Source organism: Momordica charantia (genome assembly GCF_013281855.1).
Source record: "Momordica charantia cultivar OHB3-1 chromosome 5 unlocalized genomic scaffold, Mcharantia_2.0 BLBB01000005.1, whole genome shotgun sequence".
Classification (NCBI taxonomy): domain Eukaryota; kingdom Viridiplantae; phylum Streptophyta; class Magnoliopsida; order Cucurbitales; family Cucurbitaceae; genus Momordica; species Momordica charantia.
Genome location: NW_028275163.1, coordinates 5,329,200 through 5,600,326, shown reverse-complemented (window position 1 = coordinate 5,600,326; position 271,127 = coordinate 5,329,200). Strand labels below are relative to the sequence as shown.

Sequence of the window (271,127 nt, the reverse complement as noted above, 5' to 3'; positions counted from 1 at the left end):
GAGATGAGGAGAGGAGTGAGAAAGTACCATCACTTACACATATATCATTTAATTAATATAATTTGCTACATCAGCAACAACAATAAACAATTTAATTGCAATTTATCATGTCATTTTAATATTAATTAATTAACAGTAAAAAAACTAAGGATCATTTGGAACTATTTCTCAAATTTAAAGACCAAAAATGTTCATTTGACACCTACTCGAAACTTCACGAACCAGACAAACTATCTCAAACCTGAGACAAAAAAATATATAAAGTAAAAGAACATTGAAATTTAACTTTAAAAAGAAAAAAAGAGGACACGTGTCAGAAGATAAGGGGAAGTGGGGTAGGTGGATAAGGTTGTAGACACGCAATTGCAATGCTTTGGGGGTGGAGGAATGGGCTGCGGAATCATTTTGACAAATTTCACGTTCTCCTTTTTATTTTATTTTACTTAATTATTAATAAATTCCCATTTCGTAACCTAAAAAATAATTATTAAAAAATGCTACAAAATTACATTACGTCGGATTTTCGCCGGTTCGATCACATGCTCCATTTATGTTCGGTTTCCCGATCTAATACAATTGTAACTTAAAATATTAACTAAAAACAAAAAAAAAACTCAAGATATTATAAAAAAATATTTTAGGAATATAATTTATTCATAATGTACGACACACGTCAATAATTATAAAACCAAATTTAAAAATTATTTAAAATTACTTGAATTGGATACTTGTATTTACATGCTTATTGGATAAAATATTTGTTGATGGGCGTTTTGAGAAACAAATTTTTTACGTGAAAAAAGTGAAAGTTTGAAAAAATAAATATCCGCTTTTTTAAACAATGTATCAAATATCCCGATGTTCTATTTTGTTTAGTTGTCTACTTTATTTTATCATTTGTTTATCATCTGATGCTACTTAATTAACATTTAATTAATAGGGATGATCTAATTAATAATGTTAATGACAAAATTTGTAAAATCTCAATTCAAATTGAATGCCATAATCGTTTGTATATATATAATTTAGTAACTAATTAGCTGCAACCATCGAAATTTTGGACGAAATTTGTAATTTAGTGTCATCGTTTGATTTCGGTCCTATTTGATAACTATTTTTTTTATTTTTAATATTTAAAAATAAAATTTAGAAACATTACTTTTACTTATACGTACCTTTTGAGGAGCGGGAGAAATGATTGGAATTCTATGAGAGTCTCGGGAGCCAAGATGCATGGCAGTTTCATACGACCACGCTCCGCGTTCTTTACGTCTTTTGGTCCGCCTAACCAGTCGATCTTTCTCCGGAGAAGCATTTTTTTTATATTTTTTGTAAACACTTTTAAAATATAAGCCAAACTTTGGAGAAAGGGATAGTTTATCATTCCTGACAAAAAAAAGTTTTTGTGTTTTTAAATTTGGTTAAGAATTAAATATGTTTGGAAGAGAGTTAATGAAAGGGTGAAAAACAAGCATGATTCTTTAAAATAGAAAATTAAAAATAAATATTTTTTTTTAATCATACTTGTTTTCTCACTATTTATTCGGTAAATTTTCACATTTTTTAAAATAGGTTTAATTTTTTAGCTAAATCTAAAAAGCTAAAGCTACTTTTTTTTTCCCTTCAAAATGTTGCTTTAACAAGTAAAATAAATGAATAAATAAAAAAGTGGAAGTTGTGTTAGCTACAGCAAGAATAGAGTATTTGAAATATAACTCAATCAAATAACAAACAGGCTTTTACTAATTATTATTATTAAGTCTATGAACAGAAATAATATTTTTTATTTTATATTTACAATTATATATATATATTTGTAAAAAGGCATATTTTTCACACAAGGCTAACAAAACTTATCTACCATCATTTATAACTTTGTTATTATTTTATTTATTTATTAACTTATATTTCTTATGAATTTGACCACAATTATAATGTTGTAATTGTTGCTTTCTTAAACTGAATAATGTTGTGATGCTAATTAATTGTCAAATTTGGAAATGAAAATAATGTTTCTTATCTCAACGATAATTTACGATGTGGGATTCATCATTACTTTTTTTTTTTAAATAATGACGTGATAAACTTATAGCTTTGCATGTACTCCGATCAAAAAATTGTGGGTTCAAATCTCAACCTTCGCATGTTGTTGTACTTCATGGAATAATTTTCTATAGTTTAAAATTTGTAATAATAATTTAGCCTCTATAATTTAAGTAATAACGATTCAGTCTTTATTATAAAGAGTTCCATTAAGATGAAACGAAATGTTTTCTCTTATAAAGATCAGTAAACTATACACATGAGAACTAGCTAGATGTATTTTTAAACTACAATGACTAAATTATTACTTACTAACTCAAGATCGACATGTTACCTTAAAGAAATTTCTCTCAATAAAGACTAGGTCGTTACATATTAATTAAATTTAGAAATTAGATCGTTACAAAGTTAAAACTTATCATGAATCAATTGTTATGCATTCTAAAATCTTATGATTACATTATTACTTCAATAAATATATACTTTATTGATGCTGATAGTTCCTATTAGGATAAAAACTGAGCGCGGAATATCGTCAGCGACCAAATAGCCAAACAACCTTTTCAAAATAAATAAATAAAAACTAAAGAAACTATATGTTAAGGATCCCACATTAAAAATAAGAGGTATGTAACGATGGTTTATAATAGATATAGACTACTCATTTCATTGTTAATTGATTTTGAGATGGAACCCTATGAATATTAATATGGTATTAGAGTCTAAGATAGTTTATAATAGATATGAGCTACTCCTTCCATTGCAAATTGAATATTAATATCATAAGCCGAAGAAGAAGAGCAATGAAGTCCGAATAACTAATTTTGAAGCGTGTTCGTGCGAGCTATATTTTATAATCATTATAATGGAATTAATTGTTAGTTTTCGTTTCTTTATGATAAATTTACACGCATAAATTTTATTTTGTAAAAATAAGGTATCAAGAAGAATCGAGACATTTAATTGATCAAATAGAGTGAAAAGCCATAGCCCCAAACAAGTTGATAAGGCTCCACAACATAATTTAGAGCCAGAAGACCCGAGGGGGTAGCGTTAAGACACCACCAGAGTGTTTCAACGCTCAAATGATGAAATCTAGCCAGATGACCGTTGAGACGTTCCATCAGAGCGTCTCAATGCTACGATGAAAAGCAAGATAATTAACGCTTCACATCGTAGTGTCTCAACACCACTTACAGGATCTTGACGCTATGACGCTAGGAAACAGCCGCCCTCAACCCTAAAACTTGACCCGTACACTTGAATGAAACAACTGCTCTCTAAGCTTGGCCCAAAGTAGCCTCTAGTGCCACAAGCTCATTTGAGCGGAACATCATCATCAACCAGATAATCGAACTAGTGCGGGGACAAGCTTCAAGGTGGCATGAGAATTTTTTGTTCTACCTAAAATTATAGGTGATCGTTGGTCGGTAGGAGTTAATTTTTTGACAAAATTGACGTCGAGTGTGGTAGGCTAGCACCACGTTGGCCCTCCACTTACCTTATTTTTATACAGGTCGCATTCGCCTCAGTCTTCCAAATAGCAAGATCTCGTCCTTCCCTTGCTCACAACCCATCGGGTCATGACTTCTCCAAGTTAGACCCAACCTCTTCATGATCACTCGACGATCAATCCACTCGAATTGTACGATTCAGTTAACCCCGACCTTTGGTTCGACCAACTCCCAAAAATTGCATCAATAGATATCATATTTAATTATTACTTCGGTTTTCCTTTCCTCTTTTCATTAAAGCCTATTTGATGTATTTGGAGGTAAGAGTACATCCAAATAATACGTTTTGAGGCGAACAATTCTTTTAGGGTAAAACGTATTTTTGTTTCTAGAGTTTGAAGATAAATTTCTATTTAAAAAGTGATAGCTTAATCTTTGACCTTTATAAAATAGCTATAAAAGGTTACTAAAGTCAAATTATATTGTTGTCAGTGTCATTAGGGTCCAAATGACATTTGTTGACGTGGTCCACCAACAGCGATGGTCACTAGATTTGTAGGTTTTCCCTAGCTACCGTGGCGACGGTTTTTTGTTTTTTGTTTTGTTTGTTTTTATTTTTTTACAAACATTTGATAGTTTTTGTTTCCTATTCTTTTTTTTTTTTGTTTTTTTAAGTCAATGACTCATCATTTAAAATTAACACATCAATAAATGACACTTGTTCTTGCAAATTCTCGCATCAACATTGTGTGAGTGACATTAAGGGTAGTTTGACTTAGAGACCTTTTAGAACTGTTTACTAAATGTTAAACACTAAACTATAAACTTTGGTTGAAACGTAAGAACTCCAAAGAAATATATCCTTGATCAAACGTGCATTTTATAAAAAATTTTAATGATTGATGACAAAAATAAATAATGCACTAAGATATCTTAAATAATTTGTGATAACTTTATTCTTGACTCCTGGCATTACTAAGATATCTCAAATAAGTTGTGATAACTTTATTACCATCATAATGTAGCATTAAATAGAAAAAGAATATACTCCAAATAAAACAATAAACTTAAAAGACCGTTATAAAAAATAAAAATAAAAATATCTCGACGTTCTTCCTTGAATAAAATGTATAATTGAACTTATTTATCCTTCAAAAGAAACTTATATTTTAGTCAAAGCGAGCATAGCTCAGCGGTAATTGACATATAACTCAAACCAAGATGTCGTGACTTCGATCCCCACCTCCCATGTTGTAAAAAAAAAAAAAAAAAATTCAAGAACTAAAATGAAATAACCATTTGAAGAAACTTGAATCAATTAATTGACATAAATCTTAATGGAGAAACACATTTTTCTTCCTTGAAATTAGGTTTCCAACTCTCAAGCCCACGTGTTTTTATTAAACCCCAATTAATGACCATTTAAGTTTAATTTCATCTTACATGTTAAAATTTAATAAATTGTGAACCTTATTTATGTATGAGTTTCTGGCAATCACTATCTCATTAATTGAGATGAGTAACTTTCTAATATGACAAAGTCAAATTAATAACTAATTTCTCTTTAACATTCTAATATGACAAAGTCAAATTAATAATTGATTTCAATTTTATTTCAAAGATGACATGATGAGCATTGAACTATCGATCTTTGAAATGGTAGCAGATACATTATTTATTAAATTATGATTGGACCGACAAATAGTAACTAATTTCGCTACTAAATATATAAACTTGCAAACTATGTTTGAATTTAATTTTAAAATTCTCAAAGATAAATAATATATACTTTTGAGAATTTAAAAATTATAGAGACAAATTGAATTAATCCCAAGTCTTTATTTATACTTTTTTTAATTATAAGGATCAAATTTCAATTTAGCTCAAATCATATAGACCAAATTCATAATTTAACCTTCAAATATAATGTCAATATTTTTAATTTAGTCTCCAAAAGTTTGAAAAGTTCTATTTCTTTTAAGTTTTTAGTAAAAGATATATACTTTAATCTTTCAAAGAGGCAATGGGTATTCTAGTAAGTTCTACCTTCTATTAGATTTGAACCAATGATTGTACTAAGAAATACTTTAATAGTTAAGTAGTAATTTATCATCACAAAAAAAAAACAAACAAATAATTATCATATCACATCAATAGATTATAAATCTAACATTATTTAATATCAATCAATCAAATCAACAAAATATATCATAAAATATTCATCTTAATGAGAAGTTACTTAAATGATAAAGATATATATCACAAGCACAAAAGTTAGACAGAATACACAAGAACAACGAATAAAATAATAATCAATATTCGTAGTGCACGCATTATTGTTATTACTAGTCATATTAGACTCAAAGGATCGCCAACTACCTATGTCTACCTGCTTCATGCTCGACCATTTCTCCATGCTCTTTTGAAATTTATATTTTCATCATTCATCCTTTATAATCAACAAAAAATGTCTGAAGAATCGATAAGCTCCCCCAATCCCTTAATAGCACGTCAATTGTTTTACATAAGACTCGACAAACTCCGATTTTAACCACTGTATTGGAAATCACAATAGACATACTAGTAATTGTATGGTTAGAAAGAGAAATATCCACGATGATACGTATCTTCAAAAATAGAAACTTTCAAAAATAGAAAAGATAAGTGATTTATAAACATAGGGATAAAAATAACATATTTCACATTTTATTTCAAAATTTCCTTTTTTAGAAGAGCAGTTCCTTTAACCTTCAAACTAATAGATATATACTTTAATACAATCTTTTATCAATTTCTATGTGAATAATTTTGCATACATCTAATACTTTTTATAGTATACATATATTTTCTTATAGGTTCTAAATTTTGCAACAAAATTTAGGAATCTCAAATCCTATCATTTCACCCCTTTTCCATTTCAAGAAATTATACTGGTTGATTACCCATTTCTTTTTTTTAATTATTCACTTCTAGAAACCAAAAACGTAACGAGATCAACTTTCTAAAAAAGGAGAAAACTAGAGAAATTATTCTTAGTAGTAAACAAAACAATAATTAGATAATCTTGGAGCATATTGCATGAGAAACAAGGTCTATTTCTTAAAAATTCTGTAAATGGAACGTATTTGTAAATCTATAAAATTAAAAATAAAATACCATTTGATAACGTTTTCGTTTTTAGTTGTCTTCAAAAACTATATACAATTTTATTAGTAAGTTTTCACCTCTTTTCAAAACATACACGAATTCTTAAATCAAATTTCGAAAACAAGAACTCCTTTTTTTTTCTTTTTTTTTTCTTTTTTCAAAATTTGGTCTAATTTTGAAAATGTCTGTAAACAAAACAAAGGAACTTTGGAAGTAATGTTTCAAAACTTAATTTTAAAAAACAAAAAGGCAAAAACTTACCAACAAAAGTAACTTTTGACTATTAGTATTCATGGATTGAAAGACTGCAAAGAAAAGTTTTACTTACTGCCCCTAAAAGGAAGGTCTGGCTCATCAAAAGAATACAATTACATGACTTGGTTAAAAGAATTGTTCTAATAGTATTCCATTCAAATCAAGGGCAGGCTCTCTCTATTCCATGCAGAAGACAAAATCAAATGGGGATTTGCAATTGCCTTCTAAAACTCACAAAAACATTTCATCACATCTCATGTGCTGAAAACAACTTGCATTGAATGTTTTCCTATCTCTCTCTTCTTCTTTTTCCTTCCTAGCGATTCATATATTCATATTTATATATCACTACTGATTGTGGTTACCGACCTGCATGCGACCGACATGCGACAACCTCGATGATGCAAGTAAAGGTGCTTCTTCATTGACATTCATATCCGATGACCCATTTCCACCATTGCCATTGTTGCTACTTGGCGTGAATATATCAGACGACTTCTTCTCTAACTTCCAGTCCTGTACTAGGCAACAAAAGTTCCAGTTGAGAAAATGTTGAAAGAAGAGACAGGAAGTATTTTTTTTTTTCCGGTTAAACAAGTGGGGGTGGGGATTTGAACTGAACTTTTGAAAATATATGTTTTAACCAATTTAGCTATACTAAAGCAAGTGAGGTTACTGTTCACACACCAACCCAAAGTCATTACCCCCCCAACAAGTACTTTAAGATTTCCGAGTCTTTATTGACTGATTCAGAATGACACATTTGCAGAACGTTTACCGTCTAAAAGTTTAAGTCTTACAGGTACATCCATAAATCTACTGGTCAAATTCATCGAGGGAGAGGGAAGGAAGTACTCTAATACTAGCCAAAAGAAATATTCATCAATTAAATATATCCCCCAGTCTAGGTGTTGTCTTTAACATGTGAAAAACAAGTCACATTACTACCCAGATTCTTCTCCATCGGAAGTGTACAAAGGAAAACATAAAAGGACAAGCAGCATTTAATAAATGGCCCTGATAAAATCAACGAAGCTTTTTTAGTATCTTTCAGTGGATTTTCAAGAGTGATAGATCTTATTCAGGACCACTGCAGTAAGTCATCACTAAAGGTATCTCCAGAATAACCCAATACGAATTTATAACTGCAGGGCACAGTTCCCCAAACTACAACGTCCGATATAATGAAAGTAGCAGAAGTTCCTCTAGTTCATGATCTTGAAAAATGGATTCCCATAAAATAAAATAAAAAAAAAATCACAAGTTTCTATTAGTTAAACAAAAAAGAAAACCATAATGTTGAAGGATTGACATAGACAAGCTCTGTAAAACAAATACATTCTCAGGCAGAACTAAAAAAATACAATCCATCCAACATTCTTTCTTATAATACATGGGGATTCCAATCTAATACATCTCATTTCCATGTCAATCATGAAGTGAACCAAGCAGTCCGTGAGAATTTAGTTCAAATTTACCATTTGCCTTCAGAAATTACTTCACATTTGGCATTAAGAAAAAAATAAGTTCCAAAAGTATTATATTATCAATGTAGACAAGATGTCAAGAAAGTATTACGAAACTTCCTCCGGTATCTGTAACTATAACTATTATATTCCTGACAAAATTTAAGCACCTAGTAAAGTTCTTACCTTATATTCCTAGGTTAGTAAAAACAAGAACTGACACGATGGAACGGAATATGAAACTTGGGCATCACTAAGTAAATTGGTACTTGATGGTGGTTTTAATGACATAGATTCTAATAAAAATAATTTTAAAAAATATCCTAGATTTGGCCACTCTAATTCAGCTACTGGATAACCAACCTTCAACCTCTCAACTAACATAAGGATCAAGGGAGTTGACATGAAAGACCCTTCTAAAGACGCTTACTAAATACACAAGAATATGTAAATCACAGCTCTCAATGAAGCCCTAAGAAAGCTAGAACTTCTTGGAGGATGCTTGCTTTGGGTGGAATTTATGAGACTGATATGTCCAAATAAGCCATCTTTATACAGCCTTTTTCCCTGGACGCTTGCTTTGGGTGGAATTTATAAGACTGATATGTCCAAAGAAGTCATCCTTATACAGCCCTTTTCCCTTGTTATGCGGCTTAAGTAATAAGAACCAGGATATTGAAAGCCATCTGTTTATTTCCTGCTCTTAAACTACAAGTCATTCGCATAAGCTTTTAACAAATTTGGTTATGCCTGGTACTGCCAGAAAAATACTCGACTGTGAGCAGCTCTTATGTGGATACCCCTTCATATGAAAAGCCAGAATCTTGTTGGAACATCATGTTATCGCTATATTTTGGGAAGTTTGGATAGAAAGAAATATAGGATTTTTGCTGGTACTTAGAGTTGGGGATTAGGGGCGGGCATCGTCAAATTTCTTCATTCCTTCAGAAATACTTTTTCTAAATTCCTCTGTAATTATGTTTCCCCTTTTTACTTACATCAATTGGAGGAATTTTTCATAATCCTTCTAGCGTTGCCAGGGTTCAAATGTCTTACCACCCCCATCTTTCCTAACTTATTTTCTAATTAATTGTTTCCCACCTAAAAAGTTTGTCTTTTTTAGTACTACATAAAACATATGAAACATTGCATCAAGTGAACGAAGGAACTATTTTAAATGATTAAAACTACTATGAGATATGAATAACTGAGAGCTCCAACCTTTACAATTCTCTCTGGAATGCTTTCAGAAGACAGTTGAGATGCACGAACCTCCTTGACCTTCAGGTAATTATACATGAGGACGCCACACAATGCTGCATTGAGAGAAGAGCAGGTAAATTAAGATCAAATTAAATTAGAAAGACATAACAGGAAACATCCTCCACTTGACAACGGTTACCAATTGCATAGCCAATGATATTCAACCCTGTAATCGTAGACTCAGGAAATATAACAGTTGAAAGGGCTATAAGTATCCAGTCTTTGAGAACACCGGCAACTCGAATAGTAACTGCTCCAGTTCTTCCAATTACTAAGAAAATAGAGAAGTTCAACGCCAAGGCACAAAGTGCATTCGAAAAAAAGATCCAGAAGTTGAACTGAATTTGAGTAACTTGCATTTCCGGTTTCTCCAATAAGTACCAAGGAACAAAGAGGAAAACAAAACTGCATGTATCAAACATAAAAAGGTGAGCAGCTAAATTAGATTGATCATCATTAAATTATAATCTATCTTCTGTCACATTTACAATATTTTCCTTTAAGGAGTTGTTACTAATTGATCATAACGGGACCTTAAGAATCCATTAACGTTAACATTACTAATTCAAGTCAAGAAGCATCAAAATACACTATACCTGCATGGAGCAATGTAATATAAGCTGGTGATAGGATTTAGAGTCAAGCCCTTCTTTTGTAGAAGGACCTGCGTCAAGACCAGCCTGAGAGCTTCTGCAAAGATACCCGTGACCTGGTAAACTGTACCTACTACATTAAAATGGATCTCCCCATACGAGGAAATGACAACTCCAACACTGACCAGCACCATATTGAAGAAAACATCACACCTTAACTTGTCGGTACCACACACAACAGCCATTAAAAATGTGGCTACTGGCACTGAAATATCAAATTTAAATATAATTATTTTACATTTTTAAGGAGATTCATTCTGTAAGTAAGGAAAAAGATTAAGTTAAGCCTCCTTACTTAAAGCCTTAAGCATCTGAATGAAGGCCACAGATATGTGTAAGTACGCAGTGTTACCAAACCTGAAAAAATCAATGGTTAGTTACACTAAAACATTATGTACTTTACCAAGTATATAACTGGTATTTTAAAACCATGGAACCAAAAGAACATGCTGCACCACTCCCCATATAGACTTCCAAAATATCATGAAAACTATGACATAAGTTAACACCTTTACATATCAAATTCACAGATACGTTTCACTTTGATTTATGCTAACTTGTTCAATGAAAACAAACAAAAGAATGCTTAAACATCATAAAAGTGTACAAGTTTTCTTGACCTAGAAAGAACAAAAAAGGATTACGATACTTTTACAATTAGAACCTCATAATTCTAGAAACCAATGTATTGGATAAATACCATTTACAAAACCTAGAAAAGATACCCATGCCTCCCAAATGAAAACTCTTTCAAGTACTATTACTAGAGGACAAATGCCATGTCACTATTTTACTTACCAAAGACTTGATGCAAAAAAGGCACTTATGGGAATGACACACGTTGCGTATCTGTCAAACAAAAAAGATATTACACATAAAAACAGATAGATATTACACGGAAAAAGAATTCTGCAGAAAACAATGGACTACAGGCACTGCTTTTCATTTCTCAGAGCACTTACATTTCAAAAGTCATTTTGACTGGAGATACAACCTGCAGATTTGGATCAAACATACATTACTCTAGTTACCAGAATTCGAGAAAAGAATAGATTAACTGCAAGGACAAATGGATGCAGAGGCCCAAGTGGGATTTCAAAAACACACAAGATCATGAATTTGTGCCTGCTGGTAACAATTTTTAGTAAGCAGAGACTAGGAAGGTTAAGAACTTTTTTTTTTTTAATCTTTTTCTGTAGATTTGCTCAAAAGAGCCTATCTCGAAGGAAGACAAGAGTAACAGTCACTAAAACCCCATTCTCCAGTTTGAAGGGTAACATGTAGAAGTGATTGTTTGATTCTAAGATTTAACAGTCATCTATTTACCAAGGGAACAAATTTGACAAATAACCACTAGTAAATTGAAGAAATTCCCTATAAGCTATATCTTGAGTTCAGGCAAAATCATACCTTGAATACACGTACAAGAAAGAATGCAACAAGGCCAGAAAACCCCATATGAATCATTGTAAGTGTAATAGGCAAAGGAAAATTGAAGTATTTTGGGGAGAGTACCCACTGCAACATTAGAAGAGAAAAGAGAAATGAGCATCAGATGAGAATTAAATAGTATTTGTAGTTAAAAGGCAACTCCTAAGTAGTGGATATGGTTTCAATTCAGATTGCGACATGGTTAATTTATGATTACTTGTGCTTGGAAACTAGAATAAAATTTAGATCTGACCAATACAGAAAAAAAAGATATGGAAATACCTTGTTGTACAAAATAACTCCAGATGATAGCAAAATGTAGATGAAAAGATACAGGTAAGTCAGCACAAGTGGTCTGTTGATCATTTTGGCGAATTAAAACTTTCGCTGGCTAATCTAACAGGTGAGTTCCAGCTCTAAACTATCTTCAACACCTCTGTCTATGATCTGAAGATAGACGCATGATAATACTTTCAAATAGACTTATCCTTTCCTTCTATCTAAACCCAGCAGTCGAATTCATCTTCTAAAGCTATAGCTAAACATGGGGTTTATACGTTAACCCGACAGATGCAGTGCCTGCTGTACCGTACATCCATGCAGGACAGCTCCTGAAAATAAAGACAGGCGTCAAAAAAAAAAAAAAGAAAGGGAACAACCAATTTATCTCTCCCAACAAGCAAACCCCAGATACGTTACATTGTATGCATCGAAAATCACCGAGAGTTACGGAGTAACACGATTTGCGAAAAATTACAAATCAACCACGAGAATGAGAACGAATCGTATACAAGAAGTAATCAAGAACAAAGCCGGGGCACAACTCACATGTGATGCAAAAGTGATCCAAGTGGGAAACGCAAATAAAAACAAAATTCGAGCAGATCTGGGAGAATGCAGCAAAAACAAGTGAGAGAAATTCAATTGCAACACAGGACACGCACCGTGTAGCAGAACAGGACGAAATAAGAAGAGGGTCTTACCAGAACCGAGGGATCGAGGCGGAGCAGGAGCAGTAAACCCTACTGGAGGGTGAGGAAGGAGACGATTCAGAGGAGAAATTGTGGGGTTGGAAGATGAGAAATGAAGTGGGTTACTGCCAAAATGGAGGAGTGAGAGTCGAGAGAGAGCGAGCGTTAATGGCTTCTGATGTGAAGAACTACTGAGGGATCCGTACGGTGAAGATTAAGAAGGTGCATTAATGGCTTCTGGATTTCGAAGATACAGAAAACAGAACACACGCTGTTTGCTTCTTCCAACTCCCTTTCACGGGACGGGACGGGACTCGCTCGTTTTTTAAGGGTTTTTTTTTTTTTAATTATTATTTTTTCTTACCAAAATGGACCTTTTAAATAATATCCACATGTGATTTGAGCATCAAAAAATCGATTTTTAGAATAAAGATGACCTCATGTCAGTAGTAAAAAATCAATTTTTTTTAATACAGTAAAAAATCGGTTTGGTAACTCTCTTTTCATTTTATCGTATCTAGTTTTTCATTTTTTTCCCTCTTTTTTGTTACTTTTTTTTTATAAAACGATATTGGATAATTATTTTATTTTTATTTTTTTAAAGAATTATAAACCTACTTAGTACTCATTTCTTTTTTTTCTCTCTCTACCATAAGTAAGATTTATAATTAAATTTGATGAGAAAAACATTATTAGTATAAATATACAATCTACTTATTAATTGCTCCCATAGCTTTCTGATCAAATATCATTTCGTGAAATATTATGGTAGCTATTTTCTTTGATGTTTGATTGGAGAGAAACCATGAAATTTTTTGGATGTTTCTAGATCGCACACAAGCTTTTGGAGGATGTAAAACTTTCTGGTCACTTCAATTTGGTCAACAATTATTTTTTTAATTATGATATATCGTCCACTAGAGATTTTTTTTTTGGCATCTATCATTTTATATGTCTCTCGCATACCTTCAATAAAACAATGCATCGTTTGAAAAAAGAAAAAAAATATATATATATATATTAACGGTACCAATATAGATTTAAAGTGATTTTGTAAGAATGTACTTTGATATTGATATTGTCGTCAACATTTTTATAAAATTGAGATATCGACGTTTTAATTAACAACGATATCTTAAACATTACCTAAATTCTTTATATCAACAAATGAGATTTCTTTTTTTACTTGGGAAAAAACTGAGAAGTCAATTGTCTTTCTAAACTTATTTTGATTAACGTTCAAATAATTTAAATATAGACTTTTCTCTCTTTGTTGTTTTTTCCTGAAATAGTTCTTAACAACATACATATATATCCATTACAAGCAATAATTTTGTCTTCTAGATGTACCATTAAAAAACAATACATATATTGCACCTTCGGGTGTTGGCACAGTGACAAGAGGCTTGAATGTTGACATCCAAGGTCCAGATTCGAGCCCTCTTGTGTCTAGAAGTTAAAAAGAAAAACATAGTTTCTAAATATTTTAAAACAATTGAGAACTCATCTGGTAACTTTTATATATATTTTTGTTTTTCAATATTTATTTTTTATTAAAAAATAGAAAACATGTTTTTTTAGTTCTCTAAAAAATTAGATTAAAAAAAATAAAAGTTTTATATAAAATTTAATTTCGAAGGAAAAAAATAAAAATATGAACAAGAAAAACAATTTTAGAAACATTTTATTTTAAATGAGAAATGAAAAACAAGAACAATTGTCAAGGTTTTATGTTTCTAAAAATCTAGAAATTAAAAACTAAAAATAAGAAACAGAACATCACCAAATAAACTCTAAATTATCTACTGTTCACTATTATTTCACAATGTCACATATTAATATTGGGAATAAATAATAGTCAACACATGGACCCAAATTTAGCATGTTTTGCCCAATTAAAATACTTTACAGGTTGGGTTTATTTAAAAAATAACTAGTGTTGTTTACTGTTGGAATGACTATAGATTAATTTTTATATATGATTTTTTTTCAAAGCTTTTATACACGTTTGATATTTTTTGGTGTGCGGGCTGGTTTACGTGCACTCTTAACTAATCTCACATGATAACTATCTGGTCTTATTATATTGGTTGGAAAAGAAATTCGTAGGATATTAAATCTTAGGTAGGTGGTCACTAAGATTAAAATCAATTTTTTCTAAATCTTTAGTGCCTTAACCACTTGAGCTATGCTCGATTTGGCTAGTTGATAAGCCTTGATTAAAGGCTAAAAAATGTAGTTTTGCATACTTAGTTGATGGTTATTTGGGATGAAAAATGTATGTTCATGCATATAATTGAAGAAAAATGTGCATATTTTGTGATTAAGAACTTTGGAATTCAGATATAGGTAAATGAAGACTAATTTGTGTAAATATGCTTATTTTATGAAGAAAAGTGAAGATCGATGATCACAATGGTTAGACACATTTCAGGACCAGAATTTCTAGCTTATGAGTCAGCCAAGATACTTTGAAAGTTCCAGCTTCAGCCACATTCGATGCCTAGATTGTCAAAACGAGAATAATAACTTTTGACCAAGTAATTGGTCCAAGATTTGTTATTAGTTCCTAAAATCTCTACAACCTCATTTGGTTCCAACCTCCCATGCATTCCTCAACATCTTATTACCTCTATGGCCTATAAAATGAGCTTCCAAGCATCAGTTCAAAGACATCTCATTTTTCATGCTTTAGTTCTTTCCTTTCTACTTTGTTATCGACTTTAGTTTTTAAGTTTTGTTATTCAATTAATTTTTCTACAATTTTCCTTTGTTTATTTATTGCAATTCAACTTGTTCCATTTTGTACTTTCTTTCCACTTCTAATTAAAATGCATTCTTTTATTATATTCTCTTGTATTTTCATTTCTTTCATTTTCATGAGTAGCTAAATTAATTATTCAACCCTCCTACAGATGTTTAGTTAATCTATTTTAAATTACATCTATAAGTGACACGGCGTTTCACGCTCTCTTTGCTTATCTTGATTGATATAATTATTCTAGTTGATTTTCTTGTTGGCCACTTGTTTAAATCACATTAGTTTGAATTTAATTATGAAAAGGTTGGAGTCAAATGAATTTTATCAAGGTAAAACGGAAAGTTACTTAGAAATAAGAACTAAACAAGATCCTAGACATAGGCTCTCCTACCCGTTAAACGTAAGTTGAGATTTGATCTATTTAGGATTCTAGAGTTGCATAGACATATCTAAACACTAGCCTAAGCTTCTAAAAATTCATCTTGTAGAACCAAATCTTAGTAGGGGTTGACTTTTTAATTGTGTTTCCTAACATATTTACCAAATTTTTATCCCAAACCCAATTGCTTACAAATTCATTTTTAAAAGAAAACTAGTCCCTGTGGAGACGAACTTGGAATATTTATTTATTATTACTTGTGACCCCAAATATAATTTAGCAGGTTAAGACACTTATCTCTCAGACCAAAAGATCGTAAGTTTGAATCCCTATCCTCATATGTTGTACTAAAAAAAGGCTAATGAACGTTAATAAAAGACTAAAAACATGTTGAGAGTGATTTTGATATGCCTAAAATTACTTTTACTCGTACCAAAATTACTTCTATTTTATAATAAAATGTTTGGCAAAGACTCATAAATGATTTTGAAAAATTCTCAAATCACCAAAATTACTTCTATTTTATAATAAAATGTTTGGCAAAGATTCATAAATGATTTTGAAAAACTCTCAAATCACTTCAAGTGATTCCCGATTAATCACTTAGAGAGTATTCTCCAGGGGATTTGTTTACCAAAAAATTAATAGAAAAATAATTTTTAAAATTGTCATTGTTTTAATTTTCAAAATCATCTTTCTATTAGCCTTACTTTCACCTTAAATTTTGAATTTTTATTACTCTCTAACTTTATTTATCTTCAATTTTGTTTACTCTCTCTAATTTTTCTCTAGAATTTTTCTAATCTCTCTTTAAATTTTTAGTTCTCATCTCTAAAATTTTTGTCTCTCATTCTTTGAAATTCCACTCTAACATTTTTGTTTCAACTTTTTTCTCTCTAAAAATTTTATCAAATTTCCTCTTAACCTTTGAATATTAATAATTCAAAATTATTTTTAACTATATAAAAATATGTAACCAAACATTAAAATAATTATATAAAAATTACTTTCACAAAATCAATTTCCTATTTTGCTAAAATCATTCCCAAACAACACGGATCCAAGAGACATATGTATGGAAATTGAACGTAATTCCTCACCCTTGTATTATATTTCATCCTCGAAGTACTACTTCCAATTGGAAATTAGAGGAAAATGTACAATGTATACACCTTCATTCCCTATTCAACTATTGGTTTATATAATAACAAAACATCAATAATATTCTCAATTAGTATCTTGTAAGCAAGATGAAGTAAAAGAGAACCCTCAAGGAGTATCCATGATAGTAAGGATTTGGAATGTTTGGAGATATCCTCCTCTTCTCTAAAATCCTAGTTTGAAGCCTCAAGTTCGAGTTCGAAAGTTGAAAACTTAATACCTTAAAACCCTTGTTATCTTCTAGAGCTGACTTTGGGTGTGGGCGAAGCCTCTCTAAGATTAACGAGATAGGCAACGAGCATAATGTTAAGAGCGGAATTTCTAACGTACAGTTATGGAATGGAAAAAGAAATGAAGTGAAAGAGTACTCAGAAACGTCTGAAGACTAATATTTGGGTACCAATTATGTAGATGGCCCTTCTGATTTAGGTCTAACGTACCCTAAACTGACCAGCTTTTGTACCAACATCTTTTCAGCAGCTACCTAAATGATAGAAACAAAAATAACACATACGTAGGTAACTAACACTTGAGAGCCCCTTCAATAACAATTTAAGTTTCATTTGATAATCATTCTGTTTTTCAAAATTAAGCTTGTAGACAATACTATTACATATGTGTATATGTACTACTATGTTATGCCAGATTTTGAAAACTTAAAGAAGTAATGTTTAAGTAATTTGTTATTGATTTTGAAATTTGACTAATAAGTCAAATGTGATAGATTTTGAAAACTTAAAGAAGTAATGTTTAAGTAATTTGTTATTGATTTTGAAATTTGACTAATAAGTCAAATGTGGTTTGGAAAGGTAGAAATACAATAAATAAACTGTGAAGAAACAAGCCTAATTTTTAAAACTAAAATCGAAATTATTATCAAATTGAGCCTTAATTTTTTGTTTTTAAAATTGTACTGATTTCGTTGTAATTTATTTGTTTTATTTTTCACCTTAAAATAATTTTAATTTCTTAACTAAATTGAGAAACAAAGCCTAAGTTTTTGAATACTGGATTTTTAGGTCTCAATTTCGTTTTTAGTTTTCAGCTTTTAAAAATTATAATTGGTTTCTCACAATTTCTTTAATATATTTTTTCACCTATCTTAAAAATATTGGAATTCTTAGCCAAATTTCAAAAATAATAACAAGTTTTTAAAACATATATATTTTTTTAGTTTTCAAAATTTTGACTTAGATTTTAAAAATAGTTTTAAAAAGTAAATCACAAAAACAAAGAAACAAGTAGGTGAAAGTAGTGTTTATAAGCTTAATTTCCAAAAACAGAAAATAAAAAACGAAATAGTCATTAAACCGCAACTTAGCTTTTTACCTTTGACTTAAATTTGAAAACGTTATTAAAGTAGATAACAAAGCTAATATACCGTGAGTAAATAAGTATATTTTTCTAAAAACAGAATGGTTATTAAATGAGCACTAAATATTCCAACATAATTCTTTCATAGACCAATCATCTCATGCATTGTTTGTCAAATAAGAAAATAGGGAGGAAGAGGAGGGTCATCAAACCTCGATCATGGGGCTGTTCTTCGGAATATTGCTAGCCAAGATTATATTTAGACCGGTCTTTAACACTAGGGAAAGAGAAAACAAATGTATCAGTAGGACTAAGACAAGAGATAAATCTCAAGTATTCAAAGGTCAAAACTCAATTCAGATATTACCTAATCGACGAGCCATGCTCGATCCTGTATTATCAGATGAACCTCCAAGTATGGAAGTAACACTCACTGTATTGTTCTGCAAAATTCCGGTTGAAAAATATTAATGATTATGTGATCAGGATTCAGGATTATGCACTGATACAATACATTTAACAACTGGAACTCGGAAGAGAGGAAAAGATGAGGAAGCTGGAACAGAAAATACAAAAGAAAATTGCAAAAAGTTGGGATGATTTTGATACGACTTTTGGAATGATAGAAAGTGTTTTTTAGCCAATTTAAAGCACTTTAAAGTGCTTCTGGAAGAAAGAGCAACTTACAGGCCGTGTGGGGGCAGCTGCATACAAATTTCCAAATTTTGCAGAGTTGTAACCAATCCATGCATATATCTACATATTAAAAAGAATCAAATAAGAAGACAAAAAATAACATCAAGAAACTCAGGGCTTAAATGTTTAACACGCTGATTCCTAACAATTGAACTGTCCTGAAAAGGTAACTAAACAGAAAAAATCTAAGGGAAGGTTTAGAAAGAAAAGCCATGGAATACCTGTTTGGAGAGACAAATTATCTGAAAATGGAGGGGGACATCATTTATGGCTTCACTGAAGCAAGTAACTCGAACATCACCATCATCAAGGCCGTCACTGTTATTGCTACTTGGTAGACTGGCAACTGGCTGTTCTTTTGAGATTGGATCTTGAAATAACATTTTTATGAACCTAAACAGAGAAATCAAAATACTACAATATTGATCTTACACCATCTTTTAGAAGAAATATTGCCTACAAGAATTCTTCTCCTAAACAACGTAGAACTAATAAAAAGGGGAAAAGAATATCTCCATTTATGCATTCCTGGAAACATAAACTTCATTCACAGAAGAGAATCAGATGCTAAATTATAACTGCAAGTGATTTTATTTTATTTTTTTTCTTTTTATAACCGAGAGTTAAAGCTTTCCTCCCCTATACCTAAGGACACTCGCGCCTACCCCAGGGATTAGACCTGGGAGACATCAAGGGTTTTTGATATTAAGTTCACCGGAAGGCTAAACAGCTTGAGACTTTTAAACCCTCGCCAACCATGCTGCCACTTGGGGCGTGGTATTTTAAATTTCAAATCAATATTCATGAAGAACTTCAGCGCATTGCAATATTGAATACATAATCATCAAGCGGAATCCAATTGCAACCAACGAGAGTAAACAGAGGCAACTCCAATAACAGAAACTAAAAATTTCTAAAACTTTAGCACATTTGCAAATATCTGTTAACATTGACTTCCACAATTTCAGCACGCGAGTCATATCTCCATCAAATTAAGAGAATTTCAAACGAATTGTCAAATACCTCAAAATGAATAATTACTCAGATAACTTCAGAAAAATATTGTTAGATCCATCAATCCGACAAAAGCCTAATAGAATCTAATACTCCAAAAAATAACCACTTGAGCAGCAACTAGAGCAGAGTACATCACACTAAAGCAGGCGGCAAAAACCAAAACAAACATGACCTAGAATATAGCAACAAATTACAGCAGCAAGTGGAAAAAAGCAGAAATTAAGAACAAACCTCGAGGGAGATTGAAATCAAGAGAGAAGCCCTGAGATAGTTCGAGAGCAATTAGAGAGAGAAGTGCAAAATAGGGACCATTGGGGCAAATATTGAAATCAGTGGCAATTTTTTAATTTAAATGTAAATATTCATTTTCCCGGAAAAAGCAGTGGCATTTTTGTAAATTCCAACGGAAGTCTTTATCTTCCTGGAAAATTTCAGTGGCCTTTTTGTAAATTTCACGAAAGCTTCGATTTTCAGGGGGAAGAAAAAAATCCCTTGCGACTTCGGCCTCCCCCATTTCCCGATTCTCCTTTTTTTTCCTCTGTCGCTCAATTTCGCCCATTGTTGCGGTCCGGCGAGAACAGAGAATCAGATCTCTGTTTGGCGACCCGATTTGGCATTCTTAATCACTTAATTCTTGGTTTATCAGGTATGTAGCTTGCTTCAGACGATTTTGTGCATTGGGATGTTTGCATCTGCTTTGGGATTGTTTATCTTTTCTTCCACTGAATCTCATAGTTAGTAATTGGCGTAGCATATGAGGATTGTGGATCAGATTAATGAGTTCTTCCCAACGAGGAATTTGTTAAGTTGTTGAAAGCTTTTTCCACTTGGTGCTTTCTAATTGCCAGAATGTGATAGTAGCATTGGGGCCTCTGCAATCAGAATCCTTTTCAGATTTTTGCTTTCAACCAAACATTCTGCAGTTTTTTGTTTTTGTTTTTTAATTCTTTCAATATTAATTACCCAACCCTTAAAAATTTTGCACATTTTTACTCCGAACTATTATTAAGATCCTAACAGCAGGAATCTTCAAATGGTGGATTCATTCTTCTCTAGACAATCAAAATTGGGCCAAATTTGAACTCATATATGGGGAACTCAAAATTAAATCCGAACTTCATCTTGTTTTCTTTAAACCAAATTCCCTTACAAATGGCTCTTGCAGAAAATTTCTTTGGTCAGATTTAATTAATGGAAATGGATTGTTGATGAATTTCTCTCGTCATGTTTTACAATGTATTTGAAAATGTGGGGGCTATTAGATGGTTTGTTTATTTCAGCTTTTTCTTGCCTTTGTCTCAACTCTCAGTTTCACCTTTTCTTTGAATTTTGGCCCCCCTTTATTTTCCATAGATGAACCATTTGAACATTTTTATGTTTAGTATACAGAAAAACATTTAACGAGAAGTTATTGTTTTTATTGAATGGCATGCTGCTAATTTTTCAACTTTTATTGTTTTAGGTGGTGCATAATGTAGTGATCTTTAATGTCTGTTTTGTAGGCATTAGATTCCGTTCTCAGATGGCTTCAAATTTTAGAATATTAAGGTGTCCTACATTTCCATTCTTAAAATATTGAGAGTAAAAGAACCCAAAAAGGTTATGGTAGGAAACGAAATTAAAATAGACATATGCATAAGTAATTTTATGATATGTAAAAGATATTTTTTTCATTTTATCAATGAAAAGTTTTGTTTCTTACCAAGAAAAAAATTAAAATGGTAAAATAGTTAAAGAAAAAGAAAATGGATAACAAATTTGGGTTAGTGCTAATGAGTTGCATATTATTCTCTTTCTACACGAGTTTTAGCTCAATCCATGAGAACAAACTGATTATGTGTGGCGCCTCACCTCTTGCCACAGATGAGTACCTGCCTCTATTATACTGCAGCTTAAATCTGAAATTTAACCGTCCATTATTATTGATATTTAAGACCCAAAACCAGAAATCTCACACAAGTTTTCAATTCAAAGGCCCAATTTTAGTCTGCATCAGGTAGTCAAATAACCAAAAACTAAATCGAGCTGAATGGTTTCTTGTCAAGTGAACGTTTTTTATGAGTGTCTGAAGAATGTTTTTCGTCTTGCCCTATATTAAAATAATGGGCATTATGATAGGTATCTTTTATGTGTTATTGTAGGAATTTGGTCGGAACATGGATGGAGAAGTTCCCAACATAAAGAGATGGGTAGTATTGTATCCCATCTATATTAATTCAAAGAAGACAATAGCTGAAGGAAGACGTATAGGTGTTAGCAAAGCATGTGAGAATCCTACGTGTGCTGAGATTGGGGATTGCTGCAGTCATCTCAAACTGCCTTTTGCAATCGAGGTTTTTGGCAACGATCTGACATTGATAAAGATCTTCTCTTCCTATTAATTTTTGTTTCCCCTGCTGCCTGTTTGTGTTGAATTTAGCTGAAGCTTGCATTGAGTTTAAAGAACCCGTGATAGTTGATAGAATGTGTTAATTTATATTAACAGCATACCTGCAGATTGATAAAGCTTACCCTCGAGATTTTATGCAAAGAGGGAGAGTGCGGGTTCTGCTGAAAAAGGAGGATGGAACCCTGTCCAATCCAGCTATTACTTCCAGTAAGGCTTCTGCTTGTCTCTCTGCACCCTTTTCATCCCTTGGAAAAAGAAATACATTTATATCTAAAGTTGCAGGATAGGATAGTAGGTCGTTGGATTTTGGCATGTATTAAAAATTGTTTTACTGTATGTCTTTTACATGAAGTAGATTTATAAACATAAATGAGATTTGTCATAAAGGAACAACACAACTTTCTTTGGGTTAGGAATGGAGCAAATTCCCACAATGTTTTTTTTTCCTTTTCTGCCTTGCCCCTTTGATTTTGAGCCTTCCCATACTAACTTTCATCAGATCAATCAACTGACTTAGAGTGATAATTTGTGGCTTCATCACTCATTCTTCAAGAACAATGCCTTTCAGGTGGATGTATGATTACTCTAAAACTATTAATCTTCATCAGGTAGAGAAATGATCATTCATCTGATTATATTTTCACATTTCCTATACTTTTTCGTTTCTACTAAGAAACTTATCATTTCCTTAATATAATGAAATATACACGCAGTCACCACACACAATAGAGGGGGGGAGCCTTGGCCCACTGCTAAGGGAAATTGACAGAAATAGCCTCCAATTAGCCCAAATATTACCAAGGTTTTTGGAAAACTTTTCTCCATTTCTAAGAGCAACAAGGTCCTAATGCCAGTTCAAGTAGTTATGATAATTGTCCGACACATGCAACAGTTTGCCTAACTTTCTTCTAAAAGATAATGTCTTGCATTGTAAAAGCTTCTTACTCCCCATTCAGTTTTTACTGTGAGTTAAAGTACCCCAGCATGTGCCTAATGATTGCAATTTTACACAACAATCTTCTGACTATATTACAGGAAAACAAATGATGCTTCGTATAGCTGAACTTGTTCCTAGACATCCCGGGAGGACAAAGAAACAGGAGCCCGCATCATCGTCAACTGCAGGACCTTCAAAATCTGGCAAGGGCGGAAGAAAGAAGAAATAGTTGCTCCTTTGTAATTGCAATGTACCAGATTGGTATCGACCAGGCTAGCAATTTCGTTTTAAGGTGTTATTTCTGCCCCCACCCAAAATGTAGACTACAGTGGGTTTGCTTTGAAGAATTTTGTAGAATAGTGGATCATGGAGTTTTACTGAGATAAAGTTGCTGTTTGGAGAAAGGGATAGTGGTTGAAAATTAAGTTAAACGATCCATCCACTCTTTTGCTTAAATCCTTTGAGATTTTTGAATTACAGGTCTGGAGATTCAAAAACTTGGGAATTTTTCGCCAACATGAGTTTAGTTCAGTGGTAATTGACATCTGTCTTTGACTAAGAAGTCATAAGTTCGAATCTCCCACTACTAAAAAAGGTTTGGAAATTTCTCAATCATTTGCACGACTCAGAATCTTCGCCTTGGATCTTATCTTCCAAATCTGGAATAGGGATATGATTCTTTTCTTATTGAACCTCTTGGGTTATTTTATTCCTGGGCAAATTCTAAGTTTTATGTGTACCACGTGAGAGTTATGGCTTGAAACACAACACAACTTATTTGATCAAAATTTTTAGAAATGGTTTAGAGGTTTGAAAAAACAAATGTTTTTAAGGACTTCTAAAAATAATGGTTCACCCATTATTGTTGTTTAACTCGGCTACATTTGTGTTGTTTGAATTTAGTTCAAGGTGTCAGTATAAAGTTTTCTAACCAAATTGGTCTGACCGATTTATTTATTGAGTTCTAACTATGAGTAGGAGTTGATATTCGAACATCTAGCTTTTAGTACGATGATATATGTCTTAATGAAATTGTTTAATCCACAATAAAAGTAAAACAGATGTCTTATGAGTATCGTATTTGTAATCTAAAGTTTGGGATTTTTTTAATAATTTATTCACCAGATTTCGAAGATTTATTTGAATTAATTGAATTCTGAAAGTTCTGTTCCAAAGAACTACATTTAGTTACTAAAATAAATAAATAAAATTTTTACTATGTAAACATAAATTTTAAAATATAAAAGGAGAAAAATAATATCACCACCCTTGTAAATCTCTAGATTTTGATACTCATGCTCATTTATGCTCTATTTGGTACTTCAGATTTTGAAGGAATTCAAAATCATGATAGATTTCAAATGAATTCCACTGTAGCACATGATTTTGAAATATTATTGGATTTCAAATCCTATTTTTACGTAAAAAAAATTTCAGATCAGAATAGACTTTTGAAGTAAATTACCTATTTAACCTCGTCATATTTTAATTTCTAATTAATAGATTTATTAATAAAAGCTTAAATCAGAATTTTTTTTTCATTTTCGGTTAACATCCGAACAAAGAAATCTAATTTAATTCGTTTCAAATCATTCTCGTTCCAAACAAGAGAAATAATTTAAAATCATTTCTCGGATTACAAATCACGAAATTTAAAATCATTTCATCAACTTTCTTGATGCCAAACAGAGGGTTAACAAAATTGACAATTGTAACGTGTGAGATAAGAATCCATCTTGTCCCACTCCATTAGAGATGATTCAATATTACAATACTTTTGCTATTAAAAAAGAAAAAAGGAAAAAAAGTATGGTTGTGACTTGTGAGTGCAAGGAAAGGAGAGGTTGTCCCTCGTTTAATTTGTCATAATTTTAAAAATATGCATAAAATATTAAGATTTTCGATGAAAATATTGAGGTGTCAATTTCATAAAATATCGATATCGATAAAATGTGATATCAATGGATATTTCTGTAAATGTTATAAATTTAAAAAAATCGTAAAAAACATTTAAATTAAAAAATAAGCATTTTCCTATTTCTAAATTAGTTAAAAATAATTAATATTAATATTATGTATATATTAGTTACATTTTGTTGATTTTGTTGTACTATGATAGAAATGTCGATTTACCCATGTCGATGTCGAACCCATGAAAACATGGATATGTCAATAGAAAATATGACGAAATTTCCAAGGAGATTACTTGATTCGTCTTTGATGGTGAGAAATGTGTTAGTTGATAATTGTTAGAAATTTTATAATACTAAAACATCTAAAAATTTCCATATTATTGGAGCATTAGAAATGTTCTCATTTATTGTTGTTTGGGGTACGTAATTGGGTCAACATCAAACATTATTTGCGACGACTTTAGGTCTTGTGGAATTGCAGCTACTAAAACGTGACTACTTCAAGTCTTCAATAAAGCCAATAAAGACTTGGAATATTCAATATGGTGTGGTCCATACATGAGCCTCTGCAATGTGGAAAAATGAGAACCTTTTGTGTGAAACTTAATGATTTTTTGATAATTATAATATAATAGGTCCATTTTTTTATATATAAATAAATTTGTATATGTGTATATATCATTTGTATTTGCTCTCTGATCATCGGAGCAAGCATATATGGATAACCATTTCACAACTCGCGTCGTCAATTCTTTGGTTCTCGTATGGCTATGTTGTTTACTCATGAAATTGAGCTCGGCTTCAAATGTCACACATACTGTCAACTGCATTGCTGCTGAGAGGAGAGCTCTTATTGATTTCAAACAAAGCTTATTGGATCCTTCAAGTAAGCTTTCTTCTTGGATGGGTGGAAATTGTTGTCAATGGCCTGGCATAACTTGTGATTTCATCACTGGAAAAGTCACGAAGATTGATCTGCGAAACTCGTTGGGTTTCACCATTTTCTATTCTCGTTATTATGATTCTGATTATGATTGGCCAGTATTTAACGAGATTGCCGTAATACAAGAGTACAAAAGAACTTGTCTGGGAGGTAATATAAGTCATTCTCTACTTGAGCTCAAACATTTAAATTATTTGGACTTGAGTCTCAATAATTTTGAAGGTGCTCCAATTCCATATTTTTTTGGGAAGCTTAAGAACTTGAGGTATCTCAATCTCTCTTCTGCAAATTTTGGTGGGGTGATTCCCTCTCAGCTAGGGAACTTGTCAAATTTGAATTATCTAGACATTCAATCATATAATAATTTACTGATAGATGAAATATCATTGTCATCTCGATTGTCTCGTAATGGAGACTTGCAATGGCTCTCAGGTCTATCTTCTTTAAAGTACCTTGATATTGGACAAGTGAATTTGAGTAATGTACAAGCAACTTGGATTCATGTAGTCAATACATTCTCTTCTTTGTCAGAACTACACCTAAGTGGTTGTGGTATTTCAAGTTTCGATGATTCAATTGGCTTTCTAAATTTCACTTCCCTGAAGGTTCTTGATCTATCGTTCAATTTAATAAGTTCTTCGTTTTCATGGCTATCTAATCTTACTAGCCTTACAAAACTTGATATAAGATATAATACTTTTCAAGGTACAATTACCCAAAATTTTGTGAAATTGAAAAATCTTCAATATTTTGACATGAGCGTGACCAGATTTGATAAAGTTGAAGATCACATACCAAACTTTTTACGAAATCTTTGCCGGTTAAAATATCTTAGTCTTCAGGGCAACTACTTTGGTGGTAAACTCGATGAGTTTTTTGGTAGTTCTCCTAATTGTTCCCGGAATAAGTTGGAAACCTTGGACTTGAGTGATAATAGATTGGTGGGAGAGATACCAAATTCATTAGGGACATTTGAAAACCTGCGATCTCTTGATCTTTCAGAAAATGAGTTGTGGGGTTCACTCCCAAATTCTATAAATAATTTGTCATTATTGCAAATATTGGAGGTCTCATTTAACAACTTGAATGGAACTCTACCTCCAAGTTTTGGACAACTTTCAGAATTAGTTATGTTTGAGAGTCGTGGAAATTCATGGAAATCAATCATAACAGAAACTCAATTGATGAATCTGACAAAGTTGGAAAAAATTATTATCACCCAAGAAGAAAATCAACATCAACATCTGATTTTCAACATATCACATGGTTGGATTCCTCCTTTTAAGCTTAAGTTTCTTTCTTTGCAAAATTGCTTTGTTGGCCCTCAATTTCCAGTTTGGCTTCAAGTTCAAACTCGACTAACTATCGTCAGTCTCTCTAATATTGGAATTTCTGATTTTATACCACATAAGTGGATTTCTAAGATATCTTCTCACATCATTAGCTTGGATTTGTCCAACAACTTGTTCAAGGGAGAGTTATCTCACATTTTCACGCCTCAAGACGTACAATCAATTGCTGCAAGTCACAATCTTGAGGATTCAATCTCACTAAGATATCCTAATCTACGGATCCTACGTCTTCAAAACAATTTATTGTGGGGTCCTATACCCTCAAACATTGGTGATTTGATGCCCCATTTGGTAGAAATGGATTTGTCACAAAATCATCTCCATGGTACGATTCCATCAATGTCCAAAATGAGATATCTTCAAGTTTTTTCTGTATCAGACAATCAACTTTCAGGGGAGCTGGTTGACGATTGGGATAAATTGAGAGCATTATGTATCATTGATTTGGGCAACAATAATCTACATGGTCAAATTCCAAAGTCAATAGCTTTGATGACATCTCTCACCGAATTAATATTGAGGAACAACCATCTCCATGGAGAAATTCCAAAATCTCTCCACAATTGCTCAGACCTTAAAAGCATTGATCTCAGTGGAAATAGGCTCTACGGAAGCCTCCCTTCATGGGCAATGCCAGAGTTGAGATTGCTAAATCTACGATCTAACCTTTTTAGTGGAACTATCCCGAGACAGTGGTGCAATATTTCTTTGCTTCATATATTAGATCTCTCCAACAATAATCTTTGGGGGGAAGTTCCAAGTTGTTTGGCCAATTGGACAGCTTTCATTTCTGGCCCCTACGATATTCTTGGATTGCACTACTATAAGATTAGTGGCGGAGCTACACTATATTCCAAGCACGAAGAGAAAACAATGTTGGTTATGAAAGGAAGAGAGATGGAATACAGTACCACACTCGAATATGTTATGACAATAGATCTTTCAAGCAACAAATTGAGTGGTGAAATTCCAAATGAGATAACAAAGTTCGTCTCTCTGGGTACTCTAAACTTGTCCAACAATCATTTTGTTGGTACCATTCCAGAAAATATTGGAGGCATGAAACGATTAGAGACGCTTGATCTCTCCTGCAACCATCTCTCTGGAAACATTCCTGCAAGTCTAAGTTCGCTAGATTTCTTGGCACATCTGAACCTGTCATTCAATAATTTGACGGGCAGCATACCAAAGGGCAATCATCTTCAAACACTGGAAGACCCCTCCATTTATGAAGGCAATCCTTATCTATGTGGATCTCTTGTCCATACCAAGTGCCCATGGGATGCTGGGGAGGAGGAGGATGGGGAGGAGGAGGATGATTCGGAAATAGTAATGTTTGGGTTTTATATTAGTATGGCAATTGGTTTTCCTGTTGGTCTCAACGTCCTGTTTTTTGCCATCTTCACATGCCAGAGGAGGAGAATATGCTACTTTCGTGTTGTGGATCGTGTGAGCTACTTCATACTGGAAAAGATTGGTTTTTTACAACTGATCCAGTGAGAAGAATGAGATGGAGAAGAAGCTAACTGAATCAGGTAAATGGTTCTCAAATCCAAATCATAAGTTTGTTGTTTTCTGATTTTCTCTCCTTTCAACATTTGCTCTGTTTGCAGGGGCCCTAGAGTCTCCATTGGCGAGAGTGTTTGGTGCTTTCATATGTTCATCTTTTCAACATAAATTTATTGCCGATGGAGAAGACTTAATTTTAGTTTGTAAATAATGAAGATGCAGCCTTGAAAGAGTTTTGAGGTAAATCGCAACATTGATGTTGCTGTTGAAAGAGCTGGGGGCATGCACCTGTTAGAAAAGTGGACTTTATTATTATTATTATTATTTTTTTCCTTTTCAGGTTCTATTTCTCAAGTTGAATGGTTTCTTATGTCAAGTGAACATCTTTATGGGTGTCTGAAGTTGATGTTAGCTGCAGTCTGCTTTTAGTTTATTTGATAGATATGTTTTTTTACAGGAAGTGGATTTATTCCCTAGGAATTTGGAGAAAGTTCTCTCCATTTCTAGGAGCAACAATGAGTAGTCTCCACATATGCAACAGTTTTTTCTTCTAAAACAAAATGTCTTGCATTCTAAAAGCTTCTTACTACCCATTTAGTTTTCTCGTTTAGTGTCGGTTAAAAGGCTAGTTCGGTAATGTTCCGCTATTTCTTTTTTTTGTTCCCCAATTTCTAATTGGTTCCAAAATATAAATTAAAAGATTGTTTTATCTCACTTAAATTTAAATTTATGGTATGACCACCAGTGTATGACCAGGTCCAAGGCATGCATACAAGACATGACCATGAGCCAAATACAAGGCAGAACTAGATCTAGACCACGACCAGGTCCAGGGCATGACTTGGCCTTACCGACCAGGTCTCGGCTGATCGCCCGAGAACTTTGACAATGTTCATCTGATAGCCTGAACCTACTTCAACCTTGGTAAAATCTTACTATAGGCCGATGTACCCTGAATTCGACATCTAGCCCCTCAACAAAATACCTAGGCCCAAAAAAGCTAGAGTTGAACCTCTATAAATAGAAGAGCAAGCTAAACTTTAAAAAGATATGCTTAGTGTTGTTTGGTTTTGCAGGTTTCGATCCCTTTTTATTCTTGGAGATAAGATTGGTGCGAATTTGACGAATCTTGAAGGGCCAAATTTCTGCATCAACAGTATATATACAAAAAGTTATCACATACAAATTTTACTATTTTCTAAGAAAGGTACTTGCTCTGTCTTTGTGAGAAATGTGTTAGTCGGTAATTTTTTTGTATTTTTATTGTATCATTCATAATAATCTTGTAACAAAATATCTAGTACTCTCATCGAGTACCTACTCTCTTTATTTCATACGTAGACACATATAATCACTTGACCTATTCTTTTTGTTTGTGAATTTCTTGTTATTCTCAAAAGCTTATACGTTGCTAGTGTACGAAAGTGATATGTAAAATTTTTTTTTATATTATCAAAGTATTAGAAATGTTGTCATCTCATTGTCAAAGTAAGCATTTATGGTTGTTTGGGTCATGTAATTGAATAAACAACAAACATTATTGCGACGACTTTAAGTCTTGTGGAATAATTAAAGATTTCTAAATATTGAAAAAATGGTCATGCAAAGACTTGGAATCAGTGTGGTCTGGACCCATGCATGAACCTCTCCATTGTGGAAAAATGAGCACCTTTTGCCGCGTGAAAGTTAATAATTTTTTTTAATAATTATAATAAATAGGTCGATTTTTTTTTATAAATTTAAAAAAAGCATGAAAATTTATGTACATATATAAATATCAAAATCATTTTATCTCACAATCAACGTATCATTTGTACTAGCTCTCTGCCAATCGGAGCAAGCATATATGAATAGCCATTTCACAACTCACTTCAATAATTTTTTAGTTCTTAGTTCTGGTATGACTTGAGTTCGGCCTCAAATGTCACTCATGCAATCAACTACGAAGAGGAGAGCTCTTATATCGATTTTTCAAACAAAACTTATCGGATCCTTCAGTTAGGCTTTCTTTTTGGGTGGGTGATAATTGTTGTCAATGACTTGACATAACTTGTGATTTCATCTCTAGAAAAGTTATAAAGATTGATTTGCGAAACTTATTGGACTCGACCATTTTTTATGATGATTATATTGGTTATAAACGATACATTCCAAGGATGCTAGGACTTGTTTGGGAGGTAAACTCAAACATTTAACTTATTTGGATTTAAATGTCTGCAATTCTGAAGCAAAATACTCCAATTTCATATTTATTTGGGACGATGCTCAAAAGTCTAAAGTTTCTCAATCTCTCTTTGCAAATTTTAGTGGAGTGATTCTCCCAATCTTGAAAATCTGTCTAATTTGAATTTTCTAGACCATCATGCATATAATTTGTTAATAAGCAAAAGATCAAAAGCATATAGAGATTTACCGATGGAAACTTGCAAAATGACTTTCAGTTCTATCTTTTTTAAAGTACCTTGATATTGGATTGGTGAATTTGAGCGTTGTTTAACTTGGATTGATGTAGTCAACAAACTTTCTTCTTTATCACAACTACCGGTTATATTTCAAATTACGATAATCCAATTAGTTTTTTGAATTTCACTTCCCTCAAAGTCCTTAATATATCATTGAATTCAATAAGTTCTTCGTTTTTGTGGCTATCTAATCTTACTAGCCTTACAATACTTGATGTACGCTTCAATACTTTTCAAGGTACCATTTTTCCTTGGGATTTTGTGAAATTGAAAAATCTTCAATATCTTGATATGAGCAAGACCAAATTAGGTAAAGTTGAAGATTAAATACCAAGCTTTTTACATAATCTTTGAAGTTACGATATATTAGCTTCGTAGAAACTATTTTGGTGGTAAACTTGATGAGTTTTTGGGTAGTTCTTCAAGTTGTTCCCAAAATAATTAAGTTGGAAACCTTGGACGTACTTGAGATATAATATATGGGTGGTAGAGATATCAAATTCACTAGAAACATTTGAAAATCTACGATCTCTTGATCTTTCACATAATGAGTTGTGGGGTTCACTCCTACTTAAATTCAATAGGTAACTTGTCATTATTACAGATGCTAGTTGTCACAAATAACCTCTGGAAGGGAACTATATACCTTCAAGTTTTTTTTGGACAAATTAGGTTGGATTCCTCCTTTCAGGCTATATATATATATATATATATATATATATATATATATATATATATATATATATATATTTGCAAAATTGCTTTGTTCCTCAATTTTCCATTTGGCTTCAAGTTCAAACTCGACTAATTGCAATCACTCTCTCTAATGTTGGAATTTTTGATTTTTTACCATATGAGTGGATTTCGGAGATATCTTCTCAATATCATGTACTTGGATTTGTCAAAAAACAATAAGGAAAAGTTCTCACATCTTCACTGCTCAAGACGTACGTCATACAATATAATCAATTGATCGAAGTCACAATCTCTTTAAGAAGTTGGTCAAGATATCCTACACTACAAGCTCTATTGTCTCCAAAGAAATTTATTGTGGGTCCTATACCCTCAAACATTAGTGATTTGAGGCCCAAATGGGAAGAAATAGCTAGACTTCTCACAAAATCATCTTTCATGGTACGATTCCATTGATATCCATTCAAAAAATAAGATACATCTTCAAGTTTTTTATGTGTCAAACAATCAACTTCTCACAAAATTGGAAGCACTATGTATCATTGATTTGGGCTACAATAATCTCTGAGAAAATCCCAAAGACAATAGGTTTGTTGACATCTCTTAGTGTATTAATATTCTTTAAAAATTGGTCAAGAATCAAATAAATAAAAGAAATTAAAATTCCAAAACTTTAAGATTTAATTAAAAAATCCCTATACAAAATTCAAAATTTTAATTTGTAAAAAAGTTAAAGGTAAACCTAACTAGTTCTAATTTAATATAGATGAAGTGTTTTTTTTTCCAAACCATTAAATTAAGTTGGCTACCTTTAATTTCAAAAAAAAAAAAAATCATGCCATAATTTAAATAACAATATTTTAATTTTAATTATGAATTAAAAAAATCATATATTCATCAAACAAATTTTAAATATTATTTTAAAGAATCAACACGACATCGTTTTATTAAATTTAATATTGATTGTCTAAATCTGTCAATTACACCCATCAAATTTAGTAGTTTTAGTAGACAATTTACATGAATTTAAGTTACGTTTATTAAATGTTAACTAAAATATAGTATCATTGACGGATATACACTGTCGATACTGTTCGACGAGAAATTCAATAGGAGAAAACTCGAATGAATGAACTTGTATTTGTATTGAATGTACTGTTACAATCTCTAATTGTGATCCTCTAATTAATTCTCTCAGATGTGAACTTTAATTCGAGGACTTGTGAGCTTGTTCTCTAATCAATGAGTCTGTGCCTTCAGCTTCTAGCGTATTGAAGAATCTTTAGAGTCTTTGGCTGTGAAGCTTGATGCTCGGCGAAGTTTGTGGCTTGATGAAGTCTTCGGCTCGCTTGATGAAATCTGCAGCTTGATGAAGTACTTTAGTTCGTGAGTTATTCGGCTTGTGAAATCTTCGGCTTGTAGCTTGTGAAGTTTTTCAGTCCGTTATTGGGCAAAGAGAAGATTCAGAATTCTTGAAGTCTCGTAGAGTCTTCTTGCTTCGTATTCTGAATGGTTGTAGATGACTCTGAACGCTCTGAATCCCAATGCTTTTGGATTTTTTTTCTGAGTCTCTCAAATGAGAGGTGACTCCCTCTATTTATAGAGCTTGGTGGGTCTTGTATGGGCCATGGGATTTAATGGGCCGTGGGTTTGGGCCCAATCTATTTATGAGTTTTCATCCAATTAGTTGATTTCATCGAACGACCATAAGAGAGACACGTGACATGATTATATTTGTCGATTTTAAAATTGATTTAGGACACGTGTAATTTTATCGTTGGTCCTAAATGTAATTTTAATTTTGTGACGTGACATTTAGTAATTAGCCGAAATTTCTCGATGGTTATTAGAAGTCAACAATACCTATTTTCGTTGACGGCTAGAACAAGTCAATATTTCCTAGACTGTATAGCGTCAACTTTAATTAAACTTCTACTAAAGTTTTTTTTCGAAACTAAACAAAAAATATCAATGTCAACGAAGGCTAAATTTGTGGTAGTGGTCAATAGTGTGTGAAGAAAATCTTCTATATTATTGGAGCACTATAAATGTTATCGTCTCAATTGTCAAAATTTTATGCAAGTGATTGGAAAATTTTCTATATTATTGGAGCACTAGAAATATTCTCGTCACATTGTCAAAGTTTTACGCAAGCATTTATTGTTTTTTTGGGATATTTAATTGGATAAACATCAAATATTATTGCCACCACCATAGGTCTTGTGGAATTGCACCTACTGAAAGAGATGATTACTTCAAGTCTTCAATAAAGACTTCTAAATGTGGAAAAATGAGTAATCCAAAGACTTTGAATATTCAAAATGCTGTGGCCCATACACTTGCCTTAATGATTTTATTAATAATTATAATATAATAGGTCAACATTTTAAAAAATAGCATGAAAATTTATATATATATATATATATATATATATCAAAATTATTTCATATCATAACTGTATCATTTGTATTTACTCCAAGAGATCATACAAGCACATATATGGATAACCATTTTACCACTCGCTTATGGCTATGTTGTTTACTCATGAAATTGAGCTTGGCCTCAAATGTCACTCATACTCCTAACTACATTGCTGTTGAGAGGAGAGCTCTTATCGAATTCAAACAAAGCTTATCGGATCTTTCAGGTAGGCTTTCTTCTTGGGTGGGTGATGATTATTGTCGGTGGCTTGGCATAACTTGTGATTTCATCTCTAGAAAAGTTACGAAGATTGATCTGCGAAATTCATTGGGCTTTTCCATTCTTCATGGTGATGATTTTGATTATCAATGGATGTATTCCAAGGGAGTTCTACAAGAGTTCAGAAGGACTTGTTTGGGAGGTGATATAAGTCCTTCTCTACTTGAGCTCAAACATTTAAATTATTTGGACTTAAGTGTCAATAATTTTGAAGGTGCTACAATTCCGTATTTTTTTGGGATGTTCAAAAGTCTGAAGTATCTCAATCTCTCTTTTGCACATTTTGGTGGAGTGATTCCTCCCAGTGTAAGAAATTTGTCTAATTTGAATTACCTTGACCTTCATGCATATAATTTAGTAATAAATGAAAGATCAAACGCATATCGATTGCCCGGTGAAAACTTGCAATGGCTATCTGGTCTATCTTCTTTAAAGTACCTTGATATCGGACAAGTGAATTTGAGTAGTGTACAAACAACCTGGATTCATGTAGTCAACACACTTTCCTCTCTATCAGAACTACACTTAGGAGATTGTGGTATTTCAAGTTTCGATGATTCAATTGGCTTTCTAAATTTGACTTCCCTCAAAGTCCTTGATCTATCATCCAATTCAATAAGTTCTTCGTTTTCGTGGCTCTCTAATCTTACTAGCCTTTCAAAACTTGATATTGGATACAATACTTTTCAAGGTACAATTCCTCGGAGTTTTGTGAAATTGAAAAATCTTCAATATCTTGATATGAGTGGGACCGAATTGGGTAAATTTGAAGATCACATACCAAGCTTTTTACAAAATCTTTGCCAGTTAAGATATCTTAGTCTTCGTGGCAACTACTTTGGTGGTAAACTCGATGAGTTTTTTGGTAGTTACTCAAATTGTTCCCAAAATAATTTAGAAACCTTGTACTTGAGTGATAATAGATTGATGGGAGAGATACCAAAATCACTAGGGAAATTTGAAATCCTACGATCTCTTGATCTTTCAAATAATGAGTTGTGGGGCTCACTCCCAAATTCAATAGGTAATTTGTTATCACTCCAGATATTGGATGTCTCATACAACTTCTTGAATGGAACTATACCTCCAAGTTTTGGACAACTTTCAGAACTAATTGAGTTTCGAAGTTTTAAAAATTCATGGAAACTAGTCCTGTCAGAAGCTCAATTGATGCATCTGACAAAGTTAGAGAGACTTGTTATCACCCAAGAAGAAAATCAACATTTGGTTTTCAAAATATCATATGGTTGGATTCCTCCGTTCACACTTAAGTTTCTTTATTTGGAAAATTGCTTAATTGGCCCTCAATTTCCAATCTGGCTTCAAGTTCAGACTCGACTAACGTTAGTCGCTCTCTCTAGTGTTGGTATTTCCGATTTTATGCCTCATGAGTGGATTTCTAAAATCTCTTCTCACATCATTGATTTGGATTTATCCAACAACATGCTCAAAGGAAATCTATCTCACCTATTCACATCTCAAGACGTACAATCAATCGCTCGAACTCACAACCTCTCCGAGGATTTAGTTCCACCGAGATATCCTAAACTAATGTTCCTATATCTCCACAACAATTCATTGTCGGGTCCTATACCTTCAAACATTGGTGATCTGATGCCCCATTTGGTAGAATTGGATTTGTCAGACAATCAACTATCAGGAGAGCTCCTTGACAATTGGGATAAATTGGGAGCATTATGCATCATTGACTTAGGCAACAATAATCTACATGGTAAAATTCCAAAGTCAATAGGTTTATTGACATCTCTCAGTGCATTAATATTGAGCAACAACCATCTCCATGGAGAAATTCCCAAATCTCTGCAGAATTGTTCACTCCTCAGAAGCATTGATCTCAGTGGAAATAGACTCCACGGAAGCCTCCCTTCATGGGCAATGCCAGAGCTGCGGTTGCTAAATCTAAGATCTAATTTTTTCAGTGGAACCATCCCTCCACAGTGGTGCAATAATCTTTGTTTTCTTCGTATATTAGATCTCTCCAACAACAATCTTTGTGGGAAAATTCCAAGTTGTTTGTCGAATTGGACAACTTTCATTTCGGGCGACAAGGACATTTCTGGATTGAACAACTACAAAGTTAATGGAGCAACAACATCTTTCTTCCACGTGGAGAAAACAATGTTGGTTATGAAAGGAAGAGAGATGAAATATAGTAGCACACTCAAATACGTTCTGATAATAGATCTTTCAAGCAACAAATTGAGTGGTGAAATTCCAAATGAGATAACAAAGTTTGTGTATTTGGGTACTCTAAACTTGTCCAACAATCATTTTGTTGGTACCATTCCAGAGAATATTGGAGCCATGCAGCAATTAGAGACGCTTGATCTCTCATGCAACCGTCTCTCTGGGAAGATTCCTGCAAGTCTAAATTCTCTAAATTTCCTGTCGCATTTGAACCTGTCGTTCAATAATTTGACGGGCAGCATACCAAAGGGCAATCATCTTGAGACATTGGAGGAGCCCTCCATTTATGAAGGCAATCCTTTGCTGTGCGGATCTCCTGTGAAGACCAAGTGCCCGTGGGATGGCCACAGCCCAAATTATGGGGTTCCTGTAATTTCTACAAGTGAAGAGGATGAGGAAATAATGTTTGGGTTTTATATTAGTATGGCAATTGGTTTTCCTGTTGGTCTCAACGTCCTGTTTTTTGCCATTTTCACTAGCCGAAGGAGGAGAATATGCTACTTTCGTCTTCTGGATAGTGTGAGTTGCTTCGTACTTGAAAAGATTGGTTTTTTTACCACTCCTGTGAGAAGAATGAGATGAAGGAGAAGCTAATAAGGTTGTGGCTCGGCTTTGCTTGGGTGGCCAATGAATCAGGTAAATGTTTTAATTTAAGCTCATTATTTTGAGTTTTAAATACTATCTATATTTTCAACTTACAACTTTTGCGCGCTTCTTTTACCTGTAAAAGGTCATGTTTGTTCTCTTAAAGAAGTAATAAATTTTGTACCTATTTATAGAATTTTTACATAACCTTGATAGGAAAGGTAATTTATGATAGAAATATATTGAGTTTTGAATAATGTATTTTCAACTTTCAACTTTCGCTTTTTAAAGGTTGTACTCTAGATAACTAATCAATTTTATCTCTATTTATAAATTTTTTACATAAATTTTATATGAAAGGTAACTTAGAATTGCTTTTTAAGAAATATAGTGAGTGAAATGTCATGCTAAAATAATAATGTAAAGAATTGAGACAAAAATGAAAATATGGGGACTAAAATGGTCCGTTTTTTAAAATAAAGGGATTAAAATTAACAGTTTCGTGAAGTATATGAATACAAATTGAAAAAACAGAGACAAAATTGATGTTTGAAAATACAACAAAGTAAACCAAAGTTGCAAGTGGATATCTATAAATAGTATTTTTCTTTTTTTAATAGAACATATGGGATTGACACATTTAAACCCTTTTTTTTAATACAACAAGTGAAAAATGAGAAATTCCAACTCATTATCTCTCTTGGTCATAGACCGATGCATGAGTTAGCTATTTAAATCTTGTCTCAAGGAAAGGAATATTATTTGCGAAAATGGCACTTTTTTTTTACTTTCATCGTGTGGATCGTGTGAGTCATACCAGAAAAGATTGGTTTGTTTAGAACTCCTGTGAGAAGAATGAGATGAAGGAGAAGCGCCTAATAAAGTTGTGGCTCGACTTCACTTGCTTGGCCAATGAATCAGGTAAAAGGTTTTATACACAATGCAATTTAAGGTTGGTAGAAACAGAGTGAGTAAAATATCTTGGAGAATTGAGATAAAAATAAAACAGAAATAGTCTGTTTTTAAAAACACTGTTATTAAAATTGAGGCTTCAAAAAGTATATGAACTAAAATTGAATAATAAAAAAATTTGACGTGTTAAAAATACATCAAATAAACAAAAGTTAAAAGTTGAGATACCAAAATAATTTTTCTTTTTTTTTTTGGGACGTTAGGCATCAAAATAGTATTTGAACGTTATTTAAAAAAAGAGTATTATTTGTGAATAATTGCATCTTTTTCTTTTAGTGTATTAAAGTAGGGATAAAGAGGGAATTAGACTTTATTTTCTTCTTCTTCTTGGAAAACAAATCTGATTGTTCGCCAAATGACAGAAACGCCCTTCTTCTTCTACGCAGGCGTACGGCGAGCCGTGGTACTGGGACAATCGCTACTCCAGAGAATCTGGGCCCTTCGATTGGTACCAGAAGTATCACTCTCTACATATTGAAGCAGTTGATGACAAACTATAGGGTCCTCAAGGAAAATGGAGTATATATTTTGGTAACTTCAATATTTAATACTCTTCCCTCTTCCCTCAAATTTGTTTCGTAGTGTCACATTCAAGGCATTAGTACTGTGTTTCGATCGTTGTTCTTGATGGTAATTACAAATTTGAGACGTACTTTCTCATTGATAAAACTTCATGTCGTAGGTTTGATTAAAAAAAATGGAAACTCACGAGGGGATTTGAGGTAGTGGTTGGCCACAGAGAAGCTTTGGTGTACCAAGTTTATCGTTGTCAGATGATGAGAGAAACAGATTATGCACAGAGATGCAGATAGTTTAAGGGAGACGTGAAAGAACTAGTATTATTGACAGTCATGACAGATCAAGAGAATCTGTCATCAGTTAAGTTACAACAGTTGGGAAGTAGAAGCTAGAAAGGGAAAGAGGAATAGCTTAGTGAAGTGTTTAATAGATTGTCAAGATAAAGCCCTAGTTGTCAGACGGATTAGCGAGCTGATGAAGTTGCATAGGCGAAAAAGTGCATCGAGGAGAAAGACTATAGTTGGTGCTGAGGTCGAGGGAGAAGTCTCTAGAGTGGCAACAAACTCTGGTTCGTGTGCCAAGTCATCACAGAGGAAGTCTTTCTTTAGAGGTCGTTGGATTCAATCGAGGAAACGTCAAGGACCACTTAGTTCGAGTGGGAGCACGTGGTTGTGTTTCTAACGTCTGGAGAGACAAGACCACGTAGAATTGCTCAGTCTAAGGGCAATTACAGATGGGAGCCTTGGTTGGTACCAAGAAGATGTTAAAAACTGTCGGTGCAGTAGGAGTTGAGTCTTGGTTGGTGCCAAGAAGATGTTGACCAGTTAGAAGCTTTTGGTGTAGTCAGAACTAAGTCATGAGGAACATTGTTGTTGTAGTGGGAGGCAGATTGTCGTTTTGTCTCCAAGAGAAAGATTGTTGGGATTATGGAGCCAAATCAACATTGGAACGAGTCGGGACGAAGATGGATGAAAAATAAAGCTTTGGGAAGCTACAAGCCATTTTGGCCGAAGGAGCGGCACCACGACGCTAGGGATAGAGCTGCTACATTGTCGCGATAACACAAAAAAAAAGGACGTGCGAAAGTCTGGGACGCTGTAATGTTCGTAGTGTTGAAACGTAGTGACCAGCGTCTCAATGCTACGGAAATGAAAGAATGGAGGCGGGCGTTCTTTTGGTTGAGTTGAGATGTTGGGGTCGTAGTGTTGAGACGCAACGCTGCGACAAGATTTCTTTTAAGTATGATTTTTTCGCTTAGTTTAAAATTATTATGTTGGTGCATAATTATGTTGGTTTAAAATAGTGGTGGTGCACAGTTTCGACTAAGAGGCAGTGTTTGGCAGAGCGTTACAGAGGTAAGATATCAAAGTTGTAAGCAAAGTCGGCAACCAGTCCTTATGGGTATTGTGAAATTATTTTATTATCCCAAAATCACAGTAGAATATGTTGTCGCGAAAGACTGGATGTAGTCCATAGTTATGGTGAACCAATATAAAACTCTTATATTCGCTTTTTCTATATTTTTCTTATTGTGTGATTGGCTTAGGTTCACTCAAGAATTGTGGAAAGGGAAAAATATTTTTGGTAAATAATTTTTCCAACCGATAGGAATGGATATTCGAAATGAAAGTAAAACATATGTCTTATGAGTATGGTTAGCTTTTGTTTTAAAATCCTATCGATTAGATTAAAGGCAAGCATAAAAATTATAGAGACAAAATTGATTTAGATTAAGAGCTCTTTCTATAGAACAATAGAAAGACACAGAATATTGATTGGCATAAATCCAATAAAGACTTTCATAAAAAATCAATAATGATAAATGAGTAATGCTGAGACTTGGACGAGCCTCTTTAATGTGGAAAAAATGAGCACATTTTGTAGTGCGAAACTTAATGATAAAGAATATATTGTTGCTTTTACTCAAAAGAAAAAAAAAAGAATATATTGTTGCTTGGGGTATGTAATTGGAATATCAAATATTATTGCGATGACTTTAGGTAGGGTGGAATTGCATCGACTAAAGATCATGACTACTTTTAAGTCTTCAATAGAGTTTCATTGTAGTACCAAAGAGATGACTGGTTCAACAAATTTTCATAAGGTTGGGAAGTACAGAGTGCACTATGAAAATAATAATTTTCGAAAAAATGGCGGTGGGTAGCAAAATTTTTTTATCTATTTCAAAATATGTCATTTATTTTTAAAATTTTTAAGTATAGCAAAAATTTTCATTTAGTCTTATGGTTGGGTTAGGAGCTCTCTCTATGGAACAAAGAACATTAATTGGTATAAATCCAATAAGGCCAATAAAGACTTTTAAATGTGGAAAGAATGAGCAAATGCAAAGACTTGGAATCAGTATGGTGTGGCCCATACATTGAGCCTCTAGTCTACAATGTGGAAAAATGAGCACCTTTTGCGTGAAAATAATTTTTTGAGTTAATCTCGAGTAAAGTTTTCCTTAGAAGCATGTATCTAGGATTTTTTTAAAATATCAATTTTACCCTTATTTATTATATTTATATTTATTATTGTGAAATTTTTTTTTTTAAATCTAAAAGATTTAAATCCCTAAATTGTAGACATAATCCCTTAATTATTGTGGGTCACATACCAATTTTTTTCTTAATCCTTAATTCACTCGTACATATATTAATGGGATTAGTATATGGATAGCATATATTAATTACAAAAAGATTATCATGATTTCAATTTCTAAATTAGCTAATGGGTAGATGTACCCATGATTTCAAATTCAAAATAGTTGAAAAATATACTCACGATTTACCCACGATCTAATGATATTAGGAAGTATAACATCAAAAGTTTTCAGCAGCAACAAAAAGCAACAGAACTGGATTGTATCTTGCAATTTGGTATCTAATAATAGATATAAAATATATTCGGATATAATTTTTAACTATTGAAGTCTCAATCTCATATAAACTTATATATTATAGATATATATTATATCTGCATATAACATTAACATATTCTATCAATTTAGGCATTAACATATTCTATCAATTTAGACACCTAGCACCTGCTTTATTATTATGAATTGCTCCTATTAAAATTAACCTAGCAAATGCAATCCAATACAATTACTAGATAAACCTATATGATAAATATAAAATATATCCGACTATTGAGTTTCTATATTTACCAAAATGGTATTTAATTGTAGATATATATTATATCCGCATATATAGAAGAATTCACACCTAAATTTCGCACCACTCAAATCCGACGACTAAGCAGCAGTGTGGTTTCCTTTGCAGATGACAACGTTCTCTACAAAGATCCATTGGCCACCCGCGACAAACGAACAAATTCGATGACACGCTGATTTACGATAGATTTGCTATGGCCTTCCAGTCGGCGACTAAACAAACCTCGGGATAAACAGAGTGCTCGAACGGTCGACGAGCGGCCGACGACGAAGGATAAGCTATAACAGTCTACTCCAGCGATGAAGAAGCAAACGAAAGAAGAAGAAGAAATCGCGGAAGGAGGAGGGTTTTTTTTCGAAAATTTGCAATAATTGAGGATTTTGGGGATTTGGATAGTATTTTTGGTATTTGGTAATTTTTATTTTTGGAAAGTCTAATTAGGCATGATTTAAAATGTAATCTTACAAATAACCAATTTTGAATTTCAAAAAATAATTAATATTTAAGTGTAAACATAAAAGGATATAATGGTAAATTGGTGATGGGTACCATTTTAAATGAGGTTATTTCATGATAAAAGTGTAAATTTTGTACATTGAATCCTTTTATGTAATTATAGTCTCTAACTAACCCATCAATGTACTGATCCCTAGTTTTTTTATTAACTAGTTTTATTACCATCCAAGTAATATATATTTTTAGTTTATGTTATTTTATATTTCATTAAATGTTAAAATAAAATTAATTGCATTTTTAATAAAATAAATGGTTAAATGCGCTGTAACACTAATAATATACCATTTCGCCTTTCTACCCATTCTCTAAATTAGAAATCTTCCATAAACAGGCACTTCAATACATTATGTTGCAGTTGCGATTTGTACACCTTTTCACATTACTAAAATTTGAATCAGATAATTTGGTTAAACTTTGACATCCATAGATTACAATCGAAGTGAACTTGCCGAAGGTGTGTCGATATCTTCTCCATAAAGGTGGCTACAGTGAGATATATTTGTGGAGCTGGGGAGTTAATTAATAACTTAATAATCCTAACTTTACACAATAGAATGTTGTGATTTAATAAACGTACTACCTTTATTATAAAAACGAACTTATAGGAAAATCAAAAGCATGCACAGTACTAAGGAAAAAAACTAATTCTAAAAGAATAAGAAAAAAAAACAAAACAATAGCAGCAGCAGAAGCAGAAGAAAATCAATACGTGTCTATACATCATTTTCTTAAAATAAATTTACCTCTCACTTGATAATTGCTAGACAAATGCCACTATATATCTTTTCAAATGAAAATGAGACAAACTAAGAAAAAAATAAATAAAATTAAGATGTGTCTATGCATAACTTTCTTAAAATAAATTTAACTCTCTCTTCATAATTACTAAACAATACCACTAGGAGAAAATTAAAATAGAGAACAAATGAAGCTCAAATAGAAAAATTGCCAAAGAAAACCATTTTCTTATAGTGGGGTGGGGAATTGAAATGTTAGGAAATTTTGATAATTAAAGTCCAGATATTTTAACTTATTATAAAATAAAAGTGCAAACTATTCTTCTATGCATTTATAAATTTTATTTACTCAAAGCCAAATTTAGATCCATGTATATTTTGTTTGTTACAAATTTCAATGAATACATAAGCTCATTTTTATTTTGTCAAACTTAAAAAAAAAGATTGATATTATCATTTTTGCTTTTAATAAAGTCAATTGTATTTATTTAGATCCACATTATTGTACATATATTTAAAAATTGTATCGAAATAAAAATTGTGTTCAGAAATATAATACATTACTAAAACTTAATTCACCAAATAGAATATTATTAAATTATAAAATAATACATTTCACAAAATAATAATATTATTATTGAAATGAAATAATACGTTTCATAAAATAAAATATACATCATTTCATATTTGCTCCATTGTTATAGAAAAGGAGAGAAAGAGAATTATTTTATAGTTTTTGAAATGAAATAATGGTAAAAATTGTTGAGATTCTAATATTGATGTTATACAATAAAGTGTAATAACTCTTAAATTAATAAATAAAAATACAACGAAAAAGATTTTTTTTCATATTCTAACCATTTAAATGATAATTTATTATTTAAATTAAATATATGACTTACTAATTATTGGTAATTAATTAGTGACATATTTGTAAATATAAAATTTGATAAAGGACAAAAGTCTAAAATTATTTTTTTAATATTTTCAATTTTTAATATTGTATAGACTATAGATTATAATATAATAGGTCCATTTTTTTTATAAAATTTGAAAAATACATGAAAATTTATACATTTATATATAAATAATAGTAACAGTTTATCTGACGTTAAAAGCTTTATTTGTGATTCTTTTTATAAAATTTGAAAAATACATGAAAATTTATAGATATATATATATATAAATAATAGTACTACAGTTTATCTGGCGTTTTCTATTTAAGTGACTATGTTAAAGCTCTATTTGTGATTTGTGATTGTGAAAGAATTTAAAAGATCGGTCTTAATCCGATTTTGTTAAGGTTTCGTGACGAACTTGATGATGGGACCTTTTAGAATAGCTAGGTTTAAGCGATTGAATTTTATTTATTGTATCGAACTTTTTGTACTATATTATAAAACCAATGTTTATTTAATATTTATAAATCTTTATATGAAAATTTTGAACTCATGTCTTTTTATTCAGGAAAATAATATAAATATTGCAAAAGAAAAAAAAAACCAAAACCGAAATCAAATTGTACCTTTAGCGATGAAACTGTAAATTCGTCGTGAAAGGTAGCTTCGGCAACAAAATAAAATTCGTCGATGTAGCTTAGTTTTGGCAACGAAATTAGTTATGGCGACAAATTTTATTTTGTCGTCGTAGGTACTCATGGCTACGAAATTGAATTTCGTCGCCAAAGACCTTTCGTGACGATTTCTTGGACTTTAGCGACGATTCCTCCTTTCGTTGTCAAATCTCGAAATTCTTGCAGTGCTTACCAACTGTAATGAAGCAAGTAAAGTATGGAAAATCTATCCATATAAACTAATCCAATAATCAAATAATTGAATGTTATAATTTACCTATATGCAAAAATTATAATATTCAAATATACTTCAACATGAGACTAATATTCCTTATACCAAGAAGAATATATATAAAAATATATTTTAGGTCTATGGCACTAAGATTTCCAAAAATATATACATTCTTATCCTAATAAATCAAATATTATCTCATTTTAATCAAATATAAAATAAAAAATAATTTTTCTCTGGAGAGAAAATTAATTTAAAATTTATATTGAATTACAAATAATGATGTCATTTAAATAAATTAAGAAACAGTAAAACATCTTTAAAACATTATAATAATTAAAGATGTGGTGGCTTCTAATTACTTAATACTCCACAAATGACATCAAAATAATTAATTAATTTTTATTTCATTTCAACGACCAACATCTAAGCATATAAAAACGCATGTATATAACATAATTTAAAACATAATATTATGTAATATATTTAATTAAGTCAATCGTCGAATCCTGGGAGAATTCCTTCCATACAAGATTGGGGAAAGACCAAACTTGACAATGTATAAATAAGATATAGTAGACTTCTGTATAAATACATGATACTCATGATTATTTTGTATAAACACACAGAATATCAAACAATAAATTTTTTAAAATTTAACAAACAGTAAAATTTTGAAAACTAAAACTGAATATAAAACCTCATAATCAAGAATTCAAGTAGAGTTAAAAAAATTCTGATTTAGCAATGAGAAAGATTACATACCTCCCGCTATAGCAATCAAATTTGGAAATTAATTAAAAAGATCACACCATTGCTAGCCTAGTCAATGCTTTAATCCATGTCTTGATGGAAAACACAGGCTTCTTTTGTTAGACTAGAGACTCTAAGGAGCCGTTTGTTTCGTGGGAATCCAAGATTGCCATGAGACGGTCATCTGGATTCTCACGTTTGTTTTGCATTAATGTAAGATACCCGGGTATCTCGAGATGTCCGGGTATCCTAGAATGCCCATACGGGAGGCATCTTATGAGTTTTTTATGCCCTTTTCAAACACGGATTTCTAAGATTCCCGTATTGAGGGCATCCACTTTTTACATTTTTGCCCTCCATTTTTCTCCATATATTTTATTTCATCATTTTTTCTAAAATTTTTTCTAAAAAATTTGTTTATTTTTATTTTTAAATTTATAATTAAAATAAATTAATATACTCCTTGTTTAATAAATAACTTTATGCTATTAAGTATATTTGTACATTAGATCTACATGTAAAATAAACTACAATTAAATTATATAATATATCCATTTATTTTTAATATTGCGAAGGAATTACATTATTAATAATATTTATTATCATAAATATATAATTGTAAAGTAACATTTTTTTACGGCCAACATACCCGTGATATTTTTCTTCTTAAAAAAAATATAATGTGATGATAGGATAAATAAATTTTACCGAAGATAACATAAATTATATAATTGTCATTTTGGAAACCTATGAAAATTGAAAATGAAACTTATATTAAATTAATAATAAATTAATTTGTTATACAAAATAACATATAAAAAATAAAAATATTAAATTAATTGAAATAAATCTATCATATTATCTGAATTTATAAATTATATAAATATTTGTGAAGACATTTTTGGAATATTCTATAAATTTAATACCTAAGAATAAATCCTGCAAAACAAACGTGACTATCTAAATATTCCCAGATATTTTTAAAAATATTCCTACAAAACAAACGTGCTTATCTGAATATACCAGACATCTGAAATTTCGAGCATGGTCATCTACATTCCCAAAAACCAAACGACACCTAAATTTTCTGTAAAAATTTCTCCGTAAAATCTTATTTCATCAAGAATAATAATGATTTGTAAAACGTAACCACATAACCTCCCTCAGGGAGATATTTATATAACACAATTTAACGAGTTACACTTCATTCATATGTATACGCATAATCACTTGACATATTCTTTTAGTTCACTGTTCATATATTATTCTTAAAATGTTGATAAGCTGATGTGGAAATTTGTTTATATTATTGGACTACTAGAAATTTTCTCATCTCATAGTCAAGGTTTACAATCAAGCCTTTATTGTTGTTTACATCAAATATTATTGCACTGCAGCAATGCCAACTACTCAAAAGATGACAACTTAATTCAATATAGAGAGCCATTATTCCAATGCAACTAATCAAAAGAGAACTTTATTGTAAAAAAACACACACACAGAGTGGTTTTTTGATACAATACGTTGAGTGGAGACTCGAACTCGTAATTTTTTGATCGGAGGTAAATGCCCTAATTAATTGGCTATATTCAGATTAGCCAGAAATAAGTGGTTACCCGATTGTAGAAAATATATATATATATATATATTAGTACAACAATTTTGAGATATAGAAGATCGAACTTCTGAACTCGAAGAAAATAGTCGAGTTATGCTCATGTTGGCATTCTCTTATATTATTAGAGTATTAAAAATTTCCTCATCTCATAGTACAACAATTTTGGGGATATGTAGATCGAACTTCTGAACTCGAAGAAAAAAGTACATGTCAATTATCGTTGAACTATGCTCATATTGGCATTCTTTTATATTATTGGAGTACTAAAAATTTCCTCATCTCATGTTACAACAATTTTGGGATATGGGGGATGAACTTCCGAACTCAAAGAAAATAGTACATGTCAATTACCACTAAACTATATTCCAGTTGACATTATTTCATATTATTGGAGTAGTAAAAATTTCATCATCTCATAGTCAAGATTTCCAATCAAGCATTTATTGTTATTTAATTGGGTTAACATCAAACATTATTGCAAGGGAGCAATGCCAACTACTCAAAGATGACCACTTCAATAGAGAGAGACATACTATTTTTCATAAAAATAATTATTTACATTGTGAAGTTAATATTTCATATGAATACTTAATGACAGGTTTATTAAATAAAAGGTTATTTCTTTTCTTGAACTGTTTAAATAGCTAAAGATTTTTTAAAATGAGTTTATAACTCATAGATATATATTTTAAGAATTCTATTTAACTCGTTACGTTGCCTAACTCTATTAGAGTTTGATGGTATGAAAATTTTAACCATTTTCAGATTACTTTTTTTAACATTGATATAAAAAATATGATTGAGACGGACTTTCGAAATTGACTTCATCATGACACATTTACTAAAAAAGATTTAAGAATTATTATTTGTGAGCATTACAAATATGATAAAAATATTTAGTAAAATTAATAAAATAGCAACCACATCTAATTTTTTCAAATATAATACTTAAAAAAAATTGGAGGTTCAATTTTAAAATGACAACTTTACCTAAATGATATACATCTATAATATATTCGTAATATATCTGTAATATATCTGACTACTGATATATGTATGTAATATGTATAATTTGATATATTACTGATATGAGTGTCTGATATACTTGCAATATGTATGTGATATACATCTAATATACTACTGATATGAGTCTCTGTGCAATATGTACGTGATAAATATCTAATATATTACTAATATGAGTATCTGATGTAGTACTGCTATGAATATCTCATATATTACTAATATAATTTAAAAATTTTGCCATGTTTAAAAATTTTTAAAACAGGTAATATATTTTGAAATACATAACAAATTTTGCTGCTTATTATTTTATCTCTATCTTATCATTTCTTTCAAAGAGAGTTAACTTGTTGCATCTACCCTCTTATTTAATATTTTTTATTTTTACTTATTTGTATTTAATTTTTATTCTAACATTTTGTTCAGACTCAATTATGGAAAAAACAATTGTTTTTTAATATTTTATCAAATAATTTAAAATAAACAAAACATAATTTGTAAATTTAAATTATATAAATTTAAAATAATTATCTTATAAATAATTATAAAATTAAATATCAACACAAACAACTGATTTGGTTCATTATATTTAAATTACAACAATTTTTATTATTAATTTACCCAATTCCGTGACTTATATATATATATTTTTTACAATTGAAATTTACCAAAACATTAATTTACTTCAAATTTTCGCAGATCTTTTTAAGATCAAAATTGACCGCAGTTATTTAACAAGCTATGATAAGTAAATCCAATAGAGCCAATAAAGACCTTCTCAATGTGTGGAAGTTGTATCAAGTCAGTATATGTGGTCCATACATGACCCTTTTTGCCATGTGAAACTTAAATGTTTTTTTTTTAATAAATATAAATAATATGTCGATTTTTTTAATAATTTTTAAAAAATACCATGAATATATATATCTATCCCATTAATTAATAGCTTTGCAAAATCGTCCATCTCATAACATATCATTTGTATTTCTTCTGTGAGAATCGGATCAAGCACATGGATAACCATTTCACCACTCGTGTCATAAATTCTCTGGTTCTTGTATGGTTGTGTTGTTTACTCGTGAAATTGAACTCGGCTTCGAATATCACTCAAACTGTCAACTGCATTGCTGCTGAGAGGAGAGCTCTTGTCGATTTCAAACAAAGCTTATCAGATCCTTCAGGTAGGCTTTCTTCTTGGGTGGGTGACAATTGTTGTCAATGGTTTGGCATAACTTGTGATTTCGTCTCCAGAAAAGTTACAAAGATTGATCTGCGAAACTTATTGGGCTTCACCATTTTCCGTTCTCACAATTATGATTATGATGATCAAAAGATAGATTTCAAGAGTGCTCTACAAGGGTACAAAAAGACTTGTTTGGGAGGTGATATAAGTCATTCTCTACTTGAGCTCGAACATTTAAACTATGTGGATCTAAGTGTCAATAATTTTGAACGTGCTCCAATTCCATATTTATTTGGGATGCTCAAAAGTCTGAAGTATCTCAATCTCTCTTTTGCAAATTTTGGTGGAGTGATTACACCCAATCTTGGAAATTTGTCAAATTTGAATTATCTAGACCTTCGTGCATATAACTTACTAATAAATGAAGCATCAATGGCAGATGATTTGCATGGTGGAAACTTGCAATGGCTATCAGGTCTATCTTCTTTAAAGTATCTTGATATTGGACGGGTAAATTTAGATAGTGTACAAGCAAATTGGATTCATGTAGTCAATAGGCTTTCTTCTTTGTCAGAATTACACCTACGGGATTGTGGTATTTCAAGTTTCGATGATTCAATTGGTTTTCTAAATTTGACTTCCCTCAAAGTCCTTGATCTATCGTTCAATTCAATAAGTTCTTCGTTTTTGTGGCTATCTAATCTTACTAGCCTTACAAAACTTGATATAGGATACAATACTTTTCAAAGTACAATTCCTCGGAATTTTGTGAAATTGAAAAATCTTCAATATCTTGATTTAAGTGGGACCATATTAGATAAAGTTGGAGATCACATACCAAACTTTTTATGAAATCTTTGCCAATTACAATATCTTCGTCTTGGTGGCAACTATTTTAGTGGTAAACTTGATGAGTTTTTTGGTAGTTCTTCAAATTGTTCTCAGAATAATTTGGAAACCTTGGACTTCAGTAGCAATAGATTGATCGGAGAGATACCAAATTCACTGGGCACCTTTGAGAACCTACGAGACCTTGATCTTTCATTTAATAAATTATGGGGTTCGCTTCCAAATTCGATCGGTAACTTATCATTGTTACAGACATTGGATGTCTCAAATAATTTCTTGAATGGCATTATACCTCTTGGACAACTCTCAGAATTAATTTGGTTTCAAAGTTATGAAAATTCATGGAAATCAGTTATAACAGAAGTTGAATTGACGCATTTGACAAAGTTGGAAAGGTTGGAAATAAGCCAGGGAGAGATTCAACAATTGGTTTTCAACATTTCCCATGGTTGGATTCCTCCTTTCAGACTCAAGAATCTTTATTTAGAAAATTGCTTTATTGGTCCTCAATTTCCAATTTGGCTTCAAAATCAAACTGGACTGAGTAACGTTGCTCTCTCTAATGTTGGAATTTCTGATTTTATACCACATGGGTGGATTTCTAAGATGTCTTCTCACATTATTGGCTTGGATTTGTCCAACAACTTGCTCAAAGGAAAGTTATCTCACCTCTTCACACCCCAAGACGATTCGGTCCCATTTAGATATCCTAAACTAAAGGTCCTATATCTTCAAAACAATTTATTGTGGGGTCCTATACCCTCAAATATTGGTGATTTGATGCCCCATTTGATAAAATTGGATTTGTCACAAAATCATCTGGTTGGCACGATTCCATCAATCTCGTCCACTCAAAAAATGAGATATCTTGAAGCTTTTTCTCTATCAGACAATCAACTTTCAGGGGAGCTCCTCGACTATTGGGATAAATTGGAAGCATTATCTATCATTGATTTGAGCAACAATAATCTATATGGGAAAATTCCAAAGACAATAGGTTTGTTGACATCTCTGAATATATTAATATTGAGGAACAACCATTTCCATGGAGAAATTCCCAAATCTTTGCAGAATTGTTCATCCCTTAGCATGATTGATCTGAGTAGAAACAGACTATATGGAAGCCTTCCTTCATGGATAGGAGTAGTAATGCCAGAGCTGCAGTTGATAAATCTACAATCTAACCATTTCAGCGGAACTATTCCCACACAGTGGTGCAATCTTTCTTTACTTCGTATATTAGATCTCTCAAACAACAATCTTTTGGGAGAAGTTCCAAGTTGTTTGTATAATTGGACAAATTTCATTTATGACGACTACGCTATGAGATTTGACAACTATGTGTATTATCGAGTTGGGCTCAGCTTCCATGCAAAAAAACAACGTTGGTTGTGAAAGGAAGAGAGTTTGAATACAGTAGCACACTCAAATACGTTATGACAATAGACCTTTCAAGGAACAAATTGAGTGGAGAAATTCCAAATGAGATAACAAAGTTTGTGTATTTGGGTACTCTAAACTTGTCCAACAATCATTTTGTTGGTACCATTCCAAAGAATATTGGAGCCATGCAGCAATTAGAGACGCTTGATCTCTCCTGCAACCATCTCTCTGGAAACATTCCTGCAAGTTTAAATTCTCTACATTTCTTGGAACATTTGAACCTGTCATTCAATAATTTGACGGGCAGCATACCAAGGGGCAATCAACTTCAAACACTGGAAGACCCCTCCATTTATGAAGGCAATCCTTTTCTATGTGGATCTCTTCTCCATGCCAAGTGCCCATGGGATGCAAATGGCCTTGTTCCTGTAATTTCTACAAGTGAAGAAGATGGAGAGAAGAATGAGTCGGAAATAATAATGTTTGGGTTTTATATTAGTATGGCAATTGGTTTTCCTGTTGGTCTCAACGTCCTGTTTTTTGCCATTTTCACTAGCCGAAGGAGGAGAATATGCTACTTTTGTCTTGTGGATCGTGTGAGTTGCGTTATATTGGAAAAGATTGGTTTTTTTCCTACTCCTGTGAGAAGAATGAGACGAAGAAGAAGCTATTAAGGCTGTGGCTCGGCTCCACTTGCTTGGCCAATGAATCAAGTAAAGGTTTTAATTTAAGAATTTTAAATACGATGTGTTTGGGTTATTTTACTTTCAAAATGTCTATTTTCATGTTTATAATATTAAAGAGTAATAATTTTATACATATTAATAAAAATTTTACATAAACTTTATCGACAATAAAATTTATGATTACATTTCAAAAATATAGAGAGTGAAATATCATGCTAAAATAATAATATAAATAATGGAGGTAAAACTAAAAATGTTGAGACTTTTCTAATGTAAAAAGATAAAAATTGACGTTTCGTGTAAAGTCTATGAACAAAAATTGAAAAAACATAAATAATGATATTTGAAAATACAACAAAGTAAACCAAAGTTGAAAGTAGAGATATACAAAATAGTATCTTTCTCTTTTTAAATACGATGAAATATAGGATTGAAACCAAAATAATATTTAAACTTTATTCACAAATTATATGTAATTTATGATTACATTTCAGGAAATAAGTGAAATATTATGCTAAAATTATATATAAAAAATTGAGGTAAAAATGAAAATGTGGAGACTAAAATGATCCGTTTTTAAATGTAAAGGAATTAAAATTGTCGTTTCGTAGTATATGAACAAAATTGAAAAAACAGAGATAATGATGTTGAAAATACGGTAAATAAACCAAAGTCGAAAGGAGAGATACACAAATAGTATCTTTTTTTTCTAACACGATAATATATACAGGCGGACACTAAAATAATATTTAAACTTTTGTTTTTTAATAAAACATGTAGGATTAGAGATTATAAATTATGACCTATTTGTTATGTCTCGTCCCTCTATTTAAATCTCATCTCAAGGAGAGAGAATATTATTTGTGAAAATGGCATCTTTTTTAATATATTAAAGTAGGGGTAAAGAGGGAATCACAGTTTATTTTCTTCTTCCTCTTGAAAAACACATCTGATTGTTCGCCAAATGACAGAAACGCCCTTGGCCTTTTGCTGGAAGCCAAAATCCTTGTGCAACAATTTCTTTCCACTACCTTCCAGAATTCGAGCATATAAAACCACACCGCCAACGGAATAACAGATTTCGAAAAATCCAATCAAATTTTCAAAGTGAGGAGGAGAAATCATGGCGACGGAGAGTTCTACGCAGGCCTACGGCGAGCCCTGCTACTGGGACAATCGCTACTCCAACGAATCTGGCCCCTTCGATTGGTACCAGAAGTATCACTCCTTGGCGCCATTGATCAATCTCTACGTCTCCCACCATCATCGCATCCTCGCCATCGGATGCGGCAACTCAGGTTTCTTTTCCTTCTAAATTTTCCCCTCTTCCTTTCATTCTTCTTTCTCAGATCTGTTGCTCGCCGTTAACGCAATGCATTTCCACTCTGTATCTTGAGGAAAGAGCCATTTTCTTGGAATTAGTTCTTGAAGAATCTTTTGTTTTTCTTGCGGTTGTTGTTGCAGCATTTAGCGAAGGCATGGTCGACGATGGTTATCAGGATGTTGTCAATATCGATATATCCTCTGTTGTGATCGAAGCAATGCAGAGGAAATATTGTGATCGTCCGCAGATGAAATGTACGTTTTTCGGTTTCTTTTTGTTAAATTGGCGTTTTCTTTTTTCATGATCTTTCATAAAGGGGACAGTTGGCGTATGGTTTATCGAGCCTTGTTAGTGTAGTTTGGAATTACGAGACCTAGTTTGTTTATCTAGATTGTGGGAAGAGTGAGCTACAGAAATCAATAGTTGTATCTTTTAGCGTTTGGTTTGTGCGTTTATGTAGCTTGAAAAATGGGTTTACAAATTCAAGCTATACAAACTTAATTTGTGAGCCAAATGCTCCCTGAGTTCTTTCCCCTAATTCGATCTTACAATCAAGTATTCTACTTCTTTTTCTTTCCCTTCAAAGTTGAATTATATTACACCTATATCATTGTACATTGAATAGGAATATACATGATGTACATTTTGAAATTTTATTTGTGATTCAAGTGTTCCTTTTCAATTAAACAGATATGAAAATGGATGTTCGTGATATGAGTACATTTGAAACATGTTCTTTCGACACCGTTCTTGACAAAGGTGTAGTATTCCATGAATCTGATTTCCAATTCTCTCTTCATCCATTTTTATCTGCTTTTCTGGTGTGTGTGTGTGTGCACATGATTGTGTTGTTTTCCAATTTTCTCTCCTCAACTTTTTGATTGTTTCCATGTGATATTTCCAGGGACCCTAGACTCTCTATTGGTGAGTGTTGGGTTTTTTCATACGTTGTTATATTTTCAACATCTATTGCTTATGAAGAAATTTTAATTTTAGTGTGGAAATAATTCGCGACAAAATGCTACTAAGATGCTTGAAGAAGTTTGGAGGTAAATCGCAACAATGGACTATATGATTATCTTATGAGTTCTTTATTTTTACGTATAAATTTTCTTTCTTGATCTGTTCACTACATATTGAAGCAGTTGATGACAAACTATAGGGTCCTCAAGGAAAATGGAGTATATATTTTGGTAACTTCAATATTTAATACTCTTCCCTCTTTCCTCAAATTTGTTTCGTAGTGTCATATGCAAAGAATGAGTAGTTTACTACTGTGTTTCGATTGTTGTTCTTGATGGTAATTACAAATCTGCAGGTTACATATGGAGCTCCCACATATAGACTAAGTCTATTGAGGCGTACTTTCCCATTGATAAAACTTCATGTCATAGGTTTGATCAAAACTAAATTTCAGCTATTTACTGCTCTAAAGTCAGTATATCTGCTCTTTGGGTCTGTGTATTTGTTTCATTTTATAGTTCAACAACAGTTGCATGGCCGTATTTGATGCCTCTGCAGTCTGCCCCTTACTTTGTCTCTGTTCCACACACTTTACTTTTGCTGTGGGGGTTGTGGTTCAAATATTTAATACCTTAACTTTCTAGACCTCCTAACTTGTTATGATCTGTGTTCCGTTTGTTCTATATTGTCTGATAAGAAAATGGCTTTACGATCTGAGAAGCTCGAATGCCCAACTTTTAGAGGAGTAGCTTATGATGATTGATGAAGAGTATCTTGTGCTGTTTACTTCTTAAACTATGTAGTCAAATATTACTAGAGAATAAGGACTTCTATTAATGCGTTTTGACAAAGTTTGTAATTTACAACCTATTGAACTGGTATATATTCCAAGTCTGTTGTTTCACTATTTTTCCTAGTCTTAAAACAGCTCTAGAAACACTTGTCAATGGTGTCCTTCAAATCTCATCCTTCTCTCTTATTGACATCTTGCAGAGAAACTTGTTTCAGAGAGAAGGACTGACCCTCCAAGATGGGATCTGTTGAGTCCTGTTCCATTTGACGACAATGCAACCTCGCTAGAAACCGTGCTTGGGCAGAATCCCGATGTCCACTTTATATACGTCTGTACTAAGGTTAGCAACACGTACTGCATCGTAGCATTTCCCTTTCTGAAGCTTGCAAAAAACTTCACACCAATACTGTTATAAATTGCATAAGTTTGTTATCTTACTATTGGATTTTTCGACTTCCTTCTTCGCCGTTTCAGGATAGTTCTTTGAAGCCAGACCAAAAGCATGATGTTGCTGTTGAGTGAGAAGAGGACCCGATAAAGCCAGTGTTCTCCTTAAATCGAAACGTAGGACTTCATCGCAATTTTTTTGTGTCCTGTAACATGATTTTTCAGGTTGTAGTTATATTGAGGTGTTGTCGGTTGTCACTTGTTAGTTGGCTAAACTGTTTCTCACTGCATTTTATCAGAACTTCTCTCTGGAGCCAACCTGCCTTCACTTCCTTCATGACTTTGTATTTTACATCATTAGTACACTTCAGATTTGGTTCAACAAAATCCTAAAGGAATATTCGTGTTTGGATTTGTGGAAATATATGAGATGTAGAAACTTAGACTCGTGTAATTTATATTTAGTGCCTGGATTTGTATTTGAATTTATGTTAACAGCTGCGTGGCTAAAAATTTACTAAAATGGCCTGAATTTTAAGTTCTACCTTTTGTATATATATATATATATATATATATTTTTTAATTTTGAAACTTAGGAGAGGATAAATTATAGTAAATTGATACGTAGAAAAGTTGGATCTTCCTTTTAGCCAACCCAAACAATTTTTTTTCTTTTTGAAATCCGTGTGTCCGGACCAGCTTGCGCGCACCTCGACTAATCACGGGTCAACCGCCTGACCCTACTACATTTGGTTGACAAGGCAATCCAAACATAATTTGAAAATAACTTATTTGGAGATATATGTAAATTACTGCTGAGCTATGTTCCCTTTTGCATTTGTATTTGTAAATTGTAATGCAAATTTCATCTCATAACACAAATCTTCCCTTTCTATTCCTCGGTATGCAGATCGGAGAACGTAGGGCGATATTTGCTTTTGACGAAAGCATAATTAAAGATATATTTTTTTTAATAAATAACAAAAGTTTAGTAGGAGGGTAAAATATATTTGCCAGGTTAAGATCTTTCTCTTGAATCTTGGACAACGTGGCTTGACCAAAATGTGACTTGTTTGGTCAAAATTTTTATCATTAATATTGTTTTTAATACAACAAGGGATGAAAAGATTCGTACTAATGACTTTTTAATCAATAATAGGTGTCAATTATAGTTAAGCTAAACAGCTATTCATATTAAGTTTACATCAATAATATTTTATTGTTTTTTGCTGGCACATGATAGAAATTTCGATACGCCTCCATGTCGACTAAAACTTAAGAAAAATACTCGACTCATTAATAGTAAAAGCAATTTTGTCCTCGCTTAATATTTGACAATTATGAAAGAATAATGCATAAATATTTTATAAAAATTAATAATTGTTAATTTTTCAATGCCCGTTGAAATAATATTTGATTTTCCAAGTATTTTCCGAAATTTAATATCTTAAGATTTACTCATTTTTCTTGACGCGGAAGATTCAGTTTTTCTTCTTCTTTTAATTTGTAAAACAAAGAAAAGAAAAAAAATGAGGAAAGAAAAAAAAAAAACCACTAATTATGGGACTGTACAAGTACACCAATCTCGCAAAATCATTGTTAAGAACTCCAACGTGTCGTTGTCAGCAAGAATTCCTTGCAGGGAAGCGAGTGATCCCATTCCCGATGATCAACGCAACCACCTGAACGAACGAAGAAATTCCATAGCCGCAACCGTTCGTGTGAACGCAAATCACAGATTCGTTGACTCCAAATCCATCATCTCTTTCACACATCCCATCCTTCTTCTTCTTCAATCTCACTTTCCTTTTGTTTTTCTCCCATTTCGCCTCGTCTCTCGCAACCATTGCGCTTTCTAGGGTTGAATCTGCTCTCCTTCTTCTTTGTCGACTTATTTTTCACGCATTCTCCAATTTCTTTGTGTTTATGTCGTTCTTTCTCTGTGCAGGGTCGTCTTCCGAGATTCCGATTGGAACTTACGATTGATGGTGGGGACAAGTAGTGTGTTTCACTGTGTAATGCTGTCTTAGATGGCTGAGAGCAGGAAATTCATTCCCACTCATCATTTAGGTCAGGTTTCGTCTTGATTCTTGATTTTTGTGTTTTTCTGTGTCTGACGATGGTATTGATACTGCATTGTGTTTGATTATTTGCTGCATGCATATCTCTCCTAGTCTTTTATTTCTGTTAATTAATTAATGCGAAGGATTTGGGAGTTTTGTTTAAAGTTTCTTAACCGAATGAGCGACTCTTGTCTTGAGTTTTTGGCTTTGCCATTTCTATCTGTCGCTCGCCAAGTGTTCAGTATTCTGCATGTGATTTCTTCATTAACTATTTTAAACTAGCGAGGAGTTTTATTCAAAATCTAGTACTCTTAGTTGGAGTTTGTGAAAAAGGAACCTCTCTAATTATTGTTAATTATAAAGAAAAGATAACTACAAAAGGAACCCAAATGGAACAGTGAAACTTAGCTGTTTCTGTATTCTTGTAAATCTTATTTTCACGAGCCAGTAATGACTTAATGTATTTCTTTACGATAAAGATGCCTGTAGTTTTTGTATTTTATATATATATATTTTTTAATTTAGTAACTTTTTCTTCTTTCTAGTGCGCCTTGGCCATTTTAATTCTTTGTTGTTGAACGTCTGTATCATTTTGGAATCTTGGCAGATCTAGGACGGATAGTACAGGAAGCACAGAATCGGTGGCTTCGGCCAGCTGAAATCTGTGAAATTCTTCGGAACTACAGAAAGTTTCATTTAGCACCAGATCCTCCAGTTCGGCCTCCAGGTTACTGCTTTGATGTTTCTCAGTATTTTATAGCTGCTCTGAATTTGCATATAGGTAGACTACATCGTATCAAAATGCCGGTTCTTAAATTAATATTGATGCATTTTTGGTTTGCTTCAGGTTCTTTAGTGTTCTATTTTTCTAGTTATTGCAATTTGTTTATGGCTTGCTAGGTTTGAAATTATTTTATGTGATTTTGAGTTTAAACACCATTACGAAATCTATTGGCTTAGAAAAAGGGAAAGATAAACTTCTTAGATTTTGAATGGTTACATATGGAATAAAATTTGTTTCCAACTGTTTGAGGAGGAGAAAATTCTCAAGGCTGTGAAGGTGTTGTGCAACCAAAAACCTCATGATCTGGATTTTATGTGCGTGTGTGTGTTTTTTTTCCTGAACTTTTGAAAGTTGGAACACCGTTGAAACCGATGTGTTTAAGGTGTTCTAGGATATGGAAGTGCATTATCCACAATGTTACTCAATGCTGCTTGCTCAATCAGTGTCTTTTTGTTACCTCCTTTGCCTTTTGATTGCTTTATAAACTTCTCTCATAAGAGATTGTGTTTACTTCAATGCTGCTTGCTCAAGTATTGCTCAGATAAGAGGCTGCTTAAGTATTTTCTATTATAGTATTATTCCTCCAGCAGTTTTTCAAAATTTTCTGCACGTGCATAATGTAACTTGATACTTTCACTTACAGCTGGATCCTTGTTCCTTTTTGATCGGAAAGCACTTAGATACTTTCGTAAAGATGGTCATAGATGGAGGAAGAAGAAAGATGGAAAAACTGTCAAAGAAGCTCATGAAAAGTTGAAGGTGTGCTGTTCAATCTGTTGGTAGTAAGTTAACTTTTTCCCCTTTGGTTATGAGTGATGTGGGGCTCTTGAGCATGTATAGTTTGGTCTTGACCATTGTCAGATTGATTCCCATATTACCCATGTCCATACTGCTTTATTCAGTTCTTTCTGTTCTCAAATATTATAAGAAGGTAGGCTCCAACTCCCAGTTATCAAGAAAATATTATAAGGTATATACATCTACACAAATCTTTTTTATTGATATGTAGAAGCTGGAGCACTTGATTCTTACTATAAAAAATTGACATTATGTTTTTTTTCTCTACTTGGGACAAGGAACTTTTATTAATAATTGAAGAGTTACATTCTAAAGACCTCTTTTAGGAGTAGTAACTACTAATGCCCAAAGGTTCCTTGCAAGTTGCAAGTGGGAGGCTCATTCTCAAAGTAGCCCTTATTTTTTTATGTCGTTAATCTTTCTTGTTCAATTGGGTTGTATCTCCCTCTTTGGGTTTTTTACTTTTCCTATTCTTTATTTTGTTTTCTTCTCTCCCTTTGGGAGATTGTATCATTTGAACACTTTTGTTCCTTTTCATTAATCGATGAGAATTTCGTATCTTGTTTATAAAAATAAAAAAAAAGACTACTAATCTCCAGAACCAAAAATTAACAATTACATACAAACTGAACAAATTACAAGAAGGTTTCCCAACAAGAATTAATGTCAAAAAACGAGTAGGGAGCTTAAGAAATAGCACTTCAAGAAGGCACACGTGTCTTTATCAAAGCCAAACTTTCCTCAACACACACTTTATTTTTGAAAAGCCTCTAATTTCTTTCAAATCAAATGCCTCAAATGTGGATAAATGACATGGATAACTAACAAACATTAAGTTATACTGGAAAAAGTATCAGCATCAAAACAACTGGAGATGGCTTCAGTCATGATTTTTTACTTTGTTAGGTGTTGAATTTTCTATCATGAGAAAGAGTCTATATGATCTAAAGTCATCTTCCCTTTTTACTTTACAATTTTTCTTCTAGTGCTAATTTTTGCTATCATTTTGCACAGATGTTTGTAGTTAAGTCATGTCAACCCCTATTATTATATGGTGCATAATATTCTTTTTGTGCATACCTTGTACCCCTTCCTTCCTTTCTGCGGATTGAAGTTGCTTACATGTTTCATTTTGTGAATTAATTATTTTCTTGTTTGTAGGCTGGAAGTGTGGATGTTCTGCATTGCTACTATGCACATGGTGAGGACAATGAGAACTTTCAGCGACGAAGTTATTGGATGCTTGATGGGTGAGTTCTGCTGTCTCTCCATCTCTCTTTCCTGATTATTTATAATTTTAGGTTTTGGATTCTGGTAGATCTATTTCATAGGAGGGCTTGTTCATATGAAACGATTTGCTCAAGCAAGCATGAAGCATGTAATTATGTTTTGAGCATATTTAGGTCCTGTTGAATCTTCTATTTTAGAGTAATTTGTAAATACTCATCACATTTTGTTGCCTTCTTTTACTTTCACGTTTTACTGTTTTCAGGCAATTAGAGCATATTGTCCTTGTGCATTACAGAGAAGTAAAGGAGGTATTGTATTAATCTATTTTTTCACACCTGTTTGTACTTCCCTGTATCTTTTAAGAGTTTTTAAAAGAGTGAGACTTTGAGCCTTTTGATGGTGCTTATAAGTTATAACTCGTGTGAAAGTACATCTTCTACCAGTTCTATTTTTCCTTCGGCTTATTTTGAAATGCAATTGAGCTGGGTATTTCTAGACCAAGACCTATCATGTCCTAAAAGATTCATATAACGGAAGTCTGGCTAAGTTATTAACCTTGAAGGGAAGGGGGCTGAATAGGTTGAACTCCAAACTTATAACTCTTCTTTTGAAGTTGATGTTTGTGTTTTGCAAGAAGTAAGAGGGAGACACTCTTAATAGATTGGAATGTCAGTATAGGAAGCGGATAATGTGATAGAATAAAGTATTTCACTTGAAGTTGGATTCTGCCTCTTCAATCTCATATATTGGTTTGATTGATCTCAGTGTCTTCTATGTCATTTTAATCAATTGAATATCTCTTTTCGATCAAACTTCTTAAGTTCAGAATTTTCTTTTTCGCTTGTGGTTTTTGAGCTTCTTTTTTCTCCTTCCTTCATCAAATATGCCTCTTTTTGATATTCAGACATTACTTCAATTGATAATATGAATATCTCAAAAAAGCTTAATTTATTATTGAAAAAATAATACCTCAAATCGATATGTCAAGGTTAAAACTGAAGAGCTAGGTACTATTGTGCTTGTATAGCAGAAAAAGGGTACACGAGGGAGAGAGAGGAGTAAGCATGATTAGGGGTTTCTTTTGTTATTATTTTGGGGTCATGTATTTAATGAGCTTTTATACTGGGCGAGACCAATATAGGTTGTAGTGGGTAAACCTGCCCAATTAGCTGGTAGGAAACTATATGTTGGTCAGTAGGCGTCATTAGGAAGCATCTTCGATTATTTAATTGGTTAGAGTTAGGAGAGGGGAGCTCTCAAATTCTCCCTAGGCTTGTTTCTTCTACTTATTTGATCAATAAATTGAGATTTATCATCCTCCTTGCTATCGTTTGTGTTCTACTTCTATCAATTGAAATTAGTTTATTTTTGCAAAAATTCCTTTGTCAGCTAGCTTACTTGTGAGTTGTTTGACTAATTATGTGGGCTCTTGAAACAAATCTAATTTACTTGAACAGGATGTGTTCTATAGTTTGTACTACTGTGTCCTTGAGTTCTTAAAATTATGTGGACTCTTGAAACATATATTATAACTCAAATATGATTTAGACAAACTTCTTAGACTCTTTTTTTTTTTCATAAAATTGACAACAAAACGAAATCAAAATTACTAGCCAAGGAGTTTTGTGACCTTTTGTTCAAACACCTGTTACTCATGATTAAAAATGGATTAGTTGAATTTATTAAATTGTACTGTAGCGATTTTCTACTCTTGTCCAAGTGCCTGGGCTTTTTACTTCTATTTTTATTATTTTTTATTTTTGGTGTTGTCTATTGAACTGTTGGAGGGATGTAGGGTTACAAGTCTGGCATCTCTCGTGTGTCAGTTGATCCAGGGTCACAGGCTGGAGGCCATCAAGGTGGTACAACACCCGTCTTTCTGCAGGCAAATTCACCTGTTGGCTCAGCTCATACTTCATGTCCATTAATTCTTAGGCAAATAGTGCGCTCAGAGAATGGGGGTGTGGATTCTAGCATCAGACATGACTCTGTAGTCTCTTCTGATGTTAATCATGTGCTTAAATCCAGTATGTCGCCTGTATATTTGCCTGCAGGTAAAACTAAAATGCTGCATTTTTGTTCCTCCACTCTCAAGAATTTTCCCTTTTTGTTTTTGGTAAGAAACAAATGTTTTATTGATATATGAAATATACAGATAACATGAGAGATTTCCAAAACACTGGATATTACAGAAAAGCCTTCCAATTAGTCAAAGATTGTCAAGACTATAATTTGTGAATAAGGAATAAAAGCATTTACACCATTCCAAAGCCAATACAAAAACTTGATCATAAAATCTATTGGAAGGGCGAGATTTGTTATTAAAGATTTTGTTATTCCTTTCTTGCCAAATGGTCAATAGAAAGGCTTGAATCAGTTGCTCCCATAGAATTCCTCCATCTTTTTTGAAATGATGGTCCACCAAAAAGGAAAGAAGGAGAATATTCATATTAGAGGTGAGAGGAATCTGCCTCCCAAAGGATCCTGGGATCCTGTTCCAGAAATCAGCAGCAAAATCACAAGTGATAAACATATGGCTTTGTTACTCTTTGTTTTGAAGAGCTGCGGGTTATCTCTGTCTATGGTCGGTCAGTGTTAGTTTGAATATCAGAGCCAGAGGACCAAGCTTATTAAAAGTCTGGCCCAAGTAATTAAAAATTTCTTGTAAAGTTCATCTTTTTAAATGTTTGAGCTTGCCAAGAAAACTAATTTTTGTTATTGCGGTGTGTGAGACTGGTGTAATAAAGGGGAAGAAACTTGACTATTTGTTCCTTTGTTGCCCTTTCTCTTTTTTTTTATTTTTGGGTTAAGCTGCTGAAAACTTTTGATCAAGCTACTGCTTTTCCTTAGAAATCTGAACTTCATTTTCTGAATGCTCTGCAGTGAGCATCTTAAGAAGAAAGCTAAGGCCCTTTGGTTAAATCCTGTTGGTGTTATCCAATAGGAAGTCTGAATGAGAGGAATAGGAAGATCTTCCAAGGGTTGGATAGGGACTGTTGTGATGGAGATCGTTACATGTATCCTCCCATTGGAGTTCTCTTAATAAGCTTTTCATAGTTAGTAGTTACGACTTGTATCAATTGGAAGATTTTTTTTTTGTTTTAGCTTTGGCTTTTGTAGGCTTCTGGTTCTGGCTATGTTCAGCACATTTGTCCAATGGAACGTAGTCCTGTTCCATATTACAAGAAAAGCTAGGCTGTGCCTCTTTTTTGACTTTTAATACAAGTGTTTCTTATCCCAAAAAAAAAAAGAAAAAAAGCAAAATTTACTACATCAATTACTTTTGAAACTTTGTAATTACAATTGTTTGTTACTTTCTGGTTTATCATGTTTAGTCTTACGGCAGGGAGTTTAAAAATGATCCATTTTTTGGGTTTATGTCTAGCTGGCTTATTAGGGTTTTGTTTTCTGGTTTGAGATGGTGCAGGGTCATCTGTCTTGTCTGAACAAGAATTCGTGATTATACAATCTGGCACAACAGACTCCATTACGCATGAGTTGACAGATGCTAGATTGGCTTTTTGTGGCTTAGAGAAAGATATGGTAAATAGTGAAGATGGCTTGATTGCCGATGCAGATATACCTGCAGCGAAAGCAGTTACTCAGAGAACTGTTCAGGTTTGTTGATTGCAATTTATGATCAACATATTTATTTTGTGATTTGGGTTTATGAAATTACTCTGATAGTATCATTAATCTTTATGACAGAACATTTGAATCTACACTGTGTAGTGCATCCTTTGTCTACTAATATATGTGTATATATATAAATAGATTTCTTAATGTTTTAGTTACTTATAAAACGTAGAGTTATGATTTCAAGATATCTGGTGCTGTCAGGCAATTAGTAGTTTTAACCGTTGATTCATGTACTCTGATTATTTGTTTTTCTCTATTGTTATGTTTTTTATTCGTGAAGTACCCAATCCTCTATTTTATTGCTTCAGAAAAAGAAGCATGGCTTGAACTTATCTCGTCTACTTTGTATGTGTTCTGATTCTCAGGTGGTAGATAATTCCTGTGTTAAGGTAGAAAAGACATTAAAAGATAATTTGAACCATGAAGGTTTTGGAGAACTCAAAAAACTCGACAGTTTCAGCAGATGGATGGATAAGGAAATTGGAGGAGACTGTAATGATTCTTTGATGACTTTGGACTCTGGTAATTATTGGTGCACACTTAATGCTGGAAATAATGAGAAGGAAGTGTCCAGTTTTTCACATCACATGCAGCTGGATGTTGATTCACTGGGGCCTTCTCTTTCCCAAGAACAGTTATTCAGTATTATTGAGTATTCCCCGGATTGGACATATCGTGGAAATGTAACAAAGGTGTGGTATTGACTATTTTATGACATGTTCTTTTCCCCTTAGGTTCATTAAGGCTGGGTATTTGATGTATGACATTCTTTTTTTCCTTTTTTTCTTTAATGAAGGTCCTAATAGTTGGCTCATTTCTGGGAAGCAAAAAACTTTCTTCAGAAAATCAGTGGGGATGCATGTTTGGTGAAGTTGAGGTTCCGGCAGAAGTTCTGACAAACAATGTACTTCGATGTCAAGCTCCTCCTTTGCATGCTCCAGGGCGTATTCCCTTTTACGTGACATGCTGTAATAGGCTAGCCTGCAGTGAGGTTAGAGAGTTTGAATATCGTGAAAAGCCACCAAACCTTTCAGTACCTGATGCTATCACTGCCAGTGCACCAGAAGATGAAATACGGCTCCAAATGCGTCTGATAAGCTTGTTGAATTTAGGTGTAGAGGAAAAGTGGTTGAATTGCTCTATCCAAAAATGTGAGAAATGCCAAATCAGAAGCTTGATAAATTCAGAAAGAAGTAATAGTGCAAAATGGAGAATGATGAAAGGGATTTCTACTGCACTAAAAAGTGAGCAAATGACCCCTAGGGATTTGATGATTCAAACTTTGCTGGAGGACAAACTTTGCGAGTGGCTAGTATGCAAGGTTCACGAAGGGACTAGGGGAACACATGTTTTGGATGATGAGGGCCAGGGCGTCATACATTTGGCAGCTGCTCTTGGCTATGAATGGGCCATAGGTCCATTAGTTGCTTCTGGGATCAGTCCAAACTTCAGAGATTCAAATGGAAGGACAGCTCTTCACTGGGCGTCCTACTTTGGGAGGTTAGATTGACGTCTTGGATTTTTAAGCATTAGTTTACATTCTATGTTCTCTTTCACTTAGGTTCTGGTTCTGGAGGAGTTGTGCTTGTTTCTAAAAGAATACCATGGCTCCAAATCTTCTTATGTAGACCTTGGACTAGTCTTTTACACCATTTTTATGTCCTTTTTGTCCTCTGATCCTCAGGGAAGATACAGTCACTACACTGATTAGGTTTGGGGCTGCTCCTGGTGCCGTGGACGACCCAACTTCAGGATTTCCAGAAGGACAAAAAGCTGCAGATTTGGCATCAAGTAGAGGGCATAAGGGAATTTCTGGGTATTTAGCTGAAGCTGATCTTGCAGAACATTTGCGTACTTTGACCAATGGTGAAAATCATGTGGACAATGTCGAGGAAAATGTTAACTTTGATGAGGCTATTCAGACTGCAGATGTTGTATCATCACAGATGGCGGAAGATGAGCTCCTTTCCCTGAAAAGCTCTCTCGCTGCTGTTAGGAAGTCTGTTCGTGCTGCTGCCTTAATTCATGCCGCTTTCCGTGCTCGTTCATTTCGTCATAAACAATTAATGGAAAGTGACAAGGAGATGATACCTGAAGATTCACTTGACCTAGTAGCTCTTGGCATTTTAAACAAGGCTCAAAAAATTCACTATGAGGATTATTTACATGTTGCAGCTGTGAGGATACAACAAAATTATCGTGGCTGGAAGGGAAGAAAAGAATTTTTGAAGATAAGAAACCGAATCGTCAAAATCCAGGTACTTTTGCTCATAATTTAGTTTTTATGCTTGTATTTCCTCATTCATTAGGGGTTTAATATTAGTTGTGACATATTTGTAATTTCTTTAATAGTTTGGTTAGGGTGGGGTAGGTTAAGTAGAGGGACTTCGTGCATTGTGGAGGATAAGAAATTATGGAGCATTAGTCCATTGCGGGAGAGAGAGCCCTCTCGAGAGGCTATACCAGTGTGTGCTTCCCTTTTATATCATAATTTAATTTCTATTTATTTTCTTAAGATCGGTATCCAAACACATGCTTATTGCTTTTTCAGGCTCATGTGAGAGGATATCAAGTTCGTAAACAGTATAGAAAGGTCATTTGGTCTGTTAGTATTGTAGAAAAGGCAATTCTGCGTTGGAGGCGGAAAAGAGTCGGTTTGCGAGGGTTCAAGGCTGAAGGGGCAACTGGAACAGTTGTTACCCCACACCCACAGGTGGAGAAAAGTGATGAATATGAGTTTCTACGAATTGGCCGCAAGCTAAAATATGCTGGTGTTGAAAAGGCTCTATCTCGCGTCAAGTCCATGGCTCGTTTTCCCGAGGCTCGCCATCAGTATATGAGACTGGTAGCAAAGTTTGACAATTTTAAGGTAACCTCAATTACTACCCTCTACTTAAAAATCTCTATCCACTTTCTCTGTTCATTCACTCAACTATGAAACAATAGACCAACAAATAATAGGGAGAGAAAAGATCCATTCATTTTGGGATAGTTTTTTCAAGACGTTAGAAGTGTTCTTGATTGATAAAAAGCATATTTCAATTCGAATGATGTTTAGCTCTGATGTTTTCTGAATTTTAAGAACATTTAAGAGCACAAAGAATCGTAGAGAGTGAAATGATTTTACATGAATTTTTAAAATTTTTAATTAGTTACAAGTATTTTTCATTAGTTTAAAATTATTCCCTGCATTCTCAACTTTTTGAGAGTAGTTTTTATAAATTTTCTTTTTATAATTACCTTGGGAAAAAAAACAACAACAAACCAATTGAAGTTCCTCTCGGCCTGTAGTTTTATAAAGTGTTTCTGCTGCAAGTAAAACACTTTTTTCTGTAGTTTTTTAATTAGTTTTTTTACACTTTTCATTGATTTAAAAATCATGAAAAAAGCATGTTATTAGTACTTATTGAAAAAAAGTGTTTCATTTTAAATAGATTTTCTCGCCTGTTCAATGAACAGACTGATGTTTGTGAGAGGAAGAAGAACCATATCTTTGGCACATCTGGTCTTTTTTTATTCATTTTTATCATTTGTCCTCGAATATAGTTCAATTAATTAAGACATATCTTCAACCAAAAGTTTAAAGGTTCAAATCTCCACCCCACATGTCGAACTTAAATTATTTTATTTTTATCATTTGTCCCATGGCAGATAAATGAGGAAGAAACCAGTGCCTCAAATCAAGGTGAGAGTTCACAAGACACCCATAAGGAAAGACATTTGCCTCAATTTTCAGCTGCTGATCAGTAACTATTGTGATTCTGCCATCAGGTTACAGTTTACATTGTAAATATGTCATTTTTAACCTCTTAGAATGTGTAGGAAAAAATAATGACTAATTGCATAAGAAAGAAAGGTTTTTCACTCTTTTTTTTTTTTGGTCAAAATGTAAATAACTCAAGTTTTGAAATGTTTTTTGGGGAAAAAATATGTCTCTTCTTGAAGTTGGTTTATATTTTCACCATAGAAGAAAAAATGACTGAATTGTTTATTTGATTACTTAGCTTAACGGATCTTTTTAGGTTGAACTGAACAGGTTGAATAAAGGGTTGAATAAAGGGGAGAAGGTAAATTTAATTTAAAAATAACAGCATTTAATTTTCGGTTAAATTAGGGTAAGTTGCAACTCTGACATAATTTTGATAACATACTTAAAAATAACAGCTGAAAAATAATTACAATTACAGGTAAATTACTGATGATCATTAATAAATATATGTAAGTGACGGTTATTTTTATATTTTATTTTTTTGAGAATAAGTAACCGTTAATTATTATATGTAAACCAGTGGTTATTTTTTTTTTGTGACAATAAATCAGTGATAATTATTAATCTATATAAGTTAAGTATTATCTCAAAAAAGTACTATATAAAAAATGATTATATATACAAGTTAAGCTTTTTTTTTCCTTTTTGAGGGGATATATACAAGTTAGGTTAATTAAGTTTTTTTTTTCAAAACGTTAAGTTAATTAAGTTATTTAGTGATCATAGTTTATTAATATCTATCTAGATTAATCATATGCACTATCATGGATTAAAAAAAATCATATAGACTATCATATTAAGAAAGTCATACTTATTAACATTATGAACATTATGAGTTTAGCTCAATAGTAGTTAACCAACGCACTTGTTTTTTTTTTAGTATAACATGTTGGGGAGGAGATTCGAACTTACAACCTCTTTATCAAAGATATATGTCAATTATCGTTGAGCTATGTTCGCTTTAGCAAATCCGTTGAACTATGTTTGCTTTAGCAAATCTAATACACTACGTTAATTAGTGATTTAATGTTTTACTACAAAAAGTTAATTCATGGTTTTTTTTTTTGGGACAAAATGATTTATTAGTTTTAAAATATTTTCATATTGCAACTACTTTTTTAAAGAACATACTCGCAACTTTTTTCCTCTAAAAAAGAAATCATTGATTAAAATTTTGAATTGCTAATTTGAATTTTTTTTTTTTTTGAGCTGGGGTTTTAATTGATATTGTTTTAAAATTTGAAAAGTTTAAATAAATCTCACAAATCGTTTATATTATTGCATTACAAGACATTACCAAATTGTATATGTGAGTGTGACACATTTTTTATTTTGATTCCATTTCTAAATCTACGTCAGCTTAGCAGCTCTATTACAGTTCTAAACAAAATAATAATTCAAAAAAACCAACATGAGCTCTCAGAGGTAATTGAATCAATTTCCAATACCGCGGAGTCAATTTCCAACCCAATTTTACTCTTTTTATATTAAAAATTCTCAATAAAAAATTTCAATAGAAAACATTGTTAACAAAAATTTTGTATCATTAAATTATTGTTATACGAATACATTTAAGACACGTGAGCATGTCACTCGAATGCTACTTAACACTTGAAATTCAATCCATTCATCAAAAAAATTTGATCGATCGATTAGCAAAATTCACTTTTTTTTCAAATAGCATGATGAAGTAGCATGTTTGTAATTCTAAATACATTAATAAAATAATAATTTATGACATATTAACTTTATGTTAACAAATTTCTTGATGTAATTGATAACTTTTAATATATTAGATGTAAAATTAATGATTTTAAAAGAGGACCAAGTGGATAAAAATCTTAAAAGATTAGGGACCCTTTTGCTTTGATATCCCCTCCTCATAAAACATCTTGAAAAGAAAAATCCAAATCTAAGAATTTTTTCCACTTAGGAAAAACATTGTCTAATCACCAAATAATTAGTACCACATTTTGATGCCAATGGCTTAAGAGTTGAGAGTGAGTTGAGCAATACTTAGCAAAATAAAGATGAATGCTCCGATGAGTGCTGCCGGAGCTCGATTATATCCTCCGCCGGTAAAGTTCCCACCAACTGAAACACACACAATGCCACACATTCGTTAGTTAGATTAGAATTAGCACTTTTCTTTGATCTCGTTTTTATCATCGTAATTACAAATTTGGTATTTGAACTTTTATGTTTGTGTTTAATAGGTCCAAATTTAAAAAATATCTACTAGAGCTATAAACTTTTTATTTGATGTGTAATAGGTTTTTAAACTTTAAAATTTTTAAATAGATTATGAGCCGCCAATTTTGTGCTAGTAGTTTCCTGACCTATTTGATCCGTGAATTTTTTTCAAATTTTGAATAGATCAAGACTATTACATACAAGATCAAAGACTTATTAAATACAAAATTAGAAGTTTCAGTCACCTATTATTCACTTTTTAACGTTTATAGACTTACTAGACCCAAGCAAAGTTAAATTACTAAACTTATAATTTAATCTTAAATTTTAAAGTTTATTTCACTTTTTGTCCTAAAATTTTTAAAATCTCTATTTTATTCCCTAAACTAATTTTAAAAATCAAAGAGCATGAGTGAATTCTTTAAAATTGAAACTAACCTCAAAGTTTATGAACATTTTGAATAATGAAAAATCTTTATTTTAGTTTCTAATATTTTAATATTTTTTTAATTTATTCTCTATTTCGTTACAATTTACCGATAACAAAATTGAATTTGTGAAAATTTATAGAGGAAAAACTCGACCTCCTACTAATTTATTAGAAAATTTGGTAAGAAATTACAAAACTGATAATATTTTTCCTCCTCTAAATTTCCGTCAAATTCACTATCGTGTTATATTAAGTTTATCATTATTTAAATTTAACCTTTATCAACGGTGAGAGACAAAATTAAAATATATTTAAATTGAAAAAAAAAAGTAATCAAAGTTGAACGGTAATTAGCGTATGCTTTGTTGGTGTGAGGTGGATCCGTAGAAAACTGGAAAGAATATGGAAAGAATGTAGAATAATTTAGCCTGAAATAAAAATGGAGAGGGTGCAATGCAAAATTGATGAGTAGCTTACCGCAATCCCTGGTATAATTGGAAGAAACGGAGCAGAGGCAGAGCAATCCTTCGGTTTCAGTATCAAATCCGCAGGTCCCTCCCGATTTGGAGCAGCGATCGCATCCCAAATCCGCAACAGAAAAGCTCAATTTCATCCCGTAAATCCAATCCAAAGGCCCTACGCCCTTCAGATTCTCCGTATTCAACACCGTCGTGTAATGCGAGCAATCCAGAATGTTCATGCTCATGAACTTCATCGTATCGTATCCGGTGAAGCAGCACGGCGGCGAGCTGTTCGTCAACAGATGGAACACTCGGAACGCGTTGCAGGCGCCGTAAAGCTCGTCGCACGAGTGGCCGGAGAAGTTGAAGCACAGGTACTTGTAGTGGTTCAGGATCGGAGAATCGATCGAGCAGTTGAGCAGAGCGAAGACGGTGTCCGGCGCCGGAGGAATGATGACCGATTGGAGGTCCGCCATTGCGAAATCGCGGTGCGGTTGGAGGATCGAGCAGGTCGACATGGCCGGATCGTAGATCACCATGGATTGCTTGTCGTAGTCGATGGATTGGACCTTGTAGCTGCCGGAGGGAGTGAGGAAGAAGAGATCGGTGGAGCAATTGAACATGCGGCGGAACTGCGGGGCTCCGCAGCCGTCGTCGACTCCGAAGGGGTATTTGATCGGAATGTTGCCGCAGGAGGTCCGGCAGGGGGAGGCGAATGTGAGAGCAGGGAAGATCGTCGCTGGTAACAGCAGCAGCAGCAGCGGCGGCCATGGAAATGTGAGGCTCCGGCGGCCGGAGATGGCGGAAAGAGGAACCGGCGCCATCTGCAGAGGAGGAGAAGAGCTCAGGTGGTGGAGGTAGTGAGAATTTCGAGGGACTGAAATTGCGGAGTTTGCTCCATAAGTTCACGAAAGATACTTTCTTCTTCCAAGGTAAATTTCACTTTTTATTCTACTTTTTGTTTGTCCATTTTAACTCTAAACTTAATTTCAATGTGCATTCTAGTATGATCTTTTCTTTTTTTTGGTTGAAATACTTTTAGCTTTGGTTGATTTTGATTCACACATTTTGGCCATGTTTTTATAAAATTTTCACACAAATTCTATATATAATTAAAACCTAGTAATGTTGGAAGCAAAACAAACCTTTCAAAAGGATATGGACTAAGATTTAAAAAAGGAAAAAAAAGGTTCGGAAGTACTTAGATGAAAATGACTATAATAAAAAAAGTACATGAATTAAACTAAACAAAAAATGAAAGTATAAGAATAAAAGTAGTATTTATTTATGCTATATTCTGAATGGTTCGAAATTCGCGCGAGCTGACTAGCGGAGTTAAGCGGAACAAGGTATGTAAGAAAACTTGCATGCAAATAACAAACTTTGTGATGCTCAAGTCAGTCTCAATCTCGAATCTATCCAATACATACATGTAAGTGGGGGTGAAGACGTATTTATAGGGGTTAAGAGGGAATCTTTCTGTTACAACCGTCGTTAGTTGGTTACTTTGGTTAGTGAGGCTGTTGAGCAGTTTCTAACTGTTTCTCAATGTTGTCGAATTCTCAGCTTGGGTTGGACAAGATAAAGCGTTTTGCCTTGTCTAAGACTCAAAGTGACATCCACCAAGCTTCGCATACCAGCAATGATTGAGATCGATGTCTAATCTTTTCAAGGCATCTCCAGTTTTGCTGACCTATTTAGTACCCCGCGAGTACGAGAACGTGCAGAGTTTATAGGAAGGGAGTAAATGTTGTTAAATGTGGTCCGTAATTTCCGACACATCCCTTGACCGAACGAGGAGATCACAAAAAATTGATACCACTCCTTCCTCATTCACCTATAAGACAAATTGGTAGGTACACCAACAAGGCATGTTCAAATCCCTTCTCCGATTGACTTAGACATCAGAGTGCTCATCTTTATCTTGCAGGTTACCTGACTCACGGAAAGGATAAATTTGATGGTCTAAAGTTTAGACAAACACATTTCCATACACAAACACGTAGAATGATTAAAATTTATCAACTTTTAGGATATTTTAGTCTCCAACTCATTTTGTTCTCGAGACTGAGAATCAGGATGAAAATGGATATTTCAAAATTTTGAAAGTAAAGAATTTAAATCAATAAAACAATATTATAAAAGTACGAATCATTTGTTTTATTGATCCAAATTTAAAATTTAGTAACCAAACCAGTAGACACGCACCGTTCTAGACCGTTGAAAAGGAGGTGGCGCCGTGGTGGTGTGGGAGGGAGACACCATAAGAAGTTCGTCAAAAGAGAAGGAAAAGGCTCTTTCAGTGGGCCAAAGCAAAACCCTTCCCTTGGATTTTTTTCTTTTTTTTTTTTAATAATATTTTAATCTTTCCATTTTTGTCCTTTTTTTCATTTTATTTTCTTTACTTTAATTGTCATCTCATTTCTTTCTACCATAATTTTAACATCAAACTTCGTTTAATAAATTTTTTAAAAATTACCATGACTAACATGAACAAATACATAAATTAAAATTAAAATTAACAAAAGTTAAATCAAAATCAACAAAAATGGAAGAAATACAGAACTAGGATTTTGTTTTATTTTATTTTTTCACTATGCGAATCATAGAAGAGAAGATAATGGTTGGATTACGTTGTGGGGATGTAAAATGTGTTACAGGCTTACAGCTAATCCCTAAAGCCTGCAAAGATATTGTAAAAAAAGTCCAACTACAGCCCACAAATTCAAACAAAATCCAACAGAATTTACCAGAGTAGTTTTGAAAATTTGTAGGTTTCTCCCAACCATTTCACACTGTGGAGGAATTCCTGAGTTAAATACTACCTAACGTTTTAAACAATAAAAATATTGAAATTTCAATTTTATTTTTTGCAAAAGGACTCTCAATTTTATAAAAATGTGATAATTCTGAAAAAGTTATAAAAATAAAAAAATTCCAAAAAATTTTAAATTGACAAATAATAATTTATTTCTAAATAAGTCAAAAATTATTAATATTAATATTATGTCAATATTTGTGAAATTTTGTTGATATTTTTCATAATTTATTAATCTTTTTTAATATTATGGAAACGTCGATTTTCCCTCGTGTCGATGTCGAATTTATGGATACATGGAAATGTCAACATCGAATCTATGGATACATGGAAATGTCAACATCTTGACGTGGCTTCTTTTCAAAAAAGAAATGTTAAGTTATAATTTTGGTCATTTCACTTTAAGACTTGAGTTCAATTCTAATTTGTTAACTCTAATTTGTTCTCGTAAAAGTAAGTTAGTTTAATTCTAATTTGTTCTCGTACTTCATACTGGACCCTATACCTCGTGACAGTATTCTCGTACTTCATACTGGACCCTATACCTCGTGACAGTATTCAAATAAATTGGTTGGATTGATTCAAGAATTCACCTAAGATGGAACCGAACTACTCTAAACTTATTATTAATTTTAAAATCATTTTTTTAATTATTAATCATTTATTTTAATTATAAAAAAAGTATATGGGATATATTTATTTTAATTTTATTTCCTTTAAGATTATTTATTCTACAGCAATTTCTAAAAATAAAATTTTTAATTTTTAAGGTGAAATTTCACCTTATAAATGTGATTAAAGGTTAATAATATGTAAATAAATGTTTAAAACCTTTACCCGAGTTTTGAATAAGTTGCCCAAATGATCCAAGTTGAATAAATTGTCCGGAATGACTCGAACCAATCCAACCAGATCAATTAAATTGAATCGAATCTAAAAAAGTGCCTCAATCTAACTCATCCCACCCCATCAACATCCTGATTGAAGGTAAATATTTGAATAACAAATTAAAGAATGGACATATTGAGTAAATTGATTATGGGTTGTTGACTCCCCCATTTAGTGTGTGATCTGTTGAATAGAAATCTTAAGGAATTATAATGAGAAATTATATAGATATATATGATCATGGTCCTCTTGAGCCTCTTATAAGATATATGAGGCATTTGTTATTTAATCCATTCTATCTGTTGCAAATACAGAGAGAACCATAAGGTTAGTTATTGCTTCATCATACCACATACACATAATCTCTCATACACACACACAAAGAGAGACCCTCATTCCCACATACACACACACAAAGAGAGACCCTCATTCCCACATACACACACACATGCACACAAAATCTCTCACATTTTAGAGCCTTAGTTTAGTTTAGCTTAGCTGCTTCTTATTCACACAGCAGTGAAACGCAAATATTCCTTCTTTGATGGAAGCTCCACAGTCTCGAAGCCTTGAGGAAACATCTCCTTGGCCTCCTCGTTCGGCACATTCGGCGCAATGAAGCACTTGTCGCCGGGCTTCCAGTTCGCTGGGGTCGCCACCCTGTGCTTTGCACTCTTCTGCAGAGACTCCACAACCCTCATCACTTCCTCCATGTTCCTCCCTGTACTTGCTGGGTACAGGAAGCTCAGCTTCACCTTCTTGTCCGGACCGACAATGTGCAACGCCCGCGAAGGCACTGGAGCCCCCGACGAATCTTTCTCGTCGGGGTCGACCATGTTCAGCTTTTTGATGATCTCCCGATTCGGATCGGCCAGTATTGGATATGTCACCCTTTTTCCTTTCTGCAACCACATTTGTAAGTTACTCGTAAATTTAAGTTACTTAAATTACAAGAATGTTACCCGACGGGCCCTAAATCAATCAGTCACCCTCATACTTTACCAATTATGATCACCTTGAACTTGGAACTATAAGATTATATAGTTCAGGGATGGCACTGGATATAAATCATACAGGTATCTTCCTACTAAATTCACTATAAATTAACACAACATATACAAAACCCGTAACTAAATACGCCCAAATTTCATTACAAGGTTCGAATCCCCACAAAGGTGATATCATTAAAAAAAAAACATAATTAACTACATGCATTCAAAATTTCAAAACATCCATACCTGTATTTTCATTCTATGTCCAGAAAAACACCCATTAACAACAGTAACTACTATTTTTTAAGTTAGAAGTAATCATTCTTTATTCAAAGTTCTCTTTGTGGATTATGGGTTTTCAGTGGTTAAAAATATTAGTGATCTACTTATCTACAAATAAACCACACCGGACGGGCAAAAATATTGTTCATATAATATATATATATAACACGTTCTTTAACCACTTGACAAGTGGGAGAGAGAGAGAAAAAGAAACATTTTTTCTGTAACAGAAAAAATTAAGTCTCTTAAGATGGGTGCGGATCGGTAACATCAGCAGACAAACAAGGGAAAAGATAGAGATAAAAAAAGCTCACATTGTAGGCTTCGATATCTTTGATCCACTCGGTATGAGATTGAACATCATCGCAAGACAATCCTATGAGCTTCACACCCCTTCGACCAAACTCCTCTGCGTAAGCAGCCATCATCCCTAGCTCCGTGGTACACACCGGAGTGAAATCACCTGCATGCAACCCAATGCCAAAACCCACAAACAACCACAGTATTAAATTTCCATTATGCCCACAAACCATCATAATATTTTATCTTTGCAAGCCACAATGTTCATCAATATTAACTCGCAAATCCAAAAGTACCTGGGTGAGAGAAGATGATGGCCCAGCCGCCGCCGATGTAGTCGTGAAGAATGATCTTCCCATGGGTGCTATCGGCTTGAAGGTTGGGTACTGCATCGCCGATTGTAAGGCCTGGCATATTTTCCTACTTCTTTCCTACACAAGGGGGTACGTAAACGTGAAAGAGTTCAAATTCGAAATACTCTCTTCTCCGCGTTCTGAGTTCTGATGTGTTTTCTTTCTTTCCCCTTACGTGTATATATATGCCGCTTTGGCGATTTCCTGGTCTGCTGCATGAAGCGAACGTGGCAGTTTTCGTGTCAACTGGTGAGACGTTGCGTGTATTTTGACAAAAATGTGGTATCTACTTGTCTCTCTCCACGAACACCCACGTCCAGTATCCAATTTTCTCCGTTTTTTTTCCTTCCTCACGGCTATCCAACAACTCGATTGTGTCCAAATATTGCATTTTAGGGAACACGACAACGACATCTGGATGAGTATTTTTGAAATCGCCCTCGATGATTCGATCAGCGTATGAAAATCTAGCAGTGGATATATGCAGATTGAAGATATTTTATTCCTCTCGAACCCGAACTCTTTTGATCGATCATACTGGCTGGTCTCATTCAGCGCTACCAGCCCTTCACCTATCCACAATTTAGTAACATTAGAACAGATTAAAAAACGCAATATTATTGCCCAACCAAAAAAGACGCAATATTCTGGTACCTTAAATCACCGGGCAGCAGCTCCAACAGAATTGCAACCATGTACATGGGTGGAGGGAGGGAGAAGGCTGTTTTCGGGTGATTCGTGATTCCATCACAAAATAAATTGATAATTAAAGGAATAACCAACTTATTATATAAACCCTGATTATATCCTTTTTTCAACGTTCGATGATTAAAGGAATAACCAACTTATTATATAAACCCTGATTATGTCCCATTTTCATCGTTTGATGATTAAAGGAATAACCAACTTATTATATAAACCCTGATTATGTCCCTTTTTTCAACGTGGGATCTTAACATAGATGGTGATTCTCTTGGGTTCACTAATCTTAGCTAGATCTTATTTTTTGACCGAACGCTCGTTTGAAATTTTAGGCTCAATACCATATTAATATGCATAAGTTCTATCGATAATGAGAGAAGTAACCCACTTATATTATAAACTTTTGTTATGTCCTTTATCTTTTTAACGTGGGATCTAGTTCAAATTTAGTACTTGAAAATAAGTTTCCAAACTTTACCAACGTTTCATAGTACACTAAACTTTAGTTCAGAAGTGGTTAATAAATTCATAAATTAACTTTAGAAATGTTTCACAGTACACTAAACTTCAGTCCAGAAATGATTAATAAATTCATAATATCTAATAGGTTAAGAGTTTTAATAAACACAAAATTATTTATAGTTTAGGACCTATGAACCTGAAGATTGACTACGAAAAAGCTCCTAATTTAAGCTAATTTTTGTGCGCGTGTGAGAAATATGATTCATCATAATACATTTGTGATCAAAATGAAATTGATATTGGTGATTTTAAGAATGAAAAAGGACACCTCTGCGTTTCAGTTTACATTGAGGAAGAATGGAATGGAATGAACTACGTTTCGTCTACTGTTATCATAGTTCCGTGCTGTGTCAATGATGCTTCTACGTTTAATCTGCGACTAATTTAAGCTGCCTACTACCCATCCCCCAAACTCCAGAAAAGAGGGAAAAAAAAAAGAGGAAAAAAAGAACGAAAAAAACATTAAGCCGCTAGCTTACAGTTCTATTGATTCTAAGTCACGTAGGAGCAAGGCACCTCCTCCCGTTCAGCATGTCACGATCTCCTCCTTCACGGAAAGTCTCTCTGATGAAAATCATATTAAAGAGTTAACAGAATGCACAAGGCGTGGGTAACATATATAAGGGCAGTTATAATCTTTTATAATAACTACTATATAGTGACTATTATTGATAAAATTTAATTACAAACTGGGTGAGAAGCAGGATTAATAACTCTACGTGTTTTACAATAGAAAAACTTGAAATCCAGACTTACTAATCAGTTCATAAGTCACTATCATCGTAGTTCCATAAAGCGACATATTCAAAAACCGGGGTCCGAAGCCTCTATAAAATCCCAACCAGCCATCTTCGTGGAGAAGTGCTCTTGTAGTCTTGAGCACAGATGGTCTACCAATTCCATAGTTATCAATCACCTGCATTTGAATACAAAAGATCCAGATAAAAGAAAGCACCTCTCTTCAGTCTTTTCATTATGTCATACTAGTGACACGCATATATATATGTGTATCCATATCCCTCTCATACTGACGCACTAATTCAAGTTACTACGTTACCTGAAGTCGCGTCTTTACTGTGTCCACAGGAGTCGTGATGACAGAGGAACAAGCACCTGCCACCATTCCTGCTGCAGCCTGAACTGTCGCCATTTCCAAATGAGAAGGTTTATTCTCCATGCTATCTTCATATCCTAAGCTCCTAATAAAGTTTAGATTACTTCACAGTCCAAGATTTTAACCATATTAACGAATTAATACTGAGGACAATGCTAGAAAATTATTGCACCTCCAGATAATATGCTGAGCAGCACCATAGACACCCCACCAGAGAGCAGATGCTGGGGACTGAGTTACAGCTGTTAGTCCAAAACCCCTATACAAACCACGAAATCCTTCAGCCTTCATCACTTTTTTGACAACATCAACTGGACCATTGCAGAAAGTGGTTCCAGGTAGCCCTTGAACCATCAGCCTCTGGCAAATCTAAAAATAACAATTGACATTGCATAATTATTCAGGGACATCAAAAGTAGTAGATACAGCCTAAAACATAAAGCTGTGTTCATTTAATTTACTAGAAATCCTAAACTGTCAAGTAGCAGAGCTACATCTCTCATTCAAACAAGAGTTAAACTTAGTTGTGCTTTTAACCATAAATATTTTATGAGTTCGAAACAAGTAGAGAGAAAACAAGTCTGAAGACTCTGAACTAAAAACTAAAATTGATATTTAGCAGGGGAACTTAGGACCATGGACCATGGGTGGAAAATCTTTGTATATTAATCAAGTCTTAAAGAGTATTCTCATCAAGTTTCAGTTCCAATCCTCAAAGCAAAATTTTTCATAAAAATCGAATTCGAAAGGAAAGGTTCACCTACCACGTCCAATGGCACATAGTATACGCATGAAGCTAAATGCGAGATCATGCCTGCGACTCCATTTGCAAGGCCAAGACGTGTTGCTTCAGGCATATCCAGATGTCCAGTATATTTCAACATAATGTCTTTTGATACTTCTAGTGATGTTAAAGCCAGTACTCTACCAGGTACTGATCCAATAGCTGAAGTACCAAAACCTCTAAATAAGCCATAGATCCCATCAGACTTCCATATATTCCAGAAAACCGATACTCCACGCATGTGAGATAGACCAGATCCATCTACTTGCATTCTAGTCTTCACAACTGCTGTGGGATGTAACAAGGCTGACTGAACAGTAAAAAGCATTGCCCCAATTATATGAAACTTTGTCTTGTCCAACCTAGTTGAAGTCATCAGTAACATTACAAGAAGCAGGAATACAACACACGAAGCATGGAAATACATTACAAAATATCCTTAAAAACGAGCTCCAATCCGATTCTTAATAACAAAAGATTATGGCATTTTGAGAAGGAACCAACAATAGCATTGGCAAGAGTGTTACTGATAAGAAAAGCCTAAAGGCATACGTGTGGGCATCATTCAAGACGATAACGTTGGAAGTAAAGTGTAGGAGAACTCCAGAAATCGCCTAATTTCGAATTATACGTTATACCGTGCAATGATCAGCAAATATAGAAGATCAACTCAGTTTAAGTTCCAAAATCCGAATGCTCATTGAATTGAACAAAAAAAAAAAGTGATGTCAGTGAATGAACTGCCAGAATCTAACGCATTTCGTAACCAAAAATTTTCCAGGTCTCAGACAAACCATCAAAATTCCACAAAAGCTTTTGTTAGTCCCTTGAGCGAAATCCTAAAACGGAAACCACCACCGATCATCGCGGTAAGCCAAAAATCAGCGAGGATCATGACAGTCGCTATGAAGAAAAGTAAATTAGCAGAGCATTGATGCAAAATGGAAGGAACGCGGTCGCAGAGGGAAAGTTAGTGGAGAAACCTGTCCCAGTTGATGTCAGTATCAGCGAGCGCCAACTCCGCAGCTGGTGCAGCTTCGGCGTCGGCAGCCATTGATCCGACGGTTCGGTTCCGCGATCACAAAGCTAAAGCTAAATCTATGGCTACCACCTTTCAGCTTCTTCTTCTTGTTCTTCTTCTCTGTTCCGTTGGGAGTTGCAGAAGGGAAAGGAAACAGAAGAGCAGTCGGTGCGGTTAGTTTGAATGGAAGGTTCTAGGATGTTCTACGATGGGTCTGGCGGTGGCGTGAACTCGTATGCCTTAAATTAATTTTTCTTTTTTTTTTCCTTATTAATATACTGATTTAATTAAATTAAAATTTATACTACTTTGTACATCCCAAATTCACTATCTTCTTAACTAGAGATACATCTCAATTACATTGAGTCATGTCACGTCAAATCAATATTATTTAAAAATAAAATATACCAATTATATTGAGTTATGTCACGTCAAATCAATATAATTTAAAAATAACACACCATAAATTAATATGGTAGAAAATTTTTAATTTTAAGTAAAAGAGAATTTGAGCCACTAGAAAAATTTATATACTACTCCCATTAATTTTATTCTAATATTTGCTGCGAGATTATTTTATAAATAAAGAAAAGTAGACCCAATTCTAAAGGTACAAAAATTCTCTCTCATTTAAATTAGATTCTCTCTTCCATTTATACTTTCCAGAAAATAATTTTTATCTTTTTTTCCCTTTAATTTCTTTCACCTTCTATCGTATTTATTTGAATATTTTTACAATAACTTCACATTCTTCTCTCAGTTCATTTGTAAAATTTTCTCTCTCCAAATTCAATCTGTTTGTTCTTTTAGTCTAAAGAATATTTGTAATCTAAAGTACAGTTTTTTTTTTTTGAAAAGTTATTTTTTCAAATAACTAAATAATTATTTTTCTTATCTAATCAATATTATAATTTAATTTTATTGCTTAACCATTTTGATATGTTATTTTATTGTTAATTTATTTATCATATTTAATCAATATAATAATTATATTTTATTTGTTACCCATTTATATATATTTTTTTTTCTATTTGTAATTTTATTTTAAAATAATTAAAAAATATAGGGTCCAATTTATTTTATTAAAACTATAAATAGGAGAGATAATGTAATTTAAAAGGGAGATATGGTACGTGGCCTTTTTCACAAACTTAAATCTAGCTTAATTGGTTAAGCTATATATGACCAAGTTCGAATCTTCGCCCACATGTTAGATGTACCAATAAAAGAATTATATTTACTGTACCTATAATTTTTTTAACGTGACATGTTATATTTTTTAACATGACGATGATAAGTAACGAACTGATTTTCATGAGTACTTAATTGTGCGAAGATAAAATGGTCGTGCTAAAAATATAGGGTTGTACTACATATCTTTTAAAACCATAACCTACAAAATTCATCCTCATGTTCATAAAATGTTCATTACAATGATAGTTCAACGAATGAAAGTATATATGATCTCTAATTCAATATACTGTAGAACTAAAAGGATGATGATATTGATATTTTTGGAGATTTAACTCAATTATATATAAATTATAATGAAATTTTTTAAACTAAAAAATTGAAATTAAGCTTAAAATATAAAGACCTAAATAGTGTTTAATTTTTGTTATATTACTTGAGAATTTTTAGTTTTATTTGATAATAGATATATTGATTTTTTAATTACAATAACAACCAATCTATGCATGACTCAATCGTTAATAAATATTATCCATAAAAAGGTCGAATGTTTAAATCTTCACCTTTATATGATGTTAGGTTAAAAAAGATTTGATGGGTGGAATATATTCATATACTTAACTTTTTAAAAACATAAAACTAAAGATAAAATGGTCATCAAACGGATTCCAGATATGCTCATGTTGATTGAAAATACTTAACTGACTATGGTGATTTTACGAGCCTAGTTTCGCAAGAAGTCGTTCTCATATGTAGCCAAATTTCTGCATTTCCATCAATTTTGAAAGAAAATGGGTCGAAAGTCTACCGGCCGGACTAGACAGCATCCATTAGACCCATTTCTAAATTTGGGTCGACCCACGCCCGTTATATTGCAAGGATCCAAATTCTAATCTCTAATTCTTTTAGAGATATATATCCTACATTTTTTGAGGTTTAAATCTCCACCCAATATATTGTTGAATTAAAAGAATGAATCAGGTATAATGAGGAATAGATAATAGTAGGCTTAATTTTTAAAAACAGAAATAAAAAATAACATAATTAACAAACATGTATATAGTCTTGATAGAAAATACTTCACCTCAAGCAAATGTGATTATGAATCACCAACCTTATTTCACAAGAAGTCCTCAAATACAACCCAAATTTCTGTATCTTCTTCAATTTGGGAAGAAAATGGGCCGGTACGAACGGCATCCATTAGGCCCATGCCAAAATTCGAGTCAACCCACATATTATATTGCAAGGATCCAAGTTCTAGGGTTTTTGTTTTAATATTGTATTTTATCGAACTTATTCAAAAAAAAAATTATACTATTAACCAAACTATTTTCAAGAAGAATATTTATAAAATAGATGATCAAGAAATGACATATGAATAATCAACCAAACGAGAACACGTCTAATTTTTTAAAAAAATCAAAATATGAGACAACCAACTAGATTTGTAATTAAGATCGTTTATTCGAGAGACGATAACGATGTTTTAAAAAAAACACCTATACATCTTGAAACTATTATTATTATTATCTTACTAAAATACTTATAATAATATCATTGAGTAGACAAGTAGAAAGTTTAAAATAAAATTATTTTCTTATTAAATAATAATAATAAATAATATATATATATATATATATATATATATAATTATAGTTTTCAATTTTTCATATATATAAATAAATTGTATTTTCAATGAATAAAAACAAAACAAAATAATAATAAACAAAACGAGTAGAAAGTTGATTATTTATTTAAGAAAGAAAGGTAAAATTCAAAGGTTTAATGTAAGGCTCAATCACCGGTCATTGAGAATAATAGGATGTGCCCACATATAATTCTATTCTCACTGCGGTATTTTAAGTTATATGATATTGTAATATTTTGTTTGTTTTTTTTAAAGCAACATTGTCATCGTTGTAGTAACGATAAAAAATTTCTATGGGTCTTGATTGTCTCTTCCAAACATTATTATTATTGAAAACAGTTTGGTTAACGATATATCTTTTTAAGTATTTTGATATGTTATTTTAATGTTAACTTATTTTGTCTTATTTAATCAATATTATAATTAGATTTTATTTGTTACCCACTCGTATATAGTACTTTATATTTGTAACTTTATTTTAAAATAATTAAATAATTGTTTTGTCCAATTTAAAATATTATAATTACATTTTATTTGTTATCTATATATATTAAGGAATTATAAGCATCATTAGATATATAAAAAAAAACTTAAAAATTAGATATTTAACAAAACTATAAGGGTAGGTTTGACCAGTGATTTTAAAACATGAATATGAAAAAAAAAACAAGAGTTACATCCTATGTATTCACGTTTTCAAGAATGTATTTGGTAGCGGATTCATAAATTGAATATAGATTTAAAAATGTTTTGAAATGTTTTGTAATGTATTGTTTTGATTGAATTTAAAATTGTATTACTAAATACACTAGCATGTGTTGATTTATAAAATTTATTTAATTAAATAATTAAAATAAATATACAACTTATATTATAATTTATAATATTATTTTTATAAAAATAAAATGGGTACATAAGATAATATCGTACACTAGAACTTTTACATGGGTTCACAATATAATCTTGTTACATAATATTGGTACAATATATCAAATATGATACAACATTCTTAAAGTTCATGATACATAAAACAAAGAAAAAAATAATTTAATTTATATGAAATAAATTCAGGTATGTCATGGATTGTATATATAATATGATTAAGACAAATAAATAAATAAATAAATATATATATATATATTTATATATATAAAAAAGGTATTATAATTTAAATATGAATGAGTGGTCAATGCATAATTTTTTTTCAATTCAAACTTACCCTATAATTGTAATATATTTATCTAAATAAATAAAATATATGCTTCAGCATATTTAAAGAAAATTTTCAAAGGCATCGAGCTAGTTACAGAAATATATTTAGTAGTAGAAGACAAATATTGCAACCATAAACCCATCTATTATTAAAATATAATAATAACTATCTAAAGATTTGAAAACAACAAAAACGTAATTCAAACGTTTTTAAGAACAGGCAGTGAATTTTGGATTGAACCCAATAATATTTTTGAAAAGTTTTCGCCTTTTGGTGTAATTCATATTTTAAAGATTTTCGAAACATAAAATCGTTTTTGAATACTCTATTTAAGGTGGGCTAAATTTGTTGAAGGGAGAAAAATTTACAAATGAAAATATTGAAATAAAAATATGGGGTCTATTAGCATAAATAAGAATAGAGGAGAGAACTTAATTTAAGATGGAAAGAAAATGATACATGTGCTTTTAATTTTTTTTTTTTTTTGAAGATACACGTGCTTTTACATTTTAAAATCTTCACTTTATTTTATTTCCAAAATAATCTAATTGCAAAGTTTACAGATGACATAACATCGAGAGAATTAGATAAATCTTTTAAAAAAATGGGACGAGGTAGCTAGTGGCCAACTCCCCTCCCTTCATTCTCTTCTCCGCGAAGGGTGTGCGTTTTTTCTCAGTCCTGGCTGACTTTTTTCAGAGGGTGTTCCTCCCTACTTTGTTACAAATTTTTCGTGGTTTTTTTTTTTTCAATTAGTAAGTAGCATTGATCAATATATTATAAGGACCTCTCTTACTGTTGTAGAGCGACTTTCGAAGAGGATCTTTCTTTCCCGCTAGTTTTTATGATGGCTGGCGGTGGTTGGGTGTTGGGATCTCCCCGTTAGATGCTGATAATGCTGTTGCAGCTGACAAAATCAAAGCCAACATTGTTATGTATGGTCCATGGTTTCGTCACCGAAGTGTTTTGAAGAGTTATCAGGCACACAATTTGAGAGGGCTCCCGCCTGCAATCTCTTGGAATGACTCTTTATTTTTGTTGCATTCTGATTTAGAGAACTTCCATGATTCAGAGGCAAATATGATGGAGCAGAAGGTGTGCGACGATGGAGGTGCGACAGCAATCGGCTCAAATACCATTTTTGGAATATGTGAAAGCTATCAGTGTTAATTGTATTGAGATACGTGATCAGCATGATTTGAGAAATTTACCTAATCTTTCTTTACCTGTCACGATGATGGTTGAGAATAAGGCAACGAGGATGACATAATTGATAAAATCCCTCAATTAATTGATGGATCTTTCTGGAAATCATTAAATGATATTAAAAATGTTGTGACTTTGGAGAAAGTGTTTAGTAGGCAAAATTTGTTCATATTCCTAGTTCTTTGAACAAGCAATTTGTTTTATTGGCCAAGCGTAATGATAATTTATGTCGTTTGAGATAGTTGTTATCCTTTATGGCTTTTGTTTGTGGTGTACAACTTTTCTGATGTAATCCATATTGATAATGTTTTTTTTTAATGCAATGTTTATTTGATAAAAAAAATTAACGAAATTAGTATGAAAATCTTCTTATAGAATTTTTCTTACACGCCAAACTGAATGTAGGTTATGAGTTTGATCCCCGCTCGTGAAAAAACAAAAATTTTCCCAACTCGTACTAATACTAAAAGAAAAAAAGAAAAAAAGATTTCCCTGCAAATGATCCTGGCCGTCCAGTTCTATCAATCGGTCTCTCATCGTCTAAAATGCTGTACTGACACTGCATTCGGTAACACCTCCATTAGCCCTAGCGCCTCAAAATCTCTGCAAATCTCTTCTCTTCCTCTGCTGTTCGTGCGACTGGGCGATTGAAAGCGCCAATCTTTCGCCCTCCATTAATTTTACTTCTCTCGTCAGGTCTTGGCGGGGAAGGAGAAAAATAATCGAAGTTCGGATCTTTATCGAGGTATATTTATGTGTATATATTTTTCTTGTTCTGATCATATTGTTTTTAATCATTACCTTGTTGCATTTCTTCTATTTGGTTTGCAATTATTTTGTTTATTGGTTTTGATTTTTACTTACCCTAAATGCACATGCTTTCCTTTTCCATTCTTCTGTTTCTGTAAAGATTATTGGGAAAAATTTGAAGATTGAATGAAACGCAGAAGCATGGAGACAAATTTAGCGAATCACGGATTCTAGTGTTTCATTATCTTGGCAGACCGAAGAACCTTGGGATTGAAATTTAGTTTCCTTCTAAAATTTTGTTCTTTTATAACTCTATATATTGCTTTTACTTCAGTGGGTAGGAAAGACGTTTGGTATGTTTTCGGAATACTGACTTGTTAGTGATCAATTTGAAATACATTTTGAAGCCATGGAGACTGGGGAGTCTGCTCCCCCTTCCCTCGGTCCTCGTTATGCACCCGACGATCCTACTCTTCCCAAGCCTTGGAAGGGGTTGATTGATGGGAGCACTGGACTATTATACTACTGGAACCCTGAAACCAACGTCACTCAGTATGAGAAACCAGTCTCTTTGCCACCACCACTGCCACTCGGTCCTCATCCTAGTGCCTCTACTTCCAAGCCTGCTTCAATTCCGGAGGCTCATTCCATGCCAACAAATGGCACATTAACGCCTCACGGGCAGCCAAACCATCATGTCCCTCAACAAGAAGGCCAATCAAACAGCCAGCTTTCTCAACAACCTGGACATTTAATATCACAGCAACACAGTTCTGTTACAGGGCACGTAAATGTTAATCACCATCCTGGTATGCAAATGGCACCGGATGGGCGTCAACATAGTGCGCAACCGAATCAGGTCATGCAGCAACCAGGGATGTTTGCAATGTCATCACAACATCTTGGCCAGCAGCATGTCATGCAACAAAGTCAGAAAATGGCCCATAAGAATCAACAAATGGCTCAGCATCCTCCTAACCAGCAAGTCTTGCAGAATCCAGGACAACAAATACCACAGCCATCAATCCAGAATCTAGGACAGCCGAACATGCAAAATCAAACCCCATTAGTTGGCCAGCCTCAAGGTCCGCAATATGGTCAGCAGCAGCTTCAGTATATGGGTTACCAGCAAAGCGTACATCCAAGTGTTCAGCAAAATTCACAGCAGCAAGTTAAACAAAGCCCTTTAGGTCAACCATTTGTTAATCACCTCGAACAGAAGTCGGGTTTTCTGAACAGAGAGGAGGATAACCTTCAGTCCGGAAACCAAGTTGGATTTTCTTCTTCTCAGTTTCAACAAAGTGGTGGTACCTCATCTATTCATAACCTTCATCCTGGAACCAATTCTTCTCAAATGCAACAGTTTGGTTTAGCTACAGATCAAGCACGACATTTTGGTGGCTCTCCAGGAAACCTGCAACAGCAGCATTCTGTGGTTCAGTTGCAGCATGCAGGTACTGAATTGACTCATCGCCAACATCATTCTAGATTCCAAGATCAAATGGGCCCAGCTGTGATGCAGGGGCAGCAAGCTGGTGCTGAAAATTTGCCTGGCAGAGCTGGAAATGAATTTTACTTTGGCAGGAATGAGGGGCCTGGCACTGGTCCACATCAACCAAGGCTTGCAGCCATACCAATGGCAAGGAGCCAGCAGGTTTTATTTTTTCTATTATATATATATAGATCACGTTCCTTTGGAATTTTTTCATGTTCAAGTTTTTTTGGACACTATTTAAGTAAGATACAAATACGAGGGATGAATTTTTACTACGACTGGAAACTTTATATTTTTGTCATATCTTAAATTTGGTACATGTTAAAAGAATTTGAATGGGCACTGATATTATGGGAAGACATTATATCTTTGGGTCTAACATAGAAGATATGTAGTTAGGTACTGTAAAGTTTTATGAGGGAAGTTATGTGTGGAATTGGATTAATAAAGTAATCAATAGGAAGTGATGTGTTATCTACTCTTTTCCTCGACCATAAACTTAGTTTTTAAGTTAAAAGAGTAATGCGGTACTAATTTTCCATGTATTTCAGTTATCTATGATCTACTTTTTCATACATCATGTGCAAATTGTCCTGTCTTTCAGGAAACAAGGATGGGTGGTGTTCCATTTCCAAGTGTGGCACCTGGTCATCCTAGTGGGACAAATTTTGCGGCTGGGCACTCACATAGCATGTATAGCCATGGATCTGGTGGTCCATCATTGCCAAATAATGCTCTGATAGGCCCTCCTCATGTTGTAGCATCAGATGTTACTAATATGTCGCCTGTTGAAGTTTATCGTCAACAGCATGAAGTAACTGCTACGGTTTGTATTTCACCACGCCTATCTTTTTTCATTGTGTTGTGGTGAATGCTATAGGGCGATGTAAACGTACAATTGATTACCAATCATACTGTCAATGTTCTGTGGGAAAATCAGTGTTAAATTGTCGAGCTGATATAGTTCAATGAAGGTTGATACATACACGATTGGAAATTTACTTTGTGTGACTGCGTGGAGTCTCGACTGTGACTTTGTTTCATTAGATGTGCGCTGTTGCTTCAATCTATAGCAGTGAAACTACTCTTTTTTTTGGTGTAAATGATTAGTCCAATTAACTTTGTAGGGTGACAATGTTCCAGCTCCTTTCATGACATTTGAGGCTACTGGCTTCCCTCCAGAGCTACTGAGAGAGGCAAGTTTTATGTTTGGTCAAAATTCTTTCAATTGGGTAACGTGAAAAAAGAAAGTGATCCAGCTTACTCATTTCTTCTGTTATTAATATAGTTTTTACTCATGAGTTTTCACTTGTCGCAGGTGCGATATCTGCTCCGGAGGAGGAGCATATGTCGTACGCTGCACTGCTATTGCTACACTTGCACATGCAACAACCCCTTGATTTTTGGAGGCTGCAAAATGGATGGTTGGAGCCTCTCTAGGGCATCTTTTAGTAGAGTGTTGGCCATTTGACCAGATCACACCTGATGTGACTGAGATGTCTTGCTTATTGGCTCTGCTTATTATGTCTTTATTGCCATCTTTTGTTGCCTCGAGTTGCTTCTGTAAGCAACTAATCTATGGGTTTTCTTGTGCTATTTCTATTTGCTCTTGTAGAACACTGTATTTTTATAATGTATTTCACGCATGTATGTCTTTGGCATGTTTTAAACTTACCTTGGCGCTGAGTCTATATTTCCATTTATATGCTGCAGATATATTCTGCTGGATTCTCATCTCCTACGCCAATTCAAGCACAAACATGGCCCATTGCCCTGCAAGGTAGGGACATAGTCGCAATAGCTAAAACGGGGTCTGGAAAAACTTTGGGCTATTTGATTCCCGCCTTCATTCTTCTTAGGCAGTGCCGAAATAATCCACAGAATGGGCCAACGGTGTTGGTTTTGGCTCCTACTAGGGAGCTTGCTACTCAAATACAAGATGAGGCAATTAAATTTGGGAGGTCTTCCAGGGTCTGTTGTACGGTGAGTTTCAAATATTTCCTCTTTTGAATCCTTGAATCATCTACTCATGCTTCCTTTTCTTATGATTTAGTTTGTTCTTTTTCCCACTTCACGAGTTAAAGTTCTTCATTGTTTCAGTGCTTGTATGGTGGAGCTCCAAAAGGTCCTCAGCTGAAAGAATTAGATCGTGGTGCTGATATTGTCGTGGCAACTCCTGGCCGGCTTAATGATATACTAGAAATGAAGATGATCAACTTTAGGCAAGTTTCACTTCTTGTACTTGATGAAGCTGATCGGATGCTTGACATGGGATTTGAACCTCAAATTCGGAAGATTGTGAATGAAATACCACCACGCAGACAAACTCTTATGTATACAGCAACCTGGCCCAAGGAAGTAAGAAAAATCGCGAATGATCTTCTCGTCAACTCTGTCCAGGTGAATATTGGTAGCGTTGATGAACTTGCTGCTAACAAGGCTATCACACAGGTAATTTCAACAAATTATATGCTTACCAGTCCCTGTCTACGTTTCAATTTGGCATTATGAGTCTCACAAATTGTTAAAATGATACCTTTTTAGCCCACATGGTCGGTGTCATAATGTGGTCAACAAAGTAATTTGCTTTTAAAATTTGATTGCTTTTTTGTTCGTATTTCGTAATGGAAATGAATCTTTTGAACATTAGAGTTACACAAGATTGAATAGCTGAAGTCTGTGGAAACGTTAACTTCTTTCTTTTTCTAGTTTTTTAACGGACAAGTAGAGCATTCAAATTGCGAACTTTCTATCTGATCCCAATTCTCCAAAGCCATTTAGTAAGAAGTGCATCATTATTCTTTCTAAAGCGAACAATTCCCAATCCTCCTAAAGAGCAAGGAACGGTAACTAAAGACCAATTAGTTAATTGACTTCCCTCTGCCTCACCACCATTCCATAAGAAATCTCTGAAGACTTTTTCCAGCCTCTAACTAACCTTCACCGTGGAGATATTTTGAAACTCTTGCTTTGTCTTCGTATTTCTCTTCACCATTTTGATGAATGCTACATCCTTTCTGATGAGTAAGCGCATTTTAAAGAATAAAAATGCTATTTTAGGAAACATTTCGAATGCATCGTTAATGGCATTTAATTTGATTGTTCTTGGTTCAAAGTTCCTCAACATTAGTAGTTATCTAATTATAGCTCTCTTTTTCTACAGAGCATCTTGTACCATAAGCCTATAACCATTCTCTGTTCCTCTAGATAAATTGTTGATGACCTTTCTTTCTTCTATCCTCTGTTTTTTTGGGTGGTGGCGGAGAACAGTATGTTGAAGTTGTTCCACAGATGGAAAAGCAGAGACGGTTGGAGCAGATCCTTAGGTCCCAAGAACGGGGTTCTAAGGTAATAATTTTTTGTTCCACTAAGAGGTTGTGTGATCAGCTTGCACGGAATCTTGGGCGTGGTTTCGGGGCTGCTGCAATTCATGGAGACAAATCACAGGGGGAGCGTGATTGGGTATTGAACCAGTTTCGTAGCGGAAAGTCTCCTATACTAGTTGCCACAGATGTTGCTGCCCGCGGGCTCGACATCAAAGATATAAGGTAGGCCCTCTTTTGTGCTCTTTTCTCTATGGTACCAAAGCGAGAGTCTTGGGACTAATTTGATCGAAAATGGATCTGATGTGACTGGTTTTAGGGTTTTGTATGCTAATTGTCTTGTGATTTTTGCACTGAGTACTCTGATTTATTGGATTCATTCTTACCAGAGTGGTGATCAACTATGATTTTCCCACTGGAATCGAGGATTATGTTCACCGAATCGGAAGAACTGGGAGAGCTGGAGCAACGGGAGTCGCATATACCTTCTTCTCTGAACAGGATTGGAAATATGCTGCTGATTTGATTAAAGTACTAGAGGGTGCGGATCAGCATGTGCCTCCTGAGTTGCGAGATATGGCTATGCGTGGGGGGCCGAGTTTTGGGAAGGATAGGGGTGGTATGGGTCGTTTTGATGCCGGTATGGGTGGCAGTCGCTGGGATTCTGGAGGCCGAGGTGGCATGAGAGATGGTGGGTTTGGTGGTCGTGGTGGTGCACGAGATGGTGGGTTTGGTGGCCGTGGCGGGATGAGAGATGGCGGGTTTGGTGGACGTGGTAACATGAGGGATGGTGGTGCTGCTGGTGGACGTGGTGGGAGAGGCGATTTCTTTCCTGGGCGGGGTAATAGAGGACGGGGCTTTGGTGGCCCTCCTGGGGGTCATGTTGGTTGGGGAAGGGGTGATCGTGGTGGCCCGCACGATAGGTACAACAGTGTGGATGGACGAGGACGTGGACGTGGACAGGGTCGATTTGATAGCAGAAGAGACTTTTCCAATAGGAGTAGAGGTAGAAGTTATAGCCGTAGCCCTGAAAGAGTCCGAACATGGGGTTACAGCCGAAGTCGAAGTCGCAGTGGTAGCCATAGTCGTAGCAGTAGAAGCTGGAGTCGCAGTAGAAGTCGTAGCAGGAGCAGAAGCAGGAGCCGAAGTAGAACTAGGAGTCGAAGTTGGTCACGCCGTTATAGTCGAAGCCGTAGTCGTAGCCGTAACCATGATAATCATGAGCGATCACGTGAGTCGAACTTCGATAGAAAAGACGATCTACCTCCTCCCGAATCAGTCACAGCTTCATCTCCCGGCACACAAAAGAGCGCATTTGAAGAACGAGACGACGCTAGGCAGTTTCCTCCAGCGTCCGGGATCGGGAACAATAATATCGAGCCAGGGAATCCAGAGAATGGTGCAGATATGAGCGATCAAATTGTTAATGCAGCTCCTCCTCAAGTAATATGAATCTCTTTCTATCCTTTGATTTTTGGATGATGGCCGGCTTTGGGTTTTTTTCACTTCGAGTGGGAACTATTCATACTCCCAAATCCAATCTCATTCTTAAATTTTCTTACCCGGAAGCTTTAAAGCAAAAATCCAACCATAAGGTCAAGAAATGTGGTGTTTAGGAAATGTTTACGATTGGTTGATGATGATGATGATGTATGAATATGCTGTGTTCTTGCAATTAGCATTATTTAATTGATAGTGTTATCAATAACATTATTTTGAAAAATGTTATGTATCACTGTTCCACTTCCATGCAAATATTCAATGGTCTTGCAACATATTTAAGAAAAATATGAGCCACAAAGATTAGTTAATGAAACATTAAATAATATACCCGTAAAGTTGAAATATTTTAGTGCTCTTTAAATTAACAGTGGCGTAAAGTTGAAATATTTCTCTCTTAATTTAAGAGTGTATGTTTCGTGCGAATCTCGATTTTATGCACAATGAAGTTTGTATCCTTACAATTTTGTAGGCATAAACTGTGTATTTATGTGAAGATTTTTAATGTTTTTTTTAGAAGATTTTTAATGTTAGAACTTAAGCAATGAGGGAAAACCGTAATTGAAATCTTTCAAGCCATGTTATTTAGTATTTTTTTTTAAAATTTAAAAAATTTGGATTGTTTAAGAAATGTTTGTTAGAAGAATAAGCTAGGAATTTCATAGGCTTGAGATGACTTAGGGTCTTAATTACATCGTAAAATTGCTTTAACATTGAATCAAGATCAAGTCGATTATTTATCTAAAAAAGTTCACTAAAAAAGTTGTTTTTAAAAGCCATTGTAAAATAAATAATCAATAAACAATTATTGAATGAAAGTAAAATTAAACTAAATATAACTACACGTATTTTTATCATTTAGGATGAGGAAAAAAATAGTTTTGAAGTGATAATATTTAATTCAACTCCATATTTTAGGTGATCTCTGACTAATTCAACATAGAATTTTTATTTATTTGAACCTAATCCAATTTAAACAAGTTTATAATCTAACCCAAACCTTCAGGTTAGATCAACTTTTCAATCATCGAATTTTTTGAACACCTAATTTCAATGTGTCACTGCCACAAGTCTACATAGAGACCCTTGAATCTATGTATCTATCTGATAGCATAGTGATTGAAACTTTTCGAATAAAAGCATACTTGATTCTTTTGTAGTCTCCAGCTGCTTACAATGAACAAGTGTTAATTTTATCATTTATTTTTGGGACAACTATTGCAAAACAAACACCACAATCTTCTTGGTTTCAAGTATTCGTTGGATTACGAGCACAATATCATACATTTCTAAGCATCAAAATACCCTTGAACATACTTAGATTATGTAACATATAAGATCCTGAAAAGAAAATAGCCCGCCGGATTTCATATTTGAAAAATGGATTTCATGTCTTCCATAGGCATTCATTTTACACAAAGAAATACAGATTGTTGACGTGAATAGTTCAACATTTTACTGTAAATGGATGTTTTCCTCAAGAAACTTGTAGAAAGGGGATAGTTTAAGAAAATTCCCGATGAGGAGGGACTTGAACTCGAACACGTGGTTCCTAGCCTTGTACAGAAGGAAATGCAAAAATACCCTCCAAGGATTAGCCATCTTATTTTCCTACTTTAACTTGATGTTATTAGAATAACATCAAGAACTTTGGCTGAATTTTCGACCCGACAGTCGCTCAGATTCGTATAGAATGTGGTTTATGAGTCCCCTTGCCGCACTGCAAACAACCAATATACACAGAAATGTGAGTGCCTCGCCCACACAGCTCTAATCAGATAATGTAACTTTGAGATTTTAGCCTTTGGGTTTGGGAGGCTGCCTTTCCTACTTGATTCTTGTACGTAGTTCTTTTTAATATAGAGAGAGAGCGAGTGAAAGAAACAAATAAAGGCAAAAGAAGCAATCATAAGACATACTCATCTTTTAACTTCTGAATCTTCTCTGGATCAGTCTCATGCATGTTCTTTCTGAATTGTTGTCTCACCATACTAACAACAAGCTCGGTGTTATGTTGCTGCAAAAAATTGATAGGATCCAAGTTCAACAAGTAACAAGGGACAATTTAAAAATTCTCAACCCCCCTTCCTATAATTGGATACAACTATAACTTAGTTTAGTAAAAAGAAAGGATCAAGTCAAGGATAGAGGAAGCTTAAGATCATCATGTAGCCTGCACTTATTTATTTCTAATTTTATAAATAACCGAACTTTCATTTAGAAGAACGAAACAATACAAAAAGGCATACAAAAAAGCATTCCAACAAAAGAGAGCGAAACTAAAAGAACGCATTCCAATCTAGCAAAATCAAACCTAATAAGTAATTGCAAAAAACTTTAGATACCAAGGCCCAAAGGGAAAGATGAAACCAAAAAAGAGCCCAAACGTCCTCCTAAGATTACTCAATCACTCTAAAAATTCTGTTATTTCTCTCGGTCCACAAGCCCCATAAAACAGCTAAGAAACCCGTCTGAACCAACCCCTGCACCTAAAAGGAGGGTGATGAAGAACCTCCTCCAACATCGAACTACATGTATGCATTTAAATGAATAGGATCTTCATTCTTCCATTTCTGATTTCCCACCTATTTGATAATAAGATTGTGAACTGTATTGTAGGTGCTAGATAGTCCTCACCTAAACATAGAGAATCACTACTTGTAATGAACATTTTCTGACAAATAAATCTTCACAAGTTAACGTAAACACAATATTAAATTCTTAGAGTACCACTCATATACAGTATTCTCTCTTCTGTGTGCCAAATCTCTTAAAACTCTATTGCCATTGCATAAACAACCAATGTTACGTCAAACATGACAACCTAGCCTTCAGACAATACTTCACTTCCACATCACAAGCAATGTACCACCTTCATCCTAATCCTTCTCAAAGGTACTTTACAGTTACAGTTGGACATTTTCCTATGAAGCAAAAACATAAACCTGGAGGCAGGTAGCAGAAGGCGCTTTTATACAATAAATATTATGTTCCAGCCAATTGTTCAGTTCGTAAGATCTTGTCTAATTAATATGAACAATGGGAACATAATTGTGCTGCAATGTTGTTATGTCCTGCATGAATTCAACTGTAGACTTGAGGCAGTATACAAACAAAAGGGGAAGTAGAGCAATACGCAAATAAAATCATTGCTCTGATAATTGCAATAAACCCAGTGAGAATGTAAGAGAACAATGGAGTGTTCCAGTGTGTTGAAAGCTGTATTCAGCAATAATACATTAAACTTGAACTTTTCACTTCTCATTGACTAATAAACCATTCTAAATTCTTCAAATGCAAGACTATTACAGTCATAACACTTGTTTGGGACCATTAGTTTAGATAAGAACAAGTAATGAGAACATCCATACCTGATGACCAATATACTTGGCTCTTCGCAGGCACTCGCGGTAAAGCTGCAGTGATAAGACATGCAAGGTTAAAAAAGTATGTGGAGGAAATTGTATAGCAAAAAAGGAGAGAAGGAACCAACCCTAATGACATTATTCGCAAGCTCAGGAGGTAGAGCAGTCTGTAGAGATGGCATTTCCCCCCTTTTCCCCACCTACTGTTATTTATCAAGAAAGAGCAGCCGAAGAATTAAAAAAAACATGGATCAAGCAGAAAAGAAGCAACGTACCCATCAAATTGTGGATCGGAGCTTACATGAAGGAATTTAAAAATTTATATTCACCATCTCCATTTCTTAAGAAATTCAAACGATCAAGACTATGATTGAAACATTGTCTTGCTTGGAAGTTACTTTTAAAAAGTGGGTATAAATAGAACACAATCCAAGCTCAATCAACTTAAAAAATCCTATCTAGTATTAACCAGAATCCAAAAATAAAGAACTAACGCAGCAATCACTCCATCTCATGCTGTCATAACTCAAGAAGCATCCGAACCGAGATGGGTACCAAATATTGATCTTTCTACAAATGAAACCCTAAATTTCTATGCGTCTTAGCTTCTGCAGACACCCAATCGTAAATGCGGACATTCACCACCACCATTAATGCATTGAAATGCACAAATAAGGGAAACAAAGGTAAAAAAAAAGAAAAGATTCCAGATAGATGATCACGTACCTCCTCCTCTGACTCCTCTTGTGGCGCGCTTGGCTTTCGGGGGAAAAAATGGAAATGGAAAGAGAGAAGGATGAATAAAAAATCCGCCTCCTTGAAATTTGTATGAAGCAACAATCAAGCTCCAGAATTTGATTTGAAGATTTGGTTAGCAGGTCTATCAGATGTAGTGAGCTCCCGAATACTTCGGAAAAATTGTGTAGGTTAATTGGTTTGGTTCAGTTTGGTTCGGTTTGGTTCGGTTCATCTAAATCAAAACTGAACCGAAATTCAACATTTGGTTTCTTAAAACAACAGAAACTGTACCCACAGACCCAACCGGTCGGTCGGTCCGTCAATTTCGAGTTAGTGTATGGGTCTGAAGCAGGCAAGTTGGGTTAAAATAAAGGATGCCTATTTGTTTAAAATTCTTAACGTATTAAAAATGATGAAAAAAAACTCACCAATGATATTTTTCCTTCCTTTTTAAGTATAATATGAAGATAAAAGGTTTAAATTCATGACCCATAGATAGGTGTCTTATCCAAATGAATCATGTATGTATAAGAGACGAAACTTCGATTTTTAAATAATGCATCCATTTAAAATAAAATTTGTACAATTATTACATAATATATTATGTTTAACATATTTTAATTTTAACAAAAATCAACACTTTATATTTAACAAAATTGCATATCAAATATGCCCTTAATATTTACTTTATAAAAAATATATTTAGTTTAGTGATGTTGCCATCATAGCCTTATAGGTAAGTTACTACATGAAGTAGGCAAAATTTTGAGTGTAAACCTACCTATTTCAAAGGAAACAACATATTCCAAGGTTTTAAATGTAAATCTTAATTATATTCCAAGGTTTTAAATGTAAATCTTAATTTTATAAAAAGAAAAATTATATATATAAAAAAATTCATTTAAGTAAACAAATAAGCACTAGAAATTATTAATATCAATATACATATATAATTATTCATATTAATAATACATATATAATTTTATTTTATTTTGTTTGGTTTTTTACAATGCCGTGTAAATGTTGATTCATCTCCATATAAATATTGAACTTGTAGGCATGAAAATGTCAACAACAAAAATTGAATATCTGAACAACTCAATTAATGAATTTAATCTTCTTAATTCTAATGTTTTGGAACAGTAAAATTCAATTTTAAAAGAAAACCAGTAAGGGATGAAATTTATTATTAACTTTTTAAAGATTATACAAAAATGAAAGATTATTCAAACATTAGGAATTAATTTTTCTTTTTTAATACAACAACATGCGAAGGCAGTGATTCAAATTCACAGCTTTTTTTGATCAGGAATAGGGGACTCAATGTTTGTACATAGTGCATTATTTTAATTTTAAGCCTCCAATACTAATGTGTTTATTAACCAAAATAATGTTTAGTTTGACTTGAATTTTGATGTTGCCTTTGAACATAGGAATGCATTTGAATCTCTTTGTTCAGATAAAAATTTTCTTTTGCTGTGGACTAATCGGTCTCACCTGTTATACATATACACAATTTATATGTAACTAAGAACTAACTATACAATGACTGTTGAAAAAGCTATACAATATTCATAAACATGAAGCTGATTGCCACAGAGACAAACTTGAGCTAAAATAATGGATTCATCGCTCAATCCTTGAGCTTAATCACCTGCAAACGGTAAAAGAGAAAACTACAGTCAATCAACAAAGCTCGGGATGCTTTCTGGAAAACTTGTAGAAGAAAACTAACTAAATGCTTCTTATAAGACCACTTTAAATCCAAGTCTATTTTAAAATTTCTCAAATTATTTTGATTATAAAAGCCTTTATTCCACTCTTTAAAGTTTTAACTAAACACTGCCGATTTTCAGAAACCGACGCTTTAAAAGATGTGCCAAAACACTTTTTTGAGCATGCTGCACTTGGACACACAGATAAAAATGAAGTACAAGCATGTTTCCATGCAGATATCAATAGAGGCAAGTGTGGGGAAAACCGCAAAAGATCAATAAAAATTCCTAACAACAGATTCATTGAGAGGCTTGCCTTACTGTTCAGCTCTCAGCAGATTATGGAATGTTTAAGTAGAGATCTTAACATTGAACTTCACCTTTCCACAAAACTCCTGAAGAAAGGAATGCTATTTCCCAAGTGGCCTCTCAAAATGAAGAGCTTTGTAAAATCATAGAAGCATCGCAAAAACTATGAATCAATAACTGCTGCTGCCAAAAATGGAACTGAAAGGAACAGATGCAGGAACCTGCTGGGGAGACCATTCGCACATAGCGCCGTCAGCAATTGGAGAATATGGTTTTCTTACTTTCATTAGCATCATTTCCTGAATCATATAGTAAAAATTTTAGCATACAATACAATCACAACACGTCATGCAGATATTCATGGTATGAAAAATTATTTTTGTTACTGTTACCAAAAAAATCTCATTTAGTCAAGTGTTTAACTATTTCACTTTTCCCAATTTTGTAGACTTTTCTTGATTATAAATGTATACTTCACTGGATACAAGGAAAAGTAAATTCTTTTCCCAAAGTGGTTAATTAATACGATTGATTAGTTGAGCTACTTAGTTTCTGGTCTATTGATAGCTGTTAGATAACCAAGGTATGAATTAAATTTACCAAACCCATTTGCTTAAACTTTTGGGTTGAGTGGTGGTTTATTCATCTTTAACATGGTATCAGAACGGAAGGTCCTGTGTTCGAACCGCTGGTTATTTCCTTCCCATTTATTATGATTTCCACTTGTCGGGTTTTGTTGCAATTTTCCAAGCCCACAAGTGAGGGGGAGTGTTAGATAACCAATATATGAATTAAATTTATCCAATCCATCAGCTTAAGCTTTTGGGTTGAGTGGTGGTTGATTCATCTTTAACAATAGCTATGGACATTCTCGTGGTTAGGTAAGACTGGTTTTGCAGTGGTTACTTTCGTGGCTATATTAGACACTTGTTTAGACTGAATACCGAGTATATGGTGCTGCATTTGGGCATTTTTGGGCTGCTTGATTTTATGGCAGGGGTTGGGTGTTTGTTTGGTTGGGTTTGGTCATTTTTTATAACTGTACTTTAGGTATGTTGTTATATAGATTTTGGATGATATGTTAGTTGACTTGGTTTTAGGTCAGACTTCGGTTGTAAGAACTAGAAGAGAATGAGTTTTTTTCCTCTTAAAGCCTAGAATTTCCGACCATCATTGAATCGCATATAAGTCTGGAAAATTAATGGAATAGTAAAATCACCGATCAGTGAAGGTTTATAGAAGCTAAAAACTTTTTTAGCAAATATTAACCATTGTGGAGACTACTTTTAAGGTTTATAACTAAATTTGGACATTTTAGAACCAGTTCCCTAAGTGCAAGAACCAAAATGGTATTTTAAACTAATAAAAAAAACAGTATTATGGAATAGGGTTCCAAGACAAAGCAAACCTTTGATAGGTTTTGTCCATAGGTTTTCATTGCAAGCTCAATTGAAGTGTAAACTCGAAGAGCTTGGTCGGTGCCTCGGTTACATTTTACAACATGAGCATGCTCCTTCACCTCTGTTGATCGAGCTTGTAAATAAAGGATGAGGCGAGAAGGTGGAGCTTTTGGATGGTCTTTCTTTCCTTGCGTCAGTTCCATTGTCATAAGGTCACCCCATAGAACATCCCATAACACGGAACACGGATCTTTAGCTGGGCTGAACTTCCTCTGACCAATGATGGAGGAAGGTTGCTGTAAAACGAAAAAAGTTGTAATTATCACGTACTGCAAAGAGGACCAAAAAAATGTATTCTAATATTGGCTAGCTTACTTGCATCAACATGACTCTTCTATGAGTGACAACAAGTATTTTCCCTTTGGGAAGTAAAAAATGATCTTCATAAGCATCTGATAACGCAAACTTTCCACGCACTTTAAATAAATCAACCTGTACAAAAAATGAACCTGATTCTGCCAGCTGCAATATAACCTTCACCCAGGGAAAATAAAAGTTGATTAGTGTTGCAAGCAGAAGTTTACATTAGATCCTACTCAAAATATCATTGTCATCTAGGTTAATAACATCATTCTCACTGGAAATCACGATGGAGGAAGAAAAACCTATACAATTTGCTTACTAGAGACTTTGAATAAAAGATTTAGGACATCTTAATTTCTTGGAATGGTTCAAAAAGGAGCATAGCTACGTTAAAAAATTGTCATAGATTTATTGAAAGAAGCATGTATGTTAGGGTGGTAATCGACTCTTGGATAGAAATATTAAGTTCAAGAAAAGAGAAGACAACTTTCCTCTTGGAAAAAAGAAGGATATGTCTGGTCAGGAAGCTTATCTATCTTTTCCTACCTTCATCCTGACATCAATTTTGTGGTAAGCATTGTAAGTCAGTTCATGAACATTCCTACAAAAAGAGTCTATAGGATCCTTGGGTACTTAGAAAAGACACTAGAGTTAAAGGGTTTTCTCTTTCAAAACACACTAAACGAATTATTGACTTGACTCTAAGGAAGATTAGGCTAGTTCGACAGTTGATAGATGATCCACTTTTGAATGTTGCACTTATGTTTGGGGTAACTTGGAAACCATGCAGACCAAGAAACTGCGAGAGCAATGTTGAAATTCAATTTAAAAGAGAATTTTTTTTTTCATAAAAATAATTCCTTTGTATGAATGAAGATGTTCCTCAACAATCAAGTTTCAATTTATGTTTCTGCTAGAATACTAACAAAATCCAATTAGTTAAATAAAGTAACTTATTGGAATGCTATAAGGGATATTATTAGAGTATTAAGGATATATTAGTATTTAGCTAGGAAAGTTGTTCGAGAATTTGTTATAAATAGAAGGGGTGGAAAAGGATTAGGTATGAAATTGTTTAGTGTGGTTTACGGTTGAGTAAAAATACAGAGAGAGGAGGGTCCAAAGACCTCGAATTATTCTTTTATATTTCCATATATTTCTAGTTGTTTGAGCTACATATGCACAATTGATAGTAAAACTCCAGAGACCAGCTAAATAGTACCTGTCCTTGTGCTTTATAATTGTCATATGGTCGAAGCAAATTATCACCACTAATTACACGAGGCAGCCTCCTTCGTAGAAGTTGCTCATCTGAAGTGATAGCAGATGCTATCTTCATTCTCACAGCATTGGCACCTTCGGTAGTTTTTGATAGAAGATCTAAAACTCCACTCACTGGCTGTGCAGCTGCACCTATTATGCCTTTTCCAACACCCTGAACAAAGCCCTCAACACCAGAAGTTTTTGCGCCCTCAAGAGGCTTTGTTAATATACCAGTGACTCCTCTAAATAGGCCCTTGGCTAGAGCTCCACCTCCTTCTCGGATAACATCACCCAAATCTTCTACACCCTTACTCTCCTGCAAAACAAATATATTAGTCAACATGCTCCAGATTTTCAGGAAAAAGAAACGCTGAAAAAGTGGGATATATTGCAAGGATTATAACTGCAGGTGAAGACAGCATACCCAAACAATTTTTTTTTTTTGTGCTTGTTCTAATTATTTTGTTATGAAAAGCCCCAAATAATTTGGGATTTAGCTCAAAGCTCGGTGTTGCAGACTAATTATTACTCTACTACAAAAATATTTATTCACGGTTAAATCAGTTTCTACCTCACACTGACACATTGCAGACAGCTAGATAACTACCAAGACATCATTTAAGTAAGATTCGTTGATTAGGTAACGGTTTAGTTCTAATTTCATGCATGTGCATAATGTGCCATGCTCATGCATGTCTACAGTCCAATACTACCTGTGGAATGGGATTTAGCTCATAGAGATGCTTGCCGGAGCAACCTAAGAAAATTTAAAGACAATTCCCTGGTTTTGCTTCCTTTCAAAAAGAGCATCCAGGTAACGATAACACTGATTTTCTAAGCAGACAAGAGAGGTTCCCTGATGTCTATATTTGCACTAGTTTTTTCTAAAGAAACTGTTACACACCTGTCTCTGACGGCTTTGTATGAACTTCTTGTCCATTGATAAGGCAGCCACACCTTTACTCATATGGCCAAGTGCACTACTCGCATTACCTAGTATGTCAACACCTGAGAGAAGTTGGAGAGGTTGGCTAAGGAGATCCTTCCGAATACTTGATATAGCCGTACTGACCATTGCACTCTGCCTCATGCAGACATTCTCATGAAATCTTTGATTTATTCTGATCTGATAAAAAATAGGTCAAGAGTTATGTTTTCAGATATATAATTGTGAAAAGAATTTGAGACCCGAGAAGCTAAAATTAAAAAATCACAATAATCCAAAATGGTAGTTGCACTCAAAGAGTAGTTTAACAAATAAAGGTAAGCAACGCAGCAGTTTGCGAGTGTTAAGAATACATCCAATCCAGCAGAATAAATCTTTATCTAGATAATCAGCTCCCAAATGGGGAATTATAGTCCCATCCTATTGCTAAGCTGGACAACTCGAGAGAGTCAATCTTCTCTCCTAACAGTAACACACAAAAAATACAGAAAAATTATTCACACCATAAAACTGTTCTTATCTACTTTACTCTACCCATCTTACTTGTAAGTAACTCATAGCAGTTACCATCCTTTGTGACTAGCTAGAAGTTACATTTCTTCACTATTCATCCCTTTTGGCGTACAAATTTGTAATGACAGCCTAACACATGACCAGAATAATCCCAACAAAGCTACAGCTGTCTCCACCTAACACTCAGCTTCACATTAAAATATATCTCGAATGCATCAACTAACGGATGTGGAGGAACCTGCAAGCTTACTAGAACACAACAACCATCTCCAACCAAATCTAGCAACTTCAAAAGAAAACCCTACTCTTTCTCCACCTAATACTCATGTTAATTAAGATCTTCCCACAATCTGTAAAAAGGGGACTGGAACTTGCATTCCACCCACTTTCACGTTTTAAATCTGTTACCTTCTACAAGTCCTCCCCATCATGCAAATTGTTCACTGTTGAAATTGCTTTGTGCAATCCTATTTCCAAATTTCAGTATTTTACAAGAAAGCTACATCATATACGATTCTGTTCATCATTGTTAGAGTATATATTAGTATATTTTATATTCTTGTATTAATATTAATTTGTCCTTTACCTTCTCCTTATTGGATTAGGTCAACCTTGTATATTTGTCTATATATAGACTTTAATAATGAGAATACATAACATTGGATTCTCTCCTTAGTCTCTACATGGTATCAGAGCTATAGGTTTCTTCTAAAATTTTTGTGCCCATTAGGGTTTTGATGCCCATTAGGGTTTTATCTATTAGGGTTTTGTTCATTGCTATTCAACTTAACTCACGACCACCGTCGCCGCCGCCAACCATCGCCGCTGCCACCGCCGACTGCAGCCAACCACTGCCGCCGTCGTTTGTTGATTTGCCAGCGCTGCTGTTTTCCGATTGCTGTTCGTGGGTTTCGTCTCGCCGCCAATCGCCGTCGCCGTCACCGCGTGCTTTCGTCGCCGCCAGTCGCCACCCGTCGCCTTCGCCCCTCTGGTTGTCGTGGGGTAGCACTTAGAGTTTCTGGTTTCAGAAAACACCTAATCCGGTTTGGTTCCAGCAGTTTGATTCATCTATTTTGTTTGGTTCGGGTGGTTTGGTCTGGTTTTGTCGTTTTGTTCAAATAAGTTCGTTTGTTTATTATGGTTGAGAAGAAATCAATCGTAACTTATGAGGTGATTCCAATGATATCAAAAATCACAGAACACAAGTTGTCTAACAAGTTGGGCATGATTAATATATATGCACCAACTTGAGGGAGAGTGTTAGAGTATATATTAGTATATTTTATATTCTTGTATTAATATTAATTTGTCCTTTACCTTCTCCTTATAGGATTAGGTCAACCTTGTATATTTGTCTATATATATAGACTTTAATAATGAGAATACATAACATTGGATTCTCTCCGACCTTAGTCTCTACAATCATTAAACCAAACTTAATCGCTATCATTAAACTAAACTTTGGGATGGCCTAGTGATCATTTGGCAAGTGAAAAAGCAAATGTACTTTGTGAGCCACGTGGTGGGGCCAGCAGGATACCGAATATTATGAGTTTTCCGACTTGTAGGGTTAGGTGAATTGTCCATGAGGTTAGTTTACGTGTGTATAAGTTGACTAGAAACAATCATGGTAACGAAATAAAAAAAGTTAAAACTAAATTTGTGGAAATTAACAAACACTTTAAGAAAGCTTGAGAATGACAGAACCAAACATATTGAGGTTGATAAACATTTTATTAAAGAGAAGATTGATGTAGGTGCAATATGTATTCTGCAGGTGCAATATGTATTTCTTATCTTGCAACAACAGAGCAAATGATTGATGTACTAACTAAGGGACTTCTAAATAAACAATTCGACAAACTAATCGACAAGCTGGCTATGGATGATATCTTTTAACCAGCTTTATGTGTAAATATTAGCTGTCAATATTTAGCATTCATGACATTTATTTGTTTCGTAGTGGGTCTTTCTCCTATATAATAAGACCTAAGTTGCATGTATATACCAAGTATACTACACAGGTACTTTAGCTTCCACATTATCCAGGAAAAGTTAGAAGTACAAAGCAGCACACAAAGAAAAATAATAGAACATACTGGTAGAACATACTGGCATGTTCTCAGTATTCCCCAATGCAGTCATCAGGGAGGACCAAAATCCAAGAACGCCCCTCGGTCGCTGACTGGGTGACATAGCCATAGAGAGTCTAAATCGAACTTCTGATATGTGAAGAACTCTGTATTTCCAAGTTATATTAAAACAACTTTAAGAAATCAGGGTCCATATAAAATCAAAATGCAAACAAAAGAATAACGATAGATACGAACCTAATCTGAATAACTGGATCCACTGAAACAGCAGTACTTCCTGTATCCTGTAATCTACTGAGATTAACTAGTTGGATCATTTCATGAAGGCGCCAAATTATTGGTTCATGAATATTAATTGAAAAGGCATAACTTTCAGGACCCTGAAGCTCCGAGAAAAGGAAAAAAGTCAGAGAAATGTTTGCTAAATCACTTTTTATTAGGAATTAATAACAACCAAATTCTCACATGAAAGCCTATATATGGATAGATACAGAGATCCAGTGACCCATTTGATTGCATTGTCATTGAAAATTTCAAGATATAATCAGTCTCCTCCCCAATTCTCTGTGGTCTGAAAAGAACTGGCATAGGAGTCAATGGCAACTGGTTATCTACTTGTACTCTAGACATTCTAAGTTTCAACCTGCATCAAACAAAAATATTATAACATGTAAAGTTTTCACCTAACATCATTTTGGAGAAGCCAAACACAAGTGCATCACTCAAAATCTTTAATCCAAGCAACTAGTTTCTCCTATATTGCACATTACTGGGTGCTAGAAGACCGGTTAACTTATGAATACATTGAAGTAAGGGCCAGGGGCATTGTTTGGTGGCAAATGATTTTGCCATATTTGGAAATATAGTTGTTGAGATACTCATAAATGAATTAAATTTACCCAACCCATTAACTTAAGCTTTTGAGTTGAAGGATGGTTTATTTATCAGAGCGGGAGGTCCTGTGTTCGAACTCCTGCATTGTTATTTCCTCTCCATTTATTATGATTTCCACTTGTTGGGTCTTGTTGCAATTTTTTAAACCCACAAGTGAGGGGAGTGTCGAAATACTCATAAATGAATTAAATTTACCCAACCCAGCTTAAGCTTTTGGGTCAAGTATGAGATAGTTTATTCATCCTTAATAATAGTACAAGGAATATGATTTTGAAAATTATGCAATTTTGTAGGACTGACGTTCATCATTGATAGACCGATAAACATGGGGAATATTGTGCCATATTTGAGCTTGGGCTAGATCTACTATTCTTTTGGACCAGCTTGCTAAGATGCAAATTAGGACTACTGTCAAGGTCTAAATAATGAGGGAGATATAGTTTATTATAATCCTTATATGGGTTGAAACAAAGTCCGCGAGCATGGTTTGGAAAATTCAGTCAAGTGATTGAGAATTTTGGAATGAAGAAGAGTAAGTCAGATCATTCTGTTTTTTATAAAAAATCTGAGTCTGGCGTTATCTTACTAGTTGTGTATGTTGATGATATTGTGATTACTGGTAATGATTCATCAGGCATCCTATCACTCAAGTCTTTTCTTCATAGTCAATTTCATACTAAAGATTTGGGAATGTTGAAATATTTCTTAGGAATTGAAGTAACAAGGAGCAAGAAGGGGATCTTTTTGTCACAAAGAAAGTATGTACTTGACTTGTTAACTGAAACAGGAAAGTTAGCTGCTAAGCCGCGTAGTACCCCAATGATACCTAATTTACAACTTACAAAGGAAGGGGAGTTATTGAAAGATCCTGAGAAGTATAGGAGATCAGTAGGGAACCTGAATTATCTTACGGTTACGAGGCAAGACATAGCTTATCTAGTCAATATTATGAGTCAGTTTATGAGTTCTCCTACGACTGACCATTGGATCGCATTGGAACATATTCTATGTTATTTGAAAGGTGCTCCTGGACGTGGCTTGTTATATAAAGATCATGGTCATCTTAATATTGAATGTTTTTCAGATGCTGATTGGGCAGGTTTTAAGGAAGATAGAAGATCAACCTCAGGATATTGTGTATTTGTCGGAGGTAATTTAGTTTCTTGGAAAAGTAAGAAACAAAACGTGGTTTCGCGTTCGAGTGCTGAATCAGAATATAGAGCTATGGCACAGTCGGTGTGTGAATTAGTATGGATACATCAGCTTCTGACTGAATTGGGATTTGGCATCACCACTCCAATAAAACTTTGGTGTGATAATCAAGCAGCTCTTCATATTGCATCTAATCTAGTATTTCATGAACGAACCAAACACATTGAAGTTGATTGTCATTATGTACGTGAGAAAATACAGCAAGGATTAGTGGCTACAGGGTATGTGAAGACTGGAGATCAGCTAGGAGATATCTTTACTAAAGCATTGAATGGAGCACGAATAGATTATTTGTCTAACAAGTTGGGCATGATTAATATATATGCACCAACTTGAGGGGGAGTGTTAGAGTATATATTAGTATATTCTTGTATTAATATTAATTTGTCATTTATCTTCTCCTTATAGGATTAGGTCAACCTTGTATATTTGTCTATATATATAGACTTTAATAATGAGAATACAGAACATTGGATTCTCTCCAACCTTAGTCTCTACAATTATAAATGATAACAACCTTAATCCTAACCTGAAAAAAAACTTCTGGAAAAAGTAGAAATCCAAACAACTTCTGATGTATAACAATTTATTTCTATCGCTACAGCTTAGGTTTCTGGTAATGCAGAAAAGAGTGCTCTTTCCGTGTATTGACTTTCAATAATAGAGATTCAAGAAAGCATATGGTAAGTATATTACATGTTTTCAGCCAACACATCCATAACAAGAACAGATCTGGGGTGTTTAAATCGAGAGAGTGGTTCCTTTTGAATAATATACAGATCGAAAGAAACAACCTTACCTACTGATACCAGAGTCCAGGCCGGTGGAATATGCTAGAAGAAGATTTTGCACTGAGAAATATAATATCTCCTCTGGTGTGTGATCAACAAGAGATATTCCAAGCTCAGCTAATTCCACAATAACATGATATTCACAGTTTGAAATGGAGGTAGATTCTGAACTATAAAAATCAATTCTAGGAGGATTTGATAAAGGTGATAAATGACGTCCACCAAAAAGTCTTCCAGGTTCATTTTCTGGCATCCAGTCTCTAATAAGAACAACATTAATTTTCTCTTCTTTAACTATGGTAACATGCAAAGCTTTAGAAGGTCCACCAGCGACGGCAACAGGTTGATGATCAGAAATTTCATCAATATCATACTTATCTGTTTTTGATGAGTCTGAACCATCTATTAAGAGTTCCAAAAGGCGCCTTCTACCTAGATCTTCCCATAGAAAAGAAATAGCAGTGTTAGGTAGAAGCAATTTCCAGGAATCATTGGTACCATCAACTTGCCGAAAACGTATCGGCAAAAAAACTGAACGGTTTTCAATCCTGCATGTAAAAACGCATTGTGGAGCAATTAAAGTCTTGAATAAGTTCTAATCTTATAAGAAAAATTTATTTCGATTAAATACCTGTAAGGTCCCGATGATGTATTGGGACGGAAAATAACTTCATAGCGTGAGCACTTTGCTCCACTGCTCACTTCCACCCTCAATTGAAATTGATCATTTCCACCATCTTTTTTCAAGCAGATTCGCATCATACCTTCGTTGTAAATGCTAAATGGAGTACTCCACTTGTACCCCTCAACCCGCAGCTGAAGAGTAGAAAAAAATACTTGGTAATGAAAATTTGTCTGAGAAACCAAAGCTATATTATTTTGTTTAACGGTACAAACCTTCAAGAGTTCAACTTTAGCATAGGACTGCCATCCAAAGGGTTTTGGAGGATCAGAAGGATAAAACCATGTTGACAGCTGAGAATCACACTGCTGCAAACAGAGACTGCACCCGAGCCTATTAATAAACAATGTGTGAGGCTGAAAACGAACAACCTGAACAATAAATCATAGTTAAGACCTCATTTGCTTAAACATAACTTCAATCTAAAGGTAACAAGAATAAGGCTAAACTAAATTGTGTTTGTAACATCAGGACTTTCAGTGAGTGCAGAGTCAGAAACAGATTTCTTTCATAGAAGACTACAAGTGTAGTTTATAGTGAAGAAAATCAAGCTGTAAATTAGGTTTTTCAAATTAGGAATTCTATCAAATATTATTTCCTTGTATATTCTGTAATTTATCCTTTCCATATAGGTTTACATTGATTCCTTATTTATTTGAAAGTTTTCTTGTATATTTACCTCACCTCAAATAAATAAGAAAAATATTCTCTCATAAAGCTTCAGATAGCCATCCTTCGTCCTGTCAAAAGATGGTAGCCAAACTATTCTTGCTTGCTGGGGCAGTGGGACAACAGAGAGGGGGCTGGTGTTTCAACCCTACTATAAGAGAGTGGGTTTAAGACTCCCACCAAGTAACCAAGTGAGCAAATAGTGGACATAGTCGCCTGACAAGCCAAGTCAGAGCCGAGAGAGTAGTGTCATGATGTAGTCAAGGAGGATGGTGCATTATCTAACACATCAAAAAAGATGTGCACAAGAAAGCCTCGCTAAGACGCAAGCAAGTCTAGAAGCAACAATGACATTAATGGCGTCAGTGACAAGTGAAGCTTTGTATATGAGAAATATTTTTCTTTATCTCTTAAGTGGTGAGTAACACCCATATTTATACAAGAGGTTCTAACCAGATGCACTCAAAAGAATTAATTTAGTTTATAAAAATTTTAGCTAACTTCCTAATTTCCAGCTGAATTGGTTCAGCTTCAACTTGATTTTCTACCCTGCCCCTTAAACTGGATGGTATATGCTAGTCATTCCAAACTTGGAAATAAGTCCCCCAAGTCTAGTTCGGTGTAAGGCCTTAGTTAATATGTTAGCAACTTGCTTATCTCAAATCCTTAGTTAATATGTTAGCAACTTGCTTATCTCAAATCCTTAGTTAATATGTTAGCAACTTGCTTATCTCAAATCGATTGTATTTGTCTCAATCTTCTCACTGATGAAGTGACGATCTATCTCGACATGTTTCATTCGATCATAATGTATCAGGTTCCTTGCAATGGCTATGGTGGATAAATTATCACATAATACCTTTATAGTGAATTTTGTCTTGATCTTGAGTTAAGTAAGAAGGCGTTTTAGCCAAATTCCTTCCTAGGTCCCATTTGCTAATGATCAAAATTCAGCCTCGCACTACTTCGGGCAACAACTAGATGCTTTTTACTACGCCAAGTTACTAAGTTTCCCCATACATAAGAACAATATCATGATGTTGACTTACGGTCAATAGGAGATCTAGCCCAATCTGCATCCATGTAGACTTCTAGAGATCTGTTTGTGGAGGCCCTTTTCAAGATCGTACTTGAGATATCTCAATATTCTATACACAGCTTCCATACGTTCCTTAGAAGGCTTATTAAAAAATTGACTTACCACGCTAACAACAAAGCTAATGTCTAGTCGGGTGTAAGTCAAATATATTAGCTTTCCAACTAGCCGTTGATACCTACCCCGACCAACTGGTTTATCTTTGGGATTAACTCCAAGTCAAATATATGGAGAGCCATGAGATTCTGGTTACCTTGTTGGGTGCATTCCCAGAACTGCTTACTGTCAGTGGATTTGTCAGTGGATTTGTTTTGTTCAAGAGTTGTTGTAACATGTACAATAAATCTTTGGTAAGTGGTTGTTGGTTAGAACTTTAAGAGACAGCAACATTACCCCTAGGTTCTCGATCCGATTTGACAGTATTTGGCTTCCAATTTGCTGGTTTCCCATGTAATTTCCAACAAGTGTCTTTGATATGTCCCAGTTAGTGGCAATGGTCACACCATGGCCACCCTTTGCGCTGCCAATTATCACCATATAATTGAGAATTTCCTCGAGCAGCGAGAGTGATTGGATTATTCAGATAATTATGTTGAGAAATAAGAGCAAATCCACTTTGGGCGGGAGAATGTTTAGTGGGTCCCAACATTACTTGTTTTCGACTTTCTTCTTGACGGATTGTAGAAAAAACTTCTCGAAAACTGGGAAGTGGCTTAAAACCAAGGATTCGACCATGAACTTCGTCAAGAGATGTATCGAAGCCCATAAGAAATTTGAAAATCCTTCTTTTCTCCACAATTTCTCGATAGGGAGCACCATCAGTCGAACATTTCCAATCATGAGTGTCAAACAAGTCCAACTATCATCAATGGCGAGTTAAATTGGAATAATAAAGCGTAACAAACGAGTAACCTTGTTTGAGATCCGGATAGTAGTCTCTATCTGGAAAAGTTCAACAGTGTTGTCCTTATGGGAGAATGTGTCCCGAGCTGCCTCCCAAATTTCTTTGGCAGTTGAAAATAGAAGAAAATCCTCCCCAATCTCGATGGTCATGGAGTTGATTAACCAACTCATTACTTGGTTGTTTTCGGCCCTCCATGTGCGAAAGTTTAGATCATCAGCCTTGGGTGAAATTGCTTTGCCAGTGATATGATCTTCTCGCCCACGACCAAACATAACCATCATCACAAATTGGGACCACTAGAGATAGTTGTGGCCTTTGAATTGGTGACATTGAGCATGGTTGTTCTCAGTGAAGGGTGAAACAAAAATTTGCAATTTTGATCCTGACATTATATAATAAATAAGAGGAAACAAAGAGAACAATTAGGTCACTATCTAGAGGGAAAAATAATATGGTGGCGACGGTGGTGGCAGAAATGGCAGTGGCAACCACGACGGTGATGAAGGCAGCGATGGCAGCTTTGTTTGAGGACAGCAACAAAGGCGACGACGTTGTCTGAGGGCTGCGGCGGCTTTGTATAAGGGCAAGGACAGCGGCAGCAGCTTCGTCTGAGAGCAGCAGTGGCAGTGGCAGCTTTGTCTGAGGAAGAAAGTTAGGGTTATGGCGACGACGACTAGGGTTCCAGCGACGAAGCTAAGGTTTGAAGGAAAAAAATCAAAGCTTTGATACCATGAAGCTTTGTATATGAGAAAGATTTTTCCTTATCTCTTAAGTGGCGAGTAACACTGTTAGATATCCATAAATGACTTAAATTTACGCAACCCATTAGGGGTGCACAACCAAACCGATAAAATCGATGAAACCGAAAAATCGAACCGAAACCGAACAGAATTTTCGGTTTTTACAGGTTTGCGGTTCGGTTCGGTTTAATAAAATAGTCAAATCGAAATTTCGGTTCGGTTTCGATTTCAAGAGTCGAAAACCGATATTAAAACCGAACCGAATATATAATTAGATATATATATATATTAAAATTTACTTTTATTTATAGATATATTGATATTATTATTATTATTTATATTATACAACATTTAAAGGCATGACATAAGTGTCAATGCCACCTCGAGTCCCTCAAGAGTCAAGACAGCTGCCAGCTTGCATGCAGCCTTTGATTTAATGGCCGCTGGATGGCAGCTTTTCATTAATTTTTTTTTAAAATTTTTTTATTCACTTTCTTCAACCTTTTTCATTCTTCTTTTCTTCCATTCCCCCCCCCCCCTTTTGTTTCTTCCTTCTCCCATATCCCTGCCTTTTCTTTCTCCCTTCTAAGTTCTAACTTCTCCCTGATTACCTTCATTACTGTGCTGCGACCACCACGGTTGCCACCAACCACCGATCCAACCTCGCCGCTGCCATTTGCCAACTCCGCCGCTGCGACCATCAACTCCGACCTCGTCTCTGTCATCTACCAACTCGGCCGTTACCAGCCACCAACTCCGACCCCTTTGATGCACAAGTCAGACTTCGGTGAAAACAAAAAAAGAGTGCACTTGAAATATACGCCACTTTTCTAGCCCAGAAACCGACTAAACCGAACCGAACCAAACCGAATTTTCGGTGCGATTTATGCGATGCATGCGGTTCGGTGTGGTTTGAAATTTTCTTCTTTTCAGTATTCGGTTTCGGTTTCGATTTGGCTCTAAAACCGAACCAAACCGAACCGTGAACACCCCTACAACCCATGAGCTTAAGCTTTTGGGTTGAGCGGTGGTTTATTCACCTTTAAGATTGTATCATAGCGGGAGGTTCTGTGTTCGAATTCCTGCATTGTTATTTCCTCCCCATTTATAATGATTTCTACTTGTTGGGCCTTGTGCAATTATCCAAGCCCACAAGTGAGAGGGAGTGTTAGATATCCATAAATGACTTAAATTTACCCAATCCATGAGCTTAAGCTTTTGGGTTGAATGGTGGCCTATTCATCTTTAAGAAACACCTATATTTATACAAGAGGCTCTAACCATATGAACTAAAAAGAAGTAATTTATTTTACAAAAATCTTAGCTAACTTCCTAATTTCCAGTTGAATTGTTCAGCTTCAGCTTAATTTTCTACAGCAAGCTTATTGGGGGCCAATTGAGGCCCCGGACCCTAAAAGTTGGAGTTGTGTAGGGAGTTTAATTTATGCATTGCACTCAAAACAAGGAAACTCAATCCAACTGGACCATCATTAACAAATTGAACCTTGGTTCTGTCGGAAGTCATGTTTAGAAGAGTTGAAAGCTTGTAATACGATCCATCAGAACTGAAAGCCTTGACATCAACACGTTCCTGAAAGATCAATGTACTTTCAATAAGCATCAAATATTGTGAGATACATGGTAGATAATATTCTTATTGTGGTGATAATTTATCCTGCACATTAAATCACCTTGTTTTCAAGCTCAAGGAGGGAAATGCCCGCACTATAAATGTCAGAGTTACGCATTGCAATTGCAATGCCAACACGAGGTACACATGTCTCTTTCTGAGATGTAAATGGTGTAGCCCCAGGACGACCAGCATAATCTTGGGGAGAAAGCATGCTAGGAACTGGAGTTGTATCCTCAATTTCTTCTAGGACTTGTGCATTTCTTCTAACACTAGAATGTCTCCTGTCCAGTGAGTGTATGGGATTTCTCAAGGCCATTTTTGCAGACTTAACAGCTCTTGACAGTGGTAGGGAGTCTGAATCTACACTTTCAGGGGGTTCCAACTCCACCACTCGATAAGCCAAAGATAGAGATGAATCATTAACGATCCAGTAAGGAACATGAAACCTTATAATTTTTGGGCCAGCAGTAGTCCCCCCCATTACTCGTTCAACACTTAAACGAAGTCTCCTGCATAAAATATGAAGATTATACATACATATATATAAATACATACGCAGTACACACACACATGCAAATACATGATGAATGAAATTTTGTGAGGTACTCTTAGTATGTCAATTCTATCTGTATAGAAATATTAAATATAAATATATGAGGAAAGATTTAAAGCCACCAAGGCCTAAGGGAACACCAAAAAGAAGCGTGGAAGCATCAAAGATATGTCATTCATCACAAATATCCCACATGTTCAGCTAACAAATAATTGAGAGAGAGAGAGAGTAGCCATAACAATCAAAAGTGGAACAAAATAAAAGCAGCAAGGAGAGAAAACCTTTTATTTTTCTGATGAACCATCCAGAATGCTGAGATGGGGTCATTAGACGTGGGATCCAGAACAAGAATGGGATCCTGCCAATGAATTTAGGAAAGAAGTGAATAGGTTCTTATCAAATGGTCGTTCCCAAATATAATATGATGTAAAACAAAACAGTTATACTTTTTCTGAAAGTTTCTTCCATAAACTTTCAGTGAACTTTTAATTGATCTATATTATTTTTTATTTTGAACAAGATACGAAATTTTTATTGATAAATGAAAACAAACAATATAAGTTCAAAGATACGAACTCCCTCCCATAAGAGCAAAAAGAGAAGCGACACAATGAAAAATAACAAAAAAGAAATACAAAAAAAAGATCAAAGAACTAAGAAGAGAAGATAAAAGCACTCCAGGAGTCACAAATGGAACTAGAATAATAATCCTTTAACGAAGAAAAAAGAGAACACCACTGGAGGCTTTGAATTTGTAACACCAAAAACACCTTTGCACATTCAATTTTGTTTCTACACGGTCCCATGATTAAGAAAAGATCAACTATATTTCTTACCAATACAAAAATTTGGGAATAAATAGAACTTTCTAATATTCCCCTAGTAGACGTTCCCTTTTCTTCTCTAATTTTGAAATAGAAACAAACTTTTCATTAAGAATTTGAAAAGCTATGAAGTAATGACCTATGGAATACAAAAGATTCTCATCTGAAAGCAATCCCGAAACCAATCCCAAAACCAACGTACATGTCACACTCCCAAACCTAAAGAAGAACATACAATAAAACGTGCCAAGATAAAGGTCATAAATTCCTTCGGTTAGAACCCACAAAAACCGTGATGGTGGCTGTAGAGAGAGAGTTGAAAAAAAAAATTTTTGAATGAAAAAACCAGAACTTGAAAATTAAAAGGGCCAAATTGAATCAATACCCAAAATTCCGGGGCCAAGGGCAAAATTATCCCAAGAAAAAAAAAAGAATAAAACTGAATTACTACCTTTTCCAGAGCCCAACCACCCTGAACAAATAAGGTAAGATATATAGGCTTCTGAGTATCCGCTGAATATACTTGTTCACTACCTCTTGACAATATTATGCCATTTTGTCGTTCAATGCATTTCCCATCTTTAATTTTTTCCCAGATAGTAAACTCTGCAGAACAAGGAAGTCTATTTTCCAATTTGATGGGAGGGTTGACAGAAATTTTCCAGTCGTAAACAGGGGCATTAAGTTCAGTATGAAGAACTGATGCATCTGCACCTACACTTAGCCAAAATTGTTTGTTTCCAGAAGTACAACACAGAAGCATGTCCTTCTTCTCAAGCTGATTCAACTTGAATGCAAGATTAGAAATTTTATTTTCCTGCTTCGAAGTAGCCTGCTTAGCCAGCAAGCCTTGATCAATAAAAGCGTGATCCTTTCCATATGTATAGACAGAACCAACAAAAGCTGCACGGCCCCAAGTATATTGGGTGATGAGCTGATCACTAGAAGGACGAACCAATAAACACTGATCAGAATCTTTTAATGTGCTTCTCCATGGTAAACTAGCAGAAGCTCCAGGGTTTATGGAAGTTAAAGCAGTCTTCAAAGAGTTAACACTTTGGTCAGGTAATCTCTGTCTTGTACGAACCCAACGCCTCCGGCGCACAACATCAGAAGAAGAGTTTTTACTTGACTTGAAAGAGGTTAAAGGCCACTTCAGACAATGAAAGTCAGGACCATATCCCCAGCCGTCAGTGTCTACAAATTGCGTCTTATCGATAGCCCATGTTGTTGTCCATTGCCATCCAGGAGGAAGGGGTGGTTCAGAAAAATCCTTCAGAAAAGCCACAGAAAGGTTAGATGCTTGAGATTATAACAACACCAAAAATCCAACTTCATTTATTTTATTAATTTTTCTTAGAAACTATCAAATCCAACCATATGAACAACGAGTCATCACTTTGAAGAAAAAAGTAACCTTAGATGAATGTGAGAAGTCCTGTGTACTCCAATGTCCTGGATCATCATGACGGAAGCCAAGAACCTGATCACTCCATCCAGAATTTGGATGATAACGTTGATTTTCAAAAATTTCTTCAACCACGATATTGGAACTACCAGTTCCTAAAGAGGCATCATACTCATGAATTAAAGACACTTGGCAGATGGAGATATCCAATTTAATATCTGAATCATTTACAACTGTTACGAGCCCCCTTAAACTTGCATGTTTTTTTCCATTCTTCATGACAACATCCATGGCAATATAGTCATCTTGTAGTAATATGGGAGCGGTGGATAATGGAAGTAGAGAGCGGATACTTTGCCACGCTCCATCTGCTCGAAGCCCAACCCAGAAACCTGTGTCTCGATCGATGAAATTCTCATTTCCTACATCCCTTTGAAAATTTGCAATTGTTTTCCTCTCGAAATATGAAGAAGAAACCAGCAAGATTCCACAGTCAGCCATGTTTTCCGGATCATTTTGCTGAAAATGTGAAAAAAGAATTTTTAGTGAACTACCAAAACTTACAAAGTGTTCGTGTGCAATGGCATCAATTTTTGCAAGAGCAATCAAAACTTTTCATTTCCCACAAAGCTCACCCTTTTCTTTATTGTATATGACACAATATTATGAACATCATTTGTCTGATGCACCATCCTCACTGAAGCAACTTTCTTTAGCACACTTGAACCACGTCCAACAGAAAAGGAAAGAGCACCAACAACTTCACCTGCATTATGGAAGCACCAAAACTTTTACAGGAAGTAGAAATTATGTTGCAGATACATTCTAAAATATTATTAAAAAAAAGAACAACAATGCAGAAGGTTCTCCCTCCTCTAGCCAAACTTTGATAAAATATGCCCATTGCCAAAAAGAAAAGCTTGGTAGCACAGACACGCTCAAAATGAAGAAGTGTCGGTGTCCGACACTGACACGCGTCCAATGTGTTGGACACGTGTCTGAAATTAATTTTTAATTTTTTTAATTTTAAAAATTCCGACACGTTGGGGACACGCGAGTGTCCTTTTTTTTTTCTTTTTGATCTTTCTCCTCCTACTTCCCGATTTTATTTCCTTTCCCTCTTACCTAGTTTTCTTATTTCTTCTTCATCAACTAAAGACCAAGCTACAGGTCTTTTTTCTTCTCTAGAAACCAAATAAAAATCAACCAAAAGTCACGTAATCCCAAAACTTATAAAAGATAGGTGAACAAAGAAGAAGATAAAGAAGAAGGAAGAAGAGGCGGCAATGTTGAGAAAGGAGAAGGATGAGAGGAAAGGAGGTGAGAAAAAGAAGTAGGAGGGTAGCGGGTTGTGATGAAAGAGATAAAAACTAGGGCTAGATTATTAAGTGGGAAGAGGGAATCAAAGATGAAAATAGGGTCTTCTTTATTATGATAGAAAATTTGGGGCCAGAGTTAGGTTTTCTTTTTTATATATATATAATTTCTATTTAAATATTAATTAAAAATCATTTAAAAAATTAAAGTGTCCCCAACGTGTCGTGTCCTATTTTTTTGAAAATTGACGTGTTGCCGTGTCGGTGTCGTGTCGTATCCATGTCGCGTGTCCGTATGTGCTTCTTAGCAGAAAGGTGTCCTATATAAAGAAGCAATCGAAACAAACTCAAATAGAACTATGATAACTAACTGAAATAAGTGAAAATTTTCACATTTCACATTTGCTTAAGACAAATACTATATATAGAAAATAGGGAATACTGTGTCATACTGTTATTACCTAAGCTAAAACACGGCACATGACTGCCTTTTAAGAAACATGATTAACATAAAAATCTCCAAGTTTGAAAAGTGACTATAAGCTGTAACTTTACTCCTCCATGGTGCGTGATGTGCAAGAATAGTGGAGAAGATGTGAACCATTAGTAAGTTTCTTGTCCAGTGGCTACTATTTTGTGGTCAAAGTTGATATGCAAAGCATCATTTGTTCAAGATTTGTGGCTTTTACAACCTCCCTGATTAGAAGGTCACACTTTATTTTGCCAAAATGAGGGGGGGGGGGGGGGGGGGGTCTGCTATGTTTTGGTTAGATTTGTCAGATTGCTATCACAGAATAAAAGGGCCTCCAAGTATTTATGGTGTAGACGATTGTGGTTGGAATGCAGTTTTAAAGAAGCATGGTTCAGGCTCACTAAGTTAGGGAATGGCAACAGAACTATTTTTTGGCATCACATCTGGGTAGGAGATTCTTCTCAAAAGGAAAATTTTGCCTCCATTTTCCGAATTGCTTCTCATCCTTCTATTTTGGTTTATGATGCTTGGGATGGAATTCTCTCTAGCTAGAAAGTTGAAACAAGATGTTCGTTGAAAGATGATGAGATTTGTGATTTGGCAAATCTTTTATCCTCTCTTTCCTTGATCTCTCCACTTGAGATAGAGGATACTCGTATATGGAGTTTGGAGAACTCAGGTCTCTTTTCAGTAAGTTCTCTTGGTAAACTTAGTATCTCCTCTTCGTCTTTACCCAAAGATTTTTGTTCTCTACTCTGGAGTTCAGGCAGTCCAAAGAGGGTTAACTTCCTCTTATGGGTTCTTATCTATGATAAAGTTAATACTTCGGATATTCTTCTGAAGAAATTGGCTTCAATGGCCTTACAGCCCTCAATTTGTTTGTTATGTACAGCTGCTGGCGAAAATCAGATTCATGTATTCTTCTTTTGTCCATTGGCCACTTATTGTTGGATTAAATTCCTCCAGCTCTTTTGGTTATTATGGGTTTGGGACAATCGTGTTCCTTCCAACATCCAACAAGCAAAAATCAGATTCATGTATTCTTCATTTGTCCATTGGCCACTTATTGTTGGATTAAATTCCTCCAGCTCTTTTGGTTATTATGGGTTTGGGACAATCGTGTTCCTTCCAACATCCAACAATTGCTCAGTGAAACCAAGTTCAATTCTCAAGCTCACCTTCTTTGGGTAAATGGCATCAAAGCTCTCATCTCAGAATTATGATTTGAAAGAAACCAAAAGGTTTTTGAAGGAAGAAGAAGATCACATTCGGATTGTTTCAACATTGCCAAATTCAAAGCCTCACAATGGTGTGCTCTTTCCGATTTATTCTCTAATTACTCACCTAGTATGATTTGTATGAATTGGGAGGTATTTATAACTCCCAGTTAACTTTGCTCTGTTTTGTCTTCGATTATGTTGTCTTGTTATTTGTCATCGTTTATCTTGTATCCTCTTATTTCTCTTTTTCACCCCTCATGGAGTTTGTATCTTTGAACAATTATGTTTCTTTTCATCTATCAATGAAAAGTTCGTATCTTGTAAAAAAAAAAAAAAGAATAAAAGGGCCTCCACCTCCACCAACCGTCTTTAATTATTTAAATTATTTGAGCTTATAGTTAGTTATGTTTTTGGCTTCTGTTTTTAGGCATTAGACACATCTATTTCACTATTTGAAATTAACGAGAATGAACAAAGTCCTCTAGCACTGCTTATTTACTTTGTAATTAATTTATAAGCATTAAATATATATATATATATATATATATATATATTGAATAAATTCAATGCAAAAATAAATAAATAAACGCTATTTTCCCCTTAATAAGTCAGTCTAAGGGACTTGAAAAATAGACCAACTTGATATGATGTTTTTCTTTTATATATAATTAATAATATTAAATGTAATGTGATTGTTTAGACTAATGACATGAAGCCGCCTATCCAATCAGTCAGAAATTAGAATCGGAAAGATTAAACTTGGAGAAAGAGTAAGCAAGAGGATGAACCAAAAACATACCTTTTCCAGCTTTGGCAGCAAGGTTAGTAACCTCCACTTCCAACTTGGCCGACCCCTGCAAAGGTGGAAATATATGATTTAAAATTAAGAAATCAGTTATATACGATCACTTAAAAGTAAATGCAATTAAGAACTTTTTATAAATAGCAAATTAGGAAAGTTAGATTTATATCTTTCAATTTAAAACATGTAATTTTTGTGTAAAAGCCCCGTATTTATTTTTAATATCTTTTATAAAGATGTTAGTTAGTAATTTGAATATTTTTGAACTAGCTATAAGAATCTTTTATTGATTTAAAAAAAAAAGAATCTTTTATTAATTAAATTAGGAATTCCTAAATTAATAATTAGTTTTAAAAAATAATCAAAATATCTATTAAGGCATTTCCTAAAACAAAAAGGAAAAAGAAGATAAATAAAAATCCCTTTAGAAGTTAGAATTTGAATTTGAATAGAATTCAAATTAGGTCTCATAGTTTCTATAAACATAGCCCTTAAGCCCGTGGACGCAAATTAAGTACCTACAACAAACAGAAACGTTGGAGCACTGCTGTTCAAATGTTCCTATGTAGTCAGTGGAAAAAAATTCGGTCGTTATTTTTTTCTCTATTTTTCATCTATTTCCTTCCTAGATTTTGTTTGAATGTTACAGTACATTGCCGTCAAATAATGGCTTAGAAACCCAAAAAAAAAAAAAAGTAAAAAAGGATGAAGAAGTACCTTTTTAGGAACTTCAAAAATAAAAAGTTCATTCCATTTTGCCATGCCTACACCCGATAAATTGTTTTCTGAAATCAAGGGTTTGACACATTTTGTCCTTGCACTCTGAGGAAAAAGCTTTTGTTGTCCTGGCACCTGACCGTCAATGACAAGCCTCAAAGCACAGAAGAAGCTATGGCTATTACCATCATCGATAACAGGTAAACCCTGCAAAAAAAAAAGAAAAATGAACTCCAGGTTCAAAAGATTTTTATAAGATATCACATCTATTTGAGCAATAACCAATTAATAAACCACAACTACGCATACAACCTTTGCTTCAATAATCTGTACTGCCACAGAATAGCGTGGTTCTCTAGATTCATCTGCTACATTTAACCTGTCTGAAAACCTTGGAGGTGGAATCCACACTGACACACAGTCACCAATGGATAGCTTATCAACTATATCTAAATTTTGCTCACATCTTTTCAAATAAATTTCACAGCCAAGTTTATTTTCTACAACTGCAGTTTGCAAGTCATCTTCATCCAATGCTGAGAATGTAGCATCTTTTCCATGTCTAAGGTAGTCAACAGCTTCCTGCAAGAGGAATGGTTTAACAAGCACAAAAAACATTAGCATACGACCAACATCATCTACAAGATCAATACCTCATTTAGTTTTTGTACTCGTTCTTCAAGTTCCAACTGTCTTCTCCATGATAGGATGCCCCCAGTGAAAGTTTCAAGATTTGAAGCACTGACATTAATGTTAACTATGCTGGTAGCAGCAATACGTATTCTTTTCCCAAGTTTTGGAGGCTCGTTCACGTTGGTATCATATGTTTCAAACCTGACAAGTGAGGAATTCAAGAATATCTAGTGATTAGCATCCCATCCATCTAAAAAGGTTAAAATTCTAAGACAAATCAAATAAATAGGAAATGCATGACGTATAAAATGAATATCAATTACTTAAATATGCCGTCAAATGGTTCTATAAGAGGCTCCCATGCTTCTAATTGTGTGTTAAAAGTCGATGCAGCAATTGAAGAAATCAGCACTGCATTCATCGCTTCCGGAGAACCATGTGTCGCCACTTTTAAATTAGTGATTGTTGTGTCAAAAAGTGGTTTCATCTGGAGTAAACCAAATTTTGATTATCATGAACGATTAAAGACAAAAGGGAACAAGCATATTTTGGATTATAGGATATTATTTCTTTAAGAAGAATATACCATTCCATGTAAGCTGTCAAGAACAGTCAAAGAGAAAAACCGAATCTTCAGCTCAGCGGTTACATTTTCATGAGTCTTTGGTTTAGTAGAGTCACCAATAGTGTATGCCAACCTGCTAGATGGCATTTTATGATCAGCGCGTGCAAGGAAAGTGCATGCCTGCAGAAGCACACAGCACCCATGAAGAGAATCCTATCTATACAAATCAATAAGCATCTAGATGCAGAACTTAAAAAGTAACCAAAAATATATATATATAATGACATTAAACCGATCAGAAAGTGCCCTTGTAGTTTAGGGGAGCTATTATAAGTTGTTCTTTATAAATAATGTTATTTTTAAACTCCAAACGATATGAAACCACCAGTTTGGAATAAGAACCATAGACCAGCGTTCTATATCAACCTGATTTCCAACTTTCCAAATGCTCCAGCACTGAGATCCCCTTGAACTTGAAGATCTTGAAATGGGCATCTCAAAAAGATTGGCCTGGCTGACAAGATCCATCCTTGGACAGCAGATTGAATCAAGATGAGGAGCTTCATCTGTTCTTGAAACAAGACATCCCAAGGAAGCATAACCAGGAGGAGCAATGGGGTACCAGAAGAAAGCTTCATCAAATCCTTTCCCGAAAATGTGAGCAACTTTAGTGAACTGGAGAGGTTTTGCTGAAATTTCAGCATTGCCATCTTTGAACAGTACCCCTAGAGCTGGTGGTTCTAAGCTGAAAGGATGAGTTGATAACAAACATTTTCAAAAGCTCATAAAAATGTGTAATGACTACAAAACAAGAGAAATATTCAAGAATGTGCCTCGTGGCCAACTCGAAGGGGCTGAAGATCGATGCAGAGCTTTTTGGTTGTTAAGTTATAGCGACATTAATGAAAATTAAAAAATAAATAATTTATTCACAAACAGGTCTAACCCTTCAGTTATGAAGTCTCCTAATATAGCATAACCAGGACGTGCCACAGGTCTCCATATTGAAACTGGACAACGGACTTCACTGCCCTTGTCCCACCATATTCTCTCAAAGTTTGGGGTTGACACATAATAATTAGTTGCTTTTGAAATTGATCTTAAAATGTCCCATCCTGATGAAGTTGCACTCTGGATGCTTGAATGATGACTTAAAGTGTCATGATCAGATGTAGTATTTGAAGAAGGTTCCTTAGAGGAAGTGTAATCAGAATTCGAATTCCACTTAAGAAGATGATTCAAATCACAAGCATAGTCTTTCACTGGGCAACTAGTTGAAGCATGGGCAATAAATGATCCAATAACATTGTCCATACGCCAGATGCTAAACCCAGATTCATACCAAGAATTTGACGGAGAATTAAGTAGACACTCTGAATAAGTTGTCGAAGAGATGAGGTCAGAACGTATGCAATTAACAACGTAGTTTGGTGGTCGCTGATTTCCAACATGTGCAACACAACCCACTGTTGTGTATCCAACAGGTGGAACAGGCATCCAAATGGAACAATCAATATCAGATTTGCCATCAAATTCAAATCCTTGAATTCTTGAGAATACACCTATCAGATGGAACCCAAGGGGCTTCCGCACACGTCCATATGTATTACTAACAGCCATTACTGCTTGTGAGGGAGGAACTGGCCTGATACATATAAACCAAGATGAAACAAGAAGTGATAGAATCTTACAAAAAGCACCTAAAATTTATCAATATGTAATGTAAATAGGAAACAAATATCTAGTAATGAACTACATCATCTAAAAGTACATGTATGTAATCAAGATGCCAAACTCTAAGATCACACACACTTCGACAACAATATGTAGAGCATTTCAATTCAAACCAAGGAATTCCAACGTCTTCAACTTTATTCTCAAATATTTTCTATTTATTTCAAGCTAAATGATAATCCAGTGAAAATGAGATGATTTAGTACATTTCCACAGTTTTATTTGATAAGGAAGTGAGTAAGTTTTATTTGCTTGTTGCACTGGCTTTCTCGAATGATAGTTTAAGAGTTGGGCCAATTGTTTTTTGTCCTTTCTTTATTAATATCACTTGCTTTAACTTCTATTGTAGGTCACTTTGACGTAGTATATTGGGCTTTATCAATCACACCAAAGGTGCACGTGTAACCAATATTATCGTATAGGTTCATGATATCATATTTATAGATTTATCAATAGCAAAATTCTACAGATAATTTGATGAAGACATCAACAAAATATCAATCAATCGATACATTAAGATTAAAGTATTCATTTTAACTTTACTAATATATTTTCCTTTCATATACTAAACTAAAAGAGTATTTCAAGCGAAAATGTTTCTATACTTCTTTTTATTTTGTGGAAATTTTGTTTCGGAAAAAATACATTTTTGGTCCCTGAGGTGTAGGATAGGTGTTAATTTGGTCCCTAAAGTTTAAAAATAACACTTTGAGATTTGGAGTAGGTGTCAATTTGGTCCTTTTAAGTTTTAAAAATAACACTTTTGGTCCCTAGAGTTTGAAATTTTGTTCTAAATGGTCCCTAACCATTCTTTGACCGTTAGTTGACTTAAAAGGAAAAATGACATGGCAATTAATTGGTGACTGGACTTTTTTTAATGAGTTGTACAAAAATATTAATTTTTAAATAATTTTGTTATTTTTCATTTCTTCTATCTTCTTTTATCTCTTCATCTCCTTGCTGCCATCCACTACTGGCATCGTCGCCCGCCGTTGCCGTCGACCATCGTTGCTCGCCGTCACCGTCCACTGGAGAGAGAGAGAGCTCTTCCCTCCCTTTGGCAACACCGCTTGTCGTCCCCGGAGAGAGGGAAGAGCTCTACCTTTCTCCCGTGGGCAGCAACAACGACAACGGCAGACGGCGGCACGATAGTGGACAGCGACGGCAGGCGACGGTGAGGGCCAGCAATAACAATGGCGGTGGATAGCATGATGGTAGCAAGAAGATGAAGAGATCAAAAAAAGAAAAAAATAAATTAAAAAATGCCACCTCACATAACAAAATTATGTAAAAATTAATATTTTTTACAAATTATTTGAAAAAAGCAATTTAGAAATGTCCAGTGACCTGTTAATTGCCACGTCATTTTTCCGTTCAATTAACTAACGGTCAAAGAATACTGAGGATCAATTTAGAACAAATTTTCAAGCTTTAGGGACTAAAAGTGTTTATTTTGAAACTTAAGGACCAAATTGATACATACCCCAAATTTCAGGGACCAAAAGTATTCATTTTGAAACTTCAGGGACCAAATTGACACCTATCCCAAAAACAAAAAGTGTATTTTTCCCTTTTGTTTTTTGAAAAGATATTGAAGATAAGTATTTTTTTGTCAGTATAAATAACAAAGATTGGAAGTGTATCAATATTTATATAAAGGATGTATCACACAGATTGACATTAACTTGATTGCCTCCAATACTGCTATATCTAAATAAAGCCAACATCTACACCAACCTAAGTAACCAAACTTACCAAAACAAATTCCAACACTCTTGAGGAACTTTAATTATTCCCCCAATTACCATATAAATGTGCTACCAAGTGAAGGACATTACGAGCAGGATGTAACAGAGATAATCAAAATAAAAATATAGAAACAGGCATAAGCGGATAGAAAAGCCTGACAACTACTTCTTTTAAAAAAAAGATCTGATACAAAGGTTAGAAGACCTACCTTGAAGTCACACAATCTCCTAATATAACATAATTTGATGGAGCTCGAGGACGCCAGAAGGTAAGGTTATGAGAGGACCCATTTTCTGCAACGTATATCAACACAGTTGAAAGAACGAACTCATTACGGCTTAAAGAACCATTTAAGCAGAATTTATCATGAAACCAAATGGTTACTAGTTAGTAAAGATAACTTCAAAATAAATATTATTGGGAGCAAAAATCTAACTATTCCAGTTAAATAATAACCTCTTGGGGACACCCAAAGCTTATCAAAATTGGTACAGGCAACCACGGGTACTGCATTTCCAAATTTCATTGCTTCAACAGCTTGACTTTGCAGATTAAGTATGAGAGAAATGGAACTCAATGAGAGATGGATGCAGATATCAGTTGTTACAAGAGACATATTGGTTTTGTCCTTGACAGATGTATATCCCGCAGAAACATCAACTGGATCAAGAATAACTAGACCAGAACCAGCCTCAATGGTGAAATCCTTCACAAGGGCACGAATCCAAGTATCATTTTCTTTTGATGCATACCTATTCATAATACAAAAATAAATACTTCATTTTGTTCCTGAATAGATATGAAGATACGGCCTCTTAAACCAGTCACCAAGAAATGACTGGAACCGTTCATCAGGGTGTAAAGTAGAAGCTTATCAGCACATATGAACCCAAAAGAAAAAAAAGATGAAGAAAATACAGATATGGAGAGGGAGCAAACATATATACAAAAATAATTAACCACAGTCTTGGTAACACTAGGCACCAAATCTCATAATCTTCTGATCCATAAGTATGAAAATGCTCCTCCTAAGACTTGTCAATTAGATGAGACATTTGCAAGAACAGGTAACACAACAACTTTTAGATTCATATTATAAAGCCCATATTAAGATATGAAAATAATCAAATGAAAATAGGATGAACAGAAAACCTTTAATTCCTTCAATTATTTCCAATTTAGAAGTCACAATTAAATAAGATTAGTATTTTTTATTGATGTAACTACCGGCCCGTTAGTTTTATTAGTTTATTAGTTAAAGGCTTAAGTTAGTTGGCTAGCTGTTTGGTGTAAACCAATTGAGAGAAAAAACCTTTATTCCGTGAATTGCCTTTACAAAAAGGGGGGATTGCCTTTTTAAAGCAAGCCAACGGAAGCTAACAACAAATAACTAACCACAACAAGGTTGTTACAAACCTAACTAACTGAAACTAAATAAACATAAGCGTAAAAGATACATTAAAGCAGGGTAACTACATCACTGTTACCCATTCCTAATGAGTATTTTTGTTAAATGTCAGTAGCACTCTTCTATAAAAGGGGCAGTGTACTCCCTGATGTGTTTAGATCTTCACTAATACAATTCTCTCTCATTTGGTTTACATTAAACTGGTAACAGAGTGTAAGGCATCTCCTTACAATTTGATATTCAAAAAAAGTGTTCAACACAAAGCAAACTTACAGCCCTAGGGCAAACCCAGTCCTCAGCCGTTCGAGAGGGCTGGAGCTCTCCTTCCTAAGTCCAAGACTTACAAAATGACAAAACATACCCAAAACAAGCTAAACCTCTATCTTATAACCAACCTCCCCGTACAACCCCTTTCCCAACTGTCCTTTAGGGGGGAATTTCCCTCCCTACCCCTCCTTACCTAGGTATTTACAATGGGAGGCCTTACAACATCCCCGGTGGTGACATCCACCTTGTCCTCAAGGTGAAACAGAGGAAATTGCCGCTGGATGGTGTCAAGGGTTTCCCATGTAGCTTCGTGCTCCGGCAGGTCCTTCCATTGCATCAGGAGTTCCACTTCGCTGGTGTCTGGTTGATGCGAGTGGCTATCACATCGAGGGGTTCAACAACCCATTCGAAGTCAGTAGACAGGATAGGAGGGTGGTTCTGGACAGTGTGGTCATCACCAATAGCACGTTTCAGCTGTGACACATGAAAAAGGGGGTGAATGGAGGCCGTGGGAGGTAACTCGAGCTTGTATGCCACAGAGCCAATACGTTTCAAGATCTGGTAGGGGCCGAAGTATTTGGGAGATAACTTCTCTTGGCGGCGTTTGGCGAGGGAATGTTGGCGGTAGGGACGGAGTTTAAGATACACCCAGTCGCCTTCCTCAAATTTGGCTTCCCAGCGACGGTGATCAGCAAATTTTTTCATGCGTTGTTGGGCGTTGGCTAGGTGATGTTTGAGGGTGGTCAGGGCGGCATCACGGATGGCAAGCTGTTGATCAAGGTCGGCATTGGCAGTTTTTTGATCTCCATAAAACAGTATGGGGGTGGGTGTCGACCATATACAATCTGAAATGGGGTGGAATTGATCGAGGCATGGTATGTGGTGTTGTACCAATATTCCGTCCAAGGAAGCCAAGTAGTCCACTGATGGGGTCGTTCACCACAGAAGCAACGGAGGTATGTTTCGACACATTTGTTGACTCTCTCCGTTTGGCCGTCGGATTGAGGATGATACGCTGTACTGCGGCAGAGGCGGGTCCCTTGGAGGCGGAAGAGTTCGGACCAAAAGTGACTAAGGAATATCTTGTCACGATCGGACATGATAGATCGGGGAAACCCGTGGAGGCGTACCAGTTCCTTCACAAACAAGGCTGCAACAGATTTAGCATTAAAAGGATGACATACCGGGATAAAGTGGGCATACTTGCTGAGTCGATCTACCACGACAAAAATGGTGTCGTTGCTTGCTGATTTGGGAAGTGCTTCGATGAAATCCATGGATATGTCGTCCTCCCAAATGCGGTCTAGGATGGGCAAGGGCTGAAGGAAGTCGGCGGGAGTCATGGCGAGGGATTTGTTGCGTTGACAAACCGGGCATTTCTCCACATAAGTTTTCACATCAGCTTTCATTCCAATCCAATACAGTTCACCGGTCAGTCGTTTGTACATGCGCAGGAACCCCGAGTGGCCTCCCAAAACTGAGTCATGATAAGAATGGAGTACGGCTGAAATGAGGGTGGATGTCTTGGACAATACTAAACGATCCTTGTACCGGAGAGTTCCCTGGTGGAGGGTGTAGCGTGGGACACTGTCAGGGTCGTTGTGCAAGTCAGTAATGATCGGAGCCAGCTGTGGGTCCTGAGCCACCTCCCGTCAGACGGTCTCCACATCTAAAACTGCAGGGACAGTGAAGCTGTTGAGGTGGATCGAAGGTGGAAGGCGGGAGAGAGCGTCCGCGGCCTTGTTCTCTAGCCCGGGTCGGTATTGGATCTCGAAATCATAGCCTAGGAGCTTGGAAACCCAACACTGGTATTCGGGGGGAATCACGTTCTGTTCTAGTAGGTGTTTGAGTGTCTGCTGATCAGTACAAACCAAAAACTTCTGACCCAAGAGATATGGCCGCCAACGTTGGATGGCTAGCACAATAGCCATGAGCTCACGTTCGTACACCGATTTCAGTCGAGCTTGGGTCGAGAGAGTGTGACTGAAAAAAGCGATGGGTCGCTGATCTTGGGACAGCACCGCACCAAGACCAAATCCCGAAGCATCGGTCTCTACCACAAATGGTCGGCTGAAGTTCGGAAGAGCCAACACGGGGAGCATTACCATGGCGTTCTTGAGCTGCCCAAACACTTCGGTGGACTGGTCCGTCCATATGAAAGCATCCTTCTTTAACAACTGAGTGAGGGGAGCGGCGATGGCACCATAGTTTGAGACAAACCGCCGGTAGTAGCCCGTCAAGCCCAAGAAACCCCTTAGCTCTTTCAAATTCGACGGGATGGGCCATTGCATCATAATCCTGACTTTCTCCGGATCGGCCTCAACCCTCTGAGCGGAGATCCAATGTCCCAAGTACTCTATACGCTCCTGAGCGAAGCCTGAGCGAAGCTGCACTTCTTGAGGTTGGCATGGAGGGAATGGTCGTGGAGAACGTTGAACACCACGGTAAGGTGTGTCATGTGGGAGTGCAAGTCTGGACTATAAACAAAAATATCATCAAAAAACACCAGAATAAACCGACGAAGAAAAGGACGAAAAACCTGGTTCATCAGCGCTTGGAAGTTGGCTGGCGCGTTAGTTAGCCCGAAAGGCATCACCAAAAACTCGTAGTGGCCCTCGTGGGTTCGGAACGCGGTCTTGGCCACATCGGCCTCGTGGACCCTGATTTGATGATATCCCAATTTTAGGTCGATCTTGGAATAGATTTGTGATCCATGAAGTTCATCAAGCAGCTCTTCCACGACGGGGATCGGAAACTTGTCGGGCACGGTGGCTGTATTCAAAGCGCGGTAGGCCACGCAAAACCGCCAGCTTCCATCCTTCTTCTTAACCAACAGCACCGGACTCGAATATGGGCTAATACTTGGTCTGATGATTCCAGCCCTCAACATTTCATTGACCAAGCGTTCAATCTCAACTTTCTAGACATACGGGTAATGGTATGGCCGAACATTCACGGGGGGTTGGCCTTCGGCTAGAGTGATGCGATGGTCGATGGGTCGTTATGGGGGTAGGCCGGTGGGTGGTTGGAAAACAGAAAGGTATTCGGCAATGAGTTTGTCAATCATGGTTGGGTAGGAAGGGGGAGGTGTCGCTGTACCTTCGGTGTCAAGCATCGACCCTGCTGTGAGAGCTCTCAATTCAATCAGAAATCCTTGATCGTTTTCTTCCCAGGATCGGGATAACCTTTTTAGAGACACCTCGACCTTGGTTAAGGACGGTTCACCGCGCAACACGATTCGACGGTCCCCTTGTCGGAACTCCATAGTTAGAGCTCCCCAATCCACTGCCACGATCCCAAGGTACTCAACCATTGCATTCCAAGAACAACGTCGAGACTGCCGAGTTCGAGAGGGAGGAAGTTTTCTACCACAGTCAACTCAGGGAGAACCAACACCATTCCCTTGCAGATTCCCTTACCTCAAACCGCCGCCCCTGAACCCATTATCACGCCGTAGTTCAGAGTATCCGCGGTCGGTAGTTGCAACGTCTCTACTAATTTCTGCGAGATAAAGTTATGGGTTGCCCCACAATCGATCAAGACGATCACCTCCATCTGGTTAATTGTACCTCGCAGCTTCATGGTGCCTGGTGATGAGAATCCCACCACTGTATTCAGCGAAAGCTCGACGATCTCACCGACGTCCTCGGGGATCAATTTCCATATCGTTATTGTCGTCGTCGTGAGCAAGGACACGTAATTCTCGACTTCGACACTTGTGCCCTACCGAGAACTTCTCATCACATCTAAAGCAGAGACCTTTCTCTTTGCGTAGGAGATACTCTCCCTCTGTCAAGCGCTTAAAACCTGCGTCCTTGTGGGGTTGCCTCAGTGTGGAAAACGTGTTAGGGTTGGATGTGGGTTTGCTGGTTAGGGTAATTGTTCGGGTAGGGGTGAGGGGGTGTGGGCCGGTTCGGGGTTTGGACTCAAGCCTGTCTAGCTTGAGGTCACTGAATTTGGGAAATAGGCTGCATTCCGGTCTTCCGCTAACTGGGCCGTTTTCATCATTCTCTCCAGCCCAATAGGCTCCATGTAAAGGACTTCGGCCCTAATCGTGGGTAGTAGGCCGTTGTGGAACGTACTTTCCAATACGTCAGCGGGGATTCCTTGCAGTGGTGTAGATAGTTCCTCGAATCGCCGCCGATAATCGGCCACCGTCCCTTCTTGCCAGATAGCTAGAAATCGAGCGCATAAACTAATCTCTTGGGTTGGACGAAATCTCACGAACATTCTTACCTTGAGGTCGTACCAGCTCGAGAACGTCTTTCTGGTGATGGCCCATCGGTACCACGTCAAAGCTTCACCATCAAAACTGATAATAGACACAGTCAGTTTCTCCAAATCCGACAAATGGTGTATTTCGAATTATCGTTCTGCCCGAAAAAGCCAACCGTCGGGGTCGTCACGGAGAAAATGGGCATCTCGACCTTTTTGAACTTATTTCGGTCGCAAAGGTTGTCTCCTCCTTTCGTGGCACTGTCTCCTTCCTCTGGTCTCGTATCCACCGAATTGTTGTTCTCTTCTGGGTGTTTCCTTTTTGAGCCGGAGGCTTCCTCCAATGGTAAGCCCGTTGACTTGGCTCGACCGTGCGACATCTCCATGAGGATCATCGCCACTGCCTTTTGAGTGTCTTCAGCCATCTTCCTCTGTTCTTCCATTTGAGACGTGATTCTTTCCACGTTCTCCTTGATAGCACTAAGTTCCTGTTCATTGCTTTCGCATCTGTCCTCAAGTCTCTTGTGAGTCATCTTGCTTAGTCTGCCTAGGATGAACTGCTCTGATACCAACTTGTAAGGTATCTCCTTAGAATTTGATATTCAAAAGAAGTGTTCAACACAAAGCAAACTTACAGCCCTAGGGCAAACCCAGTCCTCGGCCGTTCGAGAGGGCTGGAAGCCTGGAACTCTCCTTCCTGAGTCAGAGACTTACAAAATGACAAAACATACCCAAAACAAGCTAAACCTCTATCTTATAACCAACCTCCCCGTACAACCCCTTTCCTAACTGTCCTTTAGGGGGGAATTTCCCTCCCTACCCCTCCTTACATAGGTATTTACAATGGGAGGCCTTACACAGAGCACCAAGATCGTTGGGCTCAAATGGGGGGTAAGAAACCTCCCTTCTACCATGGGAGACTCATCACCAGAAAAGTGGCAGATCAAACCACCATACTCTCACCACGAACCACAACAAGACACTTGCTATCGGTTGAAGAAGCTACCGTTGACATCAAAAGGGATGTGCGTGAGGTGCATCAACTCATGGGAACTACCGTGAGACAACTTGAACCTTTAAACCTCCAACAAAATCAAGAAGGAATCGAACAAAAGGAAGAAATAAAAACAGGCCACAAGGGAATAAGATAGCTCAAGATCAGCAATATTTTGAACCAAGAAGGCTTCAAGAACCAATCTTGGATTCAAGAAGAATGAAAGAACCACAAATCTTTCAACATAACGCAAATTAAAACCCTCCGTTTCAAAGAAGAAATGAATTTCAAATAGATTCTTCTAGTGAAGAGGACGAGCTGCCTCAATTGGTGGAGGACAAGCAACATTATTTATCATTTCCAAAAGTTTTTATCCAAGCATTGGGAACCCTTGAAGAACCTTCCAGGTAGATGGAGGAAACCATGTAATTTTGCTAAAGTACTACACCTCTGGATACATTTTCAGCAGTTGAAAAAGCAATTCTACACGAGCACACCAAAAATTGAACCCCAAGCTGACACTCCCTCAATTGGCAAAATGCTGAGCCTACTGACAACATATGAAGGAAAACTTTCCTAGTGTGTTTAACAACCACCAAACCCAAAAAGCTTAAGGCAATAGGTTAAAGTATTCTTAAAGCTCGTCACTTGTGGTCTTGAAAATATTTGATCCTTTATACATATTCTTAAAGCTTGTCACTTGTGGACTTGAAAATTAGCAAAGGACTCAAAAAGTGGACAATTATATGAAACACGGAGAAAATGACATTATAGTCTCTAATACAATGTTAAAGTACTAATATAAAACTTAATCCTTAATCCTTAAGCCAATAGGTTAGGGTATATTTAATCTTTTATATATATTCTTTAACATAATAACATTTTGAAAGTTTGTCTTTTAAATTACCATAAATCAATATTATCTAACCAAAATCTAGGACTTCTTTCATTTAGACCTTCTAGAGCTTGAAAGATGGACATGCATACATTTGTTAAAAAAAAAACGTAGCATAAATGCAAAATTATCTCAAGAGCCATAAAGAACTTTGAGTTGATGATCACATACTTTAAATAAGTAAAATGCTAAAAGAAAAAACATTGAGCACAGAAAGGAGAAATTTGGTGCTCTTACATGAAACTCATATCCAATTTTGCTCGAAGAAGCTTCTCGCCATATGACAAGTCATCTAAAGAAGACTTGGTGCCATCATAGAAAGTGAATTCTGGAGAAACCACCTGACATAGAGATAAGAAATCCAAACAAATATAGAAACAACTGAAGAAAAATAAAATTAAGAGGATTATTAAAGCAAATTTGACATTAGTAAAAAAAATTAGAGAGAAAGTTGAGGGAAGCCAAACCTCCCAGGAGCAAAGTTGCAATTCATGACTGCATCAGGTATGCCATTAATTATTATAGAGATTTCTCTTTCTACACCATATAGAAATAGAGAGCTCTCAAGAAAATAAAAATTTTCATACGGACCTTAATACAGGAATAAGTCACATATGAAAATTTAGTCTCCTCGGTCCCTTCCAAATCTGATTTTAATGAGAGAGATATGAATTTTACGGGGAATTTGGATGAGCCAATAAATGTGCATAGTTTTCAAAAGGATGCATCAAATGTGACACATGTATTGACTCAAAACCTACCTTTCCTGGGTGGACGCGCCGTTCTCTCTCCCCCTCTCCCTCTCTCCCCAAATGTGTCTCCTCCAAATGTCCCCCATCCCACCCTCCCTCTCAAAATGCGTTGACAAGAAAAAAATCCACGACAGTGGCGACAAAAAAGATCCACGGCGGAGACAAAAAAGATGCACGACGGTGACAACGACCTCCCTATGCGCATGCAAGCTAATAGATCCACGACAGGATAGTTTTGATTTTGAAGATGGTATTCATGGAGGTGGGTTTTGATGAAGAGGGTTTGAAGTGAGTTTTTTCCAGTTTTCATGGAGGTCAATTTTGAAGAAGAAGATCTGTAGTGGGTTTCCATGGAAAGAAGATCTGAAGATCTGAAGAAGAAGATATAATTTATGTGGGTTTTAATGGAAAAAAGATCCAAAGAGGAAGATTTGAAGAAGGTTTTTGTGGGTTTTCATGGATATATCTGAAAAAGAAAATAAAAAATAGGTGGGATTCGAAATCAAAATCACGATCTAACACAAATTTGGTGGGGTTCCTTAAAATTTCACCGTGGATTATGATTTTGAAGTGAGATTTCAGGGAGGAAGAAGAAAATCTGAAGAACCCATGGTCCATTTAAAAACAAAATGGAAAAACAAACGATGTTGGCCCAACCCAACCCGACAACAAACCAACCCGAATCGACTTGAGCTCGAGTTGGTTTGGTTTCTGGAAGAGCTCTACTAAATTATTACACCCCTAGTCAGCTCTACAAAATTTGGAGTTGGAGAAGCTCAAAAAAGGCAGGGCTTTGTGCATTGAAGAATTTGCTAAAGGAGGGATGGAGATCCAAGCAAAATTTGAAAGGCAGGTTGCTGAAATTATTGCAAAACACAAGGCGTTGATCTCTGAAAGTGAGCCTGATGAAGATGGTGCTTTGTGGTGGTCTTCTAAGTGTGTAGATGTCATCTCTGGTCTTGGCTCAACTAGAAGAAAGCTCTTCAGAATTTTTGGCGCATCTTTTCATCAAGTTCCCTTTAAGATTTTCAGTTCATCGATGTTTTATTTCTCTTCAGTCGACGACATTTCTAATCTTTTGAATTGGACGGTTTTGCTGATGCTTTGGAGCCTTTGCAGTATGATGATGTGATCTCTTCAGTCGACGACATTTCTAATATTTTTCCAGCTTGAAAGGGGTGGTGTAGTGATGTAACTAACTTCATATACGTTAGTTTGGCCTTTTTAAGTCTTTTAGTTATTTTAGCCTTTTAGTTCTTTTAGTTAGTTTACCACAGTAACTTGTAGCTACCATAGCAAGCTTTGCCTATTTAAAGGCCCTTGGGTGTATCTTTAAAGGCAGAATCTTATTAAGTAATATTTCTCATTCCTAAGTTGCATCAAATTTGGTATCAGAGCTCCAAGATGGCAAGTAGAAAGAACACTTCCAACAGTGGTGATACTTCTCTCGCCGGAAAAGAGATGGATTCGACCACCATCCTCTCTCCACGATGCACAACCACTCGTTTAGTGATGGTTGAGGGGGCAGTCGAAAACCTCCAGCGGAATGTGGTGGAAATACGCTAAATATTGAATACGATTGTGGACAAGTTGGATTCCCTACACCTGCAGCATGATTAGCCAATAATGGATCGTGGAAAAGAGGTTCGTGAACAAGGAATCAAAATCGGTAATGATCCACACCAATCTGCACCAAGATTACCTCAAGAACTTACCTTTATACCAGGAAGAATTCAGGATCAGCAAGGAGAACTGGCTCAAGATGACCAAGATTTCCAACAATTTGGTCCAAGAATGTTTCAAGAACCTGTCATTACCCATAGAGGGAACCAAGATTGGAGGAATCACAATAATCATAGGAGGAAGGGCCGTTTTTTATCGACAGCTGGAAATTCAAGATAATTCTTCAAGTGATGAAGAGGAGATCATCAATTGGGAAAATGATAGAAGGCAAAACAGAGGATATCACAACTATCATTGAGGCCAATGAGTACAAAATTAAAATTGATCTACCAAGCTTCGACGCTAAAATGGACATTGAGGGATTTTTAGAGTGGATCAAAAATGTAGAAAGTTTTTTTGGCATATGTTTACTCCGGATAATGGTTAAGCTAGTTGCACTTAAGTTGAAGAGCGGCGCCTCAGCTTGGTGGGAACAACTAGAAACAAATCGCCAACGGTTTGGAAAGCCTCCTATCCGTACATGGGAAAAAATGAAAAAACGGATATGTGCGAGACTGCGAGGTTTCTCTGTATCAATTATGAACAGGTTCTCTACAATCAGTATCCAAATTGCCGTCAAGGAACCCGTTCTATAGCAGAATACATCGAGGAATTCCATCGCTTAGGAGCACGAACAAACTTGGACGAAAATGAACAATATCAGGTTGCAAGATTTGTTAGTGGCTTGCAGGCAGATATCAAGGAAAAGCTTCAAGTTCAATCAATTGGGTACTTCAGTGAGGCCATCGCTATTGCTGTCGCTATGGAAGAACAACAAGCAACCTGATAAAACTCCTTGATAAAACTCTATTCCAGGTACGTCCTCAGGTTCAAAGGGTAAAAGCAGTGACGATGTTTCCTCTGGATCAACCTGTCAAGAAAGCTAATAATGCTTATAGTAGACCCACTTTATGCAAGTGTTTTCGTTGTGTGCAGGTAGGTCATTTGTCCAACGAATGCCCCCAAAGAAAATCGATAACTATTGTGGATGATTCCCAAGATCTTGCTCCAGCTTGTGACCAAGAGTCGGATAAAGAGGTCGCTTATTTAGAACCTGGTGAAGGAGAACAAGGCACATGTGTTTTGGAAAGAATCCTTCTTACCCAAAAAAAACTAATCCAAATCCCCAAAGGCATTCTTTGTTTCGTACAAGATGCACAGTTAATGGGAAAGTTTGTAACATCATAATAGACGATGGGAGTACCAAAAATGTAGTATCTAGCAAGCTAGTTACAGCTTTAAATCTCAAGGTCTCTCCTCATCCTACTCCTTATAAAGTAAGTTGGATTAGGAAAGGAGAAGATGTGATTCCCCTTTTCTATTGGGAATAGTTATAAGGATCAAATCACTTGTGATGTTTTGGATATGGATGTATGCCATATCCTGCTGGGTAAACCTTGGCAATACACTACGCAGGTGTTCATAAAGCCAAGAAAACACTTACGAGTTTTCTTAGATGGGAAAAACTCTGCTCTCATGCATTTCTCCAATTTCTTACATATCAATTTTAGCATTTGGAACAATGAAAAGTAATACAAAGGGATACTTCCAAGGACTGATGTACAGAGAGTAAGTCTACCACCCCTAAAAAGTTGATACCTCTTCCATCTTGCAAGCTTCTTCATGATTTTCTCCATTATAGGGTTCCAAAAAGCTATAGATTTTGGATTACCACCTAGAGGCATCCAAAGATATAAAATAGGCAAGGGTTCAACTTTACAATTTAATTTTGCAGCCATCAAAGCAACTTTTTGGGAGTCTATATTGACCCCGCTAAAGGAGGATTGTCCCAATTCACCATTAAACCCGAAAGCCACTCGAAGGCTTTAATAGTATCAAAGAGGGTTTCTAACATCCCATCATTGTTCTTGCAAAACGTCAGGCAAGAGGACGAAACAATTAAATCATGATTTAATGACACCACAGACGGATCATAGCTCCCGCTTAATGCCAAAATAAAATGAAAACCCACAATTCAGTTCTTTCGACTTATTTTCTTACATCAACTTTTGGGTACCAGCTCAGTTAACTATTAAATGGGCATGCGGTAAGAGGTTTAACAAAGTTGAGGACTTATATTTAATAACTTACAGTTGAGGACAGCTTAAATGGACAGCTTTCACCTATTCAAATATCTATTGCAGATTAATGATATCACATTATATCAAAACATTAAAACAGATAATAAATATTATCACACCTGAGTCTCAAAAGTGAAACTACGTAGTGTATTTGGATCACTTTCCAAAGATGAAACATTGGAGGCGTCTGATGTTTCATGCATGGATGCAGCATTCTCCTTCTCTTCACCAGATGAAAGGGTATCCAGAAAGATAATATCTACATCATCCTCTTTGGACACAGAGTAGCTGCTGTCATTCCCTAGGTACGTATACTTTCTCAAAAGAGAACCATTCTGTTAATGAAAAACTTATAAGTGGAGAGGAAAATGAGAATTGCAAAAAGATGTAAAAGTATACTAATAAACAATTGCATGAAGTGGTTGGAGTGTTTTAATTTAGTAAAGTTAAGGTTTCTCATTGGTGTTCTCTTTCGGATTTATTTGTCAACTATTAACCTAGTATGATTTGTTCTAATTGGGAGGCATTTATAACTCCCCCTTACTCTTTTATTTTATTTCTATTCACTCCTTTCGGAGTTTGTATCCTTGAGCAATTTTATTCCTTTTCATTTCTCAATGAAAACTTCGTATCTTGTTTAAAAAAAAAGACACTCGCCACCTAGAAGGCCTCGTCTCTTGCTATAGTGCTGCCTCAACGACACTCAAGGTCATCTTCTATGGATATTTTTTCTTTTTCTCTGAATGTCATTCCTCTAAATGTCGTGTCCTCCCATATCTATAGTGTCCTGTGGCATCACCGACGTGTCTCTTCCGTGTCCAAATAAAAAAAAAAATAAAAAATGTATCAGGACACTCTAAATTAGCTTGTCGAACATGTGTCGGGCGCGTGTCCGAGCGTGTCAGTGTCCAAAACATGTCTGTCACGGACACTTGAGCATTTTCTACATGTTCCTGCTTCTTAAGTTGAAGTTAAAGCTTTCATTGGAGGGAGGAAAAAGTTGAAAATATTAAAAAGTTGGAAAGAAAATTTTCTTACTAATAACAATCACAACCAACACTGAAGTTAATTATAAACTGGTCCAGACACTCACGGATGTAAAAAAAAACACTGAAGTTAATTGTAAATATGTGGGATGTATTAGTACCTCAATCTTCACATTAACAAAACGAAGCCTCTTAGCACGACCAATAACAATAATTGGTTGACATCTCCCTGAATGTAATCCCTTGCCATCTGTTTCTTCCATTAGATGAATAACATTTCCACAACCATCATATGTATAATCATCGACACCTGAAGTATCAGCTATTAGCTGTCTACTTGGGGACAGCAAAATGACATCTTCACTTTGTTTGTAAATAGGACCAGACAGTACAATGCTGTTATTTCTACTAATTGGATCATTCTTGGGGTCCATTGTTTCCTCTCTTCCAGTTATAGTTCTCAACGCAGGAACAAAAAATTCAACCACAGCAAGGAGAAAGTCTGGTACGACAAGGACTCGAGGTTGTTGAACCCGTAGAACAAGTGATTGAGACTCCTTTCGCCACCGATAGTCCAGCAGGAATGTTGTAGCAACAGGGACATCCATATCGAGGCTACCTTCAGAATATGCCTTCCCAGAGCTGTCTCTCTTCAGAAATGGAAAATTCTCCAAATGAGTTTGTTTTGAAGTGTCAGTTGATGAACCAAGCATCAGCCGCATCTCAGGTTTTGTATCAGGGCGAATGTCAAGAATAGAAAACTTGGGGATGGTTAAATATAGATCTGTCTCCAAGAATGATGTCATGCGATACGACACCCAAAGACCTTCAAGCTGCAAAAACAAAAGAAATAAAAGAAACTATTGTGTCAGAACATGACATCATAATTAAAATGCACCATATACCACATAAAAGATATGAATCATATAAGATGTGTAAGTATGCACATCGTTCACTGAAACAAAAATATTGAATGTTATGCAAGAAATATACTTACTGATATAAGGGCTAACAGCGACTCCTCCTGAATGCCATTACACAACTCTAACAAGGCCTTATTGACAACAACTGCGACTATCGTAACTGTGCGAGACAATAAGATTTGACTATTTGTGTTGACCATGTCAACCAACAGACGCATTGTATCCTTTGACTCAGATTTTTTCCCACGGAAACTTGGAGGAAGTACAGGTTGTTCATACAAGTTCATATATAAACAGTCAACAATAACTTTGTATTCCTTGTCAGACATCATGCCATGCAACACCCCCACCTACCAAAAAAGCAACAATGAGAATCAATTAAATGACATATAGGATGGTCCACTATATACCAAGTTCAGCTTACAATAAATCATGATGAAAAAGTCATCATACTAAGAATATATGAAAAAGACTAATATCCTCTAACTTATCAACTTAAATTTTTTGGTATGATAGTAGTTTAACATGGTATCTGAATAAGTAATCTTACGTTCAACTTAGTGTCATTTCCTCTCCGATTAATGTTGGTTTTATGTATTTTTAGCAAACAATTATTGTAGATATTTACTAATTGCTTTTTCTTTTTATATTATCTTATAATGAGTAGATTATTTTCCTAGTTCCTTATTTAACCCATGTATCTCACCTCTACTTAAGGTGGCCTAGGTTTTACCCTTTAGTTGAGATAAATATTTAATTCTCTCCCAAAATTGACTATTAATATTGATAGTTCAATTTTTGGGTCTTGTGCTAATTTTTTTAGTCCATAAGTGGGAGGAAAGTGTTAAAAATATTTAAACATATCCTAATCCAAAAGCTAGTTAAAAATATATTAAAAGATTTAAATATATCATAATCTATTATATGACCAAACATTATATGAACCAATTAGAACAAAAAATAAATTGGTAACCCATGAAATACTAGAAAGTCTTAATAAAATATATTACCACTACTATTTATATATCAGCTAAAGCTTTTAGGTTTAGTGTGATTTAACACGTCAAACCAAACATTATATGAACCAATTAGAACAAAAAATAAAATGTTAAACCATGAAATACTAGAAAGCCTTAATAAAATATATTACCACTACTTCAACGGAAAATGTTGGAACTTTTCTGAAAACATCCCTTAAACTTCGTCGGACATAAACCTCAAGCCCTTGGCTTTCCTGGATCATTGGTTTACCTAAGCAACCATTAATCCCTACCAACATGTTGACACCCAGAAGCTGCAATTGCACATTAATGAAATAATGATTTCCACATATTCTCGCTGGGATTTTAAATAAATCCATAAATAACTCTACCTCTGCATGCAGAACATCAATATGAACAGCAGAAGCATCACTTTCTCGACATCCATGCCAACTAAATTTATTTGTCACCTGTAGCTGGCCCAAGTCGAGTTGAATGAAACTGCATAAGAAAGAAAGACCAAAACAGTTATAGCAATTCTTGTTCTTGATCGGAAACAAAGATCTATGTGAGTAACCACTAATAAAAGCCGAGGCTGAAATCTTCAAATTCGTGTACAGTGAAGTCCAACATTTTAACATTTTTTGTCATTGACCAGAAACTTACATGGAGTTTCATTTGTTTCTGGTGTAACTAAGGAAGAGCTAACCGAATAACAAACAAATAACCAAACAACTAACAAACCAACAAACAAATATGACTAACAGCTACATCAGTTTCCTACGACTTTATGTGTTTTGTTAAACTTTCAATTGTCGTCTGTAGTGCCTAAAGGTAACTGCACAGTTATACAAACCATAAATCCTACTCTAAATAGTTCCTCATCACATGAATTTGAAAGCAAACAGCAAGAAACAATGAGATACTGTAAACTCCAGTACATAAACAACAGGGAGTGAAACTTATCATATTTAATTAGCGTGAACCAATTCATTTGGGTAAAAATCACATTACCCACTTTTGTAGAAAATCTCTAGATAAGGATTTAATTAAGAGAGAACCAGGAATAATGAAATGCAAGGCAGTTATATTCAAATTAGAAGATCAATTCAAACTATCTTTGAAAAAAAAAAAAAAATAGCAATTTTTGCACTTGCAGATTCAGGGTGTCAGCATGTTGGTAGGGATTGACTCACAACAGGAATGATCCGATTCCATATTTATCCTCCAAATTCTACCTCTAAATTTATGCCAAATTTCTTATTCATCCTTCAAATATTTAAGAAGCTTGAAAAGATTTACAAACATTTTAATTGGCCTAATTCAACTTCTAATATATTTTTAACTCTTTTATCCTTCAAGTTTGAACAAGGTACAAACATCTCATATTAATGAGAAGGAACAAATTGTTCAAATGATACAATCTTCAAAAGGGAGAGATAAGAAAACAGAAAAGAAAGAAGGAAAAACACGAACCCAAGAAAGAAAATACAACCCAAATGGACAAGAACGATAATAGGCATAAAAGGCAAATAAAGGAAGATAAACTTTAGATAACTCCAAGTCCATTCTTGAAGCAGTCCAAAAAGCCAGCAAGGAAGACGACCTAGAAGAGAGCTTATACACCTCGAAAAGAACCAGAGCTTCAAACTTTCAAAAGAAACCTCCAACTTCACAAGAATAAATACAAACCAAACAAATGGATCCCCTTCCTTTAAACAAAAGAATCAGGGACTAAAACACTCTGCAAAATCTTCGACTAAAAAGAAATAAATGCTGCTGTACTAGCTGTAGAAGACCCTTCAAATTCTAAGACCTTGATTTCCACCATTGATAACTGTCCTTGAGATCCAAGACCCTTTAAAACTCCTTGAGAAATAAGAATCTGTTTGGGTTTCCAAAAAACCTTTAATAAATCTCCTTGATAGCCAAAAGACTCCTCGTTTTCCAACAAAGACTCATCTTTCAAATAATGACTTGCTGTCATCTTGAAAACTAAAACCCAATCGAGTAGAAGAGGGAGGAAATTGCTGAACTCCAAAGAGATTCTTTGAAAAACAAACAAACATCCCATTATTGATGAAAAACCATGGAAATCTGCCCAGTATTGAAAACCGAGAACCCTTCTTTATTAAAAGGGATATATTGGGGTGTCTGACCCTTCAATTTCTCCTTTCTATCATAACTGATGTATGGATATGTAGACCAATTGTAGGGACTCTTTGAATTCTTCTTCAGCATAAGCTCTCAACAACCAATATGAAGATCAAATAACAAACATTTAATCTTATTTTTTATATTAGACTTATCTAATAAGTTATCGTATAACTGGGATTTATATTTTATGTCAGATGCAAGTCAGATTTGAAAAATCAGCATGATAACTTGGTATAAGAATAGAGAAAAAATTACGAACTCTTTGCTATTTGAATTCTTGGGAACAATAATAATGGGTGTATCTAGTGATAGGTCTAGCTTCACTGCAGTAGCGCCATCAATTTCATATTTTTGGATCAACCACTCGAAGTCGCCAACTTTATCAACAAGTTTAACTGCTTCTTCGGTATGTGGAGTAGCTAGTCCCATGAAGTAAACTGTAATCTACGGAAGTGGAAAATTACATACAACATTATAAACAATTGTAGTGAAAATTTTCAGTCATATAAGAACGCCATAGATTAATATTATTAAATTTTACAACTAAAATTTATAAAGGAAAACTATGTGAGAATTTTGCTTTTACCTCTTGAACAAATCTATAAAGGAAAACTATCCGGACTGCAGAAAGCCGACCGTGCAAGCTATAATCATATCCTTTGTAGTCACCATCGTCGACACTATAGGAATTAAATTTGAACTAAAGGGAAAAAGAGAAGGAAAAAAAAATTGTAATCCACACATGAGAATGAAAATAAACGTTAGGCAAAAGACATAATGCAACAATTAACTATTAAAGAATGCACGAGTTACCTTGATAAGTGATTCAACACCAGGATTTCGTATATCACAAAGCCAACCCCAACAATGATCCTTTCCTAAAGACATATCACAAAGTCTAAAATTCCCTAAAGTTCCTTCAATTGAAAGAGAGCTCGGATGGACCTAAAAAGCATAATCCCAATTAGAAACTTCATAAAAGTGAGAATGGGGTGTGAAATCCCCAAATAAATACCATTATGTAATCATAACAATGTCGGCTATAAATAACATAATGACAATACAAGAATTGCTAGTTAGTTTTGCAAACAGGAAGAGAAATAAGGAAAAACTCATTGATAGACCTCCCATTACAAAGGCGCTAGAAGGAAGGGGAGGACGAGGGAGTAGGAGGGAATTGTACCCTTGTGGGCCCAGGTTAGTTGAGGAATCATACGTGCAGTAGGCTGAAGTTGGTTAGAGGGTATTTTGGTATTATTCCATAGTATACATGTTTTGTTTCTTTAGCAGATCATATTTTGGCAATTTTGGAGTCCATAGAAGGTCTGTAAGGAGAGATACAGGAGCTCTTGAACCTCCCTTGTAATTGTAATTCTTCTCTAATACATAAATAATAGAAGCAGATTCTATCATTTTGGTATCAGAGGGTGATTTCTGGGAATGGTGACTAAGATGGAGACTGAGTCGAAGCAGTAGAGCAGCAATTATCAAGGGTGGTTTCGGCTGTGGAGATAGCATATGGAAGAAGATGGCACTGTTTAAGGAGGAAATGCGACTTTGGATGACCATCCTATCACATAGGATGGGAATCGAGGAAAAGGCAAAAGAAGACAAAGGGAAAAGGTCAAAAAAGAGGAAGACGGAAGGGAGAAGACACCGATCAATGTTGCGACTTCAAGTGAAGGATCGAATCGGCTCACGAATGCGTTGGCTCTAGTGTCCGATCTTCGTTTGCGAAAGCTGGAAGTTTCGTTCTTCGAGGGGGAAAATCCAAATGGTTGGCTACATCGGGTTGCCCATTACTTCCTAATCAATCAATTGACCAACAAGGAGAAGTTAGAGGCGGCGGTGCTTTGCTTGGACGGTGAAGCCCTAGCCTGGAACCAATAGGAAGAGAAACAGTGGCCAATTCAAACGTGGGAGGAGTTCCGACTTACTACAACGATTCTGACCAACCTTGGAAGGAACTTTGTGTGACCGATTTATGGTAGTGCAGCAAGAAATGACAGTGAAAGTTTATCATTGGAAAATTGAGGAAGCTGAGGGTCCCGTCCACGATGTGCCTTTGTTCATCTTGGAGAGCATATTCATCAACGGCTTGAAGGAGGAGATGCCAATGGAAGTGAGGGTGATCAAGTCCAATTCTAAATCAGGTGAAGCACTTCTACGTGGACTATAGTATCTACCAGCAAGCCAAGTATTTGTCACTGCCCCTACCAATCTCTTCCAGCCGTTGCCAATCCCGGATCAGATTTGGGAGGATATCTCGATGGATTTCATGGAAGGATTGCCCACCTCAGATGGGTTCAACGCCATTTTAGTGGTTGTGGACAAATTGACAAAGTACAGTCATTTTATTCCCATCAAGCACCCGTTTACTGCTATTTTGATTGCTCATATTTTTATGAAAGAGGTTGTCAGGTTACACGGAATTCCTCGAAGTATCATCTCGGATCGAGATAAGGTGTTCACCAACTTGTTTTGGGAAGAATTGTTCCTCTGTGTGGGTACTTCATTATGGCGCAGCACAGCATATCATTACAAATAATAAAAAATAGAAAAGCAATTAATAAATATTTACAATAATTATTTACTAAAACAACATAAAACCAACAAAAAGAAAGAACCCACCTTAAGATCAAGCAGGAAGCTCTCTTGCACGAGCATTGCAAGCTGAGATCCATCCTCCATGTTAAGATAGATAGAAACACTGTCAACATTCATGTTTAAGTAAAATACGACACGACTTTTGCCATATCCTAGCAATCCTTTAACACGCCCCTTTTCTTCAACCTTTTCTTCAACCTTTTCCTTAACCATAACAGGCTTATCCTCTGAAGAGTCGGGCAAGTCTGAGCTAACTTCCACATAATTCGAGTAGCTTATATCTAAACCGAAACCAATTAATGCAACAAGGGTAGGTCTGTTGCAATAGAATTCCATTCTTGACATGCGAATACTCATCTGAAATGTTTCATATAAGTACATTAACATTTTGACTAAACGTGTGATCAAAATAATCGATTATCGCCAATATCACATTAGTACCTGTGTGTCTATACCATCATAATCAGGTGAATCAGAGCCCCTCGTCAAGAAGGTCATAACCACAAAGTCTGAACTTTCACTGTCCTCTGCCTCATAAAATATGTCACTGGATATGCCTTTCCCTTTTCCTAAATCATTTTCATTAAACATGGTTTCAGTAGACTCGCGTCCAGCGGATTCGCCAACATCAGATAGAGATAAAAAATCAGGCAATGCATCCTTAAAACAATCATCTTCCTCGAATATTGAAGTTGGTGTTCCTATCCCATTAGCATCAACTGTTCCAGGAGAAGAAGATGACTTTTGATTCGACAGCACAGAACGAGCTAAATACCGTGAACTTGTTGACAAATGGCCTTGAAGTTCATCCTTAATATGCAAGGAATGTAGCTTCATTTTGAGTGATAGATCATCATCAGCACGAATTATATGAACCTGTACACGAGGAAGTAAGTCAAAAATGTCGTACAAGTAACCACCTGAGAAGTTCAAGTTATTATCGTAAAACGGAAACAATAATAATTACGTGTCCAGCATATCTTCTAAAAGACTTGTACATCGAAAAGAACCATATAGACAATAAAAATAAATAAGTCAAACTTTTCTTTCTGCCTCTGCTACATTCTTCATTTGTGTTCGAGCAAATGGGTAGGGGCACAAAAAGTAACACCCACCACAAGTAAAAAAAATTATTTGAAACACGAGAATGAAACAGAAATTTCCAACCAATTCTCAAAGATATTATCACGTCATTTTTCTTATTTTTTTTTAGCTGATATAGGAAAAGAGAACGCCCAATGATAAAAACTCCCAAAGGAGCAAAAAAAAAAAAGAAAAAGAAAGAAAAAAGAGCCAATCTGAAAAGATACAAAAGGAAAAAAAACAAATATGAATATAGCATCTGAAAACTGGACAAAATAGCACTCCAATAGCCTAAAAGCTGACCTTAAAATTTTAGGATAGAGAATGCACGGAATAATGTTATTTAGCCAGTTCGAAACAAAGGCCAAATGCCCCAATTTGATTTTCTCTAATTCACATTTTGAATAATTGTCAACGGTTATGAAGTCTATCAAGAGCACCTTCCTCATATATGTCTAACGGAAATAGAATTTGCGAGCTTCCCAACCAGCAAATAAACATCAGCACAGGGCATTTTGGTAGGATTTGTGTGTAATAAATATCAAGGAATAAAAATTCACATTAAGTATCTAAGAAAATTGTCCTCACAAGTCATCTAACTAAAGACTGGAGAGAACCAAAAAATAGCATAAATGATGTAATATAAAAGATAACTCTCCCTTATTCAAGGTGAACCCCTACAACAATAATAAAAATAACCCCAATAACTAGATGATAAACCAACGCTAAGAAAGTTAAAAAGGTTTTACTTGGAAGAGTGATCAATTCAAAGATCAAAAAGAAAGGAGAACTTGTTCCTATCTTCGAGATTTTGAACTCTCCAAACCTAATTGATCAAGCGAGATTGAAATTTCTAAAAATATGCGATCTAACACAAGAATACAAATAAAATACAAATAAATCATAAATCTTGCGAGAGATTAAACTCAATATGAGATATGATTCGTCAAAATATTGTGTTTTCTTTTTTAACAAGATACGAACTTCTCATTGATTAATGAAAAGGAACAAAATTGTTCAACGGATACAATCTCCCAAAGGAAGAGAAAAAGAAACAAAACAAAAGAAGTAGAAAGAATAATGACAAAAATCATAAGTGCTACTTTTAGAACTAGCCTTCTCCTTGCAAAGAACCAACTACGTTAAAAATCAGGGAACTTGGCATAAAATATTCATCTTCAGCCATACAAGCCTTTAAGAATCAAGGAGACCACACTAGAACTTTCAAAACCGTTAACGAAAGCAGCATCAACAACTAAATGCTCTTCTACGACCTTGACTGCATATCCAAGGGACTCGAAAGATTCCTCCCCCTCCAAGCCAACAAAAACCAAACCATGGCTGCACCAATGGCCTTGGCAAAATATGGCGCGTGACCTTTTTTTCGACTTGTATAATTGACAATAACATCCAACTCCACAAAAAACGTGAATGCCAAGACAACGAAACCTTTTGTGGAGGAAGCAGCTTTGGAGCATGAAAACAAGGCGAGCAGACCTTGCAAGCTAAGTAAACAACCCTTTATCCGCTTGACTTTACTGCTTGCACTGCATCAACAACCAAAAATCGATGATGAAGACCCAAATGCCATTAACGATGCTCCTCAAGGTCTTGAAAACACTTCACAAACCGGCCATATAGAGACTCAGAAGAAAAACTCCTTGCTTTCCAAGAAAGCAAAAATAACTCTGTTGTAATAGATGAACGTGCTGTCAAAACAAAATCTCTTAGACAAAGACAATAAAGCTGCCGAGAAAGAGGGACCCTTCCAAACCCCAAATAGACTCTTAAGACCATAATAATCAAGATCCACCAAGCAGAAAATAGGAACCAAACAACCTTGCTGCTTATAATGATATAATCTCAAAAACTTTAATGAAGATATTTCAACTTCTCAAACACCTGGGAAATCAAAGATCCATGTTAATTGGTACGAGAGTGATCCTCATTTCCTCAAAATAAGGAGGAATGGAATAATGTTTTGGGGATCCTGACTTCTTATCTTCCTTTTGCTCATTAAAAAGATCAAAAATCTATTTTAATTTTATTTTTCTGAACAAGATACAAACTTCTCATTAAAAAAATCTATTTTCATATTATTGGAAGTATTCCTCAACAGATTCCTCACAAAGATCTTCAAAAGGAGGTTCTAAGGACTTCGGGGATGAATCCAAACAACTGATACTGACTGCTACATCGTCTTCATCATCTTCATTATCCGAGAATTTGCAAGAAGAATCTTACAGACCAATCCTTCATTAGTGGAGTTGATTGAGCCAAAAGAAAGAGACTTTAGCCCTTCCAATTTGTCTTTCTTTCCTCATTCTTCATTAAAGGCACTGAGCAGGTTTACTTTCACCAAACCCACCAACTTTATTGCCGAGACCCTTTGGATGAAACAACTTTTCTTCTGGAGTAAAAAAAGGGAGGGAATTAATAAAGTTCCTTCGAGGTAGACCACTTGGAGAGAATAATTTCTATGGAGTGGATTTAGGAGCAACCTTTGGACTTCCTTCCAGATTATGATTAGGAATTGACTCTCCAGGCTAAAACTTCAATAGGAGAATCCAAGGCTTCATGCAGAGAATGAACATCTAATGCTGCCTCAGTATTAAAGCAGGTTTAATTCTCCTGGTTCATGCATGGAGGAAATAATTAAAGCTCTCTCTCTTCCAAGTAGGGTGCCTTATAACTGTTAACTACATCAGCAGCCTTTTCATCTTCCATAACCTCTAGGATTCTTTGAACGTCAACTTTGTTCAAGAAACGGTTTATAACCAGATTGCTGGAGTACCAAGGTTTCGGAGCTAGCTTGAAACATGAAGAACTGGAATCATCCACTAAACAAACGAGTCTATCACCTAATTTTGGATCTTTAATTTCAATTTAAGCGGAAGAAATCCACAACGATTTGCCTTCACTTGAATGAGAGCATCAAAACAATCTAGTAAGTTTAAAGTACGAGAAGAACAACTTACGAATCCTCCCAAATAGCTTCCCAAAACCTCAAAGTACTGCCTATTCCAATAATTTAGAGGTAAATCACAGATTCTAACCCAACCTTTATAGCTTTCAGTTACCTCTTTCTCACCGTGTTTGTCAAAATTCCATCCCTCAATCTTAATGATGTAGCCGTATATGGCCTAGGGTAGCTTGTTAAGACTTAAGCCTAGCTTATATCTGTAGTTCTTTTAAAAAGGACCTTTTACTGTCAGTAACCTCAAAGTTATTAGTAGCCTCTTGGTTTGGATCTTCCTATAAATAGGGGATCTCCACATTGTTTTTTTTTAACAAGAAACGAACTTTTCATTGATAAATGAAAAGGAACAAAAATTGTTCAAAGATACGGGGTGAAATGAAGGGGATGAAGAAGGAAAAAAAATAAAAATAAAAAAAAAGATACAAACAAACCAAACTTAATAAATGAAGCTTAAACATTACACAAAAAAGCCAGCAGCATTGATTCTGATTTAGAAGATTGAAGTGTCTTCGAGGATTTTTCTCCTTTAATTCGCTGTTCCTCTTTTTCAGAAGCTCCTCACGATTTTTTTGCCATTATTGAAGATCTTTCTATTCTATTCAACTCCTCAGATATTTGATTATTCGTTTGGCGGTTCTTTTGGAATCTCTTTGGCTGACAGTCATTTGTGGAAGTCTAGAAGAATGCTTAGCATCTACCCGACCAGATGTTTGCTATTTCTTTGGACTTAGGTTTTTTCGTCTTGCTTTTGCAGATTGGAGGCTCTAGTTTTGGTTTTAGTTATACTCTCTTGTATCTTCTATAGCTTTTTCTCTATTCGGCATTTTTCTTTTACTTTTTCGCTCCTTTTGGGAGTTTGTATCCTTGAACATTGTTCTTCCTTTTCATATATCAATGAAAAGTTTGTTTCTTGTTAAGAAAAAAAACAATAAGATCAGATCCTCGAGACGTTAAAAGACATTATATCCTAAAGTACACTAGTAGCATTTTAGATAACACAAAAGCAAACTACTCAATAAGTAAATAAAAGAAAAGAAAAACAAATCATGATAGAATTCATAATCAGGCAGAAACTATATGTTAAAAGAAGTTAAACCTTTCCTCCAGAAGCAAGAAGCTCAAGAATCAGAATCTCGTCATGTTTATTATCGACTTCATCTCCAGTCTGCAAAATGATAGGCACAAACATTAGATTGCTCAACCAACTGGAAGAAAGAATAATTTTAAAATCTCATCTAGTCTCCCAAAAAAAAATCTTAAAAACAACTATCGATCTCTAATGGCACCTAAAAGATATATAGTATTGCAAACACATAACACCTCCAACAGTTACTATTTAACAGGAGAAAGTATAAAGCTCATCTGTACCTTCCCATATATCAAGAACTTAGCTTCCACCAATGCCCCATTTATAACAAGGTTAGCTGTTTTCATATTAGGTGTATGATGCTCCATTGGCTCAGATTCATCTTCACCTGTTTCACCAGGTATATCCATCCTATCTTCACCTGTTTCACCAGGTATATCCATCGATAGAGGAGCCTGTACATAACAATAATAAATAGCTACTAAGTAACGGGAAATACTGTAAATGGATAAAAATCACAACATATTAGAGTTAGGAAGTAATAATAATACAGAAGCTTGATATGTTGCTTGTAAAAGCCTTTTTGTCCAAGTGCACTTCTCCTCATCATTCTGAAACTCAATCACCAAGGTACTTGAAGATTCCAAAGCCTGAAGAAGTATATATCATTAGCAATTACAAAAGGAGAAAAAAAAACAAAATATACCCTCAAGGAAAGGTGAGATTTGAGCTAGGATATTTGCTATTTGATTCAACTTAGTACACACAAAGTAAATTTATTATAAAAAAAATTAAAAAACGAAACTCACACAATAACCTCACACAATAACCAGTGAATAAAATATCAAGCGACATGTCGACGTTTCGGTACACATGTCGCAGGGAGATAGAAAATTTCTTCCCCATTTCGATGGTTATGTCGTCAAAATTTCCCAAATGTTGTCATAATTTTTGACATATCATTCACTTCCAACAACATTTCATATGGATCAAAAAAAAAAATTTAACTGTCCAGGATGCCCATTTTGTATGGACGATAGAAGCCCAAATCAACAAGCCCATGGAAGTGAAATGTGGGAGATGGGAAGGGTATTTATAAGAGGGGTAGACTCTCCCAACTAACAAACAAGGGATGTGGGACACTTTTTTCTCATCTCCTTTTCAATCTCTCTTTTCACATTCCTATCTTCTCTCGACTCTCTCCTCTCGTCCCCATCACGCCACCTATTGTTAGTTTTGTTTCTATTTTCTTCTTCTTTAAGGTTCCTTCTAACATCACACGAGTTTTAGAGGTAAGGAAAATGCTCTCTTCTCCCTCTCTCTTCCATAGTAGTTCGATTCAGTGCATGTTAGAAGACTTTAGTTTCACGAAGTTTTTGCATCATGGTTTCAAGGAGCTGTAGAGTTGCAAACAAGTCTTTTTTCATTCATTCTTTGACAAATGGATTTTTCAAGTTGGAAGAGATTTTCAATAACCGGCATTTTCACTTTTCTCTCCACAAGCAGTTAATTTGGTTCAAAGAGGTTATCATAGATTTGATGCAACATCCATTGAGAGTTAATTTTTTCAGACAAGCAAATGGTAAGTTCGGTATTTGTAGAATCCTGAAAAGCTTTAACAAGCAAGGTTGCTATTTCGAATGTATTTCGATTCCTAAATCGGACATGAGAGGCAGGATTGTGGTTATGGGACAAAAGAAAAGAGGTTGGTTAGTCTTTTGGGAAATGATAAAGGATGACATCTCTCATCCACTAAAGAAGGATGATGTCTTGCAAAAGTCTGAAGAAGTTCGTCCTGTGTTCTGTGTTCGACCAACAAAAGCCATGAAGAAGTTCAATAATTTGATCAAGGATTTAGACATGGTGGAAGTTCCATTAGCAAATGGCAAATTCACTTGGTCTAAGCCAGGTCTTGAATCTTCTCACTCTTTGCTCGATAGATTCTTGGTATCAAATGGATGGGAGGATGTCTTTTCAAATTCCAAAGTATCGCGAGGTGAAAAACCCACTTCAGATCATTTTCCGATTATCCTAGAGGCCGGGAATGGGTCCTAGCCCGTTTAGATTCTTCAATTCATGGCTTAACAATAAGGATTGCATCAGCCTAATTGAAACCAAGCTTGCCAATGATCAATCCTATGGATGGGCAAGATATTCTTTAAACTCTAAGCTACGAAATCTTAAACCCTATTTAAGAGCTTGGCACATCCAGAATGACAAGCACAAGAAAGAGTCTGAAGCACGGATACTACATCAAATCTCTTTACTGGATGCTAAGGAATAAGATAGCGGGCTATCAATTGAGGAAAACGAAAATAGATGTGTTCTTCAGAAGGAGTTACTCAATTTATACATGGAGAATGAAAGAAACATGTTCCAAAAAAGCAGGATTCACTAGCTAAAAGAAGGGGACGAAAATTCCAGCTTTTTTCACAAATATCTTGCTGCTCGCAGACGGAAGGCTGTCATCTCGGAATTTATTAATGAGCAAGGCATCCCACTTATTAATCAGAAGGACATTGAATGAGAGATATTTAGCTTTATCGAAAAGTTATTTACTGCCAGCTCTGGTCTTTGGTTCTCTCCAAGAGAGATTAATTGGCATCCAATTTCTCCATCAGACGGACTGTGGTTGGAAAGAGGCTTGGAAGAAGCGGAAATATGGTTCACATTGAATGATCTTGGCAAAATCAAAGAACCGGGCCCTGTGGATTTACCACATAATTTCTTATCAGATTCTGGCAATCTTTGAAAACTGATTTGTTTAAGGAGTTTCATAAGAACAGTCATATCAATGCATGTCTAAAGGAGAATTTCATTTGCCTTTTGCCCAAAAAGGCAGCAGCATCAAAGATACGTGATTTCAAACCAATAAGCCTCTCATCTTCCATTTATAAAGTACTAGCCAAAGTCCTAGCCCCAACAATTTCAATCACTCAAAGCGCCCTTTTTTTTTTTTGAACAAGATACGAACTTTTCATTGATAAATGAAAATGAACAAAATTGTTCAAAGATACAAACTCCCATAGGAGTGAAAGTACAGGAAATAAATAAAAGTAAGCATTAGAAGAAATAAAAACCATAAACTTAAAGAAACCTCCTTAAAGGGGAATTATAAAAGCCTCCCAATTCATACAAAGCGTACTAGGAGAATAAGAAGAGAAGAGATTGGAACGAACAGACCATTGGGAGGCTTTGAATTTGGCGATTGAGAAACACTCCATAGGAGATCGATTCTTGCCTTCAAATATTCGTTGATTTCTCTCAAACCATTTTATTCCAAAAGCCCAAAGCATATTAGTTTTAGGGCTTGCTTGCAGCCCACTGAAAAGCTGAAAGATGATTTGAGGCACCTTCAGATCCCACACTCATGAAACTCCAAACATAGATAGGAATTTTTTCCAACAGACCACTGCATAGCTACATGAGAAGAAGACATGCCTTGGGTTTCCCCACTTGCTTTGCACAGTAAACATGATGGCTGCATCAAAGAATTGGGCATTTTCTTTTGTAATATCTCTGAAGTGTTAACTTTGCCCATTAGAAGAATCCAAACCATGAAATTAACTCTCTTTGGACAAAAAGAGTTCCATAGAATAGGTAGTACTTCCTTAGGAAAATTAGAAACCGAATGCTGGAATTTTCTTTGAGGCTCTTGTTCACATGCCCATTCGTAAAAAATTCTGAGAAAAGTCTAGCAAAGTCATTCTTCCAAAACTTCCAAAACTTCATAAAGAATTCTGGAATAAAACCGTCTGGCCCTGGAGCTTTGTTCTTACCAAGTCCCTTAACTGCCTCCCATATTCCTGCTTCCTCAAATTCTCTCTCTAGCCAAATTCTGTTTTGCCAAGAAATTGGTCTCCACTGTAGCTCAAATGGAAGCAGCCTCATCTTCCTTACTTTCTGATATAGAGAAGAGAAAAAAGAGAATATTTCAATCTCAATATCATTTAGATTAACAAGAGATTCTCCTTGAGAATTCTGTAGTTCAGATATGGATGCTTTCCTCCTCTTTGCTGCCAAAAACCGATGGAAAAATTTACTGTTTTCATCACCCTCTTTGAGCCATCTTATTTTACTTTTCTGGATGAGAGTCATTTCCTCACAAATATATAAGTCAAGAAGCTTCTGTTTCAGCAAAGCGCCTTTATTGAAGGGTTTAAAGAAGCTTCTGTTTCACTCAAAGCGCCTTTATTGAAGGCAGGAATATATTGGATCCAATTTTAATGGCCATGAAGCAGTAGAAGATTATAGGCTCGAAGAAAAAGCGGGTGGCTGCTCAAGTTGGATATCAAGAAAGCCTTTGATAAGGTCGATTGGACATTTCTAGAGGATGTTCTCCTTCAAAAGCAGTTCGGTAAAAAATGGCGCAAGTGGATTAATGACTCCGTAAAAGGAACTAAATATTCTATTTTTATAAATGGGAGGCCTAAAGGTCAATTGTGGCTTCTAGGGGGTTGAGTCAAGGTGATCCACTGTCACCTTTTCTTTATCTTCTAGTAGCGGATGTATTCAGTAGCATGTTGGAGAGCATCCATGCGGAAGGATCCATTGAAGGTTTCTTAATTGGGAGGAAGAATGTCCACATTTCCCATCTTCAATCATTTTTTGTAAGGACGATGATGGTATGTTGAGGAATCTTACTGAGGCTATCAAGGCCTGTGAAGGGCTGTCGGGATTTTCTGTTAATTAGGAGAAATCAACCATCAGTGGAGTTAACATTCTATATTGGAAAATACAGCATGTTGCATCTTCTATAAATTGTCAGATTGCCACTCTCCCAACCATGTATCTTGGACTACCTTTTGGAGGAAATCCGAGATTTCTGCTTTTTGGAGTCCTGTCATAGAGAAAATTGAGAAAAAGCTAACGCGGTTTAATTTATCCAGAGGAGGCCGGTTGACTCTATGCAAATTGATTATCTCCAGTATTCCTCTTTACTGCCTTTCTTTGTTTCAAATGCCTTTAGGGGTTTGCAAACAAATTGAAAAAAGAATGAGAACTTTACTGTGGAACAGTGGCCCTACTGGGGCTTTAAATCACCTTGTCCAATGGAATATATCGTCTAAACTTTTGGAAGATGGTGGACTGGGAGTAGGAGGCCTTTCAAAGAAGAACAAAGCCCTATTAGCCAAATGGGGTTGGCGCTTTGGTTGTGAAATTAACTTCTTTTGGCGTCAGGTTGTGGCAAGTTTGTCTGGCAAGATTGAATTTGGATGGTCCTCAAGGGAAAGGATTAACTGCTGCCTAAGGAGTCCATGGATTAATATTTCTCGGCATTGAAAACAGATCAGTCAGTTTTCGGCTTTCAAACTGGGCTCGGGATCCCGTATCCTATTCTCGAATCATATTTGGATAGAGGATAGGCAATATCCAAAAAAAATCTGCTTGTCTATGTCCCCTTCAAGTTCAGTAGCGGATTATTGGGATGCACATACATTATCATGGAGAATTCATACTTGTAGGTCGCTGAAAGATGATGAGCTTAAGGAATATGTTTCATTGCTGTCACTTTTGAATTCTTATTCTCCTATTAGGAGACCAGATAGTACAGTATGGTCCTTGGATTCATCTGGTTCCTTCATAGTGGATTCTATTCGTAAATCTCCTTCTGATGTATCTATGCCACCAGATTTATTTAAGGCTATTTGGAAGACTAAGAGTTCTAAGAAGGTTAGCTTTTTCACTTGGATTCTGGAAGGTAAGCACAGCTGATGTCCTCCAAAAGAAGCTTCCCGGATCTAATCTTTCGCCATCAATCTGTTCCCTTTGTCAATCCAATGGGGAAAGCTTGGTCCACATCTTTTTCCTCTGTCCTTTTGCTCGACAGTGCTGGGACCTTACTTTTAACGAGTTTAATTTGGCTTGGGTTTTTGGCAACGTGACTGCAGACAATGTCCATCAGCTTCTTCTCGGGCTTACTTTAAATCCTAAAGCAAATCTCCTTTGGTTTAATGCCATAAAGGCAGTACTCTATGAACTGAGAGAAACCTCATAATTTTTAAAAAAGAGACAATCTCCAGCCGTGCACTTCAATCTAGCTAAGTTCAAAGCTTCTCAATGGTGTTCCTTGTCGTCTTTATTTAGAAATTATTCTCCTAGTTTGATTTGTTCTAATTGGGGGCTTTATTGTATTTTGTTAAGCTTTGTGTTTTCCTTCTACTTTTTCACTCCTTCGAGAGTTCGTATGTTTGAACATTATTTCAATGAGAAATTCGTAATTATTAAAAAATAAAACAATTATGTTGTTTGGCATTCTCAGATTTGTGCTCTAATAAGAGGCTTATGGTTGTTCTTTTCTCCTATTCAAGTTATTGGTGTAGCATTTGCAAATTGAAGGGAGTGGTTTTGGTTGTTTCAGCTCGTCGTTTTGTCAGGTTATTAGGCATTTTGTTCTTTAATGTTTTATTCTCTTAATTTTTGGAGTTTTTTCTTTATTTGGTTGTTTGGTCCTTTCTTGCTCTCTTTTTGAGTTTGTAACGTTGAACATTTTTCTTCTTTTTCATCCACCAATAAAAAGTTTATTTCTTGTTTAAAAAACTAAATATATAAACATTAGGTAGATTTTACATTTACGAGGATTGAAAAGGATGAATTATAGTAGAATTAAGCTAAAATTAAAATCTCATTTATTATTTCATACAAATTTCTATAAGTTTTCGTGATTTCCACAATTTTTCACAAAATTTTCATCGACATTTATATGTCCTTCTAAAATTGAAACTTCAACATTTTGACATAACTCGAAAAATGTTGAAATATAAAATATTTTGATAGAACTTCAACTTTCTGCCTTATCTCCTTCTCAGTTGAATGAGTATTTAGCCTTCCTCGAATCTGAACTCGTTAAGCTCCACGAAGAATGGGTTTTGACGTTAGAAAAATTTTCTAAAAGAAGGATGAAGGTTCAACCTGCTCGGGCTAACGAGCTAGCTGAAATTCGAGTCAAATTCTCTCGGGAGATCGAAGAACTATATCCAAAAGACAAAGATGGCGAACCCGAAGCTAAAGACCCCTAAAGTTTCTCTTTTGTGTCATCACATCTTGGTTGATCTTTTTGTTTGTAGTTAGATTGATCCTATTGTTGGTTTTTGATATCATTCTTATTTTTATTGTATTGCTCCTTGTCAAGACTACATTCTGCTTTCATCTTTTCTTCTTTATCTCACTCCTATTGGAGTTTGTATCCTTGAACTATTTTCTCCTTTTCATATATCAATGAAAAGTTGTTTCTTGTTAAAAAAAAAAAAAATATATATATATATATATGAACTACAATATAACCAAGTATTAAACCAAGTATTAAAGGTAATTGGACCCTCCCCTCTTGAGTGAAACTCAAACCTGAGCCACTAACCAATTGTCTACCTTCATCTTTTCATCCTCCCTGAACTAAATCTCCTAACACAATTACCCATATGCCCTTGGTATCCTAATAATATCTCTAACCTATCCTAATAGCAATTGTATCACATTTCCATCGACATCAACATTTTAAATCTTGCTTAAATATGGTTAATTAGAACTTAAATAATAACCTAAATAAGCCACAATTAAACTCTTACTTACAAATTCAAAGAATTTTCACCAATTTTCAAGTATCTGTGTGATTATTTCTTAAAATACTATTGACATTGACATTTCAATATAAATATTATTTACATTTTTAGATGATATGATTAAAAATTATCAATTATAGTCTATTAAGCTACAATTAAACTCTCATTTACTCATTTAAATAGTTTTCTATCAATTTCCATGATTTCCAAGTTTCTTCCCGAAATTTCAGGTAACATCAACATTTGCATCATAAAATCAAGACCTAGACATTTCCATCAACATCGACATTTCAAACCTTGACAATTACACATCAAACCAATTAAACATACCTTTTGAATGTCCATGCCTCTAGAACTCAGCGCAATACAAAATAACGAACCACCCACATTCGTTGACGGAACTTCATGGACTTGCTTACCAGCTACACTGTAATATCCAAAATTTAATACAAAATAATTTGTAAATAAAACTCAAACAAGTTAAATAGAACCTAGTCAACATTAAGAAATGAGAATTAAAGAGCCGAGAAAACAAATAAAAGAGAGGGTCTCAAAGAAAAACCTCAAATAGCGTTGATAAGTCTGAGACTTTCCTGACTCCAAAACGTATACATACAAGCCTGATAACACAAGATAACAAGGCTTCCACTGAGCAACAGAATTGCCTATACCCTGAAAGAAATATTAATAAACAAATTATAGATGGCTAAGATATAGAAAGGAGCAAGATAATCCATTTCTTTTTCTCAATTAAAGCCATACCTTCCACACTAGGATTCTTGCATCAGCAGTGAGATCCACAGGACCCCATGGAGCAACTACAGGTTGAAAATTACCACCCGCATCCGAATGTTGTCCATAAGTCTCCATTTTACCATAGATAGTATTTAATAATTCCATGAGTTTGCAATATCTTGACGGTGAGAAGTGAATGCCAAGGTTAGGAACTTGAATAGAGATTCGTGTGGATGGGTAACTAGGGTGAGGTACCTTTATCTTGAACCAAAAATGAAAAAGAAAAGAAATAAGGTTGCAGATAAAAACCTACAAATTCTTTTAACCAAGAAGAAAGACAATGTGAAGTGTCAAAATCATTCTAGAAACTTGGAGAATAAGCAAGCAGAAACAGTTACCTGATCCACTATTACTGCCATTCCACACTGATCAACGAGAGGATAAACGTTGTGGGCTTCCTCCTTTTGTAAAGAAGAAACAATAGGTTGATTACTGCTACTATGATCTGGGCATTTCTGACATTCAGAACCACAATCCCTGAACAATGCAGCAATATCTCTTCCAGATATAAAAAATCTAGAATACAAGCTATGTCTTCGTTCGTCAGACTGTGAATCCTGTGATGAAATATCATAAACAAAAGCAACAAACTTGAAAATAACAACAAAGCAATATGCCACAGCAAACAAATATACCATGGTTCGCAGCATAAAATGACCAAAATCCAAAAGAAAATGACCGTCACATTTGGAAGAACCACAAGTTCTGATAGGAACTCTAACTTTTGGGGCATCAAGATCGATGTCAAAAGCAAATCTGGATCAAAATATTGGAACGTATATTAAAAGAGATTGCATATTCAGAGGCAAAAGTTCAAAAATAATTCACCAACAACAATTGTGCACGATCAGCAATTAGCAAGTACTAACCTAATATTACAAGAAACAATCTTTATTTTATTCTGTTAAGAATATGAGGATGGATAGAACAAAAATAATGAAAAGTCAATTAATCATAACCCCAAAAAAAAATCCAATTAAAAATGAGTTACCTGCTTTGTTCCTCTAGTGCCATTTGGAATTGCTCTTGTGCTATACGAGTCACTTTCTCAAATTTTACCTGCACTTGGAATCAACTACTATAAGATTAGTTCGAAAAATGTAGAAAGTTATTTGACATTATCACCTGCAAAGCTGCTGCAGTTTCCATCGCAACAGTTGGACTAACTTCATTACTCCTCCTCAAGAACTCTAAAAAACGGTCACAGCTGTCCATCAAAATCTGCAAATAAAAAATAAATAAATAAAAGAATAATAATAATAAAACATTTATAATAAAAATCTTGAGCACATGGACATCATGGAAATCTACCATTTGTTCTTTTACATTTTTCCAAGCCCATTACCTTCCCGCTGGCATATATCATCCAGTTTGAGGAGAGTATAGAAAATCAAGCGGTAAATTTAGGAATGTTATGTACTTCCTTGTATACTTATATAGCTGTAATTTCTCTTTCTTTTTCAAGGCTAATTGCTAGAAAATTAATAGTCGTGATAGCAAATCGCTAGAAAATTCAAGCAATTAATATCATCAAATTAACAAATAAAAAATGAAGGAAAGAGAAATGTGCAACTTGAATCCAAAGATAAATAAAATTATAAGCAGATAAAAATTATATCCATAAGAAATTTAACTTTGACTAAACCTTGAAAGACGAAATGATAAAACTGGATCAAGATACCAAAAATTTATTAATTACCGTCACATGGCATGGTGAAATTGTCGCAGACAGTCTCCAGTCAATATTTTCCCCAACTGGCATGAGTATAAAGCTAGCAGCCAATGCATTTTCCTTTTGCTCGCTACAGACACTCTGAAACAATTTTGACCCCAAACAAGCATATTTGATATAGTAATAAAAAGGACAATGATAGAAAATAACATTATTTCTTATGGGACCTTTTTTACAAGAAAACATAACTTTTCACTGAAATTGTGAAAGAAATCCACAGAGAGGCCTCCATTTAGGAGCATATAAAAACCTCAAATCCCAAAAGTAAACAAGGGGAGAACAATCAAACCCCATACTCTCTGCCCAACAATAATGAAAACTAATTATTGATTTTTATTTTATAAATTTAAATAAGCTAATTGTTTGTTTTATGTTTTTCCAGTGAATAGTTATGGTAAATATTTATTAAATACTTTTATATTTATATAATCTGTAATTAGTAGATTATTGCCCTAGTTTGTTTCCTTATTTAGTACTGTGTCTCACCTCTACTCGATGTGTTTACGATTTCACTTTTGAATAAGAGAAATAATTTTATTTCCTCTAAAATTGACTTTAATAGATATAGAAGGGCCAATTTTAGGATTAATGTAAAGCCCGGATCCTTTTTGGTCATATATTTTTAAAAACAAGTGTTTTAAGTTCCAATAATTTTGAAAAAAAAAACAAAAATTGTTAGTGAAATTTTAGACATTTTAAAAATAGAAATAAATTTTAAGATACAAACAAACCTCAGCAAGTGAACCTTCTGGAGCATATAAACCATAAAATTTCAGTAACACATCACAGTAGGTGCTGCGCTGTTTTAACTTGGTTGACACAGAAAGTTGCTCAAATCTTCCGCAAACAATCTCAGTCTGATTAATGTTAATGATTCTTGCAGCAGCCTGATTAATCGATACTGTAAACAGAAACTGTATCATATTCTGCGTGTCCTTTCCAGAATGTGATGGTGAGTCCTCATCTGGTTGGTAACTTAACAACTTATTAATTGCCTGCCATTCCTCTTTAGTCAATTGTTCTTCACCTAAGTGCGATCCCTCAGAAGCATCCCCATCAGAACTATCTTCAGAGTTCGAACGCCTAATATGACATGGAAATCACAATAAATTTCTAAGAATAAAAGAAGAATTCCAAATTACAGCATTAGCCAATTTTATTTGAGACAAATAAAGGGAATAAGATTTTCACAAACCATCTAAATGAAAACCAGCTACTCTTTTTCAGTCTTTTTTGTTCAGCTGCTTCTTTTGATTTCACAGACTCAACCTTCGCATGAGCAAGTAACCTAAACAAGCAATAAGTTGCATCAGGATAAAATTAAGCTTCGGCGCAACTATTTTTTTTTTTAAGCAAGGATATATAAAAAATAATAAAATTGTTCAAAAATACAAACTCCCAAAGGAGTTAAAAGAGTAAAACATAACAAAAACAAAAGTAAAAACGAGCAAGAAATTAATCTAATAGGAAGCTATAAATGTCAATGCCTCCCAATTGGAACAAATCATACTAGAGGATAATTTGCATATAAATCATATAAATCAGATATAGACTATTGAGAAGCTTCGAACTTAGTAAGGTTGAAACTTTCAAGCAGAGATCCACTTTTTCCTTCAAAAACCATTTGAGTTCTTTCAAATCATAGCTCGAATAGAAGATCTTTAATACTGTTAAGGATGAATAAACTGGGTTGAGTGGTGGATTGTTCATCCTTAACATGGTATCAGAGCGGGAGGTGCTGTGTTCGAACCCCTGCGTTGTTGTTTCCTCCCCATTTATTATGATTTCTACTTGTTGGGCATTTGTGCAATTATCCAAGCCCACAAGTAAAGGGGAGTGTTAGATATCCATAAATGAATTAAATTTACCCAACCCATCAGCTTAAGCTTTTGGGTTAAGCGGTGGTTTGTTCATCCTTAACAAATACCATTAACCAAAGAAGACTTGAATTGGAAGGCAAAACCGGAACAAACAGCAGTAGATAAGTATTCTCCAGAACTTCAAAGTCAAAGGCCACAAAATGTTGAACGTCTAAAATAAAAGCCCCTAACAAACCACTTCATATGGGCCATGGAAGAAGGATGCACCTGGTTTTCGCAATAATCAGCCCAAAGGACACAAATAGACGGATGATGGCCAAAAAGGAAGCTTTTTTTCAAAACCTTCCACTGCATTAACCTTGCCATTGAGGAGAATCCAAGTAAGAACATTACACTTCTTTGATTATTTTCAGCCACAGCTTATCTTATTTGTTATTTTCTTATTTTAAGAATCAAGTTATAAATAAGTTTACATGGCCAAGTTCCCACCCAGTTGCATATAGAGGCAAGTATTGACCTGGACTCCCGGGACGGACAAGCTAATGCAAGAATGATCCAGAAAGGAATCATAAACAAATGCAATTTGTTCCTCAAGAAGGATAAGCCTTCCACAGATATTTTTTTTTTTTTTTTAACAAAAAAATGAACTTTTCATTGGTGAATGAAAAGAAACATAAAATATTGAAAGATACATACTCCAAAGGAGTTAGAAAGACATAAAAATCTTCCTCAGAGATTTTAGGCCTATTAGCTTGGTCTATGATCTTGTACTCTCTTTACAAGGTCAAAGCTAAAGTTCTTTCCGGAAGATTGAAGAAATTTCTCTACATGATTAGTGATGATGCTCTTCATCTATCAACGAAAAGTTCATATCTTGTTTTTCTCTACATGATTAGTGATGATGCTCTTCATCTATCAACGAAAAGTTCATATCTTGTTAAAAAAAAATGATGCTCAATCCGCTTTTGTGGAAGGTCGCCAAATTCTTGATGCGATAATAGTTGTCCCTGAAACTGTGAGTCTTTGGAAAACAGAGAAGAAGAAAGGCTATTTTAGCTTGATTTTGAAAAGGATTACAACAAAGGGCTTTATGGGCTGTCTTTCATCCACATCCTTCACCTTATGAGCAACAGCGAGCCTAGAGGTAAAATATTTTCTAAAAGGGGTCTCCCCTTCACCCCTCTGGGGTTTGTATTTTGAACATTTTTCCTAATCATATATCAATGAAAAGTTGTTTCTTGTTAAAAAAAAAAAAAAAAAAAAAAAAAGGGGTCTTTTTCCCCCTTCCTTTATACAATAATTAGTTATGCTTTAAGTTGGTTGATATTCACTTTTGTGAGGCGAAAAACATTCTAAGAGGTTTCTCTCTGGTGGTTAATGGAATCGATATTACCCATTCACAATATGTGGATGATGTCTACTTTTTTGTCCTCATTATACAGGTATGATGGAGAATTGGTATTTGTCCCCTACACTTGATGCATCAGACTTGTTCAACAAGGGGTTAATGTTTTAAGGTGGGGAAGACTAATGTAGTAGTTAGTTAGATCATCGTTGAATTTGTTAGCTCACGCCGAAGCAATTTACTTTTTATCCTTGTATAAAGGTAAAGGGACCAGAGTCCCCAAAATTTCAGGAAGCTTTGAAATTAGAGCTATCAAGTCTGATTCCATATTTGGTTTCTATGTCAAGAAATGAAGAACACTTTTGAACAAATTATTATAAAAACGTTCTATGTTAACAATAAGATCAACTAAAAGAAATAGTCATAAGCATCCAAACACACGAGTAACTATAGAAAATAATTGACGTACCTCCATAAAATAATCACTTTGGTATCGAGGTCCTTCTCAATTTCTCTAATCTCTGCATCACTAGTATTTGACAATCCTTGCAATGAACCAGCATATAACTGAATATAGCGTCTACGGAGTTGACAGAGTTGTCGTATTTGCTCCCAGGAAAACCGATAACTTATTCAGGAGTAATACAAAAGGAGATTATCAGTTTTAGACATTAAATTCTAAAGGAATATGAAGTTTGTACGGTGCATTCACGATCAATGAATTGGATCATTCAGTTTTATTGTTTATTTCATTTGTTGTTTTTTCTTTTTCTTTGGGGGCTGGGGGACTGAGTTGAGGTGTTTAAAGAATATAACTTCTTCGCAATAAGCAGAGAGATTTGACAATGAACCATATTATACATTACCATATTTTCTTCTGCTGCAGGCCTGCTTGAACAGCATAACGCCACCACAGATTAGGAGCGGCAAAAACAGGAACCATCGGCCTCAAATGGAAAACTTCAACATATGTCTTATATCTTGAAACAACTTCCAAAAGCTTTATCCAATCGTGGTATTGAGACTGCCAAAAAATAAATTAATGTTACAACCATTTCTTTGCAGAAAAGTCTATACATTGTTGTTAACATTATTGTTTGGGAGGCAAAGAAATAATAAATATAAAGTAAAAAAGGAACATAGGGCAAAGATAATAATATGCAAAAAAAAGGCAAGTCATTCTAGCCTCCCTACGAACTTTTGGCCTTAGCCAAAAATAATGATAAAAACAATAAAATAAAGAAAGCCAAAAACAATGATAAAAACAATAAAATAAAGAAATTAACACAGAGAAAAATAAATGGTAATAAATTGAGGTAAAAAGCCATTAACATGGAAGTTATTCAAACAAATCTAGGAATAAAAGATCCAATACCTCTGTCATTGTCAAAGACACATCACCCAGAACTAAGGATGCCATTTCAAATGGAATCTCTGGATCATTTCTTTCCTGATCTCCAAGGCGATGATATTTCAAAATTCCATTAATCGGTGAAACCAAGTAATTTCGATTCACAGCCCATTTAGACCCCAATCCATGTTCAGCAGTGGGCTCATTTATACCATCTTCAAATATCTGTTAACAAATGAAGTCAAAGAATTTTCCTCAAAATACAAATAACATATATAATGATATCGTTAAACTAGATAAAATTAAACGTCAGGCTTACTGCAGAAACTAACTTAAGACTCTGTTGCCAAATCACATGGTAGTCAAAACTAACGAACAAACCTCAATCCAATCCTTCGGACTAAGATCTTCCCATTTCTTGTCCAAACTCCATGGCAAGGTATTTGAATCATGATACATAGCAAGTCTATCAAGTTGCAACAACTGTAATAAAAAAAAGCTTATACTTCAGCAAAAACTATTACAGTTGCAGTGAAAAGCCAAATGAAATACTGCAGAAAAAGAAATGAGCAAAATGGCAAAAATCAAATTCTCAAAATAGAAAATCTCATTGCAATACAACAGACTGAATAGTTTCTATAATCAAGACTTAAAGTTGTAGGGAGCATGATCTAGTTTATTAAAATCTTACTTTTCTTTTTAGGGTCCATTCCATTGAACAGTCTTTTCCTTTTTTCCTTCTTTAACGAGAAAACTGACTCTCATTAGGAGGAAATTGAAACCCAAGGGCAATACCATTAATTTTTTTTTTTTAACAAAAAACAAACTTTTCATTGGTATATAAAAAAAATGTTCAAGGATACAAACTCAAGGGAGCAAAAAGAGACAAACCAAAAAGAAAACAAAAAACAAAAAATACAAGAAAGAAGCCAACAAAGAACAAAGAACAAAGCTCCTGAGAATTTCAAGTCAAAGACAGCCATAGAGGAGACAAAAACTTCAAAGACATAATTTGAAGCACAATAGGACTCCAAGACCCATTTGGGAGAAATCTTTCAGTCACCAAATCCACTTCTTGAAATGAGGGTGATAAAGATGGATCTTTCTTTTGAAGCAGTAAACATATCTGCTCACATCAGCCACAATGAGATAAAGGACGTTTGTTTGAAAACCAAAAAAAACCACTGATTTCCTCCTCAATAGTTGAGAGATTCCTTGTATTCCACGCCTTAAAGATACTGCCCACAACACTTTCCACCCGAAAGAATCCCAAAATCAAAAGGAGACTCGTCACATTACGGAGATCTTTGGGAAATCAACACTCAGCCATTAAAGACTCTGCCCCCACACGATGGAAACAAAACTTCAATACTTGAAGCTCACAACTAGAAAACCAAGAAGGTGCAGTAAGAAACCTGTGAACTTACAACTTCTAAAAAGAAACCAAAGGAATTCATTTCAAATTCAAACACCTATGGCCTTTCTCCCCTGCTTTCTTTGTCCTTCCAACTAAAAATGAAAACTCCTTCTGATTGACCTTCTAAAAACTAGGACAAAAATCAAGGTCGAAGAATATACTCCCCATTGCCCCGCCCCTACCCATATCCACTAAATATGAGGATTTGTCACCCTTTTTTCAAAAAACAAAACTTTTATTGATAAAATATAAAAAAAGATAAAATACAAAACACCTTTAGAAACAAAAAAAAAAAAAAAAAACCAACCCAACCCAACAAAGCACCAAAAAATACATTAAAAAACACCTCCATATTTGGCATTGGAAAACTTAATAGGATATAGGTAAGTACAGGATGACATATTAAAAAGAAAATTCATGTTTTTCGCACTCATACATACAAGTTGAACTTGACTATCATGCGCAACATAACATCAGCTTCATGAAAAGAGTTTAGGCTAACCTTGCGTAGTTTATCAAGAGCACCACTTGCATCAAAGGTTTCGTTCCCCTGCTCATCCATGGTAACTGCAGCAAGCTTGGCCAAAGTAACCCCCGTGCAGAATGGATATCCTGGGTTGCTGCAGATCAAAGTTGTTAAAAAAAATTTTGAGATAGCAACCCTTGCATGGAAAGATCAAGAAAAATTAAATGAAGACTCCACTTCTGTGCAGAAATATTAAGACATATATCAGATGGATCAAGACAGGCCACAAGATTATCAGAAACAGCACCCACCAACCTGACAGAATCTTCATATCTGATATGTACATTGCTAATTGAGATCTTAAGATTTCCAATTATCGTAGAAATTAGAGAACCAAGCCACGAATTTCCACTAGGTGGCTGCAAAAAAAAAAAAAAAATCAATTATAAAGTGAAGCATTGTAAACATAATAGGGCTGTGAAGACAAAATTCATATAATAACTTAAGAAGAGCCATAACATTTCAATGCTTTCTTATGAGTAGAATTATTCCATGGCTCTCTACATGTATCTCCCAATGCGAGAGAAGCCCCTAGGTAGCATTAGCAGCAGCCAAAGCTTGGTAACCAAAATAAACTGGACATACTCTCAAGGGACAGTCAAAGAATAAACCAAATAAAATGTGTTCTAAAACAACTCCTTGCAGTTGCTCCATGCATTCCTTAAAGGTGAACTGGGCAATTGCTATAGGAAACTACCAAGCAGCATGGCCAAAGAAGTGCATAAAATGAAAGTTCTCTCTGGACCAACTTAGGCAAAAGGTGCTCAAATAACTTAATGACAAAGGTTTGTTCAACTAAATCAACTATGGAAAATGATATTAAGTTTTAACCATACATTTCCTAGCTTTGACCTTGAAATGGCTTCAAGAGTTGCAGCTTCTGCTTCCTGCATGCGGTAAAGAAAGATCAAACCAAGCACCTTGCTAACATGATATACAACTTTTTTTTAAGGAAAAAATCATTGAAGAGAAAAAATTGCATAAAGAACCGATAGAGTTAGAGAAAATATTTCAATTGGTCGTCAAAACTTTTTTTTTAGGAGAAACAAGAATTGAACTTCCACATTTTGTTCTCCCTCAGCTTTCAAACATCAATTTTTCCAAGAACAACATTTTCTTAAAATCAATATCCATTCTCCAAAACACATGATATCAAATTTTTAGGAACCAAATAATAAGACTTGGAAATTATATTAGAAGATAAAAATGTAAGAAAATATTGCAAGGAACTCCTACGTAATTAAGTTATTTGAAGTACATGGAACTTTCCCTCTTGAACGCACTCAATACAAAACCACTACAATAATTCCTATGAAGTTCATGGACTTAATAAAACCAAAATCCTATGAAGTTCACATAATTCAAATACATTGAGTGGCAACCAATGTCAAAAACATAAATGTAAAATGTAAAATTTCTTAATGATAGAGAAAGTGCAGAGATAGAATAATTTACCTCAATCTGCTGAAGTTTAGCTTCAAAAAGTTTTTCCCTATCCTCTTCCTGAAAAATAGATAAACAAGCCACTCGGATTAAAAGAAAGGAAATGTTTGATAGTGAGATGAGATCCAATCATAATGACTCGTTCCTCAAAGCAATAAGCATCCTACCTTCAAAGTCTGACCATCAAGCACAGGGTGCGCAAGAATAAAAACTCGATCGATCAGAACAATAACTGGTTCCTTACCTAAACCTTTCCAGGGAACCTAGGTATTCATAAAGAAAAGAGAGATACCTTAAGAGAAGAGAAATACCCGAACACATGGAAGAATATAACATATGACACAATAAAAACTATAGGTTAAATCTTAACGACCAAGTGCATGGAAAATTGTAACTTCAATGAAGCTTCAAAACTTGAGCAAGGTTGAAGCAAGTCTTCCTTACGACACCCACAAATATATTATTCATGTTTCACACTAGGTAACAAACATCAAGTAGTTACAAGGTTGTTAAACTCGTACGATACACGAGTGGTATCATACGAGTCAAAACGACTTGCAAGCCAACCAAGTCGAATCGTGTTTTTTACTCAAAAATAGCGTGTATTATCTGTTTCTTATTGTGAGGTATCCCTCACTAGGAAACTTTACTGTTTCATTGAAAACAAAAAGAGCCCGTAGGCTATTACAATGCTTTTTTTTAACAAGATACCAACTTCTCATTGAAATAATTAAAAGGAACAAAATGTTCATAGATACAAACTCTCGAAAGAGTGAGGAAAGAAATAACAAAAATTAAAATGTACAATGAAAGCTCCCCAATTAGAACAAATCAAGCTAGGGGTAGGGAACCCCATTCAAAAACTTTAAACTTAGCTAAATTGAAACGCGTCTCCGGAGATTGCTTCTTGTCTTCAAAAATTCTGAGATTCCTTTCATACCACAGCTCGTAGAGGGTGGGTTGATTGGGTCGGATCACTTCCTTATTCAATTGGCTTCAGAGGCTGTTAAATGGGGTCCTACCCCTTTCCGGTTTGAAAATGCGTGGCTGGATTCCCCTCAGTTGCTCCCCATGGTGGAACGATAGTCCTTTAAGAGGTTGGCCTGGTTTCGGTTTTATGGAGAAATTAAATGGCCTTAAGGGGCCCTTACCCGCTGGAACAAGGAAGTTTATGGCCATGTAGGGTTTCGAAAGGCTGACATAACTAGAGATATCAATGCCTTGGACAAGGCAGAGGAGGTTCATTCCCTTACAGCAGAAGAGATTATCAAAAGAAATCGGTTAAAGGAGCAGCTAACAGAGTTGATTATTACAGAACAACGTATGTGGGCTCAAAAAGGGAAGATTAGATGGCTCGAGGAAGGGGATGAAAACTCCAACTTCTTCCATCGATGGTCCTCCTACAAGAAGAACCGTGCTTATATAGGGGAATTGGAAACAGAGCAAGGTCGTATTTTGACCTCAGGGGAAGATATTGTGGCAGAAATTGTAAATTACTTTGATGCTCTATACACTACCACAGTTGCCAGATATTACATAATTGAAAACGTGGACTGGTCCCCCTTATCCACCGATCTTTCCTCACAGCTTGAAACACCTTTCTCTGAAGATGAAATTTCGAAGGCAGTGGCTGACTTGGGAAACCAAAAATCACCAGGCCAGGATGGTATGAGCAACAAATTCATGAAAAAGGCTTGGAACATCTTTAAGCCAGACTTGATGAAGGTGTTCCAAGATTTTTTTGAGAAGGGCATTGTCAACAAACGTACGAACGAAACTTATATCTGCCTCATACCCAAAAAGAGCAATCCCTCCTCGGTGAAGGAGTACAGACCCATCGGTTTGGTAACATCCCTTTACAAAATTCTTGCTAAAGTGTTAGCTAGTAGGCTTAAAAAAGTCCTCTCTCTCATTATTCACGACGCTCAGGCAGCTTTTGTACAAGGCCGGCAAATTCTTGATGTCATTCTTGTTGCCACTGAATCTGTTAGCTACTGGAAGAAGGAAAAAAAAAGGATTTCCTATTAAAACTTGATTTTGAAAAGGCATATGACAAAGTATACTGGTCGTTCTTAGACGGTGTTCTCCAAGCTAAAGGTTTTGGTCCCAAATGGCGACTCTGGATCAAAGGCTGTCTTTCCACCACGAATTTCTCGATCATTATTAATGGTAGACCTAGAAGAAAGATCTTGGCTAAACAGGGTCTCCGTCAAGGAGACCCTTTTTCCCCCTTTCTCTTCACCATTGTGGGTGACGCCTTGAGCCGGCTAATCCATTTTTGTAACGAAAGGAATATCCTCAGAGGCTTCTCCATAGGCCAAAGGGCCTTAGAGGTGACCCACCTCCAGTATGCCGACGATGTCTTCATCTTTAGCCCTTCTTCTCATCAGAATATGGAAAATTGGTGGGGCTTAATTCAGATTTTCCTTCCTTTGTCAGGCCTCTCTCTGAATATAGCCAAAACTGCAGTGATCAGCGTAAATTGTAGTGTTTCAGAGGTCAGGTTTTGGGCAGATACTTTCGGGTGTAAGGTTGAAAAGTTTCCCTTCAATTATCTGGGCTTCCCTTTGGGAGGAAACCATCGGGCGCATAGCTTTTGGGATGCAGTGATTGACAAAATGCACAAAAGATTGCAAAAATGGAAAACCCTGCTTTTATCGAAGGGGGGTCGTCTTACATCGGCCCAAGCGGTCTTGAATAGCAGCCCCATTTATTTCTTCTCGATTCTTAAAGCTCCCAAGTCAGTGATAAAAGCGATGGAGAAAATTATGAGGGACTTTATATGGACTGGTGGTAATCACAGACAGATTGAGAACCTAGTGAAATGGTCCTGGACAGCGCTGTCCAATCAACAAGGAGGTCTTGGGATAGGTTCCCTAAACCATAGAAATAAAGCTCTCCTAATGAAATGGTTATGGCGTTTGGCGACCGAAAAAGAGAGCTTTTGGAGGAAAATTATTGCATCCATCTATGGAGAAGAGTCTTTTGGGTGGATGTCAAAACCGTTTAAAAACTCCTCTCGAGGAAGACCGTGGATTGATATTCAAGGTTCTAGTTCGGCTCTTCACAATCTTACCTTCTTCAAAGTGATTTCAGGCGTTTCAGTGAGAATTTGGGAACACAGATGGATTGATTCTTCTCCCGTGTTCATCTTTTCCAGATTTGTATGCCATCTCCTCCAAAAAGCAAAAATCAGTAGCAGATTGCTGGATTTCAGAGGCTTTGACATGGGATATTGGTATGAGAAGGAATCTCTTTGATAGAGAGCTTGACAGATGGGGTGTTTTTACAGAGAAGCTGGATGGTGGTAATTGGCCAAGGAAGGGATACTATTTGGGGGAAAGCAGACAGCAAGGGTATTTTTTCAGTTAATTCAGCCTCCCTTGCAATTACTTCTTCGTCCCCAAACTGAATCCGGCAACAGCTTCCCTTATTTGGAATTTTAGGGTCCCGAAAAAGGTTAAGTTTTTCCTTTGGACTCTTTTCTATAGAGGTACAAACAAAGCGGAGAGAATTCAGAGAAAGATACCCCTTCTGTTTGTGGCTTATGTTTAAAGGGAGCAGAAACGGTGGACCATCTGTTTCTTCATTGCTCTTTTACTACTCGGGCTTGGAACTACATAGCTTCTCTTCTAGATCTCGCTCTTTGTTTTCCCAAGAAAGTGGATGATTTCATTGCCGAAGGTTTCGGTGGCTCCGTTCTCAAAGGGAAAGCCTACAACCTGTGGAATTGTGCTGCTAGGGCCTTCTTTGGCTCCTTTGGAAGGAAATGAACAATAGAATTTTTTAGAACAAAGAGACCCCGTTTGAGTCTTGTTGTGTGAATATTAAGCATACAGCTTCTTGGTGGGCGTCTACCCACAAGAAGTTTTTTTGTAACTACAGTTTCTTTTTTATCCTCCAGTGTTGGAATTCAGTGATTGTATAGTTCTCTAGGGGAGGGTTCCCTCTACCCTCTGCCTCTAAGTTGTCTTTGCCTTGTATTGGGCTCTCTTTGATTTTGAATACAATCAGTTTGTTTCTTATCAAAAAAAAATACAATGCTAACCCACCTATTCGAGAGGGTGGGGAATCTCTCCTACCTTCCTTCTATGCTCTAGGCACTGAATCCTAGACATCTCTTCCTAACCAATCCTCCTCCCTATTTATTCACATGGTTGGGCCTACATCTTCTCTCTCCTAACCGTTACAGCCCTCCTACATCTTCTCTCTCCTAACCGTTACAGCCCTGATCCCCCTTTTCCACTTCCTATTGTGCGTCATTAATATAGGAGGCCTAACATCACCCTCCGTATCAACAGCCACCTTGTCCTCAAGGTGAAAGTCGGGGAACTGCTTGCACAAATCTTTGACAGATACCCAATTAGCATCTTCTTCGGGCAGCCCTTTCCAATTGATAAGAGCCTCTTGATCACCTGTGTCTGCACTGGTCCGCACCGCATAGACATCCTCAGGTTCAATCAGCCATTCAAACTCCTCATTGAACTGCGGGGGTAGCTGGAAACTGGTTGGCAGATTGCCAACGACTTTCTTCATCCGAGAAACATGAAAGACCGGGTGGATGCGAGCCTCAGGAGGTAAGTCGAGCTTATAGGCAACCTTACCAACATGCTGGAGAATCACATAAGGCCCAAAAAACTTAGCTTTCAGCTTCTCATTTCACTTGGAAGCAACTGTCGTTTGTCGATAAGGACGAACTTTGAGAAAGACATAGTCTCCCTCCTCAAACTCCACGTCTCGACGACGTTTATCCGCCTGCTTTTTCATACGCTCTTGGGCTAGCCTCAAATGATCTTTCATACGTTCCAAAGCTAGATCCCTCTCCGCCAATTGTTGATCCAACATGGCGTTAGCTGTCTTCTGACTACCATAAAGGGGCAAAGGGGTGGATGTCTACCATATACCGCCTGAAATGGAGCAGCTCCTAGGGAGTTATGGAACGTCGTATTATACCAGTACTCTGCCCAAGGTAACCACTGTCCCCACTACTTCGGCCGTTCACTACAGAAGCATCTGAGATACGTCTCCAACCATCGATTGACAATTTCAGTCTGGCCATCCGTTTGCGGATGGTAAGCCGTACTTCTTTTAAGCTTAGTACCCAACGGGGGACATGGACTCCGTTTTGTTACGCTGACAGGTCAAGCATTCTTCCACATACTTCTTGACATCATTCTTCGTACCAAGTCAGTATAATTCACCAGTCAATCTTTTGTATGTGCGTAAAAAACCAGAGTGCGCACCCAACACAGAATCATGACACATATGAAGAATGGCAAGTATCAGTGAGGAGGATTTAGAGATTACCAGACGGTTTTTGTAGCGAAGAATGCCCTGCTACAGTTGGAACTCAGGTACACTGTCTGAATCAGTGGCGAGAGCCGAGAGAATCTGAGCAAAATGGGGATCCACGGCCGTTTCAGCTCTTATGGTCTCTACATCAATTATTGTAGGCGCCAAAAGAGTAGCCAGTTGAGTAGTAGGGGCATACGAGACAATGCATCGGCTGCCTTGTTTTCTAAACACAGCTTATACTGGATCTCGAAGTCATAGCCTAAGAGTTTGGATATCCACTTCTGATATTCGGGCTGCACAATCTGTTGTTCCAACAAGTATTTAAGGGCCTGTTGATCGGTCCTCACAATAAACCGTTGCCCCAGAAGGTAAGGGCGCCAACGCTATATGGCAAGCACAACTGCCATCAATTCCCTCTCATAGATTGACTTGGCCTGACTTTGGAAGGAGAGTGTATGGCTAAAGTAGGCCACCGGTCTCTGATTCTTCATAAAGACAGCCCCCCAAACCCGAGCCTGAAGCATCTGTTTCAATGACAAAAGGAACACTAAAGTCAGGTAAGGCCAACACTGGCAAAGTAACCATCGCCTTCTTCAACTGCTCAAATGCCTCAGTTGCTTGTTCGAACCACGGGAAAGCATCCTTCTTAAGGAGCTAGGTCAACAAAGCTGCAATGGCCCCATAATTGGCCACGAATTTTTTATAATAGCCTGTCAATCCAAGGAAACCGCGAAGCTCCTTTATGGTGGAAGGGGTAGGCCAGTGTAACATCGCTTGGACCTTGGATGGGTCAGCCTCAACTCCCTCGGCAAACACCCAATAACCCAAGTATTCAATGCGAGACTCCGCGAAGTGGCACTTCTTTAAATTGGCAAGCAGTGAGTGATCCCTCGGGATATTAAATACAACACCTAGATAAGTCAAATGTGTTTGCAAATCCAAACTGTAAATTAGAATGTCATCAAAAAAGACAAGGACGAACCTGCGGATAAATGGTCGAAAGATGATGTTCATAAGAGCTTGGAAAGTGGACGGAGCATTGGTCAACCCGAACCGCATGACCAAGAATTCATAATGCCCCTCATGGATTCGAAAGGCAGTTTTATGTTTTATCTTCCGTGGCCATTCTAATCTGGTGATATCCAGATTTCAAGTCAATTTTCGAATAGATGGTTGATCCATGTAGCTCGTCCAATAATTCTTTTGTCCAGAATAGTTGCATTATTCAAGGTGCGATAGTCCACACAAAATCGCCAACTACCGTTTCTTCACTAAGATTAACAGACTTGAGAAAGTGCTCACACTCGGCCGTATAACACCGGTTGCTAACAAGTCACTAATGAGCTTCTCAATCTCAGTTTTCTGAATGTGAAAGAACCTGTACGGCCTTACATTCACGGGTTGTTGTCCCTCCTTCAAAGGAATTATGTGATCAACTGTTCGGTGTGGAGGTAATTCCATGGGGTCCTGAAATAAATCGGAGTACTCCATCAATAGCTCCTGGACCTTCGGGCGAAATGTTTTAGCGACAGTCTCCTCCCCCGAATTAGCCGCATTCAGAGTCCTCAATTCCACTAAGAACCCCTTGATCTTATGGTTCCCACTTTTTTGTCGATTGGTTCAAGGATACTTCAAATCGAGCCAAAGTTGGGTCCCCTTTGGTGATAATTCGCTTCCCCCTCGACAGAAATTCAGGGTTAAAGCGGGCCAATCAGCTTCCATTTTTCCCATAAGTTGCAACCACTGCATCCTGAGGACGACATTAAGGGTTCCCAAATCCAAAGGAAGGAAATCTTCCTTGATAGTAAGTTCAGTCAAAGAAAGGACCACTCCTCGACATATACCTTTGCCCTTGGCTGCAATGCCGGATCCCATAATCACGTCATAATGCACTGTCTCTGTCATCGGCAACTTCAATACATTAGCTAAAGACCGTGAAATGAAATTGTGGGATACAATCGATCAAGACCACCACGTCTCGTCTCTGAATGGTTCCCCTCACCTTGATAGTTCCTGGTGTCGAGAACCCGATGATCGTGTTGAGTTGGCACTCTGCCATGCCACTCGTTTCCATCAGATTACTATTCATGGCCGCTGTCTCTACTGGATCATCCTCCATTTCCATTAACTCGTCGTTGTGGACTACATTCACCTGCAATTCACGATTCTTACACCGATGACCCACAGAGAATTTCTCCTCACAGCGGAAACAAAACCCCCTTTCCCTTCGTTTTTTATACTCTGCCTCAGTGAGTTTTTTTATGCCTGCGCAAGAATAGTAGTTTTACTGCAATAGTAACGGTGTGAGTCGGGATTACCTCGTGGATTTTGGTTGAAGACGGCTTATTCGGATGCCTGAGTTATGTGCTCTTGAAACGGGGAGGTTCTCAGCCTCTTGGACCGCCGTACTCACATCGCCAATCAACTGGGCCATCCGAATCATCTGATCCAGCCCATTGGGGTCAAGAGCTAAAATTTCGGCCCGAACCACAGAGGTCCAAATCGTTGAGGAAAGCACTTTCCAAAACCACATCCGTCAACTGCAGCAAAGCAGTCGCCAGCACCTCAAACTTCTACCGATATTCAGCAAACGTGCCTTCCTGTTTGCTGGAGAGAAGTTGAGCACGATGTCGACCTTCCTTCGACAATCGGAATCGGATTCTCAGCCGTGATTTGAGATCGTTCCAATCCTCGAACTTATCTCGATTATCAGTATATCTGTACCAAGCCAGTACGATATCATCGAAACTAATCATAGCCACTGCCACCTTTTCCGCGTCCGTCAACTTCTGAATCTTGAAATATTGTTCAACCCAGAAGAGCCACGACTCCAAATCCATTCCGGCGAACACCAGCATTTCACCCTTCTTAAATCGATTGCGATCGTTAAAATGATCGCCCAGTCCTACCGCAACAACTTCCTGTTCTAGTCCCTTCCCTTTCTGAACAGATAATTCTCCAATAACCGACGAAGATGGCTGTGAAGTTCTGCCGATTATCTCCACCATGAACGCCTTCAGCGTGGCATGAATACTTTCACTCAATTTTTGTTCGTCGAGCTTCTGATGCAACAACGTGATTTCAGCCTTCACGCCGGCGATCTCTTTTTCAGTCGCTTCACACCTGGTTTCCAATTCCGTAACCGTCATCCTGGATTACTCTTCCCGGCACTGGACTGCTCCGATACCAAGTTGTGAGGTATCCCTCACTAGGAAACTTTACTGTTCGATTGAAAACAAAGAGAGCTCGTAGGTTATTGCAATGCTAACCCACCTATTCGAGAGGGTGGGGAATCTCTCCTACTATGCTCTAAGCACTGAATTCTAGACATCCCTTCCTAACTAATCCTCCTCCCTATTTATTCACATGGTTAGGCCTACATCTTCTCTCCCCTAACTGTTACAAACCTAATTCCCCTTTTTACCCTTCATGCCCCGAGTCCTCAAATCTAGCCTTCCATATGTTTTTTTTTTTTTTTGAACAGGAAACGAACTTTTCATTGATAAATGAAAAGGAACATAAAATGTTCAAGGATACAAACTCCAAAGGAGTGAGAAAGATAAAACATAAAGTTGAAAGAAAATAAATAAAATTACAAAGGAGAGCTAAAAGCATCCCAATTAGAATCAATCATGCTAGGTGAGTAATTGACAAAAAGATTGGAAAGAGCACACCATTGAGAAGCTTTGAATTTGGCAATGTGAAAACATTCCAACGGATGCCTTTTTAACCCTTCGAAGGTCCTTTGATTGCGCTCGAACCATAATTCATAAATAAGGGCTTTAAGACCGTTGACCCAAAGTAATGTAGCTTTAGGATTCATGTGTAGACCAAACAGCAACTGAAAAACCAAGTTCGAGACTGACTTGTCCATAACCCAAGGTAGATTGAAGATACCAAAAAAGGCAGACCAACAGGTTGCTGCAAATGGGCAGAAAAAGAAAGTGTGCAGCTGATTTTCGCTTGAGTTTACACAAAAAACACAAGCAGATGGCTGGAGAAACATATATGGTATCTTTTTCTGCATAATTTCAGCTGTATTGACCTTGCCAAACATAAGAATCCATGTAAGGACATTAACCTTCTTGGGGCTACCAGAATTCCAAAGCTTTGAGCAAAAATCTCGTGGTAATGCAGCAAAGGGAGCCTTAGAGTTACATAAGGAGCTGACAGAAAACTCTAGCAAAGGGAGCCTTCCATATGTTATTCCTTTAGTTGCCTCAGCATAATACTTTAATGCTTCTAAAATTTGGTACCATGATCCTTATCAACATCCAGGTATGGCCTTTTGTTTTTTAAGATCTCTTTCACCTGACTTTCCGTATTTCAAACTAAAAAGCTCTTCAGCATGTTCCAAAAATCTAACCAACCCTTTTGTTAGAGTTTTCTAGAACAATGATTGCTCTTCTCCCCCAATCATAGGCCAAACAGACCATTCCTGATTTTTTTTTTTAGCTTACGAATGCGGTTTGTACCATATGCACCTCTAAATTGATAGGAAAAAAGGATAAAGCACCGGAATTTGAACCAACTCAACCATGTGATTTTCAAACCATAATAATTGAGTAGGATGAAGGGGTAACGGCATTTTCCGATTCACATCCTCTAACATAAAACACTCATTAACAGCCCAAATGCAAAAGAACATGCTATCGATTCGGCAACTATTAATTTCCATCCTTATCTTTGCAATGATATCAAACAAATCTGACTTTGAAGATGAATTAAGAACCTAAGCAATCCAGACTTCAATGGAAGGGAGAGGAGAGTGAAGAGAGCATACCTACCTCGACAACCCTGGTAAAAACATAAATAAGACTTTCCCTTTTGGTGTGTTTTGTGTAGAAAGAATAGAGAAGATGCTGCTCATCTCTTTTCTTTCTGCCCTTTTGTAGCAGCCTGTTGGTGGGACTTGTTCAACACTTTCAATCTCAGCTGGGTGTTTCCTAACAAGGCTCATATGCTTTTGTTCAACTCATTTTGTGAATTGATTTCAAGGGTCAGGCTAAAATCCGTTGGTCAAGTGCAGTGCTGGCTTTGTTATGGAGAGTGCGGCATGAAAGAAACACTAAAATATTTCAAGATGGCGCATCGGATAGAGACACCTTTTGGATTCTTGTCAAAATCTTTGCTTCCTCTTGGTCCTCTTTGTGCTCTCCTTTTTTTGTACTCTCTCTTTGATAATGAAAGTTTTTCATTTTTTATAAAAACATATATAAAATAATAATAATAAATTAAAATAAAAAATAAAAAGAAAGATAATATGTCAAAATATGCACACATATATTATTTATAGAAAAATTAAATTAACGTGCCCTCAATGTGTCGTGTCCTATTTTTTTGGAAATTGGCGTGTCATCGTGTCCATGTATATGCTTCTTAGATCAAAGTATATTCAACAAATAATCTAGATTAGTTAATAAAAGAATAAATAAACCTATTTGTCATTAAAAACTAAAATAGACTAAAACAACAAAAGAAACTACAAATTCAGAAACCACTTGAGCCTCCTAGGGGCAGTCTGATTGACAAGGGCTTGGAGTCTCTTGGTCATATTGATTTAGAGGTCTCAAGTTTGAACCTTTCAGTGAACTTAATACCAAAAACGTTTGATGTCTCCCCGGTCCAAGCCTTGAGGCAGGCGCAGGTGCCCCTTGGAATAGGAGAGCAAAAGCTCCAACTCCCAATTATCAAAAATATATAATATATCAGAAACCACTTGACAAACATCTGGTGATAATATTGTCTACCTTTAATGTTATGGTACCAACAAAGCCAGCTTTGACGGTAACGGGAAGTCTAAGTGAATTGAGTGCCTCTGTCTTCAACTTCAAATCTTTGAGGACAACATCACCTATAAAAGATTAAAGGAACACTTCAAATAGCATCTTCATGGCATCCAAGCATGTTTAGAGGCATAATTCAGCGACCAAAAGATGTATTATCAAACGAGGTGATACAAAAATAGCATAATAATTAGTGGCTCATTTCAAATTTACAAGAATAATGCCTTCGGTTTGCCCCTTAACTGTTGCAGCAAATAAAGATCATAATCACCACTTTTTTCTATGTTCTTTTGCTATGGGTTGCTGGTCCTCTTTATTCCACATTTTCAACATTAGGTGGGTTTTCAATAATGATTCAAACTTCAAAGAGTAATTTTCTTCGGGTTTTCTATGGTCCTGGATTTTCCCCGAATGAGCAATTGTTATGGATTAATGGATTTTGAAATTATGGGTTGAGCACCATCAAATAATTTTCAGAACAAATTTGTCAGGAAGAACAATTTGATCTAGCCAAGTTCAAGAATTCTCAACATGTTCTCTTTCTAAATCTTTTATAACTATTCTTGCATTGAAATTTGTATTAATTGGGATGCCTACATATCTCATTTTCAGCATATTTTTCTTTTCATTTCCCTTTCACTCTTAGGAAGTTTTACCCTTTGAACTTGTTTGTTTATTTTCATTAATCAATGAAAAGTTTGTTTCTCATTCAAAAAAATTTTTTAAAAAATAACAAAATCTGCAAATAGAAAACAAGTCACAGCATTTCATGTGTCACATCTAAAAAACCACACAATATGTTATTTTTGTAAAAATATAAGTGTGCTTATATACTTTAACGTACAATATTCTATCATGTAAACGAGTAAAACTTCTGATTAGCAATAAGATATTTTGCAAATCATAATATGAACTTTCAGATCATTAATCAACTAACAAATAATAGATACTCAGGCTTTACAAAACCAAACATGCTAGTAAGCGAACAATTCGTAAACAAACCTTTCCAGACACTTATTCTTAAAGCCTCTAACGAGAGTCCTTGGACATATTCCCCCAAATATCTTCTAAGCAAATGCAAAACCTACAAAGATGTATCATGACAACTAAGCATCAGAACATCACAATATGATCACATATCTGTATCACTAGTGAGATTTAAAACAATTTTGGTAGCAGGCATATTAATTATAAAAACTGTCAGTGACTCGGTAGCTAGAACAAATAGCTTAGATCGTACCACAACAAAAATAGACAATAAAAGACAAGCATTACATAGTTGATGTATAGTGGCAGGTTTACTAACTAAGAGAATACAATGAATTTGTTAAGGATCCCCATGAATATTAATAGAATTGAACGACCTTAGCCTTTCACCCAAAGAAAAACCATACGACCCAATTGTTTATTAGTTAACCTTTCTTTTTTCCCAGGCATCTTATCCTCACGGGCATTACGACACGTCCTACCACGTCCACTAAGTTGAGAGGCAGAGCTGACTTCCTTCTTGACTATAATCATAAAACAGAAAGCGACTATGTCGGTTCCAAACTCCAAGACCGACCCAAAACGTTGAATATCGCTATGCAATACTAGAGAAAGACCATTGGCATCAAGTGTGAAACTACAGCAATCCAGAGAACTCTTGGAGCATCAATATGATCGTGATCACAGACAAGTAATCAACTACATAATTAAACACGCGTAAAGAGATCAAACTGTATGCATTCAATATTGAACTTTCCAAAATTTATATATAAGTCGCAAAAAAGAGATGAAACAGTTAATGTTCAACATTGAACTCCGCAAATCCGATAAAAAGCCTTACGTGAGCTTCGAACATGATGGAAATGGGAATAATCCTTATTGCAACGAGTTTCTTCGGCTCTGAATCCCCAATTAGGCAACGTGCAGGCGATGATTGACGCCAAAAGAGAAGAGAGCCATTGAATGGTGCTAGATTTAGAGAGATAGTACGAACAAAAAAACCTATGCCCTTGTAACTTTCACCCGCGAACAGAGAGAGCAGAATAAGCGGGCGGTTTCTTTCGAGAACTAGACTATTGTGAAATTAAGGACAGTTCTCGAGCTTTATAGTTGCCGGTCAAACTCGACCGTGGCCATCGATCGGCTCAAGCGGTTGCCCATTTCCGACCGTCAGATATTACTTATCCTTCTCTTTCTCTCGCCTGCAAAAAATTCTTCATTTTCCCTTATTGAGTTTTACTTTTACTTATTATTACCCGATATTTATGAGAGCTCGTGAGACATTTTCTTGGAAGGGTAAATTTGGTAAATTGTCGTTTCGGTTTTCTTATTTCTCTGTTTTTTTTAAGTATAATATGCTGGGAGGAGATTCCAACTCACTATCTGGAGATATATGTCACTGCTGAACATTTCTTTTGGCCTCTATTTTATTATTCTACACTTTAGTGACTCGAAGATATGAATTAAAAAATAAATAAATAAACTTCCAAGTTAGATATTTCATGACAACGTGATCATAGCTCATAGTATTATGTATTTGTTTCTGTTTAATTTTTCTTCAACAGTTTTTTTCTTTTCTTATCAATAGAGGATTGAATTTTTGACTTACAATGCATGAGTAAATACCTTAATCATTTATCTAAGTTTATGTGGGCAACTATTACGTCTAAATGTTAAAGTGTCCTGAAAATATATGATATATGTCTTAACTAATTTATACATATTCAGCAATTTTAGTTACATTGTCAACACAAGTTTAGTCTTAAGACATATTGCTCCATCTCTTGAGATATGAGTTTCAACTCCCACTTTCATAACTATTTATTTTGGTCGAAGATATATTAACGGTAAGTTTATAATATACTTGAAAAACTTCGAAAATTATGATACTTTTTAAAAATATATATTAAATTTATGGTAGTAGTTAAATTTTATATATGTTTAAAATTCTTATACTCTAAAATAGGCTTATATACATTTTCTCTGCTGTCGACAGGTATGATTTCACAATCGATTAGATAGAATTTAAAATAACTGAAACGTAATTGAAAATAATTAAACTTGATAATCGTTTTATTTATGATAAATTACATTTTCTTTTTATTGAAAAAAATTATATATATTTGGTCCAAGTTTTCAAGTCGCATGATTTAAATTACAAATGCTTTATTAAATATCTAAATATCAAACATGAAAATGATAATGATCATAAGGTTACAAATACACAATTTTATTATATATTTAAATATCTTTAAACACATTAATGACCATATAAGGTTACAAATACACAATTTAATGATATATTTAAATATCTTTAAAAACATTATATATCTAAAAGGTTTGTTTGTTAAAATCATTATTTATTTTCTTGTTTTTTATTGACACCTTGTAGAAATGTAAAAGTTTGGTAATTATTTATTATTTATGTTTTTTGTTTCTTATTTTTAAGAAAAAATGTATAGAAATCCTCGAAACAACAAAATCAATTTTATGGCTTGTGGTTCTCGTTTCATTTTTTTTCTTTTGTAAACATAAATGAAAGCATTATTTCATCCTTATTGTCTCGTGGAATGTAAAATATATAACATAGAAGTTGAATATTTAGTTAAAGAAACAATTTTCGGAAAACATTAAATAATAAACGGTTATGAAATATGTTTCAATTTTTTTCAATAAAATAAAAATGACAAAAAATAATAAGATAAAGAATTGCCAAATACATTTATATTTTTATTTATTGAAAAAAAGAAAACAAGAACGACAAGGCAAAAAGATAAACAAAAAACAACACCACTATCGAGCGGTCCTAATATCCTGGTTGATATAATTATAATAAACCAAGTAAAGTAGTCATGGATCATGATTGATAAGTTTATTTAATTTATGCAAAAGTAGGCATTGATTTTATTTGATTTGCCCCTTTTGCCTCCTTGTTTATTCGAAAATGTTTGTTTTTTTCCCCAAACAATAAATCACCCCACAATGTATGGTGCAGGCCAATATTCATAATTTATGGTAAAAAAAAAACTCTATATTTAATAAAATATCCTCATTTTATTTGTTGGTTGGTTCACATGGAGTCTTTCCAACTTGGGAATATTGTTAGACCAAATACTAATAGATAAATATTTGGATATATTCATTTGCAATATATATATATATATAGATATATATATTTGGATATATTATTAAAAGAAAAGTAAATAATCGAATCACTTTTAATTATTTTGAATCATATGATGTATTTTGATTTCATATGGAGTATGATTGGATAACAAGTGATTTTAAAGTACCAAATTTGGTTAAATATTTGGTAACAAATAGAAATAACATTTGAAACAATAAGTAAAAGCGAGTATATCTATGCGGTAATTGTCATATATGTCCAATCAAGAGGTTGTGAATTCGATCCCTATCTCCATATGTTGTGCTTAAAATAATATTTGAAACAATAAAATAAAATTAATTTTATGATCTATATCCTTTTATAATCACTTTAAAGTTTATTACGCAAAAAACGACTTTAAATGATTGGTCATGAGTTCACTTTAGATTTATTTTACTGTAATCTGGCACTTGTAAAATCACTATTAGAAATAGAGAATGTTTGATCGTGAAATTGATCATCAATACACAATCCAATCTAATCCTCTAGGGAGAAATGGTTTCGTGTACCTTGTGTGGAGGTAGGGGTCCCTATTTATAGAGATTAACTCCTAACAGCCCTCCAATGACTTTACAGCTGCCCGAAAAATGCGACGTGTTGTCGAATAACATTTTCGTTGTCTTCATGTCCATAGGTACTCTTCAGGGTCGACTCATACCTATTGAAGGTTGGCCATAAGGTAATACATAGCTCGGCTCGACTTCCACTTACCGAGCTATTGAGTCTTGTATCAACCTGAAAGATGCGGTTGAGTCTTTTTATTGTTCTAAATACGATTGCATGTGATGTTGACACGTGACACGCAATAAATGGCCTCCAACTAAGTAACCAAACAAACTAATTATTAAAATCACTTGTAAGAAAATGTAACCAATTATAGAGTATTTTGATTAATGCAATTTTTATAAAAAGTGTTTTAAGAAAAAATATTTGCTTAAAAAGTGTTTAAATGAGAAGGTATACGAAACTCAACCATACCTACATTAAGATTCATGAATAGATTATTTTGAATCAAACTTACACTATCAAGGAATTGACCGTTATGAATAAAATACAAAGACCAACACATATTTTAACAAAAAAATATGTCAAATCTCCAATCAACCTAAAAGCCTAAGTTCATGAACTACAACAAATTTAATATTTAAGTTCATGAACTACAACAAATTTAATATTTTGCTCCGAAAAAATAAGTGGGCTATTTCTTTGAAATCATGTTCAATTTCATACGTTACAATACAACTCTACCTTCTGTTAGAAAAATGAAACAGAACTAACAGAGATTTCCCTTGTCTCAAAACGTCATCATTCTTTATCATAATCCCAATAGATTTCAAATATTTTCATAAAACAACCCGATCCTAATCAAATAAACACTAATCACAGCAATTGGGTTCAAACTGCTTCTGCAGCTTTTCCCAAAGGCATAAAACCAATCTTGGGCTTTGATAATGGGCCAGAACGTAATTGGATTCACAGCCAGAGTTGTAAAACCTTTCTTCATTGATGTACTGTACCTCTTTCCCGCTTCTGCTGAATTGCTCAATCCATATGCCCATTGCAACATCTTCAAGCTTAAAAAGCTGAACACAGAGAAATATGGTTCCAAATAAGACACAAGACATAAGAAGAGCCATTATGCTTTTGCAGTTTATAGGAAAAGCTAGCTAGGTGAATGCTTGTATTTTACCTTGAGGACTCTAGTCTGGTGGCCTTGGATGATGAATTTTGCGATGTCTCGTGATATGACATATCCGGGACCATGTGCCCAAGGAGGGTATGTTGCATTTGGCCATTCCTACGTGATAATAACATGTATAAAAGATTGAATCTATTTTAACTCATCAGATTAAACTTTGGAGGGTATTACTAGTTTGATATGGTACGAGAGAAAGTCGTTCAATATTCACATCCATGCAATGTCAATTTTCTCCAATAATTCGACTTGTGAACCCACTTTCGAGTTTAGCGGTAATTGTACATCATAAAGAACAACATCCAACTTAACTTATGAGCCTAAACGTTTGGGTAACATGATATGAGAGAGCCAAAAGTCCTATTTTCAAATCCTCTGCAGTTTCATTTTCTGTCAATTTTTTTTTAACTGAAAATCTAAGCTTTCCTCAAGATAAATGAAATAAAAATAGGAGGACATACAAAAAGAACTGCCCAACAAAAATAATCAAACTAGAAAAGCGGGCCAACCTAAGGAGTAATTACAAAATACTTTGGACACACAAGGCTAAAGAGAGATACTTTCTCTCAAAAGTATTAAGAGTTCACTTGTGGGCAGTTTTAACTGTGTACAAAAACAAAGCCAACAGAAAGCAAGAGTCGCTATCATAAGAAAAACATATCAAACCAATCCAAGATAAAGTTTTGAGTCTGATACCTCAGGACTGATATGCCACTTGCTGTCTTTATCTCTATGGGGTGATGAATCAAAGGAAATAAGACCATATAATAGGCCAGTAGCTGGCCTGCTCTTTAGTCCAGATAGGACTTCATCAATCCTAACAAATGCATCATCATCTGTCTTCATGATATATTTTGCAGGAAGAATCTTGCTCTGAAAATGTCAAGATAAAAAATTATAGACTGTAGATACTTTAAGTGCCACGTGGGGACGTAAAACGTCCATGAGAATGGTTTCAAATAACAAAACAAGTGAAAGGGTGGGTTATTATATGTATAGACATACCCCAAACATGCAAATTGCAATTGTTTTCAAAGTGATCAAGCTGTAATAATCAACAAAAGGCATCAACTGAATATCACCATAAGCTTCCACTTCTCTCCACAGCTCCAAATTGACTTGTGCGTTTTTATCCTGCAGCAGCAAGTTATCCAGTAACAAGAGAATAAGCAGAAAATGGTAGAAATTGAGTACAGCATTAACTGCTTGAACCAATGTCTAATCGGAGGTATGACAGTAAATTACTATAACAAATACACTAGTAACATTTTTTTACTCTGGTCCTTTTGCCATCGTTATTCGGTCTCTTTGTAAGAACTGATCACGATTTCGAAGTTGAAAGTTGAAACATCCCAATCCTAGATTGTTCACAACAGAGCAGCAGTAGCAGTCTCCAATACTAAGCTGCTTATCCATGGCAGAAATTGGCATGGAAGAAAATCGCTAAAGAGAACACATATTATTTTTACCCTTTTTTAGTCATCAAATAAAATATGAGGAAAAGTAGATGACTCCAAAGATTATAGACAAGAAAATGATAGGGAAAAAAGAACTACAGCCTCAATACAACTATACAAGCAAAGCAACAAGTTCATAGGAGAATTTGAAAATTGTAGGGTCAAATTAAACCAATATATGATAAGAATCTGCAGATCGCAATTTTCACTTACAAAGCCTATGAAAAATCGGACTGCTATGTCACCAGTACGTACAGCCTCATATTGCATCCAAGTCCTTCTCAAGGCCATACGACGCTTAAAATTATTTCCAGTAGAAAAAACCCCAACCAACATTAGAAGTCTTCTCTTGGAGATAGGGGGAGCTCCAAGGTGCTCAGAATTAACAATAAACTCGTGATCCTCAGAAACTGGTAAGCCTTTAGCCAAGGAAGAGAGAAGATCCAAACCACCGGTTACCTTGACTTGATTAACAGTCCATGGTTCAAGTTTCTGCAGAATTTCCATGTAGCATTCCATTAGTTCAACTCAAAATGAAAACATACATATCAGTACCATTAGTTCACTATAATATGTTTAAGAAAATGAGTGCTCAATTCATACCTTACCTCCCTATATTCAAATGAGGTTTCATGTCTTCCATTGACAGTCATATGGAATCCCTCCAAACCAATCCACAATGTTGCAGTGAACAGATTGCCCTCGATGAATGGAAAATTGACACTTTCATGGGCTTGCCCTCTAGAAATATTTGTCAGGGGATCACCACCATCGTGATGCATACTGATATTTTCTGCTCCAATGCTTCTGAGAACACGCTCATTACAAAGAACAAGTCCATCAACTGCCATATTTATTTCCAAAATATATTAGCAACCAGAGGATCTGTCAGTGAATTTCATCTGTAAGCTGAAAAAGATACAGCAGAATGTATTTAAGATCCATAGATCAACAAGGGATGAAGTGTTATACCAACTCCATGCAAATACATCAATTAAAACTCAAAAAGAATTTCTTAACTTGCTCATTTTCTGCATCCTATCAACTAACAAGCATGATTCTAATGTATCATATGCAGAAATGCAGAAACTGATAGGCAATGTAGACTTGGGTATATTCAGTTGGTACGAAATATTACATTAATTTGGCTTCTTCACCTACACATAAGATATGTCAATCTTGGCCGGTAAGAGCATTTCAAATGGTCAACTCAAGTCAATGAGCATTTGGGGGCTAACATACATATCATATGAATATACCTTTGTGAGAGCTTGCAGCCAGATGGGTTGGACATCTCTCCTCTTTGCCCCACTTAAGTTCATTGGTCCATGTACTTTGAACTATAAATGATTCCTCAGCCATATTGTCACCAGGAAAACTGACACTGTAATGCAAGATAATAGGAGGATTTGGCTCTCTGGAAGCCCGAGAGCCCAACAATTCAATCTGGAAGCCCCCTTGCTGTCCATTAGGTATGCCAACAAGGGTAATAGAAGAATCCTCAACTAAACCACAAGGAATCTCAAGAATGACTCCCCCAGTCGGTGCAATTTCGTCAGGTGAGCTTACAGAGGAAGGGCATATTTCATCCTTTGAGTTGTTGGTATTGCCAACTTTTATGGTCTTTTCTGCCTTAATAGTTGACAATAGATCATTCCATGCTATGGAAGCCTCTTTGACCCCTTCTACCGTTCCAGGCAAAGCATCAGACCTCGACAGCAGGGGATGCATATGAGACCATAGAAGTAAGGCCTCTGTCTCTCGCTTAGTAATATTATCTGGAGCAGTTAGATTACTGAGTCCATCAACATGTATAAGATGAGGCCGCTGTGATGCTTTCACTACAGTTTCCAAAGAGTCACTGTTTCTACTATGAGGATCCTTGGTCGGATGGTTTCTGAAAAAATCATATGCCGATTGCCTTTTAGGGTGGACATTCATAAGGCCATAACGCAGAGCCAAGATTGTGGCGAGTGCTAGTATGAACGTTCCTCCATACCACCTCTTCATTTATTTTTCCTCTATATTTATTTATAGCCACCACCACTTCATTATAAGCAGCTAAATCTCAATGAGACGATATTTATAGCAACTCCACTACGAAGAACAAGAGAACGTATGGCTCAGCATTCACATTATGCTTCAAATGATACATATTTATATGCGTTTCAAATCAATGGAGCAATAAATATCTCAGGTCATCAAAATTCTAGACTAGCTCTACGAAAAAAGAAATGTTTTGATCAGCATGGGCCGCATGGCAAATTCCCACATGAAAAGAAACTCATATGCTGTCCAGATCTTCTTTGTCTCCAAGTTATTTTGAACTAAATAACAGATAAACCTAAATATTGCACCGGATTTATACTCAAAGCTAAAGAAAAACTACGATATAAGATCTCCTTTTGGTCTATTGATATCAATTAGTTAAAGCTACCAAGCAATGGACAAAAAAACTCGAACTGAGCAACGGCAGCTCTTAACTCACATGCATATAACCATGGCTTGTAAAATCCAATTTCAAAGAGAAGCACGTAGAACTTACAGCTAGTTCAATCGAAGAAACACTGAGGATCTTAACTACGAATCGAAATGCATACAAGAAATGAACTAAAGCTAAACTGAATCCAAGTATCTAAACAAGTAAACATCATATATCAAGAAAAACAAAAATTAAAGCAACTTAAGGTAAGAATCTACTTCAAGAAACGCTGTCGGGCCCCGGCAATCAATTAACAGAGCGGAAGCACAGCTACGGAGATCTGCTCGCCTCGAGCTTCCGGCGTGAGGATTCAAAAGGTAGATGGTCTATGCAATGTGCATCGGCCGTTCGAATGGTATACTTTATTTGAGCTCAAATTCTGAAGAACAATGGAGGAAATGAAAGATACCGGTGGTCGGAAGTTGACATTTTCCGGCGGTTGGTTGGTCGGAAGTTGGGAAAGAGGCAGAGGCTATCATTAATGAGACTGAGACCATTTGTTGACAAAACGGCGGACGTGTGCTGCGTTTTATGTGGTCATTTTATTTACTTAGCGTCATAAATATAATAATAATATAACTGATGCGGAAAAAAGATGAAATAAGGGGCATTCCGAGAATTGAACTCGGGACCTCTCGCACCCTAAGCGAGAATCATACCACTAGACCAAATGCCCTTGTTGCTCAGAAGAACAAAGCTTTATAATAATAATGTAAAAGTTAAATAAATTAAGGGTATTTCATGAACATTTACATGTGCTTAGAATATTGTATGTGAGTGGTATATATGGTATATGTCAAATGTTTGTTGTATAGCTACTCAAGTGATGGGATTATGTGATGATATGAGCATAGCTTACCAATTGTTCCATTGCGGAAAAGGAGGAGTCATGTGGGATGGTGTCATGGAGGAGACTTGACGCGAAAGACTACTATGTCATTTATATTTTAAATTTTGTATTAACTAATATGAAGTTTGGATTTCATTTTATTAGTTATTTGTTTGGTGGAATAGTTGATGTAATAGTTGATTAATTGTTAAGTTTTATTTTTTTATTTTAAAACTTTTATAAGTACGGTTGATGCATAGATTTGGATTACTTGAATTGTCAAATTTGTACCAATCTAAAAAGAATGGATGACTTGCAAAACAAACAGAATAATTTTGTTTTAATTTATATACTTTTGAAATGTTTATTGTGATAATTTTGTTTCATTTATTTTTATTTTTATAATATTTCTTCTAAACTTCACTCACTAGATTTAAAATAATCATTTATCACGATGACATATTAAACGTATAGATACTAAAATGAAAAAGTTACAAATATACGATAAAAGTTGACTAAAGCAAAAGTTATATAATTAATTATTTATTTATTACTATTTTTTTAGCGGAGGAAAAGAATAAAATGAACTCAATTTGGCAAATTAATTGTAAACTTTTATTTTTTCCCTCAAAATTTTTTTATTAATCAAGTACAAATTTCCTAGAAATTGTAAACAACAGAAAACGAGAGACGAATTAAAGGAGCGTTGAGTTTTTTCTCCTCTTGTTCTTCGATTCATTATTAGCAGCTGAAGAGGGGCATACAATTAGTAGTGATGGAGGGAGGGAAACGCATTGTGAAGCACATATTGCTGGCAAAATTCAAAGATGAAATCACAGAAGATCAGATCGACAAACTCATCAAGGGCTATGCCAATCTCATCAATCTCATCGAACCTATGAAGGCTTTCCAGTGGTAATTTCGCTGTTCTCTACCCAATTTAGTTATGCTAATGCATATACGAGAAACCGCATTTTTCAATCTCTCAGTTTATAATCGAATTGAATTCCTGACGTGATTGTTAATTCATGCCATCAGTTGTTGAGTTTTGTTTTAATTAGCTTCTTCGATGTCTCAGATGGGGTCGTCTTAATTACGAAACCATAACGATTCTATATTAAGAGTTGTGGAGTAGTTTTGGATGGAAAAAGGACTGAGTTGAGGCTTTCGCATCGCCAATTTTAGGTCCAGTCGTCCAGATTCTAGATTCCCGAAACTGAAAACCAAATTATTCGAACGGACTAGCTTGTTTAATTAATATTTCTTTGTATAAGCGTGTTGAATTCGGGGCTTCTTAAGGCAATTTGAGGCTTAGCAATATTTTATACGAGGACTTCAACGGGTTTTAAAAATAGATTTAGTATATGAATTTTCTTAATATTCATAGGTTAATCTCAAAACCAATAGGTAATAATAGGAATAAGTATTCATAGAGATTAATTGAAAGCGATTGGTGACACCATTTTGTGTTAAGAGATTCTTTTACATATTGAATCCTATACTGACAGGTAATAATAGGAATAAGTATTCATAGAGATTAATTGAAAGCGATGGGCGACACCATTTTGTGTTAAAAGATTCTTTACATATTGAATCCTATACTGACAGAACTTTCGGAGTGCTAACTTCTTTTTTGCAGGATCCAGTTCTAATCTCCGAATGTTCTTGGAGATCGTATTGCTTTAATCGAATTTTTCGGTTAAAACACAAGAAACTTTTTGAACCTAGCCATGAAACTGGGGTAACTATGAAGCCTCAAAATGGGGCAGTACTATTGTTTCACCCAATGGTATACAAGAGATTTTTCCAATATGGTCCTGAAATTAGGGAAATTCCAGCGAAGTCAAGAAATTTTTAGAACTTTACTATTTCCGTTCCTCCTAGAGATGTAAAGTTAGCCAGTGCCATTCTCTTGATAGATACGTAAAGTGATGGAATTTTGTAGCAAGACAATCTTTTGCTTTAAAATGCTGCTATCAAATGACAATTGATAAAGAGAAGAGAAGCAGTGGACAAGTTGAAAGAGAAATGGGAGGAATGATAGATCTAATGCTGCTTAATGGCGATCCAGATCAAATATATTTTGAAATTATACCCTTTTCTTGATTAATACCAATTGGAGTGTTTTTAACCTCCTTTGGGTTTTGTAGCTCCCCTCCTCCTCTACCAGCTGATCTTTCTAGGAGTAAATTAGACATTGAGAGCCTTCTTGAGGAGAGGATCATGCAGGAGATGATATATTCAACTTCAACATGTGAAGTGAAGCTTTAACATTATCATTTATCAGAAAGTATTGAAGTTGGAATGTTGGACTAGATACAGATATGTGAACCTTATTAAAGATTCTATCCAAGTTAATTTAGTAGGACCAGGACTGAAGTATGTGGTCATCTTGACAACTCATCAATTGACCTCTGGAAAGCAAAGGAGATTATATACTCCAGGTGAGAGAGATGCTGCAGCATAGCTTACCCCTCAAGGTACCCCAACACCTTTTAACAACTTAAATGTTGGAGCTTGCACAAATTGACACAATTTATTAACCTCAAACATATTTGATATTATTTAGCTGAGTGATTACGACGGTGTAAGGTCCCGATGATTCTCGTAAACATTTGGCTGAATGACGATATTCTCGCTGCCAAGGAGAGAGTCAAATTTCTGCCAGAAGTCATTGGGTCTTATTCATGCGTTTGAGATAATACTTATAGAAAGTCTTGAATCATTCTCGTAGGGACCAGTATAAGCCTTTTGGACGTGTTGGACCATCCTTCACACCCTAATCATTTGGAAGATTTTATCGTGTTATTCTCAGTCAAAGGGTGAAGAATCTCAAGATGATTGTAGAAGAGCTTCTTGAACTGTTCTCTTACCTTAAAGATTGCTTTAAGAATCATTTTTCATTGGTTATCTTCAAGGACCACAAAAAGCGTTTTAAAGGCTGCCTCGGAAGATCCAAGATGTGTGAGTACATTATCCAAGGTTCTTGTGAATCATCTTGGGGTTTGTTTGTGGAATGGTTTTCGGAGCAATTTTATATTTTTTAGATAAAAATTCAGTGAAATATGTTTATATTATTGTTTTCTAAAAGTTGTTTTCCTATTGTTTTTATTTACTGTGTTTTCTCAAACATGGCTTTTTTTAAAAAAAAAAAAATTTATTTCTTCTTAGATAACAAATTTGTGAATGATGATTTCAATATCCATTAGGGTTTATGGTCAGTCAATCACCATTCTTGAAAATAATAATGATAACAGAAATTTAAAAACTATTTTTTGATAACTGTTATGCAAACAAGCCCCTGGTTTCTTGATCTTCAAGTTTTCTCGCATGTTATGCTCTTATTCTTTCTTGGTGGGAGAAGCTGGGTAAAAGCTCTCTGCTTCAATCATACTAGGTAATAGAGACTTATTTGTAAAAGGAAAATTTGAACGAGGGTATGGTTAGGCAGGAGGATGGTATGAATGGCCATGTATAAATTTTATAAATAGGAAATTCTTCTAATTTAGAACTGTCCGCATTCTCAGGCTTTACAGGCTTTATGGAATTGTTTTATGACAGAAGTTTTGGGATTTATGGGGCACAAAATAGAGATTGTTGCAATGGAAAACGATATTTCTGAATCCTTCTTTTCGAGACAAGGGCATAATCCTTTAGTGCGTGTGTGTCTGTTTTTTTTTTTTTGCCATTTTATGGGTATTTGGCAGGGGAGGAATGATAAAATTTTTAGAGGATTTAGAGGTCTTGAGAGAGATGTGGGATGTGGTAGGGGTAAGCATAGAAGACCGAAAAACCAATTAAAACCGACTGAACCAACATCTATCGGTCGGTTTGGTAAATACTTCGGTCGGAGTCGGAGTCGGTTTTACGTAGAGAAAAACCATATTCTAGTCGATCGGTTTGGTCAGAAAAGTGATTTTCTGACCGACCGACCAATTATATATTTAAAAAAGAAAAAAAGAGCAGTATGCAGTCTGCTGTGCTGTTCCTGCAACAACTTTGAAGGCCAACGGCCATAATGCCCGCGGGTTTTGAGGCACATTTTCTCTCTTTTTTCAATTTTATATTTTAATTTATCTTTCTTCTCTCATATCCTCTCACTCCTTTTTTTTCTCTTCTCTCCCCTCCATTATTTTCTTCTCTTCATCTGTCTCCTGTGTTTTTTTTCCCTTCTCACTTCCATCTCTCCCCTGCATTATTTTCTTCTTCAACTCAACGGCTGCTCTTTTCTTGTCTTCTCACTCCCCAGTTCTCACCCACCCTCATTGTTGACTCCTCCTTTCTTTCACAGCCCATGGCTGCTGCTCCTTGCATTTTTTTTTTAATTTTTAAGCGTCGATTTTCCGACAAAACCGATCAATCGGTCGGTCGGTACAGATATAGTTAAAAAACCGTCGGTTTCCAGATTTGGAAACCGACTAGGTCAGTTTTCGACATTGGGGTTGGTCAAAAACTGACCCCACCGATGCTCACCCCTAGGATGTGGTTATGTCCGTCTCTCATTTTGTAATTTCTTTTGGATAGTTGTCCTTTTCTGCACATTAAGATTTAGGACTCCTTTTGTGGGGCTGATTTTTTTGTTGTATGCATTTGTTTTTCTTTCATGTTTCTTAACCAAAGTTTGGTTTTTCATCACAAAACATATTATATATAATGCATTTCAGACAAAATTTTCATACTAATCACTTCGTCTTTTCCCCAAAATTTTGAGGATTTATGCCAATATGAGTTTAGCTTAGCAATAATTGGGATCTGTCTCTGATTAAGATGTCATGACATGAGTTCGAACCTTTCTACCCCACTTGTTATATTAAAAAAAACATTTTGAGATTTTATGGTAAGAAAAACGATTTGTTTCCATAACTGTAATACTTTCTTGAAATTCTACATACCTACTTACATTTTGTGTGGTAATGCTAGCTTTAAAGTCCATTTTTCTCAAATATGACAGTGGCAAGGATGTTAGCATTGAAAATCTACACCAAGGTTTCACTCACGTCTTTGAATCCACCTTCGAGAGTACACAGGGCATAGCAGAGTATATATCTCATCCAGCACATGTGGAATTTGCAAACTTGTTCCTTGCTTCCTTGGACAAGGTCATCGTTATCGACTACAAACCGACCTTAATTCACAGCTAATTTGGAGGCCAATATATGGTTTGCTCCTTTCATTTTGGCATTTGTATTATGCAGTGTAATAAGCTCATCTCCACTGTCTTGATGTAGTACTCGGAAGGGTTTTGTTTTATTTGTATTTACTCCTGTATACGCTCTGTTCTGCTGCTTTCTGATGCAAGCTGCAGATTGAGCTTAATTATGAACATGATGATACTGTTTGAGTTTCTAATGAACAAATCTCTGATGAGATCTCGTTCTTGGTGTTCTACTTTGTGTTTTTGCTGCCACATTTATTTTCCCTGCATTCATAGAAGCAAACTCAGCAGGCTTTCACGATTCAAATCGTTCAACATCATATTCCCTTTTAGTGTGTTATTCAAAACTCAAGGTATCAAAAGCACTAGAAAATTATTGTAATCACAGTGAAATGGGAGCTGAGAACAGCAAATTGTATTTGAAACACTTCGACCCCTTCTCTGAAGGGAGTGACAAGGAAAATAAACGACTTCGCCAAAGTCATTCCAAATCTTCTTTCGACGAAAACGAAAATATGGATTAAGAAAAAAAAATCGAAGAACGCCCGTTTAACTGCATCTATATATGAATTGGCTTGTCGTAGGTTGCCATGGCAGCTTCCTTCAGCGCCTCACTCATTGTGGGATGAGCATGGCAAACACGGGCTATATCCTCGCTCGAAGCATCATATTGTAAAGCTATGGCAGCCTCATGAATCAGCTCTCCAGCATTGGGAGCCATTATGTGCACTCCTAATATCTTGTCTGTTTCCTTTTCAGCCAATATTTTAACAAGACCTTCGGCGTTGTCAATTGCCTTGGCTCGACTGTTTGCCATGAATGGAAACTTCCCAACACGATAAGCAACCCCGAGCGCCTTCACCTGCTCCTCCGTCTTCCCAACAGAGGCTACCTCAGGATGCGTATATACAACCCCAGGGACCTTGTCATAGTCCACATGACCTGTCTTACCGGCTATAAACTCCACACAGGCAACACCATCTTCTTCAGCCTTATGAGCCAACATTGGCCCTGGAATTACATCCCCAATTGCAAAGACTCCAGGCACATTTGTAGCAAATCTTTCATTTACTAGAATCCGTCCTATCTTATCTGTTTCCACTCCTAACTTCTCAAGTCCAAGTCCGGAAGTGAAAGGACTTCTACCAGCAGACACAAGAACGACATCAGCCTCGAGAGTGGTCTGGTCCCCGCCGGCTGCTGGCTCAAGGGTCAGCTTTACACCATCTCCAGATGTGTCAACTCCTACCACCTTAGTTTTGAGCTTGAATTTCATTCCTTGCTTCTCTAGAGATCGTTGAAATTGCTTGCGGACTTCTGCATCCATGGTGGGGACAATATCAGAAGCAAACTCAACAACAGTTACCTCCGAGCCAATTCTTCCCCATACGGAACCCATCTCTAGCCCAATGTAGCCAGCGCCGATGACCACAAGCTTTTTGGGAATTTCAGACAAAGCTAAAGCTCCTGTAGATGAAACAATTCTCTTCTCATCAATGGAGATTCCAGGTAATGATTTGACATCAGAACCAGTGGCAATTATGATATTCTTTCCTTTCACAACTGTGTTTCCCCCGTCAACGGTGTCAACAGAAACTTCAGACGGGGAGATTAGCTTTCCATAGCCTTTGACATAGTTCACTTTATTCTTCTTAAACAAGCCTTCAATACCTCGTGTAAGATTAGCCACTGCTTTATCTTTCTGCGCCATCATGGCAGGCAAATCAACCTCAACTGAAGAAAACTTCACCCCATGGTTTGCAAATGCATGCTTGGCTTCATGATACATGTGGGAGGAATGAAGAAGTGCCTGAAATTATTCAAGTAAACCGCAGTCGATATGTTAGAGACTTCTAGTTACCGCTAATGATCTAAATATTGAATCGAGTCGTCAGAGGTGAGCAACATGAGTTAACATTAATGGGTAATCAACATTTATGCTATGCATAGACAATTATGGCTACCCAGATCAATCATATTTGATTCAGCTCAATTAATTTTAGAACACTAGAGATTCAATCATTTCTTTGTCCAAATTAAGGAAAAAGCTGCATCACGTTTCCTAGAGGGAAAATAGTCGATTATATTGCACTGCAGATGTTCAAAATCTGAAATCCAACCATAGCCGAAAAAACACTCACTTCTAACTAGATATATGAGATTTGCAGCAAACCAAAAATCATATTAGGGCATTTGACAAAACAGCCACGCAGAGACAGACCTGAACAGACAACAATAAGAAACCGCTCCAATACAAAATCTAAAGGAAACAGAAAATTTCAGCAAGAACCAACCGAGTCAGAGAATTTGATCACCGATACCACAAAGGATGAAGTTGATAAAGAAAACGCACCAAAAACCAAGCAACAAACGAAGAAATCTCAGAAAGTAAATCACCTTTGACGGGATGCAACCAACATTGAGACAGGTACCGCCGAGAGTCCCACGCTTCTCGATGCAGGTGGTCTTGAGCCCTAGCTGAGCCGCCTTGATGGCGGCGACATAGCCTCCGGGGCCGCCGCCGATGACGACGACATCATTCTCCTCAGATCCCGACGAAGCGAAGCCTCTAGAGAAGGTCAGCTTGAGAACATCCATGGAGGAAGAAGAATGGGACACATTTCTGGAGAAGAAGAAGGCCTTTCGTCTTGCGAAGCTCGACATAGCCATGGTTGATTGGGAACTCGATCGAAGCTCTCTCGTCTTCTGGGTCTAAAATGGAGGATCGAAATTGGCTTCCTGTTTTTCTCGCTTTCCCCCAACCCCTAAATAAAATAATAAAATTGGTCTCTGTTTGTTTTCCTACATTGGCTGCGTTACACTATTAGAATTCATTTTATTGAAGGAATCTTATGGGAAAAAAAGCCCTATCCTTTTTTTTTTTAATAAACTTCCATACTTGCTTTCGTTTTAATTAATATAATTTTGTCAATCGGTTAAAAACTTCGTATATCCAATCAGAGCGTGCATAACTCAACAATAATTGACATATATCTCCAATTAAAAAATTGAAAGTTAGATCCTCATTTTATATGACTAAATAGTTAGAAGTTTGAATCTTCTTCACTCTTCAGTATCATTGAATTTAAGAAAAAAAAATATTATAAATATTGATTATTTATTTTAATTACTTTACTTTTAAATATTTTTATTTTATTTAATTCGAACATGTTTCGGTGGATAAAAATGTCTACTGCTATCAACTAAAAGTTAGTGTCTAATTTTTTGCAACAAAAACTATTTATCGTTGTAATTGATTTTTAGTAAATAATTTTGAAAATGTATGGAAACCTAATGTCATACTTGTTAAAGAAAATACGATTATGTGATTTTTTTTAATGACAAGGATTAAAATAGTTTTTTAAATACAAAGTCGAAGGATTAAAACAAAAGTTTAAAAGTTCAATCAAGGATAGAAATACTAAAAATGATTATACATGTAACAATTATAAGAGTGACAGTCACATTGAATAATTTTTCTTTTTCACCTTCTAAATCACATCGTTTGTCGTGTAAAATTGGATAAATTAAAAACTTAAAAATAAAATTAAACACAAAAGGGATGGTTTGCATTTGGCCCATATATCATGAGGGAAAAAACAACATTATCTTATAGTTTGAAGTTGAAAAAGAGGTAAAATAGTGGCCTCACATAGTCTGCCATCACCCATATAGGATGTTTGGTGGTGGATGACCAAACCAAAACACAAGATGATATCCTTTCATCTGCCTTTCAAGCTTCTTTGTCTTGTCTTTAATGTGTCAATTCATTCTATAAAATTGAAAAATTCACTAAAATGTTGTTGTGTGATGATGACGTGAACTTAGATTTTTGATAGAAATGGCTCCAAAACCCCTTCCCCTAGATTCTTTTTTTTTTTTTTGTGATATTAATGAACCTTTCCTTTTGCCTTCAAACTTAAAAGTATTTCTAGGGAGCGGACTTTGTAAACTATTAAATTTGAACTTCAAACTTTTTTGACTTTGAACTACCATGGACCTATTTAGAATTTTTCATAGGCGGCAAACATCTGACAACATTAGCATGAGTTATATAAAACTTTAAGTGTACTTTCACACTACCTCTAGTTGATTTTGTTACAATATTGCATTGAATAGTCAATCAATTCATTTTCCCGTAGATTGATATACTTTGCATCGCACTCACACATGCTTGTTATATTTTTGTATATTGTTCACACATTCGCTACGAATTAATTCCATGAAAGCAGCCGTTGACATCAGAAATCGAATTTTCGTGATAACAAAAAGATTTGAAAAAGAATAATTCTTTTTGCAAGTCCAAGACTTCAAGAACTGAAATATTGGATCATTTTGGTAGGTAGATATTTAATGGATATCGTCTTGTATCTTATCTTAAATGGAGAATGAGACGATAATATTAATTGAGATGATGGTGTAAAATGGTTTATGATCCTGCAGACAAGATGGATACTCATTATAAGATCAAGATAAAGATAAACATTTCTAGATGGAGAACTTTTAAATTTCATAGCCAACATTTTTAGATAACAATATAAGTCCAAAACTCTTTAAACTTGACATAACCTTTCCATCTAGGGATCCATTCTTTGTGAACGAGTTAAACTTCCAACTCTATTTAGCAAGGGCTACATTTCTAATTTTTTTAGCTTACTAAGTCGTCGCTCGAGATGAGAAGTGCGTCATCTACAAACTGAAGACGGTTGAGGTGATCGAGAAATTCTTTCTAACTTGGCATGTCAGTGTTAATCAAACCAAATCTAGTCCTCAATTCCTAACCAATGAAACAACATAAGAGAGGGTGAAAATGAACTGGCAAGCAGGCTTTCATTAAGCATTCAGCATTAAGCTATGGCATGGAGGGCTTAAGTTATGTACCCAATTACAATTAGTTTGTATACAAATTGAAACAACAGCAGTGGGAAAGCTTTGATACCTCATTCTTCAGCTGGAGGAACATCACTCAAATCTAAACCCTCTACAGGCAACTCTGGGGTAATTGGACCCAATATTCCATCAGTAGTCAAAGTCAATCCACTCTGTATGATTGAGGAAACATGTCATGCTTTATGTTTAAATTCAACAACATACAATCTGTTGTAGGGAGAAATAAAGGATGACAGAAGATAGGGAGGGAGCATAGTTCAATATCTGAATAATCAAAGTCGATATTCTACCCTTATAGTTATAGCATTACCGAGTAGTTTGACTTCGAGTGTGTTTGAATAATTTTTGAGAATAGTATTCTTGATGGAGGTATCATATAAATAAGCAGTCTTAGAAACAAAAATACTAATAATGGCTTTGCTTACTGTTTTAGAAATTTACAAAAAGTATCTGTCATATAGCAAAACACTAATTTAGAACTATAAGTGTTTTTAATAAGTTAAAAACACGTTTAATTAGTCCAAAACTTATACTAAATCATATAGACCCCATTTGATAAGCATTTCATCTTTGGTTTTCTGTCTTTAAAATTAAGCCTAGAAACATTACTTTCACCTATGTGTTCCTTTGTTTCATTATATAGTTTTTTGAACATTTAAAAAATCTAGGTCAAATTTTTAAAACCCAAAAAAGTTGTTTTCAAATTTGTAATTTGACTAAAAATTCAAATACGTTTTCAAGAGAGGTGAAAATTTTATCAATCAAATTGTACTAAAATAAGCATGATTTCTAAAACAGTAAACTAAGAACAAAATAATGATCAAACGAAACCGTAGATTTTTACTTTTTGACATTACACTCTTAATCGTAGAGGACTCCTGATAAATTGTACCATATCTCCAACACAATATCGTAGAGAGTAAAGCCTACTATCATTTCCTAATGTTCCTTTCTATTCAATTCAATAATTCTACATCATTGTCTTTCTATTCGACACACAAAAAGATAGAGATTATTAATGTAGATAGTTTATCAAGTTAGTTAATAAGGAAAGTTACCGAACCAATATAAAGAATACATCCTCAATCACACAGCTATGAAACTATCAAATTAGTCATGCGTCCATAAGCCTTTCTCAAAATATATACACACTAAGCCTTTCTCAAAATATATACACACACGCTTCCGAAAATTCATAATTGGACATTCATCTGAAAATATAAAGTATCCAAAAAAGTATAAAGAACGTGTATACTGGCAACAATATGTAGTCATTGTGTGTGTGTGTGTGTGTGTGTGTGTGTGTGTGTGTGTGTGTTTTTTTAATCCATTAGTTCATGAATTCGGACCACAGCATGATTCAGACTCCATAATAGCATGTCAAATTTAGTTGCATTTATCATAAACATTCTCAGCGTAAAGTTAAAAAATACCAAGGACAGATGGCTGTAAAATACCTCAGGCTGAAACCTAAGCATGTCTGCACGTGCCATTGCCTCTGCTTGAGCTATCCTCTGCCTGAAGGTTTGTGCCATCTCCTCGGCCTGCCAATAGAAACAAAATCAGAGGTTTTGCTTTCAACACTCAAGGGATATCCACCAAGAGAAAGCCTGATATAATTGTAGCTACAAAATGCTGAAAATAAGAAAGAAAAGCATGCTAGAAGAGGTGAAGGAGAATTAGTAACATTAGTCCGTAATTTCCTCCACCCTAGCAAGGCACAAGATCTTAGCCATAAAAGTTGAACTTTAACTAATGGAATTCACCATTATGGAAACATAGTAACTGAAAGACAATAAGTACGTTTGTGTTGCGTGCATATGCACTTCTAACAAAGAAGAGCAGCATCCATACAAAAAAGACAGGAAAGATGACCCCAGCCAGCAAAAAGAATACCTTCTCAAACACGAGCTTTGGATTGCGAATCATGTCACCAGGAGTGGGCTCTAGCTTCTTGGTAGAGAGACTAACTCGGCCTCTCTCACGATCGTGGCTCAATATCATGACCTATGCCAGAAGAACTCACTGTAAAATTTGTAACAGCTGAGTGTAAGAAACCCTTACAGTCACTTGAAGGCCAATAAACTACCTTAAGAGTGTCCCCAGGCTGAAGAACTGTTGCAATATCTGATATCCGGTCATGACTGATCTGACTAACATGGAGAAGACCATTGATTCCACCAATATCAATGAATGCACCATAAGGTTTAAGGCTTTGAACTGTTCCGGTAACCACTGATCCAATTCCAAGCTGCGCCTGGCTGTCAGCCATAGCCTTACGGTTACTGAGGACAAGCCTCGATTGTTCCTCATCAACTTCCACAAACTTCAGAGGAAGCTCCTTGTTCAGAAGCTCTTCGGCAGTTGATTTCTGAAATAATTGCACAAAGAAAATAATAAAGGAGGTATGATGTAAACTATAAGTATATGATTAACATCAAGAAGACTAAAATAATACTAATGATTTTCAGATTTGTTACATCTATAATCCTTGACACCATAAAGGAAAGGAATTCACACATAGCTATAGTCTATTATATACAAACATCAAACCAGGAAACCTTTCAAAATATGAATATCTTTAAGGGTTTGTAGGAAATACCGATGATATCTGTGAGAAAGGAACAAACCCTCTTAGGCCTTCCACAACTGCCACAACTCCACCTTTGTTTGCGTCAACCACCTAAATATTGAACAAAAGAATGGCTGCATATGAATAACCTCAGGAAAGAACAAGAGAATGGCAAAAGCACAGCAAATGATAATGGGAATAGAGTAGAACAGCCAGCCAGCCAACCCCCCATTCCCCCCACTGTAAATGCGATAGTACTTCCTAGTTTCTCATACACAAGTAGACAAGGCTCCTATATCCATACTTCAGAAAACGAAGATGAACAAAAGCACCACAAATATGGTGTGGAATACCCACCTTACCCTTGACAACAACATCCTCTGCTTGAAGCTGTCTGCACCTCTCCCAAGCAAGGTCATATTGAATGGATCTCAAGCTCAAAACCAAGCTATCATCAGCTTCATTCTCACCAATAATAACAAACTCCTCTCTCACACCAGGAAATATTCCTGCTTCTTCTACATGTTTTATTCTGTGAATGCAAGCCTCCTGCACTGGCAAGTATGCAGATGACTTGGCAGTAATGTCAACAAGTGCTCCATTGGCATCCGTACAGAACACAGTACCTTTCACCTGAAAATAGACACTGAATACATTACAACCTAATCTTCTTAAACTGCCCGTCTAGCATTTCACTGTTATGCACTGAATTACATTACAAACTGGAAGATAACACTATCAATATTTCTTTTCCCACCATAACATAAAATTAACAAACCATTCAAGTTCACAATATCGACATTCCAGTGTAGTTGACAATAAAATTCACAAAATTACATAACAAACTAGAAGACAACACAACCAATATTTTCCCACTAAACCATTGAACTAACAAACAATTCAAGTTCATAATATCCCTTCCAGGGAAATTGACAAGAAAATTCACAAAAGTACAGAATTCCCACAAGCAATTGCAACTTCTTTTCCCACCCTAACGTCGAATCAACAAACCATTCAAGCCCGCCAGAGTAATTACCGAGAAAACCCACAAAATTACAAGAGAAAGAAAGCGAACACAAGACCTTAGTTCCCATCTCAGAATCGAAATCGTATTTCTCGAGAGCGGCATGGAAGTCCTCGAGAGTGAAGGAGATGCCTTCGACGGGGGCATTGCGGCAGCGTTCGTAGGCATCCTCGAAGACCTCCTTGAGCTTGAAACGCTCCTTGGTCTGTGGACTGGGAATGGGGCTGGATATAACTGCAGCGTGAACAGGAAGTGAACGGGCCTTGTTCTGCAAATGCCTCGGAGAAAATGGCGTCGATAGACGCGAAGAAGACAGAGGCGCACATCTCAACCCAGTGAATTGCTGAGCCATGGAAGCCATCTTCCTTCCACTTCCCTCCCTCGCCGATTCTCAGCCTACTCTGTAAACACAGTTCTTCCGGGTTGGATAAGATATCAGGGACAACTTTTTTATTTCTTTAATACATAAATAAATAAATATATGGACAGTGCACACACCAAAAAAGTAAAAGAAATATACATACATATACATATAATTGTAATTGGGGGTGTAAATTCGAAATCACTACTTGTGTTGTGTTTCAGTTGAGTTATAATCCACGATTTAAAAGTATTTTAAAAGTGGTATTTTTGCATATATATAATCTTATGGAGGATAAAATTGTCCATGTCACAAGCACCAGAAAAATAGGCTAGATTGGCCTAGCCAGTCCTGCCCAAAGGAGGCACGCCCATTACACTCTCAGTCGCGTTAGTGCATCCCAATATCAACGCGCCCTAACAATAAGATCGATCGATCGTGGTCAGTGCCACCACCAAGCTGGGCATTCCACAATGGAAGACAAGAATCTCGAAGCCACATACCATGTTCTTCCATGAAAAGCTTATAAAAGGACATAAAAGTCACCGCACTTTGGTATGTTCAAATTCTTTATGAATACGCGTAACATATATTGAATTCCATTACTGACTTAGATATCCGAGTGTTAATCTCTATTTTGCAGGTCATTCACACCTCATAAGGGATAAGTCATTTGGCTTGTGCAAGTCAAATTTACGCAGAAACACAATATAGTAGGAGGTGTTAAATTTATTGGGAATCTGATTCTCAAATGAAATTATGATGGTGAATGAAATTTCCTACTATAAAGTTGGGAATAGAGAAATTCTTAAAATACCTTCCTATTCACCAAAAAAGAAAGAAACTCTAGCCGCACCAAAATTTCATTGATTCGTAATGGTTTGAAATTGAAAAGAAAAAAATGTAAACGATATTATATGAGCAAAATCCAAACTATATAGGGGCAACTAGAGAATGGCTATATTAAATAGTTTGATTTGAAAAATGGTCAAAATAATCAAATATCACGAAAATGGCTAAAAGGTAGTTAGAGTTGAACTACCAGATTTTATGTGGACAAATTTACCCTCCAATCAAAATAGGTAAATTTATCTTGACACTACCCCTATGAAATTGTGACGAAAATATCCATCATCAAAATCTTTAGTACACCTAAATTCTAGGAAACAAGATAGTAAATCAAAATTATACCGTTCAAAAATTTTAAATAACATCTAGATTTAGAAATTTTTAAAAATGTAAGATAAAATCTGTTGAATGCATACTTTGAAATAAAAAAAAAGATTGAATCAAAGTGTAAAATAGACTAAAAAAATGTAAAATCAAATTAGAAGAGTGGAAAAATAAAGATTGAAGCTGTAAAGTATTATTTTTAAAAATATAAATGCAGTAGTTGAAGATTAATACATGATCCATTATGGAAGGGAAGACAACTCAAATGACTCCTTCCCTTCCCACTTTTGCCCTTAACTCCTTCACACACTTGCCTTTAACTCTTCCTTCTTAAAAATAAATAAAATTTGATTCAATCAAGTCTCAAGCCCCTCAAGCCTCGTGCGCCTCAAGCTTTCGGCGTCCCTATTCAGCGTACACAATTTTCGGCATCCCTCTTCCCACTCTTGCCAGAACCTAAAGAACCTCCTTCGGATAAGCTTTCGGTGTCCCTCTTGGGGTACACAATCTCCTAGCTTCGTGATCTCTGATTCCTCTAGTTGAAATCGAAATCCCTTGATTTTAATGGGTGGATAGCTTTAGGCAAAATCCCTTGAAATCAAAAATTGAAATTCTAGGTGATTGTGTGATTTCAATTTTGAAACTTCAATTGAAATCCTGTGTGATTTCAAATTGGGTACAAAGATTCTGGCATTCTTTCGGCAAAATCCTTTGAAGCTTTCGGGTACAAAATCCATTGAAATCATCCATTGAAATCCTCCTTTTGAAATCCTCCAAACTTCGGCGTTCCACCTTCAAGGGTAAGTAGTCGACTGTTTTTTTTTTTTTTTGTAATCGACTGTTTTGTAATACTCCAAACCTCATTGTTTTTGTTATCCAACAAGGGTATTCATTGATCGATTTTGAATGTTGTTTAAATAATTGACTGTTTGTTAGCAACCTCCGATATTCAAGGGATTTTGTTGGACACAACCTGTTTTAAGGACACCTTGTACATATAGTCAGTTGGGGAGATTATATTGAAAATATAATTTAGATTAAATAATAAATAATAAAAATATTGTTAAAATTAGAGTGTAGTTTAGTTTGAAAAAAAAATTAAATAAATTTCCAATCTTAAATCTATCTTAAATTTCAAATTTCAATAAATTTAAACTCAGATCTCAATTATGATATTTCAATAAATATCATTAGTACCTGGAACTTATGATGTTTTTTAGCTCAATGTAACCATTTTATTGTTAAACATTTAAAATATATTGTAAAAAAATCAAGAACATCCAATTAGATTCCGGTAGAACTAATTGATACTCATTAGGAATATAATATGTGGTACTAATTGATACTCATTAGGAACTAATTAATTTTAACAATATTAGGAATACGCATTCTTATTTGTTGGTTCTACCCGACGGATTTTTTTTGGATTTGATTCAATGGTTGAATCTTGTGGAGTTTTCTTTTTTTATCAATAATATAATTTTCTAAGAACTGGGTTTGCTGCAATAGGAAGATTCTTTTGAGTAATGTTTCAATAACTCGATGACTAATTCTCATATATCAAGAATTAAAATGCAGCTTTTTAGAATGTAATAATCATGGCATATTAGTCATGAATGTTGATGGACAATGATAACCCAGTCAAAATGGCCATCTACTCTATAGAATCTTATATCTACACCGTTGATCGACGTCTCTTTCTTATTTTGTGAGATAACCTCTAGTAGCCATATATTTACACATTCATCGTATCTCCCCTTAGGTAAATATTAATATATGTTTCCTTGATTGCTAATATGCATTTTTTATTTTGTTGGTTTTAGTTACCTTTTTGCCATATTTTATGCATTGATCTTTGTTCCGATGTAGTGATAAAGAAAGATTATGCGATGCAAAATATGGCTATTTTCTGCAGATAGTTTTCAATCTATTTTCGGCGTCTTAACTTTCACTACCTCTGTAGATGGTGTTATATACGGGGTTAGTATCTACAACTATGCAGTAGTCGCTGCACCTGACATCCGCCACGTCCTTATTTACTAACAGCCTCATAATTATCGACTTGCCAGCACCATTTCTGAAAAGTGAAAGACGTGTAATTTTTTTTCCTTCTGGAAAATAAAGATCTCTAGAGATACATTCACAGAGTTGTTGTAGGGTGGAATTGAATGGAATTGAAACGTGCCAGGTAATAAACCCTTGATAATTGTTGTGCTCCTCCCAACTAAAATCGCGGCTAACAATGATCGCATAATGTTCCCGCATTGATTGATTTAATTCTTGAAAAAATGTAAAAATAAAATGGGTGGAGATTAATGATACATTGTGTAAGAATATTAAAGAAACACATGTATTTTGTTTGAATCATGTATGTAGATTTGGTGGTTTAAATTTTGTGGAAATATTTTAGGAATTATATAGATTTTGTGGTTTAAATTTTGCGGAAAGATTTTAGGAATTATGTAGATTTTGAGTCTATAATTAGGGACCGATTTAAGGGGATGTGGGAGGCCTAAAACGTGGATGGGTAAAATGGAGAAAGATTGCAAGAGCAATATGGACATGAAATGTGTGGAGAGATAAATAAGGAATTATATACTCCCCAAATTTTAGGAAATCAATTTTAGCCGATTTAAAAAAATTTGGCCATTTTGCTTAACCTGTGAGTAGTCATTTCTACATAAGTATTTGGGCCAACATGGAATGGTTTCATAATGGGTTTTGGGCCTGAGCCCATTTTCTCTTCAAAATAATGGATCCTATCAATATCTTGAGCCATGGAGCTTATCCATTCTGGGCTTATTTAATTTTATATTTTAAACTTTTTTGAGATTGTCAACTTTTTAATTTTCTGACATAAAAGATCCATAATGTGTTTTTATTTTTTATTTTTTTGACGCAGCAAGAGACTTAATATTCAAAGAGAATATATAAACTATGATATGGTTGATCATTGGTGTATAAAGAAAATTCTGAAAGTGTTTCAACTAAATCAGTATTGTATTAGTCAAAATAACTCTCACGTTGAAATCAAAATCAAATGTGTGATGGCCAAAGGATACGTAGAAAATTGAGCAAAATTTTAATATTATTTGAAAAATGCAAACCTCGGATGATTATAAAAATCTCTATTTATAAGGAGAAGTATTTGAATGTTATAAAATCTCGTGAAAGTAGGATCTCTTATCATGATTTTCTATTCAAATAATCTCAATTTGACGAAAGTATTTAAAATGATACGAAACTCGTTAGAGACAAGGTCATGTGTAGGCTTCTATGTGACAACTAAAATCAAGTAGTGCACCTGACTCGAGCCAAGGAGACTACATAATAAGCAGAGATTGGTACCATACGTAGGTTGAGCCAAAATGATTCGGGAGATGTAAAGTAATATCAATCTTATTTAAGTACTGAGACATTTTAACAGACATAGTGAAAGTGAAAATGTGCGACCTAAAGATTATCTAGTCCAAGTCTTACTAAACTAACATGTATCACAACGGTTATGAGGGTAAAACTGAGCGGCCACGTGTTCAATACACAAGAGGCATGTCAATCTGGTGACGTCAACTCGACCGAACAGGCGTGAGCCAGGTTGGCCTTGTCCGACCATTATGGCCATCAGCGCACGTTGAAGGCGAAATTGATTGTGCGTAGTCAGCGCCCACTGTCAGATTAGCCATCGTCGAAATTAGGGGATGAAATCTCGACCTTCCTTACCAAACCAATGTTGAACATCGAGCACATACAAGAAAGCTAGCTGGGTATATGTTACCCAAGTATGTTCAAATCCCTTCTTAATATCCTACTTATCTTCTAACCACCATTGTTGACTTTAGCATCAAAACGCTCACTCCTGTTTTGTAAGTCATCCATCTAGCAGAAGAGATAAGTTTTATTGCTTAGGGAGACAAATGTGTGGACAAACAACGACAATAGACAATATTATTTTCCATTTTAGTTTGAAAACTCTCAAACACAAGACCAAGTGTCCATTTAAAAAAGACATGGAAAAGACAAAGAACATAGGTTAAAGATTCATAATGTCAAAGTGAAAAAAAAAAAAAAATCAAAAGGCAGCCATAGTTAAAATAAAGCAGACAAGAGAATATTATTATAGTGAAAACTCACGAAGAGAAGCCCAAAAAGAGGAAACAAGGAGACAACCAAATGCAAGTCTTTTTTGTTCTTTTGGAAGTTGAAGTGAAGCGAACAAAATGGACGGGCAGACAGCCGCGTTTCGACACCAAGGGAATAAGTAATAAAATAATAAAACAATAAAAATAAAATTTAAATACTGTTTTGATAAGCGTATTTTTCACTATTTTGATAATTTCGTTTTACTTTTTTGGATCATAATTTTAGCATGACATCATCATTCACTAATTTCTTTTTTTTTTTTGAAATATAGGTATATATTTATATCAAACGATTTTCATTGTATATAAAAATCGTTTATAAAATTTGTGTAAAATATTTATAAATAAACACAAAAAAATACTTTTAAAAGCAGTGAATTCAAATAAAACGTAAGGACAAAAATAATATTTAAATAGTTAAAACTTAGATTTAAATAATTTTTGGTTAAGTTATTATAATATTGTGTTCATATTCTCACGCTTTAGGCTTTAGCCAAGAGGGAAGTGGCGGCAACACGAGGATTAAGGCGTGGAAAAGCTCGACTTTTTTTCTCTTTTTCTTTCTAACTTTTTAGGATCTTTAAGTGTAATTTTGTTTTGTTCTCATTAGGATGTTTTAAGTACTTTTTTCAAAGCTTAGAACATCATTCTCTCTAAGTTATTGTATTGTTTGGTAGTAATATAAAAATATTAAAAAAAAGAAGCTATAAGTGCGAAAGTACTTGTAAAGTGTTTTTAACTCGATTGTTTTGCTTAAGAAATATTTCAAAAATATTTTTAAGAGTGGAAGTTAAAATGATTAGTTATCAAGCAATTTTTTTTTTTGTTTTACTAAAGTGCTTTATAGTTAAAATAATTTTGTTAAAATTACTAATTTAAGAAGTGTGTTGGAGGTGAATCCACAGCTTACACGTGGCATGTAACGGCTGGATTTTCAGCAATACGTGTCACTCCCTTGCCAATGAGTACTTACCTCGGTCGTGATTTCTCATGTCGTCCGACCCTCTTCGACGGTCGAGTCGACCAATTACCTTACCTGGACCACTTCGACTTAGACTATTCTCCGACAGACTCCGCGACATCACGCCACACTTAACGACAACCTTAAAGAGCCGTTGAGGCCTTGTCGAGAATGTTGTCGGGGACTTCCCCTATGAATAGACCATTTCGCTTCATTTCAAGGTACGCGAATAATCCAATTATCTCTCTTGAGTTGATTTGGATATTTGTTGATTTCAGCATTAAAGTGCTTGCTCTGTTTTCCAGTCCTTCTGCACGTCATCTGGAGCTCTCTGTGCTGCTCATCCTAGCCGATCTGAAGCTAGTGGATTTGGTCATTTTCTTGATCAAACAAAGTGCTTCTAAAATACCACGGTGTAAAAGTGTGGTTAAAAGGACAGTTAATTTGTTTATTTATTAGGCTACAAAACATTTAGAGTTGGTTTTTTAGAAACAAAAAAGCAATGGGTAGATATTTTCTAATAATGCTCGCAAGTCCTTGAAAGAAAATAAAATTTTATTTATTTATTTTTCAATAATTATAAGAGTGAGAAATGAAGCCGTTGAGGATTATAAATACCTTATTCATTTAAGCTATGTTCATATTGGAAAAAAAAAGATTTATTGGGGGCGTTAATTTTTTTTTATTATAATACAATTCATATGAAATTGAAAATATAAGATTAAAATTAAAATTAAATTTGAAGGGAGTAATAGAGATAATTCCACTATAGGATTAGAGAATGAAAGTGAAAATTTTCCCACAAGAAATTTAAGTGTAAGAGAAACTTTACATGTGCATCATTAATTATTCTTTAGATGAAAGAAGTGTGAAATGTGAAAGGAATAAAGAAGAAAAACTAAAGGGAATTATATGTCAATATGATGAAAGTTTTAATCACTATTTTTTTCCTTTATACAATTAATTATGGAAGGTTCTTTTAAGATTTAGAGATCAATTAGTACTCCAATCAAATTAAACAATAGGAAATGTAATAATCAATATTGAAGAAAGATAATGTCTATGTTACAATTTAGAGTTAGCTTTATTGAAAAATTGGGTCATTAGTGTATATGAACAATTTTGATTTTGGAATTTAGAGCTAAAAGATTTGTAATTGGTAGATTTTTTCATATTCGGTTTTAAAACATTACTTTTTTTTTTTTTACGATTATTTAAAATCAGGATCGAGTTTAGTTGACTATGTTATTATCATTATTGACCACTAAAGGTCATCATATGTTAAAGGTAAGATATGAATCAAATTGAGATGGTTAACGATGCATTACTTTAATCTTGCTCAAAATTTAAAATTTTGATTTAATAATTAATCTTATCATCATCATGTATTTAGACAAATTTAGATTGCAAATATGATCTCGAAATAATAGGTTGGAATAATTATTTTGAATTTCTTTTTCAAAAAATCATCATTAGTACATTTTTAAAGATAATCTATATTTTCGAACAAATGAAATTGTTCTTCTCTCGAACATCATGAATTTGTAAAGAGTGATTTCAATATGAATAAAATCATTACTTTTTACGTATCATTCGATCACAATTCTTAAATATAATTTTCAAAATACTTTTCGATGTTGGTGTGAGAAAAATTAAATGTAAAGATTAGTACCATTAAAAGATAAATACAACAACTTATTGTATTTTCTTTTTACTATTTTCAGCATTTTAGTCATAATTCTTTCAGGTTAGTAGATGAAAATAGATGAGTTAATTAATTTAGTTATGATAGAATAGTAAGTTATTGCTTCATAATTGTTTTACTTTTAAATTTTCTTTGTTTACTCTATTTCTTAAATGCAATAGCTTGCAAGTTGATTCTTAGATTCCAATAACTACACCCTCCATCTAGAGACCCTAAATTTCAATAAAATAACAAAAAATAAAATAAAAAATCTTTAATTCATATTAATAAGATTTTTAAAAATGAATATTTTGCCCCTTCAATTTTAAAAAGTGATTTTTGTCCATTAATTTTAGTTTTAATCTCTTTTTTTCTATTACAATTTTATGGTGACACCACCCTCAAGATTCTTGAAATTCTTGAAATATAATCATAATTTTTTATTATAAAGTTTCAGTTTTGTGTTGAATTTGTGTCAAGATTTTGAAAATAGAAATTAAATGGTCACTTTTCAAAAGTATAGGAACAAAAACGAACATTTTGAAGGTACATGAATTAAAATTGACCAAAAATTGACCAAAAGTAATAGTAGAGGAACCAAAATGAATATTTTGGGAACTAAAGAAAGTATAAAGAACAAGGTAGTATTTTAACCTAAAATCTAAAGAGTGTAAATCAATTCATAATTTTTTTTCCAAGCAAAGATAAAAATTTACTAACTATTTATAATGTTTATTTTCAAATTTTTCTCACACATTATGCTCTACGTCACACAATATTAAATAAAATTTTAAAAAGTTTCAATTACATTCCTACTGGATAATATTTATTTTTAGTTCATGTAATTAAAATTAACACTAACGTAATTCTCAATTAAATAAAACTTGGATCATGTGTCCAATTTTCTTGTCTTACAAATTAGAAAATATAGCATTTAGTTCTTAAACCATATATATTTCTGCCACTTAAGTAATTAAACTACTTTGGGTAATCTTAACAAACATCATCCTTGACTTTAAATTGCATCTATATTGTATTTGGGGAAAATACAATTTATATCAATTAATAAACGTTGACGATTATTTTGTAGCATTAATGCAATTTCAAATTAATTACCTACGCACTATAACACTCAACATTAAATAAAAGTAATTATTTTCTTTTATTTTATTTTTATGAATTCAATAATTATGAAATATGAACCGAATTATCAATTTTTTTGTTAACTGACCGAATTATTATCAACCTTAATGTATTATCTCTTGAACTATATGGTCGAATGGGTAATATTTTGTTGTAACCAATTTGAATGATTGTACAATATAGACGGTAATGTACTCTATAAATTGGATACTGAAATCTCTACTACCTGTTCTATATAATATTTTTTAAAGAAAAGAAATATATATATATATATATATATATATATATATTATTTACTATATTTTAAAAAATTTTAATGTTCAATTTGATATTACATGAATTTAATTAAATATTGAATGAATTTTATTCTACAAATTTGAATAAAATTCATGTGTTAAATTTTTTTTTTATATATTTCTTTTAATTCACGCCATTAACAAAATGTTAACATGATATGTCTATTAGATAAATGTTAGTTGATTTCGCGTATGAGAAGTACGTTGTATCTTGAAGTTATATACATACATATAAAAAAAAGATCAGAAGATATGCATAAAACCTCAGTATGTATTTCTCAGTGGGTTGTTGGATCTTTAATAAGTAAACTGAAGTTGGAAAGTTCAAATGCTAATTTAATTTATTAGGTCGTGCAGTCGTCGACTTCTGTTTTTTCTTTTTCTTTTCTTAGAGATTCGAACTCATTAGATACAATTGTCGATTACCTTTAAGCTAAATTCATATTGACAAGTTTTCTGTTGTGTCAAGTTAAATACTATTCTATTTAGACATGTAATATCAAGGTTTAATTAACATTGTCGACATACAAAAAAATAATTGAAAAAAAGTTACTAAATAAAATTCTGTTTTGAAAAAATTATGATTTTAATTGATTTTTTTTTTTGAGAAATTTAAAAATTGATTGATTAAGTTTAACTTTATAATTTAAAAGTAAGAGGCGTTATGAAATCCAAGGCCATATTTGGTAAGGTTTCATTTCCAGGTATTTTTTTTTTTCCTTCTTCTTTCCTTCTTCAAATCCTCTATAGGGTGTTGATAACTCTTTTTTGGTTTTAGTTTTTCAAAATACAAATTGTTGGATAACTATTTCTCTTCCAATTCTATTTTTCAAAAATAGAAAAATAAAAAATAAAAAAATAAAATCAATCAGGATTTTAATTTTAAAAATATATATGGTAAAATAAAGAAATATACCACGTTTGTAAACTTAATTTTTAAAAATAAAAAATTAAAAAGTACATAATAATGATAAAATAATATCCTTCGAGACGAAGAATAAAGAATATAATAAAAGCATAAACAAGAACAGATTTATTTTCATGGAGGATTTAATGATGGTTTGGTAGACTTTCTTTTTTGATTAAGCAATCAATAAATTTGATTTGAAGGATGGGAAATGAGGAGATTTTAATATGCTTAATTTCATAGACTTGATAGAAGATAGATCTTGAAACTTTTGGCTCCTCCCATAATTAAGGAGGAAAATCATGACTTGCATTAAGTTATTTATTTATTTATTTATTTGTGTGTTCACTCACGTGTATATTTGATAAACAATTATATATATATATCAATTATATATATATGTATATATAAAATAGGAAGATAGTTTTAGTACATTTAAAGGTGGGGATTAAATTTTTTTATCTAGAAAAAGTATATAAATCCTTTTAACTGATAAGTTAGGTGCTCAGGTTGGCTAAGGTAATAATTTTTTTAATTTTTAAATATATATATTTTACATTTTTTTCCTTTTGTATTATTTCGAATGGAATAGAATTTTTATTTATTTTTAATTAAAAAATGACAACATGAAACCTAATTGGTGTTTTTAATTTAATCAATTACCTAATTAGTGAGACAAACGCGGTTATGTTAGTTTAATTTGGGTTTGAAATTTTCAAAAGATGGACAAAAGGAGTAGAACTTAAAATAATTATAATAGTATTATTATTGTTATTTTAGTCATAAAAGTTTACAAAATTAACTTTATATTTTGTTTAATCCCTAGATTTTAGATAGAATTTCCTTTGGATCTTAATCATTAAATTTATATAATATGGATTTGTTTTTATCACTGGTTTAAATACTATTTTATCTATATACTTTCTTTAGTTCATATACTTTCAAAACGTGCAATTTGGGACATATGCTTTCAATTTTTGTTCATTTTAGTCCCGATCTTTCAAAACCTCCAATTGATCCTTATACTCTCAATTTTTGTTCACTTTGGTCAATGTACTTTCAAAACGTCCATTTTTGCCTATTTAATTTTAAAAAAGTTATCATTTTTTATCATTATTTGCAAATTTTTAATACAATTTTTATACCCGAAAGAAACAATTTAATAAAAAGTTATTGCTATATTTTAAGAAATTTAATTGAATATAGTGTCGTATTGAAATTATGATTGAAAAAATGATATAAAAAGAATGCATAGTCACTCTTTAAACAAAGACTAGAATGGCATTTTGAAAATATTGAAATTAAAATGGACAAAAACAGAAAGAATAATTACTAAAATAAAAATTTTAAAAGTATAGGAACAAAACAAACAAAGGCAAAAAATACAGGGATTAAAATAATATTTAAGATTGCGTAGGTTGGATATAGTATAAGATTCGAAAATGAGCTATATGAAATTTATGTTTAACGTTACAGAACACAAAATTAATAATAAGGGTTGAAATAGGTTTTTGTGAAAGACCCCAGAGGGATACGTTTGAGAATAAAGGTAAAAAATATAGAAAATAACTTAAACAGTTAGATAAGACTTTTAATTTTTTGTAACTCTATTTATTATTTAATTTTACATCTCATTCTGCTTTATTTTAAATGGGATATGATTTTGAAAATATATATATATGCCAGCGCAATTATGGTTTAACGCGGTTTTCTTTAGGCTAAAGAGTCTGAAAGGAATACAACAGAAGAAGGGGTGAATTGGAAATTGATATATATTTTTTATTTTGCACAAATTTTAATCATTTATATTAGTAATATATATATATATATATATATTTTTTTTTGTTTTGAGAAAATTTATATTAGTAATATATTGCACCCAATAATAATATACGAAGTTATATTACTAATATTAAATTTTATGTGATTAGATACTTTGGGCCTTGTTTGGGTTTGATTATCATCTCTTGAAATATATTATTAAAAATTTAAATTATTTTATTCACAACATTATGGTAAAAACTTTTTGTCACATTAATTTTAAAACTTTATAGTTGTGTCTACAATTTGATTAAAACTTACAAAAAGAAAAATCATATGAAATATGCAAAATTCGACGCGAGACCATGTAAATTAATTTTACTCCCAAATAGGATTAATGTGGCTTATTATGCTTTATCAATCAAAATAATATTTAATTGAATAAAATCAAATTCACATTGAAAATACGACTTTTTGTGACACGACCCGCCCTAAACACCTACTAACTATAGGACAAGTCCTGCCGACCACAGACCCCCAACCATCTACCAAGTCTATAGTCAAATTCTTTCTAACTTTCTAAAACTAATTTAGATTATTCTTCAACATATAAAACATAAAGTGTAACATAATTCATTTAAAAACAAATAACTATTCGGCCACAAAAGGTACAACTATTCGAGTATAAGTCATTCAAGTTGTACATACAAAATGATATGCAAATTTGAGACGGTGAGTGCCAGAAACTGGTTGGCTATCTTCTAGTCAATGTTAGGTACCTTAACCATTTTATACTCAGTTTAGTTTCATAGATGATTTTGATAATCAAATTTTTACTCAAAGATATTAATATTATGGTTAATTACTATACGTATAAACTAATTTTTTAAGTTGAAGTTTGATCCATAACAATGTATTTATTTTTAAAATTGTTTTTTATGTATTATATTTTATCAATTATTTTAATATAATAATATATGTGAATTCGAACATAATTTAGTAGGTAAGGTACCTACTATCATTCTAAATGACTATAGTTGAATTTCTCACATCTGCGATCATTAAACTTAAAAAGTTCATTATAAAAGTATACTATTGACTATTTTTATACGAGGAAGAAAAAACATATATTTACAATTTAGTATACTTATGAAAAGAACATTAAAAAGAAAAAACCACATAATATAAAAGGTCATCTTTAATTTTTTTAGTTCAATAATTACACGGTAAAGATTAATTATCAAAATGATAATATGTACCTCATCTACTAAATTATGTTTAGGGTGGATCATATTTAATCTATTTAAGTTACAATTAATTATAATAATTCATCAGCAAATTAAAATAGATGGCCATGGAAAAGCATCAATCAAGAGTTCTCTCTCTAGCTTTCTCTCTCTAGAACCTATTGACTTTAGGTGCATTTAATTGGGAGTAGGCAGCCCTAGGGTTTGAAATTTGAGGAGTTTAAAGCCCTAAAATGATCATTTAAAGGACCATTCTGGTCACAAAATTGGAATAATTTACAAAATATTATAAACTCCCAATTTTCAAACTCATTTGATAATGAAGTTAGTGGGTTGTGAATTGTGATACAATCCATTATCAAAACGTTACATCGTCTAATCAAACCTTTTGGATTCTTATATAAGGGGCAAAAATGTCCTAATTAAAATATAAAACTAAAAATTAAATAATAGATCAAATTAAAAAATAAAAAATGTTAACCTAACATTAGTTAACTGGTTAAGATATGTCAAACTGAGCGTAGTTTAATAAGTTTAAGTATATATTTCGATAAAAAAGTCGTGAGTTCGAATTAACACCCTAAAATTTTTGAATATGAAATGTTTTATATATATATATATATAATTTTGAAAGGTTTGCATCGATACATCTTAATTTTCTTCTTTATTTATTATTATTTTACAATTAATGGTATCTTTCATCTTTTTATTTGTGCTATTATAAAATTAATTAAATTAAAAACATTTCATGCGTGTACCATACTGGTAGTAATAAAAAGCCACGCCATTACAAAAATTTTGAATTATTATTTTCAAACTCCTACTGAATTACTCTCTTCTTAATTACACATTTAATGAGCTATCTCTCACTATGCTTATAATATAAATTAAAGTCCATTGTGCATTTTCTTTATTTTTCTAATTTTTAACATATAAGTACTTTCGAAAATTATTGGCGGAATTTCAAAAATTAGGGTTTCATTTTAAGGGAATTTTATTTTTAGCTTGATTTTTTATTGTGAAACTCTTCACCAACAAAATTTTTTATTTAAAATTTTCGTTCTTTAAATACAATGGGAATGTCGGTCATATTTCCAAAAAAGAAAATAAAAAATAAGGTCTATGAAGAGTTTTCTTAAGCCTTCAAAAATAGACTAGCATTTTAAAAATGTTTTTAAGGTACATTACTAGCAGGAAAAATTATTTATTCTTTTTTAGGATAGACAGGGAAAATTATTACCTTACAAAAATAGATAACAAATAATAAAATAAAATCTTTATGAAGTGGACCCAACAATAACTAGTTTTCCAAAGTTAATTTCACGATGGGACTAAAGTTTCAAAGTTACTTCACTAAAGTGGAAAACAAAAAGATTCACATTTTTTTCTTTCTTTTTTTGGATAATAAATCTAATTTTGGAAACACACCTTTAAAAATTTAACCTTACTAATAGTAAATCGACAGATAGGATGTGTTATTGACTATAATGTGGCGCTATGTGATAAAGCCATGTGGATTCGACATTTTAAGTTGTGACATAGAAGTCAGACTAGTTATAATAACCTATCTTACAAGTCGGGTTGTTTAGTCGTGGATAGTTGTGATCCATTTGATAAATGACACACCTTCATTAGGTGTAATCGATTCAGTGAGCCACGTAGTGTGGTGCCGATAAACACAATTGTGGCAGACCACCATAAAAATAGGTGGTGCTAGAGTAAGACAATAACTCATATGTGGTTGATTTTGGCGTGGGAGTGCATGAGCCTTGATACAAATATACCAGCCCCCTACAGGCCGCGTGTGGGCCAACACAAAAATTAAAGGTCGAAAGAAAGGAATTTCTTCAAAATAAATAGGTAGGGAATCGACTCCGATCAATCCCTGTCTTATTTAGTTCAATTTTAACTTAACTTTGGATAACCTTTGGTTGGCACCACATCGGTATCTAGGTTTTTGTTCGAAGTTATTTTCCTAAAAAACATATTGGACTAATCAAGCTTAGTTTGAAAAGTTATACATCACCTTGCTGAGATCTCCTAACAAAATCATGTGGACGAAGTTGGATAAAAAATAAACAGAGTGAACGAGTTTAAATCTTATTTGGGTCTTTTTTTGTTCAATGGACGATCGAAGTGTTAATTTGAATTTTTGATCTTGCAAATGTTACTTTATATACCTTAACCAATTAAGTTTTGTGTTAACATTTTTTTCGGAAAGAAAAAGGTAAATATCTTATTCATCCACCTAATAATTAGAATATATTAAAATTTTTATTAATTGAATTAATGAACAACGCTTCTTTTAAATTTAATAATTGTGGATTGGAGATCACATCATCAACTCTTAGAATAGTAATAAATGTTTTATCCACTAAATTATACCCGAATAATAGTAATAAATGTTTTATCCACTAAATTATACCCGAATTGACACGAAATTAAAATAGGTAAAATTTGAAAGAGGCACGAAAAATATTTGAAAGTTGAAGAGATCAAACGCGGAAAAAGACGGATTTGAAAAAAGAAACATGTCACATTTTATGTAGATAGATTAAGAAGGGTGGCTTGGAGGATGAGGTGCCACTGAATCTAGACTTCATCTATACTTGTCCTTTCAAGAAATGACTAACATTATTTCTCATCGCTAAATTCTCCTATCATTTTCAATAAAATTTTCTCTTCTTTTTAGTTAGCATCATCACCATCACTAGACAACTTGGTGAACCAAAATTGAATAATCTTTCTAATTCTCTTGCTTTTCTTTAATTACATACTTTCTAATCTTTTCTCTTCATCTCTTGCTTTACTTGGTGAACCAAAATAATATAGAATATTTTTTTATTCTTTCGAAAGATCGAGTCAAACTTGGAAACCAAAAATTTACTCGCTCGTTCGATTGTTTATGAAGTTGTAAGTTTATCATGTGATGGGCATAGAATATATTGCATTTGTATGGTTTAGACAAGCAAATCATTTTAAAGTACGTCATTACTCAATACATCTAGCTATCATAATTTGAAGGTTCGAGCACGTCAAAGTACTTTTTAGTTAGCCATCAGTGCATTTGGACATGATCTTATAATATTTGTTTATCAAAAAACTCGTAGAATTTTAATATTTAAGATAGGTGTCCATCATCGAAGTTGAACTCATCCCCTCAGTCTTTTTATTTTTTTTTCACCTTGTTTCAGTGATACTAATCGAACCAATAATGGTTGTGATTATCCACCATTTTAAATCTCTTGTTTGCACACAATAAAATCAAACCAATTGATACTAGTCGATCAAGTCAATCGAATTAACTCGATCTTTGGCTTTTTTTTATTTTTACACTTAATATAATACAAACACACATGTACATGGAATCCATGGATTGGTTAAAGAAACAAAGCATTCTTTAGGGTTTTTCTCTCTCTCCAATTTTTAGTCTATGCAAAGAAAAAAGTGGGAAATAGTTAATTAATGTAAATTTTGGATAAAAATTATTTTTAATGGAAACTGATCAACCAACGGAAACCATCTAGAGAATTCAACTTGCTTTATATATATATATATTAAATATTTCAAAAAATATCTTACCCAAAAATAAAAAAAGAAAAACCGAATCGGTATATTCAAATACAGTGGACGTGACCAGGACACGTCATGGTGCCACATCAGCATCCATTCCCGTATTTAATTATAAAACAATGGCTTCCCGGTCCACGTCAGCAGGCCCTTCCATTTTGGGCAATTCTATGAAGAGGCAAAAATGATGGATAGTGGTGTGTGAGGGCGACACGTAGGCCCTTTAAACAAGAACCGAAGTTTATTGTTTAATTAAAAATAAAAATAAGTATTCGCCTGAATTTGTATGTATTTTTTTTCCTTCTCAACATTTTCAATTAGTTTCTAAATATTTTTATCGCCATTTATTTTTTTAATAAGTTATTTAACACAAACTTGAGACTTATCCCTCTTTTATTTCATTTATCAAGTCAATAGATCATATTTACTTTGATACGACTTGAACTCAGTTCAAATAATTAAAACACTTATCTCCTATAAAAAATAGTGAATTAGAATCTTTATTTTGATATGTTGTACTTAAAAAAGAAGGATAATTATTTAAAGCCACACCTAATAAATTACATATAAAAAATTTATAATTATGTTATTGAACGAAAATCCAACCGCATTTATATGTTTATACAAGGTCAAATTTTAAATAGATCAAGGTTTTGATTAAGAGATTAATGAAAAATTAATAAATTCCTAATTCAAAACAAAGGACTAAAACATAATATTTAAGAATTTAAGGACTAAAATAAGATTGAGTCCAAAATTAAAATATTGTAGGGTGATCTAGAGTATGTAGAGTTGGAAACCAACATAGTTACGTATACTTTTTCTTAGTACGATTAATTTAATTTTCTTGTTAGGGCTATGAGGGCATTATGGTCAAAGAATGCGAAAAGAGAGATTAAAAAAATATTTAATTTGGGAGCGCATGCGTTCAAGAAGGTCAAAAATGGGGTGAAGAAGCAAAGAAAGATATAATAAAAAAATAAATAAAATTTGTTACAAAGCTGAAAACAGTGACGTGTTTGGGTCAAAGACGCTTCAGATGAGTTTTGAGGGGAAAAAAAAAAGGAAATTCATTTTATTTTCCCATTCCAAACACCGTCCTTTGAAAAGGTCAAAGCCATTTATCCTGAAAACCCGGCTTTACCTTTGAATTTTTCAAAATCCCAATCCCATCCTCTCTATTAACTTTCATTTTCTTTCCATACATGCATTGTTAAATTTGTTGAAGACTTCGATATTTTTATATGTTCATGAATTTGAAACGATTAGAAGGTGAACTAATACTTTCGTAGTTTTTTTTGTAGAGTGTAAAAATATATTTTTATAAAGAAAAATGAAAAGATATCGATAAAATATTACAAATGATAATTTTTATCATTTATTTGTTATTTTAAATATTTGTTTTTCTAAATTTTTTAATAAATATTTATGGTATCGACATTTTGTCGATATTTTCGTTGACATTTCCATAAAATTGAGATCTTAACATTCGTATCGCATCGACGTTTAAGACTTTGCTATTTACCATCCTCTCTTTTTATTTCAATTGCTCTCTACAAATTGGTCTTATCTCAAACACTTTTTTTAATATTAAAAAAACACATCGATTTAAGAATAGGTTAGGTTGTTAATATGAGCTTTTAAATAATAAATGGTACTTAATCTTGAGTCGAAAATTCAAAATTTCACACTTATATTTGCTGTATTAAAAAAATGTTATATTACATTTTTGGTTCGTGTGTTTCAATTAAGTTTTAATTCAGTCCCAATATTTTTTTATAGTTTTATTATTAATCAAAATTTGTTTTGGGTATTTGCAATATTACAGATGAGTAATAGAGATAGACGTGGCTTAGATGTAGGGACATTGTAAAATGAATTTCATAATGTGACGATGTAGTTTTAATAATTTAGGAGTGTGACAAGTCGTTGTATTGGTTGAAGAACTTGAAATTATCCATGGTTCATATATTTTGATTAAAGTTGTGGCATGATATTTAAGAATGGATGATATTTTAGTAACTTAGTACGCTATGTTGATCAGAACAACCCGCAATTTCAAATTACAATCCTATAATTTAACTTAATTTTATAATTCATACCCATATTTTAAAAATTGTTCTAAATGTTCCTATAATTAGTACATGTGTATATATAACAATATAAATAAGTTTATTAATTAGACAAATTCGTAAATCAAACTAAGAACGGAATCAATTTAAAAGATATGATATAATTTAAATATGATAGACAAAAAATAATAGTGGATTTATATTATTATTTTTAATGTTATTCTAATTTTCTTTTCTTTTTCTTTTTTTGAAATTTATTCTAGTTCCCTTCGAGGGAGTAGGAAAATAAGAATTTTGATCTTGGAGTAAGAATCCTTCTAGATTTTCTCCGCCTACCTTTTTCCTCTTACACGCATCATATTTATTTAATAAATTCTAAGTATCTAAAATTAGAGTGAAATGATTAAATAATACTATGAATATAATAATGATTCTTATAGATATTTCATATTATATGGTCTTTGTTTTCGAATATATTCTTGGATTAGAAAATGGCAATAAATTAATTAGTTAATTATGCATATATTTATATATGATGATGCTCTTGAAAATGACAATACTATGATTGCCTCTTTAAGCATATTCCAAATGGGATTTAATAAATAGATTAAATTATAAAACAAAGAAACAAACAAAATTGGTTGTTCACACTTGGGTGTGTAAATTGTTTAACTTTCATATATTATTTCTTTTTCAAATAATTTATTCATTTGTAGCCACTGGCAATTTTTGAAAATTTGAGACCCATAATTTAAAATATTCTGGTCATTGAAAGTTACCAACTTACCATGAAGATATGATTTCTAAACTCATTTTAGTCTGGCTGTCCAATCCATTTACTTTTAAACATTTTTTAATAGGTCTACGATTATTTAATTTTATGTCTACTAAAATTTTTTCGTTAATTTTGTCTGTTTACAGCTTACTTGGCACGCTGACTGTATTATTGAGATTTATCTAATGAGTTGATTTTCGAGTGGATGTTTTGTGGTACAAGAGTTAAGTTAATAGAGAACCTTCACGAACTTATTGAACACAAAATTGAAAATTCATGAATTTATTAGAATATTTTTAAATTACAGAGACTGTATATAATTTTAAAAGTTTAGAGAATTATTGGAACTTTTTTAAGCAAGTGGATTAAATCTAAAAATTTAAACCCCAAACTTATACAGTAACAATGAATTTATAATATATATCTCATATTAATTTTAAATATTGTTGACATAGTTAAAAATAAATTGGAGTACTAGTATAAAATTTTTATTTATATTTATATTTATATTTTAACTCAACAAGAGTGAAGAAATTTGAACCCTGACTTTGAAGGAGGTAAAATTGATATAAAAAGTACGATGATATTTCGTTAACAATGTTAATAATAGGATCTAAACAAAAGTATAATCTAGAGTTTGAAAAATGAAATTGAAACTTTCTAAAATTTAAAAAATAGAATTGACATTCTCTTAAAAATAATTAAAAAAAAACTAAATACACATAATACTCAAAATTTATGAACTAAATTCATGACTTTAACTTAAACTTTTAGTCAAATTTGTAGAGTGAAACGATATTAAAAAATAATAATAAATTGGAGTGAAACACGGAATAAGGTATGAGTTAAGATAATATTTTTTCTTTTTGGAAAAAGAATTGTAATTAAAAATAGGACGTTGAATGATAAACATCCGCTAGTTACTAACTAACGTGTCATTTATTTTAAATAGGTAACAAAATTATATTTGAGAGTAATCATAAATTATACAAATCATCAGATTAATTTTAAAAATCAGCAAAATAAATTGTGTTACGTTATTGTATTCAAACCACTTTGAGCCCATGAGAAGAAGGCTCATATAAGACACAATAACACTATAAATAGAGGATGTCACATCTCATTTGAGGCATTTAAATTTATAGTCAAGTATAAGATTTTCAAATCATCTACAAGTATTAAAAAAGGGAGATTCATAAGCAAGTCGAGCAACTGCGTCAAGCTATAACAGAAGTTTTGAGAATTCAAGAGAAGGTCACGATGAGATGAGTCGTTTATCATCACGATAGGTGTCAAGTGGAAGTGCAATGATGTATGCAGCTACGACATCCCAACAGACTGGTAAACTTGAGATTTCAAAAAAGAAGTACCATTCGGAGTGCCTATTGAAGAATGAACCGACCACTCATAGGCAGTGGCTTGGTTAAGGGAATCCATCGGAGTCGTAGCCGAAAGCGAGTCAAAGAATCTACTATTTTTGTTATGATTTTAGTAGACTTCATCAAGAGACAAGCTAAAGACTTCAAAGATCTTCAATAAAGCCAAAGAGTCAAATACCTCAAATATTCTTCAACAAACTAAAAGTCGAATGTACCAATCTCCTTAATAGGAGAACAAATTCATTAACTTTCAAATAAAATTAATTTATATTGATTAGAGAATTACATATTAGAAGTCGCAACACTCATACATAAATACAAATCAAGTTCATTGAATTAGAGTTTCTGTTCCTATAAATTCTTCACAAATATAAGTTAAATTATATCACACATTAATGGTATTTTTTTATTATACTTTCATCGTTAAAACGTTTCATTTTAACTTTTTAAATTTCTAAATAGTCTAAATAAAATCTTTTATCAACTTTCTTATCAGATTAGATAATTTCAGACTTAATAATAACTCCACGACGAATACTATTATTTTTCTCCACTTTTTCTCCTACCAAAAATTAGAGCCTCCCTCTCACAATCAACGAAACTAGGGCCCATATGGCAGAGGCAGCAAGCAACAAAGATTTTAGCACGTGACCGTCATGCCCATAGAATATTAGCTTTTCTTTTTATTCTTTTTTTAATACTCAAAATCCAAGCACACGTTACTCCCATAGCCCTACTCCACATCTTTTTAAAAATAAAAATAAAAGAATATATATAACAAAAGCTTATATTATATTATTATTGTCATAACCACTTGTATTTATTATATGATTAAATTTAACTTCGATTTAATAACCTAAATTATCTAGAGGATTAGGGTTAATTAATAAACCATCGAAATTAAACACTACTACGATAGTATTTAGAAGCTAATAGAAAAAGTATGTTAGCCTCCTATAACCTATATATATGAATTTATCAAATAGTGTCCACTCATTTAAGATTTTTTTACTTTACAATTTTTTTTTTAAAATTTTTGTGGTATCCATTGATGTGATTAGTCAAATTGAAAAGGTTAGAATTTATTCAATTTATAGAAAATTAATGAAGTAATGGAGAAGTCATTGAAATGAAACGTTATTCTCAACCAAAAGATTTATATCAGTTAGAATAAAACTGAGGTCTATCACCCGGTCATTTCTTTCATATAATTAACAAGTCTTTAATTATTTGATTTTCAAGATCGTTGATACTCGTAAGACTATAGCTAATGACATTTTTTGTTTGTTTGTTACCTACTCCCAAAATATGATAGTGTCACTTTTATTGCTACTTGTTGTGGGGTGTTTTTTTTTTTTTTTTTTATATATATATAATAGATAGATAAATAATAGCTTAGTGTCACTTTTATTGCTACTTGTTGTGGGGTGTTTTTTTTTATTTTTATATATATATAATAGATAGATAAATAATAGCTTGTATCATGTGAGTCATACGCCTATCCGTTAAAAGTTCTAAAATATTTTATATGAAAAGTATTTTCATAAACAAATTTAATATTATTACGTGTGATTAAAAAGAGCTGAACGGCCAAATCAAAGTCGATCGATTGATTTGATGGGAGTCACGGTCGGTTCGACCAGTCGGTCAATAATTGATTTCAGCCGACCAATGTTCATCCCTAGATATCATCATTCATATCGATGAAAATATTTTGTTCCAAACATCAAAATATAATTCCAATTATTTTTAGGGCATCAAAAGATTTAGTAATTTAAGAGTGATTTTGAAAATTTTATAGTAAAATATAAAATAAGCACAAAACAGGCATATATTTTATATCAAGTATATATATCGATTATTAATAATAGTAAAAGATTGGTAACATATATGAAATTATTCTATTTACGTTTTATCATCATCAAACTATTATTAAGAATTATTATATTATTTTTATCATTCACTTTGATTAAGAAAAATAACCGTAGTTGCTATGTTCACTGCATAATAAATATCGGTAGCACTTAAATCCAAATTAATATTCTGCCTCAACCTCTACGAATCTTTTCTTTCACATTTCATATCGGATTTGAACTTCTAACCTCATCTTGAATCGAAAGGACAAAAGGCACCTATTAAGTCAAATTATAACGAATTTTGAGTTTGAAGAGGAGGTCGATGGTACAAATTCTACAAAAGTGAGAAAAACTTATAAAAATAGGACATTAGCCAAAATCTAAGAAACCATTAATATCTCGTTGGATAATAGATTTTGAAAAGTAACATAGTAGGATATATAATGAAATGTTGAGACCATAGATATTGCCATAGTTGGTTTAAGATGTAGGTAAATGAGGCGATCGCCTAAGGCCCAATCTAGAAAACCTCATATCTTTCTTATAATATATATATATATATATATATATATATATATATATATTATAATGTTGTTGTCTGAGGGTTGGTCGCGGTTCATTGGTGTACTTACACACTAGGCTACCCTTCTCCGAAAGCTCCATGGGACCACCTACCACTAGTCTTCGACCGAAGGGGTTTATTGCAGAAAAACGCCGTGATGCAAGTCCCCAAAGAGGGAAGCCCAACAAATGTCAGATGCAAAGCCCCGCACCTCATTAAGATCATATTGGCATACTCTCCCAAAAAAAAAAAAAGAACATACCCCATTGAAGACGAGAGTGAGGTACAACAAGGTCAACTCCCAACCAGAAAACAGTTAGCCTAGCTTCCTCTACAAAGAATGGGAGTGTGGATGAATCGACATCAAATAGAGGAATTCCATTTTTCTTTTCAGCAAGCGACATGTCAGATCCGGGGCATCCATTTCACAAAAACTTACGGATCCCCCCTATCAGTACCTTGTGATCTTCTCAAAGATTATCACGAGCTCTCCCCGTCAAAACCCTCTCAAATAAATATAAAAAAATGTTAGAAAATCCATAATTGACGAGCCTTATAAATTATTCTCAATTTTAATGGGCTGCCTTCCGAAATTTTTTTAATATTTTTCATTCCAACTAAAACCTTTTAAATTTCTTAAAAATTCAATAATTCATATAGTTGCCTTGAAAACTCTATCAAATTTAGGTTGGGAGGCCTTTCATATATATATATATATATATATATATATATATATATTTTTTTTTTTTTTTCAATTAAAATCTTTCCGATTCTCTTAAAAAAAAAAAAAAAAAACCTGCCACGAATATATGGTATAGATTAGATTAATTTTAATTAATTCCCTCCCTCCCTCTCAACTTTTCATCTCTTTTTGACATCCCAACTCCAAGATTATTGTTGCTAGAATAGAAATCATATCTTCTAGTTTATTATTTGATTAATCTAACAACTTCAAAGTTATAAATTTTTGCATTATATTTCTTTTACTTTTTAAAAAACTTATTCTATATTGTTCAATACGTTAATATTTGAGGTTGGTTTAGATTAGCTTATTTTATCAATAATAATTTTGCAGATAGATATATTGAGCATTAAATTTTTTTTTTTTTTCTTGAAAGAAATGAGACGAATTTGGGGCTCCACAAAAGAAGGCATAGGAGGAGGGAAGGGGGTAGAATAGGGAGAAAAGAAAGACAGCGAGCCGTCAAATGCTGGAAGCTGCGGCCATTGCCACACGAGACTATAGATGTAGCCAAACATTGGCTTCCTTTTCCATCAATTCTTCCTTCCTTGTTTTTCCACTTTATTGATGAGAGTTTATTTTTGCATTGTAATTTATTTATTATTCGAGTTTTCATTTCTTTCAATTCTAATTAAAATTACAACTTAAATCAATCATCCAATTATTACTTTTTATTAGTTATATTTTTTTATTTAATTTAGTTCTTCAAACCTTCCGAGACGTGTAATTGAGTAAAACTATTTATGTGAATACTTATTTTATTTTTATTGAATACTATTTAGTTGGATTGAACTTAAACATTTTGATATTTGAATTTGAGTGTTTTTAAGTTAGCTTTTTAATTGAGATTATTTTTTTAGGTAAAATATGTACTTTTAAATATAGCAGCGAGTATATAATATATACCTATAGCATAATTTGATTTGAATTAAAAAAAAATCACCACTTCAAGAAAAAAATGTTTAAGTTTGAGACATTTAAAAAAAATTAAAAGTACTGGTATTTTTTAAAATATATATAATTTTTTTGCTATCCAATATAATTTTCTCTATTTTTTTTTCTTAGGTCTAGGTATTTTTATGACTTTGTTTGGTTTGGACTGTTTTATTTATTGAATTTTGTGTAGTTTATAAGCTATTTATTCATTGGAAATTTTATATTTTGGTTTTGAAAAAAATTCATTTAATATTAAAATTGACTCATTTCACTTACCCACATGGGTAAAAAAAAATTGGGTAAACTCAATTAAAGTTATACTTATACAAGATAAAACATTAACAATTCTGAAGAGTATACAAATAGAAAGAATTCAAGTATACAATTCAAAAGGAAAGAACCACTCAATATACTCAAATTGTTAGCACAAAATAGCTTTAAAATAATATTATTTTATCGAGTTTGGTTTTGAATATGGATAATGTTTAATTTGAACAATAATCTCAATTACAATTTCAAATAAAATAAGATAAAAATAATTAAGCTCAAATTTCAAATGGGCTCTAAATAGTCAAAATGTACAACTCGAGAGTAGCATTAACTATATTAATAATGAAGCTTAAGTGGTAATTAAGTGATTAATTAATTAATTGAACTCCTAATTGCGGCTTCCCCCCTCCACTCTTTTTTTCCCATAATTCTTATTTATTTATTTTATTTTTATCCCATTTTAATACCCTCAACTTTCTCTATCTATAAAACCACCCCCCTTGCTTCTCTATCCTCCCACTTCTCTCTCTTCAAATTTTCTCTCTCTCTCTAACTTTATCTCTCTTCCGCTCTCTCTCCCTCTCTCTCTAAAATCTCTGTTAAATTAAAAATCAAATCGAAGCTGCCGCCGCATCAGGCCAACCGATCGCCGGAAAATGGACGGTAGTAAAGAGAAACGATTCGACGCCGGTAGCTTCCACGGCGGTGAAGACGACGGCGACCTGAGGAGAGGACCGTGGACGGTGGAGGAGGACATAACTCTGATCAATTACATCGCCAATCACGGCGAAGGCCGGTGGAATTCCCTCGCCCGCTGCGCCGGTACCTAACTCATTCCGATTTTCTTTATTTAATCGTTCGCGCATTTCTCGAAGATCGATGTTCATTAATTGGTTAAAAATTTCAGGTCTGAAGCGAACGGGGAAGAGCTGCCGTCTGCGGTGGCTGAATTATCTCCGGCCGGACGTCCGGCGGGGAAACATTACGCTCGAAGAACAGCTCTTGATTCTCGAACTTCATTCCCGATGGGGAAATAGGTAGCTAAATTTCCCTCGTTAATTAAAATTCGCAAAATGTATATATAAATATATAGTTTCACAAAAGTCTTTGAACTTTATTATAAATTTTTGCTTATGAACATATATTTATTTTAGTTTATAGTTTGAAATTTGAAAAGATTGAATTGTGAAATTTTTTTTAGATGGTCGAAAATTGCCCAACAATTGCCGGGACGAACGGATAACGAGATAAAGAACTACTGGAGAACTCGGGTGCAGAAACACGCAAAACAGCTGAAATGCGACGTTAACAGCAAGCAATTCAAGGACACGATGCGATATCTCTGGATGCCGCGCCTCGTCGAACGGATTCAGGCAGCCGCCACGGCCGCCGCGTCCTCCGCCGCGGCGCCGCCGACGATCGTGAATAACAACGGGAACGATTTCGTCGGAACTCCACAAGTGACGCCGAGTTACACGTCGGAGAATTCCAGCACCGGCACCGGCGGCGGCGGAGTCTCCTCCGACGGGACGCAGGTTTCCTCCGTCTCGGATTTGACGGATTGCTACAACAATTTCCGTGTTGGCGATTGTTTTCCGATGGGTTACAGCCAGGAGCCGCCACCGCTGCAGAGCCCGGCCGGCGGATTCTTCAACCAAGGGATGTTAGATTTTCAAGCCATGGAGCAGAGTTCTTCCCAGTGGCTGCCGGACGGCGGCGTCGACATGTCGGAGAGCCTGTGGAACGGCGCCGGCGCCGACGACTTGTGGTTCTTGCAGCAGCAGTTAAATTAACATCTGAAAAAAGGAAAAAAGAGAAAAAAAAGAAAAAAACAGAACAAAGAGGAATAAAAGGGGAAGAGGAACATACACATAATTTGTAGAGCTCAAGATTTCGCCTCTTGGAAGAAGGGGGGGAATTAGAAGAATTAATAGGATTTTACGAAGAACAGGGTCCAATTTTTTGGATTATTCTGTTTTTTTTTTTTAACTGTTTCTTTAGATTTCCAATTATTGGGGTTTGGGGGAAATTTGTAAAATTGAATCTTGAGGGTTCTTTTTTCTGTATCTCATTCTTTGAATTATTGGCTCTTCCGCAAAGGCAAAGGGAATGCTAGCTAGCTAGCTTCTTCCTCCCCCTTTACTTTTTCTTTTAAATATTTAGTTGTTTAACTTTTTTTCTTTTTATGGTTAAATTATAAATTTAGTGTGCATATTGAATTTCAATCGTGTTATATATATATTTAATGTATAATTTGACTTTAAAACTTCAAAAATTATGATTATGTTTCTTTGTTACAAATTCTTACTACATATCTATATGGTTAATTACCATATATTTCCAATCCCATATAAACAAAATGGTAATATAGATAAATAAATGGTGATGTAATATATCTATTAGACGGGCTATGAATAATAAGGAACTATTTTGTGAGAGATTAACACGAAATACTTTGCTAATTAGTATCCTATAAAATAGTAATTCATGTTTATAGTGTGAGTAGGAGGAAAAATGACTCTTCAAAAGCCAATAACTTTCAAACTCACAACCAAGAGAAGTATTCAGTGTGGAATTGAATTGTAATTTTATATAATTTTTAGCACCACAACAAACAAATGAACAATACATGCTAACTAGTGTATAGAGTTCCCATGCTTTTTTTTTTTTGGATTTAATGGATTGATTAAGTTTTTTTTCTCTTTTTTTGAAAACTAATAGATAATTAAGTTAATCTCAAATAATGTCTTAAAATTCCTAAGAAAGTACCTCTTCCTAAAATAAGTATTATTTCATAGAAAGCCAACCTGATAGTTAGGAAAAAATAAAATATCTACGTAAAAAATATTTGTTTTGGAAGTAATATTAAGAGAGACAAATGAAGAATACTTGCTTACATATATGTTAGTAGTAATTAAGAGTTACTATTGATTTTTTAAAGTAACTATACTTGATTACACAGGTCATAATGAGCTTCTATATGAATATATTTTTATTAAATCTCACTAATATTTTAAGTTTTGATCCGCTAAAAATAAAATCACCATAAGAAAGTCACTATGAAATATTGTTTTTTTTTTTTACTTCAACAATTGAGAGGCAAGGATCAAACCATTAATTTTTTTAAAAATGATAATAAAATATCTTATATACTGAGCAGTGTTTAAAATAACCACCTGAAATATAATTTATTTTTAAAGCGGTGAATTGCATCCATTTTATAAATAAAATAAAATTTGTAATTTTACGTTATTTTAAAATTTAAATGTTTTCATAGTGGGAAGTAAATAGTTTTGTGTAAGTAGATAATGTCGAATTAAAATAATGAAAGACGTGCATAATTGGTTCCACTTTTAAATATTTAAATAATAATTTTTTTGGGAGTTTAGAAAACAATAAACTAATTTTATAATTAGGATATTGATGTCCACGGGGATTGAACCAGACCAAAAGTGCCCCCCATTGTTCTAGATTGCCAAAAGGGAGCCGACGTGGCACTCCCTCATTCGTTGATTTTTGGGGTTTAAAATTTAATTAGGACATTATTATGGGGCTAAATTTTTCAAAAGTTAAAACATGTTCTTATCATGTTTAATGAATGCCACCTATGTACTCTGTCCCCCTGTTTTCTTTTTTTTTGCAAATTGCAACCCAAAAGTTGCCCCCATATTACCACTTGTTCACATTGTAGCCTCATAAATTATCAATATTTTCCTACTACCCCCTCAAATTATATTATTTGCTTTACTAGAACTCTAGAAGTTTTTCAAATGTAATAACACTTTTACTTTCCTATACTTGGTGGCAAGTAAACGAGAGAAGGTATGTTCGTGCAATAAATGATGGTCGAGGTGGACCTAGAAGGTAGGCTGACTGGACGAGCTGGATGGACCGCCGTAGAGAGCTGAAAAATTACTTGGCAAAGAAGTACTTGTAAGAGAACAAACACTCCAATATTCAAATCAGTTTTGGAGTTCGACTTTAATATTGAGTGTTCGACCAGAGATTCGACTCGGATTTGAGCATGTTGGGTCGAAGGTTGTCTTGTCGGGCGTTCACGATCTGGGTAGGTTGATTTTTTGTATCTTCCTCTCTAGAATTGGACTAAGTATTGCAGGTCGTTCTTATGAAGAAACGAGCATCTGAGACCAATTTGGTGGTCTGCCCACTCTCTATCCTCTAAGCAGCAATTGACGCCTCCATAAAGATAGATGTGTTAATTTTCTGAGCGAAACATGTTTTTCTTATTGAAGGTATAATTAAGAGTTGTAACGTTTTTACTTTTTCAACAAAGATCATAAATTACATCCTTGTTTTTGGGCCTAATTTTTATTATCTCAGGATGCATATGAAATTTTAATATCAAAATTTTAAATTAATGGAAATAATTTAAACAAACTTAAAACTAAGAATAATAATAATTTTTTTAGTTCAACAACATACGGGATAAGATTTGAATTCTGATATTTTGGTTGAAGATATATAACTTAATTAAGTAATTGAATTATATTTAGATTTCAAAGATTTTATATTGTTTTATAGGACAAAACATATATATATATATATATAACTTATATTGAGATATGCAAGAATAATGTTTACCACATCTTTCAATAAATCATATTAAGCACATGCATGACTTGTTTTATATAACTCAACTTGAAAGTTATATTTAATTTATAGGAATTACTTCTTCAAAATAACACCTATATAAAGAAGAAGAAAACTTTTACCTTTTGTAGTAAGTTGGTTAAATTACCTTTAACTTTTACCTTCATCTAATTTAACCTTAATTCACTTTTGGAAAATGATCAAATTAATATCTCTAAAATTAAATTATGAAATAATTTAACCTAGCCACAAATCAAATAGGTAAAAAAAAAATGCTCAACTAATTTAAGGATGTGTTTGGGAGTGATTTTGGCATGGCAAAATCATCACTTCCATTTCCATTGATCATGTTTAGCAGGTTAAAAAATTGATTTTAGGAAAACATAAAACCACTCAAAATTGATTTTTAAGGTATCACTTGAATAGTGATTTTGAAAAATCAATTATTCTTAAATATTTTTTTTTTTCAAAATTACTCATTCTATAATCACTTCCAAACTCACCCTAAATGCATCCAACATAATTAGAAATTATATAATTTACTTACCATAAGAATCTTTACCACTAGTCATAAATCTACAACGGAGGGGAAAAAAAAAACTTAATGTCATGGAGGGTATAATTTGCATGCCACGTATTTAAATTGTTTTGTGAATGTTAGGTTTAATTTACAAACCGTACAATTAAAAGAGAGAGAGACTTCATTGTAAATTCTTTTTTGCTATCGTGGATATAAGGTTTCAAATGGGATGAAAATGTCGATATCTCAATTTCATGAATATATTGATAAAATGTCGATATTGAAGAATATTTTTGTAAAAGTTTTCGGGAATTAAAAAATTGTAAAAATATATTTAAATTAATAAATAAATATTTTGTTGATATTTTTTCTATTTTGTCGATTTTTTCGTAATCCTAAAAAAATATCGATAAAAATGACGATATTTAATACCATAGTGCCATCTATAGAAAAGTACTGTTGGTACACAATATAAATGGGTATATTTAAGATAAAAGTTATTCTTCTGGGGACAAAAAACAAATAAATCTTATTTTTTATTTTTAAAAAAAGGGAGAAAAAATATTGGGGGGGGTGCACGTGCGGAAGGGAAGGTTCAAACGTGATGAAATGGTAGTAAGGGCGAAAAAGGGGGGCGGGAGATTGGGTATGGCGGCGGGGTTCTTACGTAAGCCACGTGTTCGAAAAGTAACCCCATTGGCAGTGGTCCCGAAAAGTAACCCTGTTCAGAAACTGCCACGTGTAAACAGAATTAGGCTTCCTCAACAGAAGCACTGACAGCCGCAACCCTTGAAACAGCCCCCTCTCCACTCCCTCTCGCCACACTTCTGCACCTACGACAAATTTTATTAATAAAATAATAAACCAACACCCAAAAATACCTTTTCTTTTCTTTTCTTTTTCTCTTTTTAAATAATCTTATTTTAATCCTACTCTTCAATTTTCTATTTCACAATTATCCTTGTTAATTATTTAACCTACATGTAATCTCAAAACTTGATATATATTTGAGCAATTTACGAAAGTTAAAAAAAATGGTTAGATATCTAATATATTTGAACAATGTAATCTTTTGAATTAAATAGTGATTTATTTATCCTTAATATAATATTAGAATGGAAGTCTGGTTAGATATTAGATATTTAATATATGAATTAATTTATCAAACTATCCACTTATCTGTTTTGAATACCTTTAAAATTTTGATTCATGTATACGAGTATTTTATTATGAGGTAAATAAAAATGAAACATGTGCCTATATGATTGATGAAGTTGTATTAAAAATGATTGACAATAAGAAATAAAATAAAAAATCAAAACTTGTTTTTAGAAAATGTTACACGACTAATAAAAAAATTATTATTGTTCTATATACATATAGTTGAGTGAGATACGTGAGGTTTTCAGATATCTACGGCGACAGCTGGACTCCAACTCGAAACGCACACGTGGCAAATAGATTGTCCACACGTGTGTTGTCCGTTGGACTCAATTTCGTAAGGGACCGTCTAAAACTGACTTGTCAGTCTAGAGTTGATGGGGCCCACTGGATTCGAACCCAAACCCTGGTGCTGCCCTGCCCCCGTCCATGCCTTTCTCAACCGCATTATTTGTGGGGCCCAACTCTCCCCATATTTACCAATCTGCCCTTCCCATCTAATTTTTCTCCCTTTGGAGTTAAAAGCCTTCACATTCCCACTTCCACTTGGAGTAAATTTTATATAACAATGATTCATTCTTCTGGTCTAACTTCCCTTTTCATCTTCGAGTTTTTTGAATTAGACACAAAGCTAATTCAAATTATTCTATAAATTTTAATTTTAGCATAGTACGGAACGTATGTTGACACATGTTGAAATTTCAAAGTAGAATTAATATATTGTCTATTTTAAGGATAAATTCTAGTGATTTTGTTTTAGTTTCACCTAAAATATCGTGAAAGTATTGCTCCTCACATCTAATTTTATGATCTTCTCGTCCCTCTAGTCAATGTTTGCAAATGTGAAATATTGTTTGAACTATTTGCAAACCTAAGACTCTTTTAAGAGTATTTAGTTGCCTAGATCATTTTAAATAAACTTCATTCAATATGGAAATATACAGGAAAAGTCATTCCCTCTTAAATGTTACTTTCATCCTTGGGTATGTCTTATAATAATTTTCTTACACAAATTTCTTTCTAATTTTTACTTAGATCAAAATAGATAAATGTGTTAGATTTTGATAATTGTTCTCTTCTTTAACTAATGTAGGACTTTGTTTGCACACTTTATAAACCGGTCAACGGTTATAAACCAAAACAAGATTTAAGCATTCGAGGTTTGATGATCGAGAAAATTCGAAAAGAGAAAAGGAGAGGGAAATGGGAAATGTAGATGATGAAGAGAGACGGCATGTATGGGTGGTGGGTTTGGACTTGCGTGGAAGGCTTTACATTGAAAGCGATGGGAAACTAAAGAAGAAGAAATAGTAAAGAGGTTTTAAATTAAGAAGGGGAATGTTAATGGGAGTTTGCGAGCTTTCGGTTTCAGAAAGCTCTGCAACAATGGCGGCCACACAACTTCAATTAAACTTCAAACTTTTCAACTTTCAACTTCTCAATTTTTCAAGTTTTGAAGGTGGATAATGAGGCTGCACACGAAACCCAACAACAACCACCACCAAATTACTTAATTCAACAAAGTTTCAAACATGCAATATATTTTGGTTAGTAATTTCCGTTCTCATTCATTTGGTATTGGTACTTTCAAAATGTTTAATTTAATAATCTACTTTTAATTTTTGTTTTTATCTCTGTATTTTTGAGAGGAGACTATTTTGGTCTTTAACATAGATTTTTTTTTATGTACAATGGAAATTTTTTAGTGCAAATTTATTGCTAAACATGTCAAGAAATTTTGTGTTTTAATTGTTATACTAAAATTGTGATCGAAATAAATAGAAATGAAACGTAAAGGGACAAAAATTATCACTTTTTAAAACTATAGGGCCTAACATAGACGTTTCAAAAGTATAGAGATTAAAATAAACAAAAATTTTGAAAATACAGAATAAAAATAGATGTTTTGAAAGTAGAAACTAATATTGAACCAAAGCCAAAAGTGTAAGTGACAAAAAATAGGCTTTAAACCCTAAAGAAAAACACTTAATTGTTGAATTGTCAGCACGTATATATCTTTGTTATTAATCTCACTAAATATTTTGCCTTGTCATTTTTCTAAACCATAAAGAATATGTTTTTTTGTGCATTTCTCTCTTATCAGTCAAAACATTAACGATACGATCAACAGAATAAAGATGGATCCTGACCACATCAGCACCTAAGTATCATTCTTAATCTAAAGTTGACCCATGTTTTTTTCTCTCTCTCATTGTCCATTGAATATTGGTTCTATATGCACTTTTTGGGGGTTAAATTATTTAATTGAATAATGATACTTATTTCTATCCCTCTCTTTCCCTCTCGACGTAACTAATTTTAGGGTTAGTGCTCATGTTGCCCTTTCCATCTCTCCCTCAACAGTGAGTCAACCGTCAATGCTTATCCTCCCTCTTTCGTTCCCTTTTTTTCCTTCTTTCTTTTTTGGATCTTTTAAAAAAAATTTCTTTTTTGCGCTTCATGACTAAGGTAAGGTTGATTTGATTTGGTGGTAGATTTGTAATATGTTTTTTTTTAGCGGTTTAATCGTACAATCAAGGAATTTAGGTACTACGGGATGAGTTGCCATCATCTAAATGGTATAAGATAACTTTAAGATTCATTACACACATGTTTTCATTGATCGTGTTCGTTGGAGTTGAGTCCTTCTTTGACAAAATCGTAAGGTATGATTTTAACTGATCTTAAGTTTGCCTCTGAGCTTGGGAGTCGCATGTAGAATCTCTCCCAATTATGCAATATGATATTTTCACTACCTATCAAATTATAACCCATATTGGCAATATATTTTAACGGCTAGTTAATCTATATATACATTACATTTGCTCTCCGACCTATGAAACACATATGTGATTGATATGTTCACAAGGTAATTTATTCAACGCACACGCATTACTCTCTTACTTTGTTGAACAAAAAAATGCAAACCTTTATTCTTTCTTTTTTTAGAAAAAATAAATGTTAGAAAGGGAGATAAAAGTTACTTTTCAACCCATCGTTAACCATAATACATTGGTATGTTTGGTAGTGTTTATTTTTTTCCTCTCATTTCTTGTTTCTCGTTTTCTCTATTTAACAAATAAACATATAATTACATTTAGTCATTTTTTCTTGTCTCTCTGTTTTAATGATTATTATTAAAATGGAAAAAAAAACATTGGAACCTTTCTTGTTTTTCATTCTCTAACATTTAAAGTTAAAATTTTTATATGAATTTTATTTTTTACCCTTAAATGTTCAAAATTTTTATATGATATTTACTTTTTAAAATGAATTATGCATTTTATAAGTCAAGAATGATAAAATGATATTTTATTTATATTTTGAAAAAAAGATAGAAACAAAAATAATAAACAATGCGCTTCATTTTATTTTTGCTAAAATTTCTACAAACTTTTAGAAACGTTTTTTGAAAAATAAAAAACGAGAAATAGAAAAAATTACCAAAATTTATGTCGTTAAAAAACTTGAAAGAAATCAGTCACCAAACATAGCATATATTCGCGTTTAAAAAAATAATATAAATATTGAATCAGTGACATTAAATTAAACCTGATAAACTTTAGACATTACACGTGTAGTACTATAAAGAGATGAAAAAAGTTGAAACACAATAAGAGCAAAAGTCATCGAAGATTTCTTGTGATAAGTCCAAAACCAATAACAACCAGCAATCCATTTTTCTTGTTACTAAAAATTAAAAAAAAAAATCCATTTTTCTTACGTAAAACAAAACATTTTCATATATATATATATATATATATATATATATGAAAATGAAATCTAAGTCGTTTAATTTGGAAGCTCCTTGTTTGGCTGCATTGATTTCGGGTGGCTTACTCGGTGTTAGGTGTTGTGTGGATAACGATAGCCACATCCATTATTTGTTTGACAAACAACATTTTGGTGTGCCCCAAAAAAAAAAAAAAAGCCTTCAACCATTCAATACTAAATTACACCTCCTTAGTTATCTCAAGGATATGGTTGCATTTATAGAGCAAAGCTGTTGTAGTTGAGTTGTTGCGATAATTACGGGTTGAATGAGTCTTGTACAGATTGGACTGATGTCTCACTTTTTCTACGTAAACGAGAAGATGATCGAAAAATATGACGCTTCTTTTTTGTTTGTATTTGATGTTCGATAAATTTTTGTAAATGGTCTTTTGTTATTATTCTAACCGCCAATTGTTTAACAAAACCATAATATGGATATGGGTATGTGTTGAAATCATATAGAGTTGCTGTGTCAGATATTTGGTGGAATGAAATATTCCTATCGCCATAAGTAATACAATAGAAATCTTTTTTTTCTAACGATAATTAAGTCATATTTGTCCATCTTAATTTGTCAAAGTTCACATGATCACGTTAAGAAATTGAAAATAAGATATTTATTATGAGAATTAAAAAGTTAGATATTGACGGAGTATGATTATATTATTATATTGATTTAGAATATTTGCAATTATTATTATTGGATATTTTTAATTTGAAAACATAGGGAGAAAATAGAAGCAGCCGCGTAGTTGGTTGGGTGAGGAGAGCACCCGTTTACTTGTTGTTGGATCATCGGCACACGAAACACGGGTCAACCCGCTTTCTAAATTCTTTAATTCTTAATTCCAATTTCCAATTTTTCTTTAACTTTAATTGGATTTTTAATTCAAAGAAATTAAGAGAAAATGATTTGATTTTGAAATCAGTGGGATGGGATACGGTGAACCCAAAGCCGGAAAATACACAGCACAATTCCACATTTCATTTCATTTATTTAGTATTCTTTCCTTTTGATAATAGATTTCATTAATTTAATTTAATATGTCAAAGCGAGACAACGACATATATTTTCAGGTTGTAAGTTTGATCCCTCATCCCACATGTTATACTTAAAAATAAATAAATAATTTAATGTGCGTTGGAGGGTAAAAACATACTTCCCGTGGAGAAGAAAGAAAGGCTATGATACAATTGTGGCTATCCATGAGACTCGACCAAAAGGTAAACTTGTGAACTCGGTAAACTCCGTTTGGTTGGAAGTATCACCTTGCTCTGAACTTGTGCATTGCAAGCCGATATTTAGTAACAAACTTTCCGACCAGTACAATCAACGGTAGCACCATTCTAACTTCATGGACGCAATATAAGTTCGGCTTGAGATCTAAGGTCAAACTAATACTAACTTGATTGTCAAATTATTTGCTTCTCTTGTGCATGTCTTCTTCACTGGATTCGCTCCCAAGTTCGTCCATACCCGACCTTTGCAGTTTCTGAGCTATATTGAAATCTACCATGTAAACAAACTTAGAATTTATATTTTAGTGAGTAGTTAAAATATTACCCAAGTCTGAAGATTATAGATTTAAATCTCCTATTAAAAAGCCTTCATATTTATATATATTTTTTACTTTTGAACTATATATATTCTTTTTGTTATATTTATAATTGGCTATCTTTTTTTAATGGTAGTATTATAAATCTAAAACCGTAATTTTAGTTTCCGAAGATTTCAAGCGTGGACGATAAAACAGAACGGGCCATGTCATATATATTGGGCCCCGAAATCCAAACAGCAAGCCCATTAGAGCCCAAGTTGGTTCTTAATCCATTAAAAGCCCAGTTCTAATTTCTAAGCTGAAACAAACAATTTCAATTAAAACTATTTACGGATAAATACGAGCATTTCTAAATATTTACAAAATCATGCCTAGCTTTTGCTATTTAAAAAATCTATACTGACGAAGAAAAAAGGAGTAAATGACCCACGTGTCTTATTAGCCAAATTTTGCAAATCATATTGCTAGTAAGGAGAATAGAAAATGAAAAAAAGAAGGGAAGAAAAAACAAAAACAAAAGAAACCTACTCAAATTTTGTAGATACGGAAATAGTTCAAATATTCAAAAGTTTGCAAATCCTTATAAATTAAATTGAGTACAACGCAGGAAAGAGAGTATAAAAGAGGAATAAAAACCAATGACGAAATAGATTTGCAAATATTTTTCTACTATTACACATACATACATATTGCATTTGATAAACTCCTGTGATTATTATTTTGTTTGATCATAAATAATATGCCCCTCTCCATTCTTTGCAAGAACAACATAGGGAACATACAACGTCAATTGTAATACGTTCGTATGAGATTAACGAATTGCATATGATTTATCTAGAGGCGTTAAAAGAGAGAAAATAGTGATCTCTATTAACTTTTGCACTTCCAAATACTATACTCTGTACTTCATCGACAATGGCTTCATATTTTGGATAAAGACTATTGCAAGTGATGATCCTCGGACAACCTCTCCAAAGGGAAGATTAGATGTTTTTGAGCCAATTCTTCATGCCACATGATCTATTTGGATAAGTCTAAATTAAAATTACAAAAAGAAAAAAGAAAAGGAAAAACGAAAAGAAAAGAAAAAAGCTCTACACGCAACGCGCCAAATACATGAGCGCGTGATGTGTAAGAACTCCCTGACAAGGCACTAGAAAAGTATCCCTAATTGTAGGAAATGGAAAAATATCTCAGAACTTCTGATTGGTCTACACAAATCTGTTTAAATGACAGACTAATCAGTACCTGCCACGTACCATGCATACGCAGGCCAATGCTGTGGTGAACCGTATGTTTATTACAGAACTTTGAGGAAGAATAAATAAATAAATAAATCAGTAGGTGGGGCCCACTCTGTCTTCTAGATTTTCGCCACATTTTTTGCTTTCTTAATTTCCACGTCACTGACACGCGACCGACGAATCTTATCCGGTTCCAAATGGAATGTGATAAGACGATTGTGCCCTCTACTTCGGTACGCCATTGTTTACGTACCCAAGCAACCCTTCTCCGTGCTCCTACCAAATTTCACCATAATTTTTGTTTGAAAAAAAAATGAAAAGAAAAAAAACTAGTACGATTATTTGTTCTGTGATGGAAAATAGCTTTTGTATTATCTATTTAAAATTAAGACGGCCGTCAAATATAACATAACTTTGACTTATATCTCAAATCAAAAAATTGTGAGTTCAACCTCATCTTACGTGTTGTATTCAAAAAAGAAAAAAAAAGGCGGTCGTAACATTGCAAATGTCTCTACAATCGTCCTTTCATTTTTCATAAAATATCTTGTTTGTAAATATATTTTTATAATATATATATATATATATTTTGATAGAATTGACATATAGTTTAGAAATAAAAAGTTAATTAAATTTGTAGTGATATATATACACTTTTTCACTTTTCTATTTAATAAATGTCAAAATATAGAAGTATTTGAAGCATAAGAAATGTTAATGCAAGGATTTGCACAATGTTATTCACCAACCTAGCTCGAACTCGGTCTCTGGTACGTCCTGAGCCGTGGAGTGAACCTGCACAAGAAGGCAAATTCTCCGACGATCAAGTCAGTATAGGTTGGACTCAATATTAAGTTCGAGGTGAGATTCGATACCTGAGTGTAAAATGATGCCCTCTATTTATAGGTGGTGTGTTCGACAGTACTCACGACCGGCAGTTACCTTTGTCTTTTTTTCATGTCGAACCTGTCAGGTTTGAGCAGATCGAACCCGTCCAGGTCGAACCACGACTTTTTACACTTAGCCTTGTTTACGGACAAATCTTGTCTCCTCGGCAGGTTCAAGGTGGACCTGGAATACTTCTTTTATTTCTAAGCACCATTGAGCGTCCTCCACATGTCCAGGATATTTTTATCCCAAATAAAAAATATGTTAATGATTCAGATATAAAAATCATAGTTCGAATTTTTACTTTTATTTTTGTAATGTAATATTTTAATAAAAAACATATGTGAATATGTTAGACATCGAGTTGCCAAGTAGAATGATTAGTGATAATATTGATAATAAATACTAAAATTATTTTTATCCAAAGATTAGAGATAACAAAGTATTTAAAAGTTATATGACATTTTGAAAATTAGAAAAGTAAAACAAACAAAATTACATAAAGCTGAAGGGCATAAAATATAATTTTAAAAATAAAAAATAAATAAAAATCCTCCATCAGCCGTCGCGGTTGGGAAATTCAGTTGGTTTCCGCAGCTTTCAATTTCTTTTCCGCAGATATTTTTGTGACCAAAACAGACAAGAAAAAGAAAAACAATTTGGGAAATTCAACATTACAGCCACACAAGCCACGTTGAACAGACAGGGCCACTCCCGTAATTTCACTCCACCTTCCTCCCTCAGCAGGCGAAGGACAATTCGGTCATTCAACTTTACCACTACAACAGACCGCGTTGAACAGGAAGGGGCATTGTCGTAATTTCATCCACCTTCGTCCCCCTCACAGCATCTATAAAACGGCCTTCTGTTCACCTTCTTCCACGTCTCCTGAATCTTTCAAATTCAAACACGCTATCTTTCATTCAGAAAATTCCGGTTCGATCGTTCATCGATTTGTAAGTAAGAGCTCTTTTTCATTTTCAATTTAGCTGGGACTGTAATCTATAACCTGTAAATTCGTGTAAAAATAGGTTTGATACTCTGTTCTTCCGATTTTTAAGAACTAACAGAGTCGCATATAGCACTCTAAACCCTAGATTTCCCTCCATTTTTAGCTGCTTATTATTAGTTAAATCTACGGAAGTTTTTTGTTTATAAGTTTTTTAGAAGCCTGAAACATGCATACTTGTAGCTGTTTGGGAATTTCTACCATGAAACCTTGTAGGATTCTTATTAGCTTCAAATCCTCTTCGATGTTTGGAGCTTCGCCGCCCAGGCCGAAGTATAGGAGAATTGATAAAATTTCGAAGTTACGGCCGAATTGTTCTAGAATTATAGGGTCTGTACAGGTTAATGATAATTCGAGTAGGAGAGGTTTTGGTTTTTCCAATGGTTATCGGTTGAGTAGAGGTAGTGGTGGTAAAAATAGGCATTTGATTGCAAATGTGGCGTCGGATTTTAGAAATCAGTCTACGTCGGCTGAAGCTCATGTCAATCAGAAGAGCTTTGAGACAATATATATTCAAGGAGGGTTTACAGTGAAGCCACTGGTGATTGAGAGTATTGAGACGAATCGTGGTTTAGAGAAAGAAGAAAAATCGGCATCGGAGGCTGAGGGGTTGGGTAGTTTAAAGGATTTTAATTATGCTAGGGTTGAGAGAGAGGCGTCTGAGATTGAAAAGGAGGCATGGAGCTTGCTTCGAGACTCTGTTGTGAACTATTGTGGACATCCTGTTGGAACTGTTGCTGCTAATGATCCTGCTGATACTCAGCCACTGAATTACGACCAGGTCTTTGTTCGTGATTTTGTCCCGTCGGCCTTGGCCTTCTTGTTGAATGGAGAAGACGAAATTGTCAAGAATTTTCTCCTGCACACCTTGCAATTACAGGTATATGCCTAAACATTAAGCTTTCCGTTCATCTAAAAGAGGGGACATCTTTTATATGTGTATCTGATCTATTACAAAATTTGATGTAAGATATTAGTGAATTTAGCTGATTGTAGAATGATAGGATCATTACCCACTGTATCTTGACGTATCAAATTTAGAAATACCATTTTTAAGGTCATAATGAAGTCATTCTCTTTATATTCATGAATACTACAGCTCACTTGTCCTTTGTACTGAAATCAACCGTCTTTGATGTTGGTTAGAGTTGGGAGAAGACTGTTGACTGTTACAGCCCCGGGCAAGGGCTGATGCCAGCAAGTTTCAAAGTTAGAAGCCAACCTCTTGATGGAAGTGATGGAGCTTTCGAGGAAGTTCTTGATCCCGATTTTGGTGAATCTGCCATTGGTCGTGTTGCACCGGTTGATTCTGGTAAAGAAACTTCTGTGTTTTCAGTTCTGAAATGGATTCACTTCAATTTTTTCTTCCACATAGAACATGAAATCTTAACCTGTTACTGTGTGTTTTTACTCACACAGGGCTGTGGTGGATTATTTTGTTAAGAGCTTATGGAAAGATCACAGGAGACTACACATTGCAGGAACGGGTCGATGTACAGACAGGCATAAGACTGATCCTTAATCTGTGCTTGACAAATGGGTTTGACATGTTTCCTACTCTGTTAGTTAGTGACGGTTCCTGCATGATCGATAGACGAATGGGCATTCATGGACACCCACTGGAAATTCAAGTAAGAATAAGTAGACCAATAATCAATTATCATTGTGGTTTTTTCAAATATTGAGCAGCAATTCTTAATAGCTATAGTAAACTGTTATCCTCTTAGTTTAGTTCGAGTTCATGTACGGGCAATCGCTTGACGTGGTTGACTTCGTTTTGCAGGCATTATTCTACTCAGCCCTACGCTGCTCCAGAGAGATGTTGATTGTCAACGACGCAACCAAGAATTTGGTGGCTGCCCTGAACAGTAGACTAAGTTCACTCTCCTTCCATATCCGGGAATACTACTGGATCGATATGAACAAAATCAACGAAATTTATCGTTACAAAACGGAGGAGTATTCTTCTGAAGCTGTCAATAAGTTCAATATATATCCTGAACAAATTCCTAGTTGGCTGGTGGATTGGATTCCTGAGGAAGGTGGCTACCTTATTGGCAATCTACAGCCTGCCCACATGGACTTCAGGTTTTTCACGCTCGGAAATCTTTGGTCCATCGTGTCATCTCTCGGGACCCCGAAACAGAACAAGGGCATTCTGAACTTGATTGAAGCCAAATGGGATGACCTTGTGGCTAACATGCCTCTTAAGATATGCTTCCCGGCTATGGAGTACGAGGAATGGCGCATCGTAACCGGCAGTGACCCTAAGAACACGTGAGGCTCTTTCGAGTTTTGAGGCAGTGAAAATTCGTTTGATTTGAAGCAAGTAAATAGGAAATTTTTGTAACCAAACGCTGATCTTTTCCTTCGTTTTTTCCCTTTTGGCAGTCCTTGGTCATATCATAATGGGGGATCTTGGCCAACACTGTTATGGCAGGTGAGGCACTTATTATTCAAACTTCATTTTTACCCCTCACCTCAAAACAGTTGATTTTCAACCATTTATTAATCTCACTGTAAATGTTTGTGGGCAATTTTACAGTTCACACTGGCCTGTATGAAGATGGGGAGGCCAGAGCTAGCAAGGAATGCCATTGCAGTGGCTGAGAAGAAGCTTTCGGCCGATCGTTGGCCCGAGTACTATGATATGCGCAGTGCGAGATTAATAGGGAAGCAATCACGGCTCTTCCAAACCTGGACGATCGCTGGTTTCTTGACATCAAAGTTGCTTCTCGAGAACCCAGAAAAGGCGTCTCTGTTGTATTGGGAGGAGGATTACGAGCTCCTTCAGAGCTGCGTCTGTGCGCTCGGCAAAGCCAACGGGAACAGGTGCTCTCGCCAGCGCCACCCTGCAAGACCAGACGATCACGACCATTGATTTAACAAGCATTTCTTGCTCTAACATATTGATTTTTTTTGGAGGAACTTCTTTTTTTTCCTCCTCTGATTCTATGTGTGTGTATAGAAAAGCATGCAATTTGGTAGGCTCAAGGTTTTTGAGGAGCCTCTAAAAAATATTCATTCAGAATTGGGAATTAAATGTATGATACTTGAATTGAATTACTTCATTTATATGTAATACTTTTACTTTACAGACTGTTTTGTAACGTTCTATTTTATTTATTTGGTTAAAGTTTGATCTTATTGCAAATGAGATATGGCTGGTAAATTTAAAGATGTTGAGATAAACAAAGATGTTTCTCCGGAAGTTTAAAAAAAAAAAAAAGTTCAATCATAACGTGGACATTTTTAATTTTGTGTTATCTAATGTTTTTTTTAGTTTTAAAAAAGGTACGAAATTAGAAGTTTAGTGTTTGATTAGATGTGAAATTCATTTTTTATCAAAGAAGTTTGTGAATATTTTAAAATGTCAAATAAGTAAAAAGACTCGTTAGGCGGAAAAAAATAATTATTAGATATCTTTAAAGATTAAAAGATAAAATTTAAAAACTTATTAAACCTAATTATAAAATTTTGGTATGACATTTATAATTTAATTTTACTTAAATATCAATTTAGGAGATTCGCTCTATACATTTTGACTGACAGTTTTAACATAATACAATAGATTAAGGCACCTATGTTGATTGACAGTTTTAACATGAGTTTGAATCTTCATCCTATACATTGTACTAAAAAAAGATACATCTTAATTAATACGGTGACATATAAAAAAATGTTTTGGATAAGTAATTTAAATAATTTACAAACGAAGTTATAAATGATTCATTTTTTCAAAGGTAATAATAATATATAAATATTATGCAATGAGTTTTTTTGATACAACATGTGAGAATAAGAATTGCGAACAAGTTCTTTAACCAACTATATGTAATGACTTTGCATAATGATATAATAATTATTTTTAATTTGTTAAAAGATTATAATAAATATATATTTTCATTTTCATTTAATCAATCTGTTAAAAATTTAAAAACAAAATATTTAAACAACAATCGCATCAAAAGAAAATAAATAAATAAATAAATAAATTTCAGAAACTAAATTCATAATCTAACGAAGAAATTATTTGCAGGCTAACGGGGAGGGACTTGACTTCACTACAAGATCCTCCGCTGCCGCTTCGACGAGGCTGTTTATAGAACAAAGCTTTGCCCTACTCGCCTCGGATCGATCACAAATAACTGGTAATTCTCTGTAATTATCTTCTCAAATGCAGCGTTTACAAACAATCCGTTTTTGGAGTTCAAATTCGTTTTTCTTCTCTGTTTCCTCAATTTGGGTTTATTAGTTGCAGAAGATCAGGTAGGCTTTTGGTCTTAATGCTCATCGTGTTGTTTTTCAATTGCCAGTGAAGATTTATGTGTAAATTTATTGTACCTTTCAGTTTCCTGGTATTGAAATTCAGATCAACATCGGCAGAAGCTATGGCTGGTTATTCCTCCGCTGCTTCTGAGAAGAAATCGACTGAGGCGGCCGACGATGTACCGATCTTCAATGCTGAAAATTTGCAAAACAACTTGAAGATTATATATTACAGGTTTTTCCATACTTCTACAAACTCTACATGCTCACTAATTTGAATGGGTTTTTCCTCCAAGTCGAACACAGCTGCTTGGCGTTTTTTTTTTTAGTGATGGGGTTTTTCTTTTTCCAAATCTTTCAAAAGGATTCGTTAGGTCCTTAATTAGCAGCTAATGTATCTGTAGATTTTAGCTTCTAAAGGACTGACGCGATTCAACTTTATCAGGAGTGCCTGCATTCAAATTGAGTTGCTACTAAATGGACCAAGATGATTATTAATAATTATTATGATTATTTTGATCTTTGTGTATCTAGATCGTTAAGTTCGTATCATCTTTTGCAGCCGGACGTTTTTGTCTATAATTGGTGGAGTAATTGCTGGAATTTTGGGATTCACAGGCCTGACTGGATTTATATTATATTTCCTAGTCATGGCAATTACTTCACTTGGACTTGCAGCTAAGGCTGGATTTTCTTTTCATTCATATTTTGAAAGCTGGAACCAGATTCTACTTGATGGCTTTCTGAGTGGGCTTATGGTATGCATCATCTGTTCTTATTTTTGAGACTGAAATAATTCAAAGAAATGAAAAGAAAAGGAAACAAAAGACTGAATAATTTTATTACTTGAAATTAACTTCTGTGGAATTTTATGTTACTAATAAATAATATGAATTTTCAGATATTATGCTTCTAGGGTTTCTAAGTTGCAGACTGTTCCATGTTAGTGGCATACATTTGTTCTAGATTGTGAACATGCAAAAATTAGTTACTACTGGTGTTTTAATTTCATCCACTTCACTCTCCTGCTCCTACTCCCTTCTGGGATATATTAGTTTTGAATCAATTGGAAGACGGGTCAATATTATTGTGCGGGTCCCACAAGAGACAATATATAGCATTTCAGCTTCATTCGACTAAAATCACGTGTAATTGATCTCATATCTGATAGTTTTATCTTGGTGTTAAGATTTCAGATTTGTATATTAGGTTATGTTAAATTTTAGCTATGTAACTATATAACCAGAAGATGTTAGACCTAGAATGTACTTTTTCACTGAAGGAAATATTCATGCCTTATCCCTGCAAGTCAAAAAAATATTTCCTGTTATAAGTTTGGTTGATTTGTGTTTTCAAAATGTCTATCCTAGTCTTTTGGAAATGACTAATACTAAAGTGATTAGGTTCACTTTATGATGGAAGTTGTCTAAATCTGTAGATAACCAATTATTTTACAGATACACCAAACAAAATAAAAGAATTGGGTTGAAGAGAAGGTGAATGTACTTCATTACCTCCTTGGGATCCCTTTAAGGGTGATTTCACATCCTCTTGGCTAGGCTTTCGTACATTCTTGATTTATGTTCAAATTTTCTCATTTCCTATTGAGGAAATTAAAGGAAAATTCAAATCAATGAGGGTTTTAAGGTTATTTTGAAATTCTTGGTTTCAGAATTTAAATCTCGAATCAAAAAATGGGATAACAATTTGAGTTCGTTTGATCATATGATAAGGGAAGGAAACTTAAAAAGGATGAACAAGTTGATTTCGGGAGGTGCTTAACTATGGGAATTGGGAATAATAAGGAGATTATTTCCTTTCTTTAGTCACTGTACACTTGCAACAGGATAGAGATGTTTAAAGCCTTGGGGTTTGATTGGTTTCCAATTCCTAGAGTGAAACTTGAATGGCATGAAAGACTGAGTTAGATGAAATTAGAAACGGAGTATCTGTCTTAATGGGAATTAGTCCCCTTTTCTTGGCTTTGCTCAAAGATTGTGGATTAATAAACAGTGATTTGATGAAGGTTTCCAGGGAATTACATGATAAGGGGTGGTTAGTGTTTGCTCTGAGCTGATGCTACTTATAACCTGTCAGTAGTCTCGACACCATCCTAGTCATTATAAAAGATCAGTATTGCTATGCTAGTTATGAGTGGTGACGAATTCTACCATTTCAAAGCTCAATAGCATTCCTACCTAGAAAAATCATGCTGAATTTTTAAAAGATAGAGAATTTGGACTTTTTTCATTGTTGCTGATGAATAATTAGAATACGTGCATGAAAAATGTAGGCCTTGTTTGAATAAAGTTTGTGATCCTGTGAACTGGGAATTTTTAGACATTGCTTTAAAGCCATAGGTTTTGGTACTAAGTGGAGAAGTTAGATTAGTGGGTGATTTACATCCTTTGACCTTTTCTTGCATTTTTGCATGTGAATGTAGAGATAAGGCAAAGGCTTCAGCAGGTCTTAGAGACAAGGGTTTAGGAGGTAAGGGGAGACTTTGGGTCAAGGGGTGCCTTCAAAAGGTGAATTTCTTCCTTCTTATATGGGAGACCTAAAGGGAAGATACGGACTACTAGAGACCCTTATTCTCTGTTATTTCTGACGGTGACAGATGTTTTTAGTTTACTTCTTTACATGGCTATGGATCGTAATCTAATTGAAGACTTCTGGTTTGGGTGGGACAACAAAATTTTCACTTGACTTATTTGGAACTTGCAGCTGATACTATTTTATTCTTCAGTTTGGAAGAAAAAAGCAAAATGGATAACCTCTTCAACGTTGCCAAACCTTGTGAGGTTATGTCATGCCTTAAGGTCAACTATGAGTCTATGAAAAAAGTAGTGTGGGTGTGAATATTCCTTGAACATGGCTAATGAGGTAGCTAGCAAATTTTATTGTGCTCCATCTCAATGACCTATGATTTATTTTGGTCTTCCTCTCGGAGTAATCCTCATTCTCTTGATTTTTCGATTCCTTTGGTGGACAGATTTTAAGGTAAACTAAATAAGTGGAGTTTTTGCCTTTCCAAAGGAGGGATGCTTAATAGTCAATTATGTACAACCGATGCTAACTAGTATTCCTCTCTAATCTTCTCTCTTTCTAAAATCCCCAAGAATATTGCTGGGAGATTGGGAGGTTTCAGTGATTTTCTTTGGGGTGGTTCAAGTTGCAACAAGTAGTTATTTTGTAATTTGGAGTAACTTTTGCTTGCCCAAAGATTTTGGAGGATTAGGCATTGGTACATTGGGTGAGAAGAAAAAAAAAGGCTTGTTGCTAAGTGCATTTAGAGATCTCCTAACATAAGTGGGAGCAATTTGCAAGATGTTTTTAGAAGTTAAATTTGATGTGGATTCCTTTGGTTGGTAAAACTAGAAGAAGCTTATGAAAATCAATAGCATCTTATAAATACTTGGTGTAAGAGATTTTTGTTCTTTCAAACCCGGAAATGGTAGGAGAAGAAAATTTTGGGAGGATGTTCTTATCGGAGACAAAATTTTCAAAGATCATTTTCCAAGATTCTTTAATCTCTCAAAACCCAAAATGAAGAGTGTAGAAAGCATATAGGATGGCATTCATGATAGCTGAAAGCTCTAATAACAGGGATGATGTTAGGTTTGGAGTTGTGACACTTCAAGGTCCTTTACTATTTCCTTTTGTTTCAAGCTTATTATTAATATTTCTATCAAAAAGGAATTGCCAAGCCGATTTGGAGCAAGTCTTTTTGAACTTTTCGTTCTCATAAGATCAATACTTGGATAGAGTAGAAAATAAAAATCTAAACTTGTATCTCTCACCTTCTTGGTATATTATTTGTCAAAAAGAGGAATAAGTGGATCACATTTTTTTTACTTATACCTTTGCAACGGCCCTTCTGGACAACATTCTTCAAGCAATGAATATTCATTGTGGTCCCCTCCTGCGCTGGGGGATTATCTGTGTAGAGCATCTTTGGTTGGGATTTTTCTTACAAGATAAAGGACCATGTGGAGGATTATGACTGGGTAGTTTTTGTTGGCCATTTGGTTCAAGGGAACAAAATGACTTTTGAGGATATATTTTTTACTTCTAAACCAGCTTTAGACACGATGATCTTTTGAACCTCTAGCTGGTGTACTCTCAGTCTCTGTAAGAACTGTAAAATTCTTCTTTTGATATCCAAGGTAACTGGTGAGAGTTCGTAGCTCCCTTGGCTAATTGGGAGGTTCCCTCGATCTTCCCTTTTTTTGTAACCCTTGGTTCTTTTTGAATATATGTGGAAAGGTTTGTCGTTTCAAGATATAAATAACTGGGGATATGCATAGCAGGTGTTGATATAAGGATGATGTGCAAGAGATTTTCTTTAAATTGTAAAGATGGCTTTAAGATTTATCTTCTTCAGCCTTTTTAAGGTTACCATCTTCTTTATTTCAGATAAGAAGGAAAATTTCTTTAAAACTCCCTCAATTTAGTCTACCTTTTTGAATAATTTAATTTTGAAATTAATTTGTCTGAGAATTTGATTGCTGGCATGAATGTAAAAAGATTAGTATAACTAGATTTTATTTTTTAGGTGTGTTATGGTGTATATTTTGGGGGTTTGGTCCTTTGAAACATCTTGATCTATGTTCACACAAGGGCCCTTGAAACATCTTAAAGCTAGCTTGAGATACAGTTAAAAAGTGGGCAATTTTTGGATGAAAATATGAGCTTAGAGAGGACATACAAAAAGGAGCTCAATAAAGAGAGTCAAACTAAAATAACGGGCTCCAATCAAGCAAGATCTAACGAGTAATTACAAAAAACTTTGGATATGGAAGCCCAAAGAGACGTGATATCTTACAAGATCCCAAACCACCTCTCAGGAACTCTCATCCCTCTGAAAGTCCTATTATTCCTCTAAATCTACCGCCCCACAAACACCAAACAGATAAATGGCCCGACCCCACAAAACAGCCCTTATCCCTAAACGGGGATGAAGAAGAGCAGCCTCCAACCTATCCAAACAACCTCCAGGGCGAGCCCAACGAACTCCAAAAGTCTGAAAAATGCAGTCCCAACCTGATTGTATTTCTTTAAAATTCCCTTAACAGTAACTTAAAGTGTTTACTAATTGTACGACATATGTCCATTAGAGTCTAGAGTCTTTGAGCCAAGATGACCAACCTGATGCTACATCTGAGAGTATATAATCATAGGATTCTTTTTTCACCCCGTTTTACCTGGGGATTTCTACTCTTCATCTATTGTATCAAAACCATATATGTGAAATTTCTGCATCAGATGATTCTGTTAGAGAGCATAATATTCTGTTCAACATAAAATCATTGTTTCAGCATACTAAAGATGCTTAAATAAAGAGAGAGTTTTTTCACTATGTTATTGTGTAATGATGACTCCTTATGTCATATGCAATAACCTCATGACACTGACCATCTGTTTCATTTTTGCAGTCGTTCGTGCTCTTCTGGACGTATCCTTTCCATAACTTTTAATGGTTTGTACATAATGTGTGATAAGTATACCAATAGTGTGTTTGGGACACTTTTTTAATATGATAAAATGTTTTTGACTAATTAAAAATGCTTTCAAAGTTTTCATTATATTTTACTACATATTAAAAAATGGGTTTAAATACTCTTTTGGTCCCTAGGCTCTCGTCTTTGGTGGGCCTATAAACTTTCAAAGCGTTCATTTGGTCCCTAGGCTCTCGCCTTTGGTGGGCTTATAAACTTTCAAAACGTTCATTTGGTCCCTATACTTTCAACTTTTGTTCATTTTAGTCCCTGTATTTACAAAATGTTCGTTTGGTGCATGTTCTTTTAAAAAACTGACCATTTTGGTCCCTTCATTTTTATTTTATCTCATTTATTTCAATCTAAACTTTAGCATGTCACTTCACTCACTAAATTTTTTGGAATGTAGCCATAAATTTGTATTAAAGAATTTTATTTGTGCATAAAATTTGTTTTAAAGTTTTGTAAATAGGGACCAAAATGGTCACTTTTTAAAAGTTTAGGAACTACAATAGATGTTTTGAAAATACAAGGACTAAAATGAATGAAAGTCGAAAGTAAAAGGACCAAAATAGATATTTTAAAAATATAGGGATTAAAATGAACTAAAGTCGAAATTACATGACCAAAATAGGATTTGTTTACTTTCCTCCAAATGCTTGCTTCTAAAATTTGTTTGTTGGTTGCATTTTTCTTGACATAAGAAAAGATTTGCCTACGATATTGTTCACATATTCTGAGTCTGGAATGCTGGCTGGAATTCGAATCCTTGAGTAGCTGCAGGTTTCGGTACAACTGAGCTCAAGATGGGGAATTAACAACGAAACGATAATTAGATTGAGTTATATATTTTGATCCATTTCCAACTCCTAATGATATTGTGGCAAGTTTATTTCTCATTACCATGTTTAGAAAGTGTTCAAGATCAGAGCAGGATTCTCTGTGCTGTATCAGTAAAGATAGGCATAGTTTTTATTTATTCCTTTTACCAGTTTGTGAGATTATTTGTTCAGCTAGAGTTGCACTTATCTTATATTCGTGGTCTTTTAAATGCGTTTTTTCCCCGGAAAGGCCTTATAAATGTTCACGAGAACTCGTATGGGATTGCTTGGTAAAATTGATTATCTAGGAGTCGATTTACCTGCTCTGTTATAAGCGTAGGTTTAAATCCTTTTCGATTCCAGAATTTTCATGTTTATACTATTTTGATCTTTCTCTTTTAGTTTCTGAACGATTGAGAAATTTGGTGTAGATATTTGACATGACTTTTTTTTTTTTTTTGGTTGAAATGGAAAATCTGATTTATTTATGAATCTCAGGAGTAAATTTCCAAGCGGTGGTTAAGTATTCAAAACTACATGGAGTGGTTGAAGCGTTAGGTTTCAGAATAGGACCCAGATTTTTGTTTAAATAATTAACAAAAAAATTAAAGACAAAAAAAGTTGATATGAAAGCAAAATATTTGAAAGTTTAATGGAAAAATAGAATTTTTGTTAATTCAAGGACTAAAATAGAATAAGTAAAGATGTTTAAGGACTGATTTAAAATTTTTGTTAAATGGTGAATATTAGGTATATTTTGTAGTTGAACTGTAAAAAGTTTTATCTTTATTGCCACGAGTTGCCATATTATGTCAAAATATAGTTTATCAGTCTAATCAACGTGACGGATCGAGACTTGATAAAACCAAATTAAAAAATAATTCAAAGTTTTAAAATATTAAGAATTGAATTAGACACAACTATCAAAGTTAAAAAATTAATTAGTAAGGCCAAAAAAAATTAATTTGTAAAGGTAAACGTACAAGTTTAGCCTCTAAATTTTCGAAATTGTCAAATAGACCTTTGAATAGTCTCTAATAAATTTGTGATTTTTTTTTCAGTACGAATTTGTGAATATTTTGATGGATCCTTAAACATTTTTAAAATTTACGAACTTATTAGATATAGAATTGAAATTTTATAATCTAATAGTCAAAATCTAACTTTATGAATAATAAATTTGTGAATTTTAAAAAATAATAAAAATGTTAAGAGTCTGTTGTACATAGAATTAAAAGTTTATACACTAATTAAATACAAAATTAAAAGTTAAGTCTATTCACGAATTCATGAGATTTTTTTTTAAATAATGTTTTTTAGAAAACAAATGACACAAATGAGGTAGGTTTGAAAATATTTTCAAAAGTAGGGTAGTGAAATCGTAGCCATTGAATGCAATTTCAGGTAAATCGCATTTAATGGCTGATATTTTAGGCGAAATAGCTGTTTGCAAGTCGCAATTTTGTGAAAGTCACGGTCATTGGCCGCGACTTCAAAGTTACATGGCTTTAAGGATGCCACGTGTTGGGATGGAAATTGCATGCATTTGCTACGGGTATATATATTATTTTGTCAATTGTTTTATTGATAAGAATTGTTTAGCAGTGGTCAGAATGATCATTATTAATCCTCCATTCACGGGTTTGATTCCCTACTTTGACTAACACCTAACCTATTTTTGTCAACGGTTTGAATGTATGACTTAATTTTGTAATTTTTTTATTTATACTACATTTATTTTGTTATTATTTTAAATCTACATTATTTTTATAATTTATTTTTTAAATTACATTATTCTTAAACTTTCTCTAAATTCATGCATTACATTTGCAAAAAATAAGTAACTAAATAAATAAAAAGCATGTACGGTGTGTTCCAACTTTAAATATGATATGATTGTGATTGAAAATTGAAAGGTGCGTGAAATGACCAAACCCAAAAAATGTCCCTTTCTTGAATTATACAATCATATCACCCTTTTTATTTAATTTTAGTTCTCATGCATTCTACTTATTTATAGACTTTTATTCAAAGGGTAAATTGCAATTTTAGTTCATAAATTTTCACAATTTACCAGTTGATTTTGATCCCGTAAAAATGTCTTTTGTCATTTTCTAAAATCACTGGTATATTAATGTCAAACATTACTATATTAAATTTAAGTTAAAATATTATTTTGTTCCGTGTATGCTTAGTTTTGGATCATTTTGATTTATGTACTTTCAATTTTAATTCATGTCATTGTATTTTCAAAAAGTTTGTTTTAGCTTTGGTATTTTTTTAAAATGGACAATTTAATTTAATTTTTAATTTTATTTATTCTATTACAATTTCAACACGACACTACGTTCAATATATTACTTTATATTAATTAGTTTCCGTTATGGATAGAATTAATGTTAAAATTTTGAAAATAGAGACTCAAATGATCATCTCGGAGAATCAAAATGACCTATTAAAATTAAAAAATAATAAATTCAAAGATGTAATTGAATATTTTTGTTCCAAATGCACTAATCATATTCTAGTAGTCATAATCAATTTTGATTTTGATTTTTGAATTTCCTCCACGTATTTACTAAAAAAAAAGAATTAATTTTGATTTTAGGTTAATTACTCTTACATAACTTCATCACCACGAACAATTAGAAGATAAATAATAATAATAATAATAATAAAATTTTGAAACTATAATCAAATCAAATCCAAACAATGACGTTTTAGAATTATTTTATTTATAAAACGAAAAGCTATCCGACTTCGTCGTTAAGACATCTCGAGGTCAATTTCTGCTCGACGGAGAGATGAGCCGGAGATGGTTCCCGCCAAGTTTCAGGTTGCCGGAATTCCGACTTTCGCTGCTGCCGGCATCTTTCAGTTGGCCGGAGTTCAATTTTTTTAACTTCGGCATCGACCGGAGCTCTCCGAGCATCAGGTGGTTTAATTTTTCGATAATCGATGATATGTGTTGGGCGCTAATCGCCGTCATCGAATCCCTTGTTCTGATTACAATGTTGTGCTGCTTCTTCTTGTGCTGCGGTTTTACTCTCTGATTCAGTCAATTAGCGAAAAGTATGTATTAATTCCTCTCGATTTGCTCGCTTAAATTTGGAAACCATAGAAATTAAGCTCTCATAGTTTGAATTTGAATAGTTTGGGATTAGTGTGGATAAATGTGTTCTTGTCAAATTATCTCATCGGGATCCGAAACTAGAAACCTGCTTTTTTGAATGATAAAAATCTACGTTCTGTAAGTGGATTATTGATCTGAAAGTTCTTTCTTCAAATGGCGTCATCATTGAATCGATAAGAACAGTGTTGAAAAATTTTGGCGATGGAAAGCGAAATCTCGGTAACTATGACCTTCTTCTTTAGTGCTCTTTTTGCTGGATCATAGTGTCTCCTTAATTCAGTATGGCGAGTATAGGTTCCTCCTTGATTAATTAGTTGGAACCAGTATGACTATCATCTTCTTCTTCGGCTTGCCTCCCTCCAAAAAACAATAATCCAAAATTCAAGTGTCCTACACTAAGAGGTGAAACTCAAAACTCTAGTGAAGCTGAATTGGTTAGAGTATGAGGAATCTTCGTTAACGGTTAGAGATTCGGATCTTCACCCGTCCCATATTGAACTCAACAAACAAAATACAAAAGATAAATAAGATCTGATAAAAAAAAATTTCCTCATAACTTCTAAGCAAGTACTCTTGAGATGAAAAGGAATTTTGTTATCTTGTAGCATGAGCATGTATCGTGTTGTGAGGCATTGGGAGGAAGTTTGAGAAGTTATTAGATTTAATTCCTCCTCGTAGGTATCGATTTCGAAGGATTTTTGTGTTATTATGTTAGATTGGGATCCTTTCTTATAGCTTGGTCTCCTTGTCTCGAGCTTGTTTTTGCGCCTTTTGTATATTCTTTTGTTTCATCTCAATGAACTTCAGCTTCTTATTAGAAAAAAGGTAAAAAGAACCTGTATTGTGTTGTTTTGCATCAAACTTGAACTATAATTCCTTGAAGGAAAATGAAAAGTTGTTATTGTTGCAGCTGTTTTGTCCTGTTTTCTAATGAATGTATTTGAGAATTAGCTCTATCTTCTCATAGAAAGCAACTCCACTCTTGCACTCACATAGATAAAATCTGTCAAGAATATTGCTCCTATATAACCACACTCAAACTCGTGCTACATATTTTTGTTTAAGTGTCTCTTTTTCTTTGAAAAACCCAACTTTTTTGTGTTTCATCCATTTCTACTGAACCCATTCCTCAAGATTTTTGGGCCCTTTAGTAATCTTGATTTGTGGTTCATAGTGATGATATTGACTTCAACCTTATCTCTCCCACGTGTTCCAACTCCTTTCCCTAGTCAAGATATTTGTTAATGAATCTACAACATCACAAAATGATTTCAAATAATTCATAGTAATAATTTCAAAACATCACAAAATGATTTCAAATAATTCATAGTAATAATTTCAAATCCCACCGTATTCAATGTACGAATGAAACCGTATCTCATACATATGTAGGTACGGACATATATACATACACATACGTACATATATACACACATATAAAGCCAGACCAAGCTTAGAAGTAGAGTTGATAAAATAGCATTCCCTTGAAGTAGATATATGACTTGTGGTGTCTAGTAGATGAAGAATTAAAGTCCAACAGTAGCATAATTTTTTGTTCCCAGCATGATGAACTGACTTACTAGCAAACAATTGTGTGTTCTTGTATAATCAGTAGTATATTGTAAACTAATAAGTGTAACTTATGCTGTGAAAACTGCACTTAAAAGTAGCTGAAAGCTTCTGTTCCATAAATGAAATTTGACTTGTTTTTAGAGAAGTTTGAGATGATTCTTAACTTTATTAAATGCAACTCCACTTCATTGAATGGAATTTTTGGTTTAGGTTGAGTTTTTATGGGATGAAAATAGAGTTCATTTAATGCAGATCATTTTGAAGTCCTATTGGTCAAATATTAAAAAGAGAAGTTTCAATCCCTCTCTTGTTTATGTCTAATTGGCTTGTTGAAGCTTCTTAGCTCTAGACCGTGTTATCGAACATTGTGACATGATAGTGGAGGTTCTTGATTCATATCACTTAGATTTATTCAGGAATAATTTTTTTTCCTCTGATTTAATTTTGGGATGGGGATGGAGATGGGGATATATTACCTCCCTCAACCCCTCCCCCATCCCAAATTTTTAGTTACTTTATTTCTTTTATAAAAAAAATTATATTTTAGAACTTTTGTTTCATCTATAAATAAAAATGATTTTAAGTATTGGTATAAAGTTAATAATTAAGAATATTAAATAATTCAAAAAAAAAATTCCCATAAATTTTATTGTAAAATATAAGTTAAAATTTTATTTTAGTCATTGTATTTTTAGTCTTGGTTCATTTTGGTCTTTGTACTGTCAGAATGTTCATTTTGGTCGATGTATTCTCAGAATGTTCATTTGGTCTATGTACTTTTAACTTTTGTATACTTTAGTTTTTGTACTTCTAAAATGTCCATTTTAGTCTCCGTACTTTTAAAAATAATCATTTTAATCCCTATTTGTAAACTTTTAATACAAATTTTATATATTACGAAAGTCCTTTAATATAAAGTAATTTGTTATATTATTACTTTTAAAAAATATGTTGAGTCTAGTGTCAGGTTGAAACTGTGATAGAAAAAATGAGATTAAAAATAAAATTAAGGGACCAAAATTGAAATTTTTTAAAAGTACAGGGACCAAAATGAACATTTTGTAAGTATAAGGACTAAAACGAACTAAAGTTGAAAGTAGAAAAACCAAAATAAATATTTTGAAAGTATAGGAAGTAAAATGAACCAAACCGTACCTGGACCGAAGTAATATTTTAATCTAGAATATATTTTTGGTCATCGAGGATAATGTTTATTTGGTCTTTGAAGTGAGTCACTTTAGTTTTTGAAGTTTGGAAGATGGGTTTAAATGATTCATGAACTCGTTAGCCCTTAGTTGATTAATGAAAAGATTATATAGCACGGGTTGTAATTTGCTAACGCGGTAAGGTACACTAGTATGATATTATTTTTGGTGACTAAGATTACGAGGTAGCAATCCTTCCTCTTCACTGAATCCAAATGAAGGCTTTCATTTATTCTCTTGAAGAAGTTCAAGCGACGGGATTGGAACTTTCAAATGAGTTCCCTCCACCTTGTTTCGACATTGGAATGAAGGAGTCGTGGAGGTGGACTTTTGAATCTTGAATGTCTTCCTTCGGAGGACGACGACAACGACATTAGCGACCTGTAAGGCTGACGACGAGGTTCACTAGCGAGAGGAAGAGGAAGAAAGGAAAGAGAAGGAGAGATGATTGCCATCTCATGATCTAGTCACGAAAAATAATATTAAATTAATGAAACTACCAAGTGAAGTGTCTCATCGTTATGTTATTCAACTAATGATTAAATGAGTTCAATGATCATTTTGACCAAATTTTCAACGACTAAAGTCTCTTTTAAAACCTTAGGGATCAAAATAGCCACCTATTGCAAACATTGGAGACCAAAAAAATATTTCATTATGATGTCCAAGTGTCCTAAAAATGTTTTTTTTTTCTCCATTGTCTTTTGTAATGTTTTTAATCTTTTACGTTTCTACATGTCCAAGAGTTTGACATTAATACGAAGAGTTAATCGATATTTCTTAATAAAAGTTCGTAAATTATCCATTAACATTGGTATTAACATCAGAATCTTGACATTTTTGTTAACATCAACATTATAAACCTTGGCATTTTGGCTCTGGGCACCTAAGAAATTTTGAAAATGAGCTGCACTTGAATTTTTAATTGATCCCGAAAGTTATTTATGAAATTAGACCTTATAATTATTTGAATTTTAAAGTTGATTGATTATAATAATTATTTGAGACATCAAAGGAAACAAAATCACATATATGAGAGATGAAAGCTATTTCGAGCCTAGCCGAATAAAACACATATTACCTTCTCCATGATCAATGATTTGCCCCACTCCAAAATTGTGGAACTCAAAAAGGAAAAAAAGAAAGGAAAAGAAGATTAAGAGGATGATAGAGTACCCAAAAAAGATGATGAGAGTGTAATGATGATTAAGGGCCCGTTTAGTTGGAAGCTCGGATTCTGTTTTTTGTTTTCAGATTCACTAAATCACATGGATTCAGCCAATAGGTGTTTGGTAGAATTTTTTAGAGTTGTTTTTGAAAATTGTTTTCGAATTCTATAATCCAAACCATAGAAATTCTGAAAACGACTTTTTTATGTTTTCAAATTCAGAATTTGAAATTTTTAAGATGCAGAATTACATTGAAAAGATAAAAACTTTGATAAAATATATTACTTCATATTATAAACTCATTTTATGTGTGAAATATAATGTATTCTAAATTTAACTTTGTAAAATAATAATTATACAAAATTTGAAAAAAAAAATGTTAATAAATTAATTAATATAAGTTTAGATTAAACTAAAATTTAGTTTGTAACTACTGATTTACAAATATATTGCTAAACAAACCTTGAACAATTTTTGAACCAAACGTACCCTAAGGGTGGGTGGGAGTGGGAAAAATTTCCCCGGTGACTTAGGAATGGGGAATATGTTCTCCGTCCCCCTCTTTTATTTATGAATTATATATGTACCTTAAACTTAAATATTTAGATATAAAATTTATTATATATTATCAATTTAGGAGATATTGGTGTGATGTTTACGTTTTAATAATTTGAATTGTGAAATTTAATTTTTAAGATTTATTTTTGAATGAATTATAAAACATTCTTAGAAAACTTCAGAACTTTCCCTTAATTCCTGGAAAAATTTAACTATTTAAATGAAAATCCTTATAAAAAAAATCAAAAAAAGAAAAAACTTAGTATAACATTTAGTTGAAAATTTCTTTAAAAAATAACAATAAATGGTTGAACTAAAAGATAATAAGAAATGAACAATTTTTCGTGGGTAACTCGAGCTTCACAAAATTTTGTGGTGAATTTTACCAAGAATAAGAAATGAAATGGGCGACAAGGACGAGAATGATAGAACACTCCTAATAATGATACAGAAACAATGAGCACGAATTTAATATTTTCTCTGTTTCATTCCACAAAATATGCTCCATTTTTTTCAGGTTACACATTCCTTTATTTATAAGCAGAGGAGACGAGTTCAGAACTGAATACTCACTTGGTTATGTTACGAGAAGTCATAACCCGATGCAAACCGAATCGAATGCACTAGTAAATCACATAGTCCGGAACATAATTTTAAGACTAAAAGTTCCATAGTTTTTTCCATCCAATCGAGAAATAATATTTATTTCTTCCTGGGGTTGTGGATGTAGCACCACGAAATAAAAAAGCCCCCAAGAAATTTGAACTAAAATTGGAAGATGGCAGCTCCGCTCGAAGGCTTGGAAGCAAAGACGTAGAGACCGAGATCGTTCTTGTCGATGATCCCTCTGTCGATCCTCGATTTGTAGAAGCTCTCCTGGTGTGAATCCATAAAATGGGCAGAATTTTTAAACTCAGATTCCAACTTCCAAGAAGGAAGAAGACATTGTCTCACTTTCCAGTGTAAGAAAACTAACCTTCAGATTAAGAATGAATTGTGGAACAATGGCCTCTTTTACCAGAGCAACCGCGCAACCTCCCCATCCTGCTCCAGTTAGTCTGGCCCCGAGAGCTCCGTTGTCCCGGCATATCTTTACTAGTTCCTCCAACTCGGGGCAACTGGAAGAAACAAACAAGATGGGGAACAATGTAACACCAGAGGGTATGATAGAATTCAATATAATAATCGACGCAATGCAAACTAAACAATCAATGATGTCAACAAGGCAGAGGGTGCAGGTCGTCAGGATGGAAATTACGAAGAAAGATACAATTGAGGGAGTTATGGAAGAAAAAAAAGACCAGAACAATTTGTGCTCTTGTCGATAAAGAAAGATTTTCCAATTTGTATCAGATGATGACTGTGCATGCTGAATGGAAACTTTTCAAGTTAATTGCTCAAACATACAAGATTTGAGAACACTGGTAAATTGGTAAATGAGATTCTACCTGCATTCATAAAGAACGCTGCAGCTGTAGTGGCTATCATTCATAAGATCACCCAACTTCTTGAGCTTGTCTTCCTCACTGCCAAAAGAAAATTACCCCCACATTAAATGGGGAAAAAAGAACTTTGGTTCTTTTCTGGATGAACAAGTACGACGTAATCTATGATTGAAATTTTTGTAAATTCGATTGACGAAATACAAGATTAGAAATCTAAAATCCATCACCCATGTTACCTTGACCTAAAAGAATTACCAAATGAAAATAATGTAAAAGCAATGTGAACATGAAGAGGAGGCCATTAGGTAATTCGTCAAACCATCACCTTAAACTAGATGAAACTGCATCCTTGAAAGCGTAGACCCGCTTGGCTTCAGAGTACACGTGGGATGCTCGCTGAAAACAACCACCATTTTGTTACACAGAGAGATTTTAAAATTTGAAAGTACTCGCTAGATATCATTCTTCCTGTTTATAACCTACCCTAGCTTGAAACGGAAGGAATTTTAATTAATAATAACTGAAAGTAGATTTGGGGTCAGGAATGTTAGAGGAACGTGTAAGTAGAGAAGGCTGAAGGGAAATGGAACATGGCAACAGTTCCAAACATGATGTACCTGATATAACTTGAAGTGCTTGGCAGCTTTTAGAACATCCAATGAAGTTGGAGAATTGCCTAAAACCGATGGCAGATTTTCCACAGTGATTTGTTCAATTTCTTCAGCTGTATAGGGGTCCTCCTTCAACAGTTCCTTTAGAAGAGACGGAGCAATTAGAACATGTCGATAAAGGTATGAAAGAATGTTTATACTAATGGGCTATTTATTTCAAGTTCTTCCCCAGGAATAGGCATGAATACCTCATTCCCATGCTGGATGCCACTTTGGCATGAGGTTGAGATGCCTATGGGCAGCCACAGAACCCCAAATTGCGAGGTTTTGTTTGTGAAATCATAACCCATGGTTATCACATATGACTAGAACATCCATAATAATATTACATAATCATAAAATAAACCAACTAACATATTACTTGTTTGTGATTGATTAGTTAATGATTTGTTTATCAATATACTACTTAATCTCGTCCTCAAAGTAGATCTCAGAAAAGGCTAATGCAAACTGGAATGAAATAATCTTATAGATGCAATAATGTAGAAAGAAGGCCTAGTCAGATGGGGAAATTGGATTTTGGGGTTGGAAAGTTTCTCAATTGTCATTTATGAAAGACCAAGAGGCAAATCCTCTGGGTCTAGGTGACTAAGGGAAGGAGACCTCCCTCTCCATTCATTGTGCCCATGACAATTGACAGTTAATTATAAATTCCTATCAACTCCTCTATTTCTCTGCAGAAGCTTAACTCTTGTAGTTGTCTGTGAATCCTCACAGAGACAGAGGCATATAAAATTGATGATTATGAATGTTTAGGTAGTTTACTTTAATTGATAAAATTATACAAAAATTGATATAAACAATTTTTAATTAATTAAAAAAGAAATTAAAATTATTCAACTGGATGCTTTTAACGGATTTAAATTTAGTACAATTACTTAATTTTAAATGATTACAAATTGATAAATAACCTCAGTCTTACAGATGCCATTTTACAATGTCAGTCAAGCACACACATAATTTCCTTTCTTTCAAGGCATAAGTGGCAGCACGGCTAGGTAAAACAAACGCAGACAACTTCTATACCTAGATATCCTATCCTATATCCTATAACATCTATTCCTATAAATCCTATACCTATGCATTGAATCGAACAATTTCTGAAAATATTGTAGGACATTGTATTATAAACAACCTTAACATCAACTGCATGTAACTATAATCTCCATCACAGCAACAAATCTGTATTTTAATTTTTTTTAAAAACTTATTTTGATAAGAACTGATAACAATCTTTGTTGGTGTGAAAACATCAACGCAAAATACCTTGACTGCAAGCACAGGGTCAGAAGAATTACGCTCACGAGCAAATGAAAGACACAGCCCTTCCACATCAGATAAAGTTTTCACTTTTGCAACTGCTTCTGCTGGTTTCATCCCAAGCTTTATGCCTAGAACAATCTGAAGAACCATCCGGAGTCATTTTACTATGTTCAAATCATGAAGTGAATAATAAGTACCAAATTCTAAACCGTCAGCAGAAGAAGGAGAATGAAGATAATTAATACCTCAAGATTATGCTACAACTATCAATTTCTTAAATAAGATTTATTGATCACGTAGTAAAGAGCCAAAAAATCAGATAACTCAAATAAGAGGCAGTTAGTGTCCTATATATAAACACTAGATGAAAATACACCATGGTCAGAATAAAATAGAACTTACAGCAGCAAGTCGACATTCGACAACTCTGTTATTGTAATTTGTAGCAGCAGTGACGGCTTTCTGTGATTCGGCCAGAGAATGAGCTATAATAAAAGTCCCACCAGCAGGAAGTTGCACATCAGTAGCACGAATGGGATTGAAATCAATCAGCTCAGCAAACCCAGATTTGGCCATGACAGAAATTGCCTGCCAGAATAATAGGACACCGTTTACCATAATTGGCGAACATTTGAAGCTAGACAGAAGTTCTCATATTGCCCATCACATAGAATTGAAATGTAGCCATAAATCACTTTCTAAATAATTGAAGAAATAGAATTATGATCACCACTATTATTTCCATCAAGTGATTGTAGTCAAAATCTATCCATGGCCTTTGCGATGAAATAACATAAAACAAAATCCATCAATGGCTCAGGCTGTTAAGTGGGGAAAACTTTGGGCCTGCTCGGCTGCTTGTTCAGGTTGTAAAAAAGCTTTCCAAGTACTGCTTGTAAATTTGTAATATTAAGGTTATTATATAACTACTTCGAAACCCAAGATTTTCAAAAGAACAACTTCAATTATTCTCCTAAACAAATTATTCATGAATCATGAGTATACTTAGAAAAAGTAAGGAAAAAACAAGTTTTAGAAAAGAGTTGACCAAACATATTCTCTCTCTCTCTCTCTTTTTCTAGAGAATAGAAAATAGTTTTAACAACCCCTTTATTGCTCTGTTTCTTAATGTTAAGTCTATTGATTGCAAAGTAAAAAAAAAAAAAAAAAAGTTTTACCTGATCCATTCCACCAGATTGTGTACCAATGTGCCGTTCACATTCACACGTGAGTTGGGCAATTTCTTTCTGTAACCACAAGGGAATTATTGTTAGGTTAATTAGATTTAACATGACTAGAAATCAAATAATTGAGCTCAATTATTTGACGAGGTAACAACCAACTTCACCTAATTAAACCAAGTAAAATAACAGCATGTAACTGAACCTATGTAGCATTTGGTAAGTAGGAGGTGGAAAAATTATTGTTTATCTTAACCAAAAAAGGACAATGAATATGCAATCATATTCAGGCAATGAGCCCCAAAAGTCATCAATAATCCTCACTACAGTACCATAGATTTAAGTCATCTAAGTCATCGGGTCCAACAGATCACATTATAAGTTCATGTATTAATATCAAATGAATTCATGCAAGAATACATGTACATTCAAAACTCCAACCTTCCTTTCAAATGGAATAACTGTTGGTACCAATTAGTGCACAATGCAAGGTTCCGTAGGTCCAAAGTCCAATGACTAACAAGCAAGGTGCCTCCTTGCTATGTGGGCCAAGTCTGAGATACTAATAACAACCAATATTTGGGGAACATCAAGGCTTACTGGTAAAATGTGACTTGGGACACCACAGAACAATCCACAAACTCAACATATGTAAAATAATCAAGTCAAAATCCAAGTCAGTCGCAGACCAAGTAATGTTCAATTATCAGAGCATGAGGGAGAGCTGTTACACCTTGGGAAAGTTGGCACCAAAAGCAGCCATTATAGCAATGGTAGCAGAGCAAACAAACGCAGCAGAGCTTGATAATCCAGATCCTGAATGAAAAAAATAATTCTAGCATTACTTCATCATGTGATAAATTATTGCAGCAACAAAACATTTAGATGTCGACTTCAGTTGTTTTTGTTAAAAATTCTGAACATTTAAAGATAAAATAGAAAGCAAACTTCTATACTGTAACTAACAGCCTGTCATAGTTATCTTGTATGAAAAGATGTACAAAACAAAACCTGTAGGCACTGTTCCATCAACAAGGACATCAAGTCCAACTGGCACGCCAACATTTTGTCCTTTTGATTTAGCATATTCGTAATAGCCTTTGTACCTGAAACACAAAGACCCTTAGATTCTGAAGGGTAGGCAAATTGGTCAATGTTGATTAAGAAGTTAGTATGGCAAAATAATTTTAAAAAATAAAGGCAGATGTTCTTATAAAAAAAAAAAATTATAAAGGCAGATCATTTCAATTTTAACATTAAAATTAGATCATGCTAGTTTAGCTTAAAGTTCAGCACTGCCTTAAAAATATTGATTAGGATAAAAATGAAACGCAAAACATAATTTCTTGCATTCATACTATCTATAAACAAGCTGTATTCAGAATAATAAGTACGACCCGTTCAAATAATTATACAAAATAAAATCAGAACAGAAGTAGTTTGTCTACTCACCCGCAAAGAAAATAGTGTCCCCATTTGTGATTCTTCAAATCAACTTCCTGTAAAATGAACAAGAGTAATGATAAACACAGCAGAAGTTGTGAATATCTAGTAGTTGCAACTTGCAAGAACGATCACATTATAAATTTATGGGAGCATAAATATTTTATATGAACGATGTAAGGATCCAAGATTTCAGAAGAAAAGTAGGAGAAAAATCGTGACTGACTAGCAGAAATGAAGGACATCGTTTAGATTTCACAGAATTATTTGGTTCATACCTGATCAGGATCAGCAGGATAAGTACATAGCGAGTATTTATCGTTAACATTAGCAATTCTGAGAAGATGATTCGCCTCTCCGGCGTCGTGCTTCCTTATTGCCACGATCGTGTCTTGCCGGATCGCCATCGGCAACACCGAATATCCTTCATAGTCAATGTGCTCTCCGATCAAGTTCACTCTCCCTGCACTCCGTCGTTCAACCAAAACAGGAAATTACAACGAGAATCCACTCATAAATCAGTCAGAACATCATAATTCCTGGAAGTAAAAATACAAAAGTACAAACAGGACAGAGAAACCGAACGAAGATAGGAAGCAAAAAAGTACCTGGAGAACGAGCAAAGACATCGGGAGGGTGGCCAAACACTTGGAGAAAC

The 271,127-nt window shown here is 34.3% G+C and overlaps 22 protein-coding genes, 1 non-coding gene and 1 pseudogene across 42 annotated transcripts in view; 11 read left to right on the top strand and 13 right to left on the bottom strand.

Annotated features, from left to right (window-relative positions):
* Positions 1-6,941: 6,941 nt before the first annotated feature.
* Positions 6,942-12,992, bottom strand: LOC111009249 (putative sugar phosphate/phosphate translocator At1g48230). 2 transcript variants are annotated; one of them, XM_022282272.2, is made up of 11 exons: positions 12,696-12,992; positions 12,541-12,598; positions 11,995-12,323; positions 11,692-11,799; positions 11,244-11,275; positions 11,080-11,130; positions 10,577-10,638; positions 10,225-10,486; positions 9,768-10,033; positions 9,587-9,681; positions 6,942-7,415 (listed from the first exon to the last, which is right to left on the bottom strand). In XM_022282272.2, the coding sequence occupies exons 3-11, from the start codon at positions 12,076-12,078 to the stop codon at positions 7,248-7,250; spliced, it is 1,128 nt and encodes a 375-aa protein (XP_022137964.1). In that variant the 5' UTR covers positions 12,079-12,323; positions 12,541-12,598; positions 12,696-12,992; the 3' UTR covers positions 6,942-7,247. The 2 variants fall into 2 exon arrangements, with proteins under 2 accessions (XP_022137964.1, XP_022137965.1); XM_022282273.2 differs by lacking the exon at positions 12,541-12,598.
* A 3,907-nt stretch (positions 12,993-16,899) lies between these two features.
* On the bottom strand, positions 16,900-20,358 carry LOC111009137 (proteasome assembly chaperone). Of its 3 annotated transcripts, none has more exons than XM_088124367.1 (7): positions 20,243-20,358; positions 19,216-19,387; positions 18,986-19,054; positions 18,666-18,741; positions 18,511-18,575; positions 17,353-17,468; positions 16,900-17,257 (listed from the first exon to the last, which is right to left on the bottom strand). In XM_088124367.1, exons 2-6 carry the CDS (start codon positions 19,375-19,377, stop codon positions 17,388-17,390), a joined length of 453 nt encoding a protein of 150 aa, XP_087980493.1. In that variant the 5' UTR covers positions 19,378-19,387; positions 20,243-20,358; the 3' UTR covers positions 16,900-17,257; positions 17,353-17,387. The 3 variants fall into 3 exon arrangements, with proteins under 3 accessions (XP_087980493.1, XP_022137779.1, XP_022137778.1); XM_022282087.2 differs by having other exon boundaries at positions 17,385-17,468; XM_022282086.2 differs by having other exon boundaries at positions 16,900-17,468; positions 20,243-20,357.
* Positions 20,359-20,489: 131 nt separating this feature from the next.
* LOC111009488 (signal recognition particle 19 kDa protein, putative / SRP19) lies at positions 20,490-23,793 on the top strand. Of its 2 annotated transcripts, XM_088124368.1 has the most exons (5): positions 20,490-20,657; positions 21,514-21,559; positions 22,153-22,344; positions 22,508-22,607; positions 23,436-23,793. In XM_088124368.1, exons 3-5 carry the CDS (start codon positions 22,168-22,170, stop codon positions 23,564-23,566), a joined length of 408 nt encoding a protein of 135 aa, XP_087980494.1. In that variant the 5' UTR covers positions 20,490-20,657; positions 21,514-21,559; positions 22,153-22,167; the 3' UTR covers positions 23,567-23,793. The 2 variants fall into 2 exon arrangements, with proteins under 2 accessions (XP_087980494.1, XP_022138272.1); XM_022282580.2 differs by lacking the exon at positions 21,514-21,559.
* A 2,132-nt stretch (positions 23,794-25,925) lies between these two features.
* LOC111009124 (receptor-like protein EIX2) lies at positions 25,926-30,424 on the top strand. Of its 3 annotated transcripts, none has more exons than XR_002601199.2 (3): positions 25,926-29,080; positions 29,159-29,294; positions 29,800-30,424. XR_002601199.2 is itself a non-coding variant. In XM_022282067.2 (2 exons), the coding sequence occupies exon 1, from the start codon at positions 25,968-25,970 to the stop codon at positions 29,043-29,045; it is 3,078 nt and encodes a 1,025-aa protein (XP_022137759.1). In that variant the 5' UTR covers positions 25,926-25,967; the 3' UTR covers positions 29,046-29,080; positions 29,159-30,424. The 3 variants fall into 3 exon arrangements, 1 of the variants encoding a protein (XP_022137759.1); XR_002601198.2 differs by having other exon boundaries at positions 29,159-29,978; positions 30,131-30,424; XM_022282067.2 differs by having other exon boundaries at positions 29,159-30,424.
* Positions 30,425-34,677: 4,253 nt separating this feature from the next.
* On the top strand, positions 34,678-40,706 carry LOC111009307 (receptor-like protein EIX2). Of its 3 annotated transcripts, XM_088123619.1 has the most exons (4): positions 34,678-37,753; positions 38,542-38,623; positions 39,061-39,205; positions 39,357-40,706. In XM_088123619.1, the coding sequence occupies exon 1, from the start codon at positions 34,709-34,711 to the stop codon at positions 37,697-37,699; it is 2,991 nt and encodes a 996-aa protein (XP_087979745.1). In that variant the 5' UTR covers positions 34,678-34,708; the 3' UTR covers positions 37,700-37,753; positions 38,542-38,623; positions 39,061-39,205; positions 39,357-40,706. The 3 variants fall into 3 exon arrangements, with proteins under 3 accessions (XP_087979745.1, XP_022138049.2, XP_087979744.1); XM_022282357.2 differs by lacking the exon at positions 38,542-38,623; XM_088123618.1 differs by having other exon boundaries at positions 34,678-38,623.
* Positions 40,707-49,771: 9,065 nt separating this feature from the next.
* On the top strand, positions 49,772-52,907 carry LOC111009308 (receptor-like protein EIX2; annotated as a pseudogene).
* Positions 52,908-54,041: 1,134 nt separating this feature from the next.
* On the top strand, positions 54,042-56,844 carry LOC111009421 (S-adenosyl-L-methionine-dependent methyltransferases superfamily protein). Of its 2 annotated transcripts, XM_022282496.2 has the most exons (10): positions 54,042-54,217; positions 54,384-54,497; positions 54,934-55,002; positions 55,148-55,167; positions 55,240-55,292; positions 55,406-55,436; positions 55,562-55,637; positions 56,200-56,339; positions 56,474-56,563; positions 56,686-56,844. In XM_022282496.2, exons 1-9 carry the CDS (start codon positions 54,043-54,045, stop codon positions 56,519-56,521), a joined length of 726 nt encoding a protein of 241 aa, XP_022138188.1. In that variant the 5' UTR covers position 54,042; the 3' UTR covers positions 56,522-56,563; positions 56,686-56,844. The 2 variants fall into 2 exon arrangements, with proteins under 2 accessions (XP_022138188.1, XP_022138187.1); XM_022282495.2 differs by having other exon boundaries at positions 56,474-56,844.
* Positions 56,845-57,977: 1,133 nt separating this feature from the next.
* On the top strand, positions 57,978-68,768 carry LOC111009176 (calmodulin-binding transcription activator 3). Of its 5 annotated transcripts, none has more exons than XR_015790710.1 (13): positions 57,978-58,246; positions 58,335-58,456; positions 59,057-59,176; positions 59,877-59,992; positions 61,193-61,281; positions 61,524-61,569; positions 63,057-63,315; positions 64,680-64,879; positions 65,266-65,592; positions 65,697-66,400; positions 66,585-67,158; positions 67,253-67,365; positions 67,452-67,593. XR_015790710.1 is itself a non-coding variant. In XM_088123659.1 (13 exons), the coding sequence occupies exons 2-13, from the start codon at positions 58,417-58,419 to the stop codon at positions 68,648-68,650; spliced, it is 2,892 nt and encodes a 963-aa protein (XP_087979785.1). In that variant the 5' UTR covers positions 57,982-58,246; positions 58,335-58,416; the 3' UTR covers positions 68,651-68,768. The 5 variants fall into 5 exon arrangements, 4 of the variants coding, with proteins under 4 accessions (XP_087979785.1, XP_022137835.1, XP_087979787.1 ...); XM_088123659.1 differs by lacking the exon at positions 67,253-67,365 and adding an exon at positions 68,552-68,768 and having other exon boundaries at positions 57,982-58,246; positions 67,452-67,769; XM_022282143.2 differs by lacking the exon at positions 67,253-67,365 and adding an exon at positions 68,552-68,768 and having other exon boundaries at positions 57,983-58,246; positions 64,689-64,879; positions 67,452-67,769.
* Positions 68,769-70,498: 1,730 nt separating this feature from the next.
* LOC111009178 (wall-associated receptor kinase carboxy-terminal protein) lies at positions 70,499-72,720 on the bottom strand. The gene is made up of 2 exons (XM_022282146.2): positions 71,770-72,720; positions 70,499-70,763 (listed from the first exon to the last, which is right to left on the bottom strand). Exons 1-2 carry the CDS (start codon positions 72,575-72,577, stop codon positions 70,657-70,659), a joined length of 915 nt encoding a protein of 304 aa, XP_022137838.1. The 5' UTR covers positions 72,578-72,720; the 3' UTR covers positions 70,499-70,656.
* Positions 72,721-75,694: 2,974 nt separating this feature from the next.
* PER1 (1-cysteine peroxiredoxin 1) lies at positions 75,695-77,470 on the bottom strand. The gene is made up of 3 exons (XM_022282220.2): positions 77,330-77,470; positions 77,048-77,196; positions 75,695-76,361 (listed from the first exon to the last, which is right to left on the bottom strand). Exons 1-3 carry the CDS (start codon positions 77,445-77,447, stop codon positions 75,969-75,971), a joined length of 660 nt encoding a protein of 219 aa, XP_022137912.1. The 5' UTR covers positions 77,448-77,470; the 3' UTR covers positions 75,695-75,968.
* LOC111009212 (uncharacterized) lies at positions 77,458-81,756 on the bottom strand. Of its 2 annotated transcripts, XR_015790899.1 has the most exons (8): positions 81,492-81,756; positions 80,489-80,870; positions 79,897-80,093; positions 79,668-79,809; positions 79,367-79,526; positions 79,090-79,174; positions 78,041-78,107; positions 77,458-77,958 (listed from the first exon to the last, which is right to left on the bottom strand). XR_015790899.1 is itself a non-coding variant. In XM_022282219.2 (6 exons), exons 1-6 carry the CDS (start codon positions 81,560-81,562, stop codon positions 79,137-79,139), a joined length of 990 nt encoding a protein of 329 aa, XP_022137911.1. In that variant the 5' UTR covers positions 81,563-81,756; the 3' UTR covers positions 78,826-79,136. The 2 variants fall into 2 exon arrangements, 1 of the variants encoding a protein (XP_022137911.1); XM_022282219.2 differs by lacking the exons at positions 77,458-77,958; positions 78,041-78,107 and having other exon boundaries at positions 78,826-79,174.
* Positions 81,757-87,346: 5,590 nt separating this feature from the next.
* LOC111009186 (DEAD box RNA helicase family protein) lies at positions 87,347-94,105 on the top strand. The gene is made up of 8 exons (XM_022282159.2): positions 87,347-87,535; positions 87,948-89,194; positions 89,640-89,861; positions 90,163-90,231; positions 90,749-91,018; positions 91,136-91,486; positions 92,306-92,583; positions 92,748-94,105. Exons 2-8 carry the CDS (start codon positions 87,950-87,952, stop codon positions 93,808-93,810), a joined length of 3,498 nt encoding a protein of 1,165 aa, XP_022137851.1. The 5' UTR covers positions 87,347-87,535; positions 87,948-87,949; the 3' UTR covers positions 93,811-94,105.
* A 1,095-nt stretch (positions 94,106-95,200) lies between these two features.
* Positions 95,201-98,111, bottom strand: EMB2786 (COMPLEX 1 LYR-like protein). 2 transcript variants are annotated; one of them, XM_022282591.2, is made up of 5 exons: positions 97,950-98,111; positions 97,352-97,426; positions 97,230-97,274; positions 95,778-95,875; positions 95,201-95,578 (listed from the first exon to the last, which is right to left on the bottom strand). In XM_022282591.2, exons 2-5 carry the CDS (start codon positions 97,403-97,405, stop codon positions 95,500-95,502), a joined length of 276 nt encoding a protein of 91 aa, XP_022138283.1. In that variant the 5' UTR covers positions 97,406-97,426; positions 97,950-98,111; the 3' UTR covers positions 95,201-95,499. The 2 variants fall into 2 exon arrangements, with proteins under 2 accessions (XP_022138283.1, XP_022138284.1); XM_022282592.2 differs by having other exon boundaries at positions 97,352-97,423; positions 97,950-98,109.
* A 1,243-nt stretch (positions 98,112-99,354) lies between these two features.
* LOC111009309 (calcium-dependent lipid-binding family protein) lies at positions 99,355-183,531 on the bottom strand. 3 transcript variants are annotated; one of them, XM_088123958.1, is made up of 64 exons: positions 183,212-183,505; positions 182,386-182,467; positions 181,348-181,451; positions 170,470-170,565; positions 170,315-170,362; positions 169,696-169,746; positions 169,115-169,218; positions 168,836-168,953; positions 167,298-167,399; positions 166,941-167,141; positions 166,432-166,589; positions 166,035-166,193; positions 163,596-163,688; positions 163,132-163,483; positions 162,368-162,481; positions 161,794-161,889; positions 161,660-161,727; positions 161,304-161,424; positions 161,007-161,225; positions 160,636-160,869; positions 160,436-160,545; positions 160,204-160,300; positions 152,866-152,964; positions 152,596-152,769; positions 152,324-152,392; positions 147,606-148,040; positions 147,189-147,521; positions 145,371-145,502; positions 145,144-145,257; positions 144,817-145,001; positions 142,793-142,901; positions 142,571-142,714; positions 141,495-141,770; positions 140,659-141,330; positions 139,631-139,846; positions 135,194-135,297; positions 127,634-127,929; positions 127,386-127,470; positions 124,641-125,339; positions 124,121-124,439; positions 123,716-123,874; positions 123,453-123,616; positions 123,150-123,330; positions 122,809-123,078; positions 122,497-122,703; positions 121,777-121,831; positions 118,605-118,735; positions 117,979-118,488; positions 117,013-117,834; positions 116,019-116,095; positions 115,243-115,693; positions 115,056-115,142; positions 110,358-110,513; positions 110,092-110,276; positions 109,469-110,008; positions 107,029-107,206; positions 106,801-106,943; positions 106,583-106,709; positions 103,916-104,137; positions 102,971-103,327; positions 101,761-101,919; positions 101,394-101,681; positions 99,993-100,284; positions 99,355-99,615 (listed from the first exon to the last, which is right to left on the bottom strand). In XM_088123958.1, exons 1-63 carry the CDS (start codon positions 183,224-183,226, stop codon positions 100,156-100,158), a joined length of 12,801 nt encoding a protein of 4,266 aa, XP_087980084.1. In that variant the 5' UTR covers positions 183,227-183,505; the 3' UTR covers positions 99,355-99,615; positions 99,993-100,155. The 3 variants fall into 3 exon arrangements, with proteins under 3 accessions (XP_087980084.1, XP_087980085.1, XP_087980086.1); XM_088123959.1 differs by having other exon boundaries at positions 100,057-100,284; positions 183,212-183,504; XM_088123960.1 differs by lacking the exons at positions 99,355-99,615; positions 99,993-100,284; positions 101,394-101,681; positions 101,761-101,919; positions 102,971-103,327 and having other exon boundaries at positions 103,974-104,137; positions 106,570-106,709; positions 183,212-183,531.
* LOC148211190 (uncharacterized) lies at positions 112,384-113,792 on the bottom strand. Its single transcript, XM_088124662.1, has 2 exons — positions 112,808-113,792; positions 112,384-112,766 (listed from the first exon to the last, which is right to left on the bottom strand). Exons 1-2 carry the CDS (start codon positions 113,090-113,092, stop codon positions 112,392-112,394), a joined length of 660 nt encoding a protein of 219 aa, XP_087980788.1. The 5' UTR covers positions 113,093-113,792; the 3' UTR covers positions 112,384-112,391.
* Positions 183,532-186,703: 3,172 nt separating the features above from the next.
* On the bottom strand, positions 186,704-191,697 carry LOC111009489 (Galactosyltransferase family protein). Of its 2 annotated transcripts, none has more exons than XM_022282581.2 (8): positions 191,390-191,697; positions 189,949-190,786; positions 189,298-189,533; positions 188,903-189,181; positions 188,238-188,366; positions 187,929-188,105; positions 187,227-187,334; positions 186,704-187,119 (listed from the first exon to the last, which is right to left on the bottom strand). In XM_022282581.2, exons 2-8 carry the CDS (start codon positions 190,697-190,699, stop codon positions 186,913-186,915), a joined length of 1,887 nt encoding a protein of 628 aa, XP_022138273.1. In that variant the 5' UTR covers positions 190,700-190,786; positions 191,390-191,697; the 3' UTR covers positions 186,704-186,912. The 2 variants fall into 2 exon arrangements, with proteins under 2 accessions (XP_022138273.1, XP_087979674.1); XM_088123548.1 differs by having other exon boundaries at positions 189,949-190,586; positions 191,390-191,696.
* A 78-nt stretch (positions 191,698-191,775) lies between these two features.
* TRNAP-AGG (transfer RNA proline (anticodon AGG)) lies at positions 191,776-191,847 on the bottom strand. Its single transcript has one exon. It is a non-coding gene; the product is annotated as a tRNA-Pro (tRNA).
* Positions 191,848-192,650: 803 nt separating this feature from the next.
* HS1 (heat stable protein 1) lies at positions 192,651-197,388 on the top strand. Its single transcript, XM_022282063.2, has 2 exons — positions 192,651-192,915; positions 196,952-197,388. Exons 1-2 carry the CDS (start codon positions 192,776-192,778, stop codon positions 197,139-197,141), a joined length of 330 nt encoding a protein of 109 aa, XP_022137755.1. The 5' UTR covers positions 192,651-192,775; the 3' UTR covers positions 197,142-197,388.
* A 121-nt stretch (positions 197,389-197,509) lies between these two features.
* LOC111009118 (leghemoglobin reductase) lies at positions 197,510-199,967 on the bottom strand. The gene is made up of 2 exons (XM_022282062.2): positions 199,553-199,967; positions 197,510-198,965 (listed from the first exon to the last, which is right to left on the bottom strand). The coding sequence occupies exons 1-2, from the start codon at positions 199,823-199,825 to the stop codon at positions 197,715-197,717; spliced, it is 1,524 nt and encodes a 507-aa protein (XP_022137754.1). The 5' UTR covers positions 199,826-199,967; the 3' UTR covers positions 197,510-197,714.
* Positions 199,968-201,614: 1,647 nt separating this feature from the next.
* RPS1 (ribosomal protein S1) lies at positions 201,615-206,096 on the bottom strand. The gene is made up of 8 exons (XM_022282549.2): positions 205,700-206,096; positions 204,975-205,250; positions 204,648-204,728; positions 204,135-204,416; positions 203,942-204,052; positions 203,503-203,589; positions 202,095-202,197; positions 201,615-201,932 (listed from the first exon to the last, which is right to left on the bottom strand). Exons 1-7 carry the CDS (start codon positions 206,000-206,002, stop codon positions 202,096-202,098), a joined length of 1,242 nt encoding a protein of 413 aa, XP_022138241.1. The 5' UTR covers positions 206,003-206,096; the 3' UTR covers positions 201,615-201,932; position 202,095.
* Positions 206,097-231,985: 25,889 nt separating this feature from the next.
* On the top strand, positions 231,986-233,700 carry LOC111009387 (transcription factor MYB78). Its single transcript, XM_022282454.2, has 3 exons — positions 231,986-232,297; positions 232,383-232,512; positions 232,677-233,700. Exons 1-3 carry the CDS (start codon positions 232,132-232,134, stop codon positions 233,266-233,268), a joined length of 888 nt encoding a protein of 295 aa, XP_022138146.1. The 5' UTR covers positions 231,986-232,131; the 3' UTR covers positions 233,269-233,700.
* A 12,408-nt stretch (positions 233,701-246,108) lies between these two features.
* A/N-INVC (Plant neutral invertase family protein) lies at positions 246,109-249,336 on the top strand. The gene is made up of 6 exons (XM_022282449.2): positions 246,109-247,121; positions 247,388-247,553; positions 247,661-247,872; positions 248,025-248,518; positions 248,633-248,681; positions 248,787-249,336. Exons 1-6 carry the CDS (start codon positions 246,411-246,413, stop codon positions 249,120-249,122), a joined length of 1,968 nt encoding a protein of 655 aa, XP_022138141.1. The 5' UTR covers positions 246,109-246,410; the 3' UTR covers positions 249,123-249,336.
* An 895-nt stretch (positions 249,337-250,231) lies between these two features.
* Positions 250,232-257,041, top strand: LOC111009251 (Rab5-interacting family protein). Of its 2 annotated transcripts, none has more exons than XM_022282276.2 (5): positions 250,232-250,392; positions 250,593-250,745; positions 251,073-251,268; positions 255,946-255,965; positions 256,718-257,041. In XM_022282276.2, exons 2-5 carry the CDS (start codon positions 250,633-250,635, stop codon positions 256,746-256,748), a joined length of 360 nt encoding a protein of 119 aa, XP_022137968.1. In that variant the 5' UTR covers positions 250,232-250,392; positions 250,593-250,632; the 3' UTR covers positions 256,749-257,041. The 2 variants fall into 2 exon arrangements, with proteins under 2 accessions (XP_022137968.1, XP_022137969.1); XM_022282277.2 differs by having other exon boundaries at positions 250,272-250,510.
* Positions 257,042-264,923: 7,882 nt separating this feature from the next.
* Positions 264,924-271,127, bottom strand: part of GALK (Mevalonate/galactokinase family protein) — a 6,634-nt gene continuing 430 nt past the window's right edge. Inside the window, exons 2-14 of the mRNA XM_022282247.2 lie at positions 271,078-271,127; positions 270,748-270,932; positions 270,479-270,525; positions 270,038-270,132; positions 269,760-269,842; positions 269,024-269,092; positions 268,248-268,433; positions 267,849-267,983; positions 266,529-266,663; positions 266,237-266,307; positions 265,915-265,992; positions 265,443-265,584; positions 264,924-265,342 (exon numbers count right to left, since the gene is read on the bottom strand). The exon at positions 271,078-271,127 is cut by the window's right edge and continues 171 nt beyond it. Of these exons, the coding sequence (XP_022137939.1) occupies positions 265,232-265,342; positions 265,443-265,584; positions 265,915-265,992; positions 266,237-266,307; positions 266,529-266,663; positions 267,849-267,983; positions 268,248-268,433; positions 269,024-269,092; positions 269,760-269,842; positions 270,038-270,132; positions 270,479-270,525; positions 270,748-270,932; positions 271,078-271,127 (1,387 nt within the window). The 3' untranslated portion in view covers positions 264,924-265,231. The remainder of the gene's footprint in view (positions 265,343-265,442; positions 265,585-265,914; positions 265,993-266,236; positions 266,308-266,528; positions 266,664-267,848; positions 267,984-268,247; positions 268,434-269,023; positions 269,093-269,759; positions 269,843-270,037; positions 270,133-270,478; positions 270,526-270,747; positions 270,933-271,077) is intronic.

Bases quoted from the DNA above. Each gene is read 5' to 3' on its own strand.
- RPS1 (XM_022282549.2), bottom strand. From the start codon at position 206,002: ATGGCTTCCATGGCTCAGCAATTCACTGGGTTGAGATGTGCGCCTCTG. The intron at 205,251-205,699 runs GTCTTGTGTTCG...GTCTATTTTCAG, and splicing joins ATTCTGAGATGGGAACTAAG to GTGAAAGGTACTGTGTTCTG. The intron at 204,053-204,134 runs GTAGTTTATTGG...CTTCTGGCATAG, and splicing joins AGCCTGGGGACACTCTTAAG to GTCATGATATTGAGCCACGA.
- LOC111009309 (XM_088123958.1), bottom strand. The intron at 167,400-168,835 runs GTTAGCCTAAAC...TTTTTATTACAG, and splicing joins CTCTTGATAAACTACGCAAG to TTGTTGCAACTTGATAGACT. The intron at 139,847-140,658 runs GTACTAATACAT...TTTCATTAACAG, and splicing joins TTGTTAATGTGAAGATTGAG to AATGGTTCTCTTTTGAGAAA.
- PER1 (XM_022282220.2), bottom strand. From the start codon at position 77,447: ATGCCAGGCCTTACAATCGGCGATGCAGTACCCAACCTTCAAGCCGAT. The intron at 77,197-77,329 runs GTACTTTTGGAT...GGTTGCATGCAG, and splicing joins CATCATCTTCTCTCACCCAG to GTGATTTCACTCCGGTGTGT. The intron at 76,362-77,047 runs GTGAGCTTTTTT...ATGTGGTTGCAG, and splicing joins AAGATATCGAAGCCTACAAT to AAAGGAAAAAGGGTGACATA.
- LOC148211190 (XM_088124662.1), bottom strand. From the start codon at position 113,092: ATGATGGTTATGTTTGGTCGTGGGCGAGAAGATCATATCACTGGCAAA. The intron at 112,767-112,807 runs TTACGCTTTATT...CATTGATGATAG, and splicing joins CAAACAAGGTTACTCGTTTG to TTGGACTTGTTTGACACTCA.
- LOC111009176 (XM_088123659.1), top strand. From the start codon at position 58,417: ATGGCTGAGAGCAGGAAATTCATTCCCACTCATCATTTAG. The intron at 59,177-59,876 runs GTTACTGCTTTG...TTTCACTTACAG, and splicing joins TCCTCCAGTTCGGCCTCCAG to CTGGATCCTTGTTCCTTTTT. The intron at 63,316-64,679 runs GTAAAACTAAAA...TTCTGGTTTGAG, and splicing joins GCCTGTATATTTGCCTGCAG to ATGGTGCAGGGTCATCTGTC.
- LOC111009186 (XM_022282159.2), top strand. From the start codon at position 87,950: ATGGAGACTGGGGAGTCTGCTCCCCCTTCCCTCGGTCCTCGTTATGCA. The intron at 89,195-89,639 runs GTTTTATTTTTT...CCTGTCTTTCAG, and splicing joins CAATGGCAAGGAGCCAGCAG to GAAACAAGGATGGGTGGTGT. The intron at 92,584-92,747 runs GTAGGCCCTCTT...CATTCTTACCAG, and splicing joins CTCGACATCAAAGATATAAG to AGTGGTGATCAACTATGATT.
- LOC111009488 (XM_022282580.2), top strand. From the start codon at position 22,168: ATGGATGGAGAAGTTCCCAACATAAAGAGATGGGTAGTATTGTATCCC. The intron at 22,345-22,507 runs GTTTTTGGCAAC...GCATACCTGCAG, and splicing joins AACTGCCTTTTGCAATCGAG to ATTGATAAAGCTTACCCTCG. The intron at 22,608-23,435 runs GTAAGGCTTCTG...ACTATATTACAG, and splicing joins CAATCCAGCTATTACTTCCA to GAAAACAAATGATGCTTCGT.
- LOC111009251 (XM_022282276.2), top strand. From the start codon at position 250,633: ATGGCTGGTTATTCCTCCGCTGCTTCTGAGAAGAAATCGACTGAGGCG. The intron at 250,746-251,072 runs GTTTTTCCATAC...CATCTTTTGCAG, and splicing joins TTGAAGATTATATATTACAG to CCGGACGTTTTTGTCTATAA. The intron at 251,269-255,945 runs GTATGCATCATC...TCATTTTTGCAG, and splicing joins GCTTTCTGAGTGGGCTTATG to TCGTTCGTGCTCTTCTGGAC.
- LOC111009249 (XM_022282272.2), bottom strand. From the start codon at position 12,078: ATGATCAACAGACCACTTGTGCTGACTTACCTGTATCTTTTCATCTAC. The intron at 10,639-11,079 runs GTAAGTAAAATA...TGATTTTTTCAG, and splicing joins TTTTTTGCATCAAGTCTTTG to GTTTGGTAACACTGCGTACT. The intron at 10,034-10,224 runs GTATAGTGTATT...TGATACATGCAG, and splicing joins TATTACATTGCTCCATGCAG to TTTTGTTTTCCTCTTTGTTC.
- LOC111009137 (XM_088124367.1), bottom strand. From the start codon at position 19,377: ATGTTATTTCAAGATCCAATCTCAAAAGAACAGCCAGTTGCCAGTCTA. The intron at 19,055-19,215 runs GTATTCCATGGC...TTTAATATGTAG, and splicing joins TAATTTGTCTCTCCAAACAG to ATATATGCATGGATTGGTTA. The intron at 18,576-18,665 runs GTAATATCTGAA...CTCTTTCCCTAG, and splicing joins GAGCATGGCTCGTCGATTAG to TGTTAAAGACCGGTCTAAAT.
- LOC111009118 (XM_022282062.2), bottom strand. From the start codon at position 199,825: ATGGCTATGTCGAGCTTCGCAAGACGAAAGGCCTTCTTCTTCTCCAGA. The intron at 198,966-199,552 runs GTGATTTACTTT...GAATAATTTCAG, and splicing joins TTGGTTGCATCCCGTCAAAG to GCACTTCTTCATTCCTCCCA.
- LOC111009421 (XM_022282496.2), top strand. From the start codon at position 54,043: ATGGCGACGGAGAGTTCTACGCAGGCCTACGGCGAGCCCTGCTACTGG. The intron at 54,498-54,933 runs GTACGTTTTTCG...TCAATTAAACAG, and splicing joins TGATCGTCCGCAGATGAAAT to ATATGAAAATGGATGTTCGT. The intron at 55,293-55,405 runs GTAAATCGCAAC...GACAAACTATAG, and splicing joins ATGCTTGAAGAAGTTTGGAG to GGTCCTCAAGGAAAATGGAG.
- LOC111009387 (XM_022282454.2), top strand. From the start codon at position 232,132: ATGGACGGTAGTAAAGAGAAACGATTCGACGCCGGTAGCTTCCACGGC. The intron at 232,298-232,382 runs GTACCTAACTCA...TAAAAATTTCAG, and splicing joins TTCCCTCGCCCGCTGCGCCG to GTCTGAAGCGAACGGGGAAG. The intron at 232,513-232,676 runs GTAGCTAAATTT...AATTTTTTTTAG, and splicing joins CATTCCCGATGGGGAAATAG to ATGGTCGAAAATTGCCCAAC.
- LOC111009307 (XM_022282357.2), top strand. From the start codon at position 34,709: ATGGATAACCATTTTACCACTCGCTTATGGCTATGTTGTTTACTCATG.
- LOC111009124 (XM_022282067.2), top strand. From the start codon at position 25,968: ATGGATAACCATTTCACAACTCGCGTCGTCAATTCTTTGGTTCTCGTA.
- LOC111009178 (XM_022282146.2), bottom strand. From the start codon at position 72,577: ATGGCGCCGGTTCCTCTTTCCGCCATCTCCGGCCGCCGGAGCCTCACA. The intron at 70,764-71,769 runs GTAAGCTACTCA...TGTGTGTTTCAG, and splicing joins CAATTATACCAGGGATTGCG to TTGGTGGGAACTTTACCGGC.
- LOC111009212 (XM_022282219.2), bottom strand. From the start codon at position 81,562: ATGGCTGCCGACGCCGAAGCTGCACCAGCTGCGGAGTTGGCGCTCGCT. The intron at 80,094-80,488 runs GTAGGTGAACCT...TGTTATTTTTAG, and splicing joins ACTATGTGCCATTGGACGTG to ATTTGCCAGAGGCTGATGGT. The intron at 79,175-79,366 runs GTAAGTCTGGAT...GATTTTCATCAG, and splicing joins AGTGACTTATGAACTGATTA to AGAGACTTTCCGTGAAGGAG.
- EMB2786 (XM_022282591.2), bottom strand. From the start codon at position 97,405: ATGCCATCTCTACAGACTGCTCTACCTCCTGAGCTTGCGAATAATGTC. The intron at 95,876-97,229 runs GTATGGATGTTC...AATTTTTTGCAG, and splicing joins CCAAGTATATTGGTCATCAG to CAACATAACACCGAGCTTGT. The intron at 95,579-95,777 runs GTATGTCTTATG...GGTTGTTTGCAG, and splicing joins ATTCAGAAGTTAAAAGATGA to TGCGGCAAGGGGACTCATAA.
- A/N-INVC (XM_022282449.2), top strand. From the start codon at position 246,411: ATGCATACTTGTAGCTGTTTGGGAATTTCTACCATGAAACCTTGTAGG. The intron at 247,554-247,660 runs GTAAAGAAACTT...TTACTCACACAG, and splicing joins TGTTGCACCGGTTGATTCTG to GGCTGTGGTGGATTATTTTG. The intron at 248,682-248,786 runs GTGAGGCACTTA...GCAATTTTACAG, and splicing joins GGCCAACACTGTTATGGCAG to TTCACACTGGCCTGTATGAA.
- LOC111009489 (XM_022282581.2), bottom strand. From the start codon at position 190,699: ATGAAGAGGTGGTATGGAGGAACGTTCATACTAGCACTCGCCACAATC. The intron at 189,534-189,948 runs GTATATTCATAT...TAAATATGGCAG, and splicing joins GGCTGCAAGCTCTCACAAAG to TTGATGGACTTGTTCTTTGT. The intron at 187,120-187,226 runs GTAAAATACAAG...CTCTGTGTTCAG, and splicing joins ACCAGACTAGAGTCCTCAAG to CTTTTTAAGCTTGAAGATGT.
- HS1 (XM_022282063.2), top strand. From the start codon at position 192,776: ATGGAGGGAGGGAAACGCATTGTGAAGCACATATTGCTGGCAAAATTC. The intron at 192,916-196,951 runs GTAATTTCGCTG...CAAATATGACAG, and splicing joins CCTATGAAGGCTTTCCAGTG to TGGCAAGGATGTTAGCATTG.